This window comes from Trachurus trachurus, assembly GCF_905171665.1.
Source record: "Trachurus trachurus genome assembly, chromosome: 3".
NCBI lineage: Eukaryota > Metazoa > Chordata > Actinopteri > Carangiformes > Carangidae > Trachurus > Trachurus trachurus.
Window position 1 is genome coordinate 26,299,473 of NC_139893.1, and position 286,911 is coordinate 26,586,383.

General features: G+C 41.6%; 15 protein-coding genes across 18 annotated transcripts in view; 8 read left to right on the forward strand and 7 right to left on the reverse strand.

Annotated features, from left to right (window-relative positions):
- Positions 1-21,398: 21,398 nt before the first annotated feature.
- On the reverse strand, positions 21,399-30,531 carry ccne1 (cyclin E1). Its single transcript, XM_083992367.1, has 12 exons — positions 30,284-30,531; positions 29,691-29,745; positions 29,380-29,467; positions 29,042-29,107; positions 28,726-28,889; positions 27,422-27,557; positions 25,656-25,802; positions 25,441-25,536; positions 25,099-25,233; positions 23,647-23,758; positions 23,396-23,553; positions 21,399-22,547 (listed from the first exon to the last, which is right to left on the reverse strand). Exons 2-12 carry the CDS (start codon positions 29,702-29,704, stop codon positions 22,362-22,364), a joined length of 1,302 nt encoding a protein of 433 aa, XP_083848493.1. The 5' UTR covers positions 29,705-29,745; positions 30,284-30,531; the 3' UTR covers positions 21,399-22,361.
- Positions 30,532-30,619: 88 nt separating this feature from the next.
- LOC311001325 (uncharacterized protein F13E9.13, mitochondrial) lies at positions 30,620-36,424 on the forward strand. The gene is made up of 7 exons (XM_083992382.1): positions 30,620-30,808; positions 30,935-31,121; positions 31,777-31,859; positions 31,955-32,135; positions 32,251-32,401; positions 33,370-33,497; positions 35,976-36,424. Exons 2-7 carry the CDS (start codon positions 31,049-31,051, stop codon positions 36,164-36,166), a joined length of 807 nt encoding a protein of 268 aa, XP_083848508.1. The 5' UTR covers positions 30,620-30,808; positions 30,935-31,048; the 3' UTR covers positions 36,167-36,424.
- Positions 36,425-37,668: 1,244 nt separating this feature from the next.
- On the reverse strand, positions 37,669-41,341 carry LOC311006692 (tumor protein p53-inducible nuclear protein 2). Its single transcript, XM_083999588.1, has 4 exons — positions 41,192-41,341; positions 39,959-40,103; positions 39,697-39,850; positions 37,669-38,464 (listed from the first exon to the last, which is right to left on the reverse strand). The coding sequence occupies exons 2-4, from the start codon at positions 40,080-40,082 to the stop codon at positions 38,236-38,238; spliced, it is 507 nt and encodes a 168-aa protein (XP_083855714.1). The 5' UTR covers positions 40,083-40,103; positions 41,192-41,341; the 3' UTR covers positions 37,669-38,235.
- A 1,078-nt stretch (positions 41,342-42,419) lies between these two features.
- LOC311002093 (protein C19orf12 homolog) lies at positions 42,420-45,675 on the forward strand. 2 transcript variants are annotated; one of them, XM_083993318.1, is made up of 3 exons: positions 42,420-42,503; positions 44,229-44,446; positions 44,828-45,675. In XM_083993318.1, exons 2-3 carry the CDS (start codon positions 44,290-44,292, stop codon positions 45,091-45,093), a joined length of 423 nt encoding a protein of 140 aa, XP_083849444.1. In that variant the 5' UTR covers positions 42,420-42,503; positions 44,229-44,289; the 3' UTR covers positions 45,094-45,675. The 2 variants fall into 2 exon arrangements, with proteins under 2 accessions (XP_083849444.1, XP_083849445.1); XM_083993319.1 differs by having other exon boundaries at positions 42,439-42,503; positions 44,275-44,446.
- A 769-nt stretch (positions 45,676-46,444) lies between these two features.
- On the reverse strand, positions 46,445-65,859 carry LOC311008207 (AP-2 complex subunit alpha-2). 2 transcript variants are annotated; one of them, XM_084001671.1, is made up of 23 exons: positions 65,585-65,859; positions 63,147-63,215; positions 61,876-62,018; positions 61,601-61,794; positions 59,056-59,185; positions 58,573-58,674; positions 58,356-58,464; positions 56,443-56,593; positions 56,179-56,347; positions 55,361-55,498; positions 55,095-55,277; positions 54,825-54,922; positions 54,228-54,459; positions 53,120-53,284; positions 52,745-52,834; positions 51,917-52,050; positions 50,645-50,727; positions 50,398-50,488; positions 50,122-50,244; positions 49,917-50,033; positions 49,600-49,669; positions 48,919-49,053; positions 46,445-48,832 (listed from the first exon to the last, which is right to left on the reverse strand). In XM_084001671.1, exons 1-23 carry the CDS (start codon positions 65,649-65,651, stop codon positions 48,755-48,757), a joined length of 2,871 nt encoding a protein of 956 aa, XP_083857797.1. In that variant the 5' UTR covers positions 65,652-65,859; the 3' UTR covers positions 46,445-48,754. The 2 variants fall into 2 exon arrangements, with proteins under 2 accessions (XP_083857797.1, XP_083857798.1); XM_084001672.1 differs by lacking the exon at positions 52,745-52,834.
- Positions 65,860-73,593: 7,734 nt separating this feature from the next.
- Positions 73,594-106,052, forward strand: LOC311003409 (CD81 antigen-like). Its single transcript, XM_083995165.1, has 8 exons — positions 73,594-73,831; positions 84,116-84,230; positions 100,437-100,534; positions 100,946-101,020; positions 101,182-101,301; positions 102,383-102,481; positions 103,548-103,631; positions 104,216-106,052. Exons 1-8 carry the CDS (start codon positions 73,766-73,768, stop codon positions 104,276-104,278), a joined length of 720 nt encoding a protein of 239 aa, XP_083851291.1. The 5' UTR covers positions 73,594-73,765; the 3' UTR covers positions 104,279-106,052.
- An 11,728-nt stretch (positions 106,053-117,780) lies between these two features.
- Positions 117,781-145,001, forward strand: LOC311002845 (plakophilin-3-like). The gene is made up of 13 exons (XM_083994395.1): positions 117,781-118,107; positions 128,179-128,261; positions 129,503-130,125; positions 130,613-130,736; positions 130,841-131,045; positions 131,143-131,302; positions 131,421-131,529; positions 132,752-132,916; positions 133,982-134,161; positions 134,375-134,528; positions 135,161-135,356; positions 135,590-135,677; positions 144,653-145,001. The coding sequence occupies exons 1-13, from the start codon at positions 117,903-117,905 to the stop codon at positions 144,692-144,694; spliced, it is 2,334 nt and encodes a 777-aa protein (XP_083850521.1). The 5' UTR covers positions 117,781-117,902; the 3' UTR covers positions 144,695-145,001.
- A 7,885-nt stretch (positions 145,002-152,886) lies between these two features.
- shcbp1 (SHC SH2-domain binding protein 1) lies at positions 152,887-160,308 on the forward strand (the record flags this gene model as incomplete). The annotated part of the gene is made up of 13 exons (XM_084001580.1): positions 152,887-153,052; positions 155,078-155,287; positions 155,378-155,493; positions 156,426-156,634; positions 156,720-156,815; positions 156,902-157,132; positions 157,242-157,419; positions 157,570-157,690; positions 158,303-158,434; positions 159,012-159,130; positions 159,479-159,565; positions 159,800-159,929; positions 160,004-160,308. The coding sequence occupies 13 exons, from the start codon at positions 152,887-152,889 to the stop codon at positions 160,306-160,308; spliced, it is 2,100 nt and encodes a 699-aa protein (XP_083857706.1).
- Positions 160,309-161,559: 1,251 nt separating this feature from the next.
- On the reverse strand, positions 161,560-165,653 carry cUnh16orf87 (chromosome Un C16orf87 homolog). The gene is made up of 4 exons (XM_083996102.1): positions 165,358-165,653; positions 163,651-163,747; positions 163,334-163,513; positions 161,560-162,996 (listed from the first exon to the last, which is right to left on the reverse strand). The coding sequence occupies exons 1-4, from the start codon at positions 165,421-165,423 to the stop codon at positions 162,878-162,880; spliced, it is 462 nt and encodes a 153-aa protein (XP_083852228.1). The 5' UTR covers positions 165,424-165,653; the 3' UTR covers positions 161,560-162,877.
- Positions 165,654-167,352: 1,699 nt separating this feature from the next.
- On the reverse strand, positions 167,353-181,618 carry vps35 (VPS35 retromer complex component). The gene is made up of 17 exons (XM_083999577.1): positions 181,523-181,618; positions 180,239-180,337; positions 179,383-179,479; positions 177,860-177,983; positions 176,936-177,118; positions 175,928-176,147; positions 175,348-175,431; positions 173,498-173,607; positions 173,065-173,161; positions 172,471-172,619; positions 171,894-172,101; positions 170,981-171,136; positions 170,571-170,693; positions 170,301-170,480; positions 169,482-169,721; positions 169,233-169,376; positions 167,353-168,900 (listed from the first exon to the last, which is right to left on the reverse strand). Exons 1-17 carry the CDS (start codon positions 181,523-181,525, stop codon positions 168,721-168,723), a joined length of 2,397 nt encoding a protein of 798 aa, XP_083855703.1. The 5' UTR covers positions 181,526-181,618; the 3' UTR covers positions 167,353-168,720.
- A 1,950-nt stretch (positions 181,619-183,568) lies between these two features.
- mtfmt (mitochondrial methionyl-tRNA formyltransferase) lies at positions 183,569-187,673 on the forward strand. The gene is made up of 9 exons (XM_083998391.1): positions 183,569-183,902; positions 184,173-184,370; positions 184,964-185,086; positions 185,165-185,267; positions 185,353-185,428; positions 185,515-185,606; positions 185,796-185,874; positions 186,469-186,542; positions 187,329-187,673. Exons 1-9 carry the CDS (start codon positions 183,688-183,690, stop codon positions 187,497-187,499), a joined length of 1,131 nt encoding a protein of 376 aa, XP_083854517.1. The 5' UTR covers positions 183,569-183,687; the 3' UTR covers positions 187,500-187,673.
- A 1,774-nt stretch (positions 187,674-189,447) lies between these two features.
- celf1 (cugbp, Elav-like family member 1) lies at positions 189,448-219,418 on the forward strand. Of its 2 annotated transcripts, none has more exons than XM_084001437.1 (14): positions 189,448-189,641; positions 194,045-194,170; positions 203,567-203,754; positions 204,532-204,614; positions 206,694-206,742; positions 206,861-206,995; positions 207,146-207,225; positions 207,308-207,469; positions 207,570-207,639; positions 207,813-207,935; positions 209,230-209,343; positions 209,639-209,827; positions 211,009-211,152; positions 212,666-219,418. In XM_084001437.1, the coding sequence occupies exons 2-14, from the start codon at positions 194,067-194,069 to the stop codon at positions 212,791-212,793; spliced, it is 1,569 nt and encodes a 522-aa protein (XP_083857563.1). In that variant the 5' UTR covers positions 189,448-189,641; positions 194,045-194,066; the 3' UTR covers positions 212,794-219,418. The 2 variants fall into 2 exon arrangements, with proteins under 2 accessions (XP_083857563.1, XP_083857564.1); XM_084001438.1 differs by having other exon boundaries at positions 206,864-206,995.
- Positions 219,419-219,908: 490 nt separating this feature from the next.
- tollip (toll interacting protein) lies at positions 219,909-226,420 on the forward strand. The gene is made up of 6 exons (XM_083994776.1): positions 219,909-220,071; positions 221,597-221,746; positions 222,153-222,335; positions 222,442-222,594; positions 223,947-224,031; positions 224,119-226,420. Exons 1-6 carry the CDS (start codon positions 220,039-220,041, stop codon positions 224,340-224,342), a joined length of 828 nt encoding a protein of 275 aa, XP_083850902.1. The 5' UTR covers positions 219,909-220,038; the 3' UTR covers positions 224,343-226,420.
- Positions 226,421-226,930: 510 nt separating this feature from the next.
- Positions 226,931-265,869, reverse strand: LOC311008146 (mucin-2-like; the record flags this gene model as incomplete). The annotated part of the gene is made up of 46 exons (XM_084001581.1): positions 226,931-227,129; positions 227,216-227,336; positions 227,454-227,493; positions 227,594-227,722; positions 228,054-228,152; positions 228,389-228,411; positions 228,542-229,645; positions 230,469-230,477; positions 230,586-230,681; positions 231,075-231,237; positions 231,323-231,357; positions 231,466-231,569; positions 231,861-231,930; positions 232,014-232,183; positions 232,385-232,598; positions 232,891-233,074; positions 233,333-233,457; positions 233,796-233,961; positions 234,520-234,593; positions 247,594-247,698; positions 250,913-250,956; positions 252,006-252,153; positions 252,460-252,588; positions 252,749-252,905; positions 253,192-253,431; positions 253,915-254,091; positions 254,584-254,688; positions 254,924-255,062; positions 255,447-255,598; positions 255,722-255,831; positions 256,678-256,914; positions 257,089-257,215; positions 257,305-257,399; positions 257,512-257,676; positions 257,789-257,926; positions 258,244-258,313; positions 258,488-258,598; positions 258,773-258,911; positions 259,692-259,809; positions 259,919-260,044; positions 260,137-260,347; positions 260,730-260,836; positions 261,489-261,573; positions 262,387-262,501; positions 265,000-265,258; positions 265,794-265,869. The coding sequence occupies 46 exons, from the start codon at positions 265,867-265,869 to the stop codon at positions 226,931-226,933; spliced, it is 6,810 nt and encodes a 2,269-aa protein (XP_083857707.1).
- An 8,633-nt stretch (positions 265,870-274,502) lies between these two features.
- Positions 274,503-286,911, reverse strand: part of LOC311008147 (mucin-5B-like) — a gene marked incomplete at both ends in the record, with an annotated part of 40,842 nt that continues 28,433 nt past the window's right edge. Inside the window, 20 exons of the mRNA XM_084001582.1 lie at positions 274,503-274,728; positions 274,892-275,015; positions 275,642-275,681; positions 275,988-276,116; positions 276,326-276,424; positions 277,036-277,155; positions 277,582-277,625; positions 277,725-277,820; positions 277,939-278,107; positions 278,211-278,245; positions 278,534-278,664; positions 278,775-278,844; positions 278,941-279,119; positions 279,435-279,630; positions 279,869-280,052; positions 280,216-280,463; positions 280,657-280,817; positions 282,611-282,725; positions 284,591-285,457; positions 286,568-286,911. The exon at positions 286,568-286,911 is cut by the window's right edge and continues 589 nt beyond it. Of these exons, the coding sequence (XP_083857708.1) occupies positions 274,503-274,728; positions 274,892-275,015; positions 275,642-275,681; positions 275,988-276,116; positions 276,326-276,424; positions 277,036-277,155; positions 277,582-277,625; positions 277,725-277,820; positions 277,939-278,107; positions 278,211-278,245; positions 278,534-278,664; positions 278,775-278,844; positions 278,941-279,119; positions 279,435-279,630; positions 279,869-280,052; positions 280,216-280,463; positions 280,657-280,817; positions 282,611-282,725; positions 284,591-285,457; positions 286,568-286,911 (3,577 nt within the window). The remainder of the gene's footprint in view (positions 274,729-274,891; positions 275,016-275,641; positions 275,682-275,987; positions 276,117-276,325; positions 276,425-277,035; positions 277,156-277,581; positions 277,626-277,724; positions 277,821-277,938; positions 278,108-278,210; positions 278,246-278,533; positions 278,665-278,774; positions 278,845-278,940; positions 279,120-279,434; positions 279,631-279,868; positions 280,053-280,215; positions 280,464-280,656; positions 280,818-282,610; positions 282,726-284,590; positions 285,458-286,567) is intronic.

Below are 286,911 nucleotides of genomic sequence, written 5' to 3' on the forward strand. Positions count from 1 at the left end.
CAGTGGTTGGACAAAATAATATGAACACCTCACATCTGTAAGAACAATGTGTCAAACTGAGTCTCTCTGAACTTAAACTCCTTCTCCGTAAATACTGAGCATTATATGCTTGGTAAAAATATGATTTATTGCAGGACAGACTCATACACTCTCAGTACATTGTGTATGTTGTACCCTATTATGACTAAATACCTACGGAGCAATCTGACGCTGGGCACAATTACATTTTATCTAGAGCCACAGTGAAAAACCTGTCACTATGTTCAAAAAGTGATAGTTTCAATTTGATTGAACTTTTGTATTCAAAATGTGAAATTCAAGACTTTTAAAAGAGCTCCACCAGGTGATTTCATCAGGTCTTGGGCCTTTTCAAGTTCCAATAATTTTGCTTTTACCAGAGAACAACAGCTTAACATGCACCAGTCCACTTTTTACAAAAGTTTTATGTAACTTCACCAATGTAGAAAGTTTTGTGGAGACTTTCGTCTGACGGGCATCAACTCTCTCTAAGGAGGAGATTTTACATACTGTCTGTCCACCACCAAATATCTGTTCCCTGGCCAACATGAACTGCTGCCATTCACCAATCAAAGACTGACTTGCTTTTTCTGCCTTATGCTTCTTAAAATTTTGCTCAAGTCCATCCAGGACAGCCTGTTATATGGAGGTTTTATCTTTTTTATCAGGCCTCTGTTAGAGAGATGCCAACAAGGCCAAAAGGTCAGAGTAGCAAAGTGGCCTCTGGCCTGCACCAAGGCTATGCCCACGGTAATGCATTTTAGTTTTCAAATATATTACTTTCACAATGTTTATGTCTGATGTCCACATGTCCAAGCCCTTGAAATGACACTTTTTGTTCGTTTTTGGGTTGTTGTTTTTTTACGTGGATCCCCATTGGCTGATGCCTAGACAACCAGCTAGTCTTCCTGGGGTCCATAACCTTAAGAATTGTTACATGATACAAAGAAGAATGAAGAATAATACAACAGGAAAAATGTACTCAAGTCTGGAGAAGTCTAGATTTTCAGCTGCCTTGACTGCCTTTTATATGTTGATTCTGAGAAATCTCCGTTCTTACCTCTCTCCTTTGTTGTTCTTTGTTTGGACTATTTCCTGCGAGGTAATGCAGAAAGAGATTACGTATGGCTAAAACCCTTGTCTGATCAGTGGAGTTGAGCTATCAAACCCTGCATCAGTGTGAAGAGGCCTGCAGGAAACAGAGCCTGCAGAGAAACCAGACATCACAGCCAGCCATGTCCTCCTGCAATCGCCTCTCCCATCCCAGTTACAGGCCCACCTGAACCACAACACCACAATGCCGCTGGACCTCCTGTAGTGTGCCCACTCACCCACCTTCACCTTTCATTAGATCACCAACTTCCTCACAGACGGGGAAACAACAGGTGAGGCTACAGTCTGTACTGCCCCATCCCACCCACAGTCCAAATGCTTTTCTGCACCGAAGACCCAACTGTTACACTCCTCATATTTTAAAACAACAGTGCAACAACATCCCAGAGATGGCAGTGGACTCCAGACAGACACCTCCCTACAACACTGCACTCCATCAACTAAACTGGAGAGCACTGCACTGCCTGGAGAATCCTTCAGGGTTTATCTTCCAGGACCTGACATAGGTGTCTACTGTCAACTCAGTCCTCAAAAAGGCCCATGTTCTTCCTGTGCCACCTCAGGACATTACACCTGTCCCATGAGTTCCAGATGCTGAAACACAATAATCAGACATTTCTGTAACATAATACTGTAGCTACATATTTTATCAATCTGTCTCTTGTCAGGTGGTAGCACTGGCACTTGCAATAGAAAAAGATTACATTTTATAACAGTTTTCCATCACTCATTTGTGTCAATTCTGTTTCTATTTACATTTTATACAGGGTTCCAACTTTTTGTAAATGGTGTTGATTTTGCCCCCATCTGAAAGTTGCAACAGAAATCAAGACTCAACAGATCAGGCAACGTTTTTCCAATCCTCTGCTTGTTCAGTTTTGGTCCCTGTCTGAATTGTAGTCTCGGTTTCCTGTTCTTTGCTGACAGGTGTGGCACCCGCTGTGCTCTACTGCTGCTGTAACCTATCTGCTTTAAGGTTCAATGTGTTGTTTGTTCAGAGATGCTCTTCTGTATGCCTCTGTTTTGACCAGTGGTTATTTGAGTAACTGTTGCCTTTCTATTGGCTTGAACCAGTCCGTCTGTTCTCTTCTGACCTCTGACACCATCAATGACAGTAGCTGACAGTTGCTATGTTGTGCTGATCGTCTATAACAGGGGTGTCAAACTCATTTTAGTTCAGGGGCCGCATACAGCACAATTTGATCTCAAGTGGGCCAGACCAGTGAAATAACATAATGAGAACTCGAAATATTCCCTTTGTTTTAGTGCAAATGAACCCTCCGTTTTACAAAACGTGTTATGAACAACCTGAAATTTATTGAGAAAAATACATAAATTTCAACAATATTATGTATCTTCTGACTTCTATGTAATTTTCAAACTTGGCAAATTCATCCGGCGGGCCGGATTGGACCATCTGGCGGGCCAGTTTTGGCCCACGGACCATATGTTTGACATCCCTGGTCTATAACTTGTCACTAATGTCTTTTCTTGCGATAGACCTGTTGCTGTCCCCTCAGTTGCTTATCCCCTCCTCTTGTCAAGATGGTCGTCAGACAAGAACACTCGTAGATTTATTACATTGCCCTTGTTAGCCCATCTCCAGGACCTACAGTACCTCCAGCAGAGTTGTATTTTCTGAATTTTGGCATCACTGCCCGCAACTAACTCTGTAGATCACATTGGGAAATGTGAACAATTATAATAGCTTGAAGAGGAACTATGCAAGATTTGCACCTTAATTAAACAGCTTTGGAGTAATTGCGATGGTTAAATGACTTGTTACAGGGGGAATGGAGGCTCTCTGCCTTCCACAAACACACCTGGTAATCCGTAATCTCTTGTTAAAGCAGAAGTAAGCGGAATATTTGTGTTAATATAAGTCTTAAATAGTTATATCTTCCGACAGCAATCACTTATATAGAGTGTTTGGTCTGAAACACGGGTCTATCAGTCACTCTGCTCTGTAAGCCGAGGAGAAAACTTTTCTTGTATCCTACAACCTTTATCCAATGAGGAGAGAGAACGGCATAAAGCGGCGGTCCTCTCTGTGTGTGCAGCCAAGGGATGCGCGTGAATGTGGTGACGTAGGGACGAGGACGGGGACTGCTAACTCCATCGGCTGACAGGATGTTAGCCAAAACGACCGGATCGCTTACTTCTGCTTTAAGATTACCCACCTCGGTAACCCATGGATTGCCTTCTCGCCAGCTTCGTGGTGAGTGGTGAGTTTTTACAACAGTGAAAATAAGTAGGCTACTTTAAAACTGTAAGGGGAGCTCCGTAGAGAAAAAGAGTCACCAAAACAGCGAAAAAAGCGACCAGACTTGCGTAGTTCCCCTTTCAGTATTTTAATGGATATTTACTCAAATAATAATGGCCTTTTCTGTGCTGATTTTTCAGACATACCTACAGAAGCTCTCATAGGCCAGACAGACATAGTGATGTTGATTTTCTCAATCAATAGATGGATGGAAAGGATGGTAACTGATTCATACTTTCATAATACTAAATGGATGTAAGACATAATTGTATGGTTTGATCTGTCAAGACAAAAGATAGGACCAAAAAAAATGTCAGATCAGGTGAGAAGTGAAACATGAAGTGAGGGGGCTGCTCACAGAGAAAAGACAAGAAGGAGAAACAGAGGAGTGATGATCTGTGATACTGATATTTCCTCTGTCTCTGCTGAACCCTTGTTGTTGGAGGGGGGGGGGGGGGGGGGGGCACCTGTAATAGCTGGCTCTACATTGTGGCCGTTCCGCACTCATTACACCATTTACAATTACTGCTACCTATCACCTATCAGCCCCCCACCCCAACTCCCCAAGAGGCTGGTCTCAACCATTAGCACCACGACTCAAATGAAGTGGATAATTGTGTCACTCTGTGGCATATCATGAGACAAGAGAGTCTGACAAGGGAGGGGGTGGGAGAAGAGAGAGTGACCAAATGAGACAGAGGGAAAAAGAGAGAAATGTCAAGACACAGACATGTACAGCATCTAAAAAAAAAAGAGGATGTGTGTGTTTTTTTAAAGTATTTTTTGGGGCTTTTAATGCCTTTAATTGATAGCACAGTGGAGAGAGAGACAGGAAATGGGGAGGCAGAAAGGGGGAATGACATGCAGGAAAGGGCTGCCTGATGCGGGATTCGAACTGGGGCCGCCTGCAGTGAGGACTATAGCCTCAACATGGGGCGGCAGCTCTTCCAAGTGAGCTAAACACCGCCCCATCGCAATCCATTCTTTACACAGTTATAGTGTGATGCAGGTCAGACTGCAGATAGAGTGGCAGCATGTTCAAGTGCAGATGCAGAATGGCTTTGTGCTACTCCTGTACATGCCATAACTTTTCCTTGAATATTCATCTTAGCCTGAATCACGCTCTCTAAAACAAAACCCTTTGCGTCAGTGTGAAACATTATTTACTTAAAGAGGGTGTGAAGATGCCAAACTACACAAAAGCAGCGTTACCTTGGGCTCTGTACACAACTCACTGGTTTTGAACTTCTCTTTCTTAAACAGACATTTTCTGTGTCACTCAGTAAAAAACCTTGAATCACTTTTAAAGAGACTCTCAGACAGCCTATGTCCCTTTATCCAATTTGTGCTCCTTTCTGTGATATTGTCATTCAGTATTGTGGCTTCCCTAATCAAACTACCAGCTTAACTGGAGACTGCATGTAAAATGGACACCAGACAGTGATGCCAAAAGTAAGGACTGATTTATCTTGAACAAAAACAGCAACAAAAACTAGGCTACAAGGGGACTAAATAAATACCCACAAACAGTCAGTGTGCAACAGTGGACCAGAGTTATAACAAGGTGTATCAAGGAATTTGCTCTTGGACTTGGTCAACACGCAATTAAATGTGCCCAAAGTTGTAAAGCATTCCCGTGGAAGCCTGGTAGGCCTACTCATATTAAATTGGTTTCAACCAAGCAGAGGCCTCCAGTGCTGAAAAATGAAACCAAGAGTCCTCTTATTTATCAAAAAATCATAAATTAAAATACGAGGCATTTACCTTACTCATTAAACTAATTAGTATGGCAGGCTAATAAGCTAAACATATGCTAACCTGCATTGTATTAGAGCCACGTACTGGATTGAATAATAAACAGCATGTTGAAGCCTGTGACTCACCCCACCAAACAACAGCCAAGTTGCTCAGTGCCTTATCTTAGCAAATAACAATCCACACGCTGGGAGGCAAGCAAAGCTAACTAGCATGCTAACCACTGCTAAAAGAAAGCAGACAATATTGGATACAGTTTACAGGGCAAGACTGGAAACCCCTACAGCCAACATACCACTCCACAGTCCACACTCCTCTGCCTTCCCTGCCCACCCAAGCCAGGTGTCCTCCCTGTCAGCTCCACAAACTACACAACACTCTGTGCTCCTGAACACAGCACGAGACCAGGTCCGGTCGAGGACAGATATAAAGGAAAATTTATACTAACGCTACATCTACATTATTAGTCTGGACATAGATCATTTTTGTTTTAAAATGTGTGTGGCCTTCGGAAGAATTGCTAAGCTGTGAACTTGATAGCACCAGGCTACTTGGTTATGTAGCAACGGAAGTCACAGACACAACAAGTTCGGCATGGCATTATCTCCAATCCTTTTTTGAAGGATGGTCCGAAAGGAGATTTTTTTTTTCACTGAAGCGTGCATCTTTCCTGAGCGTACATAGAATACGACCAACTCTTATCATGGCTCAACTCAAACTGAGATCAACACCAGTGGGAAACAGGCTTGACTTGTTTGACTCCTCTGGGTTTTTCACCAAAAACCTAGCTTCCTTTACATTACACACAATCATTTCATCCATTTTTAATGATTAGAGCTATTTTAAGCATCTGTCACTCAAACCGGATGCTGCTTTTGTAGCGAACAATCAATTGCTACTATAGTATAACTACAATTCTACTACCAGTATCATGATTGTTGTGTGTGTGTGTGTGTGCCAACATCAAGGCCAAGGTCAGTTAATTTGGAGCAGCTAAGTCATAGACCCATCAGACATCAGTAGGGGAGGAAATAAAGCCAGCCACTCTGATGATGGGAAATGTTATCTGCTAGAGAATGGATACAGATGCAGTTAATATGCACGTTATCTGCCTGCTTTGTGCCTAGTGTGTGTGTGTGTGTGTGTGTGTGTGGGAGGCGGGGGGGTTAAGGGAGGGTGGCTGAGGCGAGATGGACCATATCAGTGTCAATTTACAGCAATTCCCACTGTCAAAAGTGAGAGGGGGAAAAAAGTGAGAGTACTTCCCATTTTCTTCCCAGATCTTTTACTTTAATTCAATTGGACCTTTCAATACCTTACTTTGGACACACAGGAAGCATTTACCCTATTGCATTATATGGATTGGGGGAGAGATAAAGACACTGATTCTTTAAAGCTCTTCGGCACAAAAGGAGATAAAAGCAGATAAAAAGAAGAGTGTGTTTTTCATTGTGTTCCCTTCTGTAATGGAGGATAGAATTAAGTCGCTTTACATTGCTGCCTGTCTGCGTTGAGGAGACAAAACACAAGCGAACACTAAACACTAAACTCCTCAAGCTCAAGAGAAAGACTTAACAAACTTACACCTTGAAGTGGATCAACGTTTTTTAACCGTTGAGCTAATGGATGAAAAAATTAAATGGCACCAGACTTTTTTTTTTTTTTTTTATCATTTTCATTTTCATTTCATGGTCCAGCACGCAGATGAGTGTGAATCTCCCCCCCCAAAAAAAATGCACAGGACAATATAACAACAACGCTCGGCTGCCACATGTGAATAACAGGTCAGATGTGATCGAACAGCTCCATCTCCAGCAATGGCAAGCCTGCGTATCTCTTCTTTTCCAGGAATCTCAATCAATAAGCAGTCTCTAATGTCTCTGCCGGAGTGAGACGCCTGAATCCATATTTAAATATCAGAGATTCATAAAGATTGCTAATGTCTTTAACCCCAGTCCTCCAGGATCATCACCCCTGCGCGCTCCCTACACAGGCTTTTCCATGCTGCAAAACACTGAGAGGTTGCCAGATAAAACATCATAAAATGACACGTTTCCTCACTGAGTAGCACCACCATGATGGCTCCAGGCGCTACCTTTGTCTCCATCACAGTGATGACTAAAATCAAGCATTGTAACGCGACACCCTTGATTTCATGCAATGTGGCAGATTATGGATATGAATTGAACGCTCAGCTCTTTTTTTGTGTGTTCCAATTTCCAAATTAGGATTTTCTGCCTTCATAATGACACAAAGTATTCTCTTAGTCAAATCAATGGCAGCTATTTATATGAGCGGTAATCCCTCAACCAGCACTGAACTGCCAGAAAAGAGGGATGGCTTTTAAAGTAATGCCACAAAACAAAAGGAGACACTAAATGAATGCAAATTGGCTTCTCTGTCATTCTGAATGTCCATCTCTGAGAACACAGCTCAGCCGACGAGGAGGAGAAAACGAAACAGCTGTTTAAGACAGCTCATTTGGTAAATAACCCATAACACTGTGTTCACTACCAGTTAAGCTTAGAATGAAATGTTTAAATAACTACCCCTCCTGTCCACTAGCAGAGGCAGCAGCTCATTCCTCTCCGTCGTGCATTTTAACAGAACAGGGCATGAATGCCTGACAAGTAGGCTATCATCCAAGAGATCATTAAGCACAAGGGTTGAAGTGCCATCTTCAGTACCATGGCAACAGGGTTGTGAGATGAGATAAAAACAATGCAAGGCAGGAGGCAGGAGGCGGGGCGGGTGCTCAATGATCACCACTGATCGATGGATCTCTCTCTCTCTCTCTCTCTCCCTCTCTCTCTCTCTCCCTGTAGAGGCCAGGCACAGGAAGGGGAGGACAGTGGAGAGAGAGAGAGAAAGAGAGAGAAAGAGAGAGAAAGAGAAGGGGAGATGGGTGGAGGGGAGGAGGGGGGGAGGGGGGCAGAAAAGCCAAGCAGCTTTAGGGCTTCATAGGTGCTCTAACAGTGGGAACTGCCTCTCTTCAAAGCGCAGATCGTTTTCTTCACAAGGGTCTAATTGAACGTGTCAAACTGTGCATTTGCATGAGAATGATTATTTTTTACTGTGTAGCAGGGCTGAGCCAGGGGCCTCACATCTGTACCAAAGCACAGCAGCTCAGCGCTCACACATGGCGGCGCGGAGCATACAGTGAGGATGACGATGAGTGAATGAAGTCCCAGATTCGTTATCGAACCAACATGGCTGATTATTTTACGGCTGTTTTGTTTTTTTTTTCTTTAAAAAAAAAAGGTTCACAACCTCACAGCTCGTATGTGCGTATCAGACAAACCTTTGTGCCGCAATCCAAACAGATCAGCCAGCCACACTGTTCTGGAGGTTTGTGAAGCATAAGCACTTTTTTGTGAGTGTGTGTATGGATATAGTATCTATTTACCTCTTTCCACATAAAAGCTGTTTGAAGTATGATGGAGGTGAGCTGTAGAGGAGTGAGTGCATTATCTTTTGCAACTGTCAGCACTGTATGTGGTTTTGTGCCGGAGCTCCACACGGGGCCCCCACTAAATGCCATCAGGTTACAACTGTGGTTGTTTGCTCTTTTTAATTATAGCAGGAATGTTTTTTGAAGCGTGTGATAAGCATTCCACGACTCCCCACCCCACCACCACCACCACCCCTCTCTCCCTTTTACTCTGGGGTTGCGTGCACACCACAAAACATATGCACAAACATGCAAATGTACACAAACCCGGTTTGGGAAGTTTTTTGCTCTGAACATGTGCTAATCAATCTGTTGAGAGCAATCTGTCAGGAAATCTTTAGCTTTAAACAACCCTGCGAGAATAAGGATGAGGCCCTTTCCACGGGGCAGGGCACAGCGAGGACTGAGCAGTAGCTGTCTTCATGCATCCAGGAGTGTCAATAAGGATTATGAGAGTGAGCTTTTATCTCTTCAAACACAGAGACCAGTCACTCATTTAAATGGATGAACAATTCAGGTCTGCTCAATAAATAAAAAAGAATATACTTCCATAAATACATTCAAATCCCAACTCCATTCAAATTCCACCACCATATGCTTAATTTAAGATCTAATCTCCCGTTTTCTATTTCCACCAATTCACAGAAGGCAAATCTTTGTACACGTAGTTGTTTAAGACCTCAAAGGATAAACACAGACTACCTATTGTTGATGGCAATGCACCTTTATCCTCAACTTAAGACCCACAGTTCCTTTGAGAGTGCTCCTGGCAGATGCTGTATGCAAAGCAGGTGCACTGAGGGAAACATGCCCAACAAAAGAGACATTATTGCATTTCACAACCTCCAAAAAGACGAGCGGAATATTAAAGGTGACACAACTGTATTTACACATCATTTCAATATACCTAAAATAACCCCATTTCTATCTTGCTCTATCAAATAAAAGGAGGCAATAAAATCTGCCAAGAGAAGAACAAATAAAAGCAAATTTTGACATTTTGCTTTTTGACGCCTTCCATTTATAGGTCAGAGGAAACACCAGCCGACCTCTCATTGTTTTTTAAATGCCATTTTGTAAGTCTGGGAAGCAGGAATTAATTAATGCGAGGGTAGCTGCCACTGTCAAGAGGCAGCACATTAAAATCAATGATTAATAAATTCAAAACACACAACAAACTCAGCTGGGAGATGAAAATAGTATTGTGCGCTCCATAGGAAGCAGCCCCAGTGCGGGTCCTCCCACTGAACGAAGCGTCCACTCAGATGGCTAATGGAAAGTAGCCGGTGCCAGCTGTGTGCCTGTGAATAAAATCACTTTAATTAAAGGAATTACAATGGAAAAGGAACCGGGGATGTGTGGAGTAGTATCGACAGGAAGCGGCCTCTCATGTGTGACACACACATAAAGTCACACACACACACGCGCACACACACACTATGAAATCCCATAAAGACTTAAAAGAACAGAGTGCCTTTGTGCTTGCATTATTAACTGGGTCTAATCCACACATGCTCTATTGTACAATACAGCTCTAAGATTTACTCCAAATATGTCCCCCTGAGTCGACATTATAAGGGAAGATACAGATACTTCAGCAATGTCTGCGAGTCTGACACCCACCGAAGAACAAAAAAACAACTGTCTTGGACAAATGGCAAATCTCTGAATACAATTTCATGAGGTATTTGTTTGCTTGACGACAGACAAGGAAGTTTTATGTAACATTTTATCAAGCAATACATGGAAAAAGCACTTTGCAGAGGATTCTCAGAAGTTCAGGGTCTGCCACAGACCGACTGTCCCATCTAGATCCAATTCCCAAGTGACATGTAGGTGAATATTATGGGAAAAGCAAAACACTCTCTGTAGTTCAAACCTAGAAACAATGTCATAAAGGGATTTGCATCTATCCTCATAGTGGGTTACTGCGGTAACAAAATGTGACTGATATGAGTGTTTTCTACACTTTACTATTGTGTTGCTCTACTTAGGTAGTAATGCAATGAAACACAATAATTAAATTTGTGTACTTTCATACACGCTTGCTATTTTAAGTATAGCAACATGCAGTGCACTGCACATTCAGTCAAACAGGTCAAAAAGGTTGAGTGTAATACAACGACAAACTTTTCATCCTCAGTGGTCACCATCTTGGTTTTTGTAACAGAAGATGAGGCACTGCCATCGTATTGGACGTGTTCATTTTAAGTTAAGTGAGCAAAGCAGCCGATAGGGGGTGACAATGGCGGTCCTCTCATTTCTTTTTCATGAGAGGCCCTAATACTCTTCTGTAACCTACTGACCGTCCCAAGGTTCATAACAAAACATGGTGAAGCAGTTTTTTTGTTATCATGCGGCACAAACCATAATTACCTCATATATGATGTAATACAAGCCCCACCTCCTTTTTTTTACGTTGTCTATGCCACCTTGCAATGATGAGCAGTTTATCTTAAGAGTGGATTTTAAATCTTATAAACCTGGTACCTCTTGTCTGCACTTTGCTGTCTTTGATGAATGAGTTGAAACAGTGAATTTAACTGTAAACCGTTTAGAAAGTAATTTTACCTTTTATATGTTTCCTTTATTATGTTTCATTGCACTCATGTATGAAATGTGCAGCATTAATAAAGCTGCTTTGCATTGCCTACCCTGTTCACACACTATAGTGAGCGTATTATGTACACTGTGTGCTGTATATGAGAGTACTGGAGAAACCCAGCCTGACACAACCCTGTCTCCAAAATATCACTTCATATATTATGAGATTGTTTTTTCAGTGACATTGTGTTTGCAAATGGAATTAGGCAACATTTTTATGAATGAATTAAGCTCTATGTTCATGCATTTTAAAGCACGTGAACACTTACAGGTTGGTTTTGGTTAAATGTAAATACAAATTCTAACTGTCTCATATAACTGCCGATACTATAATGAAAAAACACATAGCCATTGAATGTTTTGCTTATGTTTACTTTTTGCATTTTTGCAAACTGCAAAACACACAAATGGCATTTCCTCTTTATGTTATTAGAAAAAGCACTTTCTATTATAAATGAGATATATACAAATGTAATTTCTAGGAGACAGAGTTGGTACTCAAGTGCAATCATTTATCATAACTTACATGACAGTATCCTTAATCAGCCTGGAGTTTATGATCAGATTAGATTTATGCCTCCTGTCAGATAAATTCACATTAATGAAAAATATAGTGGGACATATGAGCAGCTGCTGGTAGAGAGAAGTTGCCTGAATTAGGCTGAGAACTAACCAGCAAGTTAGAGACCAGTCAGTGGTTGAGGTCACTGATGTCAGGTACAATGAAATGTTAACATGTTCACAGTGACTCTGCTGACATATTGATGTTATCTTAGCAGGTCTAATGTTTAAAGGTATATAGCAGTGTCAGCATGAACATCTTTTTACTTACCAGAGCTGTCTCTAGTGGAAAGCAGCACTAAGGTTAGCTCTTGTCTCTATAATGTATTTTATTTTGTTTTTAACTTTATTTTTTTTAAAGCTTGGTACATGGTGGCCCATATACGTATATGGCATCATGGTACACTTTTCATGGAGGCAGATTTCAGTATATTAATCCTCTAGAATTTTTTTTAATTTTTTTAAAGAAAGAAAGCCAGCAGAAAAAAGAAAAACAAAACAACAAGAGAAAAACATGTACTATATATTTTGTTATATTACAGGATAATTTGTTCACTGAGGAGATTGATTATCTAGTTAGACCTGTCTCTCATTCTAATGTTGGGCACAGAACTGGTCCTAGAGAGACTCCCTGTCCTCCTGGTCACCATCTATTCTACTGACACATGCTCGTTAGATGCTGTTTCCCTAACTTCAGATCTGGAGCTTTTGTTTCTTTCTATTGTCTTAAAATAACAAATTGTAATCAAGCCCACAGTAACAACAGGAAATTCACACTTTGGTATTTTTGGGATTTGGGATCGTTCGCCTAGTAAACATAATTATAGGCTCAAAGGAAGTTCCAAGCCAACTGATAGACGGATCCAAAGTAGTTTGACCAAACTACACTCTCACATGTTAGAAAGTTTTTGTTTCACTTTTACATTTCCTACACAGATTATTACCACCTAACTTTAAATTAATATCCAGATATTGGAGGCAGATATATTTTATACCGAATGAACAGTTCTTTTTAGTCACAGTTCTTTCCTGCATATTGTCAAATGCTGACTGACTGACTGAGTGACTGACTGAGTTTTTCCTCTGTGGATTTTAGAAACTCAAGAAACCAAGCAGATAGGACATATTTGACATAATGTTGGCCTACGTGCATATAATACTCCCATTTGATTATAATTGTGTTTCATTTGAGAATAAAGTTTGAACATTTTAGGAGTTTTGTTTTGTATTAGACGATATGAGCTGTCCCAGTTTGAATGCAATGAGACCTTCATGGTTTTCAAAAAGGATTTTTAAGAAATGTATACTTAGACATCCTTTTCTTATTTTTATGTTTCAACATACAAAAGTAAAGCTGGGACATAATGAAATCCTGCTATTGAGTGCTACTGGCTGAACTGAAACAGTTTTGTCCCTGTCGACATCATATGTGATACGTTGGAAAATGAAAAACAAAACAAAACAAAAAATAAAATCCTCATGCTTTATCTATGACTTGAATCAGATGTTCAACATTAATGTTTTTTTCAGTTGTGTTTTCTTTAAAATATTATGTTCATGCTATGGTGTTTATATTGATTTTATTTTCATCGTTGGAGCCTGTGATGTCATTTGCTGGCTGCGTGTGTTTGTATGAGGTAAAACCTGTTGCTACTGGATTTACATAACAGAATTACAAAATGATTGACTTGCTGTTTATTAATGTGTCGTAATAAGTCCAAGGTGGAAAGGTCATGGAAATGGAAATACATTGTTGTTGTTAATAAAATAATAATAACAATGCTAATAAGAATAACCTTTATTATTATTATTATTAATCGACATGATTGTCAAATAAAGTTTTATATTTCAGATTATATCACACTTACAGAAAGCAGGTGTGAGGCATTACTGTTTTTCCTTCACGATATATAAACAAGAAGGAAGCACATGTTGGATGTTTCAAGACCAAAACATACCCATGTTCCATATAATCAGTTTCATAATGTTTGAAATACAAACATACTTTATGTAGTGGAACAATAATAATTGTTAAAGGTTGTAACACTTGTGATAAACAAATCTGACTTTTGTTGTGAAATGACGACAATTTAATACAGTTATACATCAGTTCTCTTTGTGTCTATTTTTTCAACTTTGTCAGAAAGGTGTGAACAAACAGAGACCACAAGGCTCCTTTGAAGAAAGTTGTGTCTTGCCTAGTTGTCCTGCATTTAATAAGAACAGCCAGCAGAGGGAGGTAGACGCACATGAAAACATAAGGGAAAATAGAGTCCACACATGAAGAGTCCTCAAAGCATGGGATTTTCATACAGCATGTGCTGCTGCCATTTGTTCTCACCATGAACCACAGATAAACTCATCCCTCTGAGTTTCTGAAAACAGCAGTGTCGGGCCTTGTTACAGTCGATGTCTCACTTCACTGTTGTGAATCATCCAAAGTCAATAAAATATTTAAGAGTAAGAGAAGAGAAACTAAGTCAGCTGGTGACATCAAAGTGTCTGCTAATATACACTGGAGCAACTTGTTTACATGGGATGGTGGCAAGGCCCTGAGGGAGGTCTGGCCTGTTTCTGACTCTGCTCAGCTCGAGCAAACAACAGCCATGGCAGTGTCAACATACAGAGAAGAACCACGGGAGATAAACAACTCAGATCTATGTTGGTAGTTAACAAGAACCTCTGAAGGCTGGTGGCAACTCACACGACCCACTGCTGGACTACAGGGCTGCTTCTTGTGTCAGACCTCAAAAAGGTGTTTTTGCAAAGGCTCTTCAGAAAATCTGGGCTGAACAGTTGAATTAGTCAAAAAATCTGTTTCATTAAGCCGTCACACGTTTTCACATCTGTTTATGAACAAGGTTAGGTATGATTGCCTAGCTACTTGTGTTTTATGTCTGAAGACATAAAAAAGCTTAAAGTAATGAGAGATTCATTAGTTATTTGTAGAGGAGTGTATGGCACGGTAATTGATGTGTATTTAGTGTACGCTCTCTCTTTTTTAGACATTTTATGAGTTAATGTTGGAAAACCTGGAAAAGTCTCAGGTCAGTAGTTGTGGATACAATTTTGAAGCTCCTCTGCCATGATTAATATTTAGTTAAACACAGTCTTCATGCATAAAATCAAGGGGTGAAATGGGCCGGTAAACTGATTGGTGGATCTCAGCTGAGCCCTGCACAACAGACAGGTACGGTGGACAGCCGATTCTATTTTAAATGACAGTCTGCACCTTTGCACAAACAGTTTTTACTACTCCCCTCTGGACATAGGTTTTTAGTTCCACAGTTTTAAAAATAGTTTTGTTCCAGCTGACCTCATTTATTCCATTGTCTTAATTGTCTTGACCGTTTTAACTGGCAGTAATTGTTTTAAATGTTTTATTTTACTGTCTTATGTTGTAGGCTATGTATGACATTTTCACTGCAGAACAGGTTTACCTACAGGTACAATAAAGTAACTTGAACCTTTATGGCTCCTATTTCAAAACTGAAATGGATTGGTGGGTTTCCCTTTTTCTGTTTCATTTCTTTTTTTTTGCATTATTGCCAATGGTATAAGAGTCTTGTGTAAACTACTAAAGGCAAAACACATTATGTTATTCTTTCACAGACTGAACCCCAAGAGGTCAAGAGGATCCCTCCATAAAAGACTGTGAAACACTGCCTACCTCTCATTAGCTAAATATGAGGGTTTTAAAAGTTCTGTAAAAAAAACTTTGACCCATGTTTCCAAGAGGGTGGAAAGTTAAATTTATAGTATTGTGTGACAGTTGAAAACAAAAATCCTCTGGGTGGTGAAGCAAAACTCATAACAGACATGCACATGTCCTCAAAACGTTATGTTTCACTGGAAATAATGCAGCTGAAAACAAACTGTCAGTCAGAGTTCAGGCAGATGATAAGAGTGACAGGTGACGGTGGCACTGTGGCAGCTGCGATGTGAACAGTATATTGGATACACTATCCACGTTTTCCTAACGCTATAAACTGATATGTGAATTGTATTTTTTATGATCTCCCTCCCACACAGAAGTACAGTCATTTTCTTCCCCGAGCAACGCTTAAAGAAATTCAGAAACAGACAAAGGTCCCTGCAGACAAACTGATACAAGCAGCTGAAACAAGGTGTGACTCTGATACACCACATGTTCAAGAGACTGCGTGAGCAGAAGGGAGCTGTTATACAGTTTTCTGTCTTCTTAGAGAAAGCTGCCTGTGCCTAAGTGAAGAAGACGGGTCCTTGATCAGTCTGTCCATTCGTGCCCTGTGGCCCTTTGAAGGAGGAACTCAAGATGGGATCTAAAACGTGTTTTGGTTTTGAAAGAGCTTCCCCACATCTAACTGCTCCTGGTGAAAAGTTAGCATGGTACCTTCAGAGCTGTCACTGAGACCTTGAGTGGTCTTTCTATCGTACATACTTTGTTTCCTGTGATCAGAAAGATGTTGAACCCATGAAAGTTCCTCAGTTCCTGAAACTACCTTAAGCTGTGCTTCAACAATAGATGTTGTGACTACATACAACACACTTCCCTGCAGAGGCTGCTTCATCTGCACCTGCAACAACAGACTGTATCCACACAGCGGCCATGTTCCTCTGATGTCACACCGATGGCAGGAAGCCTCTTTGAACCACTTCGATGTCTTTACCACCACTGTCTTTCCTGTTGTGTGCGCTTCTCTTTGAACAGCACAAACAGTATTATACTATAACCTATGGGTTCAACTGTAATTGTTTTTTTTGTTTTTTTTTTACAGTTAACTGTCATCAGCATATACTGCTGTCCATGCTCTCTGTCTCTCACTCTCTCTCTACTTCCCCACCCTCTCTTTCTTAACCAGTCTACACCCACCAGAGCTCGGTTCTGTTGGAAGTGTCTTCCAATTAATATAACGTCTCCACTTCGCTTTGTAAAAGAGCCTTGAAATATGTATTCTATTAATTGGTACAATACAAATAAAACTGAATTACATTGAATCAAGTTGACATTTTTCCACCCTGGTCCATCCTCTCTTTTCGTGATGCCTGACTCCTCAGTCGTCTTCATGGATGAGACCCTGCTGCTATATGAGCAAAGTGCTGCCTTGAGGATTTGCTTGGCAGGGGTAACCGTCACGTTCCCTCACCCCTCAGCCCTGTGATTGTTGCACAGATGCAGCCAATCTTTAGCGGCTCGCTGCCGTGAGCCAACTGAATGATTATGTATTTAGCAGAAACATTTGTGATCACACAGCCCTGCAAGTGATTGAACACACATCTGTAGGTTGGCTCAGCTGCTTGGCAGATCAGAGAAGATCTGTTCACTCTAGTTTAAGTGTTGTTACCTTTCTGGATATTACAATCTATGAAACACTTGTCACTGTCATCGTTTACAGCTCATACAGACGATGCCCTTGAATGCTAGCTGACAAATATTTGCAGTTTTTATATAATCTCTTTGAATGTCAGACACTATGTTCGCTCCAGTTGATGTCATAGTTGACAAATTGTAGCATTACAAAATGGATCGATTCATAAAATGAAACAAAAATGGAGTCCACAATTCACATATTTTTTTCATTTTTCATATTAACTTTTCATTGTTTTTACTTTGCAAGAGAAAGATAGATATGTTTACTTTTATTAATTATTATTATAATTATTGTTATTATAATCTGTAGTATAATGCTATGCATAATTTAGTCTTAAAATGAGATGTCTTCATTTAATCTCTAATAAACAAACAATTTTGACTTGTAACTGTTTGACTGAACTTGACTCTCCTTTTGTTTGCAGGTTTATTTAAACCAGTGACAGGGTACAATAGATGTATGTAGCAACCAAAAACGTAATAACAGCCAATAACGTAATAATTTTAGATAGTACATCTTGGATGAATAAATATGACGACTATGTCATCCACTTACCTATTTTTGATTAGCAAACTGCACAAAACTGCCTTTTATTTCCAAGAACTGCAGTCATATTTATGTATTATTACATTATCGTCACCAGTTATTACATTGTCAAAGGTTTTTTTTAATACTAGGCCAATAACGTAATAACCAGCCAATAATGTAATAACTTATTACATTATTGGCAAAATGTTATTACGTTATTGGCTCAAAAGTTTTATTACATTATTGGCATGTTATTACATTATTGGCTTTATTACATTTAAAATGGCCAAAATTATTACGTTATTGGCTGTTATTACGTTATTGGCCGTTATTACGTTTTTGGTTGCTACATATGTATTATATAAATATATGTCCCAGATATATCACAGTGCTAATTTTCATCTGTTGTCCTTGGACATAGTATATATGCACACACACATATATATCCTTTTATATTTATATGGTGCACGTTATCGTTTTTTTGTTGTGATTAGAAAAAATGTTTCAGCTTCTTTTGTCAAGCGTTCATTATAATACATTTCTTTCCTCGTGATGATCTTGTTTGTGTTATTTCACCGTGAGCTGAAACAAAAATTGTTTAAATGATGGGAAAGCTAAACCATGCAGTGTCTATTGTGGTCATAACCAGAAAAATTGTATATTTTACTTTTTTTTATATTAAAGAAACTCTTTAGTGATTTTAATAATATTGTAATGATTATTGTGATTAGAGCTGGTTTCAAATTGAAGTGGTTGAACTGTTGTTCAGATTTGTGACCAGCAGGTGGCACATTACAAATGTGACATTTGTAATGTGCCACCTGCTGGTCACAGGTGTGAACAATCTGATCCTGATCAGATCCTCTTAAATTCACCTGAGTTTAGCATCATGGTGGTTTACTCAGACAGGAAGTGAACCACCACCATACATATTTAAATATGAAGATAATATTTACAGTGTACATATACATTCTGCCATATAAATTCTTCTGCTTTTTTATTCTTCTGCAAATGATGGATGAACTGACAGACAAATGAATTTCCCTTTGGGGATTAATAAAGTAATTCGTATTCATATTCCAACTACTTATACCTTTTCTCCTTCATCAGGAGGTTAAGCGTTTTTAATTGAGCTAAACAGCATCAATTACTGCTTGCAGGATTAAAGTGTAATATGTTTATCAGTAAGATCAGTGATTAAGTGAGTGCATGAATAAGTGGAAGTGTAAAGTCTGTCATTTCTGAGCTGATAACTTTCAGCTCTCTAAAATAAGGTGTGTTCAGGTGTGACTGTATATCTGATTAGAAATGCATCGATACGATTCAAAACGTATGTGCTGATACTGACTAGATGCTCAGTCCAATCTGGATCAGTGATGTGGATTGACACCATCAGTCCAATGTCTGATAACTACATTTCAGACTGATATTGGATCGGATCAGTGTCTTCTTCTTCTGATACAAATCTAACAGCCGACAGCTTCCTAAAGGAATAAACAAGGAGAGGGGAAAACAACAGGAGCCACTAGCCACATATTCAATAAATGTTGCACCAACAAGTGGATGATGACCAGATGTTTTAGCTGAGAGGTCGCCACCTTCTCTAAGACATTGACTAAGCCGTGGAGGACGCTGAGGTCTGCAGCAGCTGTTCAACTGGAGTGGATCACTGTCTTGAATATTAAAATACTATGGCATTTAAATTTAAAGCAGCCTTTGGACAGTGGGGGAAATCAAACTGTCTTATTGACTGATTAATTATCTCGGTAAGTACATATAATTGCTGAATTTCATATAATCAAACAAGTATCAACCCCACAGACATCTGAAGCTCTTGAGCTTTTTTCTTGAGTTTTATATTGATTATTTATTTCATCGTGTCCTGTTCACTCACTGCACTCAAACAGAATATAATAGTCACCTGTGGAGAATCTGGTGATGAGCATCTGAAAGCATCTGAATGATTGAATGATGTAAACTGATCACTTCACAAAGTCATTTAAAAGGATGTTGCTTTTACTCCAAGATGAAAATAGCTATAGGCCTGTTACAGGAACTGAGAAGTAAGAAAATCTGATAAACCATTGAACATCCTTTGCAAATTTAAGGATTGTGTTTTTCATCGGGGCCGTACATGATGTGATATTCTATTATTTTTCAAGGTGACAGAAAGATCTTTCACTCTAGTATTTCAACAAATATATTTTAAAGCTAATTTGAGATGGGTCACGTTTACTGAGCTTAGTATTGACAATGATGAGTGCAGCTTCAAGTTTTATGATTAATGTTGGAGAACACCTCTCTGAAACAGCTTCAGTACAATCATGACCTTCATGAAGGAAGTTGCTCCATTAGATTCATGAAGTGCCATCAGTTTATACCAGTTTCTGTCAGATTATATCTGAATTACTATGTTAAACAACTCAACACACAGTAGCACCTTGTGGCCTATTGAGGAAATTGGAGTCTGATAAATGATAAATAAGATTAATACAGATCTGTAGGAGCATCTATGGACTTCCTACACTTTACAAATGACATGTTCTGCCAGTCAGTGTATTGTTGTTTAATTCTTAATTCTGATTGGTTGATTTATAGATGTAGATGTAAATGCCATTTTGGAACAACAACAAAAGATTTTTACCATATTTTGTCTCACAACGTTCAGCTTACATCTTGGACAACTTCACTTGGACTTGAATTGATTTATTGAAAGTTTGACAGCTCTGTCATTAAAATTCACACTGGTTGTACCGTAATTCCTTTTTTTTCTTCCATATCTGATCTAGTCACTGTCCTGTGTGTTACATGCATCATCATGTTTATTTCTTGTGCCTTCAAACTGAGTATGGCACTGACATCTAGTGGAATAATGCCTGTGTGCATCTACAACCATGTTTCCAAAGTTGATGCATTATTTCTATTGATGTTTTTAACAGTGTTTCAAGCATAAATGGGAAAATATTGTACTTTCAAATTGCAGTGACTGTTCTCCTCAGCTCTGTACACTGTTGTGTTGAAGTGTTGCCAGGATGAGAGGTAATGTTGTTGACATCAAATCAAACTGGGGTATAATTTTCAAAAAAACAAAACAATGAAATTTCTCAGTTTCAACATGCGATATTTCAAGATTTCATGAAACATTTTAGCCAACAGTTAGATCATCTGACCATTGAACAGGGGTCATCCATGAGAGCTGAGACTTAAATCTTAATGCATCACTTGGCTTTACAAGTGTCCTATAAACTTCAATCATTACATTGATGGTTTTATCTGGCTTAACAAACTTTGTAGAGATTAAGAATTACCTGAATTAAATGATGTGTGGTCATCAGAGGAGGATGAAGGAACTATTTGTGTTGGCATATCCTAACGAATGATGAACTAGGCACAACATTCAATATCAGCAAGACAGTTTGGTTATTAGGAAGCCACTCTGTTATATCTCTCCCCCTAATTAAAGAACTAATTTCATTCTCATATTGCATTATGTACATATTGTTATATTTTTCACATTTAATTAAAAAAAAAACTAATATGCATGTTCAAACTACTTGATTTTCCTTCAGCTTTCATTTTATTTCTTCTTAAATGTTTGTGTTGTACCTAAACTAATTCCTTGAGCTGCCTATTTGGCCATTAATCTGATTTCTGATTCAAAAACTGAAGAGCCACAAGACAACAGGATCATTCAATTGAAAAGTCTTCAGAAACTTTCTTTGTTGGAAAAAATGTAGCAGCATTTTATTTTAAAAAGTCAAAATAGAAATCTTACATTTTGGTGGTGGGCAAAGGAACTGCAGTTTGGGATTTAAAAAAAACAACCAAGTTAAATACAATCAATAGATTAGCTTCTGAAGCCTGCCTTTGTCACTTGTCCATTTATGTAGCCAAGCTACTGGTCCCCAAGTAAAACATGGCCATGTTTTATCCAATAAAATGTACAGAGTACAACAACAAACAAGAGCGACACCCAATTTCATACTACTAGAGAAAAAAAAAAGAAAATACACACACACACGCACACACTCACTCTCTTCCCCCTCCATCATGCAAAGCCCACTTTATAGCAGCACATAGAACCAGGTCTGGTCCTAGGAATAGTTTTTGGGCAAATGGGGCCACCAAGAGAATTAAAAAAAAAAATTAAAAAAAAGGCCCCCTCCTCCCGAAAAAACAAACACTATTTTTCACACGCACGCGCACACACACACACACACATACAGACTCCATAAAATTCAATTTGGCCTCTGCATAGCAAATAAGGATGGTAACCATTAAATGTAGATGTGACTGGTAATTAATGCAAGCATGAGGGTGCAATACTATTTAAAAGAAAATCAACAAAAATAAAAAATAAAAAATTCTCCTCGGGCCATCCCATCCCTACTGGACCCTTAGCTTTGTGTGGAGGGTTTAATACATAAAGATTCCTGTGGGGATCAAAACCGTTCATTCACAGATGGTCAGTACTTTCCCAATTTATCCAAAGTCAGTGTATATGCACCCCCACCCGCAGAGACATTTAAAAGCATCTCAACCCAAGGTAAAAATCTGTTTGACTTTGAAATGAGAAAATGCAATTTCCCCACCAGAAATCCATCACACACGTGTACTGGTACTGCAGAGGTGTCACTGTTCAGAGGCAACACGTCGAAGTTGCAACACAAAAACCTACTGAGGATTTGGCGTGGTCTCACTCTCAGTGGCTTCACTGCTACTTCGTAGGGGCCCGTTGTGGAGACGCTGCATGCATCCTTGGCATTATTTTCACCACTGTTGCGTCCACTCGGACCATGTCCTCAGTCTTCTCACTGCTCAGAGGTGGAGTCAGGACTCCTGAAGGAACAGAGCAGCGACCATGGCACTCCAACTCCTCGTCCTGGTAGGAGTAGGCCTTCTCCTGCAGACAGACAATACACAGATTAGACACTTGGAAGCAGTATATTCAAGGTGTTACATCTGAACTGAAGGTAATCAGGTTCATTATGCAGAATAAAATCATACTGTAAAAATGTGAAATTACCAATCTATATGTACTGATGACTGTTACAGGTTGAATTTTTACTATAATGAATGACTTTTAAATGTTTTTTTTTTTTTTTGCAGAAAATATTGAGTTGTGCATTACAAGTTTCTCCATGTGACCTTTGAGATTATCCAGGACAAATTAGACCTGCAAGGTTTTAAATTCTTAAAAAAAAAAAAAAAAAAAAAGTGTGCATTCTCACAGCTTTGGGTCTGAATCTACCATTAATGATTTTATGTTGTTTCATCTCTTTCTGACAGAACCTCAAACCTCATCCTCAAAACTTAGTTCTTTTTTTTCTCAGTTTATTCTCAACTTTATCTTGTAAAGCACTTCAACATGTTATTGTCATAGCAACTTCTAAAGTTTGTCCAATCAATTTAATCTGCAACAAGTGGGCTCTGATCAATTTCTAAACACATCTCACAGATGCCTGAGGCACAGAGGAAGTGAACACAAAAAACATCAAATAAGAGTTTGATAGAGAGATTTCAGTTTTTTATTTTTCTCTCTTTATTGTTGTGGGTTTTGTCTGTAGAGTTACGGCACAATGGCAAATTTGTCAATTTAAAATTCAAATGCACCAAATGTGCTGAAAAAAAAAAAAAAACATTCACTTGAGATCATTATTTTTGATGAATCAAGACTTTCCAGTTTTCCTCAGAATTTTAAAACTGAGAGAAGAAAAAGTGTTGTACTGTCATTTCAATACTCTAACTTACCAGCCATGTGAGATAAGGGACATGGGGCTGGATGTTGTGCATGTCATCTGTGGGGATTCCTGGGAAGGTTTTCATGGGCAACCCGCCGACCTCCCGCAGAGCCATGGCAAAAGGCACCATCCACCTCACACACTCTTCGATTTCAACCCGCTTCAGAGCTGCATGGACAGAAGTTTGAACAGTTTGCTTTAACACACCAACCTTGCACACCATTATAAACTAAAAGTGAAATACGTCCGTTTCCTTTTTACCTGAAACGTTTTCCACCAGTTCCAGAGATGAGAAGTGAAACAGGGCTGAAGCAGCAAGGATGCCATTGGAAAACTCAAGGCAACGTACATCCAACATACAGAGGTCCAACAACTAGATAGTGGGGGGGGGGGGAAACACTGTAATTAGCATTAACAATAAATTCAACTGCTGCTAATAATCCATAAAGACTGATTCCTGGAGATTCCAATCCATGTTGGCATGAGTGGATTTCATCATTTCTGCAAATCTGTCAGTGTTGCCAATCTGTCCTTCTACATCCCAACAGGTTTTCTAGATTTTAGAGCTGGTGACTGAGGAGGCTGCCTAATTCATGGCAAGGGAACACAGTTGTTTCTGAAATACTCAAAGCAGCTCATCTAACACCAACAATCATGTCACAGACAAAGAAAAACACTGAACCCCTTTTTTTGTCCAATGGTCAAAGTACCTGCTGACAATTAGCTCTTTCTGCCAACGCAGCAGTGTTTAATCTGCAATCACACCCGGGTCAAATGATTCTGTTGTACTGTAGATGTGGGTTTTTAAAATCAGCTCTGGCTCCAGTTGGCCTTGGTGTGAACACAACAGCTGGGTGAACCGGCCCAGGTGTTTATTATAAACACAGGACACACGGAGGATTGGATATTCTCCTTTTCAGGAGGCCCACACCAGGATGAGATGTGACATTTTAACTCAATTAACAGTTTTGCACAGCAGCTAGCAGCTCAAACAGAAAGGTAAACTCAACAGGCTTCCATTAGCTTGTTTGGCCATGTTTAAAATCCTATAGGTACCTGGGTTAGGGGCATGAGATCACATCTGATCCCCCTCACTTGGGATGGGAACATTAAAGGCCACATCTAGGCAAATTCAACCTAGGGCTATAGTTTCCTAGTATTTTAGATCTAAAAGAATGAATCTGAAGATTTTCTTTTTAATTGCTCCTGTTATGCAGTAGTTCTGTCTGTCGCTGCATCGCCACAGCAGCGTATAAATGGAGTCGACGGATCTTAGCTGAAGCTCTACCGTTTGTTTTATCAACAAAGGATAGCAACTCGGAGGCACAACGTTTTCGTTAATATTCCTTTGTTGATAAAACAAACAAGAGTGCTTCATTCTACCTGTAAACATACTGAGCGTGACATTTTGCGTTTACAAACATGTCGGCTTTCTTGAAGTAAATAAACCCCTCAGTGTATGTTTGAATATTTGAATGTTGCCTGTGAAAGAAAAAAGAAGAGGTTTTGTGGATTACTCCCTATATATGCTGCTGCGACATTAAAAAGAAAATCTTCAGATTCATTCTATAGCCAGTCATCTGGAATTGTCCTTTAACTGAGGCTCCTAACCTGTACCTGTCTGTTTTTTACACACCGCACTGCTGCCACATGATTGGCTGTTCACTTCATTAGCCAAGAGACACACAGACACAGACATACACATACACATACCTCTGCTATCTGTGAGAAGGTAGTCTGGGGGTAGCTGGGGATGAGCAGGTCCTCCATCTCTTTCAGGTAGGCAACCTGCATGTAAACATTCAGCCACGAGATGGGAGTCTGTGGACTGAGACTCCACTTCAGCTCCTGTGTTAAAGTAGTAACAACGTTACCAACAGCAACACAACTATTTACAGCTTCAATGTCAATACACCCATGGTTTTCCAGGGTTGTGACAACAGAATAACAGCCTTTATGACACATGAACACTTCGAAAAAATGACATTATAAACAAAACAAAAGACAAAATGTGGATGACTAATCATCCATGATGTTTCAATGTACGTCCTTTACCTTCATAATAATGATTTCCATACTGAGGATCTCATCCTCCGTGCAGGCCTCATCTGTCACATAGGCAAACTGGTGGACCTTGGGAGGATACATTTCCTTGGAGAAGCACAAATATGACAACGTTAACACAACCAAATAACATGATAACAAAGAAACAGGCCAGGGGAAATCTTGAGTGTCCAACTTCACATCCCATGTAGTGCAATCCTTCTTACCTCTACTTTAGCAGCAATGAAGAGACAGGTGATGCCTATGAGCTGCAGCGTTGATTTGAAGACGTTCCTCTGTGTGGCCATGAAGCGGTCAAAGTAATCCTGAGCGAGGTGATATGTCTCCCTGTGCAGCTTGTACACTTCACTCACCTGAAATGTACAAACAAACTCAACGTCACCTCATATGATACAATACAACAATACAATAATGGTGTTTGATAATAGCACAGAAGACTATCAAGCTTTGTAGCTGTTAACTGGAACAACAAAGGTATGGTTATCTATACAGAGCACTGTTCACATTGTATATGGGTTAAATGGATGTTAATCATTTCTGCTGTCTTGTCATCAGATGTTAGACGCTGCCAACTGTTACATCTTGTAAGCACTGGGTGGCACTGGCAAAGGACTAAAATACTATATAACTGACAATTACTTAATAATACAAAAAATGTTCACATCAAATGCATAAAAACTAATTACACGCCAAATGCAAATGAGATTAAAAGGAAAGTGTATTTCAGGAAGTGCCATAAAACAGTGAACCGACTCTGGAACGAGCTGCCAGAGGAGATCAGACCCAAAAAGCAAAGCTCCCCTTCTCCTTTGGTTTGTTACTTTGATCTTGGCATGAAGTACTCACTGGTCTCAGACTACATCAATATTTACGAAAAGATAAAGGCTCACAAACATAAAAAGGATAGTTCTTTTTAAGACCCAATTCTGGCCTTAAAATAATGAAAAGAATTTTGAAAATCAATCTTTAAATAAACATGCAGCCAGTGTAGATTGATTTTTGGCTGAGGCATGAGGCAGGTGTAGACAGAGCCGCCTTGACCTCGACTATGTTCTCCATGATAAAAAAACATGACTGAAGAACTTTGTTTACCTGGGGAGTTAAACACAAATCCTGATCAAAAAGTTTTGACTTTACCTGAAAATTGCTTCAAGGCTTCCAAGGCCGAAAAGATAAATTTACCAAAAACAAAATAAAGTTCCCTCATATTGGTCTCAAGTCTAATATATTCAAGCTACACTATTACAGAGAGACAAAAGGAACTTATCTCAGTGTTTAAATTTAAACCGAGCTGCACTGTAACAGATCTCAGATCTCACAGCTCTTATCACCATTATTCAAAGCAATTTATCCTTTGATATGAAGAGGAACCAAAAATCAAAGGGCTAAAGCTGATAGGGTCTGTGCTCGATGCGATTACACCAAATCAGGTTGGTAGATCTCCCTCAGAGACAGGAGAACTCATAGCGGCTCATTATTCACCTTCAGCACAAAGTATCTTTTCTGGCACAAAAGATATCACTGAATTTTATTTAAACCGTTTATGCCACAGGATGTTTACTGACAATTAGCTGCAAGAAACACATCTGCAGTAAATCTTTCTCACAAACTCGATTATCAAAGCAGAAACACAATAACCCCCGATCTGGGTCTGTAGTCACCAAACTTAATGTCCTGCAAAGTGTATGCCTTTTTTGGGGGTGGCAGTACTGTGAGTGGGGGCCAGTGAACGTCACATGAATCACAGCAGTCTGTCTTTAACGTATGTGTTTAGTGATTGTGCCAGACAATGCTGTGGTCATAAAAATGAGGATTTAAGCAGCTTGGAAGTGACTTTAAGTGGTGCTGGTTCAAAGGTCTAAAAACCACTAGGGCCAATTTAATCAAAAGAGCAAGTCAGCTCAAAATGTTATCAAATCCGTTTACATGTGATAACAAGTTGTTAAACTGGTCACTAAGACGTGCTACACACCTCCATGAGCCAGTCCAGGAGAATTGCCCTCATCTTGGGCTGAAGATGGGGATGCTTCTCCATCACATGGACATCCCTGGTGTAGGTCTTGTCCTTCGCCAACATGTTGCTCCACACCACATCCTTACTGGCCCAGCTGGTAATCAAAGCACAGATTGGCACAATGGTCAAGGATTCAACTTTTGACTGAATTGTGTGATTGCATGATCTGCATTTGATGTGGGTTTAAGAGCCTTGTTAGGGTGGCAGTAGTTTAAGGTTACCAACTCCCTGGCCTTGGTCTGGAGCTAAAACACCATCCTTCCTTAGCATATTCCACCATTTTAGTTTAGATGATGGAGGAGTGTTGTCTAACAAAATCTCTCATTGTTGATGAACTTGATTGTTCAGGTGCTGCTTCTGATTTGTCACTGGTTTACTAAGAATAAGTAAGCCCTTTGAAAATGTCTCTATTCTAGCATAAACTCATCCTATAATGTGGTCAGATCAGAGTTTTAGTGAACCAACTAGCTTAATTCATACCATGAAAACATTGGTCTTGTCCATACTGAACACATGATTCAAACAGCCAGAAAGTAGGCTTGAAAAACTCATGTCAGAAAGTTTATATCTTTAATCAGTCCATAGTCAAGACAAACTGTCTATAAATGGGCACAATGAGACTGATCCGCAGCAGGGCTCATTGGAGCTGGTCAACGTGGAGTGTTGAGGAAGTCACACTGCAAACGTTTGTTCTGCTGACAACTCCCGAGCCATCACAAGCTATAATAATCACACAGGTTGTATTCAATCATGCAATGTAGTCCATAATCCATCTGAACTTGGTTTCTTTGTGGAGACCAAGGCATGGCCTCTCACACGGGTGGCAACCTTTGACAGGCAAGTTTGTTTTTCCTATTTAATTGAATTTAACTTTTAACTGTAAAAGTAAAACATAGTCAAACAAATGCATTATAGGATGCGGCACAGCTTTTGTAACACTACCTACTCTGTCACCATTTCATTTGCATCCTTTTATTCCTCAGTTATTATTATAATAGTTTCATTAGTCTCAAATAATCTTAGTTGTTGTCCACAAAAATGGCCGCCAGCCATAGCATAGAGTCACACTCTTGGTTTCCTCTCCTTAAAAGTTGGTCAAAGAGGATTTGGGAAGGAGATTTAGGAGAAATGTTTTAATTAGAAACTTTGAATGTGGGTTAGGAGTACTCTTATCTCGTGGCAAGATAAAATTCTTTACGAGTGCGGTCCCTGGTCACATTTTACCCTGTTGGTTTCACACTCACCACTGTAATGGTACTTACCACAGAGCAGGGAGAGGGGCACAGTGCACAGGGGTTACAAATATGTTGTTAAAGTTGTAGAGGGGGAAGCCTGCAGTGATCAGGGCAACAGGTTGGTCCTCTTCCTGATCAGGTGTGGGAATCCACCTGTGTGGACTCTTGTATCCACCACCAGGACTCCAGACCTGCTTCACAGGGAAGAGAAAGAGAGAAAAAGAAAAGAGGGGGGGGCATAGGAGGTGACATGGAAATCATGAGTGTAAAATCACAGAACATTAACATGTTGTAGCGGAGCTAAGCTTGACCATGAACATTAAGACCAGATAACTAAGCCTACCTCAGAGTCACGCTGCTTCTTCCGCGTCATCTCTGCTACCTCATCATCGTCCACATCCTGTAAATACTGAAGGTAAATAAAATGTTGATTAAAAATTAAGAGGTGATAACAATACCTAATAAATTACTCATAGGCAATAGAGGAGCTGGGCCAATCTGGCATACTCCAGTGAAGTAGTGGACAGCTAGCTTTCCAACAAGCAATGAATATACAGTGTGCTTTTCAGTTTAAGTTATTCAATCAGGCCTGGCAGACACAGCTGAACTGGGGGGGGGGGGGGGGGGGGGGGCTCATTATGTCAGTTAAAGGCCGGTCTGAAAGCCTCTTGGACCACTCACAATAGCAACATCTGCCTTCCTCTTTCTCGGTCGTGCTGTGTTTTCTTTGGGCGCCTCGGGAGCAACAGACTTCGGTTCTGTGTCTTCCCTGTAACATGACCAAAAAGCAGACAAACAAATAAACAGGTGGTCGTGCGTGGCAGGACAAACATGCTAACATATATGTAGTAATGTCTCCTAGCAACAAGCTAACTAGCCCAACGGCTAAAGCTCCATCAACTCTTGTTCTTCTGCTGTGGTGTCGTCGCTCACTTTGAGTGACACACTTGACACAACCGTGATTTAAACAGACACACACACACCAAACTCACCGTTGTCCTCTCATTATACTCGGAGGAGGTCCGTGTCAAGTTTCCCCGAGTAAACCTGCGAAAGGAGACAAGTTGTTTTCAAGTTAAGAAGTTTTATTTAGGAAGGTTTTAAGTAAACAAGCACCGAGCTGCTGCTCCCCAACCCCCACTCTCCGCTCCCTCCTGCCGACAAAGCCCGAGTCAGCCTGGCGCGGGGAAACGAAAACGGTACGCGGTGTTAAAAGCCGCCAAAAAGTATTCTGTATTACACGTACATCCACGAAACCGGCTGACAAACAACAACAGACGCTGATTTTTCCTCTGAGTGTTGTTATTTTGTGTATTTCTTCAGGGAACCCAGTAAATTGCCGCTTGCTAACTTTGAACAGCTGCCTCGCCATAATGGCCGAACGACCCCCGGCACAGCTGGGACGCCTGTTTCATTAATTCAGCCATTCAACACTTAACACAGACGATACTTTAAAAACGTGGCCCATCCATACAAACTTTCCCCCTTCAATGTCCTGTTTGGTTCACATTCAGGTTAAGCAAGCGCAAGCTGAGAGTATAGCTCTACATAAAGAAGTCGATAAAGTTTGTATCCATCCACTCACCTCAAGCCTCTTCCCTTGAAGTTCACTCTTATCCACGTCTAGGAAAGATATAGCAAATAAATACGGATGTTGTGTTACTCTGACTGCCTGTTGTTAGAAGACGGAGGTGCTCTTTGTGTGTCCGTGTACCCACCACCAGGCCGGGCTAGTTCCTCTGAGCTGGCGCCTTCGCAGGGAGGAGTAGATTTAACTTGGCGCTAAACCTCCAACCTGACCGCCTCTTTATAGTCCAACCTCGCCTCCATTAACCACAGTGTCACACCTGCGGAGGATCGACAGCGCCTGTTTTGTTTATAATCTACCAATATCGAGTTTAGAAAAAGAAAAAGAAAAGAAAGACAGAAGTAAAAACGAGTTTATAAACGTAGCCGACAGCCGGGAGGCGTGCAGTGACAGCTGAAGGGGCGGAGCCTCGGAGCAGGAAGTGCACTGGGAACCGCGTGGCTAGTCTGTCAGATGTAAACAAAACAGAGCTTCTCTCACATTGAGCCTCCGAAGAGCACAACACGACGCAAGAATCACGAGGTAATCGACGCTTTCCACTGTTTAAACCCCACAAATGATTGTCAGTCGCTGTCACCGTCTGTTATCCAGGCAAAACAGTGAAGTATGCTAAGCTGCTTATGCCTCTCCCTTTCCCCCCGTTTTTAGAGGCGTCATACCCCTCCCCCTGAAACAACTGACCCTTGGCCCGTCACGTGATCCCCGTGTTAAAAAAGACTACAACAAGATTTGTCCGTCGTTATTTCATGCACAGAAGGAAATATGAAGTTTCTGGATCTCTTCGGCCGCGTAAAGTCCGTGGTTATAGGAATGATTCACGTTAAAGCCTTGCCAGGTAACGCGAGATTACACTAACCAGTGTCCTCCATGTTTGACGGTAGGCTAAAGTTTTCAGTGGAGGAAGTGTACTCCATTACTGCATTACAACTGTGCTGCAGTTAAAATGTCACTGTATTGTTAGCAACATATCTTCAAAGTGCAGAATACTGACTTCAGTGTAAATGTAGGTATACTATCATACTGTATTAGATTCACACACACACACATACACACACACAAACACAAGTCCAGTGTCCACTACACCTTAAACTGCTCTGTGAATCATTGTCATGTCTTTATATTCTCAGTTCAGATTTTAACTACAGGCAATTCCTAGATATGTATCTAGCCTACTTGTTCATCGTGTACATTTTTTATGTAGTTCACAATTGAACAAGTAATAATAGTTTATGCCTGTTTTTAAATGCATTTTAATTACAACATGAGCTGGATGCAGCACCATTTAATTCTGCTATGCACTCTTCTTGTGTATGGTTTGAATCACAATAAAGTAATTCTTGAGTATATTTGCCCATGCATCAGCATTTAAGTAGTATTTCTCTGCTGCAGCACAAGTAGGCTACTTTAATACTAATAGTTGTACTTACATTAAACGGCTGTACTTTGTGATGTTTTATGCTGGATATTACCAAGTTCCTCATCTGTGTCAGGCACACCCCTGGGTTGTATGAAAATGCCCCAAATAATTGAAGAAGCATGCAAGGAGGCATCAGTCTACCGTGATGCAGGGATTGTAAGTTACTGCGCATTGTGTGAGCTCTTACTGTATTTTCATCCAGGTCTTACCAGAAAGCCAGTAAACTGTGGCCACTTTGTTCTCTCTTTCAGGATGGTCTGATCATTGAGAACATGCATGACATCCCTTACTCGTTCTCCCTGGGCCCTGAGGTGTGTGCATGTATGACTGCAGTGTGCGCAGCTGTCAGAGGCATCTGTCCGACCCTGCCACTCGGAGTGCAGATACTGTCCTCTGCTAACCAGCAGGCTCTGGCCGTGGCTTTGGCTTCAGGTTCATTCATTGTTATGCTGTGCATGAGGCCATAATAACCACCTGTTATCATCAGACCTACCTGTATTTGATACACTGGCTAACACAGCATTGTAATGTGACTGTGTGGGGACAGGTCTGGATTTTATCAGGGCTGAGGGTTTTGTCTTTTCTCACGTGGCTGATGAGGGCCTGCTGAACGCCTGCGCTGGAGACTTGCTGAGGTATCGCAGACAGATTGGAGCTGAGAATGTGCAGATCTTCACTGACATCAAAAAGAAGCACAGGTGAGATCACCACCATCTCCACCGTTAAAGCATACATTACACTTTATACAAATCAATGTAGTTATATTTTTGCTCATGAACCTTGACATAATTACCAATGGCAGAAATAACAACTGATCCAGTCTTTTAAATGAAGATCCATACAATGGTTTGACATGACAACACAAAACATATCAGTTTTACATAACATACAAACATATCAGAGAGATTTAAGTGTTTTAGTTTGTTGGTAGCCTCAAAATTAATGTGTTTGACGTTGGCTGCAAATTGGGTCTGACAAAATCAGCTTTTATGTGTTTTTGAATTTACTCTTTTTCTTGAACTCTCAGGGATGTAAATGATGATAAAGCAAAGTAGTAAATCCCCCTCATTATTATACAGTCTGTTGTTTGTGAGGTACAGCTGCACTTTATCCTGCAGCTGTTTGGTTTTCTTATTGTTTTCATCATGGCCAGCCATTATTCTCCATCTGCTTTATACATTATGTATAAGAATTCATATGTTAATAGCTAATGAGAATATGAAGGATTTCACACATATGGAACTAAATTAGTGAAGTGTAATTTATTATATATTTCTCATTAAAATGTAAGAACAATGCAGATTTACTGTAGATCAAAAACCTTTTCCCTGACTCACATACTGATAAGCAATAGATATGTTTCTGACTTGTTCTTGGCTCACATGGTAGAGGGCTCCAATCCCACTTGTGGACCTTTACTGCATTTCATCCCTTCTTCTGTCTCTCCACTAATGTCCTTCTTGTGCTATGTTTTAATACCTCATGTCTTATGTAGGTCACTCTCAGGCCCCAATTTTAAGTTGATACAGCTGCTGATTGTGTGTCCTGTTCTATTTTAAATGCGACTGGTAGACTATAAACTGAATCTTCTGGGATAACTAACAGTTTTCTGAATCTGAATGAATTTTACTATATTTTTTGATTTCGTTAATCCCTGTTTTTCCAGCTCCCATGCCCTGACATCAGACGTGAGCATTGAAGAGACGGCACATGCTGCCGAGTTCTTCCTCTCAGACGGACTCATCGTCACAGGAACAGCCACCGGTGCAGAGGCCGACCCGAGGGAGCTCAGAGGTAACTGCCCACAGACACATCTCACACAACCGCCGGCCTCATATTGCCGTTTGGAACATTTAAATTATAATCTGGCGCAGTCATGACCAGAGATCAGGCTACAGCTGATAGCTTTCAACACTGATTTTGTATTGTTCTTTTTGATTGATCATAATCAGTTTATAGAATAAAACCAGGAACTCCTCAGATGGTGAAATTTCCCATCACTGCTGTGTCTGTCCAGCAGAGGGCGTCCTCACCTGACGGGATTAACTGCTCCTCAGTGAGAGCTCAGTTTTCAATGTCCTCCGTCGGTCAGGACAGTGAACATTCAGACCAGGGATACGTAGTCGTCCAATATGGCAGCGGTTTGAATGCTGGCTGCAGTGCGGCTCAGCTCAGGAATGTCTGATATGCTCTCTCACTGTGTCTCCCTCACACACACACACACACACACACATTCACACACCATATACAGTAAAGTGCATGCAAGCTCCACTTTGTGGGAGCAGGGTGAAGCCCGAGCATCTGACCAAGCAACTGCTGACTACTGATCCACCTTATGAACACTGAGCAGTCTGTGCATTACATTGACTGTGTGAACTGTGTCGAATTGAGGAAATGGCCTCCTTTATATGGGATGGTTCTCATTACTCTGGCTGTGTGGCTGCATGTACGGCAAACCCTGTACAAAGTATTACATTTATACAAACACTTTTCATTTTTTTAGGGACTTTTCTTGTTCCCCTATATTTAAATTAACTTAAACTGTGCTTAAGACTGGTATTGCACATGCAAGCACACTGTCACGGCAAATGCCTGAGTCACACTGACAGATGATGTGAGGCTGTATGATGTGTTGTGTGAAATGTGTCGCCCATAGCAACAAACCCACAGAAAATTATCACCCCATTCAGCTGTTTCCTCCACCCTACAGAGCCTTTCTGCCTATTTCAGATCATTGTTTTGATTGTTGTTACAGTAACTATTTTTGGGTCATGTTGTCACATATGTGCAAATACTGATCATAGTGTCTATGTAAAAATAAAGTTTCTTACTGTTATAATGAGAATAACATATGATACAGTGTATGAAGTAGTTAAAATTAGCCTCACCTCAAATAGTTCCAACATTAACTTGGGCCAATATGTTGTATATATTGGATATAGTATAACAATAGGTAAACATTGGCTTTTAACTACCTGGTACTAGTATTTTATTGTTATTCCATGACATTTCATCAATTGGCTGAAGGAGCTTTAAACATATCTGCTGAGGGTCAGTAGGTCTGAATTCTGGACCAGGTCCCTCACGCAGCAACATCAGAGCTGTTATTTTAAGAAGTTTCCAACGTGTCACACAAGACTGTAAACAGTCAGAGTCAAACAGGCACACGGCCTCAGCTTCATACACACAAGTGTGCCAACACATATTAGGCCAACACATATTAGGCACAAACACACACACACACATTTGCAGACCCCATCTCATCTGTCCCTGTCTCTCTTCCATGCACGTGCACACACACTATCTCTCTCTCTCTCTCTCTCTCTCTGTTGTCAACACAAACATGCAGCCACTGGTCGTAGCTCACATGCCAAGGTGGAGGTGTTCAAAGATCACCCCCCCCCCCCCCCCCCAACTGTTACAGCAGACACAGTGTGACACATTAACAGTCATGAACAAGTTCATGTTTGAAATCGGCTGAAATCTGCACTGATATGACCACATCTCAGATACATTTAAACACATGTTATCATTAATATAATATGTGTTGTGATTTGTTGGATTATACATCCATGTACATTGCCGAGAGGGGGGTTGTGAAATCAGATACTTCATTGACCCCCAGAACACAGAATAGAGAATATGGAGTGGTTAAAGATAAATATGTACAGGGTTAGAGTTAGGGTTAGACAAATATACAGGATAATAATATAAGAAAAACGTATACACATGAAAAAATAAAGACCTATATGTATATGTATATGTATATATTATGTATTCTTTTATTTTTTAAATCTCATGTTTATCTTTCTATTGAAAGAGACAAATCATGAAGTTTAGGAATGACTCATAAAGACTTGCTTAAAAGACTTAAAGCAGAAGTAAGCAGAATATTTGTGTTAATATAAGTCTTAAATAGTTATATCTTCCGACGGATATATATATAGAGTGTTTGGTCTGAAACACGGGTCTGTCAGTCACTCTGCTCTGCTGTAAGCCGAGGAGAAAACTTTCCTTGTATCCTATAACCTTTATCCAATGAGGAGAGAGAACGGCATAAAGGGGCGGTCCTCTCTGTGTGTGCAGCCAAGGGATGCACGTGAATGTGGTGACGTAGGGACGAGGGCGGGGACTGCTAACTCCATCGGCTGACAGAAAGTTAGCCAAAACGACCGGATCGCTTACTTCTGCTTTAATGTTCCTGAAATTATCAACAACAAGTCATAAGCATGTTTCTAAAACCTGTGACGCTGTCTCTTTGTTTTTTTGCAGATGTTTCTCAGTCTGTGAGAATCCCAGTGCTGATTGGTTCAGGAGTGACCTACAACAACGTTGAACACTACCTCAGCGCAAGTGGAATGATCATTGGCTCTCATTTCAAGCAGGGCGGCCACTGGGCCAATGCAGTCGACCTGGAGCGAGTGAAAAGGTTCATGGGAAAGATACACGACCTTCGAAAATAAAAGGACTAGGGCCAGTGTCTTAAACATGTTGATCGTTCATCTTTAAGATATGTGCAAGTCTCTCCGCAGAGAACGTCTCAGGTGTTCAAAAGTCTTCAGTATTATATGTGGCCTTTTGTAGACAGTAACATTATAAGTGTTGATTTTAGTCACTTATCTGCATCTAGGTTCAATTTACAACTGTTAATTCTTAAACACAGCTGTGATATACTGGCAAAGAATGTCATATTAATGTCAATAAATGACCATTTGACAGTACTTATATAACTAAACTTTTCTAGTCTTATCAACCCTTGCACCACAACCCACATTCTCACACACACACCATTGATGAACACGTGTCCTAACAGACATGTGGACTGGAAAAGCCAGGACTTAACCCACTGACCACAGATCTCAAGATCTCAGATCTTTGGAACTCATTACATACAGTATGTATTTAACATACTCTACACTGTATGTCTACAATAAAAGCACATGTACATTAACATACATATTTGTATATGGTAGATATACCGGTATAAATGTTAATATGAAAATGTTCTGATTGCAAATAGTTTTCATATATACTGTATATATATATTATTCTATATTAAAGCAGATATCAGCTTCACGGCCGTTTCGGCTAATGCTGCGTTCAAGGCAGTCTTTTGAAACCGTAAGTTACAGCTTCAAGTCACAACTACGACTTGGTAGCGTTCCAGGTAACCCGTAGCTCGTGTTTTTACCATCCTGTTGTCTGTGAAAGTTCCCTATAACGGCCACTCGTAACTTCCGACCCGTGAACTCGTACCAGATCGAACTGGTATGACTTCACAGGAAGGAAAAACACAAAGTACGAGTTTCTTTGAACGCACCATGAGTTAGCAGCCCCCGCCCTTGTCAGGCATCAATTGGTCCTCGTGCTACGTCACCACATTCACGCGCATCCCTTGGCTGCACACACAGCCCTTCATGCCGTTCTCTCTCCTCATTGGATAACACTTGTATCCCACAAGGAAAATTTTCTCCTCGGGTTACAGCAGAGCAGAGTGACGGAGAGACTCGTGTTTAGGCTGAAATACTTCATGTAAGTGATTGCTGACGGAAAATAGGACTATTTAGGACTTATATTAACAAAAACATTCCACTGATATCTGCTTTAACATATATATATATTATTATTATTCTGTATGTATATTTCATTCTATATGTACGATATGTATAAAAAAAATCAATGTATGCAGATGTATTAATACATAATACAATTTGGGTATGGGAAGAGTCACTATTTGTACTATTAATCATATAGTGATTATTAAACACACGCACCCACCGCCTTAAGAAAACAAAATTTATTTTAAGCTTTTTTTGTACATTTTATAAATACACACAAATAGAAAAACATAATATTTGACTGTATTTACACTCACATGTCCAAAATAAACATTTTGTGTAACATGAAAAAAGTGAGTACCTGCTGAAAAGTACAAAATCTTACACTCAATAAAAAATTTGAACAGTGGTTTGGCAATTTTTACTTGGCAACAGGACATTCATTAAGAGAATTAACAGAGAATGTTTTTTACATGGCAGGAAAACTGTACAGGTGAACGTAAGCTTTCAATAAACTTGTCACACAAACGTGAAAAGCTAACCAATCAAAATGTGCCGCAATCATAATGAAGCGCAAAGCATTCAAATGGGTTTCAGTTTCTCGTTCTTGGAACAGTGTCACACACTCTAACAGTAACAGCTCCTTTAGCATAACGTCACACGGCTAATCCAGCTAAACAACTCACACAACTCAAATTCTGTACAAACGCTTTTGTTTGAAAGTAACTGCGTCTGTTACTTTTCAACACAAGGGACCAACTCGTCAATGATATCAGGATTCTTTGTTCTTGGTGCTTTCAGATATGAGGGATGCAGTGCAAGTTGCCTAAGATTTCAAATTAAAAATGACAAACTTGAGTTGCAGTGAAATCAGAGCATTTCAGAGTCAAGGCACCGTGTCGCACTATACTGGGATGTGGCGGAGGCAACTTCGGATGCACACCCTCAACAGACGAGTGTCACCCCTGTGCTCCTCAGTAGTTGTAGAGGCGCTGGCAGGGCTGCTTGAAGAAGCCGTAGCGCTTCTCTGCCGGGGAGAATCGCAGCTTAGCCAGGTTCTGCCTGTGCAGGGAGCCGCGGGTCAGCCTCTTGCGCTCGGCCTGGGTCCTGGCCCTCTGGACGGCCAGCAGCTGGACGTTGCAGGGCAGGGGGATCCCCCACGCAGCCAGACGCCATGATATGTGCGGCCCCACTGCCAGCGGCCTGGATAGACACAGTCAGACATGTTGACAACATGTTAGGTGGGACATAATATATGAAAGATAAAGCAAACTGGACACCGGCTCTAATGATCTGGCTGCTTTGAGCTTTGAAATATCTTGCACCATTTTGGATTGTCCTCATTTCTCAGACGGCATCATGACTCACACAGCCTGAGCTTTGTGTGTCTATGTTGTGTTTCCAGGAGTAGAATGATTTCCTCCCAGCTGGACTTGGAGTTCCATCTAAAGTTTTATTTTAGCTTTTATCTAAACTTGCTTTTTGATGGAAACCTTTTGATTCATGAAGATTGGCGATGTAGTGATTCTGAAACAGATGAAACCTATTGCCATTGCTCTATGTGTAGTCTGTTGAACTAAACTCTTTTTTCATTTTGCATTATTCAAAATGTGTTTAAATCTTGAAATTATCGTATTTCAACTTAGGGAACATGTTTTACTTTCAAAATATAGCACATTACAGCTTTTGCCTGTATGGGATCGTTTTGGTTTTTTAAATGGATAGCAATCCTGAGATTGCAAACCTCTTGGGCTTGTCACAAAAGACAAGCCGGCAGTGCAAAAAAATAAGCTTTAGTATCTAGATAAGAAAAAGAAAAATGAACCACATTCACACAACAAATTAATAAGCCATTTGAATTACTCTCTGCAGTGGGTGAGTACATTTACTCAGATATAGAGTTCAGATATTTCTATTTTATGGCAGTTCACACTTACTGTACGGTAAGCTAAGTGTTTTGCCATATAATTGTAGAGCATATTTTCAGGTCCCATTTGACTTGGTAAAGTTTTAGAGCCTGATTCGGGTTTCAAATCCCACCAAAGTCAAGACAGCTTCCTTCCACCTCAAGGCCAATAGAGCAGATCTCTCTTGTGGCGGCTGCACTACACTGGCTCCCTGTATTTTTGGGACTGATTTTTAAGTCCCTTAAATTGTGCACGTGGCAGCCTCTTACATTAATGATTGTCTGTTGTTTTATGTCCCTCTACAAGTGCTTAGATTGACTACAAAAACTTTTAAATGTTCCAAATGTTCTTCCTTAAACTGACAGCCAGAAAACTCACCTGGAGATGTTAAAGGTTTTCCCTGTTTTTAATGATTTTTTACTTTGAGCTTATCCTGTGTATGAATACAGTTTATTATAGTGGTGTCAGTTGGGTTCAAGGTCCAAGACAAAGGTGTGAGTGAACAGGAGTATATTAATGGAAAGTAACCTGGAAGTATCCTCTTCATCTTCGTCACTGCTCAGCTCCTCCTCCTCCTCCTCTCCACTAATCCTGCTTCTCATCTGGTAAACAGACATGCTGGGGTGCTCGATCAGCAGGTTCTCCAGGGGATCCACCTGCGGAGCTGACAGTGGCCCATTGTCTGTGTGAGGAACGTCACAGTTAACAACACAGGTCAGTTATCAGCCACCTCCCACCAATATGAGCTGTTCCCTCCCCTCCCTAAACTCAGGAACGACTGAAACCTCACCTGGGAGATTGACAATGACCCATCCTCCCTCCTCAAACTCCATCAGCTCCTCGTAGGTGTCCTCCACCGCCTCAAAGTCCTCTGCGGCGCCGCCGAGCAGCTGAGAAAGAAGCTTTCCGATCATCTTAATGCTTCACCTGCAGATCTGTAGAACAACAAAACACAAGTGGGTGGATTTAAATGTGAGAGCAAGCACTGCACTGACCCTCCTCTCTGCTTGTGTCTGTAGTGCAGACGACTCCCCCTTGAGGTCGTCTCCTGGAAGCACTCCTCGAGAAGAAGAACCTGTGTACAGTTGGCTCCTTGCGCCTGCTCTGTATCAACAGCTGCTTCCATGACACCGGCTCAGAAACCTGAGCGACCGGAGTTGTTTCACTGCTGTAACGCTGGGGGTCTAGAGGTCAACGAGGGGATTGTATTACACTGATAGAAGCATTATTATATAATCTGTGATTCTCATTAAGATTTATGCCATGAAAACAGGACGTGAGCTGACTTTTATTTTGTGACTGACCTTTTGACCCTGCAACAGTACATTTTGTCAACAATGTTTGTTGGTGCAGGTTTCCATGACGTGTCGATGATTGAGCAATGTTTTTATTTGTCTCTTTATGTTACTTATTGCTATTGAACACAATATTTTGCTAACATCCTATATACAATGCTTAATAAACCTTTTGTTCAGTTTTTTAAAGTATCATCAGGTATAAATCATGGTACATTATGACACTAACACACCATCACATACTGCCTGTAACAGCGGGGTACATTTATGACCCCCCCACCCCCAACCCCACCCCTCCTGCCCAGGGTCTGGATGCCTTCCTGTCTGCTGCCTGTCTGGGCTTTAATATCACCAAACCCCTCCCTGTGAACAAAGAGGAACTGTAGGACACTGTCCCCTCACCCAGATGGATTAATGCTACACAAACCCCAGTCGATGACAACCTCAGTGCTGCAGGCCAATCACCAGCCACTTGCCCGCACAGACACACAAAAACAGCTGACCGTGTGCTCAGAGATCAGACTTTCATTTCAGGAAACCACGGCGATCAGAGTGGAGAAGTCACCCTTTGCTTTAAACATGATGATATTCCGTTCAAACAAACACAGGTGAACAAAGGCAGAGACAGTCCTACACAAAGACACTAGACAGCAAAGATGAAGACAAAGAAGAAAGACATCTGGAGCTCGTAAAAGCCCGGGTGAATAATAACGATAATTCTGACTCACCTGTCTAAATAAAAGTTTGTTTTTCCTCGGGTGGGGTCGTGGGGTAGAAACAGTCGGGCTGTGCTGCTGCTGCTGCTGCTGCTGTTCCTCTCAGATTGTTTTGATCTCAAAGTTGTTTGTCTGAAAGAGTCCTCCCCGTGTCCAGAGACGTCATCGGCAAGCCCCGCCCAAAAGAGGCGTGGCCAGCAGCCTCCACCGACCAATCAACCCCGCGTATGCGTTTCTATGGCGAAGACGGAAATATCATGTTATATCATGGTTGCCACTTGATGCGAGATGTGAACACGGTCGAGTCTCAAAAACAACTGAGATTTTTTTTTGAGTTTTTGTTGTTTTTGTTGTTTTTGTTTTTTACTGATATAAGCATTCATGTTACATATTCCCCTTTCGTTTGATCCTTCTTGTATTTTTTATCATCATCATAGTACATAGTATTAGCCTATAACTGGTAACCAACGACCGATATGTATCAGGACTTATCAACTTCACTGAAAAATAAATAAACAAACATGATAACTCACATTATTTCTTAATTCCTTCCTAAAATAATCTTCATACATAATGTAAACAACATACCGTACATCTCAATGATCTATTATGCATAGTCATCAGCTGCTTGGACGACCGTAGCCACTAGATGTCGCTGCCGGACCAGAGCAGATCAAATCAAAGAGTGAAATAAGAAAACAAGATAATTACCCCCTCCTTCTCTTTCTTGACGTTTTTGTCGATTTTTCCTTGAACTGTTCACAAATCAAAAAATGAAATACGTTTGATTGCATTATATATTCCATTATAAAGGACGTGGGGTGTGAGGTGTACTATTCAAATACACAATATTTATCAAAAGAAGAAGGGAGTAGTGACACTTTCAAGTTATAGAGCAAATATGATTGCAACTATTTCGGTCTCCTGGTGGAGTTGGTGTTGAAACTTCGACCACAGGTTTTCAGTCCTGCAGAAAGGTCAGTTGTACCACTGCTATCTGTAAGTACTGCTGCACTTCATTGACTGCGAGGTAAATGTATTTGTAGACACTGTGGTCCTTTTAGTCTCTTGTTTCTCTTTTATTTTGTGTGCACATGTTGTTCCCATTAGTAGCCTACATCCTGAAATAAAGGAAAAGGACTGGAGAAAGAAATGTTGGACTGCTAACTTTTCATTGGCTGGTCAAAATCCAAGATGGCTGACTGTTGCCATCTTGCGTCACTTACGTACTCTCTGATAACATTTCATCAGGAAGTAGGACTATACCAAAGCAGAGCCGAATGCATGTGTAGGACGAGATCTGCCACTTTGCCCAGGACTGCAGGTAAGAAACAGACGTTTTACATCGACTTTGTAATAATGAGATATTTTTTTATTAAAGTCTGGAGACCGCCGACCTCTTTGTTCTGTCTCAGCATGAACAGAGTTGAAGAAAATGACCCGCCAGAAGTCGTCTGTTATTCGACTGTTGTTTGAAACAGATTCAAAACCTAAGATAGTGTTGAGTTTCCACTGTTGATAAGTTTATTCTGTCTGAAATAAGACCACAGGCTCCTAATGGCTTGATATGGATACTTAGTTGTTGTTGTTTTTTACCGAGGCAGCAGGTTGAAAGTCCTCCCTAAGATCACAGTGTTGCTCCTTTATATCTTATATCTTGATCTTCAGTGACACAAACAACTCATCAGTCAATCGACTCTCAGTTTACACATCTATGTGGTTTAGAGACTGCCAGATTCAGCTGTCACACCAAACTCTATTCAGAAACCGGGTCATTAAAAAGAAATGATATCAACAGTGAGCACTGGCAAGCATAGTGACTATAATTTTAACTTTAGATGACATGACCTAATTTCAGATGAACTCAAGAATAGTTAGAAACATGTAAAAGTTTGGTGGATAAACTGGGGGGGAAAACGACATCATAGTCAATTCTCATACACAAATTTAGCTCATTCTTTCTGTAATGAATTTCAAAGTAAAAGTGAAAGCAAGTAAAAGTTCCTCTGACCCTTGCAAACCGGGCAGATGCAGCTTTAGTTTCGTCTTCATTGATAAAGAGATGCCTCACCCTGGAGAACAGAAAGCTTAGCGTTGCAGTTTATCAGGCTAGACCTAATGCAGTCTTACACAACAGTCTATTAATCAATCCTAGACTCTTTTGTGAAGTTTATAATCAGTTTGTGTTGAGAAACTTTGTTGATTCAACTTTTTGGAAGCTGTGATGTGATGTTTATGTTACTTTGACATATCAGAACCTAAACTACATCCAAAATGAATCATATAGTTGAATCAGCATCTCAGTAAACTAACTTCAATGTAAAGTGTTGTGGAAATTTCCTTTAACTTGTGAGAGAGAAAATCATAAGTCCAGCAAAATGAGGTTTCACTTTTATTTTTATCTTGCAAGAGGTGGACTGTCAGACACACAAAAGTCTGTGTGAGAGTGCACACTGAGATTTGGTTACATCAGGTTACATAGGCACAAGAGCCAGAAGGAGCCATGTGATCCTCTTTGGAGGAGGCATCAAACATTGTCCAATAACATTATTGCATTCTTGCAGAATAAGTTTGCATAGTACAAGTTTGCACTCAGCGCTCATGACATGTCATTGGACTATTATAAGTCCAACTCATATCAAGGCAGGAAGCTAGTGGTTGTCTGGTTTGTTGTGGTTTTTTCACACCTCAGCACGTTGACATCTCAACATCTCACCATGGTTTTGGATATGGAGACAACTGCTTGCTTAAGCGTAATCATCACAAAATAACCGAAACCAAGTCGGTCGGACACCACAGCAGACAAGTGCAACTTGCGCTTTCTCCGAAGTTCACCTAAAGTTCATGAGCATACATCTTCAAAGTTCAATCAAGGATCATAAATATTTAAAAAAATCCATTACAAAACTTAATGATATAATGTAGGAAGGAGCACTGAAACAGTCTAATGCCACTGTATGTATTAATACTCTATTATGTAATGTTATGTTATTTTGGTTTTCGTAATCTTAAATGAGGCATAATGCTGGATCTCTATTGTTTTTCTTAGGGAAGAGGCCACAGTAGATTCACTGTCTGCTCTCCTGTCTTGTCAGCACCACAAAGCCAGGATGGCTCTTATGGGTGATGTTATGCGTCTGTGCTGTGAATTATCAGCCCACGAACAGATCAAGGTTGCAGTGAAACACGCCACCAGAGGAGCAGCGTGTGCGGGAGGCGGGGCCTTTGTGGGCGCCCTGCTTGGTGGACCTGCAGGGATCGCAGTTGGTAAGAGCCCAACAGGTTTCTGACTGATCCTAGATATGTGAGGTGGATCCTGTAGGGTCCCTTACCCCAGAGGAAAATACAAAAGCACAGCCTCATCATATTTTAAAGGGATAGTTCAACATTTTGGCAAATTTGCCCATTGTTCGCCAAGCTGCTCAGTGAACACAATGGAAGTGTGGAAGGGTACATAATCCCCTGTCCCTCATCAAACTCATCAGATACGTAATCCAACAACTCTTAAACACTCTTGTGGACATCTTGTGACCTGCACATTCACATGGCTATAGGGATTATGGCAATAGGCAAATTTGCCAAAATGTTGAACTATCCCTTTAAAGTGAATGTGTTGTGGATGATGAATGTATATTGTGTCTTCACCAGGTGGGGCAGCAGGAGGTCTCCTGGGCAGCTGGATGGCCAAAGGTCAGTTCAAGCCTCTGCCTCAGATTCTGATGGAGCTGCCAGCCAACCAGCAGAAGAAGCTCTACGAAGACATCATGGCCGTCCTGGGCAACCTGAACTGGACGGACGCGGCCCAGCTCATTGCCCTCGTGATGGGGAACGCAACTCTCCAGCAGCAGGTCACCGCTGCGCTGCTGAACTACGTCTCGAAGGAACTGAAAGCAGATGTCCGTTATGAAGACTGAGGCATGGACAAGTGGACTTTTCTGGATTTAGATTTGACAAACAAAAACACGATCCTTTTGGTGCTGGACTGTGTCACACCTGTCTCCATCTCTGCCTTTTTAACCTCTGTTAAATCATGATCTTTACTCTGGATTACCGCAGTGGCCTCATTCATGCGCTCTGTATCAGGGTGTTTGTAAATACACACTACTGGATAAAAGTTTTAATTTCTTTAGGTGTTTTAGTTTCTTCTGCACCACAGCAAGACAATGAGCCGGACACACAGCTGCTGTCCTGAGTGATCCCAGTATCATGGAGTCAGTCTGGGATCACGTGTAGAGAGACTGTGATGCCTGGAGCAACCAATCAGCTGACTGCCTTAAAAGAAAAGTTGACATGTGAACCATGGAGAACTAGTGCCAAATTATTTGATTTGAATCAGGGGTTTTGTTTGTATGTGTTGTGTGCGTAGGTAATTGATCAAGTAAAACTAGTCTTGGCCTTATCTTTTTTAAGGAATACGTGCTTTTCTTTTTAGTACCTAAAACCTTTGCACAGCATTTTACCTCTGTGTATGAATTTCAAATAAAACAAACATTTGCAGATTTTGTGATGATTTGGACTGATGATTATTTGCTTAAGACTGTAAAGGAGCATAAGTACACACACACACACACACACACACAGGAGAAAGGACAGAACCAATTCTGTACAATACGGAAAATGATACACAGATCAGCCATAACAGTGGTTGTAATGCTGTGGAGAGCCCGTTCCAGCTGTGGCAGCTGTTAAGTTTTAACTCAGCAACATTTGCAGACCCTATAGACCTATGGTCAACATTTCTGAAATATATTTAGGGACATATGGACAATAAGGAGGACTTCGAAGTCAACTCTGTATCTGAGTGGAAATCACACGAAGACCAGAGAACTGGATGAAACCAAGCGGCAACACTTTAATGAGTAGGATCAATTATGATTGACATGCATGTCTAGCTTGTGTGTTTATTAGATTTTAGATATGGATCTTTGTGTATATTATATATGGGGAGTTATATGACATACATACACAAAAACATGCTTATTTTTATGGGATAGTCATGTAATGTATGTCAACCTATCTATTTCTAATCTTTTAGTTTTAAATGAACACTTAATTCATATGCAAAAGTCACATTTGTAGGCAACTGTGTTTTAAGTACATAATGGGCCTATACTGGAAAGCAGACATGGGCAGTCCACAAAAACCTGCAGCCACACCGGCCCTTTGTGGAATAGGTTGCATGCCTGCTGTAAAGTCTAACGTCAGTGTAAACAACAGAGACAGGTAATCTGTTTTAAATTGTTTTTTTATTTGTAAAAACAACATTTGAATGTGGATAGTGAAACAACAATACATTTAAATAGCAACAACATGTCAAGCCTCTTCTGCTGTCTAATGCAGTGTGACACAGTGTCTGCCACTGAAAATCTGATGCTTGATAGAAGGCACGAAAAAATACCAGCACTGTGACAAGGCCTGAAGTCAGTACACGCACCGAGTGCAATGGATACAGTACCAAGGACAGAAACTAAATACAGATCTAATGTTGTATATTAGGCCCAGTCAGCTACGGCACACCTTATGTCTAGTGCTGCAGAGAACATCAATGAGTTAGGCGAAGATGTGAAAACAAAAAACAGAGCTACATTAGCATTAACTGATGTTTTAAAAATGTATACAAACAAGCTGTAAACAAAAAGTTGAGATAAACAGTAATTTAAAAACACATTCAGCAAATACATAAGGATTTATTTGGAGTCATATTTCTGCCAAACGTAACGCTAAACGCTACCATGCTCCATCATGTGACCTCCACTGCCACATCTCTACACGGCTGTAGTGAGAGCAGCGACCCTGAGCTGTAACAGAAACATTGCAGGTGTAAAACCAAAATAAAGAAACGAAAGTTGCTTTAAAAAACACACAGGTGGAAGAGGGACTCTGTGTGAGCGTCTTTCATATGACACATCGTCCATGTTTCCATGGTACTGTATCCAAGACCGGACCGAAATATCTTCAGTGCTTTTGTCGAGTGGTTGTTTACGGCTGTGCTTTTTTATAGTTATTTTTAGTATTTGCAAAAATGAAATATATCACCCCCTGAAACACACTGTTTAAATCTTGCCCCCCATCCCCCCATTAGTGCTCATCTCCTGGGCCACTTATGTTACAACTTTACATCCTAAAAGACAAAAATGTATACTTGCGATATAGGCCCAAAGCTGTTGTTATAACGTTGCAACAATTTTGGTAAAATGACATGGAGTCACAGTAAAGCTCTGCAGGTCCAGATTAACACATCCCTGTTTCTTTCAAAAACAGCTAGACGGTTTGGTTCATAACCTTGCTCACTTGTTTTCTGAGAGTCGGGTGAAGAAGACCAATATCGCTCTCATAAAAGCTACCAAATGATGAAGGTTAGGTGAGTTTAGCATAAAGGACTGGGAACAGGAGGAAGCAGCGAATCAAATACAGCTACCTGCACCTCTAAAGCTCATTAGACAACATCTTATACCTGGCTTGTTTATCACGTACAAAAACACGAGTGTAAAAATACTAAAAATAGTAAGCTGTCTTTTCATGAGGGGTTGTGACTATTTCCTGGGCGTACTGACATCTTGGTGCTGTTTGGACAGATCCAATCATCGAACAAGCCAGAGTATTATAATAGATAAATATTTTGTAGGACGTAAATATAGAAGTAGAACCAGTTTGGCAGTGCTCTGTGAATGTGTGTTATTTAGGCAAAAATAGTGTCAGTGCTTTACATGTGAGGATTATTATTCTTGTCTGTTCCAAGGCTCTTTGTGTTCCTGACTGAGAAACAAACATTCAAAGGCACAAATGTGACGACGACTTCCTCATCACCATCAGTAAACAATTCATGTGCTAGCTAGTGTTTTATGGCTTTTATTTGCCATTTATTTGTGTTTGCTTTTTGTTATGTGTAAATTTAATGCAAAATGTAGCTTAATGATAGCATCTAATAAAAATACCACAATGAAAAAGGGGTGATTTTCCTCTTGAGATGACAAAAAAAAGTAAAATTGGTGCAAAAATATTAAAATTTCCCTCTCTAAATATGACCTAGGTTTGTGAATCTATTTGTGTATTATTTTTTTTCTACAAAAGTGCAAGTGGGCGAGAAGTTGAGGAAAACTTCCCAGTCCTGTGCAACATTTTTTTTTGAAACGCTACGAGAATAGATTTCTGATAGAAACACAATCAGAGATTAAAAGTAAGCTCAGGATCCAGCTGAGAGCTGCAGCTGGATCGGCTTTAGTCGTCATAGACTCCTTCAAAACATCGAGTGATAAAGGCAGTACCCAGCAAAAGCAGCAAAAACACACACAACAACTTCTAAACTTTTCAAAACTTATGAGCTGGAGAACGAGGAGCGTTCAGAGAGTCCGCCACTGTTCACAACAGTGTGAGTAAACACACACACGATCCAGGTTTAAACCAGTGACGTATTAGTAAAGCTATGTGTGAAAGATACGCTTCACCTCATTTACATGTAGAGTGAGTGAAATAAAAAATAATGTACACAGTACAATACGTCCATTCCAATCTAAGGAGAGTAACGGTGTAAAAAAAAAAAAGAAGAAGAAGAAGAAGAAAAACACGCTGGTGAGTCTAAAACTGTTCAGAGAGAAGGTCACACAGTCTCTGAGACACAGAGTCCCTGCTGGTCCGGAGGGTGAGGCGGTACATCTGAGAGGGAAACATACACACAGTCACACAGGCTGTATGAAGATGGAAGTGTTGGTGTGTGTGCATGTGTGTGCGTGTTTCTTTACCTGTGCTTGTATATTCGGCTCCAGTCTCAGGAGACAGCCCACCTGAGAGCTCTTACTGTGAATGACTCCAGCTCCTACAAAGTTTTCAGGGTTTGGATCCACCCGATCAAGCAGAGCGACACCAAAACCTAAGATCTACACGACAGTGCAAAGAACAGAAAGATATAAACAAATCATGTTCACAGAGACAAGACCAGTGGATACAAATACAGTTGATCCACTATGACTAGATTCACCAGCCTGAGATCGGAGGACCACTCACTCTACTGACATCCTCTGCCACAGTTTCATTATGAACCCCAAATATTTCAAATATCTCTTCTCTCTCACACACACACACACACACACACACACACACACACACACACACACACACATAGATCTGTCTGTTGATTGCCTATAAACAACACACACCTGATCATTTGCATACAAAGTGGAAGAAAGATCAAATCCCAAGCGATCAATAGAGACACTCGAAACTGATGGGATCAATCAGGGCCGATATACAGAGACAAACACCAGCCACACTCACACCTAGGGGCAATTTATAGACACCCATCAAGCTAAATATTCAGCTAGATAGATAAATAAATGCATCACTAACAGGGTATACGGCTTCCTAGATGTAAATGTGGTGAGGTGCAGGTTTTGGTGGTTCCTCTTAAAGAACAGATTTCTTACCTTGGCCTTGGTGACGTCTATGTCCATCGGGTGTTGGGCTTTGAAGATCTTCTGAACTTCCTGCTGAGGACTAAAGACACAGAGATAAGTATTTACCTTTGTCACCTATTTGAACCTGTGAGGTGAGCTTTTTGTTGTGCACATTCATTGTATTATCAGTGATCTTCTATTTCCACCTTTAGCCCCCAACCCCCATGGACAAAATATACTGTGACATTCAGATCGACATTGATACGATCAAACAGCTAAAGGAAGGACAAACTCGGATCGCTTTAGTTCCCGCTGACAATGTACTGATGGTGTGAAGTGAGCCTTACGCTCCAAGCTGCTTCCAGCGCTGGAAGAAGTCTTGTGACATCATCTCCGTGGGCTGGAAAAACTTGTTAAGCATGACAGGCAGCTTCACTGCGATGTTCTGCAGAGTTCCTCCATATCTGTTCACACACACAAACTAAAAAAATGAATCGAATGTTTCACTAAATAGCCCTGAAAGTAGAGATGAGTCTGGATGCAGACACCAACCTGAACTGGATGTTGAGCACCGGCGCATCGGTGAAATCTGACAAACATTCGATGTTGAGGATTTGCTGCACCTGAGCTCCGCCTTCTATTAAGTCATCCACTGTCTTTGCGTGGACGTTCAGCTGTAGAGATAATGGTCAAGGATTCTACAAATACCTAATACAACTCAACTGTGAGGCAGCAGCTGTGCTTGTTTATTTAGCTGTGTTAAATAAACTCTGGTGCCCCCTGTTGGCTGAAACGGGACAGGGAGTTCCGTCACATGTCACAAGGATATGAGTGTTGAGTGAGTCAGGACTTGTCACTGATGAGGTGAAGCTGAGGAACTGGGTGGAAGTCTTGTTGCCATAGAAAACATATATGCGACCTGGAGGAGGACAGCGGGAAAAACTGTCTTTGAGTTCATCCTGTATCATAATTCTTATACAATCGACAACATACATTATTCTCTCATGCCAGGCTGTCAGAAGCATCCTTTCAAATTTTTATTTCGATTTCCACGCAGTGTGATGAAGCTGCTCACCCAGGTTCTGTCTGTACTCAGCCTTCAGTCCAATCTGCAGAAGCTGGTTCTCAAAGATGACACCGTTGTTCTTACAAACAAACCTGGAACATACAAACAAGAAATTACAAATGTATGAAAATTAATTTTCACAATTTCATTCAGAATAAATTTCCATTTGTTTTGTTTGCAACTGTTGCCCCTTTCTTTAAATTACAGCTAATGAGTTTGGTTGACATTCAGACACTCAAAAATGGCACAAGGGTGTTCAGAATATTGAGGCTATGTTACAAACCAGTGTGGAGCTGTATTGTGTTTATCAGGCACTGAGTTTAGATCAGATCTTTCGTTTTATAGTCTGTGCTCCTAAACCTTTCCATGCCAAGGCCCTTTGAACAGCATCAACCTCTGGCTTAATGCAAACCTCCTACAGTGAAACAGCACTGCTTCCATCTAGTCTGGGCATACAGCACTGGAGCTAATGGGAACATTGGCCTATCTCTACTATGCCTCTATCTCTACAGATAGTTTTGATTGAGCCTAAGGCTGTCTTTACACCACGAGCCTTGATGCCCAATCCCGATTTGTTGCCTATATCAGATTTTTTTGACTGTCTATTTACATATCTGATATCTGCATTTACACCTCCCTTGCTTGTGTGAAACAACCCACTTAAGAGGAAATAAGCTCGTGAACTTTTTTAAAGATGTGAGACTTATTAGGTCACATTATAATTCCATAATAATTATAAACGAAGGTGAGTCTGGTGCTCAAAGTTTATATCCAACATCCAGTCTGTCCTTACAAAATAAAGTTTGTGAAGTGCCTGCGTGGAGCGGACCTGTTGTGAGATGAGCAGCTGACACTGACAGTGACAGTTGTGCTACCATCCACTCCTTCGTTGCTCACGTAGTGAGGATGGGACAAACCTCTTGGACAGATACTGATAAGTGATTTCTAATTGGCTTGTTTCGGTTTTTGGCGGTAGGCAAACGTGAAATCTGGTGTTTCTCTCACACACGCTCTCATTCACACTCCCTCGCTTGCCATCTACACCATGAAAATGAAACACTGTAATAATTTCTGTGACAGTGACCACAGCTGGCCACAGCTGGCCATGGTCGTCATGGTGTCAATCACGGGTTACAGAGGTTCAGCGAACGTGTGGGCATGAGAATTAATATCATTATTGATGACCCAGATGATGTAAATAAATAATTAAGCACAGACAGGGCTTTACTGAGAGAGTAACTTTTTCGTTTCTCACAGTTCAAGCTCACACTTTGTTCCAACCTGAGAAAGTTTTCCTCGCACACGTCAGCGGACGTGAGCGCAGCGTTTTCTGAGAAGACGTCGACCAGCAGACTGGGTCCTGTCGAGGGGGCCGTGTTCAGATTCAGCAGGTCTGTGAAGGACTGATTGGAGGCCTGGGAGAGAAACATCACTTTAACACAGCTTCAAGTGCCACTACTACAACACTCAACATGACCACGTAAATCCACAGGCCACATTTCCAGACTAAATACAAATCTATTTCTCTGCTTTGTAAACAGTGAAGTCAAACTGAAACTTTTTGTGTGGTAAATATGATACAAAACACTTATAGCTATTGTATGTCTGAGCAGTTCACCGTGAAACGTGAGCCATCATTGTAAGGACACGCACTGTCAACTTCTGTGAGAACTTTACAGCCTCTTAATATCATTACATGATGACTGAAAAAATTCCATGTTTTGTTTTGAACTTATTTAACTTGTGTCCTATATCCCTCTCTTACCTATTAACTCACCATATGCATGAGTCAAGACCAAAAATAATAATAATGATATTATTATATATGAAATAACACTAAAAATGTTTGGTTTTATGACAGGATGTTACACTAAAGATCATGTCAATTCAATTATAGAAAATGTAATTTCAGTTTGGCTTTAATCCAGCCTACTGTGATAAAGGATATACAGTATATATAGAATAACATGACTGATGAATATCTGCCCACAAAACTAACATCACAGACATTCCCAAAAGGTGAAACCACATAATTACAATACTGGACGAGAGCAGCTGTTACTCCAGTGCTAATAAACAAAGATGTTTTGTTTCTAGCTATCAATATACCATGGTCCCAGCAGAGAGTATGACGGGGCTAGAGGAGGCAGGGCGGGGCCTGTTGATAGGGAGAAGGTCGGCCAACAGTGTAAGAGAAGGCTGACGGAGACACAGAGCAGAAAGAGGACAACAACAGGGAGACGGTACAAAAGAGAAGGAAAGAGAAAGAACAAGCAAAGGTGAAGATCAAAGAAATGCACCAGAAGGAAAGAAAATAAAGGCAAAGACCATGGAGCTCTAATATGCCATAATACACAGATTGCAACTGTTAAATTATTAGTGTCATGCAGGCCTTGCGTCAGGGGTTAGGGGTGGATCTTTTATGTTCAAATTTCTTTTTCCGGGTGGTGTGTGACAGACTTGTACCTGTTCCTGCGGAGTTACCTTGTTGGTGGTCTCTGTTTTCTCACTGTGCTCTGTGTTGCCATTGACGTTCCTGCGGGTGTCGTTGATGTCGGGCAGGTTGCCTGGACCTTTCTTCCTCTTCAGCTTGGCCAGGATCGATGACTCTCTCTCTGGGAACGGAGGCATTTCCTCCAAGACTGTGGCCTGCGGAGGAACAGAGGGAGTGGGAATGAAACACCTCAGTCCTGGGCAACACAGGGACCGTCTGGACTACTCAGTACGTTTACATGCACAGCTAAACCGAGCTATGCTCATAGATCGATTTAAGAGTCTCACCTGAGTTCTGTCCTAGTTTATATACAACAGGGAAAATCGAATAACTGATGGTGTCCGCCTCCTCAACTAATACATACCAGACCCCTATCCAGTTGATTTTTCTGCCACCACCGAGTAAAAAAATTTAAAATAAATAACTTGAAGTTCAGGCTTCCTTTTTTCTTTTTTATAAAATGCATCTTCTTGCTGGTTACACTGTGTGAAATGCACTCAATTGGCACTGACACCGCTTTTTTTTTAAATTTCCTTTGCCAAGCTTGGCTGCCTTCTATGCTACACTTCCGTGCCGTCTCTATTGTTGTGAAGCATGCACACATGCAGTGTCCGGTTTCAGTCCGATTAAGGTGTATATATGCAGGAGAAAATCGATTTCCAATCGCATTATCTGGGTGTCTTAGTGGGATTTGGAGAAGTCTGGTATTAGTCGGACTAACGCGTTTACATGCACTTCAGTGTCCAGTTATATTCTAATTAAGGCAATAATTATTTTTTTCCAACTTTCATGTAAATGTACTGAGTGTACAATTAGCAATGGTGAGTTTGATCTTAGCCACAGGACACCACAGGGGTCACAGCTGTAAAATACAGTGACTTGTGAGCTTATGGTCTTGTAAGCCTAAAAACAACTGATAGAGTGACGGAGCTTTAAACAGTCCACCTAACTGAATCGAGTCTGTAACACTACCACTACAATTCCCACTGGGATCTTTGTCAGCAGTACTTTAAAATCCTGTGTGTGTGTGTGTGTGTGAGGCTGACGGACTAATAGATGTTATTGGTATTCTGTCCACTCCCTGCATAATTGACCAACCAGTATGTCAGTGCTGGCGATGCAGCTGAGCCTCAGGTACTCCACAGCTCTCTGCTGAAGCTCCACGTCAGCATTGCGGAGCTGGCTGTCCGACCGCAGCACGTCTTGGATTGTGGCCTTCACTTCTGGAAACAAGTTAATGAACTTGATGTAGGCCGACAGCAGCAGCGCCCGAGTCGGCACGGAGCAGAGGTGGAACTTGGAGTGGAGGAGGTTGAACTGCACAAGGGGGCTGAGAGGAGAGGAGGCAAGGGAAAGATCCTGACATTAGCTCAGCTCTAGTCTTATAATAAAACTTAAATCATAACACAAAACTAAATACATAAGAAACAGCGAGTAGACATGAAAACAGTGTTACTTAAAAAAATACTTATACTAATACTAATGAAAGCTTTAACGGGGAGGATTGAGAGTAACAGTCAATGGAGAAGACATTTTCAAATGTTATTTCCAGAGCTGAAAGAACAGCAAATAAAACTCTATTCAGACACTTCCTGAAAGGTGAGAAAATATTTGCTTTTATAAACTGGGTAACAAACAGGAAAGGCCGGGGCTGAAGCATCAGCTGAACTGAATGATAGGATTGTCTGCTTCTACCTGGAGCGTGAGTCACCAGCAATTAGGTTACCAAACTCTCCCAGGATGTAACCCCCCACCTTCACCAGGTTCTCGTGGCAGGCTGGAGCCTGTAGCGCCTATAACAGTTCACAAAGAAGGAGGTTAGGAACAATATGGAAGAAACCACAAACTGATATCTACTGTAAGTGAGACTCTGATTGGAATAGGTGGCAACCAATCAGCCGACATGTGCATGTGACTGCAGCCATCAAATACAATCCCTCACTGGCTTCCCACTGTGCCGCTCACCTCAAAGACGGTCTTTGCAGCGTAGCCTTGGACGTCATCTCGGTTTATGACGATCTGAATGACGCGATACCACACCTCCTCGCTGACGTAGTCACCAGCGATGCGGATGAGGTTGAGGATGGTGTCCACGTACCAGGTGTAGTCCACGGCATATTTTTCTGCCAGGATCGCCACCTTGAGCACCTGAGGGAGAGAGGCAGGTGGGTGAGGGTGAGAGCAGCGTACAGAGGAGCGAAACAGTGTAGAGGCTAGGACTGATGACCCACTATCTCCTCTCTGATGGAGTAGTCGGCCGTCTCCAGGTAGCTCAGCATCTCTGCCACAATCTGCTTGGCGTTGCTGCGGTCACACATGGCGTAGAGCAGATCCACGGCCCGCTGACGTACACTCACATCTCGCTCTGTCTGTATAGCAAACGTGGACAGAAGACATGAAATGACAGACATTGGCATAGTGAATAAGACTGACCGAACTACAACATGGAAACCAGGCTAACCAGGCTGCGTGGTGTGATATATGACTGTCCACGTTTGGAGTATCTAAGACACTTGTTAGAGGTTTTAGGTCGAAGTTATCAAGGATCATGGTTTTTAGAATGATTCTGAGCTGAACATTCAGGTTTGAAAAACTGAGTAAATGCAGCGGCAGAGAGGTATTGTGTGAGTCTCTGCTCACTAGACACACTGGAGGTGGTTTGGGGAATCAGACTTCCTAAAGTGAGTTATTAGGGAGTTAATAATAATCTGAAGCAAAACCACCAAAGTAATTCCAGTTTTGTAAACTGTATCCCGTTGCTTTTCAAGTAGTGAAGAGTCAAACAAACTCTCATCTCTCACCTAAATATACTATTTCTTAAGCTGCTCATTGGATCTACCGGTTTTTCCCACACATGTAACTTTGAATTACTGCATTACTATTAATGACCATTGAAAAGGGAATAATATCACCAGTGGCACATTTCAAGCTCACTTGATCAGGTGGGAGAAACCAGCAGCTTCTAGAAGAAGTTGTGGAGTTGGACACATGATTTTCACCTATCCACCTGCAAGAGCTCATCAAAGGCCACAGTGGATGAAGGACTCACCTTAAGAGCATTGATCACAGTTTCTATGTGCGTTTTCACTGCCTCGTGAGAGAACTCGGAGCTGGCCAGTGTGCACATGCTCTCTAAAGCCAGATAACGGAGGTTGGTTTCCCTGTGTTGCAGAAACTGGCCCAGCTGGTTGCAGGCTCGTACCAACAGGGTGGGCTCACTGAGGGACAACAGACAGAGTCCAGCTGTAACCTACACAAACCCACAAGTGTCAAACAACACAGGACTGTGAACTAACGACGGAGTGTGGCCAACCTGTCATGGTGGATGATGAGGGAGATGGCTTCGAACAACACGGCGTTCTTGGCATTGGAGTGCTGGACCTTTTTGGACTTGGGCGGCTCCTGGGCTTTGTTGAGGATGGTCTCTAGACACTCGGTGAGTCGACTCCGCAGCGCCGCATCCTCTGCAAAGACACAGATTTCGCTTTTAGCACCACACAGATCCTCACTTTAAATCTTATGAACATCATTGCTTCCACAAACTCGGTGTAAGAGCTTTATTATACATTTTCTATAGAGATGAACGAAACAAATCACTTTGTGTAGGGAGGTGGGAGGTCTGTGCTGATAGCTTTCAGCTGGATGTCTCGATAAACAAATGAGCAATAATATGAACAAAAAGGAAGAAAAATGCAAACCTTCACCTCTGCAGCTTTCTTGTTCACATGATGTCACATGACTTTTTTATTCACTTAGTACATGAGCATAAACATAAAACTATCTGTGATCTGGAGGATATTTTGCTTCTCCAAACATAAACATCTTTGTAAACCTATACGATAAAGGCTGCCATGGGCAAAGGAGGGTCATTGGTTGATACAACACCTGTCAGGGAGCAGGTTTGAAAGGGACAGGAAAACAAACGTTGACTGACTATATCAATGTATAAAGGGAGCAGCCACAAGAACATGCACACTTTGCACAGGGGTTGTCTGGGTATTTGCAACCTGAAGAAGCTTTATTCTAGTTAAAATGTCAATCTAGGAGCCGCAACAGCTGGCTGCTCTCTGTCAAGCTGAGTACTGCACTGGTATTGGCAAGCTGTGGTTTCACAAAGGCCATATTAACGCGGGTATTTACCTGTGTCTTCAGTGATCGATCACAGCGATCAGCTCTGAGTGCGTCTGTTGTTCATACCTGCATTAAAATGAGTCTCCATTGACTATTTGTGATCAGATCTCCAATCCAATCATCAGACGGGTCTGTTGTGCTTGCGTGTGTGAGTAAGGGAGAGAGTGTGTGAGAGGGTCTGTGAGTATGCCTGAGTAGGTTCTCAGTCATCCAGGTCATGGTAGCTGTTAAGTGCTACAGTTGAAGACAACTGAACTTCTTTTTAGTTCTTGCAAACGGTTTCCCTCTCAATCAAAAGGCATCCTCAGTTCTAAAAAGCTAAGTACTCTCAGGTATTTAACCTTTCGCTCTGAGTTGTTACCTACCCCTCATGTGGGTTGTTAGGTTAACCTGGTGTGGTTAACCTTAGGATGTGGTTAACCACATCGTGTTTGTTTGCTCTCGGACTCTCATTGTGCGCTAAAAGAATAGAAGAGTAAAAGAAGAGTATCAAAACAGATTGCTGGCTAGCAAAAGGAAGAAAATAAAAAAAGAACGAGACAGAAGGTGAATCGATCACAGAAAAATACAAACAAAAAAGAAAACCTGAGTCTGCTACATGTTTCCCCACTTTTCAATTCAGTCCTGAGTGTTTCACTGTTGTCATTAAACTATTAACTACATAATTAAGCTTCCTTTTTGTTGTGGAGCACCATCATTTTTGAGATTTTCCAGTGGGCCATGAGTTGGAAAAGGTTGGGAGCCACAGTGCAACACCCACAGTAAATTTGATGAAAATGTGGCCATTAGTTACCTGGTGGAGAAAGCTGATAATTTGACCTGGCAGTAGAGGAAAAGGCAAAAAAAACAACAAGAAACAAGACAAAATGGAATATTCAAATCAGGGATGATCATTTGGGGACCATCAATTATATCATAAAATATGTATTTTCTTTTTTTTTTTTTTAATCTGGCTGGTAGCTGTTGGAATATTTTGCTGTGGACCAAAACATTGTAAAAATCCAAATGTCCACTGAATAATGTTTTTAAAAAAACTAGATGTAGACAGAAGAACAGTACATGTGCAAAGACACCTAAGACTGTGATGTACCCCACCTGGTGGAGGGTAGCACTGAAGGAGGCGCAGCAGTTTCACAGACAGCCATGGCGCAGCAACAAAGTAGTAGGTATAGTCCTGTAAGTCGATAGAGGCTGAAGTCACGATCTGGGGAAGAAAATAACAAGATAACACATTAGAAGAAGCCTGGGTCAGATTTAATCTTTGACCTGAGTGAGATTAAGACACTAGGTAAGGTGACATAAAGACACTCACCCTGCTGAGCCGAGCCACGGCCAGTGAGATGGAGGTTTTGAAGTCATCGGGACTCTTCTGGGCCAGCGTGGTAATAAGGCTGGTGGCTGCTGTGACCACTCCCTGAAAACAGACATTAAGACAAACATTAATACGAAACATACAGACCAACTGACGCAGTATCTCATAGTCATTAGGGCAAGTGGGCAAGCAAGCCAGTAATGAAGTAGTAGTAGAAACTTTAGCATTGCTTTGTGGGAATGTTCCTCAACTCATTCAAAAACTTGAGGTGAGTGTGCATACTTTGTGATTTGCATAGTCTTCAAACGCATAGCCTCACATATTTCTTGACATATTCTGTTTTCCCAATATATTATAGTATAAGACAGATTTCATATGTTTATCTTCATATTCCATTCTTATCTTACAACCCACTTCATATTCTCTATTCTCTGCTGGGGGAGCAACTGTAACCTAATTTCCCAATAATAGGTACAGTCTTACCAGGTGCTGATCATTAAGCAGATGGACCACCCGTGCTGTCCATTCACCCATGGGCACCAGGTCAGGAGACGTCCTGTTGAGTCGTAGCAGACATAACGCTGCACTCTGCTTCACACTGTCCATGGTGTCCCTAATGGAAGCACAGCACAAGAGGTTACCATGCATGATGATCCAATACAGACAGACACAAAATAGAATTCAAATGGTCCCAGATAAAAATGAACTGGTCGTGTCAGTGACGTAGAACTGTAACAAGTAGAATAAATCCTTCTGTAATAGTAGAGGCTTGGGTGATATCCCAAAGCTAGCAACTCAGTTCAGTCCAGCCCAAATATCCCGATGTGGAACATTATTACATGAAGAGGATGAATATAACTACATTGTTTTATTTTATGTTAATCATTCATATATTGATGTCATTTTTCATTCAGGTATAAGTGAGGCTGCTTACTTGTCACATGCCAAGACACATTGAAAACACAAATAAGGTTTGACAAAACGAATTTCCTTTGCAACACAATATAAAAATCTGTTTCTCTTTTTGTCACATGCTCATCAGATGCTACTAGTGTCCAAGATTTACAGTAGGAAATAACAATAGAAACAGAATAGTGATCACAAATACAGTGATCAAGCACTTGATCAAAAAGCTCCAAGAATCATTACATAAATCAGGGGTCGGCATTCTTTGGCACGTGTGCCACGGTTGGCACGTCACGGCATAATCATTGGCACGCTGGCACCTCCACCGCTAAATTTCTCACCGCCACCAGCTCACGAGTCAGTGTTTTGTTTTCTGGGTGCATTTATTTTGAAAGGACAGCTGGAGAGAGACAGGGAAAAGAGAGCGAGTGAGAGGGGGGATTGACACGCAGCAAAGGGGCCGCTGGGTGGAATCGAACCCAGGGTCGCTGCAGCGCGCGTGCTACGCCGAGCCACGAGATTAAATCGAGCATGTCAGTGACGGTGCTTAATTAATGCCGCAGCTGCTTCAGAGTTGGGGCAGACTCACAGTAACAGTCACCTGTTACCGTTACCATAACGACAAGCTAACGTGTCTGTTTTAGTTTCTTATCTCCGCTCCTTCAGCGTCACGTTCTCATACACGATGTTGTGTTATCAATAGGGGTGTAACGATACATATAAATCACGGTTCGGTACGTACCTCGGTTTTGAGGTCTCGGTTCGGTTCATTTTCGGTAAGAGAACAAAATGCAAAACATAAATTTGCTTGTTGTTTATTAGGAATTTTTCTAAACCAAATTTACATGTTTTAGTCAAATGTAATTATTTTACTCACCTACTAATGTTATGTTGTAGTAGGTACATTGTCCCTGATACAAATAAACGTATTAAACTAAACCAAGCCATTATACAAAATATGAAAAAAATATAATAGGCTACTGTGCTGCCTAATAAGTTCAATAAATTATTCTCAAAATATCCTTCTGATATAATAGATTTTGCACTGTAGTCTATGTTTCGGCATTTTCCTCCCACTGCAATATGTTTCCAGGGTATATACAGGAATCTTGAAGTTAATTTTAATACCTTTTTAAGACTTTTTCAAGACCTTCTCAATATTGTTTAACACCTCACGACCACTTCAAACTGTAACCATTTACATCAGTGACACTTTTAACGTATTAACAGTTTTAGTTTGTTTTAAAGACTATAGACCACTATGATACAACATAATTCAAAATAGGCTGGGATAATAAATCAAAGGCAAAGTTTATCAAAAAACAAAACAAAAAAGCATTGCTCCACTCAAAAAACAAAAACAACAATCTTCTTTTCTTTTTTATGTACCGGTTCATCTTTGGTTTTTAATAAAATAAATAAATTCACACACTTTTACAATGTTTTTTAGGACTCAAACTCTTGGACAGCTACTTCAGAAAAAATACCTTCAAAATATAAGACTTTATAAAGTCGTGAAAAGACTTTTTAATACTTTTTAAGGGTCTTAATTTTCCCAAAATTGATTTATCACCTTTTAATACTTTTCAAGACCCCGCGGATACCCTGGTTTCACATGGACTAAGTTTCTGAAAAGCAGTGTTTTGAAATGGGATCCAGGTCCCTGTTGTGAATAACGGAAAATATCTTCAAAATATGATTGAATGTGGCCTATATAGATAGATTTAAAATCCCAGGTACAGAATGTTGTTTTTGTAGTTTCTGTCATATTCTACCATTGTGTTATTGTAGTGGCACACTCACTGGCCAGAAAATTTCAAACTGGCACTCCATGTCACAAAGGTTGCCGACCCCTGACATAAATATACTGTATGTGCGCTTACTGGGTAAACTTATGTGCCCTGTGACGTCCTCACCACCCTGACTCAGTGTATTTTTACTGCCTCTGCTCACACACATCAATTAATATCAGTCAAAGCTAGTGATTACTTTACATTCTTGTAATGAATATGTAAATTCCAATTAAATGGAGATTAGCATGATCGATGAAGGAAAAGAGAAAATTTTGAAGCGATCAATGTGGTTGAGTTAAAATCTCTAATGTTTATATACATAAACATACCCTGCCACCAAAATGCTGGGAATGTCAGAAGCAAAAGCCTCAGCCATTTCCCTGCTGCCCACGTTAGCGATGCAGTGCAGAGCCAGGTTCATGAAGGTCGGGTTACGACTGGCGAGGTCATTCTTGATGGCGTTGTTGATCAGACGGATCAGGTCGCTGTTGGAGTTCACCAGCACTGAGATGAACAAGTAACCCTGTGAGGAGACAAGGGAATGTTTTTAATGCCAATAAACCAAATAACAAGAGAAACTGGATCGACACAAAGAGCAACTTACAATCTGTTTCTCTGTGTACTTGTTGGAGCTGAGCAGGTTGACGGCCTCCATGTGTCCAAAATCAATGTCATGGCCCAGGAGGAAGATGAAGAGCAGCTTGCAGACGTACTTTTTTTTACTGTAGCCATCTAGAGCCTTGTCTCCTGTCCACACACATGCAAATATACACAACCACACCCAAACACACAAAGAGAGATTTTAGATCACCTGATTAATAAAAAGCATCTTGCTGACCCCATGTTTTAGAATGAAACAATCTATGGCTGAACTGAACCTAGTACTGGTTAGGGGATTCACTATTGTCACTATATATATATATAGTCTTTATAAGTTTTCCTTCAGTACATTCCGGCTAGAATTACAGGGAAAATATCATTTATGGGCTACACCTGTATTGTGACAAGGTGGATGGTGGGAATCCGTAATGTTACTCAAATATGCCTTGGTGCCTTGAAGAACAGACTCTAGGAGATATTACAAATTAAACATGTATTTTTTATGTTGATAAAAATTATAATTTCACTGCAGTCACATGGATATTTCTTTATACCGACTGAGGCTTCCTTTCTATTTTGAATTTGGCTAAAATAAAATAAAAAGTCAGCTCTGAATTGTATTATTTTCATGGGGAAAAAAAGCAGTGATGCAAACACTCTTTCAACACTTTCTTTTTTGCTGAAAAACAATGACCTGAAATTGATCTGTTGCAGTGACTGGCCGCATTTGTGCTAATTCTTGTGCTAAATTCTGGATGAACATTTTTCTAAGTTTCCTAGTTTTCAACTACGACTGTAGTTTCTGATGTGTTGTTCTCTCTAATCACATTGTGCTGGATTTGACCAGGCTGTGACTGGCTATCTTTATCACTTTAATTTATAATAAAAAAAGACAGGCACATAGGACAAACAATAATCATCAGGGCAGGAGAGCGGTGTAGAGAGAAGACGGGGCAGAGCGCTGGGCACTGTGGGCAGAGGAGGAGGCCTCATTCTGGAGCAAACTAATTATAGGCAGCGTGGAACAGGTGGCAGGAGAAACAACACCAACAGGAGACTCAGACAGATACATTCACAGTGAGGTGTGTGAATGACTAACATTGCACATGAAGCAACAGCCATTAAAAAGAAGGAGCAAAGTTAAGACACAGTCAAGCTGTGAGCTGGCAAAACGGTAGCAGCAGAAACCAACCAAGAATCTCAAATTGTGGATCCTCATGCCAAATGTTTCTATAAATGTCTAACCTCTGTCAGACAGAGGAATTGTTCACCTACCTTTAAACTTGGATCGGATGTTGGCCAGTTCTTTGTTTATCCTCTTAATCTCTGCTTCTTTACTTTTACCTGGAAATAAATAAAAGACATTTTGCACGTCATGTAGTGATGTGGTCAACACACAACTTGTCTTTGTTTTCACTGCTTTGAGCTGAAAGAAGCTAAGTACAACTTCTTGTGTCCGTCAGAGAATAAAGCTGTCCCTGTGTGAAACCTCTACATAGGACGGTGGTGCTGCAAGCAACACGCATCTGATATGTTTTGGTCCACATTGACATGATGGCATCATATTCCTGCAGATCTGCACATAAATGCTTCAAATTGCCCATTAATCACGACCCAAACAGGAAGTGGAAGCCACTGGAAAACCCTGAACTCAATGTGACATGTTCATGGAACCAGCTTGAGATGACATGAGCTTATTGGCATCCTGTGATATCCTGTTGAAAGTAACTATGAGCAGATGGGTAGATGGATGGGTAGGCTGCTGCTTTTTAAACAATGCTCGATTAGTATTCAAGGGTCTAAACTAAAGTATGCTGAAATATACCCCACAACATAGCACCAGCAACACCAGAAGGCTGGTCACAGTACAAGATAGATCCGTGAATGTGTTATTCCAGCAGGAATCCAGATTCACCAGACCAGACAAAATTTCTCCAGTTTTCAGGTCAAGTGTTGGTGAACTTGTGTCTGCTGCAGCCCCACGCACATCAGGCACGTTTAGATTTTTCACCATGTTAACTTTAGAGACTGTTGTGTGCGACAGTGCCACAATATAAGCAGTGCTTTAATGCACTGAGCTGCTGCTGCCATGTGATTGGCTGATTGTATATTTGCATCAACAAACAGGAGCACAGCTGTGCCTTATACAATGACCACTGAGGTCTCATAAAGTGGAGTAAAAAAAAAAGTCATAACTTTTTTTCTCATTTGCATCAAAGGACATTGCGTTCACCAAAAAACTGTGAGAGTTTTTTGAGGTCAGAATGAAAAAGTGACCTCATAATAAGAAGAAAGCTTGAAAACCTGAAGATTTTCAGAGCCATCTTACATGCAAAATATTCCAAAGTCAAATTGCTACATAAGAAAGGAGTGACAGCAAACTGAAGATCTTCTCTTGTGACTACATACTGTAGCTATTTCACTGGAATTAAATAGCTGTGGAAACAGTAACACAGGGCTGTGGGAGAAAAAAACACGTAATCCTTTCATTGTGATATACATATATGACAAGGCCTTTAAAATAAAGTAATTATATTTAGTTTTTTACCCAAACTAATTACTAAGTTATTATGGATATATGTCAAATTGGTAGAACAGACCTTGAGAGCAACTTTGTGATTATTTTGTGGGAGCATAAAGTATGTAAATCTAAAAAATATGATTATAGGGTTGAAAAAATGATTGTTGGCTAAACATAATAAAATGGGCAGACAGTAATTACTGTGCTCAAAAATACTTTAAATGGCACAATTGTATTTCGTGCGTTGGCGAGTTTGTCAGACTTTTGTTAACCTTTTTACAATCATCAGCATGTTAACCTTTTTACAATCGTCAACAGGTGATTATTTCAGCCACATTTCAGCACTGAAGGTCGGTGGTGCGCCTGTGCAACTGTCTTTCATTACGGACGTGGTGCCAACACAGACCACAAAAAAAGAGAAATGGAAATTACAACTTGTTTTTGCAACAGCCGCCATGCATGCACAAATACCATACAGAAGGCACCATGAATATGTTATATTTATGCATGATGGGGCCATAATGGAGTCTTTAATTATGCATAATTCTGCTCAGACAGACAGAAAGCTTAGTGGGGGAAATAAATGTCCAGCTAGCGGCTTACAGCTCTACAGTAGGTCGGCGGTTTTAAGACCAATACTGGGCCACAAAGTAAAAAAGTAAAATACACCAGAGCTGTCCATAGTTGTGGCTGCGCGACTCCTGCAGTATGGACGTCACCTTAAATATCCCCGACCCCGACAGTCTGCTGCTGCCACCGTCAGCTGTGACGGTGTACGACAACAATGTGTGCGTGCTTTTAGTAAGAACTCGCTTTATTTCTGACAGGACATTGTTTGAAAAGTGTCAAAGTGAGGCCACGGACTGAACAAAACAGCCAGTCTGGTGGTGTTATCCCGGGTTATCTCCGGCGCGGTCCACGCCCTTCGACCTGACGTTAGCTGGTGCTAACTGACGCTAGTCCGGGCTAACCAGCTGAGCCGCTGACCCGAGACACTGTTGTTGACACGTTTTAAAAGTTACCAAGTCTGTGGGCAACCTAAAAGAGAGGACAGCGGTCATGTTTGTTCCCGTGTTCACGAAACCTCCTGTCACAGCCGGTGAAAGCGGTCGACGCCGCGCCGGCTAATTTTAAAAACTAGCAGCAGCCAGGACGCAGAGCTGCTGTGTGCGAGTGAGATAAACAAACTTACAGTTCCTGATGTCAGAGATGAACACGGCCAGGCCACGCATCCCATCCCCTTTAGTCACCGCGGGCATTTTGTTCGCTCCCTGTTTACGCCTCTTCCGTATTTAAAACAACAACAACTGACTAACTATGTACACTAACTTCGTCCCCGAGTTGTGTTTGCTCCACAGCTGTGAGAGGCGCCGTTTGGTACAGGGATCCCCGATATGTTGTGACGAAGGCAGCAGGAACGAGGCACGCTGCGGCTGCGTCCAACGGCTCCGGGGTTACACCTACAACCTCCAAGGGCCGCGTACCATTCATGTGGAGTCACCAACTGAACCACAGATAGGACTGAACTGAACTCAGGCTGCTGCTGCTGCTGCTGCGCTTCCTCCAAGTACATCTGCCCAAAGGAAAATAGCTGTGATGCAGATATTAATTCAGTAGCCACATTTAGGCTATGTTGCCGTTGGATTCTCCAGAGCACGAAAAGTGATCTACAATCAATAACCACTTAAAGGGCTGACCTACACCTTCTCACCAATAGGTAAAACTAATTGTAAATCATTCATATCAGTGTAACAAAATAGGATACCAGATTATGATTCAGTTAAAGTCATCTGGCTTTTCGTAATCCAACAAAAAATGAAATGAGCCAAATACATTTCTGTGTTTGCTATTGTATTCATTTTTTTTATATATATATAAGCAGGGTTCTAAATTAACTTTTTTGATCACCAGCCAATTTGGCTGGTAACTTTCTAAAGTTACCAGCCAATCAGAATTTCCACTAGCCAAATTTTTTCCGGTGAAAATAAGAGAGATTCTTTACGTTCGTACTGTGTTTCCCATGAAAATAGCATGTTTTTGGCCGAGCTATCATACTGACAACTGAAATAATTACTTTCAGGTATTGCGCCTCCTCTATTACAGTTTTTCTCCATTGGTTTGGCTCATTTTTCAAAACAGAAATAACATTCTCAAAACAACATGGACAAACCTCCAAACCACTTGGCAAATGTTCACAAAAGAATTGTATTTCTCATTAATTTCATCATTGTAGCCTAAATGTCTTCGTACATCTTTGAAAATGATTAAGTACAGGTAATGTGTGATGTCAAACCTTATAAGCTACTCTTACCCTAAAATCCTGTTTTTATTATTTTATTTGATTATTTATTTTTTTTATTTTTTCAGTTTTATACAATTGTATTGTTAGTTAGTCAAAAAAAAAAAAAAAAAACTAGTCCAGTAACTATTGTCAGTGAAGGACTGGGCTAAGACTGAGAGGTGGACATGAGGAATATTTCAGTGTTTCTCTTCTATAAAACACATTCTACATCTGGGGGCAGAGCTCTGTGGGAAACAGTAAGTTAGGGGAGAACCAGCTGGACAGGGAACCAGGATTTGACACAACACCGACACCGACACCACAGCACTGAGAGCCATGTAGCATGTTACTGCAGGAGAAGCAGGTCCGTGCAGCTGATCGATTCACATGACATGCAGTTTGCTTGCTGCCTCCCAGAAAGTTGAGCTTTTTCATCTGTGCACCGCGGACTGCCGCCGCTACGGCTTCACTTTGGTTGTGAACGGACATGTGGCGCGTCTACACGTTGCATCTGAACGGCCCCATGCACGCACACACGCTTCAACCAGCCCGGTTTGGGAGAGGCTCGCGAGTCGCGAGCGACGTGTTGGAGTCCCCTGTCGCTGCAGCGTGAAACACCGGCCTGCGCGCAGCCAATGGGCGTCTAATACGTCATCCCGTAGCATGCAGTGTTCATGGGAAATGTAGTAAGTGCTGCCAGGGGAAATGACTGAGAACAGTAGAGCGGCTCTGACCGTGATGATTGCCTCATACACCACCGGCCAAACTGGCTGGTAAGTATTTATTAACACCCGCCAAAATGATTTTTTACCCGCATTTGGCGGGTTGGCGGGTGTTAATTTAGAACCCTGTATATAAGCTGTTACTATTTTGTAGCCTACCTACAGCCTTAAATAGTCCATTAATGTGCACTGTCCCATTCAAATAAACAAATAAAGTAAAGTAAAGTAAATGTCTAGTAATTGATATATATATATAACACACACACACAATCTTAAACGACTGTATTCTATACTTTCACTTTATCAAATATAAATTGAGTTAAAATCTGAGCGGGCACATCTTGATTGACGGTGGGGTCGCCAAGAATTTGTGATGTCAAAACAGGGTCACAAGCCAAAAAAGGTTGGGAACCACTGACCTACAGTATAACGATAGGTAGCCCACTCATTTTCTGCACAAATAGGCTAAGTCAAACCTACTTGGCAGAAAGAGCTATTCTGGTTCTGATTTTGATTCTGAATCGTGTACAGTAGGCTATGTTACAAAGATGATTAGATGGGTGGATTCTTTTCCAAACAGCTACAAAAAATATGTGGTAATATTGCCCTTGGCCCTTGAGTACATTTATAACTTCTTATGGCTTAATACAGCATTGATAATAATAATAATAATAATAATTATTAGTATTATTATTATTACAATCATAATAAACAATGATATACAAATAAATAATACCTTTAACCCTAATAATTAAAAGGGATGCAATGTCTAGCAGGTGCAAAGTTTGGGCTGCCAAATGCTTCCTTTCTCCATCCAAGTAATCAAATAGGGTACCCAACCCTGTCAGTAAATTTAGCACTCATCAGCAGTTGTTGAGCCCCACCCCTTATGTTTCATATCCATATATATATATATATATATATATATATATATATATATATATATATATATATATATATATATATATATATATATATATATATATATATATATATATATATATATATATATATATACATACACACACACACACACACACACACACACACACATTTGAGATGTCAGTCTATTTGTTGTAGCAATTACAGCTCTTGGGTAAGTCTACAAGTTTTGAACACCTGAATTTGAGTTTATCCAATTCTGTTTCTAGATGAGATGGTCAATAAATGCTGATTTCTGTAACTTTGTGTTGTCACAGCTATCCCACAACATGGCCAACCTGGACAAACAAACAGACCGTGTGTTGCTTTGCACCGTTTAAGGTAGGCTAACAGAAAAAGCATTTGGATCTTGCTTGAAGGCCTAGAATAGTCTGTTTCATTAATTTATTTCTGTGGTTTTATCAGCTCTGCTCTGTTAGTGACCAAATCCATGCTCATCTCTCTAAAAGCATCTGAATACTATAATGCTCAAAGCTGGTGACATTAGTCCTGAATTCCGCTTCCCTTCCCCTTCATTATTCAAAACTTCCACCTGCTGTTGCTACACAGACACAACATGACTGCTGCCGCCTGCCTGCCCGCCCGCCCGCCTGCCTTCTGTAGAAACTGGTATAAAGAGTAATTTCTCCTCTCTAATTTAATCTTCTCTAAGTGCTTGGATATCCTGGTTTCTGCTTTCTGTCTGAATTAGTGCCTGTTTGTTGCTTTGCTTTCTTGAACTCATACTCTGCTTTATGTTGTTGTTATGTGCATTCCTGTATTTCACAGTTGTTGTTTCATTGCTAGCTATTTCTTTTTTTAAACACATTGTTTCATCAACATAAATACACGTTACATTCATTTCAGTGATTCAAGCATAATTATTTATTCACATTTTAAAGAGCATTTCAATTTTTAAATTCCATTATGGAATTAATTTAATTTAATGAGCACTTTATGCTGTTTTCATAAATCAAATCTTAAATGTTATGCATTTATTGGTAGATTTTAAATATCAAGAGTTCTGCAATGTGACATTTATTTTATCCAGCATTTCAAGATTTATTGCAATAACTGCCCAGTGACACTTTGAGGATAATCTTGTTTGCTGGACCAGACAGTTCAGTAAATGTATATCAGGTGAACAGTAATTATTGCATTTAAGTACATGACTTGAATACCAGATAAATATATATACATTATATATATATATATATATATATATATATATATATATATATATATATATACTGTATTGCTCTTTGACTCCATTACTTTTCTAGGATTATGACTCTTATTTTGAAAATGTCAGTCAACGCCTCCACTGTCAGCCACAGTGCAACTCTTCAGTGTCCTAAAGACACTTCAGTAGATGAGTAAGAAGATTCTTGAAGCTCGTTTGAACTTTCTTTAAATTAAACAAACATGAATGAAATGTTGGTGCACCAGCAGTCATGTTTTTTGGGACACAACAGTCACATTTCTGGTAGATTTTATAACAAAAAAGTCAATTTTACTTACATTAGTTTAATTTGCTACATTTATCATCAAGCGACAAATCAACCATTTGGTTGAGCATGTTTTTAAAAAATATATTAGACATTTAATTTAGGTTTTTAGATGATATCAAGTGACATAATTCTGTTTAGTAAGGACTCTAAAACATATGTCAGAAAACTATCTGTACCATTCAAATTTTTACTGAAAGCAGTCAACATGTCGCAGATGATTTTTGTGTTTCGGGTTTCCTGGTTGTAGGGTGTGAAGCTTTAAGAACAAAGTGCCCTCTAGTGGATTTCTTTAGCACAGTGTACCTCAACCGAGTGGTAGAGATGGTTTAACCAGGTTGAACCAAGTTAGGCACTCCTCTCATTGAGATATAGTATATATGCCCAACATGAGCTCAACCAAATGGTTGAGCAGGCAGTTAAAGGGTTAAAAGCCTGCTACAAATTTTTACCAGTGCCTTTACTGTGAAACATTCTGAGGCGTACCATATGCAACAACAGCTGGAAAAGGATTAGAAGACAACAAAGCTAATTGGATCAGAATGAATGAATCATGTACTTACAATGAGTAATCCAGAACGACAAAGTGAAATGCCTTGACTGAAATATAGAATAAATAACAAAACTCAATAATAATATTAATTAATATGAATACATTGCACATTCTATTGTATGTTATATTACACATTATTACATAGCGTTATTTGGTAGAGCTGGTTACACACATGGGTAAATTCTATTCAAAAGTGTTGGCCTAATGCCTCCCAGAGGACAAGATGATAAACAGAAAATTATACAATCTAACTTAAAGGTACTTTATTTGTCACATATACAGCTAGTACAGTGAAATTCTTTCTCTGCATTTAACCCATCCCTGAGGAGCAGTGGGCAGCCACGGTGCGGCACCCGGGGACCAACTCCAGATTATGAGCCAGTGCCTAGTAGAGAGAAGTGAGATGTCTGTTTTATTTGGTCAATGAATGAAATGATATATCATTATATATATCAATATCAATGGTACAGAGGAAGTAAAAAAAAAAATATATATATATATATATATATATAATGTGAGTCACTTATTTTTCCATGATCTAAACAAAAGTTGAGGCCCTCTTCACTCACTGTGTCCATGGCAACATTTTTCCTGTTTCTCAGAAAAATCTAGCTTTGGTTCTGTTATCAGAGAAGTTGCTGTCACTGTGTGTTTCCTTCAGTGTGGGAGGAAAGTTTAAACAGCTCTAACTTGCTTATTTGCATCCATGGTCTACACACAGACAATATTCTCAGGATCTTTGGGTGAACGGCTGTAAAGCTTCGGGGGTGGGGCTCACCAGCCACCTGTTGAAAACTCTCTAAACGTCAGAGAAACCTACTTACTTTTTTTTTTTTAAGAAAGCTTAAAACTGAAAAACGGATCCCTTTATTTAATCTGGTTATTTTTGGGTCATTTGGCATGTGTGCCTGTGTGTGTCTGAATGTGGAAGCCTCTTGGATAACATGTCAATTAGATAGTTGCTTTTGGGTCAGGGTTATGTATGTTTAATTAATGTTATGTTGTATTTTATTTCTAACATTGAATGTATCTTGATATCATTGGTCTTTATTTATCTCATTTAGCATGAATGCTTTCAACATGTTTTCATGCTTGCATTGTGCCTCTCTCATGTTTGTAAGGCACTTTGAGCTGAGCTTGAGCGTACAAATAAACTTTAGGTGGCAGAAATGTACACTATAGGTTTTACTGGCACCAGTAGGGGTGGGACGATATGGGTAACTCACGATTCGATACTGTGGCGATATTTGGCCCACGATAATGATAATATCACGATACACGATATCTGCGATATTCGATATATTGCAAGAAATTTCATCAACGATATATCACGATATATGTGAATGAAAAAAAAAACATAAAAAGGAAAAAGTCTCATGCATTTATTCCAAAACTTTGTACAATGTACAAATGAATAAACACTGTACAGCTGGAGACATTAAAGTGCATGAACATTAATAACATGTCTTATGTAAACTAAGACAGTGCTTTATGATACTGAAAAGTCAGTAGCAACTTGTTTTATGTAATTTTCCATTGATGGTATTTAAAAATCATTTTCTGTAACATTATAAGACAGCGCCGCCCCCATTTTATACAAGTGCAAGTTACAACAACATATTTCAATTGGATTTAGGTCTGAAACATGATTTATTATTTGAAAAAAAAATTGAAAAAAAAAAATAAAATTGAATTTTTTTTTTTTTGAAAAAAAAAAAATCGATATTTAAATATTGAATATCGATATCGTATCGCGGTATAACGTATCGCGATATATTGCCATATCGATATTTTTGCCCACCCCTAGGCACCAGTATATCTGACCACTCCTGGTTTTGTCCTGCCATGTATTTGGGAACTTTATTTGTTTGTGTTAGTCATTTTACAAAAGACCCCCTTTATAATAATAAGCAGCAAAAAGATGAAGCATCATGAATGCAGTATATGAGACATAACCCCCACCCTCATTTTTAGGAAGGTCCTATACACTACAATACATTACACTACTGTTAACGTTGTCGTTGATATAGGTGAGTTTAATTTGATGATATGGAGATGTGACATCATATTGTCATTAAGATGACAGCACCAGTATCTTGGATATTTTGGCTTTCATTTTTAACAGTGGGAGCTGTCACTTTTGCACTGTTTATGGCTCATTCTGCTGAGTCATGTTTTGATAAAGCTTGGACTGCAGAAAACAACAGTGTTCCAACAACCTTGTTGCTTGGACCCCCATACACCAATACAACTATACAGTTTAACACACTTGGTGCATTCAGGCACACCTGGCTGTGGGATAGGATAGGATAGGTTTTTATCTGTCACCCAGCTGCACTCGTGTAAGACCTTGGAGGGAGGGGGTGTCAGACAGTATACAGGTTGAGCTGTTCTAAGTGGCACCAGTTACCACACATCCTGTGGTATACCAGGCTCTGGACTTGATTGTATCTAGGCTACTTCACCACATATTCCATCGTATTACCACAGATTCTGCTGTAGCTTACTTAAAATATATTCTTCTATAGAACATAGTAGGCTATATTGATATTTGAGCCTGTGTTATGACTGAGTTTAAACTAGTAGGCCTATGTCTGATGTCAAACATAATACAAGAATCAGTTAAAACAGTCATTGAGTGAAACACTAGGGCAAAACTTTTAACTGTATGCAATTAACCAAATTATGAATTAGTAACTTTTAGTAACTGTTACTTGTGACTAAACACATACAAATGGATAACTAACACATAGCCTAATTTGACATGAAACTATGCGTTTCAAAACGTAGGGCTACATTAAAATATAGGCTAGTTTAAATAATAGAAGGTGCAGTAGCAAATCACAAAGGTCATATCACTTTATGGTGTATAGCACATGATCTCAGCTCCAGCAGTGTGTGGTTCATTTTAGTCTGTTACTGTGGCACATTCATTCAGAGCAGCAAATGGTGCATTATACATAATTTTTTATTATAGCTACATGGTGTAGGCTATCTCTGATATACTACATACCCACGCGACCTGTGGTACCTGAACACAGCATTGAGTTTATCACGGCATCATAGCGCAAGAAAACGACAACAACATTTTTTCAGTATACTGGGGGGGGAAAGTGTTTCTTTTTTCGGTGGTGGTGGGGAAGGGGCGGGCTCTGGGCTGTGATTGGGCTGTCCGTCAAATGTGGCGACACTGAGTGGACAATGGCGGGGTGCTGTTGCTGTGAGCGCGAGGGAGGGAGGAGTTGGGTGTTGCCTCGGTCTCCGAGCTCCAAGTCCACGATTCCCAGTGCTCAGTCCCGTTACACGCCGAGGAGGAAGACTAGTCGTCGCCACCGTCTCTCTAAACTCTCTGCCCAGTATATTACCTTACTTTCCCCCCTGACTAACCATGGGAGTCGAAGGCTGCACCAAATGTATCAAGTACATGCTTTTCTTCCTCAACTTCATCTTCTGGGTAAGCTGCCTTGATTTATTTATTTTTAATATCTCACTCATTGTGTTTGTTCAGGTCGCTGCGCAGCATAGATATGTGGCTGCGCAGCACCTCCTTCTCTTTCTCCTTCACCCCCTCCTCATCCTCCTCTCCTTCGGCAGCAGTTTCATCTATGGCCGGCTGCTCCTCTGTGAATGACGCTGGACGGAGAGAACACGAACGTTCTGTCTCGGAGATTCCATTCCGTTACCGTTACGACCCGCTCTCTCTCAACGGCCGCCGTGCCGCCTCTTCGCCGCTAGGGCGACCGACCGACCGACCGACCGGGGCGAACAGACGCGCTCACAAAGGCGTGCGTTAACCACAGGAGTCAATGTTGTGAATTGTGTGAATAAAAATGACATAAAGTATTTACCAGAGTCAACTTTAGGTGTTCAGGTGTTGTCGCGTGACTCCACAACAACAACTACAGTTAGTTTGAGTTTGCTGCTGTGGCACAAACACGCGGTTCAACAGTTCTGGATCCGGGGTTTTAGGCCAGTTAAGTGGACACATGTGAGTGTGTTGGGCTGCTGCTGGTTGAAGGTTTGGAAGATGGCTTTGTTTGGACTAAATCCTCCACCCAGTGTGTGTGCGCGCATGCAAGGAGGTGGGGGGCTCTTGGTGGTTTTCATTTGGTGAGTCAGGGCTCGCTGCTGAGTGATGGATCATGGAAACATCTGTGGGTGTTTGGTTTTTACTCTTCTTATGTAAGAGCTGCTGTTTAGTTTCTTAAACAACTCCTTCACTGATCTCCAGTTAGTTTGGTGGTTTCTTTTTTCCATTCTTAGGTTCCTTAAGAAAGGCCTGAGGAAATCAGGTTGGCAGATTGGCTGTGATTCTCTGAAGTCTACAGTTATAGCCTATAGGAGGGCTTCTCCTGGTTTTACCTGCAATTTTATATCTTTTTAAATGATTCAGTGGTGAATTTGTTTTGCTTTTGCTTTTTCCAAACACACTTTGGGTTAGGATTAGGGTCTGGAAGGTTATCTATAAATAAAGATTAGCCTATTATCGCCATAATAAAAATAAGCAGTCATCGCCTGAAAGGGAAAATATGAACTGTTAAATTTGATCATATTTAGTAATGAGCAACCTGATTAGCTGATTGGGACTGCTCCAAAACGAGTTTAATTTGGGATTCAGACTGTATGCTGTTCTTAAGATAAATTACAAACCAGACACTCTGGCTGGCGGACCAGATCGATGCATTTAAAGGCTCCCAGATGACAAAGCACTCTACAGTGGTGAAGGTAATCGTCTAATGTCATGACATCATAACAACTATTTTATTATGGATGCTGCCACAGGTGGGCGTGGCTTTTCGAAGACATATGGTTTTCAAGTAAAAAAATTAATAACCCAGGAATGAATGTGTGCTTGCATTAATTGATTGGCCTTTGCAGCACTCCATCAAATGATAGTATTGAATTGCCCCACAGCAGGAGTTGAGCTTAGCTTCACTGTTTTGTTTTTTTTGCCAGAGGACACTGTTGTAAGGAGTTCAGCTCATCAGCCATCCCACCAGACTGACTACACTGAAATAACAGAGAGGGCTGCACCACATGGTGAGCGCTAAGTCTGGGTGTCCACCAGAATAGCTGGTTGGTGTGGCAGCTTCCAGATAAGGAACTACTGTTCTGTCCCCTGGGGGTGTAGTTAGAGAAGTTTAGCAAGATGCTCTGACTGTCTGACCATCTGTGAAAAAATGTATAGCTTTCTTTACCAATGTGTTCCTGTAGGTGTCTAGTAACAGCTCTCAATTTATTTATTTCCAAATCCATTGGGAAAATTTCTGGAGAGCCAATCAAAGTTAAGGTGCCCAGAGGGGAAAAAAAGAAAATTGCTTGTGAAATGTCTAACTAGGGGTTTTAAGGGGTGCTGAATCCATTTCAGCTGTAAAAAGCAAGGGGTCAAGTGTACGCTTGTGGCAACTGGCATTGCTCATGCCAGAACGACCAGCCAGATGAGAAGAGTGAGGAAAATGGGGACTTGCATGAGTAGGGTGTATCTATATGATGCATTCAGTGTACAATGACTGTTGTCCTCTTGCCCCCTCCCCATATTGGGGTATAATTAAAAAAAGATCATAAAAAAAAAACACTTGTTAAGCCTAAGACACACCAATAAGGCAATATTTTTTCCCAGATCCCATTATGACTCACAACAGTTCGATTGTGAGTCATAATGGAATCAGACATCTCACAAGCCTAAATTAGAAATTGTATTTCTTTCTTTCTCATATCACCATAGAAACCACCACACTCATGTACTGGGTATCAGTGCACAGTTAGTATCATCACTCTTCTTAAGTATTTTGTATATTTTTAATTCCTCATTTCATTTCCTTTTTCCTTTTTTTTTTTTTTAGAATGGGATCTATTTAGAATAGGCTAGAATCAGTTCAACACCCCTGACCACTGACATTTACTATAGTACTCTTTGCCATAACTCAAATATACCACCAATATTTTATGGCCATGGAAACATTTTTATGGATCCCAATCCCAATGGATTTGGACATAAATAAGAGCTGATACTGGAAACCTACAGGAACACATTTGTAAAGAAAGCTAATACATTTTTTCACAGCTGGTCAGAGCATCTTGCTAAACTTCTCTAGCCTAACTAGTGGTCCAGATGGAGATTGGTGGCAGGGCCAGTAAAAACCTGTATGGATTTTTTGACAGCATTGGGATTCATCCAAATTTGTCCAAAGGCCACTCCCAGTTTGCCACCTCCACATTACACTAAACTGAGGCTAACTGGAGTGTCAGTATTAGCTGGTATTTTAAATGATCAAATAACCTGCACATCCATCAACACTGTGTCCGTTCTGGGTAAGGTCATTTCAAAACACCTCAGTGCTGAAGCTCTACAGGCTGACATGTTAGAGGCAGGTCCTTAGGTGGATTTTGCTTGCGTGCTTTCACTGGAAATTTGTGTTGCTTTTTCCTGGTATTGTCCATTTATACACGCCTAACATTTGCTGTGTCATTGTAAGTCAGACAGCTGTAGACACAGTGAAGTAAAGTATGGATTTATTTCTGTTAGTTTTATTATTGATGACAATTAGCCTAATGTGATTTGTTTTTCAGTGAAATACTTCAACAACAAAAAAAACCTCTACCGTAAAACTTAAACTAACAGGTTTAAGTCAGTGTCACAGAACCAAAAAGAATATCAAAAACAAAGAAAGAAGAAAAAAAAGAAACACTGTATATTGTGGTTAATGTTACATTGTTAAAGCAGAAGTGAGTGGTCCGGTCGTTTTTGCTAATGCTGCGTTCCAGGCAGGCTTTTGAAATCGTAAATTACAGCTTCAAGTCACAACTTACGACTTTGTAGCGTTTCAGGCAACCCACTCGTGTTTTTCCGACCTGTTTTACCGGTGAAAGTCACTATAACGGCCACTCGTAACTTCCGACCGGTGAACTCATACCAGATCGAACTGGTACGACTTCACGGTCGGAAAAATACGAGTTTCCTTGAACGCACCATAACAGTCCTCGTCGCTACGTCACCACATTCACGGCGTTCCTTGGCTGCACACACAGCCCTGCATGCCGTTCTCTCTCCTCATTGGATAAAAACTGTAGGATACGATAAATGTTTTCTCTTCGGCTCAGAGCAGAGCAGAGTGACTGAGAGACCCATGTTTCAGTCCAAACACTCTATGTAAGTGATTGCTGTCGGAAGATATAACTATTTAAGACTTATATTAACACAAATATATCACTCACTTCTGCTTTAAATATAAAGTTTTGTATTTTTAAAACAGGGCTTTAGTATGTCCAACATGCTTAATCTATTTATATGAACATTTCCATATCACACATTTCTTAATGATTAAACAGGTTGCATTTAGAAACAACACTGAGTATTGTAGGCCATTTTTACACACACACTTTAAGGCTTTTGTTCTTTTAATTGTAGTATTTCCGTCAGGCATGCGAAAGCAAAGTGGGTTAGCCACAGTTCTCGTCCCCAGAGTCCAACAGGAAACGCTCTTTCTCCTGACGACCGTCCAACCCTAATAGCCATTATCAGTGATAAATGGCAGCTAAAGTGCTGTTGTGGAAAAGTGAGGCTCTTTCTTCCCCATCGCTGCACTTTTCTTCGGTCTCACTGCTCAGGCACCAGAGATTAAATAATAAAGCTACGGCACAAACGCTATCTGGAAGACATAGTAAAAGAGAAACCTACTAGGAATCTTTAGACTTTAGCCCGTCCACTCTTGCGTTTGGCCTCACGGTGTGCTGGCCCCTCTGGCTCCTGGAAGAAAAAGGACGACCAGAGCTGCATAATGTGCTGGATTATGTCAGCACTTTCCGATAGCAACCCCATTACATGTCATTTGGCTGAAGAAAAGAACCATTACAACAAAAAGTCTGTGCTTTAGAAGTTTGTAGCTGGGTGGAAAAGTTTTGGTGCTCCTTCTGTTACCAGGATCCGGCCGACAAGCCCAGTGTTCTGGGTCATATGTGGTTCTGTTCTGTTCAAGCTCCCGACGGACCAACAAAATCCACAGTTTGGAATGTCACTATGGTCAAATCCTACTTTTCCAGACAGGGTAAATTTCTCTGCTGGCTCCTGCTCCTGCTGAGCTGGTGATGTTCATCATGTGTGGTGTTGTCAGATTGTCAGTGTTTTTTGCAAAGCTGCTTGGTTTCCACTCCCCCAGGATGAGGGAGTACATCGACCATGGGCACCAGAAATATCTGTGTTCCTCACCCCCGATCATTTCCTCCGTGCTGTTTGACTTGTCAGCTTAACTGATGCAACCCAACAGCTATGTGCACCAGGTCACAGTCTCCGAAAGTCTGTACCAACCGCAGCTCTGTTTGGATTTCATAATTGATTCAGGAAGTCGTTCAACAGACATCTGTTTTGTGGACGTGACTAGGTGAAGGAAGATTGTTTGGTTGGACTTTGTTGAATCTACAGAAAACAAACCTGGAGAATTATTATGATGTTGTGAGGTTTTTTTTTTTTTAGCTAAGGCAGATACTTCTGGACAAACTAAAGACGTTCAGAGCATCCGTCAGTTTTTGGAAATTGCAGCGCCGCTTTCCTTTTCTCCAGTTACGGCCACAACAGCGTAAGACCAATGTTTTCCAGGAAAAAGCGCATGTATCTTCTGGCTCCGCAATTTGGAAAATTACTGGCAGATGCAGTAGATTAATTATATGAAATTCCCTCATTGGTCTTAACTTCTCTTGTGACTGCTACCTGGATTTATCTTGACCTTTGTGCCACAGAGACCTATTGTCTGATCTGCGTTCTGAATGGCTCTTACACCCTCATGTTGCACATCTGTTTTTAAATTGTCTGATTTATAATTGACACAGTAGCCTCACTTAAATCATCTAGAGAAGCAAATGCAGGCTGCACTGGGAAACTTGAATAGATAAGCACGCTCTCCTTTGTCTGTAGATTATTGGACCAGGTCCTGACCGTCCTTGGTGGCTATCCTCTCCGAGGCCTCCATACATCTGTTGTCCTGTGGGTCATTCAGTTCAGTCGGGGGCTTGTCCACTCCTGTATGACGCTGTCAGACATTGGAAATGTTTGAACCCACATGTTTTTGGTTTCTATACTCTATAACAGGGTATTCCTTCATCGGGAAAGACCGAAGCTTTCGCTTTTGATCTAAATGACTGAATCACTTGGAAAGACCAGAGAGTTTATAATGAAAGTGGGTCAATCTCTGATTGTGTAAGTACTTATTTGTGATTCAAGGAAGTTCTTTTGAAGGACAATTAATGGATTAAGGATTGTTTGTAATTGTTGGTGTGTTTGTTCTGTGTTTTCAGTAGTTCTGACAAATCTCACACAGGCATAGGCTACATATCCTCTCATTTTCACACACCTCATCCGTCATTTATAAGTTATTAACGTGATATTTTTAACCAGGACCTTCAGTATTTGGATTAAACCACAGCTGTTTCTTCAGTGTGTCAGTACTTAACATTCATCTTAGTCCGAATATTGGATTTAACTTGGTATCGGAAGATAGATACGCAGCGTTGAAGGACATGGATCAGGGCCGTGAGCCAAAAACAACTCAATCAGGACATCCCTAGGAAGTACTGTATTTTTGTTTGGGAGGCATGTTCACTGGGCAGTGAATGAATAAAACACTGACAAGAAGCGCTGGTGTCTGTAATGTGATTTGTGTTAGAGTATCACTCCAGCTTCCACTCTTCTCTTTTTGTAACGCATTAGCCTGTTCAGTTTTATTGGCTGCTCCAAAGAGCTTTTTGAAAGGATCTGTCAGAGCAGATGAGTCCAGTCCATCCTTGGAGATACTCCGAGTGTGATGTGTGGTCACCGAGCGGTTGGCCGTGGCTGTTGGCGCTTTAAAAGGGAGACCTCCTGTTTCCATAAATCACGCGGGACACTGAGAGGGTTAAGAGCCTGAGATGTGTTGGGGGGAGGGGAGCGTCTGGTGGTAGAGGAGTTTTATAGGAACACCCACCCCATCCACCCACCCACCCCCCACTCCTTCTCTCCCAGCATGCCCAGCATTCTACAACCCCCTGTCCTCTGCGCTGGAGGCAGAAATAGCCTCTGGAGAGAGAAGCTGGCAGTGAAACTTGGGCCGTGCTGCTGATCTCTCACGTGGTGATTATTTAAAGCAACTTTTGGGGTTTTCACTCTCATTTCTGTGTGGCACCTCTTCCGACTTGGGAGTGACTCAAGTGTGATGACTCAGCCTTGAGGCAGGAGTGGTGGGATAGAGCCCACACTGTCGGCCACAAGTAGGCACGCTCTCCTCCGTGACACTAGACTGCAATCACCATGATGGTATCGACCCATGTGTTTTCCCTGGGTGTGAAATGTGTCAACAGAAACAAGTGCAGTGGGTGAATGAACAGCAGATGGTCGGATGATATCTTTGACATCGGGTCTGTCTTTCTGTCTGTAGTATTGGGTTTAAGCCCTACTACTCAAAGACAAGCTATGATATAACACATATAAAGTTTATTCACCACTCATCAAAGTCAGATGACTTTACAACTAGGATGGTAAAGTGGAAAGTGTTCTATTTATCTTTTTTCTTTGTGTGTGTGTGTGTGTGTGTGTGTGTGTGTGTGTGTGTGTGTGTGTGTGTGTGTGTGTGTGTGTGTGTGTGTGTGTGTGTGTGTGTGTGTGTGTGTGTGTGTGTGTGTGTGTGTGTGTGTGTGTGTGTGTGTGTGTGTGTGTGTGTGTGTACAATGCTACTATGGACTTGTGCATTTTTCCTGGCCTGTCTCATCTCTGTGGCTAACTAATTCAGCTAGAGGTAAAAGATGGAGCCTTTGTTCCTCTACTCATGAGAGCTACTTTGCAACAGTGCTGCCAGTGCTTATACAACTGCTGTGAGGCTTGTTTCAGTTTTGCAAAGTGACAAATAAGGTGAAATGCTTTCATGATCTTCTACTCTTGAAAATAAGCACCTTCCGCAGCACGAACACACAGATCCACCTAGCACCATTTCATAATTTCTTCAGAGGGGGAAATTGCATGGTTTCTCTGCATCATACAGGATGTGGGGGTGGAGCATCTGTGCCACCACAAATGAATTAGGCTAATGTGTGGGGAAACAAGCGCAACATATACGTATTTGTGGCATTTTGTTGTTGCATCTTTATTTCGATGCAACAGTGGTGTGAGATAGTGGCTATCTGATCTGCAGGATCTTGGTTTACATCTATCTTCCTCTTACCATGTTATCACAATGTAATTATATGTCATTACGCACCAAAATACCAAAGCAAATTACCATGAAGTTTGTTTTTTTACGTATGACTCTGTCTACGTGAGCTCATCACACTGCCAGTAGGCTACTCCTGTATACAACAGGGCTGTCACTTTTTTAGAAAAATTAGGTTCGAAAGAATATCGGATGACCCGTAATTCCTTCGGATAAATTTGAATATCCCGCCCCCTTTTCACCCCACGTTCGAACGAATATTCGAATGTTGAATAAAAAGTGACAGCCCTAGTATACAATACTCATGTATCAAAAATGCAGTCGCACTGATAGCGATTTCAGTTGGAATAATAATTTTTGCATTTTAATTTTCACAGAAAAAAGATTAAAAGATGACAGATGGTGTGATTTTTGTCGAGTTTGGGTTTGCTACCAAACCAACTCATTACATTAGTTGGCATTGTTGCGCATAATTACCCCACACAACCTCATCCAAGCTATCTCTTAATTGCTGGATTGGAGCAAAAGTCACCCCAGAGACACCTTGATAACGTCTCAAAGGCCGTCTGGTGGATTTGTGATTAACTACTTTATTACCGTCTCATAGAAACCAGCGCCCGGTGGATTTGAGTTTGCAGCTGTTAAAGACACTGACTAAGGTGTGGCTCACAGCTACAATGGAAACAGGACTGGTTTCTCAGACCAGTTACAAAATCATGCGTTTCACCCTACGTTGTCTCTCTGTTCATCATCCACACAGATGCTGTGAAGCCTGAGTACAGTCTGAGTTTATCAGCTTCAAGCATTTCAGTGACTCATCTTAGTGGTAATTCACGTGGTGGGGAGTTTTCCTAAAGTCAGTAAGTTACTCTGTGGTATGTGGTATGTGTGTGTGTGTGTGTGTGCGCTCCACACTCTTCCCAGTTATGGTGTTTATCTGGTTGCTAGGCAGCGGCTGGCCTTCGCTCTGGAATGGACCTCACTTAGCGAGCGAGGAGAGGGATGGGATGGCCCGGCCTGTTTAGGCTAAAATCTTTTCCGTCTAATTTAGACACGGACGTCGTGTATTTTGAACACGCTGAAGCATGAGATTTATAAAAAATCCAAACCCATGTGGAGTAGAAGGGCGCGTCTATTGTGACTGTCGGTGGTTTATTTCACTGCTGCTTGTTCCGGTGTGTCTGCCCTGGTATACGCTAACTGGTTATATTTAGCATTTCTTTGTCCCAGGCCAAACAAGGAAGGCTCACGTCTCCCTACAGAACAATACGTTTCTGTAACAACAGTAGAAAATGCGCAGCGTTTCCCACAGATGAACTACGAATGAAACCGAAGTTGTGGTCTCTTTTTATACAATGACCTGTGTGTTCTTCACTGTATCCCACAGCGGCAGGTTAAAAGGTACAGTCTGTAGGATTGCCTTGAAAGCTCGTTTGAATATTAATATATTTGAATACACCGAGATAGCGACTGGACACGGTCAGGTGGGGAGAAATTGCAGATACACACAGCGAAGAAAAGGAAATACAGTCCGAGTGAAGCACTGGAGTGAAAACAAACTTGTTGAGCTCAGCTTTATTTAGTTCTTTGATTTGTTGTGTTCATTCATTTATTTATTCATTGGATGTTTTTGTCTTTCCCTCCCTCCCTCCCTCCCTTTGCCTTTCCTCTTTCAACTCCCTCTCTATTTCTTTGAGCTGTGTCCTTTATATGGAAAATGCTTATGGATGATAATATTATAATATAGTGCCATATTGTGTGCAGAGCAGTAACTAAATGTCATGTATGCCTGTACCTCTGTATGTCGTTCAGTGGGTTGGTACAGAAGAGCCACGTCACTTCATCAATCAATTTGAGAGCATGTTTGCCTGTAAGTGGTGGGACTTCCCTGCCCCCCGCTCTGTATTGCCAATTGCTGTTTCCTTGACTGGTTGGAAAGTTTTAACATTGCCCAAGCCTACTTCTATTCCCCAGTGATCAGCTGAGCAACAACCTCACCCTGTAAATGTGTGACATTTTCCGCTGCTGCTGCTGTTCCCCCTAAATGAAAAAAACCAATGTAGACGTTTTGATTTTGTAAAATCGTGTTGCTTTTACTTTCTTTTTCTTTTTTTTAAAGAAAAGCCCCTAAAAGCACTTTCCTTCAGAGAGTCAGGTGAGGGGACAGACATCATTACACATTAACCAGCACCCAAACAGATGGGATTTAACATGTTAATCAGTGACTTCACAGGTGTTGAATGACAGCCCGTTGTTTACAACAGAAAACACAGAGTGGTGCTGATATCTTTCGACAGAAAAGACGATGAGTGTGTTTCCCACAGTTTTGAACAGCAATGGATGTTCTTGCCATTTCAGTCAAGGCAAGGCTCTCTGCACAGTTTCCATAGTGACGCTGTTGTGGTGATGCACATGAGAAGACAGTGAGACTCGGGGTGTGGCTCTGCCTCAGGACCTAGTGAATGTGAAAAGGCAAAAATCTTTGAAACAGTTCAAAATGCGAACAGTGATGTGCTGAATGTAATGACACATAGTGACAGAATGACACGTTGTGTTGTGTGTTGCAGCTCGCCGGAGGAGTCATCCTGGGCGTGGCCCTGTGGATGAGACACGATCCACAGACGAGCAACCTGCTGGAGCTGAAATTAGATGGAGCCCAGGCCCCCAACACCTACTACATAAGTACGTATCTCTGTATCTGCACCGTCTCCGTCTGTCTCTGAGTCTGTCTTTACACTGTGCCTGTTTTATGTCTGACGCAGTTCAGCACAACACTTGGAAAATACCGGGCTCTCTGGTGTTTGTGTTTGTTGGCTTCGCCTGGCCCCGGGAGCTGGTATTTAGAAGATTTATTCACATAACTGCTGAATTATTTACTCTCTCTTTTTAGATTTTAAAGACTTATTCAACAAGAATGATGTATTGTTGAAGTGCGCAGAAGGCCATATATTAACCATAAAACCATATATATTTTGTGCTTTAACACGTTATTATTGAAAGTACAATATTTAGGGACATGCTACACAGCGTTAAATACACTCCATGCCTGTAAGCGCGAGTCCATTATACGATCTGACTTGAGCTTACATTTCAAAATACAAGGTAACAGTGAATGACAAATCATGCTATGATTTCATCTTCTTCTCATGAAGAAATACAGTACTGATGAATCATTTCCTTTAATGTCCGGAGACACAGACATTTGTCCAACGTTCTGCAACAAGTAATAGTGAAGGAATCGAGGTAATGATAGTTCTGCATCATCAACTATAAATGACCAGAACAAATGGATCTATTTCAGTCTATGAGGCCCTATTGATCGACTTGGAGGTGATGTTTATGATGAATGAATGAAAGATAAAGGTTCACATTTATAGACCTGATGAATAGTTAAAGCATTATAGTCTTTTGAAAGATGGTGATTTGTACAAAATGCGTCTCATATTTTATTAAATCAGATGAGAAATATTGATTATTGTTCTAAAACCTAAACATTTTATTCATGTGTTGAATAACAATTTTTTTATTTAATTAATTTCAATTCATGAAAATATCTGTCCAGTAAAAATCAAGTTATTACAGGGTGTACAGACACTGTGTCCCAAGGTACTTGTCACAGTCATGTGAGTTTGTTGGTGAGGTGTTATCTGGGCGGCCGATGTGCAGCATAGACACTATTTACTTTTCAAAATAGTTTCTGTCTGTCAATACAGGTTTGTTTTTTTGTTTGTTTGTTTTTTTATTTTTTATTATGATTTTTTCATAAACATACAACGAACACATAACAAACAGTGGCCACAGAAAAAACACATCTTACTAAAATCCCTGACAAAAGATACACATAGCCCACAACCTACTTTAAAAAATAAATGCATACAAAATAGGTGTACTGTGGGAGGTGTCATAGCACTTATTTATAGATATTCACATAGAAGCGCAATTGACAGTGTTGCAGCAACTAACCATCTTGAAAAGAAAAAAAGGATATATACTTTTATAACCTAAAGTATTTGACATTTTCAACAAAATTTCATAAAACAAAAAGCATTAGTAAATAAACGACAACCGATCACAAGTTAGTAGAGATCTTACCTTATGAACCAAATTTTTTCCAAGTATCAGTACTGCAGTCAATCATTCCCTTTAAGACAATGTTTGTGAGTATTAGTATAATAGTATGATATTTAAAGAGGGGTGTCCAAGTCTTAAAGAAACTGTTGTTTTACATTTGAATCTGTATGTTACATATTCCACTGGTATTAAAGCAGAAGTAAGTGATATATTTGTGTTAATATAAGTCTTAAATAGTTATATCTTCCGACAGCAATCACTTACATAGAGTGTTTGGTCTGAATCACGGGTCTGTCAGTCCCTCTGCTCTGCTCTGAGTCGAGGAGAAAACATTTATCGTATCCTACAGTTTTTATCCAATGAGGAGAGAGAACGGCATGCAGGGCTGTGTGTGCAGCCAAGGGACGCCGTGAATGTGGTGACGTAGGGACGAGGACTGTTATGGTGCGTTCAAGGAAACTTGTTTTTTTCCGACCTGTGAAGTCGTACCAGTTCGATCTGGTACATAGACTGTACAAAAAGACGTACTGGTACGATTTCACGGGTCGGAAGTTACGAGTGGCCGTTATAGTGACTTTCACCGGTAAAACAGGTCGGAAAAACACGAGTGGGTTGCCTGGAACGCTACAAAGTCGTAAGTTGTGACTTGAAGCTGTAATTTATGATTTCAAAAGCCTGCCTGGAACGCAGCATTAGCGAAAACGACCGGATCACTCACTTCTGCTTTAACTCAAATATCAGTTTATGCCGTACTACATTTTTGGAGGTGCATTATCACAGTTTCTCTGTAGCTACATTTCCTCCTCCATTGATCACATGATCCCGGAGTTTTCAGAGCTCTGAAAACAAAGGCCTTGAGAAACAATGGCCCTAATTGCCACAGTGGCTCCCTAGTTGGCTTGTCAGTCTAGACGATATGATATGTTAACTGACCTTACCATCTTTGCTGCAGCTGTTTTCCAGTTAAGTTCTGTATTTTAAGTATGCAATCTCTGCTGTTCCTCATTCAGAGGATTATTTTGAAACTTATCAGCTGCAGAGAGTCAATCTGCTCCCCGTTTAATGGTTGTGGCTATAGATGGAGTACATGATCTGCAGGAAGTGACGTCGAACCTCACCAAAAATCGTCAAGAACTCCCGACTGGTTAAGTTTAGTAAAACTGACATGTACAGGTGTAAAATAGGGGGAAAAAAACTAAAAGTAAGTGAAGCCATTGGTTAAGTTTAGGCATAGATTAGTAAAGTTTGCATGTTGTCTATGACGTCACTTCCTGCAGATCATGTTCTCCATCTAGCAACAACCCTGTTTAATGGAGGTGATTGTTCAGGGGGGGTATTCCAGAAAACAGATTATGTGAAAACTCAAAGTAAATAACCCTGAGATGAGGGAAACTCTGGGTTTTCCGTTCCTGACAGAGATGTAATTTAAACTCTGCGTCAGTTACTATAGTAACATATGTCGGAGAGGAGAATTCGTCCCTTATTCGACAAGGACTTAATTGAACAGTACTGCTTCTCAACACAGTCCATCATTTATCTGAACAATATTATATTATATTATGTACCATATCAAATATCACACACCGCTGACATGCTTGTTTTTATCACTTTAAAGTAACATTGCGGAGTTTTTCGGCCTTAATTGCAATGGTAGAAAAATGGTTAATAGGATGAATGGTGCTGCCGCTGCAGCCTGAGCCGGGTCGCGTCGGCTGAAACTGCACTATGTAACTTCCCTGCACGGGTACGAATCACCGCCCTCCCCCCTCCCCCCTCCCCTCTGTGTCGAGGGAGAGACATGGTGGGTAAAAGCGAAACTTACGGTTCTCCTCCGGTCGTCGTCACCGTCGCCGCCGCCCCCAACCCCCTCCCACCTCTCCCTCTCCCTTCACCCGCCACACAGTCTCCTTGCAAACATGTGGGAAATACTGTCGTTTATTAATGGGAATAAACGCTGGATGCGCTGGCTGATAAGTTTCGTTTTTCGCCCCAGACGATAGCGCTTCTCAACCAGATGGTCGAAGCACTGAGCTGAAACTCCGCAATGTTGCTTTAATAACCCACCTCTAGCAGTCAAACAGAGAGAAATAATTCACATATCATTTGGCTTTCTTTATTTCACAAGTGCAGTTCAGAGTTGACATACTAAGAGTCGATTGAACTAACTCTTCAGCTGTTTTGGAACTGAAAACTCAGAGTTTCATTTCTCAGAGTAAGTCAACTCAGGGCTCTGGGAGAAACTCAGAGTTTGTTCAGTCTCCTCTCTGGAGTACCCCTCAGGTGTTTGTGTGTGTTTTTTAAAATGTGTTTGTCTGGATAAATGGTCTGATTGGTCAACTGGTCTCAGCTCCACTGGACATCATTTCCCACTTACAGTATACACGATGTACTGCACAGAGCTGACCCTCAGTAACCTGGATGTGAGGGTATTAGACTGGTGTGAAATACATTAGATTAAGCGGGGGCTGCCCGGCCCCACCCAGATCACCGTCAGCTTGTGACCAGGTCTAACAGACGACACGCGGCTCATCATATGACTCTATAAAAAGCTGGCACTCCCACACGTTTGTCATGTCTCCAACTGTGGAAACCAGCATCAGCATCCAACAGTAGTCCGATCGGCTCCTCCCGTCTGCACGAACAGTGAGTGGTGAGGGAGAAGACGGAGGAGAGAGGCGGCAGGCAAGATGTCGCCTCTCTCTTCAGATTTGAGAAAATATTTGAGAGAAAGTGTAAAAAGTGAGTGCGTTTTTTTGTAGTTGTTGTCCTGTGAGGAAGCAGAGCAGAGAGGAACTACTGGGGGACTTTCTCCCAACAGCCTCAATGATTGCATCTAACCCATTACATAAAGCCTCCCTCTCATTCCAAGGGGGGTGGGGGTGTTTGGTTCAGGAAAAAATTCCTCACCAGCCCCCCCTCTCTCCTCCTCCTTCTTCTTTTCCCAGTCCTCTCAGGGCCCCACCCCTCTCCCTCCCTCCTCTCCCTTACTCTGCTCGGTTTCTTTCCACTGTCGCTCCCCATTACTTCCCCATCTGGTTGTGGTTAGTGTTCGGGTCGCGCTGTCTCACTTCTCCCTCGCTCTCGCTCTCTGTCCGTCCGTCCGTCCCTCCCTTCCTCCCTCCCTCCATCTCTGTCTGCCCCCTTTTTTTCCCCTCCCCTCCTGTTTTCGTCTCCTGCTGCCAGGAACTTTTCAATATGAGGTCCTACATCTGTTGCTCTCCTTTCTCTCACCCCAGCCTCTTCACACACACAGTTACCCAGTGGTGGTGACCAGCCTCCAGTGTTTCTACTCTTTAAAACACACACACAAAACACAGACGTTGAGACAGTCTGAAAATCACTGCAGTCTGCTCTGCCCCAGTCTCACAACAACAGGAGTGAGCTAAAGTGCAGCTGCACTATCACTTCAAAGTGGTGTAATGTAGGTGTTTTTTTCCTTTTGGTAAAACTTAGAAAATGTTACTCTTGTTTCAATTCCTGTTTAGTCATGTTCCACTTACTTCAGTTTTCTTAGTAACCAGGGAGTAGAGGGGTGAGTTTCCCCTCAATGTTACATAATCGTTACAGATTTTGTGGAAGAGCTAGCAACTGTCACAAGATCGTTCATTGGTCGTTAGAAATCCTTCCGTTTTCATTCAGTTAAGCCCGTCAGCACCAATCAATCAATCAATCAAACAGACTTTATTTGTACAGGATTTTTCATAAAAGTAAGGCAACACAAAGTGCTTTTGAGAATCAAAGCAATAAAAATACTCAGACTCCTCCCTCTTTGTCACACACACACACACACACACACACACACACACACACACACACACACACACACACACACACACAGAGAAACAACAATAGCAAAAAACATATAAAACTATGTGATTGATATGAATATATATGAAGATTTGTAATAAAACCTGAGAAGTGAATAAGTATAAGTAAATAATAAAATGCTAAAAGAGGCAAGTGGTTTGAAAGTGAGTAAAACCCCACATAGAAGCAGGGAGCAGCAGCTCAGTGAAAATAACACAGGCAGTGATGTTAAGCAGAGAAATACTAGTTTTATCTCAGTTTATGTAACATTCATGGTTTCATGTGTTCCTCCAAACGTCTGAGCTTGGAAAGCGTTGTCTGTTGCAGTGAAACCAAGACCAACACAGAGGAGAGATGTTGTGACATCTTATGGGAGTTGGTTGCCAAGTCAGAACCAGGTCCCAGTTAATTTTGTACTGATCCATGACTCTGAAAAAAAAATGTCTGTTGATGTCAGACGTTTGAAGAAACTGTGGCTCGTGTCAGTGAAAATCCTCTGGTGCTATAGGTTTCTGAGAGATCCATCTGCGATTGTCATCTGTGTAAGGTAAGTCTCCTTCTCTAACGTTGTACTTCAAGTCAGGCGAATGATGAGACAATGCTAAATAATCATTGTAAGCTAGAGAATCGATCATGTATACATAATGCATACATAATGGATGACACTAGCTAGCATTAGCATGCTGTTTTGTACACTATTTGATAAGGTCGTTTCAGTTTACTATAACTATAAAACCATGAAGCCTAATTACATTGTCGGGTGACCTGTTTGCACAGCTGCTCATATGTGGCAGATCCATCTGTGCCTCAACCTCTGACCCTTTCATCATTCATTATGTCATGTGAATTTGCTCCTATATCGAGCAATGGCTGCAAGTGGCAGTAAAAAAGCATGACGTAATGTTTATAGTATGTAGCTGAAAATACAAGTGTTACAGTCTGAGCTGGTTTGTTGCTTAAAATACTTTGCTTCCGCCGCACTGCATCTAAATATTGAGCTGGTAAATAAAACCCAGACAGTGCGAGAAGTAATTTTGTTATAGAAGCATAAGCAGCAGTCACCACACCAACACACCTGTTCACTGGAGTGGAGTAAATTTAGTGAGTAAGTAAAACATAACAGTCTGCACTTATCATAGAGAAGCTTTCTGTTTCAGTGCCTGCATATTATAAATTAGAAGAATCAACTATATTTTCACTGAATTTAATCTCAACACTTTTTTTCTTTCAAACAGCATCTGCTCCATCCTCTTAACGGAGTCTCTGATAAAGGGACTACTCGAGGTCACTAAAGGCTCCACTGCAGGTCTTATCTTACCTCTCCATCTACACACCCTCTACCCTCCTCCCCTCCTGGCAACTTTATCTTGCACTCAGGGCATTGATGTGAAGCCAGCACAGATGTGCTGCCTAGTTCTCAGGTGGAGATTTTTTACAAATCCACACAAAGTCAGATCAATTCCACTATTTATGTTTAATTAAACCAAATCAGTTCACATGACCACTTATATTTGGCTGTTACTGTATCTCACAGTCTTTGTAGGAGGGTTATGATTAAATCTGGTCCATCAATAACGTCTCCTTAGTTTTTTTGTTTTTTGTTCCTAATGTAAATGCTTTTTTTCACCACTGAGGACTCTGACACAGCCAAGAAAAAAGTGAGCTGTTATTTTTTTTTTATGGATAGACAATGTTTCTCATGATTGTGTATATTTTGATGTGGAGCTATTCAGTTACACACTATATTGTATAGTTATTTACGTATGATGTTTCTTGTTGTGACATTACCTCAGTAAATGTTTGTTATAGTGTATATGTCTGCTCTGAATTGCATAAAATGTTGTTTTATATATAATGAAGCACTCTGTGATTGTGATTCATGTTATCCCCCAAGTAAGGTGGTCCTCCTCCCTCTGATCTTTCAGTGTTCTCATTAAATTACCATCGTAAAGATGTTGAATGATCCACTTTGTCCAACATGACATCAGAAATTCTGATGTCATGTTACATGGCTTGACTGCTGTATAAATAATGTACCTCCAAAATAAAACGGGTAACAGGAAGCAGCAGCAGAGAGGAAGCCTTCGCTGTATAATAAACAATAGTCGGATGACTTCAGTAAATCAGCTATAACGTCTCTGTTCAAAAATTACTTTGGAGACACATTGTTTCATTCAGTCATCATTAGGAAATTCCGGCTGTGTGTGCACATGTTTTTTGCCACCAATGAACAAACACAGTTGGCTGAATTTCAAGAACATAGGTGGAGGTAGTTACTGCAGAGTATGGTAATCTCATTAGAACGAACAAATGGGCTCTACTATGTTTCAACTGGTCCCTTTTTTTATTTTTGTTTAACAATGAACTGCAGTAAGTTTGTTGATCCTTTATAAATTGCAACACCGACATATTTCTTGACTTTGAACCATGCCTGGTTGTAGACGTGGTTCTCGGGATGTCAGTGTTGATGATTGGTCAATGTCACTTCATATTTCCCAAAAATACACTTGGTGCCACCAGCAGGTCAAAACTGGACGTTTGTGGTCCCAGAAGATAAGTAGATATTAAAAAATGAATAAATTGTAGTAGCATTGTTGAGCTAAAGACTTACGGTGTAGTGTCATCAACAAGTCAAACCGGCATGCAGGAGGCCATGAAGACTAGGGTGCACCACAAACTAACACGATGAAGGCAAAAGTCTGCAGTAATAAGGACGGGCATGATATGATTAATTATATATATATATAACAGTGTGCCTTTTACACAATCTGCAGTTTTTTTATTAGTCCATATCACGTGCTCTTGTTCTTATCGATGCAACCATCTACCTACATTTCATTTTAGTCACATCGCACACTACCCACAAGTCTGCTTTACCTTGTTTCATATGTGTAACATAATTATTGTGTGCTGGACTGTAGATGCTCCTGCTGTGCTAATGTCCAACCTCAGAGTGGTGTTGGGAGCACTAACAATGAACTGCAGTGACACCACAAGGACAAATAAAGATTGAGACATAATAGAAATGCAATGTTAAGCAGTTTGGAAACCATTTCTTAGTACTGGCATTTATTACGTAATGGGTCATCACGTGGTTTTCAGTAGTCTCGAAATATGAGAAGACATTGACACATCTTGCGGCAAAGCTGTAAGGCTGAGAGTCTTGTAATCCATCAGGTGAATGGATCGGTGGGAAAATTAAATCAAGACAGACAGGAGAAGCGATTTAACTAAATGAAATTATCGAGAGCATAATTTTGAAAGAGCACAGCAAGGGCAGATGGGTGGTGCTGTAGCAAGAGAGCAAGAGACTGAGATTGCCAAACGACAACTACAGCGCCACAATACAGGGGATGGAGGGAGCACTTGGTCAGTCGCCAAGATATCAATTTAGAAATTGGTTGGGGGATGGGGTCTACGAGGTACAGGACCAGTTAGTGGTCCAGAATCTAATTATGTCTGAGTCTACATTATGTCTGAGACTGAACACAGAGAGCTGCAGTCTCAACCCGATAAGCAGAGACAGACTGTGGGACATCTTTGTTTGCACTTTAGGTTTTCAGCATTTGTCCTGCTGCAACAAGAAGTCTGTTAAAAATGTATTTGGGTGGATGCAACAATTCTTTGTTTATGTTGCCCAAAGGTGATCAATATCAATACCGATTAGCTGTTGTTAAATAAAAGATCTCTTCTGTTCTCTGTCGTTCCTCTAATTGTCTTAACTGTTTTTAACTGAATTACAATTTTAATTGCTCTATTTTATGATTTTTAACTGTAAAGTGTCTTTGAGCATTTGTAAAAGCGCTTAAAAATAAAATGTATTATTGTCACATTTACCGAGTCAGCTTGTGACAAGAAGCCATGTGAAGATGTAACTCAGGATGAACCAGTTTCAGTCGATCCATCCCAGACAGTCAGCTGGCATGTAGAATCTAACCATGTGTTACACTAAATAAAAGATGAGGTCTGTTATTGTGCCCGTTCACTTTGTTTTGGTTGATCCAGAGTTACACTGACATGTTGCAGTTGTTGCTCTGGCAAACATAAGTTAACCTGGATACACTTCGAAGTGTTGTAGAGTATGCTTTGTAAAATAGAGACCATTACCACTGTCAGGAATAAATACAATAGAAAGTAGATTTTTGATAAAGGGCATACAATAAAATAAAAATCAATACTATAAATGTAATTTGAACACAAAAGCGGCAAGAGAGAACTGTATAGGCCCCTTCTGAGCCTATGTCACGATTAGGTCACGTGTTCAGCTGGAGGCAAAACAAACTGATTTTGGAGGCAACTACTAACGTTAGTCGCTTCAGGACTTTGCCATCTCTGCTACCATGGTGTCATCTTGTTGTGCTGTCGGGTGCCAGAACCGAAAGAGTAATGGCTTAAATCTCACACTTGAGGTGAAACACAAAGGCGGGGCTGATATTTTGAAAATTTCTAGGGGGCGGCATTTAGCCATTTGGCAAAATATCAAAGTTTTCGCCAGTCCTGACATGTTTACCGAGTTTCACAACTTTTTGAGCATGGGAAAGCCTCCAAAAATGCGATCGCCAACGCATGTCGTCGCTCGGGCCCTTAATACCACTGTTTTGCTATAGGTAAAGCCTTCTGCAAGAGCCTTTCATCTCTTGTGATGTGATTTACAATCATCTCTGGAATTGTCCACACAATAAAATCACAATATTTTACATTGCAGACATAAATAAGTAGTTGAACCTGGTAGTAGTAGGGGTGCGTTTTCTTTAGGTCATAGTTTTGGTCAAGGCAGAAATCATCAGTGACATCCAGTAGGCCTTCCCTGTACTTATATGGAGACTTGATTTCCACCACCCCCTCCCCACAGCAGTCACATACTACTTTAGCATCAGGAGATGCGCCAAGGTAGGGTTCATCAGGCCGTACTGCAAAACCAGAGAGGCTAACCTTTGCATTCTTGTGAATTGTGTTGACCTCTTTGGCGTAGCACTCCCTAGCCATTTCCTCCTGCTCTCTTCCCCACACAACAGCTGGAACCTGTATGTTGGTGTCATCGTAGTGTATGATTTAATTCAGGGTGGTTTCGGATAAATGGTCACCATTACCTGTACACACACTATAAAATGTTGTGCTGGTAATCCTGCCTTCCCTGTGAGAGTGCCAGTCTTGGGACTTTGCTTGCTGTTTTGTTTTCGCTTCTCGTCTCTCACACTGGTCAGGGTGGATGTTGCGCTTCATGTTGAGGTAAGCCTCTTCACATTTCTCAGCTATGCCAACTGGGTTCTGCTGTCCGAGTGTGGGGTCGTACGTGGCAGAGAGTGGCTCTGGCAACTCCTCTGGAAGATCCTCTACTAGCTCACACTCTGATGCAGTGTCAGTCTCACTGTCCTCCATGCTGGTTAGAATGGCAGCGTCAGGGGAGTTCTTGGATGTCTTCATCTGTGAGTTCTAGAGGAAGAGGAAGGGAAACAATGCATTTCTTGGATTATATTAATATAGCACCATAAACATGCTATCATTGGTTGTATTATGTGTACTGTAGACTAATGGATTTATGTGTTCAATACAGGTCTTTTGAATCTTTAAACCTGCTTCACACTAACACAGACCCTGATACAGACTACTGCTCTGCAAACCTGTGTCAGGCTACTTTTCTTTTTTGTCTGTTTTTCCTAGGCTGTATGTCAGAAGTGAAAAGTTTGACTTGACTCAACTGTGTTGTGTGTATGTTTCTCTCTCTCTCTTTCTCTCAATAATTCCTCCCTTCCACTCTCTCATTCTATTTCCCTTCCATTTCACTCTCTCCATTTTCCCTCCCTTTCACTCTCTCTCTTTCCATCCCTCCCTCCCTATCTCTCCTACCCTTTCACTCCCTTTCCTGCTCTCCCTCTGTGTCTCTACCTTTCTCCCATCCTTCTAGGTTTAATTGATCTTATTATGATAGGGCAGATAAGCTCATATATGGAAGGTATTGTGCATTTTATGACTAAAGCATGAACCTTTCAGCATTTCATCTACATACCCCATGGTTTGATTTCAGACGTGGAACCACTTTGGTGGCTGACCTTTGGTGACCTTTAGGGGTCTTTGACCTCAGAATTGTATTTTTCCACATTATTCTACTATGGAAACATATGAAAATCTGGGAAGTAAATCATTACCAAGAAACTTCTTCACCATTGTGTTTTTGAAGGTGTGTAATATCATGTAATAAAATGTTGAAATTCAACTCCCGTGGGAGCCCCCCTAAAAAACTACTCAAAGTTGGGGTACCCCTAACCAGATTTTTCGAAAATTCTGAAATGTTACATTTGGCCTTAAAGGGATAGTTCACCCAAAATTTAAATTTCACTCAATATCTCTACTCACCCTCATGTCGACTAAGACTAAAGGGCTGGGAGAAGTTTCAGAGTCCTCCGTGCCTTCTCTGAGTTACAGTGGGGCTCGGCGCAGCCCTGCATGTCCATATGACGGTTGCGAACGGATCTCACTTTTCTTCGTCCAAAAAGACACACCAAAAAACATCCAAATACCTCCACACAGCTCGTCTGTAATGTCCCTCTTCTATTGAAGCCCCAACATGAGAAATTGTTAAATAAGTCTATATTTTAAGCTTGTTTGTAGCTGAAGCTCCCAGTGTCTCAGTTTAGTGCTCTGCCTGTGTCTGTGCAAACCTCGCGCGATTTGCACTGACTGACTGCACTTCCGTGAACTGGGTGGCAGTGCAAATCCTTACCAAGAAATTTCTTGGTAATGATTTACTATCCAGGTTTTCATATGTTTTCAATGGAGAATAATGTGGAAAAATACAATTCTGAGGTCAAAGACCCCTAAAGGTCACCAAAAGTGGTTCCACGTCTGAAATCAATCCTTGGGGTATGTAGATGAAATGCTGAAAGTTTCATGCTTTAGTCATAAAATGCACAATTAGTTTGCTTATCTGCCCCACTACCTTTCACTCTCTCCCCTCTCTCCCCCCCCCCCCCCCCTTCTGTCTCTCTCTCATTCAATTTCCCCTTGCTCTCCCTCCATTTCCCCTCTCTTTCACTCACTCTCTTTCTTTCTCCCCCCCTTCCCCCATTCCCCCTCTCTTTCACTCTCTCTCATTATCTCTCATCTGTCTCCTCTCTTTTCACTCCCTCCCTATCTCTCCTACCCTTTCACTCCCTTTCCTGCTCTCCCTCTGTGCCTCTACCTTTCTCCCACCTTTCATCCTTCCCTGTCACTTCCCTTCCTTTCCCCATCTCCCTCCCTCCCTCCCTCACACTCTGACAATGATCATGACTGGTGCCTCCTGCACTGCTACTGACTTTGGCTGGGGCTGCTGTCAACTTTCCTGTCGAAGTCCTCGAGAAATTGATACCGCATGGTGTGACCTCTCTCTTTGTCCCTTTCCAGAGGCATTCTCCTGATGTGACTGCTGGCTGTGCTGTTCTCCCCCATCCTAACACAACTTCACCTTAAATAGTATGTCTGCTGAATGACTGCAACAGGATCCTAGGCTGCAATATCAGATAGAAAATTAAATTGAGTGATAGCTAACATGTTTATGTTAAATGTTAATTATCTTACTATCTTACTAACCCTAACCCTGGCCTGTGCGAGGCTACTCACCCAGCCATGCAAGTGCAGTTTGCAGTGAAGACGTAGTTGTTTGTTCGACTCACGATAACCCACGCCTGGTACATCAAGATGGTCCCATGGGACCATCTTGACTGACTGACTCAATTTTTTTTAAATAACACTCCCGATCCTGTACAGTGAGTGTCTGTACATACTGCGATCAATTCTCACCTTCTTTAGCCATTTCCCACTGGCCAAAATACCGTGTGGGAACGGCGCACCGAGCCGTGTCAAACGACTCAGCAAGCGACGCGGGTTAAAATTGCCTTCAATCGGCTCGGCTCCATGGATGTTTTATATTATAGGTCAGTGATCATCAACTGGCGGCCCGCGGGCCGAATCCGGCCCGCCGAACCTTCCAATCCGGCCCGCGACTGAGTTCTAATAGTTAAAAAGTAGCTATTATATTTCTCGGTCTCTGTTTGTGTGTGCCTGTAAGTCAATGCGCTGGGACACGGAGACACGCAGACACGCTCAAAGTGTGCGCCTGTAAGTCAATGTGCTGGGATAAGGAAACGCCGCGGTAACCAAAGCCCCGTGCATGAAAGTTTAGGGAGCTGGCTGGACTGCAGGGTTTCCCAGCCTGCAGAGGCGAGCTGCCGCCGCCTTGGTTAAACCGGGTGTGCACGGGCGGGCCATGTAGCGTCTTTTGCGCACCCAAACCCATTCAGTGTAGATGCGTGTCATGCACGTTCACAACCCAAAAACGATGCGGTAGCAGCGCGTGTTTGATGCCACTCGGTTGTTATTTTTTTGTGCACGTCCGTGGCGCACAGCTGCACGGACCTGCTTCTCCCTCCGGTGTTCAATTCAATTCAAAAAACTTTATTTATCCCCGAGGGGCAATTGTCCCGGTTCCCCCTCGGCCTGTGTCTCTCCTACTGTTTCCCACTGAGCTCTGCCTGTGTGTGGAAAAACGTCGCCTCCGAGATGTAGAATGTGTATTATAGAAGAGAAACACTACTGACTACTCAGGGCTACTGACTTGTATCATCAGAACCGATTGTCAGCCTCCTTTCATATTTAGGCTGAAAATCACAGGGCAAGTCAGCAGTGTAAAGCTCCAGCATGTGGGAGTATCTGAAAGTCCAGCTGTCAAGATTTTTCATTTTATATCATACCAAACACCACAGATATGTATCAATAAATATTATGAGTTTACAGGTAAAATAGAATATAAACAAATACATTATTAGGCAAAAGGGTGAATTTAATTTCAATCTCGGCCTATTTGAATGTCCGGCCCCCAAGGTGTCTGTTGAGAAAGATTCTGGCCCTTCAACAAATATAGTTGATGACCCCTGTTATAGGTCTTATAATAGATCCATGCTCGGCTCCGATCGGCTTGCAGTGGGAACGCCAGACCCGGGTCAACCCGCTAATTTACGTGATGACGTTGAGCGTTACATGACGCCACGTCATCGCGCCAGTCGCGTCTCATATCACGTACCAAAACAGCTCTGCTCGTTTAACTGATGTGTTGTGCCGTGGACGTCCGTCATACGGCCGCGGCAGACTCGCTGTCCTCCGCGGTCCTGGTGCTCCGCAGGTCAGCCAGACGCCTCGTCTGCCTCGGCCGACGGACCTCACACTGCGGGCGGCTGTGGCATGACACGGTGTTTCTCGCACCGCGGATGAAAGCAGGGCAACTGGTTTATGGTCTGTCTGATCCCCCAGCGGGGGCTCAGACCTGGCTCATTTTGGTCAATGGGAAAGGGGCCAAATGCCCGATTGTTAGCGGTTCGACCCGCGTTTAAAAAAACGGTGTCGACCCGCTAATTTTAGTGGGAAAGCGGCTTGAGTGAGTGAGTGAGTATATGGTCATAGATGCAGTTAGATCATTGGCTGGCTGGCTGAATACTGGAGTTTACTCATGGTTGCTGCTCTTTAAAAAAGAATTGAGTAATCTTTGTTGCCTAGAGCACTGGAATAAGAGAGTAACGACACTTCCCTTGACTCCCGTGGTAAGAGTTATGCTCCCCGATTGGCAGGATATGGGTATTACAAAAGCGCCCAGAAAACCCATTCACTCCAATGTATGTGTGTTGCCCACTTGCTTGTAAATTGATGAAAAAGGCTGTGTTTTTGTTTTTAGGTGTCTTGGTCATATCAAATTACACTTGTTTATTATAAATTATAGATTGAAACATTAATGTAGAATGATCTAGAAATGTCCTTAAATTATTGAAAATACCGCACTTGCTCATTCACCAACAATGCAGGTCAGTTCTTGGGCACTTTTGCAATACCCATATTCCGCCATCAGGATGTGCTTCCATTGAACCAATGCGTGTCATTACTCTCTTATTCCAGTGCTCTGTTGTTGTCTAGTCTAGAGATTTAGAAATTGATACACTTGGTTGGAGCAGAGTGTGGAGCAGCAGAGATGAGTCAGCAACTTGAGGTCTGAGGCTGTGGTCCCCAGTTGTTTACGGTGTTTTCAACTGTGATTACCGAACGCAATCCAGTCACATACTAGGTTCTGACCTAGTCTTGTTCTCCTGTCGCTGAGATCTTCCATCAGCTGCAGGATAACTCTTAGATATATTTGTTATCATCATGAGTTTCTTTGCAAATTTAGTTTTTTTTTCTTAAGCATTACTAACCATCAGCACCAGCTAATGCTAATGTCGCATTGAACATATTATGTTCAACAGTGACACAACCACACAATCTGATGTAATTACATAAATGATCTTGCTCAAACCCTTTGCTTGTGGGTTTTTTCTCATGTTTACTGCAAAGAATGGAAACTAAACTGCTGTAAAGCCAATTTAACGACATAGGAGCACAGTCGTTTATATTTATAGGAGTGAAACTGGCAGAAACAGAACATTGGTCTTTAGAGAAAGAACAAACAGTTTCTACTGAACAGATTCAGAGAATGAATATTTCATGAATCCTTTATTTGTGCTGTGAATTTATATTTAAAACTGCAGAACATCTAAAGTAATCATGTTTCTCCTCTCCACTCCCTTCTTCTCATCTCGCTTAAAAGAAAAAGCAGACAAATGACTCATCCTGAAAGAGACAGTTCTTAAATATTATTAATATTAATATAAATCCACAGACAGTTTAACCCAGTAAACATATGGTAATCTCTGCAGATGTGCAAGAAAGGAAACAAGTGCAGAACCTGTTGTATTATTGAAGTAGAGCGGAAGCTTTGGATAAGAAAATGAATAGCAACTTCCTGTCAACATGACTCATTGCTTTCTACTGTCATTGCACCCCCTGCTGTCCATCAGATGGTACTGTATGCATGCAGTCTAAAAGCAGTGTTGTGTTTCTACCTTGTGTCTGTGCAGCAGCCCTCTTGTTTCTGCCTGTTCGTGTGCTGTGTGTATGTTGCTGTGGATCCTAATCAGTCAATCTCTCCTATCTGTCTGTCTATCTGTCCAGGTGTCCACATCCTGATTGCTGTTGGTGCCGTGATGATGGTGGTCGGTTTCCTCGGTTGCTATGGTGCCATCCAGGAGTCTCAGTGTCTGCTGGGAACCGTGAGTCACAGTCACATTTAAAGGTCCCTGTGGAGTTTCTGACCCCTGTGCAGCTGCGTGTCGATGAGCAGTTCCTGGTTTTGTTCACCTCACACGTGCACATCGGGACCATGCCAGCCAGTTTTACATTATTACATCAATCAACACAAGACAGTATTTTGCCCTTATTTGCTGCAGTGCACAGAATAAGACAACTGAGAGCCAGTAATGAACAGTGCTGGCTTCATTAGGAGTGAAATGCTCTCAACATTTCATGCGTAACACATAACTATGGTTTGTTTACAAGAAAACTCCACAGGGCCCCTTTAACTTCCAAAAAACTTATTGTGTTTCATTATGTAATCAAATAAAACCTCAGTTAGCTAAATCCTTAAATGGACCTTTATGTGATGTCTCTGTCCTCTCCTGCAGTTCTTCACCTGCCTGGTCATCCTGTTCGCCTGCGAGGTGGCAGCTGGAATCTGGGGCTTCATGCACAGAGAAACTGTAAGAAAGTGATAACAGTAGTTTAGTTGTTTTTATATATTTACTTGTACTTTTATTTCTTATTTCTGTGAAATAAAAACTTCCAAGTCTGAATCTGAAAAACTGTTGACTAAAACTGAATCGTACCGTGACTAACAACCTCCTCCTCGTTTCTGCTCCAGGTGTCAAAGGAGCTGATCAACTTCTACGACTCTGCATACGACAAGGCCATGACGCAGAGCCTCGCTGACCCGGACAGCAAAAAGGCTGCCACAGCTGCGCTCAAGGTCTTCCATGAGACGGTATGAGCACACATGACACATGATAAATTCAATGTATATCATCTTTCAGTTATCAAAGGCCCTGAGGTCTGTTTCATCTGTGAACTGGGACACTTCAGGAGACTAGTGGGTGTGCTCGTGACCCACAGACATACAGTACACCACCCAGATGTAATACATGCTCATCACCACCAGGCGGCGCTGTGCTGAAGACGGACACTGACCATTCTAGATCAGGGGTGTCAAACTCATTTTAGTTCAGGGGCCACAAACGGCGCAATTTTATCTCAACTGGGCCGGACCAGTAAAATAATAGCATGATAACCTATTAAAAAAAAAAGAATGTTTCCTTTTGTATTAGTAGTTTATTAAGATGTTTACAGTTAATGAACTATCCTTTCACAAAACATATTATGAACAACCTGACATTTCTTGATAAAAGAATGTGCAATTTCAACAAAATGATGCCTCTTCTGTCTTCTATGTAATTTTCACACTTGGCAGATTCACCCTGAGGGCCGGATTGGACCCTCTGCCGGGCTGGTTTTGGCCTGTGGGCCGCACGTTTGACATCCCTGGTCTAGATTTTGTTTATAGCAGAAGTTAAACAGATTAGGTGCAGGAGTTTAACAGGGCAATGTTATTTTTCCTGATGATAATTCTTACCTTTCTATGATAATTCTTACCTTTATATTGTTCTTATTCACCTGCCCAGGGACTACGGATGGAAAGTAGCTAGTAAGCTAAATTCGGTACAAGGCATCTCTTCTCATTTTGAGACTAATGTTATTTTGTACATTGTCCCTGATACAAATAAACTTATTAAACTAAACTAAACATGATGTATTAGTGTTTTAGCATATGACCCAATGTAAATCCATCCAACAGTATTACAATTCAGACTGTAATACTAATGACTGTGACATAGACCTGTACAGTAGCACTGATAACATTATCTGGGAGAGTACTGAGTTTGTGTTGAGGGACTTTGATGATCCCCTGCCTAACCTTTTGAAATAGGTTTTCAGTATATGAAAAATACCACATCACACCGACAGCTTCCCAGGTATCAGATGTTTACTGTGTTGATTTTGTGTTTCAGCTGCAATGCTGTGGTAAAGGCCAGGGCACCAGCTTCCTAACACACATCACAGATGCACTCGGCGTGACTGACCTCTGCCCCAGCGGCACGCAAGCAGTTGTAAGTGTGATCATCCATCTTTACTGGGTTGTTACCAGCTTGGCAAGAGAGAAAGTAACACATTACATTTCAGATCAAATCTTAAAAGCACAGTTGTGTTCCTCGCCTTCTCCACGGGGAGCATGTTGAGCTGTGTGATATTCAGATGCAAATAGGCAGGTTTGGAATTGACACCATGCCCTCAAACATGTGGCACCTTAACATTTACGCCATGAACGGACCGTCCACAGGGCCGCCATCTTGTTTTATTTAGATCAGTAAGTTTTTACCAACAACAGTCATCTCAGGGAAATTCACATTCCTGCTGCCGGGGCCACGAGATTTATCATAACTGATGCCCGTGCACAAACGAACAGGATACATTGTGTTAAACAGTGTGTACGAGGTCGTTGTGTTCCCAAGCTGCTTCCTTTGACCTCCGGTCTCCATGCTAGGATAAGATCTGGCTCCAGCTCCATGCTTAATTCATAGGAATGAGAGTGGTTTCAATCCTCTCATCTAATTCAGCGAGAAAGAGAGAAAACAAAGTGTAGAGTTTGTAATGTTGTCAGTTACAACTTTTCTAATGATGAAAGTTTGGCTATGAGAAACCCCTGGTGGTCAGGGGCCAGGAAAGGTTGAGAAACAATGATGAAGATAAGTCAAGTATGTATGTAGAGCAGAGTCTTAAAAGGACCCCCAAACTGATGGAGAGATGGAGCAGGGACCCCCTATATATATACTGTATATATATTTTTTTTTTGGAAGTATATATGTATATATTATTGTGTACAATTGTGTTTCATATTTAACTGGGCCTAGTGCCATGTATAAACGTACCTTGTTATTGTGCATTCATCAATACTAAGCTATTCAAATAATACACTTGTTTTTACTTTAAACGTGTGCAAGGCACAGTGAGGAGATACCAGTGCCAATATCAACAATGTCTGTCAACTGCGTGATAATTATGCATACAAGCTATGCAAATTGACATTTTTATTTTAAACATTAATGTGAAAATGAAAAAATACAACAACAAAAATTGATATCAATTGAAAATGTTGGTGTTTTCTTTTCGTTGCAGAGTTGCCACTACAGGCTCAAAGATTTGTTCTCAGAAAGGATTTATGTGATCGGTATTGCCGCTCTGGTGGTTGCTGTTATTATGGTAAGAACATGAAGCTGCACATCAGTAACGTGCTCAAATGAATCTTGAAAACAAAGAGAGCACAATATGAAGTATTCGAAAAAAATGTTTGACCCCCTTCCCACAAAAATATTTATAAAAGGCTCATTTATTAGCCTTATAAGCTAATAGTTTTTTTAGCAAACTTCAAGTGTGTGTGTGTTTGTGTTTATTGATGTCAGACTGAGTCCGAATAAACTGCTTTTTACAGGGAACTATGTGGTTTCACTGTTTCCTGGCTGTATACAGTCAGTCAGTGAGTCACTGAGTTGTTTCTCAGTAAATAGCTGTAGCCCGTAACTCCCTATAAAACCACACATTGTCATTTTTCAACCATTGCTGTTTGTGTGTTACATAAAATGTATTCATTTTGCACGGCGAGGATCAAGGACCCTGATGGTTGTAGTGTAGGGGTTAAAAGGTCAGAGAGCTGATCTACTAATAATCCATCCTTTAGTGGATTCCAGTCTAAAACAAACACCATTAAAACAGGCCTCCAGTCTTTATCTTTATTTTTTTTGATTGACCTGTCTAATCCACTCCCTTGTGTTTGTGTCCGTCCTCAGATCTTCGAGATGATCTTCAGCATGGTGTTGTGCTGCGGGATCCGCAACAGCCCCGTGTACTGAGGCACCGGGCTAACAAAGCCAAAACGAAGGAAGGACGACCTCTCAGTCGCCGCCTAGCTCCCTTTTCCTTTTCTTTTTCTAAGTAGGAACCGTCACATATTATTGCTTGCTGGATTTCGTCGAAGACACCGTTAAACCATCCTCCACCGAGCGTTTTAATTACACTGTTGATTTTTTTTTTTTTTTTTTTTTTTTTTTGTTAGTCACAGATGCTGTTATGCATATTTGTACTATCCTAACCTGATATGTAGATATTATATCACACTGTCACATTGAGTTACTTCCACCAGTCCTGGTGCTCTAATCCTTTAGGGATTCATTAGTTGTTTACTGCCTCCTTGCCTATGAACATGCTCTTATATTCTTGGTTTTAATTATGTTTTTTTTTCACTGTTTTATGTATAAACTGTATATAAATATATATATTAACAGTGCTTTATGACTGCATGAGCATGGATACTACAGTAATTTCTCCTGTATTCTTCCTGCAACTATGCTTATATATGTCTTGCCCTAGACCGAACCAGATGATGGCATATAAGACCGGCACTAGTGTTGGTCTTGCCATGCTGCATAGAGGTGAACATACACAAACCCACTTCTCCACCCGTCCTACAGGTCATTGTCACGGTTCACACTGAGAGGACTGACACCACTCTTGTGTCTTCAGACTAAATACGAAGCCACAGCCAGCAGGCGATGAGCCTAGCCTACCTAAGTTTAGGGGAAATGTCTGCTGGAAGTACTTCTCTCCACGTGCAGCGACATCTGGCAGAAGTGTAACTCAAAATTATTGCCAAACAAAGTCATATTCATCTACCCACTCACAAACGGCTGGTGTTGTTCAGGGCTATTGTATTAGATTAGATATTACAAGTGTTCATGCTTTTGTATCTGCTCCCTTCAAGTTTATTGTGTAATAGTCTCAGGCTACTAACAGCAGTGATGATATTTTAGTTGCAGAGGGCAGTGCAGTCTCATTACAACTAAAATCAGTCTGAAAGGTCCCATATTGTACACCTCTCCTGTGTTTTATTTCGAAATACTGATCCATGAGAAGTTTTACATCTGATCAGGGTGATTGACTTTGATATAACCTGTTTTTTAATACAAAAATAAAATAAAACACAAGGAAATCTCATTTCCTACAATGTGGGACTTTTAACCACCTTCAACCAAGATTTTTTTTTTTTTTTCATTAATTCCACCACTAACTCTTGAACATATTTTGGTCCTGAGGTATGTTCCTGCTCGATGCATCTGCCACTGACATTAACTGCAGCACTGCAGCACATCACAAACCCACAAATTTGCATAAAATCTTGTCATCCCATCTTATGTAACCTCCCATATTATCACAGTGTTTGTCAACCAACTAAAAACCTTGTATTGATAACATCTCATACTTAAACTGAGAAACCGTAAAAGTGTCTTGTAATAGTTGCAGCCCTGACATATTGTACTAATGAAAATAATGAAGGCTGTAAAAGATACAATTTATGCCTTTTTTCTCTTTGTATTGTAATATCTTTGTCTGGTACGCGGGAGTCTGAACGGGGAGGGAGAAAGATTCGGTGGCAGTGGCGATTGATCAGTATAGAAAAAACTATGACATCATTCAGTTCAGTAATAGCTGTGTTTCTCTGTTCATGTTGTTGCCTTTTGAATTTGCTGACACTGACATTCAGACGCCACTGCCCCTTCAATCTCAGCCCCTCTACTCTCTGGACTGTTTGCCCAAATATAAAGGGATTAAATGTATTTTACAAATAAACGTCCGGTGGTCTCATCTTTTTCTCTCTAAACCTACAGAATGGCAGAAAATCACTGGTCACAGTTAGAGAAAAATAATTGTTACGGTTTTAAGTTTATTAATAAGATCCATGTTACCAACTAAAATAGCTTAGAAACTGTAATTGAAAATTACAAAACAAAATTAAATTAGGTGAGAAGTCATTGTGAAGAATAAACCCTTAATGACATGCCATCCGTGTTATATAGGAGATCTCCTATAAAAGAAAATAAACTTACATTGAGCTTCCGATCTGAATCTGATAATGAAGCAAATAGATGTGCAAATTGAGGAACAGAATTGACATATTAAATTGTTGTGATTGGTGCTGATTTATAGAAGAAATACTATTTCAAACTGAAGATAGACTAAAGTAAGAAGTTTCAGCTCATTGTCTAGTTCTAGGGGAAGTTTGAGAACCATGTCAGTGTAGCGTTCCAAGTGTATGGGGCTTCTAAAGTCACTCTTTTCTGCTGACAAAAACTCACGAACATAATACTCTTTGGAGCTGAGCAACACACTCCGTTTATTTTCCTTTCACACGCGCGAACTCTGAGACAATAACACTGTCGCCTCTCTCTGACGTCACACCCGCGCCCCACTCTCACATGCGTCCCCCCTTACAGTAGAGAATGTCCCCATCTCTCAATACACATGTAAATGAAACACACAGGGGGGGAAAAAATGACGTGCATATAAAACACAACACATGTATACAGCCAAACAGGCCATGAGGCAAACATTCAATAAACACAGCTGTAACGTGTACCCAGTCTCATTAACCCACACAATAGAAACACAACATACACGCAACCCCCCCTTAAAACACAGGGAGTCAATAAACCTGAGCATGTAAACATTCACTCCATTACATAGTCCCTAAAGCGAGCAGGGGGTCGTGACGACCTACCAACTCGAGAGAACCTCGGTGGGGCAACTGCCTGGTCAGGGCAACCACCAGCACCTACGCCAGTGCCACGACCACAGTCCATGACTTCATCAAAGAGGGATGCGCCTGCAGGGCTACCAGGCGTGGCAGCTTCCTCCTGCAGAACAGTGGGCGGGGAAGGGGAGAGGAGATTTCTAGACGGGCCTTCCAAGGGAAAAGCAACAGGCAGATTGTAGCGCCGCAGCCTGTCATAGTGGACGGTCTGCAGCGGGGGCTCCTCCCCGAATGGGCTACTAATCTGATAGGTGACTCCAACCTCATCATCCCTGTCCATTCGCCGTTGCACCAAGTAAGGTCCCTTCCAGTGGGGAGCCAGTTTACGGCGACTCTCTGTGGGGTCATTCAACCACACAAGGTCCCCAACCTCGTATGGTTCGTGCCTCAACCTGGCATCATAGAAAGTCTTTTGCCTTCTGCTTGCCACAATGTTGTTTTCCTTTGTCTGATCAAAAGCGGTGTCTAAGCGCCTGAGGAGAGAACTAGCAAAGTCCTCCGGGGACCCATCTACCGGCCTGCCTTGCATCAGCGGGCCCAGCACCACATCCACCGGCGTCCGGGCCTCCCTGCCGTGTGTGAGGAAGTAAGGCGTGAACCCGGTGCTGGAGTGTACACTGGTGTTGTATGCAAAGGCAACCTGCAACAAGAAAGAGTCCCACTCTCCCTCACATGACAAGAGTGTCTTAGCTAACTGGTCAATAAGTGTTCTATTAAACCTTTCTACCATCCCGTCAGACTTTGGATTGTATGGAGTGGTATGAGTTTTCTTTACACCCAGCAGCCTGCACAAATGTTTCACCATCTCTGATTCAAACTGCCTCCCCATATCTGTGTGCAGCGTTTCCATCACGCCATGTTCCAAAATGTAGTTCTGAAAGAGACACTCAGCCACCGTGGTGGCTTTTTGATCAGCGATGGCATACAGGTTAACGAACTTAGTGAAATAGTCCTCAACAACCAAAACATACCGGTTGCCCTTGGAAGTGACCGGCAACTCCAGTATGTCGGCTGCGACACGTTGGAAAGGTCTCTCTGCCTGTGAAGTCCTCATAGGGGCATGATGTCGAGGAACAGGGGACTTCCTCCTTTGACAGGCGTAACACTGATCACACCAAGCTTTAACATCACCATACATAGTGGGCCAATAACAAACACCCCGGGCACGTGCCAAGACCCGTTCATATGCAAGGTGAGCCGTCAAAGGTGTGCCATGCAGGTGTCTGAGGACCTCGGGGACCAAGACAGCAGGGACCACCACTTGTGTTGTTTGCCCCCCCTCAGACAGCCACACAACCCTGCACAACAGTCCATCAATGAAGCTCAGTCGGGGAAACTCGTGCCACAGTCTCTTTAAACCTCGACCAGCATCCTTCAGCCTCCACCTAGGGGGTCTCTGACCTTCCTCCAGCCAGGCCAACACTTGTCTGATGTCAGCGTCACTCTGTTGGAGCTCCTTGACATTGGAGCCGTCGTGTGACAGAGTGTAGATTAAAGCTCGGTCCACACAAGCCTGGGGGTCAGAAGGCAAATGGGGGTTGGAGCTGGAGCTGGGGGTTGCTGAAGGGGCCGTGGTGGAACTGGGAGTCTCTATGGCGCACACGGTCCTGGGGTCATTGTCTGTAACTGTTTGGGTACCTTTGTGCACGAGAGTGTGGACAGGATCAGGGGAATCATGGTCCGTTAGCTCTGCGCTGAGGTCCGGTCTGCGTGAAAGCGCATCCGCGTTAGTGTGTTGACTTCCACTTTTGTGCACAATTACCCAGTCGTAAGGGTCCAGTTCCAGGGCCCAGCGGCTGCGACGCCCCGTTCTGTCATTATCAATGGGAAGCCGTCGAAGGCCCAACAACGGCCGGTGATCTGTAACAATAGTGAACGGGCGAAGACCCAAATAGTGTCTGAAATGACGAATAGCCCACACTATCGCCCACAGCTCCCTGTCGTACGTAGACCATCGTCGTTCGGCTGCTGTGAGGGAGTGACTAGCATACGCCACCACCTTCTCCAGACCGTCAACATCTTGTGCCAACACTGCCCCCACAGCGACCTGGGAAGCGTCGGTGTGTAGAATGAAACGGTGAGTGAAGTCTGGGTGACTCATTATAGGTTCAGCACAGAGAGCGTCCCGCAGGAACTCAAACGCCTCCTGGCAATCTGCAGTCCATTGAAACAGGACATCCTTCCCTGTAAGGTGACTGAGGGGGGCGGCTCGCTGGGCAAAACTCCTCACAAACCTCCTGTAGTAGGAACAGAGCCCCAGGAAGGCACGCACCTCCGTGGCGGACCTCGGCACGGGCCATGACTTCACCTTCTCTGTGTTCTTGGGGTCAGGGCGAAGCCCCTCAGCAGAGATGACGTGCCCAAGGAAGACCACATGATCCCGGGCCAGGTGGCACTTCCTGGCGTTCAGCCGTAGCCCAGCTGCTCCGATCCGGGTGAAGACCTCCGCCAGAGCAGAGAGATGATCCTCAAACGACCTGCTGTATATCAATATGTCGTCAAGATACACCATGCAGATGTGCCATGGCAGCCCCTTTAACACCAGCTCCATGACCCGCTGGAATGTCGCTGGTGCATTTGTGAGGCCCATGGGCATGGATCTGAACTGGTAGAGGCCCTGGCCGGTGGTGAAGGCGGTCTTTTCACGGTCCTCCTGCGCCACTTCCACCTGCCAGTAGCCGTCGGAGAAGTCCAGGGTGCTGAACCAGGTGGCTCCTGCTAGGGCGTCAAGCGTATCATCGACACGCGGCAGAGGGTGGGAATCTTTTATTGTCACAGCATTGAGGCCCCTGTAGTCAACACAAAATCTCCATGTATTATTCTTTTTCCTGACAAGAACCACAGGAGAGGACCAAGGGCTGCAGCTCTCCTCGATGATGCCATCCTCCAAAAGGCGCTGGACCTGCCTGTTGATTTCCCTCCGCTTGTCAGGGGAAGTGCGGTAGGCCCGTTGCTTTATTGGGGGGTTGTTACCTGTTTGAATGTGGTGCTTGATCAGGTTGGGGCTGCCTGTTCCACCCCGTGCAGGGCTGAACACTCCCTGATGTTTCCCCAGCAAGGTCTGCAGCTGCTGCCTCTGATCGTCGGACAGCGGACAATCAGCTACATCAGGTAGGGGGGAATCCACCTGTTGAGAACCAAAAACCTCTGCAGGGGTGAGTATGTCACAGTCATTAACATGGTGAAATACCCCCAGGTGAGACCCAGGGCGCAGTTTCAGTTCCTGGTCGGTCGGGTTGAGTAGCCGTGCCACAGTGCATCCATTTTTCACAGGCGCTACTGTGCGTGCGACCACTAGTCCCATGTTGTCACGCACCTCAGGCTCTAAATAGCCCAGGTAAGAGTCAATAGTTGGTCCAGCAACGCGAGGGGGGCCCACCTGAACAGGGACAATCATTTCACTGAAAGGTGGAACAGTAGCATCAGTAGACATGGAGATGTTACAACATTTTGGAATAAAGTCTGTAGCTTGCAAGAGAGGAATGTCAATGTCTCCAATGCTGAGAAGCCCACGACCCACATCCATTATTGCATGAGTCTGCCGCATGAAATCAAAACCCAGTAAAATAGCTTGTGTAGCCCCCCGCACAACATGCACAGTTTGTTCAAAAGACCTGCCCCCCAGCTTCATTGGAAGGGCCACAGTACCTAAAGTGTCCAATAACTGTCCATTTACTGCACGTGCATACATGTACTGTGTATTCAACACACGTTTACGTAGAGCTGGGATGGACATTCTGAACTCCTCAGAAATCAAAGAAACATTAGAGCCAGAGTCAATTAACACAGTCACATCAACTCCCTCTACCAGTCCTTTAACATAGGCCGTAGACTCGGACTCACCCACCGAACAGGAGTCCACCGTGGGGTCCGGAATCGCTGCTGCAGAGTTGTCATTGTGACCCTGTGGTGGCGACACTGGCATCCGGGTCTCGATGCCAGCTACTGGAAGTTTCCCCGCTCCTCTCCGTGCGGGGATGGAGATGGTGACCGTCGCGAGGGAGATAGAAACCTCACTCCCCGTCGCGGCTGACGTTCCTCTGCAAAGCGCGGCTCCCTCTGGCCCTCGCTGTCCAGCCGGCGCGGCGAGAAGCCAGTAGTGGTGTCTCGGGTCCCCCGCTCCCGTGGAGACCATTCTCTGTCACCGTATCCTCCCTGAAGCCTGCGCTGCGGAGACCGGCCTCTCGTGCTGTCGTCCATCCGGAAGTCCCTGGAGGTGGACCTGCATCCAAACCCGCCACAAGCACAGTGACAGGCACGCCGCTGCTCTCTGCGCTCCCCCGGGCTCTGCTGACGAGCCCCAGGAAAAGGGGAGCCACGACCGCCACACTCAGTCCCACAGGCACGCGCTCTCAAATCCCTCACCTCTGTTTGTAAATTGTCCATCCTCGAGGTGAGTCGTTCCATGGCATGAACGAGCTTCTCTGTGGCGTTAGCATTACAGTCCAACACACCTGGTGACGCCGGATTGAGAGCGGCCACAACCGCCTGATGTGGGTTGGAGTAGGGCAATCCAGGTGTGCTTGCCCTCAGAGCCTGCCTGGCCCGTTCACAACGGCCTGCAATAATTAAAGCCTCCTCCACATCTGTTGCCCCCTGTTCATGACACTTAGCTTGGAGGGCAGGGTCAAGTCCAGCAAGAAAACGTCTAAAAGTCTCACCATTCCTGGCGGCTCTGTCATAGTCAGGAAAAGCCTCAGCCACGAGCCTGGAGACGTCGGCTGCATAGACCTCCAAACTCTCGTTCGGCTGACGGGGCCGCGCAGAGATGCACGTCTGGAAGTACAGGAGGAACTGTTTTTGTCCAAAGGCGTCCTTTAATCTCTCCTTCACTCGCTCATAATCACACTGAACATCCGGCGGTAGAGTGTCCCACAACAGGAAAGCCGCGCCGTCCAGCCTCGTAGGGAGGAGATTCACCAAAGTGGCGGTGTAACCCCCGCTCCTGGTCCCTCTCGTCTGGGCGCGGACCGCGGCTTCAAACTGCTTCACCCACGTAGCAAACGGCTTCTCGCCGTCGCCACGAAACGGCGGCGGAAGCTCCACTCTCACGCCACTCACGCCACCAGTCCATGTTGCACTCCCGAAATAATCTTCATCCATGTCACAGTCCATAACGTCGCGCTTCACTCCTCCGAACATGCCGCTCCAAAGCATCCACACGAGTACCGCTAGCCGCCGCTAACAGGGCCGACTGAAAAAAGTTCAGTAATTGCCGAAAGAGAAACTGCTCCAAAAGCCAGGACTCACTTCCAATTACCGCTGCCACCAATGTAGCGTTCCAAGTGTATGGGGCTTCTAAAGTCACTCTTTTCTGCTGACAAAAACTCACGAACATAATACTCTTTGGAGCTGAGCAACACACTCCGTTTATTTTCCTTTCACACGCGCGAACTCTGAGACAATAACACTGTCGCCTCTCTCTGACGTCACACCCGCGCCCCACTCTCACATCAGTAAAACTGTATTTATTGCCTGGGATATAAAGCTCAGCCACCAGGGGGTGCAACAGCCAAGCAGACAACAGCACTTGTCTTGGGAAGGTGATGTTCCACCATGAGCCTTCAAGTTAACCTCTGTGATAGGTCATTGTCGTCATAGTCACATGAGTGTGTGACTTCATCTAGTTTTTACATGTTACTATGGAATCTAGTGCTTATTTGGTTTGAGATCTGGTGAATACCATATATATTCATTGACCTGCTGACCTCTCATGACCTATGTGACCTACTGTCCAGCAAATGGATTTGTGTTTGTTTTTTGCCACCAGTGTGAAAAAGTATATGTTATTTCCTCTGGCAGAGCTATTGAATTGAGGCAGGTATAATTATACTTACTCACAGAGGGCACAGAGGGAAGACTCACACTATTTACTGAGAAAAATGAAACCTCTCTGTGTCAGGGTTCCTAGGAACTCCTTGGGAAGGTTATTCTGGCAGAGCACTCGGGATCTTTGAATCTGTTACATAAGTGGAGCTGGGAGTAGATTATAATGGACTTATTGTAACAGCCTGATTTCTGTTTTCTATTGTACTGTTGTGCAGAATGGAAAACATCAAATCACAGGTATGACAGACAAATAGATAGGATAGAACAATGCTAAATAAACAATGAGGAGCAAACATTCATTAAACTAGCAGAAGCTGGGTGTGGATATCTAACAATAACCCTGTATGTTTTTTGTCAACTTTAGAGCAAATCACATAAATAATGAGAGTTAGCACACTGCAGCTTTGTCCCTCAATAAACTCATCCTATGTCACCACCTCTGGCAGCTGTAGCATGCTGCATTAAAGCTGCACTAATCAATACTTGTATTTCCATAACGGAAGCTGCATCCATGCCAGTCTGTTTTCATTTTACATTTTAAAATGATCTGTGTCCAAACTAACACACCTGAAACACACACATACCTTTACAATCGCATGTACTGAGCATGTGTGAGCCATTAGAAACAGGAAGTAGATTATATCTGCAGCTGATTAGTTGTGTTGCCACATAGACATATTTGGCACAATTTACACTGAGATAATTTAGATCAGCCCACCATGTAGAGGCTTGATGTTGAAATGTCGTGAGGCGCTCTGGATCTCCACCTTGCAGACTTTGTGTGATTGGGAGGAACAGCTTCCCTGATCTGACACCTCGTAATGCGATAAATAACATTGTCCACCGCTCCATTGATTGCTTTCTCACCAGCTTCGTTAAAGACAAATGCACATGGCCAGGAAAATGCAGATACATTGATGGATTTATTTCATTGTCTATTTATGTAGCCTACTAATAGGGTTATGTCATCTCGGTGTGTGGCCCACTAAATCTAGATGCTCCCCCGGTCCACACCCGAATACCACCTGACACACTGGAACCAACGCCAATAAACCTGATGCAAGTGAAGACGTGTGGGAGTTTTCTCTGTTGAGATTTCATTGACCTAAAATTGATTTGAGTTCCTATGTAAAATGTGTCAAAAAACTGCATAATTTATTCCATTATTTTGATTTACATAATGATCAGGAAGTCAGAATTCAAGAGGTCTTATTTCAGAATACCTGATGAGGTCATCAGTCAGTGCAGTAGGCCTATGTGTGTATATTTTTTGACTGATGTGGACGCCAATATGGAGGGACTGGGAAATATAAAGTTGCTAAACAGGAGACGTGTCTGTTAAATAGTGCAACGGTTGCAAAAAAAATCCTCTGAACATGGAATAGCAAAAGTTAAACTACAGAACCACAACCATGGAGCAACCGTGGGCGACCATGTCATTGTTTGTAAGTGTCTCAGTTTTCACTTTCCAGAAGAATAGTGGAGTTTTCAAACTAAAATGAGGTCAGCAGCGTTTCCCAGAACGTTCTGTCATGTGGACGAGAGGAGGAAATTTCACATCAGAGATGAGTTTTCAAATGAAAACACAGCAGTGGGGACATATCATGTGTAATGTAAGAGGCGTTGTGTGTTCAGTGGAGGTAGGCTGGAGGTTATGTCAGAGGTGTGTGCACTTTTCTCAGGAAAGCTGAGTTATTTTTGGTCTGACTTTTATATATTTGGCCAGTAATAGAAATAAAGTAAATAACAGATCGAGTTTTTCTTTTTAATTACTATTTTTGTCTTGGCAGCCCACCACTCCCCCAGCAGGGGCCTTGAATCATCACCTGACTCAGCAGTTCTCTTCAGCTCCATGCAGAAGCCTCTCGTCTCATTGACTTCTAGCCCCCAGCTACTCCTTTGTCCACTCTCACGACTCTTGGTTTGCCTTGGTTGCCTTTCAACAGACCTGTGCAATCTAGGTTTCTCTGTGCGCTGCTCCTTTTTCTCTCTGCACATAGTTTCTGAGTGTGTGTGATTAATAGCTGACAGTGCTCGACCTGGATGCTCTGGATTCCTCTCGCTCTCTGCCCTAATGAAAACCACCAGCAGAGAACAGAGGATGACTTGATCTGAAAGGGAAAATAGTTTTAAAATGTTGGATTTCCTCCTGAGATGTCGGGTCAAATGTCCTTATAAAACTCTTAATATTAGGTATTTCCGTTCATTTAATGTGACAAGCTGAGGCTGGCAGGAGATTTGAGAGAGGGGGAGAGGCAAACACATGATGAACGAGATGATAGAGTCAGTTTGCTTTGTATTTTAGTCTTTTATTGTCAGACATAGAAGTTTAAATGGAGGTTAATGGAGGACACAACTTTGTAGGAGAACCCTCCATCAGCACAAAAACAGCAGCAGGAAAGGGGGGATGTAAAGAAAACATAGCAAACTCTCTTTACAAAACCTGTTGATTGGCTTCTTTTCCCCACATTCACCAGCCAATAGTAAAACTTTACGTCCAGGTAGGAAACAATACAGGACATTATTTTTTACAAAAAGCAAAACAAGAAGTACAGATCTTGTTGCACCTCCCTCCCTATGTGTGTGTGTTACTAAAATTACCAGTTAGATGCAATCATCATTACGTCCCCCAACACAAGAGTCAGTGGTTTCTCTGTAGGTCTGTGTCTCAGTACTGGCACAGGGTTGTTTGTGAGAGAGGCTGCAGCCCCCCCACCCATCTCCCTTCTTCCCTGAGCCTCTCTGTTCCTGACATATCACTGCTCCTCAGACTCAGACTTAGTTTCCCACACCTCCCCAAAGAATTTCTCATGGTAGCTTTGGGTGATGAGTTTATTTCCACATTCCTGGGCCCTTAAACAACCGGTCCATTAACAGGAGGACTGTGCTGATTTTGTAATACTCCCATTACTCTCATTTATTGTCATCTGAAATGTTGGGAAGAGAACGTACACACACATACCACAATGACACAATAAATTCTGTATATTACAAATTACTGTATATTGCATTTCTGTGTGGAAGACAAAAACATAATGTACTGTATATGTACGTATTTACTACAAGTGGTGTGATTAATGTGTTATTTGTTGAATAAAATAGGAAATCAGTTAAAGTTAGAGCCAAAAAGAGGATATATGACATCACTCAGAGGGTTTACTATTTATATTGAGATAAGAGAGTGTCTCTTATTAGTTTGCATTGCGCCATGTGTCTCACCTAAGTGACCTTGGGGAGGGGCTTTGCCGTGACGTCACATCACCATTTTTCAGAGACGTCACTTCAGCTGAGCTCAGCTTGTTAACTGTTTGACCCCAACTCCACCCGATCCTCCCAGTCCCTCCTGCTGGCCCCAGTCAAAACTGAGTTTGAGAATGAATATTTTCAAGATGTTACATAACATACCATGATGTCATGGTTCAAAATGTTACTTACAAGTACATTTTGCATAACGAGCATAACCAAGATGATTCAAACAGAATAATAGCCATAACAGCAATATTAATGATGATGATAAAGGCATTGTCAGCCACAGGGTGTTTGTTGGTGAAGCCCCAGAGGGCATGCAACATCCAGTATCCAGTCATTCTTCCTGTGATTTTATACACAGTTTGCATGAGTTTCTGTTTGTCTTATAAACCGTTGTTTAGACTTTCAACAACCTGTCAGTGTTTCTCTCTGCAGATTTCACTTGGCTTAGTCTTGTGTGTCTGTGCTGGTTGGTGAGGATAGTCAGGGGCTCGGAGGGTTCACATCAAGCCTCCTGATTAAGTTTAGCAACAACTGCCCTTTGATTAAGTAAAAGGAAGACACGAATGGGTAATTAAATGTAAAACACCCCCTGCATGATCCTTCTAAAACATGTCTTGGCTAAATATGAGAAAGTTTAATGAAGTTAAGCTGTCACTAAAATCTATGGTGGCTGCGTAGTGCAAAAACTTAAATCACAGAACACAACAACAAATAAAAAACACAGGAAAGGCTGGGTACCCTCTGTCAACCAGGATTCATTTGTCACAGATCAAATCAGGGGTGGGGAACGTCCGGCCTCCGGGCCGTATACGGCCCGCGAGACCATTTCAATCGGCCCGCAATGCAATACAATTTTTATATTTTAGCCTATAGCTTATGCATATATGAATAAATTAAAATAAAATTTAAAAAAAGCAGGAAAAAATATATCGCCAGCCATTCGTTTTCTGAGAGAAACAGACGGCCTATGTCCTATGTCCGAGTCAACGTCAGGGTTAGTGAATACAGCATGTGATGTACGTGTCATTGCATTGGGCCGGAGTGATTGACACAAGTGATGGATCATGGCGACTGTCAAGAAAAGGGAGGTGGACGCAGAATGTCGCCTATTCCAGGAAAAATGGACAAATTACTTTTTCTTTGTTGAAGTGAAAGGCAAGCCAGTCAGAGATAAAGCCTATAGCTAAATAGGCTAAGTGTTGTAGCCTATTGCCCAGGTTTTGCCAAATTTTAATTTGTCCAGTCAGCAACAAAAGTTGACAGCCAGTGACAGGTAGCCTAATTTTGCTTTACAAGTTTATGTTGTAGTAGTTTTTGTTTCTCTTTGTGTTTTCTGCACTGTTGTCTTGTGTTTTGCACTTCATGGCCACCATAGATTAGGAAAAACTTAATGTTTCAATAAAATCTGATATTTTGGTGGTGGTGGTGACAGTGTTGAGGGGAGGGGGGGGGGGGGGGGGGGTGTGTAATCTAGGAGCTTTTTACTGCAGAAGTTTGACAGATAGCTATGACAAACAAACTATGATAAATTCAGGGAGTCTTGGCTGCAGATGAACTCCCTCTAGGAGACGTGTCATGACAGCAGGTGAATTCACGTTGACCCCCCGCCCCTCGCCCCCTCCCGGCCCTGCATGTCCCGCCCCTGGACCATCGAGCTGCTGCCATTTCACAGCCGACACCGTTAAAACCAAACATCCCCATCTGTCTTCAGACGTGCCGCGCCCGCTGTCGGACTTAAAGCGTTTTCCTCTTGGCTTCTTCTCTCTCTCTCTCTCGGGGTGAAACAGTTTTTGTCTCCCGTTGTCAGCATGAGTGTGGCGGTGGCGGAGGGCTGCTTTCTGTCCGCCCTGCAGCCCAACTCCTCCTGTACCGCTTACATGGTTCCCTCAGACGGTCCCTGTCCGGACGCCGTGGCCAAAGCCCGGAGAGTCCAGGAGCAGGTCCGGATGCGGCTGGCCGAGAAGAAGTCATCCTCCATGACCAGGCTGGACGACTCTCTGGTCGGTTCAACAGGTGAGTCACATCCCGTTCAAACAATACCCCACCAGCTGCTTTCTGCATTAGCAGCTGATGGTTATTGTTTATTTATACATGAAAAAACTATCCAGTTTGTAGTCAGAGAGCTGTTTCTGTTTTCACTTTATTGTCTGTAGTGAAATTTTAAATTGATACTGATAGACACTAAATAGTAGGAAACAGTTAAACAGTATGACAAATCCACCCATGTTGTTTTAATTCCTGAAACTTAAGTGAGTAGGCTACTTAAAGTCAGTGGTGTGGTTCTTTAATGTGGATACCTACCAACCAAACTCACTCACCTAATTACAAAACAATGTAGGCTAACACAAGTTTTTCCTAATTTCACTCTCACTGTTTTGCAAAGGAAAGCTGACCTGACCCCCTGTCTGAATGACTTGAGACAATAAGCTTCTCCACTGGGGTGAAAGCTTGAAGCTGCTGTGATTATTATTTTTGGTCACGGTTTGGTTGCAGATAATGTCTCATAAAGCATGTGGTCTAAGTGTTAGTCAGCATTTGTGTGTGTTGCTCTGTCAGACTAATATCCTGGACAGTATTGGATTCTTTAGCCGTTAAATGCCTCCCGTCTGTTCACCAGCTTGTCAACCCAAACCGTCTGCGGTCTTGTGCTGCACTGGACAGGCGGTGTACAGTGGGTTTATCAGGGCTTTCGTGCTGAAAGGTGATTGCTGCTGCAGGAAATGAGGTTCAGGAGAGTAACTACAGCTCTCCGTGGCGTCAAAACAATGAGATGATGAATGCTGAAAGGTTTTGTGGAGTATCCTCTGGTGGGCTTATCTCTGTGAAGGTTTTATTTAATATTGAATATCTTTGGTCTTTTTCAGACCACAAAAAAGATACAGAAACAGGCAACAAGAATGACACAATGACACTGTCACAGCTCCCTTCCTTCTCATCTGCAGCAGAGTATCACAAAAATCTAAACACATCTATACATAGGCTAAACCAACACAAACAAGCACAAACAAATCAGCAATAACACCAAAAGAGAATGGGGGGGGGTTAGGGAGTTACAGAGTGACATTTGTTTGTCAGTTCATCTGTAAAAACATCTAATCTAATGCACAAAAAACTCCCTTTCTAAAAGCCTGTATACATGTGAGAGACTGAAACCAGTGAATGGATGTAGTTCATCACCAGATTTAAGTTCCTTTCAAACAATGAATTATTTAGTGAAAGTAGAGACTGAATATCTCACATGATCAGAATCTAATGTCCCTATACAGCATTTGCTGCTTAAGGTAACTTGGCCATACTAATGTTATTGCTTTTGAATATTATAATAGTGTCATGGCAGCAGGTACGTAGTTGTGTTTTATTCTGTGTTATAGTTGTCAGGTAAGTGGTGTAATGTTATACATTACACAAACAAGCCAATAGGTTTGTGACACAGGACAGCAGAGTTCAGTTCCTGTGTAGATGCAGATGTTGATAGCTCAGCAAAGTTAAAACAGGCTGTGTTGAGAATCAAGCATTACTCTCCCAGTTATTATAGGCTACATAGTGGACTCTTAATATCCCACAATGCATCATGAAAAGTGGTGCACAATCGACAGTAATCAACCAAGCAATATAGGCCTATAGGCCATATACCGTCATGCATTGTGCTTAGAAATCTATGGATAGTGAGTGCATGAGTGACTGAAGGAAGGACTCATTGTAAGCCAAACTATGATCTTTTCTAAATCCTAACCAAGCAGTTTAATGTGCGTAAACCTATAGAAAACCACGACTTTAACTACAGAAACCATGGTGACCAAAGCAAGAATATGTTGCTCCCAGTACAGCCCATTGTAACTGTGACAACCGTGGTCCCCTGGTTGCCATAGACAGTAGGTTGAGTTATTTCAGTATAAGAGGGTTGGAAAAAACAAAAACAAAGGAGGACTTGTTGTGTTTACTGAAACATTGTTTTCATGTTTGGTTTCTTCTCTGTGATGTAACCACTGTTAACACCAAAGATGTAATGAAACATGACTCAACGTCTTTTCTTAGTTGTCTGTCTGTAAGTTTGACATTCATTCACCGAGCGGCTCGGTAAACATTAAACTGTCAAACACCTTAATTTGACTTTTGTCCCAGTTAAAGATGGGAGAGCAGGGGATCATCCTTGAGGCGTACAGGGCATTTTTCCTTCTTCTGTAAACAGTAATCTGAGTGATGACCACATCACTCATTGTTCCAGTCTTCGCTCTACTTTCCCGATGTAACTGAACACCACAGACGGGCTCTGGGTTTTTGATCCAGAGGGAGAAGTCATGCCAGCAGAGGGGACCTGGCTGAAAAAAAAAAACACATCTGAAACCCCTTAAGTAAATCCTGTTACTCGTGTCAGTCACTTAAAGCTAAATTGAGGAGAAATTATTTTTGTTATGTGCGGTCATGGATCAGTGAGATCACAAGGAGGGGGAAACCAGAAATGAAATTACTTTAAGTTTTGCTTTACTTTGGAAAACAAAACCAGTAAATGCCTCTTACCGTAAGAGAAAAATGTTGACATACGGTCAATAAAGGAGAAAGTAAGCAAAACTATGCTAGTAATGGTCCACACAGGGTTTAAATAAACAGAGCTGATGATGTCACCAGGGGTCAAAGCCTTGAAAATCTTTAACAGAAAACATGTCTCAACTGGAGGTAAAACAAGGAATGACTGAAGTGGGCATTCAGAACATGTATTGTTTCTGTTACTACTGGATGGAGTAAAGCTGATAAGAAGTTGCACTGTGCCAATATCGTTGGGTGTTTTTTGCTGGAGAAATATGATTTATTGTGAAAAAGAATGTGGTACAATAATCTTGATTGTATTAGTTTCATAACTGTTGGAAGCCAAAACCATAATTGAAAATAGAGTTTGATAACTTGCCTTGCCCTAGTTCCAAGCCATAAATCAGTTCAGCTCTAGACTGAACCAAAGAAAACTGCTGTTTACCTGACTCAGCATCCAGGTAGCTAAGTCAGTGTCAGGAACTAATCTGATTTGAGTGAATGCGCACACTGCAGCAACGCCATTATTCATGCAGTCGGATTAGTCCTCTCAGCGTAAAACAATAACAGATGTGACAGATGTGGGAAATCTGTTGCACGGGAAGATTGCAGGAAGCTCATGTGGAATTTGGGAAATTCCACTTCACCATTAGGCTACTTTTTGTAGAAACTCTGGACTCAGTGATCAGCTGAATGGAGAGCTGTGTGCGGCAATGTGGGCTAACTTTAGCTCTGATAATGGCTGAAACACATGGCAGGAACGCAACAACAGAGCTGTAACATCCCCGTGTTAAAGCTGAGCATGCACCTCGGGCGTGTGCTTGTTATTGGGGTCCGGTTTGTCCCGAGGCTCCTCTGAGGAACTGATATCACAGGACTTGCGGCCAAACCGTGAAGTCATTTCTCATGAATGTCGGTCAGGCTTTATAAAGACCTTAATTCTAACCATGACAGTTTTTGGAGGGTAATGGGAAATTTGTAAATGAAAACAAAGAAATAATTAAAGTGTCATGCATCAAACACAAGATCAGATATGCCTGTGTATTGTTCTAGTATTTGTTAAACTATTTGGGCGCTGTGACCACCTGGAAATGTGTTATTTCCTGGTCATTTCCTTTTTTTTTTTCTCCCTTTGCTGTATGGAAAATATAAATCATAGGTTCCAGTGCCGGTGTTTTTTTGTTTTTTGTTAAATATTCACATGTTGCACAAGAACTGCCTTTACATTTTGACCCACATATACAGTAGAAGTGTCAGATGAAAGAGCATCTGTCTCGACGCCGGTGATCGTCTTGATACAGATTTATGTCAGTGGCCAGTCATCCTGCAGCGCTCAGATGATGCACATCTGTCTGGCTGCGGACCGGATAACAGCCTGGATCGTCTGTCCAGGAGGAAAATACAATAGAGGAAGGAGCAGCGCCTTCCCCCTTACTACTACTCCCCCTGCCTCTGTCTGATAAGACCACAGGGCCTCACTTTGACCTATGAGGAAGTCAGGATGTTGTATGAAAGCTGCATGTGTGAGATCTTCTCTCATGAATCTCCCATTTTGAACTAGCTAATTGAGTAGTAGAGATTTTCTGCTACCATCGTGTACCTCCCTGTACCTTTACTTGCATATACTGTATATACCACTAACTGCACCATTTACAGTGTATGGACGTGATGTGATCGCTTTGTCTTTGTTCAACGGTCTGACTCAGGTTAAACATGAACAGAGAAACTTTCTTTCATTATTATCTGGTTTGACTCTCAGTAAAAATAGAAAATAAGTAAATAAAAAAGGAAGAAAAAAACAATTCCAACACTAATGTTGTGACACTATATTTGGTTAGCCACTGGTTATTGACAACTACAGACTACACTGACTTTCAACGACTTCCTGGAAAAGTGCCAGGATGTTGGAAAAGACCAGTGCACAAACACAATGTACATGGGGGAACCCTATTGGACAGTTAGGTTGGCTTCCACTTCCACAAACTTTAGGTGTGTCTAGTTCACGTTTCCTCAATATACGACTGATGTGTTAAGTACCCTATTTGATGACATCATTAGGCTACTCATACAAAAGACATGTTTTATCATTTTTCATCTTCATTTAATTTCTGAAGTTGCTGTTTGTTTGTTTGTTTGTTTGTTTGTTTTTAAGTATATTTTTGGGCTTTTGCCTTTAATCGATAGTGTAGTAGTAGAGAGAGACAGGAAATGGGGAGGCAGAGGGAGGGGTAATGACATGCAGCAAAGGGCCGCCCGAGTCGGGATCCGATACGGGACCGGCTGCAACGAGGACCATAGCCTCTGCACATGGGGCGCCTGAACTGAGCTAAACGACGCCCCCACAAGTCGCTGTTTTACCTGATGTGAACTATGTGGAAGTTGTTCTGTGGGATTTGGATGAAGTTCACACGCTGTGTGATCGGCAGTCGTGTGATCTGGGGTCAGTTCCACACTGACCTCTCAGACTGGTCTGTGATGTTGGTCCAGTCTTAGTTTGTCATTACTGACTTTACAAAGTAAAACATCTTATAACTGTCGAATCCCTCCAAAACAAAAGCATAATCTGCTGAGGGTAAATGGAGCCAGGCGGTTGGCTGCAGTTCCTTGGCCAAAGAAAATTATTTATTTACCTAGAATTAATTGCACCACAGCCCAGCTTCACATCGTCAGGAGCATGAACTGCTTTGTCAAGGTTTATTATGTCTAAACCAGAGTCAGATTGTGTCCTGTCTATGAAAGTGGCCAGTGGCTGCTGTCCAGCTACCATCGGAGTAGAAACAAAGGAAACAGATTGTAGAGTGAAATAATTCAAGCTGTAAAAGTGTGTGTGAATGAACAGGGATGTGTTGTTGTTGAAGGACAAGTGGGAGTGGGCAGATGTCTGGTGCAACACGCCCTGAGCTCATTGACCACCTTGTGTGGGGAACATTCCTTCCCAATCTCCTCTTCACAACGTGTTATCAGAGACTATTTTAGCCTGGACAGTACGTCAGCCACTGGGGTCAGGCCTGCTGGGTCTGATCTTCATTTGGCTTTATGATTTAGTTATTTAGTTATAACAAGATCTAAATACACGATTTCAGCATTTAGAAAAGAGTTATTTTTCATCAGTTCAGTGCTGGACTCTGTTGTCTGTAGCGTTTTGATTGTCCTGAGACCTAAAACAAACAACACTGACTGGATACATTCATTATGATAAACAGCTCAGAGGAGTTTGTTATTTCACCTTCATCCATTTTTCTCTCCAAAACTGTTGTGGGTAAAACGGTTCAGTTTGCACTTAGAGAAGAGTCAAAGGGCACATGGACACAGAGGGAGGAATGAATCCACAATAAGACGAGCAAGGACAAAAGCAAACCTCAAGTCCAGTAGAACAGCAGGAGTCAGTTATTCAACAATCCTGTCCCTGTGTTTTGTTGGAGACGTGCACACGCTGCGAGCCTGAGCTTCCTTCAACCTCTCAGCTCTGAAGGAGGGATGCCAACTGATAGCCTACACTCATTAAGTGCGCATTAACTATTAATCAACCAGATGAAAATCTACTACAACAGACAAATGTCTGTGTGACCCATTATATTATACCAATACACTGCAACAAATGTTTTAAACACATTTAATCACTTTCTGTCAGAGTTTTAACACATTCATATCTGTGTGCTATTTATAAAGTGGTTGATTATTTTAGCATAGCATGAAGGCTGGGGAAGAAGCCGGGCTCCAGCAGGGAGTTGAAGGAGTCTGGTTCGTAACAGCCTGTTAGTTTTTGTTTGGATTTATCAAACATAATCAGTGAGATTTAGTGGTGCTGGTGGGTGGATTTGTTGTTTGAAATACCCTGACCCATCACTGTCTGTGGTTCATATAATCTGCTGTTATAAAGAAACCCTCTGCTATGATTTGGGGTTTTACAAATGAAAAACCCCCAAATCATATGACTATCTGTTTTCTTTTTCTTTTTTTTTCATTCCACACTTTTGCATCGTGGGCTGTAATTAGCATGCAGACGGTTGGATGTTACACTCTGGAGTTTGGGTGTGAAGGGAGCACGGGTGTTTGAGATCTAGCTGTTGGAGAGTTAGTTGTTTTTGTGAATATAACGGGACAAAGACTGGAGATTTTGGTAGGAGATGGGTTCCTGACAATGATGGAAAGCAGTGAGAGGCTTGGCTGCATACCACAGCCCTCATAGTGAAAGAGAGAGGAGCTGCAGTCGTAAATCACTGAAAAGCTTTTCGTTGTAGAAGCCGGAGAAAAAAACTGTGTCTGGATGGGCTTAATCACAGTCATAAAACTTTGACAGAGACATTTAGATAATACCACTCCCTTATTCTGAAATCGTTGTGGCATATGATTTTTTTTTTTTTTACCACCACCCCCACCAAAAAATTCTACGCACGTCTCCCAAAAGCTTGATTCATGGTTTAGGGTTATTTCAGGGACCAGATAGATAGGCAACAGGGTGATAATAACTAGGCCTATAAAAGAGGTCAACAAAACATAACTATACTCAGGATCACAACTAAAGGATGTGTTAGCTGAACGAAATGACCTGACACAGCGAGATGTGAGGCAACATATGCAGTGGACACCAATGGAAGCCAGCTATAACTAAATACACAACACACACCTAATTCCAACAATGCAAATGTTTTGTTCATTGCAAAATATCAGTATAACAATGGAAACCATCACTAAATCTCCTAAAACTGAAACTTTTATACTAGTAAGGCCACTGTAAAAGCAATCAACATTTGTAGCTACCTGAACAGGACCCAGCTAGCCTCAGTCACATGTTTTGGTTATGCCCGAAACTGACTCTATTTTGGACAGGTATATAACCAAACCCATTGACTGCATTATTTGGGGTCGTCGCTCAGGAGACACTATTAACAAGCCTTGACAAAAATGAGCAAACAGACAAATCATAAACTCAGAAATGATCTCTATCAAATTTTCATTTAGTTTGTGTGACATATTTCTAAATGGAGAGGGGACACAGTATTGTTGAAGCCCCACCCCCAAGACTGTTTATCATGTTGCACTTGACTGTTCATGTGAAAAGTGACATAAATGTGTCAAGGATGAAAAAAAGAGAGAGAAGGTCAGAACCTGTGTCTTTACTCACCTCAGTGCAAATATTCATGAATTGTAGACTTGACCAATGGACCACATGTTTGTTTAACTTTTTTTTTTTCCCAGTGTAACCAGTTGGTGTCTGCATTGTTAGATGAGCCGGTCAAGACCAAGAAACCTTTGAAGGCAGTCGCCATTCATTCTGACAAAAAAAGAGCAACTATGCCATTTAGCCATACACAAATTAAATAACACATTATGTTAGCATGTTTCATGTTTCAGACCACACAGGCAGGAGATCCCACATTATAGTATAGTGAGGACCCCACAGAAGTTCATCACAGTTGTTCCTCATATTCACTCTGGAGATGAACATGGCGGGCTATAAATATATACATATAATTGTAATTATAACACATACATAAATTATATATCACTGCTACTTGAGCCTGTTACGTGATCTGTTCTCATTATGTGGGTTCACCTGACACAACATGGCGCCACATTTTCAAGACTCTGAGCAAAGTCCTTCTAGGCATATACAATAATGTCTCTGCTCTGAGATTCTGGCCTCATAAGAACAAAACTGCGACTTCATCAAAACCAAATATAATAGGTTTTCTACAGTGCATCTTTCTGCTTTATTATAGCAAACTCTTATTTTATAATTACACAATCAATCAGCAGCCGGCTGGACTTGATTGACAGGCTGGAGTTGGCCTGCGAACCGCCGGTTGGACATTATTACCACCCTCTCCCCTGTAGTGGAGCACTCTCTTTAATATAATGTTGTTTGATGTGAGAGCCCAGTTTCATTTGACATTTACTGTGCCTGCTCTCTTCACTGTGGTGGTCGTGTATTAGCATACCTACCATGACCTCTGACCTGGTGATTTCTCTGTTCAGGCATGCAGCCCCTCCCAACACAATCTCCCTCCCTCCCTCCCTCCCTCCCTCCCTCCCTCCTTCCTTCCGTGCTGCTGGACTGGATGGGCCCCCCTCACCCTCCCTCTGATGAAGTCACAGCTGCTCCTTTATATAATGTTTTACAGTGCATTGTCCTCTTTGGTCTGTGTAATCTACACAGCTCCTTCAGCCACAGTTCACGTCTGTGCACATTATCTCGGTCTGTGCAGTGAAGTGAATCCATCCGCACCACAGTGGCTCTGCCCCATCACTCTACATGACATTAGACTGCAGCCCCAGAGCCCCAGAGCCCCGGCTCTGAAGTGACGCCCCCTGCTGAAGCCTGGTGGCCTGACGAGGCGTGATCGGATTCCACAGTGGACACACCCATTCAGTCGCAGGGTGCCACCGGTCGATGCTGCTTTGTTCTGTGACACACTGCGGAGTCACGGCTTCCCAGACTTAACAGCAGCTACTGGAACTGTTTCGTTTTCATTCACATGAAGCCCAAGCAGGGAGAAGCCAGAGCCGGGCTTATCTGGTCATCACACCGAGTCTCCGCCTCTCCAACACTGTCCAGTCATTCCACTGCACTGTGTGTGCTGGCTGCCTGTCTAATGGCCGTTAATTATCTTTAAACCTCCTCAGTCTGTAGGCTACTGCTGGCTACTTCACTCCTCCAGTGGTGTTCATAATAAATACTTGGGGTGCCCCCGTGGTTCAGTCTGTACAACCACTTTTGCAGGTATAGTAATAATGATGATAATCGATAGTAATACTAACTAGAAAAAGCCAGCATTTCCAGCAGGAAATGCCAGTGAATGCTGAAAGCAGCTGAATGCCATTCTGAAGCAATGCTGAATTAGCTGAAGAAATTGATGAAGCAAAGCTAATATAGCTGAAGCAATTAGGATAGATCTTAAGCAGAACCTGCGAGAGGGAGGTTGATTTATATGAAATGGTTGGAAATTACTTGAATTGTTGAAGATTAGTGTAAAAATGTAAAAGTCTACTCAAATATATTGGAAACTGACAGCATGATATGATGATAGCAGCTGGTTTAATGGAGTGAAAGGGTTGAGAAGAGCCTCAGTAGTTTAGGATAAGTGTAGAACAATCAATAAGCTGAGTAATAGCTGAATAGTTCAAAGTCTAGTCAACATTTTAAGGGTTGAATGAAATCTGTAGTATGAAGGACTACTAGATACTGAAAAAGGGAAGGAGAAGTAAGAAGCCGGTATAATAATAAAGATTTGATTAATAATAAAATAATGATCATAATAATGATAAGTAGACATACTAATATATAATTGAGTCCAAACCTATGGTCCAAACCTGCTGTTACACTTTGGACTTAAGTCTTAGCAATGATCGAGAAACCAAAACAAAGGTGAATTATCTTTCCACTCGTCATGAGTTATTAAGTTTGACAGTTTATATAACTTCCTTTTTTTTCATTTCAGTTGATGATGATGACGATGATAACATGAAGTGACATCCTGAATGAAAATACTAAATCTTTTTTGACAAACTGGCACGACGATCAAAGTACTGATATTTTAGGTTTCTGTTTTTGTCTAGATTACAGCCTCCCTGCAGGAAAGACCTTCACACATGGCTTCAGCTCCAGGTCCATGATACACACACCCAGTCGTGTCCTGGCTGTGAGTACCACCCACCACATTCACACCATGCAAACATATGAATATTAATTGCAACCCATGAAAGTGATAACCAGTTAAATTACTCTTGCACTGTACAATGTTGTCTTGTTTCCCATCCATAATTAAAAGGTTTTAATCGTAGTTTAAGTTTAACAATAGTTTAATCAGTGATATATGAGGTGAATTCTAATTCCTATCTTAACCCTCAGTCTCAAAAATGTGCACCCAGAATGCAGTATTTTCTTTTTTTTTTATGGATTATTTACCTAATTGTTGCATAACATTTATTTTTTATTTAACGATCTTTTGTCAATAGCCGACCGGTGTGTACAATCCATGTTGCTATCGTGTAGTTACAAAATGGTAATTTTTCTTGGTGGTAATGTAGTTGTTAAGTTGTTTTTATCAAAATACAGCCTACGTAAACTGTTTGCCCCGATAATGTTATAAAATGACTGACCGGGCTAATGTCATCTCCCGTAGCCGCAAAGTTATCTAAAGATAGTTACAGCTGGTGTTTACCTTTCAATAAGCTGTGGTATGCGGTGACTCTCAACTGAATATGGCTGTGGTATTTATACAGATTATTTGTATGAATATCAACTTATCTGCATTTAAGGGGTCTCCCATTTCTAAGTCACAGAATAGCCCTTAACACTTGGTTTTGAGGGCTACTAAGAGTAAGGGTTAAGATTGAGGGTTAAGATAGGAATGGGAATTCACCCAAAACAGCTTTTTTTCTTTAAAACTCTGGGGCAGTGGGGAATTCCTTGACCTGAGGCAAGTGCACACACAGACGCACAATCTTAAAAGCAATGAGCCAGTGTTGCGAATGAATAATGTTTCCTCTCTGCTCTAATTGTATCTGAGTCAGTGAGAGGGAAAATGGAAGCTCCAGGAGGCCGATCAGACTCAGAACAATGTAAAGACAGAAGAAAAATATAAACAGGACATTTGCCTGTTGTTTTTAGCAGCCCAGTCTAACAATGCAAAGGCTGCAGCGTACTTCCTTCAGGTTACAGTAGCCCAGATTTAATAAAGGGCAGAGGGAAAGAGCTGCTGAATGTGGAAACTCTTGCTCTATCTTTAACTGTTGGGAAAAAGACACGAGTGGTGTTTACTGCCTTTACTATAAAAGCTTCTGTATGACAGCTTTTTGCAACAGTGAGGAAATTTAACTTTTCAGGAATCACGAATTGAGAAAAAATAGTATTTATCTATCTCATATTCCCACCCCCCAGGTTGCCACGGCACCCCTCCACTCCTCCGGTTTCTCCTCACGCTCTGCGGTGGAAAATGGCTCAAAGGTGAACCACAAAGCAGCCAGCATGGTACAGAGCAACTTCCAGACCTACCAGTCCCAGAGCAGAAGCAGGCGCTCCAAGTCTCTGTGCCAGGCTGACCAGGAGGGGTTTCCACTCACCGTGCTGGATGCCCCGGAGAACGTGTCCTACTCGGTCACCGTGCCCCCCGCGGGCTCCATGCGGCGCAGCCTCAGTGGGATCCTGGCCCAGGAGAGAGGCCACTGGCAGGAGGAGCTGCCGTCTCAGTACACCTACAAAGGGCCGTCCCACCGCACCATCAGCCGCATCACCAACCGACAGCAGCACTACCAGCAGCAGCAGGGCTCCTCCGGCTTCGAGAGGGACGGCTGGCAGGGGACGGGCCGGGTGGTGCCCATGGCGGGGGACGGCTGGGGGACGCAGTGGCAGCAACATGTGTCCAGGTCCAACCATGCGATGGGGTCCGGGCAGTACCAAGCCTCCCTGCACCGGGCCGCCTCGCTCCGCAGTCTGAGGAGTGTTGGGAAAGGAGTGGACATCTTAGATGGAGATTCCATACACAGCAACGACCCACTGGGAGGGTGAGGAGTTATATTCATTAAGTCACCTTAAAACATCCATTTACCAAAAAAATGTAGCTACGACTGTAGATCAGCCTCAGATCAGCTTAATGTGACGTATGAATCATGAACTTATATATGTTGCTATTTTGCTATTTTATTATGTATAGTTTGTTCTTTATATTCTTATTCTTTATATTCCTATACTATATGTTGTTATCGTCACTGTATGGTCACTGTGTCTGTCTGTCTGTCTATCTATCTATCTATCTATCTATCTATCTATCTATCTATCTATCTATCTATCTATCTATCTATCTATCTATCTAGTTGGTGAAAAGGTAAAGGGGAGTGACAGAAGAGTGTTTCTTTACTTTTTTGTTTGCTTTTGTTGATTTTATAGACTAAATAATTCATTGATAAATAAATGAATTATTGAATGAATAAATTAAGAACAATCAACAAATGAATCAAGGATGACAGTGGTTATTTGTGTGTGTGTGTGTAGGTTGCATGGTCTGGACATGACCACAGCGGTCAGATATCTGTCTGAATCAGACACAGCTTTGCAAGTGCTGGGAGCTGCATACATACAACATCAGTGTTACCATAGCAGCGACGCCAAAAATCAGGTAATGAACGTGTTATGTTTGTTATGACCATAAGTCACAAAATGTATGTGAACAGACTCAGTAGAGTCCTGAAGTGTGAGTGAAGCCCAGTGTTGGTCTTCCAGGTGCGTGCACTGCATGGTATTCCAGCTCTGGTTCAGCTTTTCACCAGTGAGAACCGAGAGGTGCAGCGGTACGCCACGGGCGCCACGCGGAACCTCATCTACGAGAACAGCGACAACAAGGTGGCGCTCATAAACGCCAGCGGAGTGACGCGTCTGGTCAGCATCCTGAGTGAGCAGGACGAGGAGCTTCAGAAGACCATCACAGGTAGCAATGGTCTCCTCTCCTTTGAACGCTGTGTGTGAGCTCATGGGCTTAGTCCAGATGTGAGTTATTCTGACCATGAACCCTGTTGCGGCTGCAGGCGTCCTGTGGAATCTGTCCTCCAGAGACAACCTGAAGGAGAAGCTTTCCAAAGACGCTTTACCAGAGCTGACGGAAAAAGTCCTGGTTCCTCTGTGCAACAGTGTCCCACTGAACCCGTCTGAGAAAGAAATCTTCTACAACACCACCGGCTGCCTCAGGTGACCCTGGTCCTCATGTAACATCTAAAAGTTTGCCAGTTGGAACTGAATTGGATGGTTCAGTGGTTGTCACTGTTGACTCACAACTGTGTTTGCATATGTGCGTGTTTGTGGACAGGAACTTGAGCTCAGTGAACGAGAGAACGAGACAGAGGATGAGAGAAATGCGAGGCCTGGTGGACGCTCTGGTGTCCTATATTCAACAAGAGGACAGAGGTGACGACAAGGTACAAGCAGCATTTTAACATCTGTCTCTCTATGTGAACTGAAATTCCCTGGTTCTACATTATGAGTGAGCTTTAGTTGCTTAAATATTATCACTATGTTTGTTAAGTACATAATCAGTCGAATCATGATGAGGTAACTGTAGGTGGGTTACCTCAGGTTTTGCTCTCTGGCACGTTGCTGCAGTGGTTAGCATGGTGACCTCACAGCAAGAAGGTGCTGGGTTTTAAAGGATATTTACCGTTTTTTACTAACTTTATTTCTAGCATAAAATACGATCATTTACTCACCCAAATAACTTTGGTGTCATTACAAGTAGTTCCGACGAAATTAGATCCAGCCCAGAGCCGCGTATATCCATATAATGCGAGAACACGGGGCAATGCAATGCAGCCTCTAAATAACACATTATCCGCCACGAAATTCGTTCATTTCACCAGTATTTTGTTATGATAAACTAGTGCTATTACCCTCCGAGCCCGTGGTGGCATGTTATCAACATCCGGTGTCTGTAGGTTGACCTACTAACCTCTAACCTGATGATGTCATCTCCGACCGCGGTGTGGCGCGGCTTGTTGCTACCGCTAATGCTATGGTCCGTTTCTGCATGTTTCCGACTTGTCAGAACAAAATGAGCAGCTGGACGAAATTCAGCTTCCACAGGCTTCCTCTCCTCAACCTGGACTCACTAAAGCTCTGGCTGGTTGAGCTAAAAATGGAGCCGAATGCCGAAGCAGAATGATTATTATCAGAATGAGCCGGGCAGCGGTCGGAGATGACATCATCCAGGTCAGAGGTTGGTAGGTCAACCTACAGACCACGGATGTTGATAACAGGTAACCCCGGACTCAGAGGGGAGTAGCACTAGCGTATCATAACAAAATATTAGTGAATGAACGAGTTTCGCGGCTGATAATGAGTTGTTTAGAGGCTGCATTGCGTGCCCCGTGTTCTCGCATTATACGCATATACGCGGCTCTCGGCTGGATCTAATTTCGTTGGAACGACGTAATGACACCAAAGTTGTCTGGGTGAGTAAATGATCATATTTTATGCTACAAATAAAGTCCAGATTGTAAAAAACGGTAATTATCCTTTAACCCTGGGCCTAGGCGGGGTATGTGGGTTCTCCAGCTTCCCCCCACAGTCCACTGACATACACATTAGGTTAACTGGTGTCTCTAAAGTTTCTCTCTCTCTCACTCTCTGTCTCTCAACGTTCAGGGTTTGGAGAATTCGTTGTGCGTGATGAGGAATCTGTCCTACCAGCTCTACACGGAGCTGCCTCCCTCAGTGCGACTCCGTCTGGAGGGACAGACCAGAGCCTCAGCCCCCAGGGACGCCGTCAACATCGACTGCTTCACTATGTACAGCAAGAAAAACACTCAGGTAAAATTCATCGCACTGCCGTCACACACTTCTCCAAGAAAACATCCATCACAAAAGAGCAAAGAAAAAATGACAAGATTAAACTTTGGAGTTCACGGCCTCTGGACTCCTGACGGAAACTGGCCTTAATGGCTGATAGTGTGTGTTTCCTAGTGGTTTCCACGCCTCCAGCTGGGTGTGTCCATCCTGGGGTGTGTGTGTCAGTGTGTGTGTGTTATAAATCCTGCAGAGCGCACACAGATGATACAACTTACATGACAAAACTTATAGAATACAAATACAAAGGTTTGAACTGTTTATTATCACACAACGATTTGTTTTACGGATCCCCTTAAATTCATAAACAGTACTTCACTAACAACAGATACATTTATACACACCCATTTCATCATTAATACCCACAATACTCAAGAACAAACAACACATATTTTATTTTCATTTCTTAATAAATGAAAAATTAATAAATAAAACTTTCCATAGGTCAGTCCACTAAAGTTACAAATAAAAAGATAAATAAAAAATAAAAAGTGGGATCAAATAGCTCCTGTATCCATTTCTTAATGTCCTGATAGTTCCCTTTGTAAACAAGTACAACCTTGTTTTAAAAAAAATTGTATTCTTGTAATCTATTTTCTGATAGGGTATGGTATTGAATTCAACCATTACCATGTCACTGAAAACAACCCTTGGGTAAAATGACAATATCTGTCAGCAAATAATAAGTATTTACTGTAAAATATTTGTGACTTTCTAATAAAGTATAGTTTATATTGTATATTTATTGATACCCTCTAATACCAAAACATACACTTTTTTACCCTAAAAACACACATTCCTTGTCATACCGTAATGTCCCGTATGTACATTTTTTTGTGTTCACCTTTTGTTTTTTTGTGTCTGAGTTATTCTTTATCTCTTTGAAACTAACCCTAACCCCTAACCATTTCATTGTTTTTCCCTGTGCCATGCTTGTTTCTTACCGTATATCTGTCTATATGAGCACCATGAGTCAAACTCCTTGTCTGTGATTCTGGTTTTGTTTCTGCTCCGCCTTCTCCATGGCAGCGTAACCAGAACCTGTCCATGCTGCCCGAGGTGTCCCGACAGCCTAAAGGCTCAGAGTGGCTCTGGCACCCGAAGGTTGTGACGCTTTACAAGGTTGTTCTAGAAAACGGGGACATCAGCTCGACCAGTCGTGAGGCCGCTATAGGAGCGTTGCAGAATATCACCACAGGAGAGGCCTGGGTAGGCGCCAACTGTTCATATGATGATATGATTCATATTTCACTGCACATGCTGCAGTTTCAATTTGAATTTATATTACTGTACTTAACTGTGCTGTAATGTTTAATTACATTGACCCCAGAAAGAGTAGTTACTATCTTGGTGGATCCATGTACATGAGTACATGTTAGAAATTGATTAGCAGAAGAGGCTCATGTGATGTCTCCCTGTCAGTGGTCATCGGTGATGAGCCGGGTGGTGATCGAGCAGGAGAGGATGCTGCCCCTCCTGCTCAACCTGTTAGACACCGACAGCGACATAGAGCTGAGGTCTTTGACTGGACTGCTGAGAAACCTGGCCCGACACTGCACCAACAAAGAGCACACAGGTAAGACGCAGCGAACACAGGTCATCTTCCTGAATGCAGTCGTTTTTACTTAGAATTTATGACGAAGAAGTTTTAAATGGATAGAATTTACATTTTTGTCCATCAGTCTCCACTCAATGATCAACCGTCACATAGTTAAAGCATCTTTTTTGTTTTTTATTCAGTCATGTGTAAAAAAAAAAAAAAAAAAAAAAAATTGTTATTATTTTATTTTAATTTTTTATCAGAGCAATTTCCATGCTTTCTAAATATGCAAATAAAACAAAACATACAACAACAACAAAACAAATTCAAGAGATACATTATGTAAAAGAACTGCATATGCATACAAACACACACACACAAAACATATTTACACTCATGCTCACACAAAACAAATGAAATTCATAGATAAAAAAAAATTCTCAAAGAAAGAAAATGGCCACACACCACAAGTGTATCAATAAAAAATATGGCATTTAAAAGCAGCAACAGTGATGCCACAAAAAAGTTGAAGGTTCACTCTGACTTTAATGAGGCTACACAACAGCTACTACCTGTACCAGAACAAAAAGGACGAACCGGTGTTGGTCATGAGTTGGACCTCACTAAGGATCCTGTAACACGACTGCCTGTGCTTTCTACCCCTGCAGCTAAAAACATGGTGAACGTTCTGGTTGCCAAGCTGCCCAGTGACGGCCTCCAGAGAACGCCATCCAGCGAGGTGGTGGTCAACATCTGTGGAGCCCTCAACCACCTGGTCTCCTGCAGCTCCATGGCGGCACGTGACGTTGCGTACTTCAACGGCCTGCCGAAGTTGGTCGGCATAAAGTCATTCCACGATAACAAGTACGAGTGATGCTGCGAACTTCAGTGAAAACAGAGCTGTGACCCTGCATGTCCCTTTTGTGACTGTACACATTTTGGAGCTGCTTTCCCTTCTGGCAGCAGGTCACACAAAAATACAACCTTTTGCTAATTTGTTTGTGATTTTAAAGTGTTTATCGCTGAGTTTCCCCCTCTGTTTATGCTCTGGTATTTCCTCCTCGTTTCTCACTGTCTGTCACTGCGTCTCGTTTCAGCTCGGGGAGCCTGAAAGCCTCCAGAGCTGCCTCCACTGTGCTCTGCAACATGTTCCAATACAACAAGCTGCACAAAGACTACAAGATGGTGAGACCCACAGCTGCTGCTGTCATCGCTCAAATATCAAATATCACATGCTGCAAACCTGGCACATACAGGGTTAACTGGTCCTCTAAATAACTCAGGTTTGAGGCTGTTTGATGCTTTAAATGTGATGAGTCGAAGTTTAATGTAGGAGCTCAGATTGATACGAGGGTAAAGTCCACTGCAGTAGTCCAGATGTGAGAACATAAAAACATGCATGATTCAGCAGAAGATGAAAAAAACATGACTGGACAACACCTTTTTCTTTTGTAAATTTGCAACTACCTTACATTTTATTGATGATTAATGACCCGATTTTAAAAGTTGTTTATTTATTATCAATTGTTTAGTTGATACAATTTCAAGTAATTGTGAAAATTGTCTGAATCTGAATTTCCTGGAGCCCAGTGTGCTGCCTTCAAAATAAAAGTCCAAATAAAAGAGATGATTCTCTTTTTTGAGGATGAAGCTGAAAACACAAACACTGACAGGATTATTGGTCTTATGAAGCTATACATGAAAAATGGCAAAGACTCAGCACACATTTAGCAGCAGCCAGTAAAATCAGAGACCAGTTAAACCATAAAACCAGCCATACCTGAATAATTGGGTTTATTGAGTTCTTCTTTTATTTTAGTTTTCTTTTTGTTTCTGCTTAATCTTCCACTGTGTTCACCTGCAAGATCACTGCTAACTTTTTCTGTGTGTCTGCTATCAGTCGTACAAGTCATACAAGTGCCTTAAAAAAAGAATAAATCTGTAAGAGAGTACAAGAAATTAAATGTAGGAATATAAACAGAAACGAGAAAGATTATGATACACTGAAATAACCACCTTCAGGCTTTTTCATGGGGGTAAAATGTGTCTCAACACACAATAAGTAAAGCACTGACATATTCACTCAACATGAGGGCTCCTGTTCGGTACAGAGCGTAGATAAAGCTCACATCATCTTTTTTTCCCACTGGAATTTAAATTTTTAAATTATTAACGATCAAAGCTGTGACTTGTATCACAATATCTTCCATAATTACATAATTTTATTTTTTGCTTATCACTCAGCCCTACCTCAATTACCTTGCTGTCACCTTTGTTTAGTGGAAGCAGGTGTTTGACGTCTTGTTGACAGTCAAAGTACATCGCATCACATTTTGGTGCATTTTATTTAAAATGCAAGTGCAGTCAGCGCTGCACTTGCTCTCTGTGTGTCTGCTTCCTTCAGAGCCATTAACGACCAGAGCCACATTCTTCAGCTTCTGTAGAGGAGTCCTCTGACAGCAAGAGGAAGCTCTTTGGCCTCACTCCTGTTAGTCCAGGCAAAATAGCGTTTTACGACAGACTAATTGTCACAGAAGGTTTTTCACCATAAATCATTTCTATGAGGTGTCTAGAACAACATACTAAAAGTCCTAAGAAATCCTAGTTGGGGAAATATGTTTAATTCGCATCATTAATTACTCTATAAAGTCTATGGTGCCGACTACAATACACCCCAATTAGGGTTTTTTTCCCCCTTTACTCCTATCACAATGAAACTTTACATGATGAAAGTATCCATGAAATGTAACATTTTTTGTATTACAAGTTTCTTTGAAAATGAATTTGAATATGCAAATGAGCCTCACACTAATCAAATATGCCCAAAATACACCCGAATAGGCTTCTTTTTTTCCTTTACTCCTACCACAATGAAACTTTACACAATGAAAATAGACATTAGAAGTAACATTTTTTGTATTACAAGTTTCTTGGAAAATGAATTTGAATATGCAAATGAGCAACACACTAATGGAATATGCCCAAAATACACCTGAATAGGCTTATTTTCTTCCTTTACTCCTACCACAATCACACTTCACACAATAAAAGTATACATGAAAAGTAACATTTCTGTATTTCAAGTTTCTTGGAAAATTAATTTTAAATATGTAAATGAGCTCAACACTAATTGACTTATGGTCAAGAAGCCATAAAGCCACAAGTAGCAACAGGGGCCAAATAACTAACACATTCATGTCCATTCAATAAGTTAACCTATGCACTGAGTGCTGTCACTTGCCACACTTGACTTATGCATACACACATGTCACTTGCCACACTTAAAAGACCTACTGTATATTGACCTTAAGAATTAATTGCACAGTCTTGTCTCCGGCTGCTTTCTAAATTCTTTTTTTTTTATTAGCAAACAAGCCTTACCTAACGACTTTCCTCCCAGTTTGCAGAGAACATCAGATGAAAGTCAGAATTCATCAAAGTCGTTTCAACGACTGTGTGTGATGTTATATTAAATATGCTGTTATGTTCAACAACATATGAGCGGGACTAAGAACTAAGTTATTTGGCCCCTGTTTTTGCTGCTTGCGGCTTTATGGCTTCTTGACCATAAGTCAATTAGTGTTGAGCTCATTTACATATTAAAAAAATTATAATTTTCCAAGAAACTTGAAATACAGAAATGTTACTTTTCATGTATACTTTTATTGTGTGAGTAAGTTTTATAAGTGTGATTGTGGTAGGAGTAAAGGAAGAAAATGAGCCTATTCGGGTGTATTTTGGGCATATTCCATTAGTGCATTGCTCATTTGCATATTCAAATTCATTTTCAAAGAAACTTGTAATACAAAAAATGTTACTTTTAATGTCTACTTTCATTGTGTAAAGTTTCATTGTGGTAGGAGTAAAGGAAAAAAAGAAGCCTATTCGGGTGTATTTTGGGCATATTTGATTAGTGTAAGGCTCATTTGCATATTCAAATTCATTTTCAAAGAAACTTGTAATACAAAAAATGTTACATTTCATGGATACTTTCATCATGTAAAGTTTCATTGTGATAGGAGTAAAGGAAAAAATAGCCTCATTGGGGTGTATTGTTGTCGGCACCATAGACTTTATAGAGTAAATAATGATGCAAATTAATCATATTTCCCCAACTAGGATTTCTTAGGACTTTTAGTATGTTGTTCTAGACACCTCATAGAAATTATGTATGGTGAAAAACCTTCTGTGACAATTAGTTCTATTTTGGGGTCCAAAATGAGCTAAATTGCCTGGACTATGTGTGGTGGAAGCAGCCAAGCCTTCATTACTTGCTCTCAGTGCTGTGTACTGACCTGTGGTCACCCCGCCCAATGATTCTGGGTAAACTGAAGTCGAGGCTCAGAAATCGAATCACAAAAGGCTTCAGTGAAATTGTTGTTGCGAGACAGGATTCCAGGACATTAACTTTCCCCATTATATCCGCACAAGGGGTCCGTGGCCAGTGGTGGTTCTGACTCAGTGTTTGGGCATGTTTTTTTCCCAGTGGTCCCTGGCACTTTTCCAGTGACCCCCACCGTATAGTCCAGAGATGTTCACAAGTCTTTTTTTGCAAGTCCAAGTCAAGTCTCAAGTCTTTGGTCACGAGTCCGAGTCTCAAGTCTTTGTGGGGTGAGACTTCATCAAGTCTCAAGTCTTTGGTCACGAGTCCAAGTCAAGTCTCAAGTCTCTAAAAAAATAAAAGTCTCCTGTCTCTTCTGGTTGTAATGACCCTTCTATCATCTGCTGCTATCCGGTCTACTAAGGCTACTGCACAGCTATATCTAAGAGATTCAAAGCATGTAGGCCTAGGTTATTATCACTCCTTTATCTATACAGTATTGATTAGTTGTTTATTATATGATCACTTTAAACAGGATATTGCAATGCAATATGAAGAAAACACACAATGAAGGCTTTTCTTTAAAGGAAACTGTATACTGTAAGAATCAAGGCTGCTCTGCACCTCTGCACTGGCCTTTTCTCTCTTTTTTTGCTTTGTTGAATTCAGAAAACCCAGATGAACAACATGGAAAATGATTTAGGCTGTTAATTATAGGTCATAAGATCTGTATGGTACCTATAGCTCACATCTTTATGTGCAGCAAAACCTTTCTGGAACCGCATGTTTCTGAGAGAAGAACTGGTTGTTATTTTTTTAATTAGCTCCGTCAACTCATGGGGGCGTGTCGACACGTAGGCTATTCCATATGGGCCTTCAGTCATATTTCGCAGCGAAAACATAAATAAACAGGAGGATTTAGCCTACAGTAGCCTGATAGGCCTATGTGCCAGTTATGCAGCAGCTAGTCGCTGTGAAGGAAGGTCTGACAGCAAACGTATACGTTCCCTCACATGTAGGCTACGGACGGTGCCGCTATTAAAAAAAAAAAAATAAAAAAAAATAAGCACCTGTCACTCACCCGCAGCTGACTGCGCCGTCAGAGGAGCTCTGCTGCTCCTCTCTGTTTAGACACTGGTGTTGGGCTGCACTCTGTAGGTCATGAAGATCTAACCTCCATCTGAGTTACCGGCCATGTGGCGCTGCTCCGCTAGTGGTGTGTTAACGGCAAAAAAAAAAAAAAAATCGTCGGTCGTCCTGTCAGGAGGGAGGCACGAGCCAAAAAAAATAGCCTAATGATTGTTCACGAGTCTCAAAACACGAGTCCGAGTCGAGTCTGAAGTCTTTTGGGCACGAGTCCAAGTCAAGTCTGAAGTCTCTGTGGGTGCGACTTAAGTGCGACTCGAGTTCGAGTCGCAAACTCGAGTCCCCATCTCTGCCGTATTACCTACTGTTGACACGGTCACAGGAAGAACTGGAAAATGGCAACAACTAAAGCACCTACACTTTGAAATCCAGGCCCAACTCCTGGAGTAGAGCCACCATATTTGTTTGGACACTGTGTGATTCCTCATAGTTACCTGCGAGTGTACCTCACACATAGCCTACTACACTTGAGGTTGTAGTTTACATCCACAGTGCATGCAAAAGTTTGGGCATCCCTGGTAAGAATTTCTATTAATGTGAACAGTTAAGCAAGTGGAAGATGAAATGATCTCCAAAAGGCATAAAGTTACAGATGACATATTCCCTTTACATTTTAAACAATATATTTTTTTCTTTCTTTTTACTTTTTCAGAATGACAGAAAAGGAAAAGGGCCCAGCAAAAGTTTGGGCACCCTGCATAGTTAATACCTAGTAGCCCCCCCTTTGGAAACCATCTCAGTGTGTTAATACCGTAGTATATCTTGTCTGATACTTTGGTCAAAGTTATCTGAGAGTTCAAGTCTCCTGGATTTCCCATTCTTTTGCAAGGTGCTACTTCTCCTTTTATCACTCTAAAATTGTAGAAAAAACAAAAATAATACACTGATATTGCTTAAAATATTGCAAAAGAGTGTTTCATGTTTAACTTGGTGCCTTTTGGAGATCATTTCAGCTTCCACTTCCCAAACTGTTTACATTAACAGAAATTTTGACCAGGGGTGCCCAAACCTTTGGATGGAATGGAAACAATAAAAGCAGAAACACCCTTTACATTCAAACTTTGTAGCTCAGACCGTGGGGCGTGGTGGTCCAGCGGTAAGCACTGATGATTCAACCTACCTATTTAACTAAATATCTGGTCAATAACCTTTTTGTTTGTTGTTAGTTAGTGGACTACGCATCACTGTATTTATTTTTTCTAGAAATCAAGGAATCTCATAAACACTTAAGCACTGTGTCTCTGTATCAGATTAAGTTATTTTGTTTACCTAACATGTGTAGTCAGCTGATGGCTCCACACTGATAACAACATTTCATCCTGAAAACATGTTTTTACAAAAACACAACATTGTCAAACAGATGGTGCCTTAGCAACGTGTTTTTTGGGGAGTCGACCGAGTGAGGAAGCTGGAGTGTGAGCGTGAGTCTGTGTGAGAGTGAGCAGACAAAGGATTAGATGAAGAAGCAGGAGACCAAGTTTCCATCTCCACCTCTAACCTCCTGGCTTTTTATAGTTGCTTGAGATCTGAGGGCTGAAGTGTGGTGATCGCAGCACGGTAGCACAGAGAGAGAGAAAAGAAACAAAGACGGAGCTGGAGAGATCTGAACTCATCTCCCCAGATGTCAGCTTTACTCGGCAGTCACGCTTGAAAACAGCCAGATGTTACGACTGTCCATCTCTTCTTTTCTACCGAATAGCACCAAGCAGATCCCGGCCCTGGAGGTGAACAGATCTCTTGTTGTTTGCTCATCAGTTGGGTTTTTTGGACCCAGATACACAAAGGAAGATGGAAGCAGACAAGAGCAGAGAGGAAAATCTCAGAGAACATGAACAGAGACCAGACAGGAATAACAACAGTAACTGTGACGAGCAGGAAATAAAAACACGGTGTGGAGGCAACCTGACTGCAGTCACACTGAGCTCTTTAAACTAACTTTATAACTCTGGGAACAACAAGGCGCTGAAACAAACCAAACAGCACTAAGATGTTGACATGTTTATAAATGTCTTTGCTGCTGTGTTGAATAATGAAAACTGCAGAACTCACTGGACCAGAACCAAAAACACCACAGCTCCAAACATGTGATACTGTATATACCTGCTTTGAATTTCCATATATGAAATACTTTACATAGACAGAAAATTGACACGTATGCTGTGGTCACTCCAGTGGCCTGGTACAGCATGTGCCATGCAGCCTTGGTCCTGGGTTCGAGTCTAACCTGTAGCCCTTTGCTGGGGACCAACCCTCTTCTCTTTCTCTTTCTCACTGCCCCTTTCCAAACTAAATGAAGGCAAAAACAAACAAAGAAAAGAAACATGTTTAAAAATTATATATGAAACCAAATACAAAATATTTTGTAATATTCGACCCAGACAAATATGTATGTAGGCTATATGCACATAATGCTAATATTGTAGACACAAACGCTGTTAATATCTGAGCTGAGCTGATACTATAAATACTAGAGTCCAGGGGTCAGAGACCACTTTCCCAAAATGAGGGGGAAAAAAATGTAAATTCAATGAAAAATGAATATGAAAAACATATTGTAACATGTTGCTTTAATAAACTTACATTATGAATCAAATATATATTAACATGTGGTTGTAACATGTTATACAGTCGAAGAGCTCATCTATATTTATATGCATTACAATAAGATATGTTGTATGTATTTCAATATACAGTTTAGTATGGGTATTTTATATATGCTATAACCTTATATCTTCATACTTGTGATTGTAATACTTATGGCAACACTACTCTTGATATAGGGACATATATTACATTTCTGTATAGGTCCAATAATGATATATTTTACACTGAAGATTGGAGACTGAAGTTATAATGGAGGGCAGGATGTGATGCGTGGGTGTTGTCTGACATTGTTCTCTAAGGTTTTATCTCCAGCAGATGTTTTTCTATGTACACATCTGCTTTTTAACCCATTTGACCTCCACTCCTCTCCTCCCATTGGCCCTCCTCCTCCCTCCCTCTGCCGTGAAGGCCTGGACCTTGTTAGCTTCTATCCGTGCCTTATCTAGGGATACTTGGCTGTGCTAATGCAAATATTTTCTCTGGAGCTGATAGCGAGTGGATCGTACAGCTATGTCACGCATTAGGAAATCAGTGGAAGTTCACATTTTACATTTCTATTATTTACATTCAGTCACATTCATCATAACTCTCACCATCAGCAGGGAAAACATGCAATCTGCTCACACAGCTCAGGACCTTCCTGCAGCTTCAATAAAAAAAAATATGAAATATTAATCAGAGCAGTTTTTAAAATTGATGATTTCATGTTGCTCCCCCATCAACTGTGTGTTTGAACAAAGCAATTGAGAGTTTATTATATCAGCTGTCCAGTTCCTGGGGGAGTAAAACCAGTGGCATTGATGGAATTGGGAATTCATTTGATGAAACAGCTTAAAGAAGTTGAAGATGACATAGATTGAGAGGCTGGTCAAAGGATCACAGCAGCCTGGACAGGAGCAAGTGAAACAACTCCTTTTATACAAAGATGATTTAGCATCATGATTTGTGATTCTCATTAATACTCCTCTGATGCTGGTTTATGATTATAAACCTGCATAATAACTTGTTTTTAGGAACTAAACAAACAAAAAGATCTTAAAACATATATGGTCATCCCTGCTTCACCCACTGAATGTTCTACTTGTGTCAGATGTTGCTGGAGTCTGCTCTGGGTTGTGTTGAGCTTTGGTCTCTCAGAAGGGACGGGTACGTCTCTTTTGTCCCCTCTGAATGAGGGAGGCAGTTTGGTTTAGTGGACTTGGCAATCGCTGGCATGTTCCTCCTGTTCGCAGACAAAACAAAACTTTCCTCACTCTCTGGCTGTGGCCACACATCACCATGCAAACAAACCGGTCCAAACCAGAGAAGAAAACACCATGGGGTCTGTTCATGGTTCTCATGGTTCTCAATCTTTCCACGTTTTAATTACTCATTCATGTGCTTTTCTTTAGACCTTGTGAACCAAAGCTTCTTTTTTTTTTTTAAAGAAAGACTGATCTGACCTTTACTGGGCGATCTGGAGAAACAGACCATAATAATGACTGGGTGGGGCAGATATCGGCTGTTCCCCACAGCATTTCGTCTTTCAACAAGTCTTTCAAGTCATTGTTGTAGTTTTGTAAACTGTAACTTCACAGCTTTAGTTCCAGCAGCAGCAGGCTGCTCTTTCACGTTGAAATAGGTCTAACAAATGCTCACCACGCAACACAATGAAGCCCTCAGCAGATAAAGAGGCAGATGTTTCCCCCAGGAGCTGGTGCAGACAAGTCAGTCAGTGTTATACTAGTGTCCAGGACTCCAAATAAAAAGTAGTTTAGCTCCATATCTGCTGGCTGTGTGAATAGTAATGAGGCTGCATCCATCCATGGTGCTGTCGACCCACTTGCAATACCCTTGGGTCCCACCAGTGGGCCCAGTGGATTTGAACCACTCCCTTATACTTCGTTAAAATGACTGAAATAGTGAGTGTGAGTAACCTAGCTGTTGATGACTTATGATTCAGGTAGGCGAGGGTGAAAAGTGCATTAAAATAGATTGAGCTGAGAGAGGTAACAAACTCAGCACAGGCTTAGTGCAAATGTCCCACTCAATGACTCGTGTTCACTGTTTTTATGATATTCTGCTCATGTCATTTCTTTGTGTTTTGCAGAAAGGATTTGTCAGACGAGACTTCGCTGATGCCACCATTTAAATATGTGACACAGTTGATCCTGAGCTTCTGACCTGGATCTAGACCGGAGCTGCTGTGAGGAGAGAAGGAGGAACGACAGATGATCTGACTGTGATGGACTTCAAGACAGAGAGAGAGAGAAATGGACTGGAGCGCCTGAAGTGATGAAATCTCTTAGTTGGTTGTCAACTAGGCATAGTTTACGGCAGATTGACTTTCACCCACATACCATGCACACACACACACACACACACACACACACACACACACACACACACACACACACACACACACACACACACACACACACACACCATACCAAACACAACATCCAATCCTGGAGTGTGAGTGAAAAAAAATAAGGGAATGAAAAAAATAGGTAAAGGGAAGAAGAAGTTAGAGCAGAAAGAGTGTGAACTAAAACATAGTTTCGGGGTGATTCTATGTTTTAAAAACATATTGATCGATCTATAGGGAAGTATGTAAATAATGAAACTAAAGATCTTTTTTGTCCAGTGGACATAACTCACAGCTTTGTGGTGATCACCAGAAGTCCAGATGTGCATAATAAACACCCCTAACCAGCACCAAAAAAATCATGTATATAGGGTGAATTCAGGTAATGTGGGACAGTTTTTGGTAGATGCTCCAGTAGACTCATATAAAAACTATTAACTTGCTCCAATGATGTTTCATTGAATCATTTTAGGTCTTATTAACATTTTATGTTTGAATTAAATGGGAATATAATTTTCTTTTAGAAGCTACACAGCTTCAAACACAACATGACACCCTTTTTCGTTCGGACACCATGTTCAGGTAATGTGGGACAGTTTGTTTGGTAAAGTGGGACAGTCATTCTTAGATTAAAAAAGCAGGCCTTTTTGCAGTGAATAAAATTCATTTTAATGAACAATTAACAAGTAAGTTGGGGGTACCTTTCAAAGATAAATGTATTAGTAATTAAGAATTGATAATTCTGATAATAGAAAAACAGAAGAGAACAGAAAAACAGTGACGTCTTGCTAAACATATGAACACCTCTCTAGAACTAACCACTTTTATCAACCCTGACCAACCCTGACTAACTTCAGAAACCTACAGCTCTGTGAAGCAGTCCTTGCAAATGAATGCAACATCATCAAAGAGTCCATATTCTTCGGCACAGGACTCGTGGTACCATAGCTGGCACATTGAACATTGGATCCAGCCCTCATCTGTTTTGGGGTCTTCTCGATCCCCATAGGTCTTCTGGCAGCCAGTGCACTTTGTATTTGTGTCGTAACAAAGTAGGGACTGCTTAATAGCTAACACTAGCTAGCTAGCTTGTGTTAGCTAGCTAGTTAAATGATGGAGTAGACCTTGTAGTTCTACAAAGGTTAAAACTTGGTAGAGTTAGGGGTTAGATGGTTAGGATTAGGGGTTAGGTGGGTTAGGGTTATAGGGTTATAGGGTTAGGGCCAGTTTTTTTTTTTTTTTTTTACCATAAATAAAGCATAACATGCTGTCCCACTTTACCTGAACGATGCCGTCCCACATTATCTAACATGTTCAGCTAATGTGGGACAGTGACATAAATCATGTTTTTATGAAAACAAAAGATTATTTTAAACTTTTTTCTCCTGCTTTTCAACCAGTGTTTAAACTACTTCATTATGAAACAGTAGTATAGATTCTTACCTAATTTAAATTCCATTAAAAGCCTTAACACTGAGAAATAGAAACCAACATGCCACTGAACTTACCAAGTATTTTGACTGTGTTGACCTCCTGTGAAGATAGGCCACGCCCACTCTGATGATGTCAAACCAACTCAAACCATTGTTTAGTGGCAAGAGGTGTTGTAGCAACAATTCAAGATCAGTTTTGACCATTGTATATTAATTTTGACCATATTAAATCATCGCAATGTATAAACGTCCCACATTACCTGATGTCCCACATTACCTGAACTCACCCTATGGATAATGATTCACATAGCCATAATTAGTGCCTTGACTAACTCTTGGTTCTTGTTTTTGGAGCTGTTTGATGATGTACACAAAACAGTTTTCACCGTCTGAATGTTGGGCCCAGACTGAAACTGTGATCAGGTCGAAACTTTGATTCTAGTTTGGTTTATGACCGAACATGAAAACAATGCAACAACTAATGACGTTTCTATCAGATGAGAGGTTGATGGACAACTTTTTATCAATGAATTTTCAAAGTGAACCAGCACCACCAACGTATCAGCTGTGATTTACAGAACATCAGAGATTAGTCCGCACAATGCTGTCCTGTAGCTGTAACTGGACTGAACGTGAATGTTAACGTAACGTGTTCATTAACACCCAAGTGCCTTGGAGCGCGGCTACAACCTCTTTTTACCTTGGGGAGGACAAGATGCACCAATATACAGTAGTAGATTATAGGATGCTGTCGATTAGCAGATCTCATTCAGATTCAGTTTAGTAACCTGATTTGGAGTTTCTATCAGATCTCATTGAAGGTGGCCCGAAGACATCGCAGTGAGTGGGCTGTTCTTATCTTTATTCAGTAACACATTGAACCAACACACAAAAGAGAGTGTTAAAAGACTTTAAATAAATCAACGTAAAATCGTCTCACTTACATTGTTGGAGTTCAAATTCCTCATCAAATCGATCCTCTGATGTGACCCTAGTTTCACGTTCAGTATGTCTGAAATCAATAGTTTTATTTTATTTGATACATTGGGGTAAGATAATTATCATCATCCCATTCAACAAACTCAGGTAATGCAGGACCATGATCAGACTCAGATACAGACACAGTGTCATCAGAGAACTTAACAAGGAACCTGCTCTTCAGAGAGTGAGTGCCCTCAGCCGTCTGTGTACATGATAGCTATAAGCTTAACATGCTAACTCTGTAAATATATCTGCTAAATATTAGCATGACTCGTTATTGTGAGCAGGTTAACATGCTGACGGTAGCTCGCTGTACTCACTGTAAGGCCTCACAGAGAACAGAACTTGGCTGATTTAGTGATGATAACATACAGGGTTTATTTTTCAGATGTTACCATCAAACACACTGTGTGGTCCAACCATTTCCACTGAAATGTGTATAATAATATGACTTTATTAAGTCAAATATTCATAAGGGGGGACAACACGCGTAAGGAGAATGTTTTTAGCTTTTACACTTATTTGTTCATCTGCCTGCTTTTCACATGTCCCCAGATCGTAGACAGTCATTGTACAGGGGTCTATGCATTTGCATTTTTTGTTCATTAAAAGAAGAATAAATGAGAAGTCGGCACAAGACGCCATCATGGCAGTGTAAGAAAGGGCCTCAGCTACAGTAAAATGTCTCACCAAATAATTGTTTGAACTCTGGGGCCTCTGAGGGTCTGGTACATTCATGAATTGATCACAAATGAATCTGGAGTTAACAAAAAGTACACTGTCTGGATATGTTTAAAGACAGAAAAACATCTACTCTGTCCCAAATAGTCAAACTAAAAAAATAAATACATTTAAAAAAAAAAAGAAAAAGGCTGAAGCCTTGCACAACATCTGAACTGTGCAGAGCGGTGGGTGAACAAACTCAGTTTGAGTGGAAGAGGAACTGTCCGTGGACGGATGTGTGGGAGTGAGTGACCTTCAGGGAGGCCATGAAGTTATCTGACAGAGGAGACGGCAACACATTCACAGCAGCTTCACAGGCTTTAACCAAGAGGGAGGGAGGCAGGAAGGGAGGAAAGGAGGGGCTCAGCCAGATCTGGATCTGCAGTGGGAAACACTGGAGAGAGGGGCTTTAACATAACAATAGTGTCCCAAAAAGGCTCAAATATATGAATTATGCTTCTGATGATCAGTGCTACTGCTCCTCTCAGTTTTATGCATGTTAAGATGCATAGATGAGGACAGACAGGACGGGCAGTGCAGTTATTTTTTATGTGTTTTACTTTTCCTAGTCCTATGCTGTTTAAGTGTTTGGGGAATTTTCTGCTCAGACCTGTTGATGTGCATCTCAGCCTGCACATAGGAGTCTGATTTCAACAAGGCCTCCGGTGATTAAGGGCCGGCTCTGTTGTCGAGTGTTTAATGCATCCTATAATCCCCATCTCAAGGTTACTTTGGTCTCACAGTTGAAATATAATATTTGTTGTTTTCTCAGTTTGCCTGAAACGCCTTAGATAAAGGTGAATACCTATTAAATATGTTTTATTGGACAGTTTAACAACAGTGTTGTACCTCAGATCATAGAGATGTCCTGAGCTGATCTGTCACAAAAAACTGGATCAGCTGACTTAAAAAAAATAATAGGATTGCTTGAGCTACAACAACAACAAAAAAATGATATGAAAATTGCAAAAGTTCAGCCTTATAACTGCTATGTCAAGCCCCTAAGCCAAGCAAAAACAATTATATCAAGTATAATTTATTTCCCCAAGTTGTTGCAATTCCAGCAATAGTTTCCACATCAAAATAATTCAAACACCACTAGGCTACTTGGTTCAATAACCTTGATAAATCCCACTGTATCAGAAACAAAACCCATAACTTAGTAAAATGTGGTCTCACCAGTCATCAGCACACCTGGGCAGGTAAGGTCTGTGCCCCAGACCCAGGGACGGAGGACAGGGACATGTGATCACAGTGAATTTGGTCAAATGAAATTAGTCTGAATCATCTCACCTGTTATGTTGTGTGTTTCTCATGTCGTACCTGTAACTGGGGAGTGTGTGTAGTTGGGAGTGTGGCTCTAATGTAATGTACGCTCACCAGTGACAGAGGTGAATCATGTGTCTGGACGACCGTCAGTGTGTGTGTTGCTGAGTGTCCTCTTTACTATGTGTGAACAGTGAAGGTCTATGACCTCAAGGATCAGTGCTGAGGCTGATCCAGGCATATTTTAATAAATCTGTATCAGCTAAAAGACAACAGGCCTATTGTATTCTACTGTGTTTTATCTATTTATGTCTGCTACTGTTGCAGAATGTGTGAATGGTTACTTTCTCAGCATGAAAAAAAAAGAAATTAAGTGGCCTTTAAAAACCAGAACTATGGCGAAAATGTTTGACATTTCAAAATGCAGGGGCTGCAGTGTGAGAAGTTATGTCTCTGTCAGTAAGTCTGATGTTAACAGTTCCTGAAACAAAGGGATTAATGAAATAAATCTGTGATAATCAGATGAATCAGATAATTATCCTCTTCACAGGCACAGCACAGGTAGCTGCAGCGATACATTAGCAAGAACAACTGTCCCATGAAACTAACAAAAATCAAATGACTAAAATTTCAATGAGACTAATGACTGTTTTCATCAAAAGAATAAAACCAAATCTAATCAGTGTGGTGTAGCTGTTTATTGTGTTTTTGGAACTGAAGCATTTTTTTCACTAAAAGTTTTTGCTCTCACTCTTGTGCTATGACCTCTGTCATATTATGTTGAGTTTCCATGAAGGTGTGAACATCATGATAATATTAACTGGCTAATTAACCTAACTAATGAGAGCAGACTGTAACATCTTTTCTCTCAATTATAGACTGGATCATACTGTTATTTTGTTCATTTGTGTTACTTTGTCCTTTACCTTTAAAGCAAAATGTTGGCTTCTTGCCTCCACTTCAATTATCTGAAGAATAAACGTGATTAAAGACAAGGACCCAAGAAAATCTACGTTTAAAGTTTTATTTTATTCCAATGTCTATGACTTTTTAGAGGATTTCCACACAGGGTGGATAGACAGGTGCTTCTCAGGATGGATCTTTCCTGCTCTCTAGTGGCAGAGGGGACGTTTCACATTACTGGGCGTATTCCTGCAAGTTTTCACTGCAGGTGGCGCTGGTGTGGGACTGAGGTTAGGGCTGTTGCTTTCCCTTGACCACAAGGAAATGTATGTATGTATGTATGTATGTATGTATGTATGTATAGATAGATAGATAGATAGATAGATAGATAGATAGATAGATAGATAGATAGATAGATAGATAGATAGATCATTTATTATAATTAACACTGAAACCCTTTTTAATACAAATTTAAAGTTTTATTTAATTTCCACTCAAGCACCTCTCCGTCTCCGTACCAGATAGCTGATGGATGGATAGTATCAGCTAATGAAAAAAAATCCACCAGCCTGTAGGCTGTCAGTCATACAAAATAGTATCTTGTGATGATATTTGTAGTTACAACAACAAAAATACAGAGATGCAAGAACCCCTGTTTAGCAGCCGCATAAAGTTGCACAGTGTGTTTCTGTGCCATGACAGGGTTGGGGTTCATCAGTTATTTTAGACCAGAGCGATAGATATAACAGAGTGGCGACACTCCCATAGGACTCCGTTGTAAAAAATGGCGGGCCGACTTCCGGGTCATGGAGCCCTCAATAGTTCCAAACATTCCTCCCGCGGCGCTGGACCACGTCTGTTTCTATGGCTGCACAGCAAGAAACTACTGAGCTACGTTGATGAAATACCGACCAATTTTAAGTTATAAAGTGGTAATAATCGTTCCCAAGTACAGTAACCATGTTGACTTAACAAAATAAAAATTATTAGACTGATCGGTTCATTGAAAAACATTTATTTATTTACGTAACTGTGGTGATTTCAGTCCGTAGCCCAGAAGCAGCCCTGCTCACTTTTCATTCAAACAAACTAATGCCACTGCCACAGTTGTTAATTTTCATCAATAAGACCAACATTAATCTCTTTAAAATAATTTAACCAGCCAGCAGTCAACCTCTAAAAGCATGCGGATACGTTACTTGGCTCGTTTCCTCCTCCGGGAGGAGGACGGTCGGCCCGCCGGCAGATCAGCTCAGTAGAGCGGCTGCTGCTGCTGCGGACAGCCGCTGCCCCTGGTTCCCGGTCGGGGCTCACGCAGACTCTGCACTTCTCCCAGAACAAACATCGGTGCAAGTCCCTAACAAACGTTATGAACTGACCACAGACTCTGGATTAAACGGTGACTTTCTTGCATGAAAAAAATATTAAAACTGTGACTTGTTGACAGCGCTAAAGCCAGGTTTTGGCAGCTTTACTGCTATGGCTTGGTTGCCGCGAAATGGCGATATCGATGCTAATTTCTGTTAACCCGTCTATGAGGTTTTGCATTATACGTTAGCATTAAGCTAACGGGCTTTATGTTTAGTTGTGATACTGGCTGTGTGTGTTTTGAACGTTGTTTCAAACTGTGTGGGTTTGATTGAACATCTTTGATGCTTAAATGTATATATTCCCACTTAATATATTGCTTTACTCCTCTTCTTGTGCCATTTTTACTGTAGGGCAGGCTAATCTTCACTTTAGAGTGACAAATAAATCCTTGAAGCAAGAAGATTTTGCCTTTTGTTTGAAAACTGACATTGATGTACATACAGTAATTCAGTATCAGTTGTAAATATACCTTTGTAGGGTTTATTTTTTAATATTTACCGTCCAAAAGCAAGCTCAGTGCTGTCTGTCCCATAGCAGAACATGACAGCGGCAGCCTCGTTTGGAACTATTGAGAGTGAGGAGTCACGTGCCGATTTGAGCAGCCAGTCGGCCATGATGGAAGGAGACGCTATCGGTTGCCAGGGGCAACACATTAGAACAGCACAGAGACGGACTAAATTCTAGCTCTTTTTTGCGCCAACAGATGAACAAATTACAAGAAAGAATAAGGAGAAAGTAAATCACTGGAGCAGTTTTTAACACAGCAGTGATTTCCGGCATTGTAAAACAGTAAATTACGGAGTAGACGATTTTGTTTTGCCCATAGACTAGTATGGCTTTTGCCACCGGAATCCTTCCATCATGGCGGAGAAGGGGGGCGGGGCTCTGACATGGATGTATTGGGATTCTGAGCTGTGACGACAACTCCTCACTCTCAATTGGGAGCTACATGAACCACGTGACCGCGCTGGCGGCGACATCAAAGGTTGTCGCCACTCTGTTATATCTATCGCTCTGTTTTAGACTACCGGTAGATACTAAACCGTCTTTACTTTCACCATAAAACGCTGTTGATTTGAGCGCAGCCTCGTCGTTCTGTTCCCTCATTGGCTGAGAGGAGTTCAGGGGGCGGGACATCCTGTGCTAGTCTGCTCTGATTGGCTGTTGTGGAGCAGACCGGGAAGATTTTGAAAGAAAGTGGGACAGGGTGTGTGTGAGCTGTACGTTTGTGTTTGTCGGGACGGCCTAAGACTGTGTTCAACGTCGAAATAACTTTTAAAGTATCGATAAAACCCGTCCATGGAGCAGGAGTCACGGGAAACCACGTCCACGGGAGGGACGGAGACTGTAAACGTGTCGGCGGTCGACCTGTCGTCGTTCGTTAACGTTGAACTCGACGTGGAAAACAACAACAATGGCGATGGAGATGCTGCAGAGAGACATCCTGGTCCTACCATATCACAAGGTCTGCTGTTATTATTGCACCTTAATAAAACATGAATGTAAGAATATCTCCCTTTTATCTTTAATGACAGCTTAAACTCCAGCTGTATGGCTCGTCATGAGCCATGGTCTCCCGTCATGACCTGAGGCCTGTTCGGCTTAATCCAGGATCACTTTTGATTATCCGACTAGAATAAACCTAACATTTGTTATCACAGTCATAGATATGTCTATGGTCACAGTAACCTGCACTACGAAGCTTTATCACCTGGCTCAGATAACCATGGGTTCACCGCTGCAGCACGACTCAGTAGGTCCATGTGGAAAACGTAAATATATCACAATCTGTTAATCCCTCATGAGAAATAGTTTAGTTTCAGTCCTCTATTCCAAATATACGGATATAATTAATACATGGTAAGTTAGTGTAGGCAAGAGAGTGCAAACATGATTACAAAAGTGTTTAGATCATTAACATAAAATGAATATAATTTCAACAAAAAGCAAAGTGCAAGGTGGAGATACTGAGGAAAGTAACACTGGTCAGCCCTGATGAAGAACAAACATGTTGATAACACATGGTTGAGACAATTAAAGCAGAGGTTATTGTCAGACTGGTTCTGCTGCAGAGACAAAAATAAGTAGTTTGTGTCTGATGTGTCAGTCTGTCTGAAATATAACATTTTTTAAATCAAACCTCATGGTCAGAGAGTCTCCTCATTATGAGCTGTGATCATAGACTGTATTTAAAAGAGGCTGTGATCAAGAAAAGTAAAATCATCTTCAGGAGGAATCTTTAATCATAATTAAAATGAAGCCATAATAGTTCTGATATATTTATTCAATGTGATAAACTTTCATGTATCTCTGTTTTTAAACAAATAGTGTACACGTAGGAGGTCTCGAACAACAAAACAGGGGTTCTTGTGAAGCTTTGAACTTGAAGTGTTGGGTCGTCTTCCTGTTGCTCTATAAATCCTCATCTATAGAGATTTAAACCAGAGGGTGGAGCACGAACACAACACAAAGGTTGGAGTGATATACCTCTTAATTAATTTATTTCCCCTCTGGCGGCAGCACATGTTACACCAGCCATCAGAAACTGCTTCAGGTTAAACTGGATTTACCTGATTAGCTCTAAAAGAAGCACCACAGACGCACCTGAAAACAATCCTTAGCATAGATAGCATTTTCTTAAAAAAAAAAAAAAAAGTTTCAGAGGAAAAAAATCTTGTGTTGCACCTCTATAGTCTTAATGTAGGCTACATCCTGGGCTCAGATGGAAACAACTGAAGAATCGTCTTCTTGAGTAAGACTCAAGATAATCAATTGTATTCAAAATATGATAACTATGCTGAATAATCAGAAGAAGAACGTGAAAAGATATATGTTAGGATGTGTAATTTGCAATCTTTACTGACCCTCCGCACTAGTAGCAGATCAATAAAATGTATAGATTATTAGCATTTTTTCACATTTGGCATCGCAAATTAAAATGCTCCCAAGGGTGATTAAATAAAAACATGCAGGCTTCAGAGAAAGGCTTCCTGTGACTGTGGCGAAGTTGTTGTGTAGATTGTGTGTTCAATCAGACTGGGACCGAGAAGAACAGGAACAATGCTGAAAAACTTTGTTTCCTGCTTTACAACTTTTAGCTCATTAACTTGGGCTACTGAGTGTAATTAATTATAAGAAGATGATGGCATGCTGCTACTCTGCACAACACTGAAGTTGATTGTTAATGTATTGGAATTATGGCCTTTTCCACAAAGAAGTGAAGGTGGTCAATGTCCCATATCTACTTAAAAGTGACCTAGAAAGGCTGCATAAAAATAGTCAAGATTTTCAGTGTGGTCCCTGAAGGTTGGACAGATTCTTCTAATCTTCTCTATGAGGAGACCAGGATCAGTCTGTTGGATGTTTCAGATAATCAGCGGGTTGATGGTCATTTTATTTTTATATAACAGTGTCAGGACGGGTTTCATTGAAGTTGCCCTGTTGAAATTCACATAAGAAATAATATAGATTATCTGGCCTTTTTCAACAGCCCTGTTTAGGAATGATGATGAGGAAGATGGAAGTGATGATGACAGCGACGACGACAGCGGCACAGATCACTTCAACACTGAGAAGTCGGGGACTCAGCTGCAGAGAAGTGAGCGTCGTAGTGGAGTGCCCTCGAGTCTCCCAGACACCTTTCAGACCAACCACCTGCTGTTCTACGAGAGGTTCAAGGCCTTTCAGGACTACATGCTGGGTAACACCACACACTACCACAGAGTCTGACTGCAGGGCGTATCATCAGTAGTCAGAGTCACTGAGTGTGTGTACTTGTACTTGTGTGTAGGCGACTGTAAGCCCTCGGAGGTGAAGGCCTTCACAGCAGACTACCTGGAGAAGGTGGTGGAGCCGTGTGATTGGCTGGCCGTGTGGTCGACTGAAGTGTTTGACGTTCTGATTGAGGTGAGACCAGTTTATTCACATCCCTGTTGATATTACATGCCCACTTTTATTTTCTATACACTTTGCCTTTAATCCTGAGTCAGAACAGGATTTATTAGGAACTTTTGACGAGTTCCTGTGTCTGAACAATGTGGGACTCTACTCACTAACTTTGAAGATTATTGGGGTGTTGCATTTTCACACATCACTATTTACCATATGTCTATACTTGTGTGCAATTTTTCTGTCTGATTTGTGTGAAATAAACTGAATTGAACAGTGTATTATAAAACTTAATGACTATGAAATAACTCACAGAAGAGCTGACTGTAGAACTTAAAAACAATTGAACCAACAACCGATGTTTTTCACATGAGTGCAAATACTTAACATTTAAGAAAACTTACGTTATCGCTAAAACTTCAGATATTATTAAACCTTCCACTGCTAGGTGCTGTTCAAGACTAAAAATGCAGCAAGTACAATATAAATGGGGTGTGGTCCATCAAATTTTCTGACTAGAACCTCTGCTTCAAAGTAAGAGTCCTTTATAGAAATTTTCATGATTTCCCCTCAAGAATTAGAAGTTTTCTCACAAAAAAATTGTACATACCCAGAAAATATACTGAAGTACACTACTCATTACTATCCAGCCCTGATCAGGTCATGCACTCAGGTTTTTGATAAAAAAAATTGATTGATTGATTTTTGATGAATGACACTAGAAGGTTGAAAAAGAGTTGCTCAGTAAGTCCACAAACTGTTAAAAAGTCAAAAATGTTGAAATTCCTGAATGAGTTATTGCCCTCATCTCTTTCAAAAAGAGGAAGAGGCTGGTTCATAAAAGCAGTTTGACTGTCACACTGCACCTGTTTAGAAATGGATTAAAAATATAAGTGAGGGCTGTTGTAAATCACTGGCAACATGTCTTGAGGAGTTGACGATGATTTCAGGTGCGCGACTTGGAGCTGAAGGATCTGAAGGCATGCGTCAGGCTCGTGCTGCCGCTGCAGTGTGACACGAGAGGCTGTGAACTCACCGAAGACGCCATGACGTCTCTGCTGGAGGCCACTCAGCACAAAGTCCTGCTGCAGGAACTGCACGTGGTCTACGAAGAGTCTGGGGACTTCGATCAGACCGCCCTCGCTCTGGAGCACCTCAGGTTCACACTGCTGCTCGTCCACAGATTTATTTAATTTGTCGTTTACTGGCCAGCTGCGATATACCCTCCCCTCCTCTGTCCGCAGGTTCTTCTATAAGCACATCTGGAGGCAGTGGGATGAGGAGGATGAAGATGACGACTTCGACTACTTTGTCCGTTGTGTGGAGCCGCGTCTCAGACTGTGAGTGCCTCCTCTGTCTTTGTGACAGTCTTGTACGAAGTGCCGGTTCCTTCCAATGAATCCAGCTTGTAAATGTCTCCTCTCAGCTACTACGACATCTTGGAGGACAGAGTGCCAGTGGGCCTGGTGGCAGAGTACCAGTCCTTACTGGAGAACTGCTCCCAGTGCTTCCAGCAGTTCTCCGTGCTGCGCAGCGGCCTCAGCCCCGACTCGGACTCTGAGCTGGACAACGTGTCCATGGTGGAGGGTCTGAAGCTGTGCGACCACTTGGAGACCTTCAAACGCAAACTGCACATCATCGAGAACCCCCTGCTGAGGTAGAGACGCGTTTCCTTCAAACTCACCACCACCACTGTCTTGTCTTTGTCTTGTCTCATTCAACTGTTTCCACAAGCTGGGACACTCACCCCATCCCCCTCTGCCCAGGTATGTGCTGGCCTACAAAGGCAACGCCAGGCAGCAGTGTGTGCAGAGTCGTGGGCCCAGAGAATCAGGCGTGAAGGTCGTCCACGTGGTCACAGGCCCCTGCAGCCCCACGCAGCTCCAGTCCCTCCTCAGCGCCAAACTGCTGCCCCTGTGCTCCAGCGGGGAAACCGAGATCATGGTCAGTACCACAAACTCACCACAGGACCTTTGGTGTGGCCTCTTAAACAGATGAGTTTAGGTCTGAAACTAACAAACCACTTTGTTCTAAGATGACGGTACAAAACAGTGAACAACAGTCAGTGAGCTCAGTCTGTTACTGTGTGTTTAGTTCCACAGAGAGCCTGTGTCGGCGGTGGACTCGTGTCATCAGGGGGACGTGGTCATTGTTCTTCCAGGTGTCTACACTGTGAACAGCAGCATCTTCATACCAGACTCCATCACTGTAGAGGGTAAATATACACACCCACAATAAACAATCAATGACCAAGTCTCTCTCACTCTAGACATAAGACAACAACAACAGGAACTGAGGAAACACTGAAGACTGTAGATCAAAGATAAAGACAGAGCGACAACGATAAATAAAATACTCGTATAGAGAAGCTGAAAGAAAGACTAAAACCAGAAATAAAAGGTAGAATACTGTATTAAACATGGAGTAAAAATACAAACATAATACTAAAGATAAAATATTAAAATGCGAAAAGAAGGGGAACGTTTAGAAGTGAGTAAGAGAAAAAATAAGAGTAAACGAGTAAAACAGCTTTAGAACAGGGGTCTTCAAAGTTTTTCAGGCCAAGGACCCCCAGACTGATGGAGAAATGGAGCAGGGACCCCCTACTCTACTGTATAATGTATAAAGCAGTGATTTATAATAAACTGGGCCCAGTGCCAGGTATAAACGCACCTGTGCATTCAAATAATACACAGGTTCATATTAACAACAATAAAAAGTGTACAGGAACAGTGAGTAGGGGGCAGTGCCACTGCCATATATAAACAGATACCAATGCCAATATCATCAGTGGCGAGTATTGATTGTTTGTGTGTGTGCGTCCCAGGCTTTGGTTTTCCTGACGATGTGGTGATTGAGAAGAAAAGCAAGGGAGACTCATTTGTGGAGTCCACGGGAGCTGATGTCAGACTCTCCAACATCAAGTTCATCCAACATGACGCCATCGAGGGCATCCTCTGTGAGTACAGATGAACGATGTCCCAGATCCTGAACGAGTGCAGTGCTCTTCTTGCTCACTTACTTCTCCTATTTTTCCTCCCTGTGACTAACTACCACACATTAAATGTGTAATGTGTAATTTCCTAGTTGACAACTCGGCTGTTTCTTCAGAAAGAAAGATGGCTATTGACACACACAAAGATGTGGCTGGGATCTGGGACGTCTGCAGCATAAACAAGCTCTGTGTGACGAGCAGGAAGTTGACTCATAGTGGATTTTTAAAGGCCGATATTACGATAGTTTTGAAAAAGCAGATAGCTGTCAATACTGTCAGTCAGCACACAATCACAAGAAGCCCTTTTGTCCCCCACCGTCTCTTGTGGAGAAGACCATGACAACGCAGGAAGTTGAGCTGTAGAAAGCTGTTTAACAACTTCATATCTTCACCTGTGCACTGTGATCATAACAGTTCTGATTCCTACAGTTTTTATTATCTTCATGCCCGTGTGCAGCCGAGTCCACACACATCTGTGTAATCAGTGTTAGACGAACAGTGACAGTCTGAATGTGCCGACTCTGCTGTTGCTACCTGCCAGGTGTCCGTCAGGGGACTCTCAACATGGAGAACTGTGTGCTGCAGTGTGAGACCACCGGAGTCATCGTCCGGACGTCTGCCCGGCTCAACATGAACATGTGCGACCTGTACGGATCCAAGGTGAGTGCTGTTCACTGTTCTGGTTCGGTCTCTGACCTGGTGGCAGCAGGCGCTGAAGCTGGTGGCGACCAAACACAGAGCTAAAAGAGAGGAAACACTGGATTGGACGCCTTGGAAGCCTTAGGAAGATTCAAAATGAGTAAACTGAGTTGAAGTGTCTGAGTAGCATTGTGTTTAAACCTTCCTGGACCTTCCTTTATGAAAGGAACTGGTTGGTGCACTGACCTTCGCTCCAGCGCTCCAGTATTAAAGAGCTGTCGGAGGTCTTTGGTGCTTTTTTTATGTTTTGAACATTGACAGTGATTCAGACTGTGCAGGCCAGTCATGTTGCTGTGTTGTTGTGTGCAGGGGGCTGGTGTGGAGATTTACCCCGGCACTGTCTGCAGTCTGGTCAGTAATGGCATCCATCACTGTAAGGACGGGATCCTCATCAAGGTGAGAAGAGGCAATGGCACAAATAGGACCACTCAAAGTAGAAAACAGGATGATGAGAACTCTTCATTCAAGCCAGACGACATTAAAACGTTCACATAATGAATCGTAAACTCTTTCTGTCAGTAACTGTTTGACGATGGGACTTTAAGCCTCCTGTTCTCTTCAACTCTACCAACATTGTTTGTCCTTGAGGACAATTTGACCTCATTTGACCTACCTGCTGTGTGTGTGCAGGACTTTGCTGATGAGCTGGACGTGATGCCGTCCATCACCATGGAGAACAATGTGATCCACAACAACGAGTGCTATGGAGTGATCCTGGTGAAGCCCAACACCGAACAAAGGGCTCCTGCGGACGACGACGGTAAGGGCCGCTCGGCGTCACAGAAACATCCTGCTGTACAGATTCAGCCTCTCACTGACCTTTTTTGTCCCCAGAAGACGCTGTGAAAGACCCCAGTGGACAGACGGCTGAAGACAGACAAGTTTCAGACCCTCAGAGTCCAACCTCCAGCAGCTCAGCGATCGCTCAGCCAGAGTCCGCGGAAAACGCGGGCTCAGATGGCGATGCGGCGTCCACCTCGGGCAGGAAGTGGCAGTTCAGTCGCCAGCTGAGCAGAAACAAGGAGACGTCCTGCAGCCGAGCCGTCGAGGATCTGATGGACCACCAGATCTTTGTCTCCATTCAGGGAAACCAGTTCAAACGCAACGGCATGGGCGACTTTGGCACATTCTTTTACTGAGCCCCCCACCCACAAAGCACTCGCATGTCTTAACGTCAGCACAGCGCGACGTTTGATTGATGACGGCTTCACATTTTAACGTTTTCTTGTTTGTTGTGAATACATTTTTGCTTCTTCACGTCATGCTGAGACGATGGTGAGACCTCGGGAGGCACAGTGAAGCACACTAACAGCGACTGGATCCGCCTTTTAACTTTTATCTTATTTATTCCTCCGGTCTCCTGGCGCTAAAATGTTTTTAATTTTCTATACATAACTCGTTTGAAATTCACTTGTCACTTTGTAGTTTTGTCAGCTCAGTTTCGGATCTAATAAAAGACGTTACCCTGAAGGTGGGCCAGCACTGATGTTCAGCTGAATGCAGGCGATGTTCACGCGGTGCTTCTGGTTTGTTCTGTACACTTGGATCATGTGTTTTATGGTTGAGGGGAGATTTTTGTCGGACTTAAGGTTTCTAGTTTAAACTGACAATATAATGAATTTGCTGCACATTAAACGCGTCTGTTGAAACCTCAGCGAGTGTTGTGTCTTGTGAGTGATACGGAGCGGTTTGTTATGATGGCGTTTGAACGGCTCGACACTTAAATGAATCAGGGTATTTTTAACTTCACTTCTTCTGTCTTAAAGGTCCAGATGTTCAAAAAGACATCTGATCGTATCATTTTACTTATTTAAATCCACAAGACCTCAGCCAATCACGTTGATGGATCACCAGACGACATGTAACACTTCACACCATCGTTCTACTTGGCGCCGGTGGACCAGCTGCTCTCATCATGGCTGCTGCTCAGACACTCCAGGGTCATTACTATTCAGCCACAGCCTCGTAATCAGATGACTTCAGGCGTGTGGCAACCAATGAAATCTTGTCATTTTGGACCAGATTGGATAAGGAGGTTTAGCTGAGTAGGAGCAGGGTTACGGGACGGGTTGGGATTTTTTTTTCAGTCAAGTAACATTACGGTGCTTTTGCATATGTTTTATTTTGTTAAAAGAATGCACTTTTTTTTAAAGTCTCCCATGTGATTTTCCTTTGTGTAGGTAGGCAACATGTACAACACTTTGACTTGAAAGACTTAATGTTGCAGAAACTGTTTAAACAAAACACTTTGGACACTCAGGTGGCCTGAGCCGCTGCAGATTCCTCTCCAGATAAAATACACATCAAAAATTTAGAAATTAAAACCTCAATTTTTTTTTATCCCAAGAAAACTTTATTGACCACAGTTTCTCCATAGTGTATATTCACCATATAACCTAAATGTAAAGAAGTTAAAATTGGGGCTTACATGTTACATAAACAAAACACAAGATAAAAAAAAAGACCTGCGATACATTTAGGGACCAAATGTCTTTTCCTGTTGAAAATGTGGGACATGCAGTTGCGTCTTGTGGTGTGGTGTACCACCTGGTCTAAACAGTTATTCACAGCCATTGAAAACTACATTTTAAAAACCCCATGGAGGTGACTGGACGGCTTATAAACTGATGCAGTGTGTTGCTGGTTCTGGGCTGGTAACACTGCATCATCCTCATAGTATCCAAAATATTTCATCTTTGTCCATTTTAATTTTTTGAGTCACATGAGGCTGCTTCTTTATTGGGATATTAAGACCCAAATGCTGTAACCCCAGAGTTGGACAGATGTGTTGACCACCCACCACCCTTTGTGAGTGAAAACTAAACCTGACAACCCTCCAGTCTTTACAGGCCGCTGTAACCACGCTCAGGTTTATTTCAAACTTTTTTGTGCAACAGAATTTTCTGAAACTACGTCAGATTTACAAGAATTACTGGAAATCCCTTTCAATACAAACAATCGATAGCTCTGATTGATATGAGGCTAAACTCGCTCAGAAAAACAGCAGGTTGGCAGTTTTAACCACACACACAAATCTTCTTGCAGTAAAACCTCCTTGGCACAAATATGTTTGTTTTCTGTTTCATGGTAAAATGTTTACTCGTTAGTCTTTGAATTATGAAGACTTTTTGAGGCCAGAAAATTTAAATAGATTAATTAATTAATCCCAGATACTGAAACGTATTAAAAACCTAATTTAAAAAACTTCTGGTGACAAATTATGCTTTTTAAAAAAGGATATTTGAGCCCAGTTGGTCTGTCTTACTTTGGGTGGATATACTTTATATATATATATATATATATCTATTGTGATATTATCAGATCATACAGAGGTGTATGGCACTCTGCTGGGGTCCATCAAACACAACATGAATCATCACATTCTTAAAAATATTTATCTGAGTTCCTGCATCGCTCTGGTGGAGCTGGACGTCACCAAGAGTCGAGCTTTCCATCTTTAAAGAGATCTGACCTGATCCGATCCAACAGACTAAAGCTAGTTAAAGCACGATGTGAACTGTACGTAGCCGTAACGTGGTTTTAATCCCTTTGAGAAAGTTCACCGTCTCCTTCGTCGATCAGGTGAAGCATGTCCAGGTCAAAGTTTAGCTCCAGCCAGTTGTGCTCTCTTTGGTCGTCCTCTTTGAGAGTTTTTCCATGTGATGATAAGTCCTCGTGGCTGGGTTTGTCACTCCCTCGGGCTTTAGTCTATAATATTAGTTTCTGACCCAGGATCTTGCGGTTGATCTCGGCCAAGGCCACAGAAAACACAAAGGCCTTCTCATCAGAAAGACTGGCATAAATATCCACCTCCTTCTCCTGTTTCTCTGTGAACACACATGACATGACAGTTCGGTCACAACAATAAAAGGCTTCATAACCAGATAATCACACTGGCGATGCTGCTCATTGTGCATAAGGTAAGGTAAGATAAGATAAGATGTAAGTTTACTGATGCTCTACAGAGAAAAATGGAGCAGCAGAAGATAAATAGCAGCACAGGAGAAAAATCTAAAGAAATAAAGTAAGAAACATAATCTAGGATAAAAAACATCAATTAGAAACACTTACATAACATAAATGTGAGTGGGTTTTTCTGTACATGTGGGAATATATAGATGTGCATCTTCAAACACTCAATATCCAAGTGATCACTCCTTTTACCTTTCTCCTCCTCCTGTCTCTTCAGCCCCACCGACTTTGGTCTGCCCCGCCCCCTTCGGATGGGGTCTGATTGGCTGTTGGTCCGGGACCGTCTCCTGTTCTCCATGTCACTGGTTAGAGGGGAGTCAATCCTCTCTCTACGAATGCGCTCCGTCCTCCTCCGTTTGAAGTCCAATTTGTCTGAGGAAGAAAACAAAAGACAATAGAAACGCATCAGGATTAATGCATCCGGTTGGTTGGTTGGTTGGTTGGTTGGTTTGCCAAATCAAATCAAAATCAAGTCAAATCTTGTCAGCTTTGTGGTAGTTGACTCTTACCTGCTATGGCTGGCGAGCGCTCGTTCAACTTGGCATTCAGGAGTTTTCTGCTAATAAACACATAACCACACGGGCAAGACTTGCATGCGACTGGAATCTAGAGAGAAACAAACAGGAAACATGTTTAGTCTCTTGCCACAAAATCAAAAGTCTCTCCGAACCTCGGACTAGTTCAGGACACAGCAGCTCATCATGTCATCCTGATCCATGCTTCTCTTCAATGGCTCCCTGTCCATTGTGGAATTGATTTAAAGATTTTATCATTTTTAAAGCATGCAGGGCCTCCGAGCCTGCAGCCTTGTATCCTCCGGCTGGGCTCAGTTCCACAAATCAAGGTTTAAATCTAAAGGTGACCAAACTTTTTACTTCAGGCCCCTCGGCTGGGGAGTGAGCAGACTAGGCAGAATAAATCACATCTTCACCTACAGTATATTCTTTTAGACTTGTTTTTGTGATGTTTATGTGTTTTATCATCTATTTTCCTGTTTCCATACTGTGTTCATGGGCTTTTGTGTTTCAGTGTGTTTGAGTTTGTGTCTATTTGCTGATCCCTCTCAATACTCATTTATACTAATACATATCTTTTGATCTGCTTTACTATATTCTTGTTATTATCATTATTAACACATGGGGAGGGATGAGTGGAAATGTTAGCTTTGATTCATGGCTGTTGCAGCAGCACCGCATAAATGATTTTACAAGGGTTTTTGAAAAATATAATTATTTGTATTTTTTTGTATTATTGTATCAAACATTACTTATTTTTTTCAATATGATATCAATCAGTGCAATCCTTTGTTATCAGTTTGTTGGCTCTTCATTCATAAGCAATTGTTATTTTTCAGCAGCAGCTTTACTAGCTATTCTTCCCATATTCAAGGCTACATAAAAAAATTTTTTTTTACAGGTACTAAGATGTATTGATTTATAGTGCAGCGCAGATGGAAAATAATAGTTGTGATGAAACCTGACTGCTCCTTCACTTTTGCACAACTGAACAAACTTCACTGGGCGTCATTATTCCAGTTAAGGTAGGTGTGTGAACCCTACTGATGTAAACAGGCTCAGACAGCTGCACTGCTGCATGTACAGGCTCATGTACTGTACTGTCACTGCCGCAAATACAAAACCAGATTGAAGCACAACTACATCTGGAGTCCAATAAACGACTTCAATCACAACCAGATCTTTGATTGATGTGTGTAGTCAAACTAACCCTTTAAACATGAAGTTGTGGTAAATTGCAATCAGTGGCTTTGTGAAGTGCTTTCTGCCATTTTATCTAGGATATATCAGCAGAGCAATGGCCGTGATGAGCTATAATTAACCTTGGATTAATCCACAACTTCCATCCACAACTTTTGATATGAAATATGGCGAAGTTCATACGCTCTAACAAAAACTGCAATAACAAAATTATGTAGTGAAATATTGCTTGAGTATTTGTTGATATTGGGGTTGATGTGTGATTATATCTATTTATCCTGGACGGTGGAGGCTCTCCCAGCTACACAGAGAGCAGCAGCAGCAGCAGCAGCAGCAGCGACACCGTCCTTCATGCTCCATGTGCGGCTGCAGCTGAGGCGAGGAGCTGCCATGACGGCCTGACCATCACCAAACACCACGGAAACTAAACACAACAGACACACAACACGGACACACACCACCGGTACCAACGTTCACATTAGCACGACGTCTTCTCCTCACCTGTTGGTCGCACTCGGGACAAGATTTAGTAGCCATTTTGACTTTCTTTGTTTTATTTGCCGACATAGTCTGTTCTCCTTCAGCAGCGACGCACCGATACTTGTACGTGAGCTACAACTTCTCTCTGTAAAAACATGGACCGCGACGACTCCGCTCCGACCCACACCGACCAGCGAGGCGCCCTCCAGAAACACGGCAACACGGCCCGGTGTAGCTCGGTGACAATAAGCCGTTAATAAGCACATACATACATACTACACTTACACTATTAATGCTAAAGCTGCGAGCATGCGCACTGCACGTCCGACTGGTGGCGCGGGGCGTTCACGGTCCGTACGGGAAAGAGGGAGATTGAAAAATCTTGGTTTGCTGAGTTCTTCTTTTTTATACAGTCTATGGTTCTTCACGGTGCTCAGTCGTCACATGAAAAGAAAAGAGATAAGTAAAACGTTAGGAGCCACATTGTATTTGTTCTTGGTGTTATTCCTGTATGTATTTCTCAGAATTTGAAATATTTCATTCATCTCCAGAGGGAAATTGAGTTTTGTCGCATTGCTCCATTCAAAATATGCAAAAAAACAAACAAACAAACAAACAAACAAACAAACAAACCCCAAAACAAAACATAAATAATAAGTACACAACTGCAGTTATGTTTTTGCTTTTACTTTGTTAGGTAACGAGTAACCAGCAAACACACAGTGTCCGTCTGCGGGTGGTGTTTAAGTTTTCCCACTGTTCCTGAAGCAGTCTTTAAAGGTTGTGAAAAGAATGTAACCCTCAGGCAGCATATCGATCATTGGCACATTGTCATTATTGGGAAACTTCCTATCCTATCTGCGTGTACAACAATATTTTTGAGTACTTCATCGAAATAAGTTGCGGTGCCAAAAAGGCAAGCAAACCAACACATTTAAACTAAAGCATATACACAAATGTAATATACAGGTATGTGCAAATATAGTCTATGGGGGACATTTGATTTCCATTATAAAATATGGATGCTTATGTATGTTTGCAAATATTGTAGACATACATCAGATAAATACATTTCTTAGTCAAAGTAAATCCTAAAAGGTTTCAGCTCTCTCATTTTTTGGATATGTGTAGAGGTCTCAGTTTGTGGTTGTAAATTCGGGTGGACAAAACATTAGAAACACTTTACGAACTACTATAATCTAGTTTAACACCACTGCAACTACTCATCTCAAACGTGTTGAAACTAGAGATCACTTGAGTGCAGATTCCTGCCTGGCAACAGATAGTCAAGCATATTCCAGACCAGTGCATCCACATCTGCCAGATGCAACCAGCTCCAACTTATTACTGTATGGAAAACTCAAATTATAGATACTTTCAAAATACATTTTACTATGGGTATCATATGTACTAAACTTTTATCTTAATATGTACATGGGTGATTATGAGCGATCAAATCTGTAATCCAATCAATAAAACCAAACTGGGGGTGTGGGTTTAAAATGACCAGTTGAATGATGGGAGATATTTGAATCTCTCACCTTTACTCAATTCATGAAGCACTGAATAGCCGTCAAGGGGACTGCAGCTCTTCAAAATAAATATCTCTGCACGAATAGGGACAGATAGGTAATTTACATGCATAAAAGGAGCATAACTCTCTCTTCACTGCAGGACGGACAGATATAGAAGATCCTTTGTACCTACAGACATCAGGCTTTCAATTCTTCTGCAAATGAGCAGACAGAGAAATGAATTTCCCTTTGGGGATTAATAAAGTAATTCGTATTTGTAACTCGAGTAATCAATCATTGCAATGAGGAAGAACTGATTCTTCTCCCAGAATGCACTTGAGCAACAGTGACACGTAGGTGAACAACTCACTACATCCACAGGCCAGAGATTAAGTCATGCCGCTGTAATTAGAAAATTAAAAAACACACACACGAGATAATAACATAAGACCACAATATATGACAGTCACTCACTGAATTAATAATGATAAGATTTTTATTATATTCATATGCTGTGTGTAAAATTAACAAAAATGCAAATATTCAATGTTAATTTCAATTTTATTTCAGTAAATGACAATGATAGTTGCTATTTAATCTGCTTTTTTCTTTTCTTTTCTTTATCTGATTTACAAGTGGGTTCACACACAGATTCAAGGGGTGGGGGGTCGTTGAACACCGCCTCCAACAAATCAACAATGGCTAGAAAACAAAGAGAGAGATCAGCAGACAGTGTCAGACGCTGCAGCGGATTATCCCAAAACCTAACAACAGACAAACTTGTACAGTATTACATAGTATGGCAACTTGTCAGGGTTACAATCCAGGGGAGGCGCTGCAGCCCCCCCACCCACCCCCCAACCCACAACAGCTCCATCTGAAAGTGCAGCGTCAAGAGCAACAGGATTTATCAGACACTGTAGTTAGTTGGTGGGATCTACTGTATATAGAGTAAACTGACGTTGACGCCGGGCCGTATGGTACAAGCACACTAACGCATGCAAACACATGCTGCAGTTCTGAACGTGTCGATCCACTGGTGAGAAGTCCAGAGATAAACTAACACATACATGGAGTCTACAGAGATGGAAAGACAACTTTGATGTTATTAAAAAAAAAAGAAGCGGGAGAGGATCTTTTTGAAAAATATAACAATTTACCCACGTATAAATTATTAGATTTGTGATTTTCTTCACAGCCCAGCCGGGACGGCAATGCGAACTGAGGAACATGCGACGCACGCACAATCGTTTCATGGATTATTGTTGTGGTCAGGTTTCGAGTGTGGGTTGGTCCCAACCTGTTTGAATCGTGACGGTTGTTGATTATTCAAGTTTGGAAACTAGCTCGTAAGGTTCACAGCTGCGATGCCACTACTATATTCACTCAGCTTATATATCCACTTCTCAGCATGGAAGGATGCAAACGAGTGGGGGGTGGATGACTCGGTGTGTGTACACCTATCACAGCTAGTAAGTCTACTATGGACAATAAAGTGATGCAGGTTAAAGTTAAATTGGTCAAGTATGAACTCATGAAGGAATGATTCCTAAGACTTGCCACGAGTGCAAATTGAAGCTAAGTACACTGTTGCTGGCACACATGTCTTAAAATGTAACATCTCCAACCTGCTGCAGACAATAGTTCTGCTATCGAGGGACAGTGAGGAGGAAACGATGCAAAGAGCAAAAAAATAAAAAATCAATAATAATGATTAGAAAAATGAAGGACTGAGTTCTTTTAGCATTTCTTGATGTTTATTTTTATTCCTCACCTCTGTGTGTCCTTGTGAGTGTGTGTGTAGTTTTATATTGGTAACATAGTGAGACATCTATGGGTGGGCTTGACATCCCTCCGACCTGCAGTAGCTTTAAAGGACCAGGCCCTCATAGGCAGGGCCCTCGGACTCGGGGGACTCTCGCTGCAGGCGAAGATGCTCCAGTGTGTTGTGGAAGTGTTTGTTGATCTGCTCCGTCTCCTCGCTCGCCTCCAGGTTGGGAAGGTCTTCTCTGATCTTCTGGATCAGCTGGTTTAATACCTGCACAGTCACCTGGATGGGTGAAAGATAAGATAGAGTTTACACTGTGGTCTGCTCTGGGCCGCAATCACGTTAAATATAAGCAGCTCTGAATATTGAAAGTAAAAAACTGTAAACTGTACCATTTTAAATATCAAAAACTCACTCAACAGAATCTAAACACTTATGTTGAATTCTAGGATTTTTAATAATCAGTTTAATAGCTCAACTGTCCGTGTTTGGCCAATTTATGCCGTCCTGTTTGCTTTATTTCTATGGTCAGTAAAAGGAACTAATGTGTCATCCCAGTGTTATAAATAAAGTTAGTTTAAATGTGTAGAAATATCATGCGTGTGGCGTCCTACCGCATCGTTTTCCCTCTCGTAGAAGCAGACGTATCTGTTGAGGATTTCAATGAAAAGCTGGACTTGCAGTGATGGGTCCATGCACTGGTTGGCGATCTTCAGGGCTTTCTTTAGACACTCCATCACCCGCTTACCGTCGCGGATCTAAACATGCATCACACACCACACATTGAAGTGAAACGTTCACGTGTCCAAACATCATTACTATTATCACATGTATATGCATTGTGCATGTATTTGACAACACACCTCTTCGCCGTTCTTTTCGGTGCTGCGGCCGGACCAGAAGAGGTGCGCACAGATGCTGACGGCTCGGCACTGATCGGGCTTCTTCAGCAGCTTGGAGGCGGCCAGCGCACACTGGGTCCTCAGCGGCTCGTGGTTTTCTTCACTGAAACAACGCATCCGCTCAAAGGTGCCGATGATCAGGGTGATGGCTGCCAGCTGAGCTTTGGAGTCACTTATCTCATCCTCGTACAGAGAAAAGGCCTGGGGAAGAGAAGAGAAGAGGAACAGGGAAGCGATTTAAATTAAATAAATCACCATGGTCGTTTCTGTTTTCAATCAGTTTTTGGCCTCAGTTTGTTTTCTGTACGTGCTACATTTCCAGAAGTTCCACCACAAATCACTCACCTCTGCTGAACAGTAGGTTGTAGAAAATGTAATAATGTATGTTATCATAAACAACCTTTTATTGAAACTGATTCTGGAGATAATGCAATTCACATTTCATAATAAATTATTTTGAAGATACGATGGGTATGTGTGAACGTGTCTTTCACATTATTAAGTCGGCTCATCTGTTATGTTTCTTTGAACTATGTGCAGTAGAATATTGTATTTCTTATTCTGTAAATAATGTGTCTTTGAAGGAATGCTAGCACCTGTAGCTTTCACCCTAATCCATAAACATTTAACTAGATATTAATATAAATATAAAATAGATATTAAGGGCAGGAGGCCAATGGGATCATTATATTAACTTCACATCTGCCCTGTGGTTTCAATACTTGTGCAGATGCAGTGCGAATGCTCATGAAATTCAAGGAAGTGACATTTTTATTCTACCTGTGACATGAACTCGTACGCTACAGTCTCATGGTTCTCAAAGCCGATCTCTCCTGCAGCTAGCGCCCCCTGCAGGAAGAGACGAAGAGGCAGCTCTGCGAGCTCGGCCTTGATAAGTGCACTGATGGTCTGGTGGGCAAACGAAAAGATCTTCTGACACTTCTTTTCCCACTTGTCGTCCTGACAGGAGAAAAAATTTGAGGCGATTAAAAAAAGTTAATGAATAAAGATGCAGCTTGTGAGGAGTGCTGGGAGCCGATGTTTGCTCACCGACGAGGAGTTTTCCTTGTATCTGAAGGCCAGCTGGTAGGCAGCGAACACCAGAGGAGGAAGTGTGTAGCGGATCCTTTGGTTTCCACCGGCACCAAAGTGTTTTCGAGCCGTGTTCAGAATCTGACCACAAATTGGAAATGTGGATTAATGACAGAGGCAGTGACGGTTTAAGATCTGTCAACATTTTTGAAAATCAGGCTGTAAAATTTCTTTTTTTTTTAATACGTAACACAGGACAGTGATATGAATGCATTTTCATACATCACATCCATCGGTGTTATTCAAGTCTACATTGAAATACCTTTAGAATAACTTCATCAGTAACATTAAGTACAGTAGTAGCAGCAGCAGTATAGAATGTGCTTTATCTGTATCTAAAGGATAAATGAGTTGAGAGAAGGACCCACGAGATACTGCTGATCAGGATCTTCAGAGTGGAGCAGGTGGATGAAACGACCCACAAGGCTCTGCTCCTCAGCAAAGTCCTCGGGGTCAGGATCATCGACTGGCTGGTCTGGCTGGTCCTGGATCAGCGTGGATACCAAATTCAAGATTGAATCCACCTAGAGAAACCAGAGGGAGAGAGAAGAGTCACTTTTTTTTTTTAACTTTTCCTTTTTTTCTAACCCTTTTGGCTGAACCAGTCTGAGGTCAAGTAAGACAAGTAGGAGTTGGTAACACAAGAATTAACCTTAAGGTCTTGTCTAGTGCAGTTTTCATAGAGATTCAAGTTATTTTCTTTGAGACACTAGATTTTCATTAACTGTAAACTTTCACTTTTTGAGTTTAATTACAAAAAATAGACTTGTCCATGTTATTCTAATATGAGCTGCACCTGTAGATGAATAAACAAAAGTACTGCTTTTAACTTAACTCTGATCTTTTCGTTTTACCTGCTTAACATTAATGATCCTATAATGGTTCAGCATTAGATAATAGAAACAAATAATTGACTTGCTGCCTTGGAGCGTTGCTCCCTCTGCACACAGTTGATTAGGAACACCCAGCTAAAACTAACACAGTTTAACATAACAGTCCTGCAGCCATCCTGTTGTAATGTTAAGTTGTTTTACAGGGATGTTGATTCACGACGCCGATTCATTTGTTTGAACTGTGTTGCAAAATAAAGAGAGCTGCTTTTATTTTTTAGCTTTCACTCACTGATATGAATGGAGAAGACAAAACTGTAGAAACACCTGCTTGTATGACACAAAGCAATGAAACGGCACCACAGACTGCGGCCTCTATCATTACAGGATTTGTAACTGTATTCTTTTTAGCGAGCGTTCCCAGTACATGACGCCCCTGTGCCGAACCAACCTGCTCCTGTGCCACAATGGTGGTGTTGTAGTCCAGCGTGTTGCTCAGCACGTAGCAGCTCATGCTTTTGCGTGACTCATAGTCAAAGTACTCGAAGAGTGGAGGGAAGTGCTTGAGCTGCAGCACCGTCAGGATGTTGTTGTAGGTATCCACGGGGATCTTCAACAGCCGGGTGAGTTCCTTCGACACCGCGCTGCTGGTCGCTATGCTACGATAGGGAGGAGAGAGAGGTCAAGGTCAAAGGTGTATATGTCAGAGTTGTGACTCTACATGATGGTTCAGATTACTGAATCTAGCCCTGACATCAACACTCTCGCCATTTCGGTTTGAGCTTCCTCTCTGATGTGTGAATTTGATCTTGTTTGTATTGTTGTAACAGACATGTCAGCCTTATTATGTTGGTTCAATGCAAATATAAAAACTATAACAGCACACCCGAAGGAAAATTAAAACATTCAATGACAGTCAAGTCTTGACTTATTTCTCACTCCGATTCTCCTGAATCACACTAGAAGATCTCATCATAACAATAATGTTATTCCTTCAACCCCAGTCAGTCAGGAGTACCAGGACTTACTGTTCCAAGTTGAGCTTGTTGAATATCTCCACGGTGCTCTCCAGGACCTTGTCTACATAGTCGACGCGGTCAGGGTAGCACTTCATAGCCAGATTGATGAGAGAGACCTGGAGAGAGACCACGTCCTCGGATGGCATGTCCTGGCGAGACTGAGGGGGGTGGAGACAGACAGTAAGAACATCAGCATGGCCAGGCCAGCCTTAGTTTGACACTTTGACTGGGACCGAGGAGGAACGGCCGACGGGTCTGTAAGAAGTGGCGCTAAAAACTGTTCAGCGATCAATTGTTCTGTCAATATAAGAACAGGGCCAGAGAAAGATAACTTCAGAAAAAAACTACAAACGGGCTCGAAGCCTTCGATGCTGCTGCTGACAACCAACTTTTTTGCTCATGTAGTTTACTTGGTGTGGATCTCTGATCAGACTCCCTGTTCTTAAAGGATCCATCGAGCCAGCATCCTAGAGATCCCTTTTCTAAACCGAGTGTCAGATGTCAAACAGCAGAAGACCTGCACAAAACTAAACTGCACAGACAAACCATCATGAATCATGACTTTTGTATGCCCACAGAGCAGGTAAACCTAATGTAACCCACCTGAATGACGGTGGCCACCTGCTGAGAGAAGATGTCAAACAGTTTGATCTCAGCTGGAATACCAGGGCCGTCTTCTCGATGCGCAAACAGAGCGAGTCTGAAAAATCAAGTAGAAATTGGAAAATAAGAATTTTGTTTAGGCTAAATCACAAAAAAAAAAAGTTCACATAATTCTACTTTCTACCCATCAGCCATGCTTTCACAGATTTTAAGAACCTAAAACACACACTTCTGTAAATATTGAACTGCTGAACCTGTTTTTTGAAGTTTGCCTGGATGGGCAGAAATAAAGACTTTTGGAAACAATGATGCAGACACGGTTTTAAAACTAAGACTCTGCAAACTTTGACAACATTGGTAGACAAACCAAAGCGGTATTTACAGGGTCTCTATTTCTATTAACGTTGTTGATTTACACTGAATCAAACTATACCTGTCAATGAGGGCAATGATGATGTTCTTGACATTGACGTGTTGATGAAGCTCAGCACAGGAACGCAGGAAAGGGTTCAGCGTCTGAAGGTGGAACTCGTCTGGGAAAACCTTACAACACAGGAAGAGCGTAGAACGGTGCTTAGACTTTGTATGATCTATTTATTCATGTCATAAACATGAAGACTGAAGATTCAAACAAGAACTGACCATGGTGAATGGTGGTGGCCCATATATGATATTTTGTTTTCTAGATTTGGATGATTCTTAACCATCATGCAACATCTGATAGTCCTAATTTCATTCTGTAGTAGGGACGGAAAAGTTTATTAAAAACGCCCTGAACCATTCAGTTCGACTGTCTCGGTTCAGAGCGTGTGTGTCGTTCGGTTCATTTGCATGCGCTACGTTTTCTTTCTTTTTCATTCAGTACGGAGGCGAGGCAGTGTAGCAGTCGGTCAGATGTGGACCCTGCCCCGCTCTCTCTCTCTCACAGACACATTGACAACGGACCTGTCTGCGAACAGCCCGTCCCCTCCGTGCACTCTGAAGCCCGTGTTAAACAGAGATCCTGCTATAACACTATTCAGGACGACCCCTCATCATGCCGGCTTTACTTGTTTACATGCCGGCTCTTCCTTTAACACAGTCGTCGATCCGGCTCTGTGGCTTCCTCCTCCTCCTCCGCTGCTGAGAGCTGAACAACAACGCCCCCCATCCATCCCATGTTCAAAAAGTTTTAAAAAGAACGGCGAGGCGGAGTTATTGCGCAACATTCTCACCTTTAACAGGCTGTTAGTATAAACGTAGCTTGAATCAAAACATGATAACGCACCGGAGGAAGATGTTCAAACAAAGAGCGCAAACTTTGCAACAAGAACGCTGAAAGTGAAACACTGAAAGTGTTGAAGGAGTTGGAGTGTGCGCATTCTTTTAGTTTTTACATGACTACACACATTTTTTTTATGTTTACGCTGAATTATAGTGTGTGTGTGTGTATATGTATTTTATGTTGATATATGGTATTTCTGTGGTGTTAAAAACAACAAGGTATACCAAACCGAACTGACCACCGTGACGACAAAACTGTTAATAAACCAAACCAAGGACTTTGTGAACTGTTCCCACCCCTATTCTGGAGCATGACATTTGTCACCATCTTTAAGGGCAAAGGGTGGTCACATCAACTATTCATTTAAAATTAATAAATGCTCAAAGAGTCATCAGTCACAGAAAAACATCACTGACACAACTGGTCAATGCTGTTATTAGCAATAAATGGCTTCACCTTCATTAACTGGGCATGTTTAGTATCAGAATCATGTAAACACAGGACGTGATGTTGAGACTGTCCATTATGCCAACAACAGTATACAGATGCAGCACGGAGGGCAGTGACTGTGCTTCCTAACACACGTATCACCAGTATGCCAGCAACTCCTGCTTTATGGAAGCCTCATGACAACACAAAACCTAAAATATCAAAACATTCAATAAACACTGGACGTGTCATATTTACACCGAACATATACTCAAACACAACAGTCAATCAATCTCAAACATTTTAGGTCCTGTTCAGTTTGCATTAGCATCAACTTGATACAGCAGTGTATGCACATTTTATACTCTAAATATATTATATTGCAATACCTTCAGCGTAGGCTCAACGGTTGTGTTACCTCGCTTAATACTGACATGTATCTAAGTGAAAATCTTTGAGGTGCCACTTTAACAAAGAGACTTTTTTTGATCTTCAGTCACGTCCATGTGTCGACCAGTTACAATAATCAGTTAAATCAGGTCAGTGGCTGCACTAACACAGATTGAATCAATTCATTCCCATGTATCTACCTGAATGATGCACTCCATGAGATACTCCTGAGCCAGCGAGTCTCTGCAGTTCACAACCTGCTCCAGCACTCCAGAAAGAACGATCTGTGGAGGGAAACAAACAGAGGGAAAACTGTTTTATCAGACAGATTTCTAATTACCCACACAGACTGTGCGTTATGTGCTCAGATGCATGTCAAAATATGGGACCATAAAGAAGGAAAAGCAACAGCCTAGAAAGCAACATAGCATATTTTAGCTTCTTTAAACTAATTTCCAATGTTTTCCAAAGGAAGTGGAACTCTTCCATCGCATGTCCACATGTCACACAACTCTTCCCACTAGTGAAAACTACACTATTCCCATTCATTTTCATCCAGATGATCACCTACAAAAATCTTCGTCACCTTCACCGGCAAGTAAAGGAGCATTTTTAAAAGCAGACTTAATGGAGTACACTGATTTCTGAATAAATTACATTACATAATACTTATTTTGATGATATGATGTCTCAGCAACTCCTTGTTTGATTTAGATCTCACTTTGTTCCCATTTCAATTGTTTTCACCATCCAAACTGGCTGATGACCTGTTATACAGACCTGTTTGTACTTGTCGACATTGACGCCTTCCAGCTGGCTGAGGCGCACCAGGTTGGTGCCGACCAAGATCCTGAGCTCTTGTCGTTCCTTCTCCCTCTTCTCTCTGTCTCGGCTGTGACCCTGATGCTGCATTCGAACCCATAATTTGTTCATTTCCGCAAAGTTCAGCAGGACGAAGTCGATGGAGTCATTGATGTCGCCGGTCATCTCCTCTGTTCCCCTGTGGAGGAAAGACCTCGAGTTTAGAACATGGACGTGTTAAAGACCTGAAGTATGCCGCCCTGGAGACAGAGCGTAGGAGTCGTGCTCTAGGGCAGCGGTTCCCAAAGTGAGGTTCAGGGTCACGTGATGATTTCCAGAAATCAAATAAAATTCAAAAATGAAAAGATGAAAAGTAGCAGTTAAAATCTAAAAAAAAAAAAAACCCATGCAAATAAACTTTCCTTCTCACATCTACACTTACAGATCGCATCTAAATGTCAAGGATCTCCTTAGGTGAGATTAACGTTGCTGAAACATCGTAATTCCCAAAATGTACATTTTCACAGCAACAATGTAGACATGTCTACTACTTACAGTTGTTACTTGTTCATGGATATTACTTTAACTGGGATATGCTTCTGCTAACATTGAAATGAAAGTAATGTGTCAAAATTAAGTTTGCACATGATAGCAACATATGTTCACCCATAAGTTACATGGATATTACTTTGACTGAGGTATTCTGCTTTTATCTTATAGTAAATTGCTATATTCATAATTATATCTTTGTAATAAGGCTGTTCAGTTCTTTTGTGTTGACGTCATGCCCGTGTTTGGAAATGCTTATTAGTGTGTGTGCCCTGTGCGCACATTTAAAAAAAAAAAAAAAAAGTTTAAGTCACTTCCAGTTTTGGGAGTCTTGGGCTGAAAGGTTTTGTAACGCCCGCTCTAGGAAATCATTCCCTAAACCCTCAGGAGATTAACAAATGAAGTCTCAGTTTACATATATATTTATATATTGCTTACTCCTGCTGCTCTCCATCATCCGGCAGTATGTTGCGGGTGCACTGCAACAGGTAGTTTCTGAGGAAGAGGCCCCGGAGTGGGTGCTGGACCCCACGGCACATCTCCACCAGGTCCTTGAGAATGTCCTTACGAGACTGAGGGAAGGAGCGGACGTAGACCACGCCCACTGTGATTAACAGGTAGCTGGGGAGAGAAGGGCAGAGCGAAGAGTTTCAATCTGATGAGCTATTCCTAAAAAATAGCAGTAGGTTGAGCAGGTGCCCCATGTGTAGAGGCTACAGTCCTCACTGCAGGCAGCCCCAGTTCGAATCCCACATCGGGCGGCCCTTTCCTGTGTGTCGTTCCCCCTCTCACTGCCTTCCCATTCCCTGTCGCTCTCAACTGCACTATCTAATACAAGGCACAAAAAGCCCAAAAATATACTTAAAAAAAAAAAATCGCCAGCCAACATTTGTCTGTAGCCTAACTTCCATCTATCTATCTATCCATCCATCCAATGTTTTAATCGCTAACATCACAGGAAATTTTCATCAATTTCTTGAATCTTGATGCAAATTAAAATACACAGCCAATAATATATTGTCCCTAAAATATTGTATTTATTATAATTATGTTTTTGAACAAGTGCTTTACCAGCTCGATTGTGTGATTTTAGTTTGTTTTCAAAGTCAAAGCATACAGCATCAAGGTAGACAGCCACATCACTGATAAGTCAGCAGAAACCACTGGTGCCTGCTAATAATCACCAGTCCCCACTAAAGTAAATGAAAGTCTTAACTGAACCCTGATAACGAATGACGAACACACAGTCGGCAGTGTGTGTTCAAATAAAATGTGTTGATCAGTGACAGAAAAACTTTTCTTCGTTTCATTTCAAATAAGAGTCTGAATATGTGATGGAAGCAGCGTTAATGTGATACTCACAGTCTGGGGATGATGTTCCCTGCGTACTGGACCAGCTCATACAGATCTGCCACCTTTCGTCCTTTAGCGAACTCATCAGTCAGATAAACCTCCAGGTAGTGGAGTTCATCAGAGATGGCCATGTCTGAGAAAGACTGTTAGGGACCACAGTGCAAACCCACTACAACGTATCCACAGGCAACAATGACTGCCCATAGTGTATCAACTTCAGTCTCTCAGTCCATCTTGCTTTCAGGGACAGTATGCCTCAGGACAATCGTGTAATTACAAAAATGTACAGCTGCTAACTGGCTTCACTGATACAAAAGTGTCAGGACAGAAATTTGACGAGGACCAAATAACAAGAGGCAACAGCATATCTGGTCCACTCACAACACGAGGCCCCAGCACGAGCAATATTAATAATCTCTGCTCTACTCTGGGGATCTGGTGTAACAACGTTTGGTCCAACACCGCCTCGCTCAGCTGAGGCAGCTGGCTAAAGTTAGATCATTCTGTTCATTTGCGGATTTCACAAAGGCCACACAGGCTTTTACTTCTTCAAGAGGGGATGATTGCAGTGCACTTTATTCTGCTAACAGCTCGGCAGATGAAACATCTATAGATTGCAGTGGATTCAAAGTGCAAATCTGCAGCTCTCTGGCAGGTTTAACTCTGTATCTCCTTTTAAATCTCTCTACAGACTCACTTGTATCCCAAAGCCTTTTATCAACTGTTGTTTTTATAGTTTGTTTTAGTTTGGATTTTATTATTTTTGGTTTTTGTCTGAGAGAGCCAATCAGTAATTCTTTTCTCATTTTCTGTGTCTGTTCACTGGTGGTGGATTCACAGTGTTTTTAATCAAAACCATTTGATCAAGATACAGTCTTCTTCGTCCATTTATGGCTAATTTTCAGTTTGGAAATGAGGCTTGTGCACATGTGCCAAATTTCTTAAAGAGTGAGATTAATAAGGTGGAAGCAACTGACAAAGATTACGTCATCTTTTGTGAATGACCCATTATGAGGCTAGGATGGGAAAGAGGTGGACGCTGGACGGTGAGGACATGCAGAGGCTTTTTGTTTTTAACAGAAACTAGTTTTGGGAACCTGGACTGTCCTGCCTAATGGGAGGGAGCAGATCCTCGGCCCATGCAGCGGCCAGTCGCTAACAAATCAAACATTTGATGCGGAAGTTGGATAAAGCTTCCACCCTCCTTTCATGGAGCCATGTTGTTTCAGAGCAGGCACCAGTCGGGTCCTCCACAGAGCTGCTGGGAGACTCACATGGTGCTCACATGGGCAACAGCAGAGCAATGTGGAGGAGTGACAAACTGAGTGACTTCCTGAAATGTAACTGACATAAGCTGCTTTTTATTTGATGCAGGGCCAGATTGTTCATCAAACTTGGTGTTTAATATGTCTCGAGAAAGTCCTGCATAGCCGTTAAGACAAAAGATCACATTCAATACAAAACTTAACAGAAATGTCAGTTGCAAGAGAGTGTAATTCCCACACAGCCTAATATACAGCTGTAAAGGATACAGAGCTCATAGTAGCTCTTTGGAGAAAGCATGGAGGTCCTCAGCTCACCCAGCATGTTAGAGGCATGCTTCAGAGCATCCATCAGCTTGTTCTTGTCCTGCAGACCACACGACACAGCCACACTATGACCACTCTTAACCTTTACAACCAAAGCATTTTAGTATTTACAGAAATTAAAGAAAAAAAAAACGTTATACCTATTATGTCACATATCTAACAAGTTACAAACTGGCTTAAATGCACATCCTCATCTCTGAGCCTTCATTTAAATATTAATGACAAATGTGTCACACTATTCCATTATAAATCACACAGATCATATTGTCAAGATGTAAGAGCGTGAGAATCACATTGTCATTTTCACATATTTTTCCATGTCAGTAAAAATATTTGGAGCATAACGAGGTTGTGCGGGCTGTTTCCTTTTTCTTCTGAAGCTTCCCCCTTAGCCCAGCACACCAAGCAAGGGATGTATGTATACTCTTACAATTTTTCACATATTTTTCCATGAAAATTGCATGTAAAATGACAATCAACACGACAATTATGACTCATCGTGACATCTTCCAGAATAATTTTTCTTTTATTTCTTGGAGATTGTCCATCTCTTGTCCAGAACCAGCTAAAAATTATCTAACCAAACATCCACAGCTGGCTGACCTGCTCTGATTTTCCTATTGGGTTAAATGACTTCCATATACATTTGCTGGGTTAAGATAATAATATACCTCCTTAACACATGACGAGAAATTCACCTCTCTATGGAAAACCAACTCATGATATTGAAATTGTGTGCTGAAAAAAATCCAGCAGTTTGCCCTCAGCAAATTAACACAACAAACAGATGTCCTCCTACCAGGCATCTCTTCATCTGGAAAGACTGGACCTTGACGGCCTGCACAGCTTCATCAAGAAGCTTCTCCTGTTCATCCTGGGGAGACTGCTGTGTGGTCGGCTGCAGTCAGAGAAAAGGAACAAAGTTTAATGAATCTTTGCTTGATGCAAGGAAGAAGTCATCAGACAGCTTCTCAATGTGATGAAATAAAGCTGCTTTCTTCTGCCTATCTTGTAAATATCATTACTGTGCATTGTGTATTTTCTTGATTTATACTTCTGTTTTTAGATGTACCGTATATTATCGCTTTAGACTTTTGTCAGTTTCCTTTTCTTGCACAGTTCACTTTGCTATAATGCTGAGGATTCCCCGCTGTGGGGACACTGAGGGCTCTTATTACCAAATGATCTTATCTTATAAATTGCTGTATCGGCAGTTGACTTTGCTCTGTCTACTTAACTGGCCTGACTTACAAACAACAAAATGGTAGGGTTTTATCTTGCACTTTTCATGGAGAATTAGAAATTGCTTCAGATTATGCCTTGTGCAAACTTAATACGGGGAAGACTTGTGGTACATGACAATGCTAATGCATGTGTCCCTTGTTCCACCTTCACCTGCAGGAGCTGACAGTGACATATGCTGTGTAAAACATAAACAGAGCCCAGGCAGCCCAGAATAAGTCCCCTGAACCGGGCAGCCCAACTCCTGGTGTCCGCGGTTAGCACAGACACGTCGGGGCTACACCGACTCGTTTACGTACATGTACGAAAACATGACCAAACGTGTGTCATCTGGCCTTTTAAGATGTTGTGTTAACCACACACAATTTCACTTTGTTAAGCTGAAACGAGCCCAGGTCGTTGACATTTCGCGACAGTAAAAAAAAAAATGACACAGCAAAGCGGAAGAGTGTGCTAAACAACAGCTAGCGTTAGCAGCTGTCACCTGTGTTGTCCCGGATATCTCAGAGTCTGTCGGCTACTTGAAGCTTAATGTAGTCCAGCACAGATATTATTATTACATTTGTTGGGTATAGTGGATAAACCCCGTAGAAATAAGGTTGATAAAATGGAGGTGTAGCTGAGACACGTAGCTAGCTCTGCTAACCGCTGTCAGACGTTAGGCCACAGCAGACACACATACATACACACACACATAGACAGACACACACAACCTAGTCCTGGGTCGGTTTAACACACCGCAGGTTTCTATCGTTGCACCGAGCAAAGCCGAGCACGCACGGGTACCTGAAGGACACACGCTGATAAACAGAGAAAACCATGTAGTTATAGAAAGGCTCACCATGATGATCAGATGTGTATCAGATCCGTCGGAGCGGCTGGACTGTCATGTGACTCACATTAACGGTGCGTTCACGGTCCGCTCGGATACCCCCACTCCGCGGGACAGGCGTGGCCAGCGAGTGACCCGTGATCAGCTGCGGGATGTCGGCCACTTGGACACCGTCAACATCCTGGTAGACGTGAAGTGTTTTCACCTTTATTCAACTAATAAGGACGTACAGTGGAGATGAGAGAGCGGAGGACAGCGGCTCCAAATGTCACAACACAAGCACCAGAACACACGGTCCCAAAAAAGAACAATATAAAAGAGATAAAAAGATACTAGGAGGTTTTTATTTGAGATTTAAAAGTGGATGTAGCAGTGTTGCATTCATGGTGCTGCTGTAGCCTATGTTTTATTGCTCTGTTGACTGTTCTACGCAAGAACGAGACTTATGTTAACCTTGGTTTTGAAGAGACCTGAACGCATCTTCCCTTCTTCTTTTTTTTTATCGTGAAACTTTATTCAACAAGCTTATGTCAGGTGGACATCATCTGACAGATGAAGAACACATTAAAGAAGTGATAGTATTTGGTTAATGATAAATAGGCTACACATGTGAGTTTACAATTTAGACATAGTGGTGGATTTTTATCATTTGTAACAGTAGGCCAGGCCTATTTAACAGTACAGTATTTAACAGTACTGAGAGGTTCAATTGATGCTGGACATCTGCTCAATCACTGAATGAACCTTATATTCACCCTCTCATTGTCGGACACCAAACTGCTCTACCGCACAATCAGCTGGTGCAGATCACATTGTTTCTAATAAGGTTAGGCCTATGTTGGAAGATGTTCTTCATCTACTCTTCATGTGCAGCAGTGGCAGTGCACTTCCAGCCCAGCAACTCTTTGAGGCAGGAGCTTGTACATGCCTGTAACAATGGGGGAACAAAACACTGAATAATTGCATTGATGTCATTTCCCACCCCAGACATCTTAACACCAGATGCTGATGACATAATAGGTGGCTCACATCTGACCTCAAGGTTTTAAGACAACCATCATGAAGCTAAATGCCTGGGGTCTCTGTCTCATGTCTATCCCCGAGTCTGTGTTAATGTCCTTGACAGATGGAGTGACATTAAAAAAAAAAAAAGTGGATCAGATTGGAATGGACTGTTGTAAAAAATAATAATTATAATTCACACATAGGACGTACAGAAAGGAGCAGGATGAAGAAAATGTATTTCACCAGCCCCTTACTCAATTCAATTTGACATTAGAAATAGATGGTCTGCCAAATTACTTGTGTTTATCAAACAACAACAAAAAAGAAAACTAATTCAAAGAAATTAACTAAAAGAAAAACATTAGCAACTACCTGCACATTTCATATGAACTTATAGGCTATTTCTTTTCTTTATATCTTTTCTCCAGTTTGTTCTAATATCACTTTATCACCACACAGAGCACACAGTGCTAGTGAACTGTTTATTTACTGCAATGTACCTAACTGTGAAGCACTTTTAAGAAATCTGATTTATAGTTTTATGTGCTGCCTGGATGATTCAGGGAACAGCATTATTGAGCCTTTAACCAGCCCTAAGAAGAGCTGCTTCAGGTATTCATCCAGGCTTAGAAAACACTGGCGGGATAGCCTACATGAAAATATGGAGAATTGACATTTGGTTCTCTCTCTATATCAAAATAAAACTAGTCAAAGTAACCAATTCGACCACAAAGTGACTGTTTCTGCTTGGTTTCCTAACTTCTTGATTTGCAACAGAGATCAAACTTCATTTAATTAAGTAGTAATATTTATGAAAACCCACCAACTAAAAAGACTCTACGACTATTGAAATGTACTTACAGAAGCATCAGGGGCAGGGCGATGTTCATTCATCTAATCAACGTACCTTAAAAATCAGCAATAATGAACACAATTTATCTTGTCTATGTTTTTCTTTCCTGTCCGTCCACTGTCCGGTAGGTGGCAGTAATGCGCCTGAACGCTGGTTGCCGACTGCCAATAATCATTCACGAAGAAGAAGGCGGGGGCGGAAGTGCAGTGGAAACATGGCGGCGCCCTGTATGGACACACTCAAGGCGAGTTCGCTTCAGTCACAGAAACAAACCCTCTGTCAATAGTAAAATAAACATTTAACACCTCATGTCAGTATGTGGACGAACAGCAGGACAGCGGGAGCTGCTCTTCAGGTCCTCCACCGCCTCCAGCAGTGCCGTAGACCCGCGCTGCTGCTGCGGAGGGGCGCCGAGGGGCTGCAGCGGAGGGTCTGCAGGTTCATATCATCGACGGGACCCCCGTGGAGGCTGCTGTTCTTCGGCACCGACCACTTTGCCGTAGAGTCCCTGAAGCTCCTCACATCCAGCAGGTGAGCACCAACACGCCTCACACTACACTCGGAGGCTTATGTTGTGTCATATTTGACACACATGGACCTGAGGGTGACCAGTGTCCCAGACAGTTTCCCCAGGAGGACAGCAGCTCCTAGTTGTCTGACACTTCCCATACCTTGTCACGTGGGAACATTAGTTCACTGACTGAATTTCACTCACAGAAAGCTTTAAAACTGATTTATGTGACGTCTTGTTGGAAGAAGGGCTGTGAGAGCAACTTCCTACCCTCCGTGTTGTGTCTGCAGGAGCTCCGGGGAAGGCGTCGTGGAGTCTGTTGAAGTGGTCACTTTCTCTGGCGAAGTCCCAGTGAAGAAGTTCGCTGAACAGAACCGCCTCACAGTCCACAGCTGGCCCCCTGACATCGCAGATGGACAGTTTGATGTTGGGGTCGTGGTGTCTTTTGGCTGTTTACTGCGCGAGGGACTCATCAACAAGTTTCCACAGTGAGCAGTTTTTGTTTTGCGGTTTTGTTGTTGCTCTGCTCTGCTTTTGTGTTGTTGTGTTGTCTCTTAAATATCGTCATCAGTGCTGAACTTAAACCCAGTGGCTATGCAAATCACAAGACTGCAATCTAACCAGATTACAGTTTCATGATTGGACACCATCAAAATCAACATAAATGCACACAATGAATGGCTCAAATACAAGACTGGCTATAATAATTTAATTTCATGGCTACACAAGAAAGATAGACCAGATAAGTGACAGTCTATTACATCTACCAATACCAGTAGTTTTGAGTTCAACATCTAACCTCTATTCCTTTATTCACCAACCGCTGTCTCTAGAGTCGGACAACAAAACTCTCTATCATAATCTCTTGTCATGTAAACACAACAACAGCTGAAGTGTCCAACACCTGCTCCCATCAAGAAATACTTGTTCTGTGGCAGAGAAAAGATACAAATGGCCCCTCCAAGAGTATTTATTGTATTAGCAGGTTATTATATTGTACATTTGTACATGAATTACTAAGTTCATATTCAAGAAGATGTTGTAATGTCAGTCACAGTGTGAACATGCTGTGTCATTGCAGCGGGATTTTGAATGTTCACCCCAGCCTGCTGCCTCGGTGGCGAGGTCCAGCGCCCATCTTTCACACCATTCTCCACGGTGACACAGTGACAGGAGTCACCATCATCCAGATCCGTCCTCACAGGTAAATGGAGTGAGTAATCTCTCCTTTTTTTCTTACTACAAACACAGACAGATGAAACACTATGTCTTTACATCCCAGGTTTGACGTGGGCCCCATTGTCAACCAGGAGCTTCACCAGGTATCTGAGAGGTGTACTGCTGATGAGCTCGGAGCTGTCCTGGCAATTAAGGGAGCACATCTGGTGGGTTGTAGGAACATGGGTATTAGAAAATGATAAAAGCTCATGATGATAATGTAGTTGCTGTTTTTTATATTCCTGAAAACAGCTCGTCGACACGTTGAAGACACTTTCTGAGATTCTGCCACATAAAAGAGAGCAAGGAGAGGCGGGTGCAACATTTGGTCCGTAGGTCTAAACACATTTACACTCAAAATGAATCAAGAGAAATCCTTCAAACTTATTCTTGATCTTAATTTCCCCCCAACAGCCCCAAAAATTAGAACCTCCATGAGCTGGGTGGTGTGGGAGGAGCAGACCTGTGACCAAATTGATCATCTGTATCGCGCCATTGGATTAATGGTAATGACGACTGGTCTAGGGTCATATTCCCTGTCCTACTACTTACCTAGCTGTTCTTTGCATTCCTGTGTATTGATGAATATTATAATCACCTATTTCAACACTAATCTTTGTGGACGTGGATCATAGGTTATTTTATGAACCAGATTAGCAATGGGGGATGGCTAAATCTCTTATCTCTGCCATCAGATGCCTTTGAGGACCACATGGATGGGCAAAACAATCAAACTTCTGGATTTTGTAGGAAAATGTCACATTTCACTCTCAGGTAAGTTTGTTAAAATTTGATTTAGATTGATTGCCAGTCCATGGTGTAGCCCACCTCTCAACCAGCGTCTGCTGACCCTCAGCACAGGATAAGCACTTTAATATATATACTGTATTTACAGTACATGCACATGTTTTACTATTATTATTATTATTATTATTATTATTATTATTATTATTATTAGGTGTGCGTACAAAGAGTATAAAATAAATAATTCTGAGCAACATGATCAAATCCATGTGTTGGTGAAGTCAGTGCTGTAACTGCATTTGAGCATGCACCTACTTGAGTCACAAAAACATCAAATCAAAGAGTGCATTTTGGTCTGGATGACCTCAGAGAAGCCATGCAAATGTTGAATCAACTTTTTCTAGTTGTATTTTTCTTTCATGTCATCGTATTTCACCATCTCTCGGTTTGCTTTCTTTCTGTTGTTAGAAAATGTACTCATTTATTGTCCCAGTGTTATAAATAAAGTTAGTTATGTGTCTGTGTTGAGATTTGACATGCATGGGCATTTTTTTGTTGGCCTGTGCTACTCCAGTAATGTGTCATGACCCTGAACTGTCATATATACTCACATGTTGTTTGCAGATCAAACGAGGAAACCTGTCCCTGGCACAGTGACCTATCAGAAGGAGACTAATACCCTGGCAGTCTGCTGTAAGGTCTGTCCAGCACTGTTAAACTGACTAGATTTATTTTTCTCATATTACTCCACCCCCACTGCCTCATCAAAACATCTTTATAAATTGTATTCATTCAACTGAGCTTGTGTTTTTACATGATGTGTGAAATGTCCTCAGCAGCAGAATGCAGATCATATCACTTGAGGCCCAGTATTGCCACACAATATTGTTTGTCAGTTTTGATCTCAGTTTTAGAATTGTTAGACCCCTAAAACCTTCTTGCAAACAAACTCTCATGCCATGCCATCAACCCTTTAATACCAGAGGCCACACAAGCCATGACCCCTGGTGTGAATGAGTGAGCTCATTAGTAATGCGAACTGGGCCTCAGACCTAAGTCTTGTGGTGGAGAATCAATCAAAATGTCTAATAACAATATACTCCTAAACACTTATACCTCACCTTCAAGTCTATAACTCACTGATAACCTGGCCAATGTGTCTAGAATCTCTTGAATTCACGGTTCACTTCCTGCTTCCTTGGCACTTGGCCATGTCCAGTGAGTGGCTGATAAAGGGTCAGAAATAGTGCCAACATGGAGATAGTGACACCCAGTGTTCACAATAGGCACTGCAATAGAAGCCTTTTTGATGAGAGGTGAAACACTCCTTAAAACCTGGATGACTGAGAGTCTTCACAGACAATAGGAGCTGCATCGTAATAACCCCAGAATAATATCATTTCCTTTTTCAAATAAAGCCTGTTTCACATAAAGGTACCATGTACTGATATTGTTGTGGCTTTAACATGTGCTCTCTGTTCCAGGATGGCTGGGTTGGATTCAGGACGGTGCTCCTGAAAAAAAGGCTGTCAGCAATTGACTTCTATAATGGCTACCTGCACCGGGCGGTGCAGAAGAAGACAACTGCAGGACTATTTGTCAGTAGAAAAGGAGAAAGTATAGCACATCCAATCAGAGAAAATTCAGTGTTGTGATCTCACAACAATAATTTTATTTCATGATGTGAAAAATGTGACATGACACTGTCTAATGGAAATGACTGTAGAAAGGTTGTTGCTATTGTCTGTTTTAAGACATCTGCATCTACAGTACATTTACTCCATTAATGTATTTATATTGTATACTTGTAGCAAATAAATGTGCTGTTTGCTGGTGTACCACAAACAGTCATGAAAACTGCTCTTTTTATCTAAAAGTACTTCTTATTAAGTGTGATTTAATTAACCTGTCTTCTTGAATGTAAATAATTCTGAAAGGTGCCTGTTGAAAGAGTAAACGTCAACTCATGGGAACATAGACAATAAGCTGAGGAAGGACTCAAGTGCACATCCTCTATGGGCCCACAGACATGGAAGTGGGGGGGCTTGGTGTATGCTTTTTGCCAAGTGAGCAATTTTCATGGGAATGAATAGGGTGCCATCTTTAACTGTTGTATTCATCCATTAGCTGCAAACTCTGCCTACCCATGCAGTGTTGTCAGGGGGCTGGAGCCAGTGCAGCTGACACAGGGTGAGGGTGGGGTACACCCTGGACAGGTTGCCAGTCTTTCACAGGGCCGACGTATAGAGATAAACACCCTCACACTTAACGTGCACTTTAGAGTCACCAATTTACCTAATGTGTCTGACTTTGGATAAATAAGGCAGAGTACAAAATATAAATAGATACAATATGTAATGGTATTTGAAATATAGACGAGAAGAAAAGCATTAATTATTGCACACAGGAAATTAATCAAATGTCCCTTGTTGTGTTTGGACTGCTGAGTTTATTGTTTGTGTAAGAGTCTGACAGCAGCCGGAGGAAAGACCTGTGGTATCTCTCATGGGGTTGGAGGTGATGGCTAAGCCGTCATCCCCCCTGTCACTCTCACCACCTCCACTGGGTCATGGAGACATCCCAGAACAGTGCCGGCCTTCTTATCTTGATCAGTCTGTCCAGTCTCTTCCTGTCAGCAGTAGAGCTGCTGCCCCAGAAGGCCATACCATAAAAGATGGCTGATGCCACCACGGAGTTGTTGGATCGCCCTCAGGAGCGCTTCCTGCACTTCAAAGGACCTGGGTCTCTGCTGCAGATACAGCCTGCTCTGTTCCTTTTGTATAGTGCATTTGCATTAGGTCATATCATATCCCCTTAATAAATAAAAAATTGCATTTTATATTTACTTGGGTTATGAGCCCCAGTAGGCTATTTAGACGGTGCACTTTAATGCAGTTTATTGTGCCCCAGCAGAGCCTATGGCTTGCAATGCTCCTGGTCTAATCCTTAATTATTTCATCTTTAAATCTTATTTCCCATTCCCAGTTTTATTATCTCAAATTCAATAGATATCAGCTATTCTTTATATTTTCAGTCTTTAACATGTATTTTATTGATATTTTTGATGACTTTAAAATGCCCCAAATGTAATTGTGCTATTGTTATTTATTTAAAAAACATCCTAATTAAAAGATATCTGCAGATCAGCAGAAGCCTATTATTTTCCTTACCTCATGTTTTAAAGTTTTTCTATCATTGAAGTTGCTTTGAGGATATGATTTTTTTCTTGTATTCCTTATGTGCAGCTCTTTTGTTTGTTTGTTTGTTTGTTTGTTAAATGCGTCCATGCTTAATAAGGATTAACCCTGAAGCCTCTTTGAGAGCTTGTAGAAAATTAGGAAAAGATTGTCCATGCTAGGGTTCCTTTTTATGGACCGTACCACATCACTCTCTAAACCAGGGAACTGTCACTTAGATTTTCTCTACCGCGTTAAAGAGCACGAAATACCAACTACTATGCATCAAGACAAGACTTTTTACTTCAAAATTACAATCCCACACACAGCCATTTAAACCCATATCGAGGCAAATATCCTAAATAACACTGCCTCCTGCCGCCCCCCTCCTCGGTCCCACCCCCCTCGCAGCTGTCGGGTGGTAACGGTTCAGCAGAAGAGGCTGCTGCCATTTTACACGGGGACAGCTAGCTAAATCACCAAAGTGATTGACCACAACTTATTGGCCTGTAGTAGTAAACTAGTTTTTCCAAGAAACACAGCGTCTCACTGTATCCAAACAAGCAACACGGCTTTTTGTTTTTAAGCACGAGTCATATAAACAGTGGCGTAAAAACACGGGTAAGTTGGTCAATCCCAAGTTGTCAACGGCTGTTGTAGCGAGCTAACGTTACCACAACAGACCCACGGTGTTTCAGTGTCAGCTAATGCTCCTGGTTGTGATGTGTAGACGCTGCTTGTACGGTCTGAACGGCGGTTTGATAATGTGACAGTAAGTTAATGTGTTGACAGAATTACGTCATGACAGAGTTGGTCTGGTTCTGCACAAGTGGGCTGCTGGCTGCTGTGTGTGTGCGCGTGTGTGTGTTTCAGGTGCTGTTTATTAGCCGACAACAACCTCTGCGGGGTTTTAGCCGAAGCTTTTTAAAAAGATTTATGGTTAACATACATAAATGTACATAAAAGAGGAGGAGGGTCTGACCGTGATGTCACCTAACGCGGAAGTCGCTCCCGTCACTCCTCCCTCTGTCCTGTCATCGCGGGCTCACATGCAGAAACCTTGCTAAAATATTAAGAAGCTGTTGTGCAACTGATCACAACAACTGGTCCAAATGCATACCAGCTGTCTACACACAAGCATTGTGATGATTGTGCAGGATGACCAGGATCTGTTTATCTAGTGTACGACAAGCACACACTTAATATTTCAACAAACCTGACAACCAGAGTGCTATATTATTACAGTGAGGCAGAATACCACTATGACATATGAGGGCCATACTGTAAGCATTCAACAGTCAAGCATCAAGCTGTTCACACTTTAAATGTGTCTTTGTTTGATAAAGGCAGCAGGCTATAGCATGCCTAACAGCTGTGCATTATTGGCTTTGTTCAATTTTAAAAAATCAGAGACAACAGAATGTGGTCTTCTTAACTTCGCTGTCACACTGACACCTCGCCTGTGACTTGGCTGCACGATCAGCTGGTTATTGTGCTGAGTGCCGGCCGGGCCAGCACGTTGTCCCACCTCTGTCCAGCCTCACATGTACTGTTTCAAGACAGCTGAATACATGTGGATTATTTAATCATCCAAATAATGTGCTCGTTGATGGATGGAAAATCTTTGTTTTGCTCATTCAGTTTTAAGATTGTAATCCCAAACTGTGAGGCAAAAAAACTTGTGCAGGTGTGTGTGTTTGGGCAGCTACAGAGTTAAGTTTAATACGCTTTTTAAGATACACATATTTTTTTACCAAGAAAAGCTTACTCAACACTGTTTTTAAGATTTATGCATTCTAGACAGGCAGTGCCACCCCAGCAGGGGACTGCTTCTAGTAGTTAGTTAGTTTGAGGTTATGTTTGGGGTTATTCACGGAAGTAGTTGTTATTAATTATTTTAATGTCAAGAGCATTTTATACAACTGAATGATAATACTGTATAATGGCATAATAATGCAAGCACAATCCTTGTACCAAATCAGGAACACACCCGACAGCCACTAGGCCTATTCCTTCTACTCTTGATTTGATGACTCTTCCTACCTCATAACCACCTGGACTGGAAAGAAATGTTGTAAATTTGATTATATATATATATATATATATATATTTGATTATTATCAAATTGTAAACAAAATCATCTGATTCTGATTAATATGTGATGTTAGAAAAAAAAAAAGTCTACGAGTCAGCCTTGTGATTTCTGGTACCTGAGCTGCTAGACTGAATGCAGTTCACAACAGACAAGAGTCACACAATGTTTGCTTTCCTTGATGGAAAATGAAATGTAGGTCAGCCTGAAAAGAATTGGTGAAGATGGCAGAGTGCACATTCAACTCAACTGCACAGAGAGTGAGTTGCAAAAACTCACCTACACTTAGCCGGCACTGGGTTTGCCCTCTTAGGGACATCATGTCAAAAAATATACAGTAAAGGTTTGAACCTGTCTGTTTTGTTTTTAAAAGAATGATTGAAGTGAAGTCTTAATTTCTTAATTATGTAAGGACAAAATTGAGAAGGTCTTGGTGATCAGTGGTTATTGGACAACCTTTGCTATTGCAGTTAGCTTTGAAATCAGATATGTATTCACGTCTTGGTTGTGAGAGCCCTTTTAATGTAATGTCAGTTAGTGTAAACCGCTGACATTTGCGTTTGTGTAATAAATTCATGGAGTAATATCTGATATGAACACACTCCAGCTTTGATGTTATAATGTTGAACATGAAAATAAACTGATGGCATGACTTGGTTCAGGGATATCATCGTGGTCTGACCCTGCTGCTCCCAAACAGAGCGACAGTGTGGAGGGTCAGTGCAGTGGGTTGGTTATGGCTGGGCTTCCCTCAGTGTGGATAGAGTGTGCTCTGCTAGGCCAACGGAGAAAAGCCATTACTGCAAACTGGAACCCTAGTGAATTGTTACACTGAGAGCACAGCGCATGCTCTGGGTTATTTCATGAAATAACAATTTTAATTTTAACTAATTTGGAAAAACTGAAGCAGTTGCTCAATCTGAATTTCTTATTAGAGAGTTTGAATGATTTATGTTTGTGTTCTGTTTGATTGCTTTAAGACATTTAAAAGGAGTTGACAACCCAATAACGCTGGTACCAGACATTGGTATTAACTCCATAAAACTACATAACTAAAGAAATTGTAACACTACTATCCATAAAAATGTCAGGTCTGTATAATAGGTGAAAATGAAAATTAGAAAGTTGTTGATATGGTGAAAACTGTATGGGGGGATTTACCTAACAGTGACAGAAAAATAAACTAACAGTGAATTAAGAGAAAAGTACAAGAGCCCTGAATAAAAAAAAAGTCTTGAGTGAAGTGGCAGTGACCAGGGAGCAGACCATTGATTTCACACAAAGTTGCAACCTCTGTTAACAGAAGTTCCTGTGATTAAATTCAGACAGTGGATATGGATGTTACACTGACGGAAGAACATGTACAAATTACAGGTAGGGTTTGTGATACCTGAGGTAGATGTTGTTAGATCTTTGCTGGAGTGAAACAATTAACTAAGCCATTGATAAGTGGATTTGTGATGGGGTTTATCCAGGATCACTTAAGGTAGCCTAAAGGGAGTAAGACTAATAGGATGTTTTTGTGTTGGTGGACTAGTCTGTCGTCAAGCTCTGCTGGCATAGTGTGAGTGACCACATGACTCAGCGAGGTAGAATAAGTTGCTCACTGGATGATGAATTTGAGGTGCAGTGGTTTGCAGGAAACGCAGTGAAAGCATTCTTCGGTAACCCTTTAATTTACAGACTGCTAATTATGTGATAATGTCAAGAAATAGCCAAGAAATTACAATTAATTGAGTCATAATGTCTAGAAATAGCCTAGAAATAACGGTCAATTTCAATTAAAGTAATGTTGAGAAATATAGCCAAGAAATAACGATTGATTGCGTAGAAATAGGCCAGAAATAACGGTCAATTGCAAGGACTTGGTGGAGAAAAATTCTGGCCTTTCCCAAAAAAATTTAAGCATTAAAAGCATGTGTAATAAGCCGGTGCATATTCTCATTTGCCCAGGTCATAGTATTTCAAAGGAGGTTAAATCGAAAGCAACTGGACTTAGTTATTTGTCTAGGAAATAACAAATAACTAAGTCCAGTTGCTTTCGATTTAACCTCCTTTGAAAAAGCATGTGTAATCTTTTGCCTTTATAAAAAAAACGTGACATTACTATGAAATTGACCGTTATTTTTTTTAGGCTATTTCTTGACATTACTTTGCAATTAATTGTTATTTCTTGGCTATTTCTTGATATTAGCACGTAATTAGTGGCCTGCAAATTAAAGGGTTACCCATGCTTCCTTGCATTATTGAAAACCTGTCCTGTAACGTAGATTATGTGCATATGTTGTTGTGCAGACCTGTTGAAGAATATGATCGCTAACTTGTTGGATTTGCTATAAAATTCGTTCACAATACTGCTGGTTAGCTCTTAAAGGGAGACAATTGTGCTATTGCGGCAATAACCGTTTGCGTAGCAAGCAGTCATGTTAACAGCTCTGTTGAGTTTTAAAATACATTTTACATAGTCTGTAAAAAAGGGCCGATCAGACACAATGCCACTGCAGTGAAGTGAAGCTCTACTACAGACTCTCTTTGGAGCTGTAGAATAAGTGAGAGCTGAACACAGATAGACTTAAAACAGAGCTTTCTCTGTAGTCAGACGCACAATAGCTGCTCAGCACAAGAGAGTTGAGGAGGAGACCATCATGGCTCCACAGCCACACTGGGGGACAGTAGTACACATGCACAACATCATTACTTTGCTTGGCATGGTGCAGCTAAAGAGACTGAGTCCACCTGGGTGACTGGGTCACTTGGATGCCACCCCATTGACACCCTGCGTGTGCTGCGCTCCACTGTTGGTTACAAGTTAATGTCTCTGTCAAATGTGTAAATATTTGTGTAGCATATTTTTGTTGTTGTTGTTTTGTTGTGCTCTCAGTTGTAATTGTGTGTGTTTGTGTGTGTTTGTGTGTGTTTCTGTGTATGATAGCGGTAGTAGTGCAAGGCCCTGGATGGATAGCCTGGACCCCGAAACCCTGTATGTGTCTCCAGAGCAGGCTGGACAGCCCACACTCCCCCTCCCTAACCTGGAAGTCTCCGGTGTGGCACTAGTGGGGTAAGAAGTCCATCAGTGCATGTGTACATACAACGCTGCAGACAGTACAGTACAGTAGGTCAGGGGGTTGAGGATGAAGCCCTCTTTTACAATCATAAAAAGCTAAAATGATCAAGGGGCACCAACACGTTAATTTTTATAAAGCGTTGTAGTGAGTTTCCAGGTTGACAGTGCATGAAAGTCAGACATTTCTCTGTTTTTGGTGCAACGTGTCTCATGCGGTTTAATTCAAGGGATTTTTAACACCGTCGAACAACAATTTACTATTTACAGCAGGCCGATGATTTTTCACGCTTGTTGTGCCGCTGTGGTCAGCCTGTTTTAGATCGCACATTTGGCTTACTGACATTTTCTACCTTCTGTCACACACACCTTTACTCAAGACGCACATCTGCGTCTAGAGATATGTGCACACACTCTTATGTCAAGAGCCGTTCTTGTTGTTTACTGAGGTATGTATGTTGGGTACTATTTATTATTTAGTTATTTTTGTTAGCGTGCAGTCAACAATTATTGGGGTTCACAGTGTATTTTGCAGTTCTTTTCTATCGATTGCCTCCATTTAGTCCAAAAAACTAAACAACAATCAAAATATCCGAACTGGTTCAGTTCTGCTAAACACCAGATGAGGGAATACCTTGTGAAGACTGGTGTTTATCCTCCAGTAGAGTTGTGCCAAGGGTGCCACAGGTGGCTCTCTGCTGGTTTTCTGTTGGTTATCTGAATGTATGTTGCACAATTGATAGGTGTCAATCTGTGCATCAAAAAAAGAATAAGATGTATTAAATGAATGAAAACCAAAATAAATATGCAGGTTATTGGAAAGGAGGTTCGCACGTGCGCATGTCCAGTGTTATATTACATACATTCCCTGAGTTAATCTAATTTCATAGATATGTTGACGTGTATGTTCGCGTGAGTTTGTGTGTGCACTGTGTGGTGGACAAAGACCAAAGCCAGTGTCATTTGACATTGTTTTTACACACACAAGTCACACACCAACCAGTGCAGCCTGCAGGACAACAGGGCAAACACAACCCCCCTCAGGCCGGAACCTAATTGTTAGCCCCCGTTGTGCCTAGTCCAGGGATTAGCTACTGGCTGGGGAGTACTATTCACTCCCTCTTTCATTCCCTCTGCCCACTGGGCCTTATCACCATCAATCTGACACCCTGTTTATCTGATGCTGCAGCCAGATCTGCTGGCCTTGGAGAAATGTTCACAAAGGCCGTGGATCATCAGCACTTTGATTGTGGGACCCCAAATGGCCATTACTCTCTCTGGCCCCAGTGATCCCCGCAGCACTCTGTCTCTATGATCCCAATGCAGCGGTTAGTCCCAGTCGCAGAACCTGGAAAGCCGACCTGAAGGCCTGTCACTTTGTGTCTGTCATTTGTACTCTTCTTCCATCTCAGACAAAGGTGTTTCCTCAGGCGCATTTTGTTTGTCGTATTTGTTGCTCCAGTGGAGGGGTTCTCCACGTGGATTGATTTTGTCACGGCACAACTGTTTCTCTCTGACTTTTTCTGTTGGCTGTCTTTGCAATACCAGTCGCCAGGGACTTACCATTTATGCTCTGGAGTTTACAACCACCACCACCACTGTCTGATCTCGCTATAAATTCATCTTTGTTGCGAAGAAAACAAACAAGTTTTTCCACCATGGCTTCTTTTAAGTTGGATTTCCTGCCTGAGATGATGGTGGACCACTGCTCTTTGAATTCCAGTCCTGTGTAAGTAACTCACTATGGCCAGCTTTGTGAGTATTTCACGTTCTGTAAAGTTTCTAGATATCATCCAGAAAGGTTGCGTCTGTGTTAAGGATGGTCTTTGTGGTTTAGTTTGTAATCAGCAATAATCATGTGCGGCCGTGTTGGAATTTGTCAGGGTGATAACAGGCCTGTGAATGAGATGTCCACCTTTATTTGATCACTTGCTGTCTCGTTGTGGTGTTGTCATGGTCAAATATTCTTGATGAATAGCTGAGCTATTGAATGTTGATTTGATTTGAGTTATTTTCTTCTGTTGTAAAACCTTTCAAGTTTTTAAACCAAATCAGCTTTGATTCCAATATCAGATTGAACTTTTGGCTGGGATGTTGAATCTGTTTTTCTGTATGATCAGCACTGTTTACCCTTTCCAGTAATGTGTTCCTTCTGTGCCAATTGACGTGTTAGAAAGAAATCCCTCGAAAATATAGTCAGATCCAGTGTATGCAGGTTTTTTTTTTTTATCTGCAAAGCTCTTCACTCTGGTTGGTTGGGATGGTTCCTTCCTGTACCTTGTTTTTTCTCTGATTCTGGTTCCAGTTCAAATTCATTTGGAAACCCATCTCTGATCCATGTTATTTGTGCATGAAACAACAGTGATCTTTTGTTTTTCTGAGCTTTGTGTTTAATGGGCTGCTCTGACGAATGATACTTAAAATGCAACCACAATTGCCACATTATTAATATTTTTTCACCCAAAATAAATCCTTTTGAGCTGATTTGCTTTGTCATTCCTGGCGTACTGTCGCAGTGTGTAAGTGTAGAGCTTATTTTGATATCAAGGTGCTATTTGATCAATTAAACATGTCTGCTGGTACAGCTGAATGTCAGGTCATGATATAAAGATATCCAGGATGAGCGAGGATTCATTGTTTAACAAAAACACCAGCTTTTCTGTACTATGAAACCAGTGGCAACAGCACACACAGATACTACAAACACATTAATAATGTCACTAAGAAATTGTGATGCTCTGTCACCAGTTTGAACTCATTTAGCAGTATGGTTAACTTAATGATATGTGAAAAATATATGAAAACTGACAAAGTTGTGTGTAATTTTTTCTTACATATTCAGATTCACAGACCCACACAATTAGATAAATGAGTCATCCACTAGAATTGTTCATTAACATAAAATTGAGGCTAAAATATTGAGTCACAAGTCAGCTAAACAATGGTGCTCCATAACCGTGTCAGAGGTGTTATTTTTTCAGGCTGGGAAGACGCATCCAGACATTATGTCACTATGACATCAGATCGAACCTCAGTCCCTGCTCACCTGTCTTTGCTGGGCAAGTGGCTGTTGACAAAGATTCACCTGATGCTCAGAAATAATCCAGATAAGCTGCGGGAAATTTACCGTATGTGTAACGATCATAATATACTGACCTATACAAAGAGGTATAGACAGCAATATTTGAATAAGATATTAATCAGACACAACAAAATTATCTTGGTTCAGGCTGGTTTTGAGAAGATGAATATTGCATCCAATCCAGCATCGAGAAGCCACCCATCTGACCTATGGCACTGGGTACAAATAAATCATTCACAAAGGTTGCCAGTGGGGGGCAATACAAAAATGATGGACTCATGTCCTCTGCATCTATTTACTCCACAAAGGTCAAAAATGGCTGCCAAATTATATAAAATGTCATAACAAACACTGAGTATCTCATCTTGTGTGAGATATTGGGTAATGTATAGGAATACACAGGTGGGAAAGATTCCTCCATCCTCTTTATTGGGTGTCACATTGCTGAATAAAGCAAGAAGTGGGGGTGGATCCAAACATCCGTATATTAGATAAAGTATTTAAATTGACCAACACTACTTACGGGGGCTTATCTCTCCTGTGTTGTTGTCTTACATGTGTTTTTAAAACTCATTCATAGATGATAATACTTTTGTGAAAATATATGATCAGAGTATAATTTGTTGATGATGTTGGACTACAGTTGTTTAGAAAGATGTTTGAATGTGAATTTGAGTAGCCAAACTTAACACAGGAAATTACTTATCATCCATTTAATTTTGCCATGGTTGAAACACTCAAACTATATTGTAAATAGGAACATAGAGGGAAAGAGCGTGGAAGAGAGAGGCAGTGCTCATGGGAGTTTCCAAAACTCAGCAGCATAATTTAGGGATATTTATGGCTCATCTCAGCTATCCCTGAGGATGGAGGACAGTTTTAATCTTGCATCTTTTTAAGCTTGATCTTAAATGTAGAGAGGATGTTGCCCTCCCAGACAGAGTCTGATAGCTGAAGGCTCTGCCTCTTCCAAACTAAGGAGCATTTTGCCCAAGTACCTAACGCACCGCTTGAGGAACTAAAAGGTCCCTGTGGGCCATTGTTGTCTGTGTTTCCACTGCAGCCTAAAGTCTCAGTAAGGCTATGCAATCAGGGCCATCACGTATGGAAATGAAATGGAGGTATTTTTTGTAGTCCTATTGAAGTTTTATAACTTGTCCCAGACCTGTTTGGCTTGTTGATATTTTGGCGTAAACCTTTTTGTTGCGGGTTGCCAGTTCCAGTTGCTGCTGGATGTCATCTTCTGCCAAATGCACTTTGTCCTCTGTCCATCAGTCCTTGTCCATCTGTCATACATTGTACACTTTCGTTTGGGAGTCCATGTCGAACCACACTGAAAATGGAGTCTCAAACAAAACAAATCAGTCAGTTGCAGCAGCGGCTTTTAAAAACAGGGTGAAATAAAATTCACTGAGTACTTAACCAATCAGAGATTTAATCTCTGCAGGCCTGAACTGTCAACCCTCCAACCAGGGACTTCTTTGGGGGTACATCATCTACCCCAGAATTAAATTTAGACCATTTCCTGCAGTCGAAATGCAGATAGTTCCTGATAGGATCCTAGTTTTTTGGAAAAGTTCCTGCTGTGGAATGAGGCTGTAGACCTGCATGTAAAGAGCAGAGTGCTCTCGTGTGGTAGCAGGGTACTATGAGCTCTTGAAGATATGATGATGTAGTCTGATCATTGCAGGGTTTGTGATTTAGGAAGCTATACACAGAAGAGATGAGCTACAACATTTTGAATCAACCACAGGATTGTTGTCGGGACATACTGATATTACAGTACAGGTGAAAGGAGAATATCCCAGAGATGTGTTCAGTGCAGACTGCAAAGAAGCTGCAAGATGTATTAGTTGACAAAGGAGTGGTAATGTAGCACTGTGTAATAAATCCAAATATTTTTTACATTAAAAAAAAGGAAACTCTGAGAATTCAATTTCCAAAGTAACATCTGGACAAGCCTGTTGTTTTGGAAACAAGTACTTTGAATGGACAAAGTTAAACTGAGCCCTGTGGAGTTGCCAGTTAATCTAACTTGAACATGTTTCTGGACTGTGGGAAGAATCCACATGCATGCAGATAAGAACATTATCATGATGATGTTTGACAGACCTGACCCACCAATGTCTGTTTTCAGGCAGCTGGATCCTTAAACATGGAATAAGAGTGGTGATTGTGTTACATTTATTTATTTAACTCATTTGATTGATAGACACATTGCGGGTCATGTCATTACAGGTCATGTCATCCTCCGGCCACACGACAGTGCCAAACAAAAACAAAAGAGGGAGTAGAACTGACCACTCCAGAAAAAATGTGCTTTTCTGTCTTTCTTTTCTCTGCTCTGCCCTCTGTGTCAGTGTTTGTTTGTATGAGGGCTCTATACACACACACACACAGGATGTGCAGCAGGTCAGAGCAGAGGCTATTGTGTAGAAAATGAAATGGACTTGGTGGTGGTTAGCTTGGCTAGGTGTCGATAAAGACAACATCTGTCAACCACATGCTCAACAAAAGCTGCCAGGGAGACGATACTTGAATCAGACATCTGTTAAACAAACACAGTGATAACTACTGAGATGTCTTCAACGAGTGTCGACTCGCCGCCCTCCCCCCGCCTTAATCCACAGTAGGTATATTTTAGAAATATATATAATCAAGAGACCTACCAGCCCCTATTCTCTGCTGGTAGCTGCCTCGTGGTGTCTCTAGAGAGGACAGCGGAGCAGACAAAAGTTGGGAAGTACTTTATAAAAAAGCTAAAAGCCTTTGTGTCCAATGCAGTTGAGGGGCTTTTGGTAAGCATTAATCAGTCTAAGCCAAATGTACGTTAAGTTTGTAATTGTGTTTTCTTTTACTTAACTACTTGGCCATTATCAGAAGCAAGTTTAAACAGTTAAACGGGATGTAAAAATATAGCATCCATTGTTATTGCTGTTCATTATCAACTCCACATTGTTGCATCGCATTGCTTTAGAATAAAGGTGCAGTATCCAGAGCAAGTAGCAGATGATTTCCTGACCTTGATATTGCTATGTGATGTTTTGTGCTAAGGCACCAGGTGGGTGGTTTCTCCATCTGAATCTAGGCAGAGACCGTTGTTGGTGTTTAGGTGTAAAATGAGTTGCACCAAGAATAAACTCGTCAGAACCACATATTTCTCTCGCATGACATCCCTCCACTGCAGCTTGTGGTGATTTTGCAAGCAGGAGCAAATATTTTTGGATAGATTGAGTGTCAATAAACATTTTCCAACCAGAATATGCAGATAAGGCAGTACAAGCATTATAGTTTATTGTCAGTTAAGTTTGGACTATTCCGGAAATGACATTAATCTACTCTAATGCAGCTGTTGATTAACAGGAGCTCATTGATCCTGTGTTTCATGCTTAGTTTTCAAATTGCATCATGATACATAACATGTTAAACTATGATGTCACAGCTACAGTAGTGCTAAGACTGAAGGAGAAGTGGATTGATTGGGGTGTGGTTATTTATTGTTTTGTCATATTTCCTTCGGACCAGGGAACTGCAGGCAACTTGTCCAGCAGTTTAGGCCAGTGATGACAACATGCGCTACCTATCTATGGAGCTGTGGAGCTTTGCCAATATTTAACCTAGAAACATCATTCAAACCTCAAATGATGAACATCTCCTCTGACTTCTGTCACCTACATAGAGTCTTATTTTGTTTTTGGGGTTCATCCTGTGTAAAAACTCTAGAGACTGTTGTGCGTGAAAATCCAGGAGGTGATCATATTCAGGAAACCTCAAACCAGTCACAGTCGGTCACTGAGACTTGTTATTCCTCATTCTGAAGCTCCTCATCTCTATCTGCTGAATCTTATACATTGAACTGCCACCACATAATTTGCTCCTTGAATAACTGCATGAATAAGCAGGTGAACAGGTGTTCCTGACAGTCTGTTATGTACAGTCCAGTGATTTGCCACTTGGGCTTGAATGTGGGAGTGTAGGGATCACACCTCAGCGGAACAGCTGTTGTGTACTATTATTTGCAGTTAATTATAATGTGTCTTTTTGTGTACATGTGTGCTGTGATTCCATATAATTGGTTTCCATAGTTTCTGATCTTCCCTGCTTCCCCTTTTTATTTAGTTTCTGTGTTCGTATGTGCAGAATAACTATGTATTTATAGGACCACTAAAATTGCTAAGACGCTGAACTTAAAGCATGTATACAGTTAACCGGCTAGCTGATAGAGAGAGTTGTATAGGTTTAAGTCAGAGATGGAAATGGTGGCTGTACAGCTGCAGTGATGAATCTCAGATCTTGTACGGCTTTATAAAAATTTCCTTCAAATTTTTCTCCATGGATGCTATGTGTTTTCAGTATGCCAGGTCTTCTAAATTTAAACTTGTTGCCTTTTCTGTTAAATAATGATTGGCACTGCAGTAAGGACTGGGTGATTTTTGTAGTTCTCCCTTATGGTTGTGAGGTTACTTTGCTACAAGAAAAATTGAAGCTGCCTGTGAATTTATCCCATGTATTTTACTGTAATACTTGTGCTGGGAGAGCTCTGCAAATAGTTCCTCTCTTTCTTTGGCTCTCTGTATCTGTCTGCTGTTGCTGTTTACGGACAAGTCCAAAGGATTGTACGGGGAAGCAGGACGGGTGGAGTGTGCATACTGAGCATAACTGGCATCTTAGTCAGAAGATGACTGGGCCAAAAGATTGTGAACATGAGAAGGTCCGGCAAACTCATGTTCTGGTGCACTAAACAAGGCCAGCAACATGTCCACTTACTGTAATACCGTTTTAGCATGTTTACCATCTAGGAAATCTCCTGCATGAAGAGATGGAAGTTCTCACTGACCACTAAGTGACTGGCTTGTCCACGGTGTTGTCAAAAGACGAGGTGACAAGCATTTTTGACATAAATCAAATTCTTAGGGGTCATCACAGCTAGAGTTCATGAATAAGGGAGTCCTCATACTGAGACACTTAAGGCAGGAGATTGGTACGGGGGCGCAGTACCTGGCTGTTGCAAATGTGGATGAGAAAGCAGAGGAGGGAGAAGGACACTGGGAGTTAATTGCACATGTTGAGGAGAGAGGCTACCTGCTTTGGTCTGAGAGTAGAAAGGCATCAGGTAAAGAATCTGAGGGTGTGCTGCTGTCTCGTAATGTGTTTAGCAGTACTTCTTCATCCTTCTGTGACCCTGGCTCACGGGAAGAAACATAGAGGTGTCAGAAAACATCTATGAGCTTGCAAAGGTGTGTGGGATTACCTGACTTCATGGTCGGAGGAATTTCCAACTCTGAACCACACGTGCTGCAGTTACATGTGTCGAGGAGAAAGTTGTAGTGGAGGGAAACATGCACAGCTTGAAGGCCATGCTGGAGTTTAACAGGAATCTGGCTCCATTCAGATCAGTGAACCTGACATCCCTCTCACTCACAGCAGTGATCATCAGCTTCAGATTACGTTGTCAGTTAAACGTAAATCTTCAGCTGTTTGGGAACACTTTAAACTGAGTGATGAAAATAAAACAGCAGGGTGCCAAATGTGCGATATTAGGTTTTCACTACCACTGAAGCTCCAGAGGCCAAAAATGGACATCTGTAATGTCATTAAATGTTACCGTTTGTGGTTTGTGACAGCTGGAATAGCTTGTAGCTGTGTGCTACACACACAGCATTTACGAGGGCTAACATTAGTTTGATTAGGCTAATATAGCAACAACTTGTAACGCGAGTAGTTCTCACAGCATTAGCAGGTTGTTAAAGTCTGTTTTAAAAAAACCACTGACTTTTACAGAGAGTGTTTTCACGCTACTGATCACAGTGACTGTATGGTGCAGCCTCAGTAGTTTTCTTTTTCTTTGCTGGTATTACATTTGCTATTGAGAAACACTGATTTGTATTGTGATATCCCCACATCAGTGAACTCACAGGCAGTGCCTCAGAGACAAGGATGATGGTGGACATTGATGGACAGTTACATCTGACATTTGGATTTGAAGAAGCACATGGAGTTTCTCCAGTGAGGCATTAAAGATGTGTGTGAATGGACACAGCTGAGCAGCACAGTGCTTCAGGGTGGATGGAGAGACAGAGTCAGAGTCAGCTGCTAAAAAGGCCTTATAAGACCTGGTTGACCTGTTGACACCTGCTTTAAAATGTATCTTTATTGATCACTTGTGATTAGATCTCACTTTCTGCTTTATTTGCAATTAAAGCAGGTGTGTCTTGAGCAAACTAGTGAATGAGTTAAAGTGCTGCACAGCTCTCATAATGAAATGAAGTAAAACATTTTCAGTTCAATGCACTGATGTTTGTCTTTTGCAGTGGGAAGAAGATGAACGGGTCTCTGGACCATCCCGACCAACCCGACGTTGATGCCATTAAGATGTTTGTGGGACAGATCCCACGGTCCTGGTCTGAAGAACAGCTTCGTGAGCTATTTGAGCCTTATGGAGCAGTCTATGAGATTAATGTGCTGCGAGACCGCAGCCAGAATCCACCACAGAGCAAAGGTCAGCCTGGAGTAACACACCACACATCACACACACACAAATAAGAGACATAATGCACGATAGCATTAATGTAACCCCTAAATCTTGCAGTATAGTGCACATGTTGAACCACATAGAAACCAGATGAACTTTGGCAATGTCGGTGTTGCTCAGACTCACCACATCAAACAGCCTCTAGTGCTCTTTTTGTTGTCCTCTGTCAATCTGAGGCACAAGGTTTTGGTTTGTGTTTTTGTGTGTTCAGCATGTCTTTGTTACATGTTTACATGTATCATGATTGATAAATTCCAGCACCATTTTCCTGTCAAATCAGTCAATAGAGCCAGATCAGTCTCTAAATGAGGAAGTGCACACAGAAGGTTTCACAAATGTATTTTGGGATTTATATGTAAATGGCTCTCCACAAAACATTTTGCACAAAAACCTTTGTTGTTCTATATAAACACGTATACATTTTTGATGAAAACTGCATAGTATTTTTTTTTTTACATTTATGTAGAACAACATTGTGTACTGTGTAGGGGTGTGTCTGACTAAGGATTTTCATAGTTGAATCTCGTTGGAGTTATTCACATATTAATGCCAGAATATATTTGTGAATCTTTCCGTGTGCGTTTATTCATGACTTTTTTAATGGCTTCATAGTAGTTTAGTGATACTGGTACTACTCCTATGGCTTTTAGCATATCCTCTATATAGTAGATTTATTGTTTTACAAATTAAATTTAGTAACTCAGTGAGGTGTATGACACAGATGTCTCTTTCCCTTCCTGGCAGGCTGCTGTTTTATAACATATTATACTCGCAAGTCAGCCTTGGAAGCACAGAACGCTCTGCACAACATGAAGATTTTGCCTGGGGTAGGTGTCCTCCATCTGCACTTCCAATCTTGAGAATCTTGTCAAAATAAGCTCCGAATTGCACGAGGTACACCAACAGGCACAACCATAAAAGGCTCCAGATTCAGCATGTTACATATGATGCAAAGTGGCCAGACAGTGGCGCTGTGGCACTTGTTAACTAAAGTTTGCTCCAAGTGACATACATCATCTGCCCATGCCATTGTTTAGAGAGCAGGGCAGCTAATGGCAGATGTATAACGTGCAGTAACTTAATAATAATAAGATTACAAATTTGCTGAACACAAATTAACATCTAGTGAACACATGGCAAAATTAACACAGGAAGTAGCTCCACATTAACGAGGATACATGTCTCTGTCGTGTCTGTATATATTTTTTGTGTAATCAGCCTCCTGAGCATTTTAATCAGCCAATGCCAAAAAAAAAGATGAAAGTGAATAATTGACATCAATCCACCTGATGAATGGTTCTTTGGATACATCACAGTGCCTTACTGTTCTCCCAATGTTGTCTGCAATAAGTAGTGCAATGTGACCTTACCAGGAGATAAGATTTTTATATAGATACAGATGGGGCTGTCTTTGTGTGGTGTTCAGTTTGTCTGTATTTGTGTAGAGTTTTGAGAGCTTGCAGAAAGCTCAATCAATAATATCTCATTTGTGATTTAACTGTATGAGAGTGGCAGCTACAGTAGCACATTGTTAAATCAGCCACAACAGAGCAGTAAACACAAGTAGTTTCACAGAGTAGTCCTGAGTACTTTGTTCTTCTTTATTTACCAATAATTACAAATTACTTAATTATAATAATGGCATACGTTTTCATGAGAAGTCTAGATTTATTGCTGGTAGTGTTGTGGTTAATGAATCAGCTTTGTTTTTTAACCAAAACCAAATGCCAAATTCCATGTATGCTTGCAGTGTGCATTTCCATGTTGTCGTGCACTCTGATGAAGATCTCATCATGCTAAATATGTTTAGAATTTCTTCTTCCTTGTAATAAATTATTCTCTTTCAGTCCTTCAGTTAGGATGCTGCCATCTGTTTGGTCTCATGTGCACCCAACACTCTAAAGATAGTCACTGGTCAATCCACTAAAGAATCAGCAGCCTTTGTTTCTGTGTTTATTTTCCTCAGTAGTTGTCAGCAGCTCTAACCCTCCATCAGTAAAATGGGCCAGAGTTTGGAAAAAGGAAAGGAAACATAGAGTACAGTGTTGAACGCAAATGTTTTTGTATGGAAAGATCAACAGAAGACCAGAAGAGAAGTCTGTTTTGACAGATTTCACTTTGTTTTCGTGAGTAAAGGTGAGGGAAAGTTCACCTGCCATAATTTTGTTGCTTATTATTTGAGCTATTGATCCAAATCGATTTCATAAACCTTAATATGACATGATATAACATGATAATATACAAAACTGCTATATACGATCGACAATCAAAGATCTGGGTATCTCTGCTGCTGCCAATTTTTTTTTTCAGTTTTGCTTATCAATACATACCAGCCAAAAAGATAAAACTAATGGCAATGGATTTCAGTTACTCTGGATAATTCAAAAACGTGTTTGTGTAATCTTCTGTATTGATTGTTCCAGGTAGTACCATTAAAGCATTAATCCCTTTACAATTAAATATCAGTATTTGCACATTTCGGTTTGATATTTTGTTATATGACACATGTCCTTGAAGTTGAGTGAATCTGGCATGGGGTCGGATGTTTCTGTGAAGTTTGGTGAGTTTTCACCCATGGGAAGTAGGATTTCCTTGGAAGAAGAAGAAGAAGAATTCCTAGGAATACAATAGTGTCCTGGCAGCTGCGCTGCCCGGACCCTAATGATAACACTGAAACAGTCAAAATATTTAAACTGTCAATGGATAAAAACCACCTTTTAAACAGTAGCACAACCTGCCAATCTTCTACCATAATTCATAACTCTCCCTGCTCCTTCTGGAACAAGTAACTTGGATATGATATTTCTGCCAACGTTACTTACTGTAAATACATCGCACTGCACAGAGATGCATGTATGTCAGCACTCTGAGTACTAGTGTGCTGTTTGTTTGTGTTCATTCTTCAGATGCACCACCCGATCCAGATGAAGCCGGCTGACAGTGAGAAAAACAATGGTAAGTAGTTTTTAGAACAACTTTGTGCTAAACCCTTTGCTACTGCTAATGATCATGATAACCCTAATGAAGCATTTTCTTTGTTTCAACTTTCTGTTCTCTGTTGTGTTGAATACAGCAGTGGAGGACAGGAAGCTGTTTATTGGGATGATCTCCAAGAAATGTAATGAGAACGACATCCGACTGATGTTCTCCCCGTACGGACAGATAGAGGAGTGCCGGATACTTCGAGGCCCTGATGGACTCAGCCGTGGTGAGACAATCAACAGTGTGACCATCTGCAGTAATGAACCTATAGATAATTATGCCCAGCTTTATTTTCGACTGGCCTGAAACACCTCGACTGCTCCCAAATCTTTATCCACAGTATATATGTTTCACTCACAGTGTTTCCATCTTTCAGGTTGTGCATTTGTGACATTTACAGCCAGACAAATGGCCCAGTCGGCCATCAAGTCCATGCACCAGTCTCAGACCATGGAGGTGAGCTTCATCATTCAAACAATCATAGTTAATCAGTGCAAGAGGTGTTACAGTGCTAATCATCTATTGTGTCTGTGTTCAGGGTTGTTCATCGCCCATAGTAGTGAAGTTTGCAGACACTCAGAAGGATAAGGAGCAGAAGCGCATGGCCCAACAGCTGCAGCAGCAGATGCAGCAACTGAGCGCAGCCTCCATGTGGGGAAATCTGACCGGGCTCAACAGCCTGGGGCCACAGTACCTAGCAGTGAGTGTGTGTTTTTAAAGGGCCACAAAACCACAAAAAAGCAACTGTATTGTCACTTTTGCTTTAACATGTTGTCTCTCATATCTCCTGATGGCTTCAGCTGTACTTGCAGCTGCTACAGCAGTCAGCCTCCACAGGGAACGCACTCAACAACCTGCACCCTGTTTCAGGTACACACTCAAACACACTGAGATTAGAGATGCGATTTAAGATCATACATTTGAATACTCACTGTAGTTACAGTGGCAGCAAAGCCACCTCTACCGTATGTACAGTTTTTATACCGTAGTGGCAAGTAAAAGGTGCTGGGAGGAGTCTTGAACTTGAACTGTTTGTCTGCCAGGTCTTAATGCCATACAGAATCTGGCTGCTTTGGCAGCAGCAGCAACTGCCACACAGGCCACGCCCACAGGCTCCAGCGCCATGACGACATCTAGTAGCCCCCTAAGTGCACTAACGAGCTCAGGTAACAAAAACTGATAACAACTGAATCACAGTCGAGGTTCACAATTGTTTTGTTGTCCACATGCCTCTACGTAAACACACACAGTGGCAAGAAAAAGTCAGTGAACCGTTGGAAATACCTTTTCAAAAAGACATAAGCCTGTTTATTAATCCCACACATGGGAAATGTGGTTGTTACAGTAGCATTTGTAAAGGTAAAGAAAAAATGTAGAAGAATGTGCAAATATAGAGATATAAAAATTATGTAAGAAAAACATATACTGTAGTTATGTACCAAAATGTTTCAGGAATATATACAGTTATTTACAAGAAAAGAATAAAATTATATATGCATTGTTGGTAGTTGTAAGGCATAAGAAAGGCAAAGGCATAAGAAAGTATTGCACAGATAGGGGGTGTATGGGGGCGCTCGGATCTTAAAGCAGAAGTGAGTGATATATTTGTGTTAATATAAGTCTTAAATAGTTATATCTTCCGACAGCAATCACTTACATAGAGTGTTTGGACTGAAACACGGGTCTCTCAGTCCCTCTGCTCTGCTCTGAGCCGAAGAGAAAACATTTATCGTATCCTACAGTTTTTATCCAATGAGGAGAGAGAACGGCATGCAGGGCTGTGTGTGCAGCCAAGGAACGCCGTGAATGTGGTGACGTAGCGACGAGGACTGTTATGGTGCGTTCAAGGAAACTCGTATTTTTCCGACCGTGAAGTGGTACCAGTTCGATCTGGTACGAGTTCACCGGTCGGAAGTTACGAGTGGCCGTTATAGTGACTTTCACCGGTAAAACAGGTCGGAAAAACACGAGTGGGTTGCCTGGAACGCTACAAAGTCGTAAGTTGTGACTTGAAGCTGTAATTTACGATTTCAAAAGCCTGCCTGGAACGCAGCATTAGCGAAAACGACCGGATCACTCACTTCTGCTTTAACTCAGCAGAAATGTATGAGCTCAAATCGAAGGACTCACTTGCTTTTCCAGCAGAACTGTGAGTGTTCAGTAAAGACACAAAGGTTTCTATGTGTTTGTCCACATTTGACTTAGATCAAAATCAGAAACATTGTAACAGTTGTTGAAGTCCCGGTACCTCACACACACCTTTTCTTGCCACATCTGTACTCTATATAAGCATATTGTATGTGAGAAGTGTAAAACACAAATGTGTCATAACACATTTATTCTCTTCAGGCTATTTCAGATGCAAAAATGTTGCTCTGATCCACTGTAACTGCACAGCTTTGTCTTCATATTTTCCAGCTGTGTTTATTGTAACGCTAACACACATTACCCCCCGGGCAGGCTCCTCTCCCACCTCTAGCAGCAATTCCTCAGTGAACCCCATATCCTCTCTGGGGGCCCTGCAGTCTTTAGCTGCCGGCGCTGGAGCCAGCCTCAACATGGGCTCCCTGGCAGGTACTAACCCCAAGCTCTTATGGTTTCATGCTGCTGATTGTGGTGCGATAACTACCGGTATTTATTAATTACTACACATTGAGAGCACCTGATGTACTTTATCTAAATTCCAGCTATTGTGTAATCTATTGTGCAGAGTTCATTTCCTATATCATTCATTAACTCTCTGGGTTCTGTCGTTTAATTTATGTAGGGCAAAAGTTTTGTAAATAAATCAACAGACTGCTTTCCACTAACTTGAATGGTGAGGCAAGATCTTTTCACTCTTGTCATTTCTCTTTCCTTGTTGATGCAGGCATGGCAGCACTGAATGGCAGCCTCGGCTCTGGGGGCCTGGCTAATGGCTCAGGAAACACCATGGAGGCCCTGAGCCAGGCCTACTCAGGCATCCAACAGTACGCCGCAGCTGCCGCCATCCCCAGTCTGTACAACCAGAGTCTGCTGCCCCAGCAGAGCGTGTCAGCAGCAGGCAGCCAAAAAGAAGGTGGGCCCTGTGGGAGTGGAGATATGACATGGGGTGGGTGGCAGGGGGAGCAGGCGTGCATTTATCATACATATATATATACCATTCTCAGAAACTTTCATTTTACAGTACAAAAAAAAACAACCCACAATTGTGGAACTCCAGTAGCACAAACTACCGTATGATCATGTTTCAAAGTTTGTTGAGTCTAGTTTCATCCAAACTGACCAAAGATCAAAAACTGAATGAAAAAGAGCTACAGGTTTAAAAACCATTTGAGTTCATTTGTATGTTTTCTTAAAAACTGAATCAGTTGGCTGCCCCTCCTTTACAGGAGCAGACTGTCTGACCCCTGCTTCTTCTGAATGATATGTTTGATATTGGTTTAAAGTAGTGTTGCAGACAGGTTGGATGGTGTGGTGTGTGTGTGTGTGTGTGTGTGTGTGTGTGTGTGTGTGTGTGTGTGTGTGTGTGTGTGTGTGTGTGTGTGTGTGTGTGTGTGTGTGTGTGTGTGTGTGTGTGTGTGTGTGTGTGTGTGTGTGTGTGTGTGTGTGTGCGCTCAGTGTTGTTCTTACCTTCTGCTAAGGATTCTGTCTTGTTTTAAATATGCTGCGTCAGCCAGCAACAGTCACAGCACCGGTAAGACGTCCCTGCACTTTCTCTCTGACACGGCCTCAGATCACGATGTCAACAGCTCCACTTTTAAAACAGGTTCAAGTCCCTAACAGAAGGCTTGTCCTTGTTTGTATGTTCATGATAGTCTCAGACAACTCCCACTCCACTGATTTTATGTATTTCATAGACAGTGTCTTATATGACGTCACAGAGGCCCCAGGGGTTGGGAAATATATGAATGTGATTGATTGGTAAACTTCCTGACCTCAGCCCACCTTGTGTAAATGTACATGGTTATATACAGATACATGATATTTTCTCTAAATATTGCTGCAGACATACGTTCCTCTCCTGAAATGCATTAGTAATAATGTTCTTGGTTTACAAGCCTACCTGCAGTTTTTTAGTTTCTTGACTTGATTCACCACAACATTTTTTTCCTCTCACATGGCCTCTGGTTACATCATCTGTTTGAAACATAATTTGATCATCAGATTAATTCATTCAGGCATAAATATCCCTAAAAGAGTTAAAATATTCCTGTTTAATGTTTGAATTGACAATAAAACTGACTTTTTGGTTGACAGGTCCAGAAGGCGCCAACTTGTTCATTTACCACCTGCCCCAGGAGTTTGGCGACCAAGATTTGCTCCAGATGTTTATGCCCTTTGGAAACGTCATCTCTGCTAAAGTCTTCATTGACAAACAGACAAACCTCAGCAAGTGCTTTGGTGAGTTCACACTAACTACTGTTTGCGAGGGGCCTCTTATGATCAAGAAATGATTTGAATCAACAGCTTTAGGATCCTGGCAACAACCAGTAGAAGCAGCATAAGCAGATGGCTGTTTTCCCGACCTTTTAAACTGGTCTGTGTGGTATTTTGGTGCTGAGTGCAGCTTGCATGGTGCACAGTTGGACAGAGAGGTGCAGACAGGATCAATGTTCATTTAACTTCATTCATTCACTGTATGAAGAAGAGGCCCCGGTTCGAGTCCCGCGTCGGGCAGCCCTTTCCTGCATGTCATTCCCCCTCTCTCTGCCTCCCCCTTTCCTGTCAATCTCTACTGTATGCTATCAAATAAAGCCAAAAAGCCAAAAAATATACTTAAAAAAAAAAAAAAAAAGATCAGAATGGGCTTTAATCTCAGTTAAATTGGGCTCTTTCAAACCACTACTTTTGCCTGCACCTCTTCACTGTCACCAGACAAATACAAGAGCTGTTTTTTTTCCTGTTGTTATTCTACTCCCAACTTGCTTTGCTGCTCCTGAGTCTGTTTGTCTGGCAAACACGCAGTAAAATAGCTCATGAAAGGGCAAAGTTGTTTACACAAAGACCTGAGAACATTGAAAGTATTGAAAGTATTATTGGCAATGGTATTAACATCAGTAAGCACACACTTGAAATGGTCAGACAAGTTGCGTACAAAGATTTGTTCACATTTTATTTATGGAAACTTTTTGAAGCAAAACAAGTCTGAGTGAGAAACTGCATGAAAGGAGTTTAAAGACTGTAAAGAAGTTTCTGTAATATTTGTAGTTTTTCAGAATGATCCTCGAACAGCAATCAGATGTTGTTTCTCCTGATTGGACGTTAAGAAACCCTTTCCAAATGTGTTTTCAATAAAAGCGTTGGTGGTAAAATCCTTGTATATTTCAAAATTGCATATCACAGGAGTTGGAATCGTTTAAATGGTATCGGCTTCACGTTGCAGCTTGAGCCTGAAAGTTTATATTGTGTTTTTGTGTCAAATAAGGACAATAAGGAATCTGTAAATCATATGAGTAACATCTGTATTGTTTAAAATGAGCCACTTGTTGTTGTTGATACATATTTAACATTAGCGTTAGCAGCTATTTACTTACCGTTTTGCCCCCACCTGCCTGGTCCTTTTCTAAGTCACTTTAGCCTCCAGTCTGGCCTGAGGCTGTAGTGTTGATCTAAGGGAGCATGATAAACTCTTGTCTTGTAAACACAATAATGGCTGAAGTTGATCACACCTGCCAAAAAAATCATGTTCATGTTAGAAAATATCTCTTTAGGGCCTAGTTTGTGGACAGGAGGAATGAGTACAGCAACACGAAGACACGTTTCATGTGCACATAGACAGCTGGTGACTAAGCTCTCTGATCTGACCACTTTCTTAGTGAAAGCTGTAGCGGATAAAGATTTTGTTCCATTTGCAATAATCCTCCTGCTTGAAGCTGTGTTAAAAATACTGTGAATGTTTATATTTTCCCCACAGGCTTTGTGAGCTATGACAACCCCGTGTCATCGCAGGCAGCCATCCAGTCAATGAATGGTTTCCAGATCGGCATGAAGAGGTTGAAGGTGCAGCTGAAGCGCTCAAAGAATGACAGCAAGCCCTACTGAAGGTGCTGAGGCACTGCAGACTTAGCTAGGCAGGGTGGTGTTATGGTAAGTGGAGTATGAATAACCAAGACTGGTCCACAGAAACTTGTCTGTGCATTACAGGGTGATGTCTGCTGCGCTGCCTCTCCTGGTCACTGTAACATGTCCAGGCAAAGAGACACATGAAGCTACATGCAAGAGTTTTTCGCCTAGACTGGATTCTTCCTGTGTTCTGTTGTGGTTTATGCACTTTGTTTTCATTTTAACAAATAAGACAAACAGGTGTATTCTAATTTAAGTTGAAATGTTATCAGTTTGCTGTGGTACATAATAAACATGAGTTAATTGTTAGGTATATGTTGCACTTTGACAGTCAAGTGCCAAATCCATCTGTTTTTCACTTCCTGTCCCCCTCCACCACCCAGACTCAGCTAAAGCTCCTGGAGGCAGCTGGAAAACAGCTGCTTTTGATTAGAAAACTGAAAATCCTCACTTTTCTTTTTACATTCTCGCAAAGAAAAATGTGTGGTTTCCTTGACTTGTGTTACTTTCAGTCATCTGTATTATCTCTTTAAAAGGAAACTGTGTATGTGATATACACCGAAAATTAGTTGTTGAAGTAACGTACAGAAGCTCAGATTGTTTTAAGGAGGGGCTCCACCAAAACATGCAGATATACTGACATACTGAAATTGTACTCACACTGAGTGTGTGTTTCTTCTAACATGGTAGTGTTGGCACAGGGCACAGTGTTGATCAGTAAATGCCTGCTCCTGTTTCAACTCAAGTCACTGAAGTCAGTTTTAACCTCCTGTAACCTTGCTCCGACCTCTATTACCTGGTCTCAGGACCCCCCACCCTCTACACACACACACTCACATATCTCTTTGAGTTACACTTGAACACAATGACACATTACTGCTTGTCTGTATCTGACTGGTCGTGTGGGCGCTGCACGGCCTAAACTAATTAAGTGGCCTCAGGTGGATAGATTCACATCTGAACATGGATTGTGTTGTATATAAACTGATTTTCTGTCGGTTGGACAGTTTACACATTGCATTTATTGTATTTTTTTTTATCTGGAGGTTAGTTAAACACATCTAATTATACAGTTGCATGTAAGTATATACTTATCTAAATTACAAAATAGCATGTTTTGGTGGTGCTCCTCCTGTGCTGCTGCACTCTGAGTGACAGGGTAAAGGTTAAAGGTCAGCCTGATGTGGCCGTGAAGCCTAAATGGCAGTTGTAACGAGCAACACTGTGAAGTTTGGCATAAAGAAAAAAGCCCAAACATCATAGATTTGATTTTAGAGTCTGTCTCATGGAGATTTGAATGCCTCATGGAAACACATTTTATGGTTTTAGTTAGTTTCGACTTTGAATCCAGGTGATTTGTACAAAATTCATCACAACCCTCAAGCTACTGTCCTGCTAGTTAGCGGCTAGCTAATCTACAGAGGGCTACACCACTATGTCTCTCACTGAATATCTTCTGTGATTGGAGAATTCATATAAATGTCAAATTTGCTCAAGACAAACACGTTAGTTACTTAGACTACCACAAAATTGTGTGTATGTGTGTGTGTGTGTGCGTGCGTGCGTGCGTGTGTGTGTTTTTTTTAATAGAACTAGGAAGCAAGACAATTGTTGAGATGTATATTTAAAACTTATGCCTTTTCTATTTTTATATAGGTTTTATACTTCCCCTGTGTGTTGGGGAACTATTTATTGCCTAAATTATTTATCTGAATTGAAATTATTTTGAAAGACAAATGTGAAGTCCAACAACTCCATTTGATCTCCCGCTGTGTGTCCTCTCTTTGCCTGTTCAGCGTTGTTTCTTTTTTTTTTTTGGTGATGTGTACTATGTGTCAGTGTGGCATGAACTGTGTGTGTAGGATCCATCAGTGCTGCTACAGACTTCATAGAACCCCCTCTCTGTCATACATGCCTCCATCTTGAATAAATCATTTTCCAAAAACACAGGGAGCATAGTTTATTCTATAAGTCCATTTTAACCTGTGTGTCTCTCTGTATGAAGAAATAGCCATCCTCTATGTGCCGTCGGCAGCTTTGCATCAGGTGAAGTCCTGTGTGTTTTTACAGTAGATTGATCCCAGATGCCAAGTCCAAAGACGGCGGTGTCTGTAGTGTTGGACGGTCAGACAGATTCCCTCCCCCTCCCTCTCATTGTGTCCTGTGTAACATCGTCCCTCCTGCCATTGCTGGAAGTTTCTTGGTGTGTTGTTCATTGTTCAAAAATAATTTTCACTATTGCACAAAAACACGGCAGTCGTGTGTCTAGGACTTTTGTCATCATAGCTGATCCAGTCAGTGAAGCATTCTGTTTCTTTACACACACACACACACACACACACACACACACACACACACACACACACACACACACACACACACACACACACACACACACACACACACACACACACACACACAAATTAACAGTCAGTATATTGACCATTAAAGTGGTGTTATGTTATAAGATGAAACATTACATTACACTACATTATTACATTTTTCTGGACACCACTGCTATTAACACATCAGCCCGGTGGTGTATTTTTCAGTTCAGTTCACCTTGGCTTCATGTCTCTGTGTGGTCAGAGGGTCTCATCTATGGAGGATCCTCCCTCCTCAGGTGGGACACAGCCCCTGAACTGAGAAAGTTCTGCCTTAAGTTTAAGTTTTAGGTTAAAACATTTTTAGTGAAGTAAAACAATTTTAAAGACTAAAAACATGTTGGTCCGTCTCTGAATACTGTGTGACTTCCCCACTCAGTCCAGAGCCCGCTGGATGTAAAATATTCCACAGCTTTTGTTACTCAAACAGTGTTTTTGTTCAGGACTATTTTTAGTGGCTGATGAATCCACAGTTGTTGTTCCAGTGTGTGTCTCAGGCAGTAGTGCATCATCTGTGTGTGAATTTCAATCGTAATGAAACACAGGGTGTCTGTCTCACCTAGTGCAACAGTGTCTCACTGATCAGTTCACCATTACAGTAATGTATATCGAGAACATAACCAGACTTCTGCTGTGAATTATGGGTAACATGTAAACCATCAGAAATAAAGCAGGAGACGTGAATTTTCAGATGGAGTATGATAAGAGCAGCTTTGTGTAAATGACAGGAGAAAATAACACTTTTTAACCGTCTTTTCATCTACTGAAGTTAGCATGCTAACCAGCTAGCATTGGCCCTGTTTACTTGTCAGCCTGGAATAAACATTGTTGAGATCTGCATCAAATTTCATTCCTTTACTTACATTTCTCAGGGTGGCTAGTAAAGTTGAAGTTAGCACGCTAACCAGCTAGCTGCTAGCCCATCTCATCACTTTTCAAAATGTTGAGAGAAACAAGAGAAACCTTATAAATGGCCCCTTTAAATCTTTGTAGCGGTTTAGTTTTGGAGTAAAAGCAGTGCAGCATTCAGAGATCAAACGGTGATAAAACTGTGTTACTAGGCAACAATAATGTAACTGACTTATCATCATCATCAGTTGATGTTCACAGGGAAGGGATGACGTAAAGTAGGTCTGCCATAGGTTTTTCAATTATAAATTGAATGGTAGACAGATAGGCCATAACCAGGAATAAAAAATGAAGCAGTTTATTTACACAATAATGAATTAAAATGGATTACATGGAAAACCTCTGGGACTTGATATGCCATGTAGAAAATCTAATTTGTTGTGGGAAACCTTTTTTCATTATTTCCTCTCAGTTTTTTAACTGCATCATAATAACTGGTTATAACAGTTTTTTTTAAGTTTTGGTCCTCCAGAGCTATAAGTATGTGAGTAGCTGTTTTTGTCCTGCATGTTGTTGCTGACTCTGTGCTGCCATTTTATTTAGGCTGTCTGGCGTGTGTGTTTTGCCTTTGTTGTCATCCACCTCAGTTTGTGGTAACACTCGTCCTCACTGTCAACTGTTGAGTGTTTAGACCGTGAATCAACCCTACACAAAGATAATCATTTCTTGATTTCTTTTCTCTTCTCCTGTCTGTGTTCCATTGCTGTTTAACCTAGGTTTGTCTCCCTGTTGTGTTTTTCTTTTTGTTTTTTCTAGATCTCTTCCTGTTTGCCCTAGCATGTTGATGTGGCGTCACAGTTCATCGTCCAGTCCTTGTGTTTCCTGCGCTTCTCTGACGCTTCCAATTTCACCTTTGACCTTGTGTTTGACATTGATGAGGTTTTGTTTTGTTGTTTTCTGTATGTCCTCTGTGTTGTCAGCAAGGGGCACTAGAAAGACTGCCACTGAATGTGTGAAAGTCGCTTTAGACTTATTACGAGCAAATAAGAGAATCTATTTTTCTAGAACTGACTCGCATAACCACTAGAAAATTCTTTTCTTCTTAAAAATCAGCTTGAGTCTGAGCTTTAACTTTGTTTTTATCTCCTGTGTTGTGTTGCAGTCCTCCCAGTGCCCCCATCCTCTGGTTTTGTTGTGTTTTTTTCCTGTGTGTGTGTGTGTGTGTGTGTGTTTTAAAGCAGCTAATCTATCCCCAGGCAATGTTGTGCGTGAGTTCATCGTTGGGAGTTCATATTTTGAGTGATGTTATGAGGAGAAAGCATTTAATGTCAGTTAGCCTGTCAACTCACCGCCACAAGCACATGATGCTTTTCTGCTCTCTCTCGTGGACGAATTAGACATAAAATCCACAGTGGAGAGCCTTTTGTCACAGTGTATTTAGTATCCATGTTTTCTTTTCTTTGAATATATCCGCAATGAAATTCTTGGTAAACTGTGATCTAGTTTGTGTTAACTTAAAAACAAATAAACTGGTGCCAAATGTTTTGCACAATCAGTATTTTTCCTTTTTCTTTGACTCAGTTTCTTCAGTGAGATCAGGGGCCAGTTTCACTGAGATATTTCACACTGCTCTAACCTCTGTCATGTTGGACCAGTCCTAATGATGCTGAGTGACTAATTTTAAGTCAAGAACATGAGACACCTTACCTCCAGTCTATGTTACCATGGTAACATTGGTCCAGAGCTCGCTTGGCTTGAGGTGTCTAATGTTTTTGAGTCAGTCTTTATTTTTGTGAAACAGTGTGATGGATGCTGTTATAGATACATCCCATCATGTATTTCTGCTTTGACAAGAACTGTTATTTAACAGCCAAACTTAAAATAAAACAAAAAAAATCAATTCAAATGAGAACATTTGTTTGTTTTGTTTATTTATTAAATAATCCGCTGTCGATTGTCAGTGCCAAAAACAAAAATCATGACAAAATAATACAGTTTTGTACACACAGAATAAACATGATGCTGTACTCCTGTAGAAGAACTGTTGAGCAACATATCATCTCCAGTCCTCACATGTTTAATAGTTTTTATAAAATCAACTGTGCAGTGTTGACACCAAATACAAAAAGCTTGGCAACATTATGTTACACTGATGCTTTTATAGAACTTTCAGCATCTTGACAGGCATGTTGGTCACCAGAAAATGGCTTCCTCCTTTAGGCAGTTTTGTGATCCAATACACAGCTGTTCTTTTTAATGTCCTTGCTTCACTGCTTGTTAAGTCTCCACAGAAAATCTGTTTGGGAATTTAGTTTTCAAAGTATTAAGCATTGCATAATATTTTCCAAAGGACCATAGCAGTGTTTGAAGTGATTAACACAAATAGGCTACTGTTGGACTCACATCAGTACCTTACTTTGAGGAACATGAACACCTTTCCCACAAACCATTTTTAAATAAAAGTTCAGTCTAAAATTGACAGATGAGTTGGTATTAAAATAGATTTATAAACAAGGTCATGACAATGCACAGATTTGATAAGACTGAGCATTTGACAGTTTTAACAGTGACATGGAAACATTTCTATTGTAATACCCAGCCCCAAATATGGGCCAGTTTACTGCAAATCATGTATCTCACTGCTTTGGATGTTGTAAAGTCTAAAGTGCACCATCAGTCTGTTTCCATGTCTCAATACATTCACTTCATCGGTCTGAAACATGGCAAAACTACAGAGGCCTGGAAGGAACAACTAGGTAAATAGATGAAAAATGAAAGCCATGACATGAATTAAATTTAAAAAAAAAAGATGCATTGCTCCTTTATGTGAACTGTAAGGACTTACTGATTGTTGCAGCAAATATACGTATGTAAACCCTTATATTTGCCAGGCTTTATTTTAAATGAAACAGTATCAGTGTAAATCAAGAAAAGTCAAATCAAGGGGGTGTTCTTTTAGATTATATGGAAAAACTTGGAGAAACTAAATGTGTATGATTTCTACACAATGTGGTCTTTGAAGTCACTTCAGTCACTGAAGATAAATAGTTGATACAAGGTGAGGTGTTCAGCTTTTCACAATCACATGAGTCTGAAGTCAGCGAGGCGCAATGAATGAAGCGTGTGTTCTGTGCAGTGCACCCACATCTGCTTTGTTTCAGTTTGTCCGTAAAACAGGGTTGGATTATAACTGCACTGAGACTAAAACCATTCAAGGTAAAAACGTTGTAGCTAACACACCTGATTAAGCCTTGTCAAGTATTTATGCGAAGTTGCCTTTTGCTCCATTGCACTGAATTAAATGCAGTTTTTTTGTTTGTTTTTTATTAAAAAATAAAATAAAAATTGAGTGTGGGGATTTTAATGTGAGACATTGCTGAAATTACTTTGTTAGTGTGTGTTATTTTATTTTAGTTTGGATGTTCTGTTAGCTTGTTTTCTTTTACTTTTGGATCTTCGCTGTCTGTGAACAACAAATGAAGCTGCAGTGAATCAGCTGTCTGTGAGGTTGCTGTGTGTGATCCTGTTAACTTGGTTGGTTTGGTTTCTGACTGTCCAAATAAAATGTTTGAGAAACCTTCATGTGTCCTGTTATTGTAGCTATTCATCCACGACCACCTGTCCATCCATCCACTTTCAGAAATGTTTTTAAGGCTTATCAAGAATGCACACAAATAGATTCATGATTGTATGTGTATATATACAAACAATATACAAACAAACCAACAAACAAAACTCAACACAATTTCATACTATTAAAAAAAAAAAAAAAAAAAAAAAGGCTTCCAAGGAACTTCCGTTCGCCTTTGCACTGAAAATAAAGGTTTGGTAAAAAAAAAAAAAAAAAAAAAATACACACGCACACAGTCGACACTTCCGGGGTCAACATTAATCCGAGCAGCACTTGTGTGTTGTTATTTTATTTGCCGACGTTACATCAGTGATTAAAGAAGAGTCGAGAAACCAGCCCCGCAGACGTTGAAGAGACAACATGGCGACCACCATCAGCACTCAGCGGGGACAGGTAGGCGGCGGTCTGACTCACTCACTCACTCACTCACTCACTTAGTTTGTTGACAGACAGCTCGGGCGGACCTAGCCTGACTGTAGTTTTACCAACACCTCTCACAGTTTACTCACTTCAGTCATTAAACAGCCTCACGGCGGCCTAACACCCGTTATTTCTGTTAACGAGGATGTCGTCGGTAACGACGTTTATAAATACCGAGCTAACGTTAGTAACGTTACAGTCCGAGGACGTAACGGCTGTAAACGGATTAAGCTGCTGTGGCCGTTGATTGACATTAACTCTACGGTTTGATTCACAGCTTTGGCTTTTAATTCAAAACAAACCACCACATCACATCCTCTATTAGAAACTACTGCCCTTAGTTTAGATGGAGGAGGCACGAGTACCGTATTTAACTTAGGGTTTGAACCCCATTGACAAAAATAATTAGCCTACCTGCTGTCATTGTGTGATTATTGATTAACATGACCCCCCTGTTCAAATCCTCAGATTAATATAACAATATGATTTAGAAATATAACTATTTATGAAATGGAAACTGGGCAGCTTGTCCCTCAGTATTAACTTAGACACTCAACCAATATAGACCAGGGTCATCACATTCAAACTCTAAGGCCTTGTTAGTAACTCAAACTAAAACGGGGTTTTGTCTGACCACATCAGCTGACTTTACTCAGGTCACTCAGTGAGTTAGCAGCCTGCTGTATGTGGTGGAGCAGCTGTCATGTGACTACAGGTTGCAGTTATGTGTAGGGGCAGATGGTTAACTCCTCTCTGCTCAAAAATGTCAGATGCATCATCGTCACACTGCTTTCCACCACACTCCTGGTGGATGAGCTTTAACCTCTGTCTGTGTGCAGTTTGGGCCTGGTGTTCACAGACAACATAATGTCTGTATCTGCTGTTAATTCACTCTCTTTACTATATTGTTCATGTCATGTGACATGTCCTTGGGGCGTAGAAGTAGAGATCTTTATGTGATGACTGCCTGGTGGCGTTTGACTTAAATGTTGACCCCTTGTAGGCAACACGTGTATGGACATACGTAACATAACATGTGTTGGTCTTATCATTAGGATGAGTTGTTTTAGACTCATGTGAAAACAATGAAATAACAAAACAATGGTAATAAAATATTTTATTTATAGTACCTTTCATCCTGCGATTTACTACTACTACTAGCACGTTCTGATATCACCAAGTAATCAACAGCCCAGGACTAACGCTAACCCTAACCCTGTTGTAAATGTAGAATATTTTTGATTTTGCTTTTATTTTCTGCAGTTCTCTTTTTCTAAAGTCAGACAGTTTTTATAAACACATCAAAACACTTGTTGTCGTCTTGTAGCCTGGAAACTGTGTAGGACATTTTTCCTTTATTGGAGGAAATTTTGAAGTGACTGACTTTGCAGGTTTTCACTTGTGAACACGGTTTACAGTTGCAGAGGCTTTTGAACAGGTGATTTATTGTGTGAGGCAAAATCCAATAAAACAATACATTCAAATTGTGTGTGTTCAGGTGTACATTGGGGAGCTGCCCCAGGACTTCCTGCGGATCACGCCCACCCAGCAGCAGCAGCAGGTCCAGCTGGACGCTCAGGCAGCCAGGCAGCTGCAGTACGGAGGCTCAATAGGAACGGTGGGCCGACTCAGCATCACAGTGGTTCAGGTAAACACTGTTCAGTTTTCTAAATACTTGTATCAATATTGATGATATGTACTAATAACATGTATTCTTAAGCCGTAAATGTGCATTATGATTGACAGTACCATGTTGCCAGGATTCATACATTTTTAGGAAAAATATTCAGATGCTTTGCTATGACACTTTGGAAGTCCATGTGTGATGAACTCAGCTGATTGGATGATTTGTAAAAACACCTGTCTCTATGAGGACACAACATGACAAGATGTTGACATGCTCCAGCCTTCTCAGACAACCATAAGCTCACTGACTGAGTTATTAAAAGCTATCCACTATCCACTGAAAACACAAGAGTTGAACTGAGACAGTGACAGCGGCCAACATAAATGCATCTCCTCACTGAGGTCACTGTGGTTGTTTCGCTGGACAGGCCAAGCTGGCTAAAAACTACGGCATGACACGGATGGATCCATACTGTAGGATCCGACTGGGCTACGCTGTCTACGAGACGCCAACGGCTCACAACGGAGCCAAGAATCCGCGGTGGAACAAGGTGATCCAGTGCACCGTGCCTCCGGGGGTGGACTCCTTCTACTTGGAGATCTTTGATGAGGTGAGGAGGAGGAGGATGTTTCTTCCTTTTTATCAGTGAGCATGTGTGTGATGAGCATGCAGTATCCTGTTTGTTTCAACCGTGTCCTCGTTGACGTATCATCCAGAGAGCGTTCTCCATGGATGACAGGATAGCGTGGACTCATGTCACCATCCCTGAAGGCCTGAGGGAGGGCAGCGTGGTGGACGAGTGGTTCAGCCTCAGCGGCAGACAGGGCGACGACAAGGAGGGCATGATCAACCTGGTCATGTCGTTTGCTGTGAGTACTACACACACCTTCTGGTTGAGGTCTTACCTGTTCCCTGCACTTTTCACAACACTCACTGAGGAATGAAAACTATTCAGTGTGCCATTTTAAAGAACGAACAATTTTGTACAATCAAAGATGTCAAGAAGCAGCTACACACTAAACCTGGGTGTGAGGAGAAGCGAACCGGAGGTCATGGGTCAAACAGGACTGTTTATCTTCTGCTCCCTTCCTGTTTGCTCCAGTTCTGGTCGTCTCTTGCCGTCTGACCTCAGTTAACACAAGTGAAAAGGCTCCAACGTCATAGTAGGAGGCGGTGCCTGTGGTTCAGGAAACAGCTGGTTGTCCATCCACTTCTTCTTTTTCGTGGCTGCTCTGCTGCCTCAGTGTGTTAAGTAATGGCAGGCAAATAGTAAAGCACATTTCTTCTGTCACTGGCAGAAAATACAAGAAAAAATGGCAAAAAAAAAGTCGAAAATGACTGGTAGTTGATTTTTAAACTAAAATACAGCATCTGAAATAGTGTATCGCTAACAGCTTGCCATCATACAGGAGTAAGAACAGCAGCAAAACAAGAACAAAGATCATTGTTGAGGAATAGTATACATCTGTTATCTCAAAATGTATGAGTCAGTTGGTAAATGTTTATACACTTAATACTGTGTCATAGCCATTTCTTCCATCTCCTGACAAAAGCATCTTTCCTCACTGTGGTCATCATTATCATCATTGTCTCAGTGAGTGTCATCATCGTTTGTATTTCCAAGGTGCATTCTTTTGCTAAAACTGGACCATGTTAGTTTGTTTAGACCTCATTCAGATCTGTGAGACGAGATACTTCTACTTCTACTTCTACTACTACTACTACTACCACTACTATAATCTGAATTAGTTCCACTCTGAGTAAATTTGAGTCGTTGCACACGAGTAGGAAACTACAAAATACGAGAGAGACACACAATCGATCCGTAAGAAATACTGCTTACTTGCTTATTGCACGTGGTGAGCCTGTCGGTTCCTGGTATCTGTCTGACCGCAGCAGGAAGGAGAGACCTGAGAGACCAGAGCTGTAGGACAGACCTCTTCCTCACACTGTGGTGCTGCAGCAGCCGGTCGCTGAAGCAGCTGCTCAGTGGAACAAGAGTTTAGACTCTATTCAGGATAAATTATGTCCCTGAAGTGAAGAGCCACTGTCAACTGTTCTGTGGAGCAACCCACAATCGCAGTGCAGCGCTCGGGTGCTCCACATTTGTACTTTTAGAAGCACAAGCCGGAAATGAAGATCCAACACCATCCCATTTCCCCACATTAACTCTGTCGCCAAGAAATGCATCTCACATAGACTCTCTGTGTGTTTTTGCCAGTCATTACCAGCAGGGATGATGACTCAGCCTGTTGTCCTGATGCCCTCAGTGTATCAGCAAGGAGTTGGATATGTGCCCATCGCAGGTCAGTTACACACACACACACACACAGAGGAAACTTCTCCTCTGCTACATGAAGGCTGACTCTCTCCTGTGTGTCCCGTTCTCTTAGGAGTGCCTACAGTCTACAACCAGGGCATGGTTCCTATGGCGATGCCAGCAGCCATGCCAGCTGTTGGGGTCCAGGGGCCCGTGTGCAGCGAGGAGGACCTGAAGGCCCTGCAGGACATGTTCCCCAACCTGGACAAGGAGGTGGTTCGCACTGTGCTGGACGCACAGCAGGGCAACAAGGACGCTGCCATCAACTCCCTGCTGCAGATGGCCGAGGAGCTCTAACCACAGAGCACCAGCTCACAGTGAACATCCCAACACACCCACACACATACACACACATATGCATGCAGCCCTCCCACACGCACACTCCCACAGTCGGAGCTCCCAGCAGCCCCAGGAGCAGAGATCAGCATCTTCTCCCATTATTGACTTTGGCCCAACAGAACATGAAGCCCGGCCCGTCTCTGCGAACACAGCCGTCTGTCCGTAGAGCAGCAGCTGTTGTCCACCTCTGGCTCTGGTTGTCACTGCTTCAAGATTTACAGTATTTTAAGTCGTGACTGTTAAGTAGAGGCTCAAACAAAATATTCATTTGGCAGTAGTGCGACTTTATGGGTAAGATCATTGTTTTTAATCTTTTGATTGATTGTCACAATCTCTCATTGTATCCATGGTAACCCAGGGTTTGATTTGCACAGTTTTGAGCAGCAGAGTCACGTTCACCTGTTTATGTTGATGTCGCTGTTGTACGGAGAACCTGTCTGTAGTAACCTGCAGTGATCTGCTTCATTTCATTATGTAGCTGTAAAATGTCAAGTGCACTCTAAGTCTGATAAATTATTATGGAAAGTATTTAATTACGAAGAAATCGAACAAATGACAAGCAGAGTTTTTGAGGTTGAAAAGAAAAATAATCACTGAACTCTCGTCAGTCAAAGCGAGAACATGGTTCCCTTGTAAAGTTTTGATGTACGGTAACTCATTTGTAAAGTAAAGTGAGGATGTGAAGAGTTGATGTTATAAAGTAAAATCCTGTGGAGTCACATTTTTAAATTGCGCGTCAAGATGCAGAGTGACGGGAGCGGTGAGATCCAGATGTTCTGAAGCTCAACAGGAAGTTGTGTGTGGCTTTTGAGACCAAAATGCAGGTGAAAGAAACACCTGAGCTCTTTTCTATGAAGAGGGATTTAAGGTTATAGGAGTAACTTCAGGCTTAACTCTGGGTTTTCAGTCTGATCACAGTTCACTTATTACTTGGTAAGAATTCACCATGGTAACAGATGCTGAACTCCTCACCTGCTCTGGAGCAGGTTAACTTCAGAGGATCAGATCAAAACTACTGATTAATCAGATCACTGGAAACACTGAGTCACCATTCCTACAGGATCCTGACAGGGAAGACTTTACAATAAAGTGATCAATAAAAAAGAGCAGTAGATATTTGTATTGATCAGTGGAGTTGTTTTGCTGCATGTGTCCACTCTGTCTGAAAACAGAGCAACATGGAGAGTAAAGAAAATATATCAGAACTATTAAAATGTCAATTTAACTGAACGCAGATTCGTTAATCTGACAGTGATGGTGATTTTACTCTTCTACATCACAACAGTTCAGAATAACAGGAGACTGTGACAAGAACTGGAAATAAAGACTCCATTTTTGATTAGATCAGTGATCCACACCCTGATAATAACTTAGAAATGTGATTTATGAATGCGAAACATTTCAGTCAGACACAGCTTCTCTTTCTCTCGGACGTCAACTTATGTTTCTTTAAATCACATGCAGACAACAGCTGGATACTGAATAATAATTTATACACATATTTACAATATAGCCCCCATTTGATTTCCGTAGAAATTATATTTTTTTAAGTGGTTTTGATCATATCACTGTGGGACACGGCAGTAACTGAAATGACCTGCAGGGGTCACTGTTTCTTCTCATCTCTTAATGGTTCTGACAATGTTGCTAATGATTAACAGCTCTGCCTCTTTCACACAATGGGCTCATATAGCCGGAGAGGAAAACCCAGGGTTACCTGCACCAGGTTAGCGCCGGCTTCATAGTATTGGTTTCATAGCGACCATTGTTAGGCTCTGTTTAGTCACATAACTAAAAGTTATCCTGGATATGTTACAAAATACAATATACAAAATAACTCCTCATTAACAGTCAGGTCTAAGTGTCCCCTTCCACCTTTAGACCAGTGCCATAATGTTAAACCATGCACATGAAAATGAAGAAAATGGATCTGTTGAGATTCCATGTTGTCTAGTTGTCTGTGTTGCACAAGCTTTAAATGTTGCTGTGTTTCAGCCACAGTGTTTGTGTGTTGCAGTTAAAGTTTTCTATTGACTCTTGAAGGTTTCAAAGTTTTTTTTTTGTCAATGTGCTTCCTGCCTGAGGTTCATTTAAGATTCATTACATTCTGTTATTCTGTTATTTTCAAATCAATTCGCTTTGGTCTTACATTTGAATTTCTATATTTTAAATTGTGAATTTGTTAAATTTGAGTCATAACGTGCAGTATTTGCAGCTCAGCCTCTCAAAAGCTGAAGTCAGCTCAACCTTAATCTATATATCCATACAGATTTTAACTTCCATGCTCATCATCCACCAGGGATCAATAAGAAACTCAAATCAAGTGTTCATGTTGCAGAAATATAATTTTAATATCATCCAAGAAATCCTAAGATGGAGAAGTTTTACATAACAGTGCCAGGATGTGACAGTGAAGAAGAAGAAGAAGAAGAAGAGCACAAGTTGGGATATAAATAAAACCTCACACAAAGAAGAAGAAGATTTTAAGGTGAAATTCCAGTGTCCATGGGACTTAAATCCGCCCAGGTTAAATCAGTTGCGACCGATCAGCGTCTCCTGCGGCGCTGAGATTTGGATGTTCCCGGCACACACTCTGATTTGCTGCAGCTGCAGCCGTCCGCCACCATGTAGGTGTGCTGCACCTTGGAGCCATTATCACAGATCAGCTCCACCTGCTTCTGACTGGTCGAGGTCTCCCTGCAACACTCACACTCTTGCATCATCTTGTTGGCAACAGACGAATATCTACACAAACACAAACACACACAGATGAGCATAAAGGGTTCTGTCTGGTCTGCTGGTTTACAGATGAAGTAAATAACTTGACTCACATGGACGAGCTTCCACAGTGACCAGCGCAGGAGGTCATGTTGACGGGCTGTGCACTCTTACAGTTGTCAACCTCGATGACCTCCGTCTTATACTGGACATCACACACACTCCGTATCTTGCCTGGAACACACACACAGAATAGGTGAGATTTTAGAGATGAACAGAAACACGTGATGCACAGTCCACTCTGAAAACATGATTAGATGGTACTGTATTATTAGACTCCATCACACTTACAGGATTTACAGCATCCATTGGCGTCAGTTGTCTCTGTGCCCTGGTGGAGGAAGGAGATATGTTAGAGAGTATTGATTTAGTGGCTGGGGCACTGACAGAGGGGAAGGAGGTCACCGGCTGTAGGGGTCTGATCAACTCACAGGTTCACAGTCCAAGGGGTTAAATGGAGGACAGCTGGTCTTGGTCTCTTTGGTAACAAACTGTCCATCGATTTTCTCACAGGTGTACTTCACGCACTTGTCATCGGTAGGTATGTATGTGTCACTGACCTGTAGCAGCAGGAGAGGCAGCAGAATGAGACAGAGTCATCTTTGTTAAAGGGGAAATCATGTTGAGTTAAAGCTGTGCCCTCAGCAAACAACACAGACTATGATGAAGTGGATAACACAAAGATGTAAAATAAATATAAATAAATACATGAAATATGAAAATAAATGTGAAGCACATGAGAAAATAGAATATGTAAAAAATAAATAAACGCAAGATTATGAGTTATACTGTTCGTTAGAGTAAATAAATCATGGAAGTGATGTGTGGTCAGTTATGGTGAGAGGCTACAGTGAGTCATGTGTTCAACACTCCCACACACAGTTTACTGACCTCAATAACTTGCGTGGTGTTGTCCGGTGTAGTGACAATACAGCTCTTCTGAACGCAGGTGCCGCAGCACTTGTCAGGTGCAACCTGATATTCATAACCCTGAAGACAGAGAGAGAGAGGGAGAGTGTGTTTGAGTGTGTGTTCAAACCACATTTAGTCACTGTAAAACTCAGATTATCGTCCACATTTGAAATATTTATCCCTGTCTTTAGTGGTTTTAGTCAGTGAAAAAACTTCCGACATCTTGCTACAACATAACTTTCCTGATACAGAACTGCATAGTATATGAACATACTTCACTGTGCTAAACAGTGGATGGGTCAGAATGAACTTACTTTGTTGCAGTTTGTGTCGCAGACTACAGGTTTGCAAGTAATGATGTTAAGTTTGGTGACAGGATCCATTTTGGGGCCACAGTAACATTCCTGGCAGGGTCCCGGTTGGAAGGGCTGTCCTGTTGGTGCTGCTGTTGTTCCAGATGGTGCCACCGTTGTACCTGCAGGTGCCCCTGTTCCTGATGGTGCTGCTGTTGTACCCGATGGTGCACCTGTTCCTGACGGTGCTGCTGTTGTACCCGATGGTGCACCTGTTCCTGATGGTGCTGCTGTTGTTCCAGATGGTGCCACCGTTGTACCTGATGGTGCACCTGTCCCTGATGGTGCACCTGTTCCTGATGGTGCTGCTGTTGTTCCAGATGGTGCCACCGTTGTACCTGATGGTGCACCTGTCCCTGATGGTGCACCTGTCCCTGACGGTGCACCTGTTCCTGATGGTGCACCTGTTCCTGACGGTGCTGCTGTTGTACCTGATGGTGCACCTGTTCCTGATGGTGCACCTGTCCCTGACGGTGCACCTGTTCCTGATGGTGCTGCTGTTGTACCTGATGGTGCACCTGTTCCTGACGGTGCACCTGTTCCTGATGGTGCACCTGTTCCTGACGGTGCACCTGTTCCTGACGGTGCTGCTGTTGTACCTGATGGTGCACCTGTTCCTGATGGTGCACCTGTCCCTGACGGTGCACCTGTTCCTGACGGTGCTGCTGTTGTACCTGATGGTGCACCTGTCCCTGATGGTGCACCTGTTCCTGACGGTGCACCTGTCCCTGATGGTGCTGCTGTTGTACCTGATGGTGCCCCAGTTCCTGATGGTGCTGCTGTTGTACCTGATGGTGCACCTGTTCCTGATGGTGCACCTGTCCCTGACGGTGCTGCTGTTGTACCTGACGGTGCACCTGTCCCTGACGGTGCACCTGTTCCTGACGGTGCACCTGTCCCTGACGGTGCACCTGTTCCTGACGGTGCTGCTGTTGTACCTGACGGTGCACCTGTTCCTGACGGTGCTGCTGTTGTACCTGATGGTGCACCTGTTCCTGACGGTGCACCTGTTCCTGACGGTGCTGCTGTTGTACCTGATGGTGCACCTGTTCCTGATGGTGCACCTGTTCCTGATGGTGCTGCTGTTGTACCCGATGGTGCACCTGTTCCTGACGGTGATCCTAATAGTGTTGTTGATCGTGTTCCTAATGGCGAGCTTGATGGTGCTGGCAGTGGAGGTTCTGTCGGTGTTGGTGATGTGGGTATCTTGGCACCGGGCTGTAGAATCACACATGGGTCAAACATCAGTTCAGTCTCGAATAAGTATAAATAAACCAACAAGTGTGAGGTTCCATTGACTCTATCACACAACAGTGTGTATTTTGTGGTAAAAATAAATGTTTACATGTTGGTCTTTACAATAAGTTCTTTGCTGTTCTTTGTAGCATGGTGACTTAAAAAACTTGCATAATGGACCTCGTAAGTTAAATACAGTTTCCTCAGAAACCTTTTGTAGTAGTAGTTGTTTACTCCACGCCAGAGGTTAAAAAGACAAAACCAACAAAAACAAAACCAACATAGCAGAGTCAATGTGAACCTGAGCAAACAGGAAAAATAGCACCTTGAAGCTGCACCGGAGGCTCTTTGTCCTACGCTTCTTCTTTTACTACCACTCCTGTTTAATGACTATATGTAACCATTGCAACCACGTGTCAGTGAAGAGAGGATCCTCTATGTCACTTGTATCATTCTGGTCCTGTCTCTTTCTGTTTGTCATGTTTGATGACTGATAAGGTTCAGTTTCTGCCTCAACAAAGAAACATACAGTATGTCTTTGGATTTAGTTACTGTGTCTCTCTGCACAAAGACCCAGGCTGCTCTTGAGTTCCTGCCTATCACCTGTACCCTCATCTAACCCCACAGCAGAGATGGAGGTAATTTCCCCTCCACTCTGCAGAACCTTTATTCTATTGAAGTAAATGACGCGTAGATCAACTTGTTCTACCTGGAGCCTCCTCCCTGTTGCATCTACTGACAGATATGTTTATGAGTTTGAACTGTTTGCTTACCTTGTACTCATTCATTTCATAGACACACACACCTTTAGGAACTGTTGGGACAAATAAAGAGACACTATTAGATTTAGAAAATATGGTATTTCTCTGTTACATTTGCATATACTCTACAGAATGTAATTCTAAACAGCAGAGTCACGTACCGCACTCATAGGACTGGCAGCAAATGCCGTTAGTGGCTTTGAGTCCAAAGCCCAACGGGCAGGTGATGGGAGCAGGACACTGGTTTACGTTGCATTCTGTCAGGACAGAGGTCACAGGTTAAAAAATGAACATGACTAGAGTCACCAGCCCATTATACATGTCAATCAATAAGGACTTCTGCGCAGTGTAACAGGTGTTTAAAGCCCATAATACCACAAGAAAAGATTTTTTCACCTCAGAAATTACATTTATCTGTGTGCATTGTTCTATTAGTTAAGTTTCTCTCTTTTTTTTTTTGCTCGTCCTCTGGAACAGCTCCTGAAAAAGATCAGCTTCAAACTCTCTGCTGTTATAAACATGTAACCGTTCTACTATATATATATCTACTACTGTATATACTATACTACTATATATATATATATATATATATATATATATATATATATACTGTATATTGGAGAATCAACAGCTTAGACACTGTGACTTACCACATGACTGTGTTGCGCAGCAGCCACTTGTCTTGTTAACCAGCTGCTGGCCGGGCTCACTGCAGCTTGGGGTCTGTTCTGTGGGGCACTCGATGGGCTCACAGTGGACGCTAAAAGAGTCACACGTGCAGATGTTGCAACCACTTTCCCATGAGTCACCAGGCTGGTGAGGAGACAGGAACTAGGTCAGACACACAGCTCGAGGTTTGCTAGTGGCCATGGTCGTGTGTTTTATTCAGAGCTCTCACCTGTTTGGGTTTTCCATCAGGTCCAACACACACCTCTGAAATCCGCAAAACAGTGTTTGTAGATTTGTAACTGTGACACTTAATATTCAGTCAAGAAAAGTAGTTTTTTTTGTTTGTTTTTTTAATGTAGGATGTCTTCTTACCACAGGTGGGAACACACATGTCATCAACTGTGTTGAATAAGGTGGTGCCTTTAGGACAGAAGCAGCCCTCCTTAGTGCTGTCAGCCTGGAACTTCTTGTTGTATCTGATGTTGGAAATAAAACCACTTGTTATTACAGCGGTGAGCAGGCTTGAAATTGATTTACAGACTTTCACACATCAATTTCAACTAATAATAATATATATAGTGTATGTAAATGCTGTTATATATCTTTAAGAGTGCAGCCAAGTCTCTATCTCTGACAGGTTTGCTTTGAATTACACGTCTACCACATCAAAATCTGTCCATCTTTCATTACTGACCACCGTGTGAGAACATGAATCAGTAAAATTATGCATAATATACATATTGTTATTAAGACATAGTCTACTTCACCTGTCGTTGCATGTCGGCTCCACAGTGGGGCCACAAGCCATGTACACTTTGTTGCTTGGACACTTGTGCTCTATCAGACAGAGATACGTTTATGCACACATTCTTGAAGTCCATACAACTACTGTGATATCTTACACTGTTCATTTGTCTTACCACACAGTCCATCAGTAGCATTCCTCCAGTCCACACAGATTCCTGCATTAGCGCATTCAGTGGCGTAGGCCTCCAGGCTGGAGCAGCTGTTATTGCTCTTACAATTGTCCACTACACAAGATGTCACAAATGGCGCTGAAGAAATGACTTTGCTGCACTCCTCAAAAACACTAGAGGGGACATACACAATGCAAAAAAGAAATCAAACAACCATTCACTAAGTGACCTGAAAAATATCTTGACTGCTTCAACACACTTCCATCAGTCCCACAGTTGGCACTGGTCTGGCCCACACCGAACACACCTGATCTAAACAAAATCACTGGCTGCCAATATTTGTCAAGTCTTAGTCACTGTGAAGATGACCTCACCTGCTGGTTAGGAGACCACAGATGGCAGGTTTGCAAACAGGTGTTGATGTTGGTAGTTGTGAAGTGGTCCTGGATGGTGCAGCCGTAGTTGGCTGTGTTGTGGGGGTGACACAGGATGTGCCTGGGACATGCCACTGGCCAGCAGAGTCTGGGCAGCTTTCCACCTGGCCGTTGGGAGAGCGGCAGTCGTTGTTCTGTGAGTTGTCACAGGTTCCTGGAAAAGGAGAGGCAGCAGGTTGAAGGAAGAGCTAGCCACACCAGTGGATTTGTTTATGGACAAGTGCATATTTTACATAGTATGTGTGGTGTATTAATGTAATGATTATTTTAATTTCTGTGCTCCTGTGCATTCTGGTAGTGATAGTGGTGCAGTTCTTTCAGTTGCCCTTTGAGTATTAGTAGCACAGACTGTGCTTTTAATTTCTTTCATTCCACGATTTGGCAAACACAAGGTCCCTGATTATAGTCAGGGTGCAGATCAAGAGTTAAATGTTCAGGTAACTCACCACATTGTCCTTCAGTGTTCCCCTCAAAGAGGGATTTGGGGATATCAATGCTGAATGAGGCGCCCCTGTAGATCACCTTTGCGCTAATTTCTGTTATCTCCAATGTGGTCACCATATTCGTGCCAGTGAGGCGCAGGACAGAATTGCTATAGGCTGGATAGATACGTTTCTGATTCACATACACCTGCGGGATGAGGAGACAAAACATATTCAGAAAAGACTGTGAACAAATTTTAATTATTAAGTTAGTGCTTGAAAAAATACTTAATCAAGTGAGAGACTGACTCTAAATTAACAGATAATTTACGTTGTTTCTTACCGCATTAGTTGCTGTGCCTGATGTGTTCAACTGAGTCAGAACGACCTTGTAGGATCTATATATAACAATGAGAGACTGGGGGCAAAATGAGCTGTCTGAAGGATTGCAGTCATGGTTATTTACCATAATAGTCAAGTTATATTTAGTAATTATCTCTTTGACCAGGTAGTAGGTGCAATTCTGGTCGAAACTGTATGAATTTCCATCAAATGTCTTGTAATGAGATCCACCCCAGACACTGCACACACCTGCAGGAGAGATTAAGGTCATAAACTATGATAGGGACAAAACATCAAGATCACTATTAATTTGCACTTAGTACCTACTACACAATCACATCTAGTGACGTGTTTCTTTAGTAGTTAAAGCTAATTTGGAGAGATTTAGCAGTTAGTCAGATTCTGGCTGTGAATTCACTGAAAACTGCAGCATACATTTTCAAACCCTTTTCTTTGTAAATGTTTTTAAATGTCTTTTATAGGGCCTATGTTTTACAGTCAATAGTCTTAGCACATGGACACCATATTCTCTGTTGAATATTAAAACAAAAAGTCATCTGTATTGAAAGTTCGTTTTTTCAACTCACATTCACATTCGTAATGGAAGCAGCACCCATCATCCACTTGGATAGGCTTGCGTCCGTTGGCACAGATGGGTTGTTGCACTGTGGGACAGGGAGTGTGCATTTCTGTGACCTTGCCATTAGTGCATTCAGCTGTAGTGCAGTTGTCAACCTTCCAGGTTTCACCATTCTGGATGGGGACGAGCAAACAGCACATCACATAGGAAAGCATGGGTATGTGAACAGTAAACAGTTTTATGGGATGCATCATGCAGAGCGTTACTTTTGTGAAACTGGTTTTGCGCCACACCCAATACTGTATGTCAGGAATGTGTCAAATGTACTTTCAGGCTCCTCCCTAGACTATTTACTGTCCAATAATGGAAAACCTGGTATAGCACTAAAATAAACCTGCACAGCAGGAAAAAAACTGTTTCAGAAAAGTGCCACAGGTATTTCTGTTGCAGTACATCAAAGATGTTACTGGTTAAATACATTGGTCTTGTGGAAATACTATGATGAATGAATGACCCACCTTTCTTGGTGGATTCAGGTTATTGCAGTCCAGTGTTGTCGTAGATTTGATTGTTGATGGAATGGTTGTTGGTGTTGTAGGGGGAGGAATAGTGGTGGTGGGAGTAACAGAGCTTGAGGTTGTGCCCTTTGTAGTACTGCTAAACACTGCAGTGGTAGAACTAGCAGTTGTACTAGGTATCGGTGTTGTGGGACATGGACGGCTCTCTGTCACAATCTCACAAGATGCATTGCAATATGCAACATAACAATACCCAGCGCCATCAGTGACATTGTACACCAAGTCCCCTGTGAAAAACAACACGCACAAAATTAACAGAGTTTAAAGAATACTGATTCACAAAATAAATATATCCAATGTGAACGAGTATGATGGCACCATGGTCCAACTTATTACATCGCATTATGAAATGTGTCAAAGAACACATGGTTGATGGCTTACTGGTACACATGGACTAGTTCTCAATAACAGAGTGATTAAGGAACTATGTATTAATAAAGTAGAAAAGTTATCATAGTTCAGGGCAGAGAGGTTATCAATAATAACATAAATAAGTGAAAAGGTTGATAAAGTTATGGTGGGGAAAATAATGGGACATTCACTTTGAGAAGGAGTTAAAACGATCACAGTTCATCCACGCCACCTCCCCACAATAAATCAAAAGGGCAAGTAAAAATGAAAGTGGAGATTACCTACCAGGATTATGAGAAGTTCCATTCACAACACAGGCACATACTGTTGGAGATGTTGTTTCGACAGTTGTAACTGTAGTTCCCTTAGTTGTAGGAGGAGGTGCCTTAGTGGTGGCCGTACTAATTGATGGTGTTGATGTTATCACTGTGGTTTCGGCACTTGTTGTTGAGACAACAGGCACTGAGGTTGTAGTTTCAACAACAGCTGTTGTAGAGGTGGTCACTGGGCCAGTTGTGGTTTTAGGTGGTTTTGTTGTTTCAGCACTGACTGTTGTTTCCTCTGATGTTGTTTCAACAGTTGTAACTCCCTTAGTTGTAGGAAGAGGTGCCTTAGTGGTGGCCGTACTAATTGATGGTGTTGATGTTATCACTGTGGTTTCGGCACTTGTTGTTGAGACAACAGGCACTGAGGTTGTAGTTTCAACAACAGCTGTTGTAGAGGTGGTCACTGGGCCAGTTGTGGTTTTAGGTGGTTTTGTTGTTTCAGCACTGACTGTTGTTTCCTCTGATGTTGTTTCAACAGTTGTAACTCCCTTAGTTGTAGGAAGAGGTGCCTTAGTGGTGGCTGTACTAATTGATGGTGTTGATGTTATCACTGTGGTTTCGGCACTTGTTGTTGAGACAACAGGCACTGAGGTTGTAGTTTCAACAACAGCTGTTGTAGAGGTGGTCACTGGGCCAGTTGTGGTTTTAGGTGGTTTTGTTGTTTCAGCACTGACTGTTGTTTCCTCTGATGTTGTTTCGACAGTTGTAACTCCCTTAGTTGTAGGAAGAGGTGCCTTAGTGGTGGCCGTACTAATTGATGGTGTTGATGTTATCACTGTGGTTTCGGCACTTGTTGTTGAGACAACAGGCACTGCGGTTGTAGTTTCAACAACAGCTGTTGTAGAGGTGGTCACTGGGCCAGTTGTGGTTTTAGGTGGTTTTGTTGTTTCAGCACTGACTGTTGTTTCCTCTGATGTTGTTTCGACAGTTGTAACTCCCTTAGTTGTAGGAAGAGGTGCCTTAGTGGTGGCCGTACTAATTGATGGTGTTGATGTTATCACTGTGGTTTCGGCACTTGTTGTTGAGACAACAGGCACTGAGGTTGTAGTTTCAACAACAGCTGTTGTAGAGGTGGTCACTGGGCCAGTTGTGGTTTTAGGTGGTTTTGTTGTTTCAGCACTGACTGTTGTTTCCTCTGATGTTGTTTCGACAGTTGTAACTCCCTTAGTTGTAGGAAGAGGTGCCTTAGTGGTGGCTGTACTAATTGATGGTGTTGATGTTATCACTGTGGTTTCGGCACTTGTTGTTGAGACAACAGGCACTGAGGTTGTAGTTTCAACAACAGCTGTTGTAGAGGTGGTCACTGGGCCAGTTGTGGTTTTAGGTGGTTTTGTTGTTTCAGCACTGACTGTTGTTTCCTCTGATGTTGTTTCGACAGTTGTAACTCCCTTAGTTGTAGGAAGAGGTGCCTTAGTGGTGGCCGTACTAATTGATGGTGTTGATGTTATCACTGTGGTTTCGGCACTTGTTGTTGAGACAACAGGCACTGAGGTTGTAGTTTCAACAACAGCTGTTGTAGAGGTGGTCACTGGGCCAGTTGTGGTTTTAGGTGGTTTTGTTGTTTCAGCACTGACTGTTGTTTCCTCTGATGTTGTTTCGACAGTTGTAACTCCCTTAGTTGTAGGAAGAGGTGCCTTAGTGGTGGCCGTACTAATTGATGGTGTTGATGTTATCACTGTGGTTTCGGCACTTGTTGTTGAGACAACAGGCACTGAGGTTGTAGTTTCAACAACAGCTGTTGTAGAGGTGGTCACTGGGCCAGTTGTGGTTTTAGGTGGTTTTGTTGTTTCAGCACTGACTGTTGTTTCCTCTGATGTTGTTTCGACAGTTGTAACTCCCTTAGTTGTAGGAAGAGGTGCCTTAGTGGTGGCCGTACTAATTGATGGTGTTGATGTTATCACTGTGGTTTCGGCACTTGTTGTTGAGACAACAGGCACTGAGGTTGTAGTTTCAACAACAGCTGTTGTAGAGGTGGTCACTGGGCCAGTTGTGGTTTTAGGTGGTTTTGTTGTTTCAGCACTGACTGTTGTTTCCTCTGATGTTGTTTCGACAGTTGTAACTCCCTTAGTTGTAGGAAGAGGTGCCTTAGTGGTGGCCGTACTAATTGATGGTGTTGATGTTATCACTGTGGTTTCGGCACTTGTTGTTGAGACAACAGGCACTGAGGTTGTAGTTTCAACAACAGCTGTTGTAGAGGTGGTCACTGGGCCAGTTGTGGTTTTAGGTGGTTTTGTTGTTTCAGCACTGACTGTTGTTTCCTCTGATGTTGTTTCGACAGTTGTAACTCCCTTAGTTGTAGGAAGAGGTGCCTTAGTGGTGGCCGTACTAATTGATGGTGTTGATGTTATCACTGTGGTTTCGGCACTTGTTGTTGAGACAACAGGCACTGAGGTTGTAGTTTCAACAACAGCTGTTGTAGAGGTGGTCACTGGGCCAGTTGTGGTTTTAGGTGGTTTTGTTGTTTCAACACTGACTGTTGTTTCCTCTGATGTTGTTTCGACAGTTGTAACTCCCTTAGTTGTAGGAAGAGGTGCCTTAGTGGTGGCCGTACTAATTGATGGTGTTGATGTTATCACTGTGGTTTCGGCACTTGTTGTTGAGACAACAGGCACTGAGGTTGTAGTTTCAACAACAGCTGTTGTAGAGGTGGTCACTGGGCCAGTTGTGGTTTTAGGTGGTTTTGTTGTTTCAGCACTGACTGTTGTTTCCTCTGATGTTGTTTCGACAGTTGTAACTCCCTTAGTTGTAGGAAGAGGTGCCTTAGTGGTGGCCGTACTAATTGATGGTGTTGATGTTATCACTGTGGTTTCGGCACTTGTTGTTGAGACAACAGGCACTGAGGTTGTAGTTTCAACAACAGCTGTTGTAGAGGTGGTCACTGGGCCAGTTGTGGTTTTAGGTGGTTTTGTTGTTTCAGCACTGACTGTTGTTTCCTCTGATGTTGTTTCGACAGTTGTAACTCCCTTAGTTGTAGGAAGAGGTGCCTTAGTGGTGGCCGTACTAATTGATGGTGTTGATGTTATCACTGTGGTTTCGGCACTTGTTGTTGAGACAACAGGCACTGAGGTTGTAGTTTCAACAACAGCTGTTGTAGAGGTGGTCACTGGGCCAGTTGTGGTTTTAGGTGGTTTTGTTGTTTCAACACTGACTGTTGTTTCCTCTGATGTTGTTTCGACAGTTGTAACTCCCTTAGTTGTAGGAAGAGGTGCCTTAGTGGTGGCCGTACTAATTGATGGTGTTGATGTTATCACTGTGGTTTCGGCACTTGTTGTTGAGACAACAGGCACTGAGGTTGTAGTTTCAACAACAGCTGTTGTAGAGGTGGTCACTGGGCCAGTTGTGGTTTTAGGTGGTTTTGTTGTTTCAGCACTGACTGTTGTTTCCTCTGATGTTGTTTCGACAGTTGTAACTCCCTTAGTTGTAGGAAGAGGTGCCTTAGTGGTGGCCGTACTAATTGATGGTGTTGATGTTATCACTGTGGTTTCGGCACTTGTTGTTGAGACAACAGGCACTGAGGTTGTAGTTTCAACAACAGCTGTTGTAGAGGTGGTCACTGGGCCAGTTGTGGTTTTAGGTGGTTTTGTTGTTTCAGCACTGACTGTTGTTTCCTCTGATGTTGTTTCGACAGTTGTAACTCCCTTAGTTGTAGGAAGAGGTGCCTTAGTGGTGGCCGTACTAATTGATGGTGTTGATGTTATCACTGTGGTTTCGGCACTTGTTGTTGAGACAACAGGCACTGAGGTTGTAGTTTCAACAACAGCTGTTGTAGAGGTGGTCACTGGGCCAGTTGTGGTTTTAGGTGGTTTTGTTGTTTCAGCACTGACTGTTGTTTCCTCTGATGTTGTTTCGACAGTTGTAACTCCCTTAGTTGTAGGAAGAGGTGCCTTAGTGGTGGCCGTACTAATTGATGGTGTTGATGTTATCACTGTGGTTTCGGCACTTGTTGTTGAGACAACAGGCACTGAGGTTGTAGTTTCAACAACAGCTGTTGTAGAGGTGGTCACTGGGCCAGTTGTGGTTTTAGGTGGTTTTGTTGTTTCAGCACTGACTGTTGTTTCCTCTGATGTTGTTTCGACAGTTGTAACTCCCTTAGTTGTAGGAAGAGGTGCCTTAGTGGTGGCCGTACTAATTGATGGTGTTGATGTTATCACTGTGGTTTCGGCACTTGTTGTTGAGACAACAGGCACTGAGGTTGTAGTTTCAACAACAGCTGTTGTAGAGGTGGTCACTGGGCCAGTTGTGGTTTTAGGTGGTTTTGTTGTTTCAGCACTGACTGTTGTTTCCTCTGATGTTGTTTCGACAGTTGTAACTCCCTTAGTTGTAGGAAGAGGTGCCTTAGTGGTGGTCGTACTAATTGATGGTGTTGATGTTATCACTGTGGTTTCGGCACTTGTTGTTGAGACAACAGGCACTGAGGTTGTAGTTTCAACAACAGCTGTTGTAGAGGTGGTCACTGGGCCAGTTGTGGTTTTAGGTGGTTTTGTTGTTTCAGCACTGACTGTTGTTTCCTCTGATGTTGTTTCGACAGTTGTAACTCCCTTAGTTGTAGGAAGAGGTGCCTTAGTGGTGGCCGTACTAATTGATGGTGTTGATGTTATCACTGTGGTTTCGGCACTTGTTGTTGAGACAACAGGCACTGAGGTTGTAGTTTCAACAACAGCTGTTGTAGAGGTGGTCACTGGGCCAGTTGTGGTTTTAGGTGGTTTTGTTGTTTCAGCACTGACTGTTGTTTCCTCTGATGTTGTTTCAACAGTTGTAACTCCCTTAGTTGTAGGAAGAGGTGCCTTAGTGGTGGCTGTACTAATTGATGGTGTTGATGTTATCACTGTGGTTTCGGCACTTGTTGTTGAGACAACAGGCACTGAGGTTGTAGTTTCAACAACAGCTGTTGTAGAGGTGGTCACTGGGCCAGTTGTGGTTTTAGGTGGTTTTGTTGTTTCAGCACTGACTGTTGTTTCCTCTGATGTTGTTTCGACAGTTGTAACTCCCTTAGTTGTAGGAAGAGGTGCCTTAGTGGTGGCCGTACTAATTGATGGTGTTGATGTTATCACTGTGGTTTCGGCACTTGTTGTTGAGACAACAGGCACTGAGGTTGTAGTTTCAACAACAGCTGTTGTAGAGGTGGTCACTGGGCCAGTTGTGGTTTTAGGTGGTTTTGTTGTTTCAGCACTGACTGTTGTTTCCTCTGATGTTGTTTCAACAGTTGTAACTCCCTTAGTTGTAGGAAGAGGTGCCTTAGTGGTGGCTGTACTAATTGATGGTGTTGATGTTATCACTGTGGTTTCGGCACTTGTTGTTGAGACAACAGGCACTGAGGTTGTAGTTTCAACAACAGCTGTTGTAGAGGTGGTCACTGGGCCAGTTGTGGTTTTAGGTGGTTTTGTTGTTTCAGCACTGACTGTTGTTTCCTCTGATGTTGTTTCGACAGTTGTAACTCCCTTAGTTGTAGGAAGAGGTGCCTTAGTGGTGGCCGTACTAATTGATGGTGTTGATGTTATCACTGTGGTTTCGGCACTTGTTGTTGAGACAACAGGCACTGAGGTTGTAGTTTCAACAACAGCTGTTGTAGAGGTGGTCACTGGGCCAGTTGTGGTTTTAGGTGGTTTTGTTGTTTCAGCACTGACTGTTGTTTCCTCTGATGTTGTTTCGACAGTTGTAACTCCCTTAGTTGTAGGAAGAGGTGCCTTAGTGGTGGCTGTACTAATTGATGGTGTTGATGTTATCACTGTGGTTTCGGCACTTGTTGTTGAGACAACAGGCACTGAGGTTGTAGTTTCAACAACAGCTGTTGTAGAGGTGGTCACTGGGCCAGTTGTGGTTTTAGGTGGTTTTGTTGTTTCAGCACTGACTGTTGTTTCCTCTGATGTTGTTTCGACAGTTGTAACTCCCTTAGTTGTAGGAAGAGGTGCCTTAGTGGTGGCCGTACTAATTGATGGTGTTGATGTTATCACTGTGGTTTCGGCACTTGTTGTTGAGACAACAGGCACTGAGGTTGTAGTTTCAACAACAGCTGTTGTAGAGGTGGTCACTGGGCCAGTTGTGGTTTTAGGTGGTTTTGTTGTTTCAGCACTGACTGTTGTTTCCTCTGATGTTGTTTCGACAGTTGTAACTCCCTTAGTTGTAGGAAGAGGTGCCTTAGTGGTGGCCGTACTAATTGATGGTGTTGATGTTATCACTGTGGTTTCGGCACTTGTTGTTGAGACAACAGGCACTGAGGTTGTAGTTTCAACAACAGCTGTTGTAGAGGTGGTCACTGGGCCAGTTGTGGTTTTAGGTGGTTTTGTTGTTTCAGCACTGACTGTTGTTTCCTCTGATGTTGTTTCGACAGTTGTAACTCCCTTAGTTGTAGGAAGAGGTGCCTTAGTGGTGGCCGTACTAATTGATGGTGTTGATGTTATCACTGTGGTTTCGGCACTTGTTGTTGAGACAACAGGCACTGAGGTTGTAGTTTCAAAAACAGCTGTTGTAGAGGTGGTCACTGGGCCAGTTGTGGTTTTAGGTGGTTTTGTTGTTTCAGCACTGACTGTTGTTTCCTCTGATGTTGTTTCGACAGTTGTAACTCCCTTAGTTGTAGGAAGAGGTGCCTTAGTGGTGGCCGTACTAATTGATGGTGTTGATGTTATCACTGTGGTTTCGGCACTTGTTGTTGAGACAACAGGCACTGAGGTTGTAGTTTCAACAACAGCTGTTGTAGAGGTGGTCACTGGGCCAGTTGTGGTTTTAGGTGGTTTTGTTGTTTCAGCACTGACTGTTGTTTCCTCTGATGTTGTTTCAACAGTTGTAACTCCCTTAGTTGTAGGAAGAGGTGCCTTAGTGGTGGCTGTACTAATTGATGGTGTTGATGTTATCACTGTGGTTTCGGCACTTGTTGTTGAGACAACAGGCACTGAGGTTGTAGTTTCAACAACAGCTGTTGTAGAGGTGGTCACTGGGCCAGTTGTGGTTTTAGGTGGTTTTGTTGTTTCAGCACTGACTGTTGTTTCCTCTGATGTTGTTTCGACAGTTGTAACTCCCTTAGTTGTAGGAAGAGGTGCCTTAGTGGTGGCCGTACTAATTGATGGTGTTGATGTTATCACTGTGGTTTCGGCACTTGTTGTTGAGACAACAGGCACTGAGGTTGTAGTTTCAACAACAGCTGTTGTAGAGGTGGTCACTGGGCCAGTTGTGGTTTTAGGTGGTTTTGTTGTTTCAGCACTGACTGTTGTTTCCTCTGATGTTGTTTCAACAGTTGTAACTCCCTTAGTTGTAGGAAGAGGTGCCTTAGTGGTGGCTGTACTAATTGATGGTGTTGATGTTATCACTGTGGTTTCGGCACTTGTTGTTGAGACAACAGGCACTGAGGTTGTAGTTTCAACAACAGCTGTTGTAGAGGTGGTCACTGGGCCAGTTGTGGTTTTAGGTGGTTTTGTTGTTTCAGCACTGACTGTTGTTTCCTCTGATGTTGTTTCGACAGTTGTAACTCCCTTAGTTGTAGGAAGAGGTGCCTTAGTGGTGGCCGTACTAATTGATGGTGTTGATGTTATCACTGTGGTTTCGGCACTTGTTGTTGAGACAACAGGCACTGCGGTTGTAGTTTCAACAACAGCTGTTGTAGAGGTGGTCACTGGGCCAGTTGTGGTTTTAGGTGGTTTTGTTGTTTCAGCACTGACTGTTGTTTCCTCTGATGTTGTTTCGACAGTTGTAACTCCCTTAGTTGTAGGAAGAGGTGCCTTAGTGGTGGCCGTACTAATTGATGGTGTTGATGTTATCACTGTGGTTTCGGCACTTGTTGTTGAGACAACAGGCACTGAGGTTGTAGTTTCAACAACAGCTGTTGTAGAGGTGGTCACTGGGCCAGTTGTGGTTTTAGGTGGTTTTGTTGTTTCAGCACTGACTGTTGTTTCCTCTGATGTTGTTTCGACAGTTGTAACTCCCTTAGTTGTAGGAAGAGGTGCCTTAGTGGTGGCCGTACTAATTGATGGTGTTGATGTTATCACTGTGGTTTCGGCACTTGTTGTTGAGACAACAGGCACTGAGGTTGTAGTTTCAACAACAGCTGTTGTAGAGGTGGTCACTGGGCCAGTTGTGGTTTTAGGTGGTTTTGTTGTTTCAGCACTGACTGTTGTTTCCTCTGATGTTGTTTCAACAGTTGTAACTCCCTTAGTTGTAGGAAGAGGTGCCTTAGTGGTGGCTGTACTAATTGATGGTGTTGATGTTATCACTGTGGTTTCGGCACTTGTTGTTGAGACAACAGGCACTGAGGTTGTAGTTTCAACAACAGCTGTTGTAGAGGTGGTCACTGGGCCAGTTGTGGTTTTAGGTGGTTTTGTTGTTTCAGCACTGACTGTTGTTTCCTCTGATGTTGTTTCGACAGTTGTAACTCCCTTAGTTGTAGGAAGAGGTGCCTTAGTGGTGGCCGTACTAATTGATGGTGTTGATGTTATCACTGTGGTTTCGGCACTTGTTGTTGAGACAACAGGCACTGAGGTTGTAGTTTCAACAACAGCTGTTGTAGAGGTGGTCACTGGGCCAGTTGTGGTTTTAGGTGGTTTTGTTGTTTCAGCACTGACTGTTGTTTCCTCTGATGTTGTTTCGACAGTTGTAACTCCCTTAGTTGTAGGAAGAGGTGCCTTAGTGGTGGCCATACTAATTGATGGTGTTGATGTTATCACTGTGGTTTCGGCACTTGTTGTTGAGACAACAGGCACTGAGGTTGTAGTTTCAACAACAGCTGTTGTAGAGGTGGTCACTGGGCCAGTTGTGGTTTTAGGTGGTTTTGTTGTTTCAGCACTGACTGTTGTTTCCTCTGATGTTGTTTCGACAGTTGTAACTCCCTTAGTTGTAGGAAGAGGTGCCTTAGTGGTGGCCGTACTAATTGATGGTGTTGATGTTATCACTGTGGTTTCGGCACTTGTTGTTGAGACAACAGGCACTGAGGTTGTAGTTTCAACAACAGCTGTTGTAGAGGTGGTCACTGGGCCAGTTGTGGTTTTAGGTGGTTTTGTTGTTTCAGCACTGACTGTTGTTTCCTCTGATGTTGTTTCGACAGTTGTAACTCCCTTAGTTGTAGGAAGAGGTGCCTTAGTGGTGGCTGTACTAATTGATGGTGTTGATGTTATCACTGTGGTTTCGGCACTTGTTGTTGAGACAACAGGCACTGAGGTTGTAGTTTCAACAACAGCTGTTGTAGAGGTGGTCACTGGGCCAGTTGTGGTTTTAGGTGGTTTTGTTGTTTCAGCACTGACTGTTGTTTCCTCTGATGTTGTTTCGACAGTTGTAACTCCCTTAGTTGTAGGAAGAGGTGCCTTAGTGGTGGCCGTACTAATTGATGGTGTTGATGTTATCACTGTGGTTTCGGCACTTGTTGTTGAGACAACAGGCACTGAGGTTGTAGTTTCAACAACAGCTGTTGTAGAGGTGGTCACTGGGCCAGTTGTGGTTTTAGGTGGTTTTGTTGTTTCAGCACTGACTGTTGTTTCCTCTGATGTTGTTTCAACAGTTGTAACTCCCTTAGTTGTAGGAAGAGGTGCCTTAGTGGTGGCTGTACTAATTGATGGTGTTGATGTTATCACTGTGGTTTCGGCACTTGTTGTTGAGACAACAGGCACTGAGGTTGTAGTTTCAACAACAGCTGTTGTAGAGGTGGTCACTGGGCCAGTTGTGGTTTTAGGTGGTTTTGTTGTTTCAGCACTGACTGTTGTTTCCTCTGATGTTGTTTCGACAGTTGTAACTCCCTTAGTTGTAGGAAGAGGTGCCTTAGTGGTGGCCGTACTAATTGATGGTGTTGATGTTATCACTGTGGTTTCGGCACTTGTTGTTGAGACAACAGGCACTGAGGTTGTAGTTTCAACAACAGCTGTTGTAGAGGTGGTCACTGGGCCAGTTGTGGTTTTAGGTGGTTTTGTTGTTTCAGCACTGACTGTTGTTTCCTCTGATGTTGTTTCGACAGTTGTAACTCCCTTAGTTGTAGGAAGAGGTGCGTTAGTGGTGGCCGTACTAATTGATGGTGTTGATGTTATCACTGTGGTTTCGGCACTTGTTGTTGAGACAACAGGCACTGAGGTTGTAGTTTCAACAACAGCTGTTGTAGAGGTGGTCACTGGGCCAGTTGTGGTTTTAGGTGGTTTTGTTGTTTCAGCACTGACTGTTGTTTCCTCTGATGTTGTTTCAACAGTTGTAACTCCCTTAGTTGTAGGAAGAGGTGCCTTAGTGGTGGCTGTACTAATTGATGGTGTTGATGTTATCACTGTGGTTTCGGCACTTGTTGTTGAGACAACAGGCACTGAGGTTGTAGTTTCAACAACAGCTGTTGTAGAGGTGGTCACTGGGCCAGTTGTGGTTTTAGGTGGTTTTGTTGTTTCAGCACTGACTGTTGTTTCCTCTGATGTTGTTTCGACAGTTGTAACTCCCTTAGTTGTAGGAAGAGTTGGCTGAGTAGTTGTTGATCCAGTTGGGTAGGTAGGTGGAAGCGTCTGTGTTATTGGGCCAATAGAAGTTGTACCTTCAACTGTTGTCACTGTGGTTACACTTGATGTAAGAGAAGTTGTTATGTTTTGAGGTTTTGTGATTAAAGTTGAAGTCTGTACTGTAGCTGTAATCACTGTTTCCTCTGATGTTGTCTGGACAGGTGTAGCTGTGGTCCCCTTAGTTGTAGGAAGAGGTGCCTTAGTGGTGGTACTAACTGAAGGTTTTGATGTCACCTCAGTAGTTTGCCTGCCTGTTGTTGTGATACCAAACACTGAAGTTGTAGATATAACAGCTGTTGTAGAGGTGGTCACTGGGCCAGTTGTGGTTTTAGGTGGTTTTGTTGTTTCAGCACTGACTGTTGTTTCCTCTGATGTTGTTTCGACAGTTGTAACTCCCTTAGTTGTCGGAAGAGGTGCCTTAGTGGTGGCCGTACTAATTGATGGTGTTGATGTTATCACTGTGGTTTCGGCACTTGTTGTTGAGACAACAGGCACTGCGGTTGTAGTTTCAACAACAGCTGTTGTAGAGGTGGTCACTGGGCCAGTTGTGGTTTTAGGTGGTTTTGTTGTTTCAGCACTGACTGTTGTTTCCTCTGATGTTGTTTCGACAGTTGTAACTCCCTTAGTTGTAGGAAGAGGTGCCTTAGTGGTGGCCGTACTAATTGATGGTGTTGATGTTATCACTGTGGTTTCGGCACTTGTTGTTGAGACAACAGGCACTGAGGTTGTAGTTTCAACAACAGCTGTTGTAGAGGTGGTCACTGGGCCAGTTGTGGTTTTAGGTGGTTTTGTTGTTTCAGCACTGACTGTTGTTTCCTCTGATGTTGTTTCGACAGTTGTAACTCCCTTAGTTGTAGGAAGAGGTGCCTTAGTGGTGGCCGTACTAATTGATGGTGTTGATGTTATCACTGTGGTTTCGGCACTTGTTGTTGAGACAACAGGCACTGAGGTTGTAGTTTCAACAACAGCTGTTGTAGAGGTGGTCACTGGGCCAGTTGTGGTTTTAGGTGGTTTTGTTGTTTCAGCACTGACTGTTGTTTCCTCTGATGTTGTTTCAACAGTTGTAACTCCCTTAGTTGTAGGAAGAGGTGCCTTAGTGGTGGCTGTACTAATTGATGGTGTTGATGTTATCACTGTGGTTTCGGCACTTGTTGTTGAGACAACAGGCACTGAGGTTGTAGTTTCAACAACAGCTGTTGTAGAGGTGGTCACTGGGCCAGTTGTGGTTTTAGGTGGTTTTGTTGTTTCAGCACTGACTGTTGTTTCCTCTGATGTTGTTTCGACAGTTGTAACTCCCTTAGTTGTAGGAAGAGGTGCCTTAGTGGTGGCCGTACTAATTGATGGTGTTGATGTTATCACTGTGGTTTCGGCACTTGTTGTTGAGACAACAGGCACTGCGGTTGTAGTTTCAACAACAGCTGTTGTAGAGGTGGTCACTGGGCCAGTTGTGGTTTTAGGTGGTTTTGTTGTTTCAGCACTGACTGTTGTTTCCTCTGATGTTGTTTCGACAGTTGTAACTCCCTTAGTTGTAGGAAGAGGTGCCTTAGTGGTGGCCGTACTAATTGATGGTGTTGATGTTATCACTGTGGTTTCGGCACTTGTTGTTGAGACAACAGGCACTGAGGTTGTAGTTTCAACAACAGCTGTTGTAGAGGTGGTCACTGGGCCAGTTGTGGTTTTAGGTGGTTTTGTTGTTTCAGCACTGACTGTTGTTTCCTCTGATGTTGTTTCGACAGTTGTAACTCCCTTAGTTGTAGGAAGAGGTGCCTTAGTGGTGGCCGTACTAATTGATGGTGTTGATGTTATCACTGTGGTTTCGGCACTTGTTGTTGAGACAACAGGCACTGAGGTTGTAGTTTCAACAACAGCTGTTGAAGAGATGGTCACTGGGCCAGTTGTGGTTTTAGGTGGTTTTGTTGTTTCAACACTGACTGTTGTTTCCTCTGATGTTGTCTCGACAGGTGTAACTGTTGTACCCTTGGTTGTGGTCAAAGGTGTTTCTGGTGTCACAGTGCTAACAGGAACTGTGGTAAATGTAAAGGGGGTTGTTGTGGGTCCAGTGGTGGTTGTAGTTATGCAGGGGTATATGTCCCTTGTTATGTTACCATTGGCACCACATTCAGCTGTAATGCAGTTTCCAAGCCCATCTGTGGTATTGTATATGGTTTCCCCATAACTGTAGGTCTTTCCATTGAAGAAGCACTTACAAGCTGCAGAAGAAGAGCATAACATATAATATGTGTTTGTGTGTATATACATACATATATATACAGTATATATATAAGGTGTGATTTGCTGTAGAGTTCTCAACGGGTTTAGCCGGCCCGACAAACCCGATGGGACCCGCGGGTTCGGGTCGAAATTATAGACCCTTTCAGAGAGTATAAACAAAGACAGGTGTTACCAAGGATACTAATTAAGGCTCCATTCCATTTAGTGTACCAGAGCGTTTTCTAATGAGCCACACCTGTCTTTGTTTATACTCTCTGAAAGTGTCTATAAGCGAAGGGTCGGACCTCGGGCTTACTTTTTTCTACTCAGTTAAAAAAAAAAAAAAAAACGGTAAAGAAAGTCTGGCTGCTGCGTGCAGCATGCATCATGGAGAGGGGCGGGGCCAGATCTCACGCCGCTGCGTGCACACCTTTAGCCTGGAGAAGAAGATGGAGTTGGTGAAAAGTAAATGTGTCGCAGGTGAATTCACCGTCGCTACTAAAGGAGTGGGGAAATCAGAGTTCTGGAAAGTGTTTGGAGTGGTGCTGGATTCTGATGGAAATTCTACAGATTATGTGAAATGCTCAAAATGCAAAGTGCTGATGAAATATGACAGCAAAAAAACAGGGTCGTCCAGCCTGAGCCGCCATACATTAAACTGTGAGCATTCGACCACCACCACGACGCAAGGGCAGCAGCAGCAATCGATGACCAAGTTCCAGGCCAAAAATGTCCCCCTCAAAACAAAACAGGCAATAAGAGAGAAATGTGTTTACATGTGCGCCAAGGACATTAGGCCATTTTATTTTGTTCAAGGAGACGGCTTCTTAGAACTTGCACAGGAACTCATAAATGTTGGTGCAACACACGGCAGAGTTGCTGCAAGCTCTGTCCTCCAATCTCCCAACAAAGTAGCAACACACTGTCGGGATTTGGCAGAGGAAAAAAGAGAAGAGTTTGTGAAGCAGGTGAAAGAGATCCTGAACAAAGGAGGAAAAGTGGGAATGTCTACAGATATGTGGACAGACGACTTTAGAAAGATTCACTATCTGTCAATAACGTGCCACTATGTTACAGAAGATTTTGAATTAATCGGAAAGAATCTCACCACGGCAAAGTTTCCCGTGGATGAGAAAAAAACAGGCGATAGAGAGAGCTTGTCAAGCTCTTGGTCACCAAGTTCAGGTTCGACCCACTATCTTTAAAAGACATTGTTTGGGATACAGACCAGGGAGCAAATGTAGTTAATGCTCTCAGTTCATATATGAGACATGACTGCATGGACCACGTCCTCAACACTGTCCTTCGCCATGGACTTGATAATGATGCAATGACGCACTGATGCAAGTGGCCCCTGACTTAGCTGAAACAGTGACAGCAGCAAAGGCGCTTGTCAAGTAGAAATGTTTTATAATATTATTAGTATCCTATTAATCCATCATTATTTCCCCATTAGTAAAGTATTACTATAATCTGAGTCTTTAGTTTGTGTTTGATTATTACTACTCATTTGTGTAACAGCGGCACGCTCTCTTATTGTCTCTACAGATATGTAAAGCTGTCGGAAATGACAAGTGGAACATATGAAAATTAATTTTTAGTAGTGTTAGTCCTTCTTCATATTATGTGTTGTGTTGGGGTCGGGATGGGGTGGAGGTGAGGGGGTAGACTCAGTGGAAGTCCGCTCATAATTCTGACATCACATTATTCCAAAAGTTACCCATTGTTCCGAAATCTCAATGTTTCGACATCCCGTTGTTCACATATGTGACTATACTAGGCATCATAAAGAAGAGAGAATGAAACACCAAAACCTGTTATTAACCAGTCCTTCCAGAAAAAGGCAGAGTTTTTTTCTGATTGTTGCGAGCAAAAATCCTTGATTATGCAGCATGTTTTCTTAAAAAATTCCATGGAATATGCGGGATATTATATATTGCAAAAACTGCGGTTTGATGAATAAGAGAAAAAAAAAGTGATTCCCCCAACAATCTGTTCTCACTAGGCCTTAATGTAAAGAGTCATTTCTAATGACCTTCTATGATAAGCAAGCATACTGCATCACAGAAAGTGCTGGGAATAATTCAAGTCTGGGTTCTGCTACAAGACATTTCAGCAGCAAAGTCGCTAATGCAGCCACAACTGAGCATTTTAGATTTGAAAATGTAGTTTCAAAGCCAGTCTGAAAAAATTGGATTCAGTTTTTCAGCAAACAGTTGGGATTAATACATCATAATCCCTAGCAACCAATGCCGTTGAATTTGTTTTGCATCTCATTTGTTGTTCACTGTGATGTGATCTACTTACACAGCTAGATGTCCAGAAACAGTATCATTAGTTGCTGTGGCCAAGAGGTATTATCGCCACCTTGAATGTGGTAGAGCAGGGTTTGAATCCCGGTGCAAACCTTGTGTTTTCACATCGTTTCCCCTGCCCCCGCTAACGCGTACCTGTTACTGTTACTTAGCAACACGGTGGCAGTGGGCGAGCACAAGTCATGATGCATTTGCATACTCATGAATATTCATAGAATCTGGATTTTTCAATGAGGGAGAAATAGTAGACGTGTTTTTGGCCTCTTCGGGAGTTCTTTTAAACAACTTTTTTGTGGGAAAACAATTTTAATCAAAAAATAGTCATAGCAGAGCATTTTTACAAATTTTAAAATGCCTCTTTAGGGGGACTTTAAGTTCTCATCTTGTTTTATTTCAGGCTTTAAAGGGACAACGAGGAGTCTGTATTTGGTTATAAAAAAAGTCTCCTATTATTGTGGATGAATCTATGTTACCCACACTTGTTAATGGGTCCATTTTCGATTAATATATCATTTTGTCTCTATCGTTTTGTTATGGTGGAAGTGCTCGGCAAACCGCCCAGCGTTTCCCACTTTCGGTTTCGCGGACGCTGCCTGGCGGGTCATGAGAATAACGCTGCCGAATCGCCGTTAATAGTCGGAAGTACACCGGTATCTGATCGTCTTCGAACCTCTCACTTTCATACTTGATGAATGAAAATATTCTTGGCAAGACGTCCGTCTTGCACCGGTCCAAGAATTTCACAGTGCGTGCGGAGGCTCATGGTAAATGTAGTGTGAAAACACTTAGCTTTCCAAAATGCCTTGTTGTCCCTTTAATAAACACATGGCTCAAACTTTAAAAAACTGTGTGTGTGTGTGTGTGTAGAGTGTAAAGTTAAATAAAATATTGTACTCACAGTTGACATCGTAGCTGCATGATATTCCAGAAACTGTACAAGAGCTTTTAAACAGAACAAAATTTAGATTAGTGCAGGTTCTTTTACATTTTGTTTAGAAAATGCAATTCTTCACATTAAGAAAAACAATAATAATTTTACTGAATCTTCATTGTCATCTGCTGAATATTGCCCAAATATAGCATTTGAAGATGATCAGTAAACAATGAGGTTGATAGCTAAGTCATGTATATGGGATTAGTATCATATTACAAGCACAACAAATGTGCTTAGAGCCAGATATTGCAACAGTCAATTTAGCAAAATACACTTTCGTAAAAGGAGGTGACAATCATGGTGATATTACACTAACTGCATGGTGTCTCCAAAGCAGTTCCTGGTCGAATTTGGGTGATGTGTCTAAAATGGTTCATCAGACATTTGTCACAGGCAAGGTAAACATCATAAAGCCTAATTTTAACCAAGAGCTGGAACTGGATATTTACTTGCTAATGGACGATCATTTGCCAAACAAGTCAGTGGTTCAGTTATGACAGCTATTGTAACAGATGCTGTGTAAATGCCACTTGCCAGATTGCTAGAACTAACTAATAAGTACTGATCTGTCATCCTTCATCCCTGAGCAGTTTGGCAAACACTGTGCAAAACCCATTGTGGTTGTTGGAGGCTTTTCAACTTTTAGGACATCTTTCCTCAGTTTTTGCAGGCCTTGATTCAACAAGTGTATTACACAGATGATAATGTAACTATGTAATCATAGTCATTCCATAAGTGCTGATATAGAGAATCACAATACTGGTAATTATATTTCCACACAACACCCTATTCTTTTAACTGTTGTTTAAAATGAATTAACAAAACATTTCCAGGAATAACACTTGAATCATGAGTGCATCTAAAGATGAAGAGAGGGAATGAACCCTGGATACTTAAGGACACCAAGGAAACATACTGACAGCAGGCTAGTGTGCAGGTCAGGAAAATGTTTGTGTTGCTTGCTTATCATTGTTAACAAACTTATATTGACTTATAACATATTGATTTCCTACAGGGTGGTAAATTCTACGATGAAGGTGCAGTGTATGAGACATACCAAGTGTAACAGTTCTCTGATGACACCTTATCACCAATGCTGTAATGGGTGCCTTTGGAATCATAGCAGCCGCACTGCTTCCAGGAAACACACTTCATGGTGTCTTCATCAAAGTAGGGCTGGGCTGGTGGACATGTTGGATAGCAGCCTGCAAATTCATAACAATATTTTGAGTATGGCAAATGATAAAATGCTTAATATAACAATTTACAATTTGCCTCTGCCTCACAAACATCCACATCGACGTGGGAGTAAGCTGCTATAAAAGACAGACAAAATAAATATGACCAGGGGGAGCTGAGGATCAAACCACCACCATCTTTTGATCAGTGGGCTACCTGCTCTACCTCCTGAGCCATGAGTCCTTATTAAAGGTTCCCAGTTTAAGGATAAAAACAAATCCAAACAAGATGTGTTAGATCAATGTGTAAACTAATTTCTCTATCTGATTCACCTTCCAGGGACGTGATGAGGTTGGAACAGTTTCCAGATGGATTTCTACAGGTCTTCATGCAGGCGGCTCCACATGGCTTATAGTGCCACTCACAACCATCAGGAGCGTTATAGTAGTCACAGAAAATAGCTAGACAAAATAGACAAAATACATATTCATTAGCAGCTGTTACTAAAGTCAGGGTGTCACGTGTGGCTAAATATAGAATTCCTGGTTTTGTTTTAGCACACGTCAATGAAGAAAAATCCTTTAGCTCATATATTCCTGGTGTGATGGTTGCCAAACTTACGGCACAGCTTTGGAGTTCTCCATCTAACACAGGCCCCAGCCTCATTACAAGCCTTGGCATAGGCAGCCACAGCAGTGCAGAAACACTCACAGTCACCGCCAGTGTCACAAGCACAAGAGTCTCTCACACAGGAATCATAGAAAGGACCAGGGTCAACCTTGAAAACATAACGTCTTTTAATAAAGGTCAAGGGTAATGAAAACACTGTTGTCCTATGTTAGTATCAGTGGTTTGAAGCCATTGGTACCAGTGTGTGGTAAAAAGGTCAGGGGTCAACAGAATCATAAGGAATTATCAGTGAGGGACTGTGAATAACAACTCCAAATATTTGACAGTCTGACAAGCAGGCAGAGAGACAAGGCTGGATAGAAACAAGTTCCCATGCCAGTTAAGGTGAATGTATTGTGTGTATGTGTGGGTATGCTTGTTACCACCATATTTACCTGTGAGTGACAGCTCTGGAAAGTGACGCTAGTGATGATGCTACACTGTTTCTGTGACCAGGCCGCGCGGTAGCGGTTGGAGGCACAGGGATCACTGATTAGTTGGGCATTGGGGCAGCTGGACGAAACCCTCCAGCTGTTTCCAAACTCTAGCACATCTGCCACCGTCTCTTGGGAGCGTGTGGCGAAGTCATTCTTACTGTTGCCATCATAGTTTCCACACAGACCACAGACTTGACCCTGAGAGGGAGGAACCCAGTGAGAATTTACTGCCTTGTCTGGTACAGCGTTAAGGTTTCTTTTTCCCTACAGGTTTAGGCTTTTTTGTTTGATGGTTAAACACAGTGCCAACACTGGTGTCTTCAATATTCACCAGCCCCAACTCCCAAGGCACCTGTCCTTGTGTTTACACTAAACTCTGTGCCATCTTTAAAAGTGGCATGCTTACCAAAAGAACTGCAGACTTCAAAATGGAAATACAAATGAATGAATGAACATGAATGAAACATAAAACAGATGTGAATCCAAATTTACATGGGAAATGTAACATCAGAAGGTAAATATAAGTCTAATTGATAAGTTTTCTCCATGACAGAAAACCATTGAAACCATCGGTTCACTCTTCTTTTAGCTCTTTGATGAGAATAGCTAATACTGTAAATGGGTTAGCTCTTATATAATGATAATGCTGAATTGAAAAGATATGCAGATTCAACTGTTTACCTGGAACTGGGGGCTGAGTTTAATGAAAAGACTAGTCTTCTGGTCCCACATGAGCACTAGCCCCGGTTTAATCGTTAGCACCAGGTAAATTCCCATCTTATGAACCTGATCAGGAAAAACTTGGCTGCTACCCTTCACCACCTGGAAGATTTCGTCTTTAAGCTGGAATTCATTATCCTGTGGGTATGAACATGAATGAACATTCAGTTAGTACTATACAGTATTGAACAAGGTATCACTTAAATATTTCCTTTTCCTATCTCTAGCCTTCACGTGAAAACGTACTTGCCATTGTGTGAATAGGAGCTCTCACTCTTTGTTTCTTCAAAAGGGAGCAGGTTCTAAATTAACTATGTGTCACCAAGAAGGCTGTGTTTCATTGGCAGTGTCATTGAATGTTCAATCAGACTGCCTGTATTCTGTATTTACCATATTAATTTAGCATCATAGCATAGCATAGCATGGAATTCTATCATTATAATAGAATAAACCTGCTGACTTAATAAAAAAAAATCAATCAATGAATATAATCAATTCATGATTGCTGTGAGCATGAGTGATAATTTAATCCATAATCCTAATGTGTTATCAATAACAGTTTGATATTCCAATCTGGTGTTTGAGGAAGAACACAGCACACACATGTGTGAGTGTGTTTGGGCTGCTTACCCCCAGGAAGATCTTGATGGTCTTGGAACAGGTGGTTCCTGTGGTTCCACAAGGAACGTTCTCCGTGATAATTCTGAAGCTTCCACTGCCCTGACCACAGTGGTCCTGAGGAGAGCACAGGCATGTGATGCAATGTACCACAGACATTATTGTTAAGTAACAATCCTTTGTTTCCTGACACTAACCACATTAGAACATTCAGTAATTATGCACAATTAATCACATTTAGATATTTGGTAAATATAAAGTCTTTTTTGTTCTATGTCACAGAAAGTAGTTGATGAAAGACAATTTCCATTCACTTCTGCCACGACATGATAAGAAGGATTAAAATCCTTACCTGGAGGAGTGTGTATTCACACTGTCCATTGAAGTCAAACCTCTTGTCATCAAACGTGATGTAGTGGCCCTCACCATAGATACCACAAACAGCATCACACACATTGTTGGAGCATGTAAACTTCCTTCCACTGCAATAGCTGGGGAAACAAACACCACACACAAACTTTCAGTCATGTAAACCTGCCAAGGACATTGCAGTATTTATATCTATGTAGGAGCTATTTTTAAGGATCAAAGAGCAAAAATATTTGTGATAATTACTGTCAAATTTTAAAATAGAATTTACCAACGTAGAATTACATGAAAGATCATGAGAAACAAAATTTCAGATATAATGGATCTGGACACACATTATTTTCTAAACGTGCTGGTGTTCAATTTGTGTACTTCTGTATACATAGCATATAATATGTTTCCTTTTCTGTTCAGTTGAAAATATAAATGTTGCCTCCGTAAGAGGAATATTTTGTCTCTATACAGGAATATACTATACTTCTATGAATGAAAAGCATTGTACAAACCAGGTGTTACATTCCACAGTCAGTGTCTGTCCAGGCTGATAGACCTGTCCATTGTGAAGACATGGACAGCTGGTCTCGTTGATGCAGCCTCCTACTCCGTCGGACACCAGGCCAGCAGGGCACATGCAGCCTGACGTGCAACCTGTGCTGACCTGTATTCAACCAGAGTGGAGGGCGAGAAGATGGGGTGAGCCAAACAGGGCCAGCGCATGTACAGTACAATTACGTAGTTGTCTGACCTCTGTGAGCGTGTACACATGCTAAGTTGTTCTTACACAAGCCATGTCCAGGGTGCTGCAGCTCTTATGACACTCAGTCCCAGTGGCCCCGGGTTGAGCAGTGGAGCAGTCGAAGTACACCATGGGGGCAATACACGATGTTGAGGCTGAACAATAATAAAGACAAATTATCATGAGCTTTGTTGTCATTATACTATATAATTACATGAATTAAAGTGTGTGGAAACCTACACAGTGGCCTAGATCGTCCTGCGCAGCTCAGAGTTCCTTGTCTGCAGACACTGCATCAAGTATGAAGGGAAAAACACACAGTTAATATAACATCACCATTCTTCGCCCAGTCCTGGTGAATCCTTCGTGGCCCACCTATCCCAAGATTCATTGTGCGCCAGTAATGAAACTAATACAGCAGCAAAGACACTGGCAGAGAATAAAAACATCAAGGTGAATCACAGGAGCTACATTTTGCTGCTCCATAGGAGAGACAGTCTCATATGAATTTGCAGTATCTAACTTGAGACTTTTCCAATTTAAGTTAAGTCTCAATTCATACCATAAAATGAATGCTCTGACCTAAAATAGAAAACAAAATTCACATTTATAATCGCAGTCACTATAAGATGAGTGTTTGTAGCAATGACAAACTGTCCTATGGGTTAGGGTTACCCTAACCCTATTTACTCATTAAAGTAAGACTTGCATGTTTATGTTTGAAGAAGTTTGTAACTCTATTGAAAGATAAGTGGTGGTAAAGAGGTTCAGATTTAGAATAGCTTAAGAAGACAAATAAATAATAAATCGGACTGACGAGAGCTGTGACACTGTTTGCTGTTTGCAAACTTTTAAAGTAAAGGCATTGACTGCTTGTCCACCTAACGGTCACTCATGGGATGATGGAACTGAATCTCCTTTTTGACATGTCATTCGTGACCCCTTTTACCCAAAAATTGGTGTCAATGCACTCCGTATTTACCATGTGGTGCCATCCTTACTGACAGCCTGTCCGGCAGGAATAATGTTGTCTTTATCGTAGCAGGGACAGCTTGAACTGGGCACACACTGGCCCTCCTCATTCATGTAGATCCCATCAGCACAGCCACAGCCGTCCACTGTGGTGAAGTTGGTCTTGCAGGAGTAGTCTGCCTGGCTCAAGGACCGGCAGGTACGGCCACAGGAGGTCATGTTGTACCCATACACTGTTTCTGCTGGACATGATGCGCTGAATTTGCCTAAGGAGGAGGAGGAGGAGGAGGAGAAGGGGACTGTTATTGTTTACTGCTGCAATAAACCATTCATTTCATAAAACATAATTAAATAGACTGCTGTTGATTTGTTGATGCTGCATGTGATGGAGCGTTCCAAAAACACTCCATTACCACACTAAAACAGGAGGGTTTTCTCACCACAGATGGTTTCCCTCCAGCCGGTGAGGTGGATTCCTGCCGCTGCACAGGCGTAGACGTATGAGGAGACTGCAGCACACATGCAATCCTCACTCTTCTCACAGTTACAGCTGTCATACATGCAGTTCTATGAAGAGGCACAGTGGTTACAGACCCATCATAAGTGTACAGTAGTTAAGATAATTTGTGATTGCAGCTTTGTGCATGCGGACGTACATCTTTGTATGTGATGGGGCTGACAGCAGCGTGGCAAGGAGCAAACACTCCACTGGGATCTGTTAGTTTGGTGCACCAGAACTGGGCGTAACTCTCTGAGAAAGAAACACACCAAAACAGTGTGGTTACAAAATGTTATCCATGATATGACAAACATTACATGACAAGATACTGTGACATTATGTCATGAGGAGAGACTGGCTGTACCTTTGCTGATGCCCTGACTACAAGGGTGACCAAAGCGTGCTATGATGTCAGGGCAGCTGGCTCTGGTTTTCCATGTGTTAGCGAACGCTGTGGCAGTGCCCTCCACCAGCCCACTGATCACTTTGAAGTCATCACTCATTTTGTTGTTGAAGTTCCCACACAAACCTGTCAGAGGAAACAATACGACTTTTCCAGTGCTTTTTTCTGACATTATTGAATGGGTTGGAAAACAATATCAATGGAAGGGGGACACTGAAGTAATCATATGACAGCATACCAGAGGTGGTTCCTTTGAGTGAGGCGTCAGCTGTAATGAAGACCTGCATCACAGGGGACAGCTGCACCATTACTTGTATGCCCACCTTAGTGCTTATAAGGATGTAGAAGGATGATGGTTTGAAAGCACTCAGATCCGCTGCAGTGAGCAGAAAAGAGCAAAAAAAAAAAAATTAACATAAAATTTCTAGGTCCGCGGTTGTTGTTTCGGTCTGAATGTGAGGTATAACAGTGCTGTACCACTGTGCTGCTATATTATGTCAATACAAATCAAAAACTCCTCAAGTGTGTTAATATCCAGCACTTGAGTAAATGGTTTAGAGCCTAAACTAAGATAAGATAACATTGTACAGTTTTGTATTTGATTTGTTGTTGCACATGGATGGTGAATTGAATGACTAATGACTGTTTTTCTAGCACACGGTTTGTTCTGTTACATGATTTGACGTAACTCACATGTAAACAGTGGAAGCTGAGAAAGAATCTGATTCACGTAGACTTGTCCTGAAGCCTGGACTTTCACAACCTGTCAGAAAGACACATTTTAGATCACGATGAACATGAATCCAGTTTTTCCAAATAATTTCCAAATAATTAATGAGTGTGATTAAAACTTTGACCCGGCTTGGTGAAGGTGAGGTAAGCCATTAATCAGGAAACACTAATAATGCGCTCCAAACAGCAGGAGTCTGAAACTTACCAGAGAATTGCTGTGTAAAGCCAGAGTTACAGCCCTGAGGCACGTCCTGCTGTCCGCCAGACCACACTTGACCAGGTCCGCCAGCACAGTGTATTGAAAGCCACTAGTTTCCTGCAACACACATTGGGACAAACATTTGGACAGACTCAAACATCTCATGTTGCATATTCATATTCTACATGTCTCATGATGTAAAGCAGATTAGTTTATCAATGCATGCTTCTGGTATGAAATGTAATGGTAAAACCCTGGTGTGACCATTGAGAGGCAGATGACAACCTTTACCTTTGCCAGAACATAGGAGCAATCCCCATGAAATGTGTAGAACTTTCCATCAAAGGTGTTGATGTGAGCTCCGCCCTCCACAGAGCAGGTTCCTGGACAGTTCTCCTCTGTACACTTCCACTGACCGCTCTCACACAGACTGTCAGTACACAAACACACACACACAGATTTTTCCTTTACATACATGCTCTCATTGCTTTGAATATGCGTAACAAAACACATCAAGGAGTAAGATGTATTTAATTACATTTTTAGAAAGTTTCAAATTTTAGTTATAACAACAAAAGGGGGAATTCTACAATATGACACCTGCATCCACCAGTCTCTAGGAAGGACCTATTTCCCTCCCTGTTACACCTTAAACAGAAAAGCTGGGAGTCAGCAGCTATCGATGAGTAATTAAAGTTTTCCTTCCTTTGCTTTCACTTCTGGGACAAACTGAACCAGAGACAGGAATCCTGCAGTACTAATAGACAGCATGTACGGCGCCAGCCCCTGAACAGCTGTTTCAGTCAGGTCCAGACCCAGCCCAGAGTATAAATGGCTTCATTTGAATTGAATGTGTTTAACTGTTGCTTACTGAGTGGTTTACGAGAAACAAAACAAACAGAAAGGAAGAAACAAACATAGAAAAATTCTCTGAGGGCCTATAGATGTAGTCTGACCCCAATGTTGTAAAACCATTTAGTTGTTTCCTCTGTTATGTGAGCAGACTATTATCAATTACTTCTAATAATTTTACTCAGAAATCAGAACTCAAATAAACTGTAACTAATTTCGTCATCAAATATATGATCATATTAAATATTGTGTAGAGAACATGTTGAAGTAAAAAGCAATTTCAGAGGAACCTTATTCATGAAAACCTTGATTTACAGCAGTTTTGTTTGATACATTTGAATAAAGGTCCTCATCTTACCAGGATCTACAGCTGTATGAGTACGACTCTCCACACTTGTAGACTTTGTTGTTGTGCATACATGGACACTCTTTCAGTGCAATACAGCCAGTGTTACTGATGTCATCAAAGACCGTCCCTGAGGAGAAATAATATGAAGTAACATGTTTTATGACCGTGCATGGGACATAGATTAGATTGAGTATGCGGTTGCGTATGTCATATATAGCGTAATGATGTGTGAGTACCGGCGGGGCAGCTGCAGCCATCACGGCAATGGGTGTCACAAGTTTCACTGGCCTGAGGAGTGGAGCAGCTGTCAGGACATGAATTACTACACTCCAAGAACTCCATGTTGTATGGACACTCCTGGTCTGTGAAGACAAACAGCTCTGTTACCTGTCTGTAATTCAGAGGTAGGACAACTCCATTATGTTTTGTCATATTTACATATTAGCACTCTTACAGCAAAAGGTCTCGTTCCTCCACTGCGGGGGCTTGCCGCCTGCATGGACACACTCTCTGGAGAACTCGGAAATGGTTTTGCAGAGAAATGAGTGGCTGTTGTCTACAGCGATACACTTATCAGCCACACAGGCTTTGGTGAAGGACTCCACATCCAGAAGGTTTTGGCAGCTGCTGAATGGAGCGCTGTTGAAAATCTGGTCACAGAATTTCTACAGAAAACAAGAACAAAACAAAATCATAACATTTACTGGTCACTCTGTCTCTAACTTTAGAAATGTGCTAGTTGAATTAATGGTCAATATGTTTGATGAGTGGAAGGTGAGTTGTGTAAAAAGTGTAAATTTTGCTTTCATACTTGAAAATAATCATTAAGAGGTCACAGTCTTACAACACCTTGGTGAAATGAAGATTTTCATGTTAGAAATATTCCAACTTTTTCAGAGTGTTCAGCTTTGACTATTGCAACACAACCTTTAATGCGGATCTACCAGCAGAAATAAGTTTGCATGAAGGAAAAAATACAAAAATTGACCACTTGACAAACCAAATAGTTAATATTCTATTATTTTGTTGATTGTGATGAAGAGTCACCTCATCACCACAGCTCAGGGTGGGCAACGTGTCAGGCTCCTCACAGCTCTCTGTTGGCCCGTTCACCTCGTACGTTTCAGCGTAGTCTGCCACAGACAGCAGAGCTCCTGCAGCAGAGCAGAGTCGACACACAACAGTGCTCATTGTTATCATGTGTTAACTAACACTTAACACTGGCTTCTGTTTTGTACCCTAAGGTCAAACTTTCAGGCAGCTGCATACAAGGGTTAGTTTAATATTGGTGAGTGTAATACAGGTTGAACTTCCACTATGACTGTGTTGTTTGATATAGCACAAAAAAACAGTTACTGACAAATACAAGATTTGAGAGATGAATGAAAATGAATGTGTAAAAAAAAATGAATTGCACATTCCTGGATGGATACATGTACAGATAAAGAAGAGCAATTTATAACATATTTAACTTCACCAACCTAAATAGGTTAAAATAGAAATCACGACCTTCCACAGAGAGAAGAGAAGGCCCATAAATAAAATGTCTGCAACAGATCTTCAGAACAGGAACTAATAGTAGCAACTTTAAATCGCTAAATTATAGCAAATGTAATTACATTCTCTGAAAGCGGATGTAAATCATTAATTAATTATATACAAATACCATGGCCAATTTTTTTGTTATGTAAACTCACTTCATCACAATATGCTTACTGAGTGAAATTTGTTCTTTTCAGAGTTAAATGGAAACATGAAAAAGGAACTAAAGTGCGTTATCCCCCATAATACTGAAAAAAGTGTTACCGTCTTTCATCAAGTCATTGGCTGTGCCGTCAAAGTTTCCGCACAGTCCACAGGTCTGGCCCTGGTATTTGTCATCCATTTCAATCTGTAGACACAAATAAAAGATAGTTATTAATAGGTGTTATTATGTTAAGTAATGTTATGTAACCCTAACCCTTATAAGATTTGAGCTCATTATTAAGATTGACACTTTTAAGATCAAAGATGTCCTAAAATTTTCTGAGATTACATGTTCTGTTGAATATCGGCTATATATCCATAGATCCATAGATATCTTTAGGGATTTGTTAGGGATTTTTACCATGGTGCTTCAGTAGCCAAGAATGATTTATTGACAGAAAGCAAAGGTATTATTTAATTAGTCATGGTAAAAAGGAACATTTGTATTTGTATTGCTTCAGGCACTGAGGAATTGACACCTACACATGAGAGTAGCTCCGATTCTTTATTTGAAGAGTGGTAGGAATCTGTGGCAAACATATTTGCCTTTTATTCAGACTCATCCATAGCCTGTTGAAAGCACATACTGATGCCTCCAGTGGTACAATGGTTTGCCAACAACTGTGATTGGTCAACCAAATGACACCAATATCTCACTGAGTTGCAGCAGCCTTGTTAGAAAGATATGTTCAATATATTCATGATAAGATAACATCAGCCTTTCAATTAAAACCAGTAAAACAGCTTGAGAGTGAGCGTGTCCCTTTGTACACATTCGCATGCACAACAAGCATGTTCAGGGACAGGCTCCTGGAGCTGTAGAGCAGGAGATCCTGTTGAGTTGTTTACAGCTGGGTCACAATGTGTAACTTTGTCGGTGTGTTTACAGTATGAAAATCAACACTGACACAGAAGTGAGGACAAGATGTGTGTGCATGTGTGAGGGTGTGGTTCATACATCCAGTGAGTCATCCATGTTCCATATGACTGTGAGTCCAAGCTTAGCTTCGACAGTGATACTTGAACTGGTCCCCTTCACAGTCACCCCGAAGGCCACTAACGGCAAAGTCACCCTGCAGCAATAAAAAAAGTTGAGATATGTAAAGAGTTGATATGTAAAGTGAGGGGCAGCTGACACACAGAAGAGGAAATGATAACTCTGTGACTGTGAATGCCATTTGCTTTCACAGCATGTTGTTGATTTAACAGAACTTTATTCTAGCTCAAAGTGCTAATGATAGTGGTCAATGTGAAAAAAAACAACAACCCAAAGAAACACTATAAAAAAAAGAGTGACAAATGGACTTCAAAATTGATCTCTGATCTAGACCTATTACAGTTAGTATTAGGGGAGACCGGGGGCAATTGTAACAGTTTTTGGTTTTGATGTCATAACTCAAAAACCACTTGAGCTATTTGGATATTTTTTTTATGTAGGAATCCTCTATCTATGTTCTACTTGTTAACAGTAATTAAATGTTTTTACAAAAAATGTTTGAGTCACAATATTGATTCAAACACCAAGAAGTCAAATGTTACAATCGCCCCCACGTGCGGGGGTGATTGTAACACATACGGGGGCAATTGTAACAACATACTTTATACCTTTATATCAATACCAAGGACCAAAGTAAACTCCCAAGAATGTAGACATAGTTAATACCATTTAATATCAATTGAACATATATAAAAAACACTTGTCTACTGGTAAGAACAGTTATTAGTGAACCGTTAAGATCAAGAAGTCCATCTCAAGACCCCGGAGGCCATGATTAGTTTTCAAAATGTCTTCTTTTGTCAACTTATAGTCCAGAATACAGAGATAATCAATTTTTATTATCATATAAAAGTATGAAAACCAGAAAATATTCATATTTAGGAAGCTGAAACCAGTGAATTTATGACATTTTTGCTTAAAAGTAGCTTGAACTGATTATTTGAAATCATTGCAGATCAATTTTTTGTCGATCAATTCATTGAATAATAGTTGCCGCTCTGAAATAAATAAATAGGCTACATAAATAAATAGTTACAACCAGTTTTTGAATTAGTTTCAATACTAAGCTATTATTTAAAGCTACCCTGCTTGCCTGCTCGCTAGCTTTTTGACAGAGTTATCAGAATAGTCATCAAAACTATATTTTAACTTTAATATACAACAAAGGTAAATATATAAATTAATATAGCACTTTTCTACATTATAAAGGGGGGGAAATCATCTAATTTGAGGGTGTTACTGAACTGGACATAATTTTGATGGTGTCGGGGGCAATTGTAACAGGGCGTTACAATTGCCCCCGATTCACCACCCATGATAAAAAGCTGCCTGCTGGCAACAAACAACAAAGTTAACATATGACAAATATAGCAAATGATAGCCAACAAAATTGTCAACAAAACTGGATGTGTTTCAATTATTAGACATTAAAGGTTAAGAAGGAATGAGAAAAATACCGATGATGAAAATTTTTACTTTCACACCTCAAAAATGAGTCATGTCAGATAAAATCAGAAATGCATGAGATATAAGTTTTTCCTTTGGTAGGCAGAGAGGGAACATCAAAAAACAAGTGCATAATGAATTTCATGGTTGTATCTCATTTCTGATTGGTGCAATTTAAAATGTTACAATTGCCCCCTGTTACAATTGCCCCCGGTCTCCCCTAGATAGAAAATGACATTTTATATTCCTAATGAAACACCAAGCCAAGTAGCAAAGGAAGTAGTTAACTTAGCTACGATGTAAGATACTAGCTAACATTGGCATTAAATTAAAACATAATGCAGAGACTCTGGGAGGTAAGAAAGTAGCGTGTATTGCACAGGTTAGCTACTACAATTACGGTCTACCAGAGCGATAGATATAACATCGCTCTGCGGTCTACTAGCTCCGTTTACCTGTAATACCCATAGATATGGTAATACCATGTCTACGGCTAACATCGCACGGGAGCATGGACGTTATGGAACATTCCAACTAATGTTTGGTTCAGAAATGGTACAGTCCACTTTTTTTCCCATTCTTTTTTATTTTTTATTTTTACATTTTTTTTTGTACTTTATCTATCTTGTATATTTGTTTATAGGGTTAGTGTTTATATCTTTTTTATATACTAGCCTATATCTTTATAGATTATTCACTTCATATTAGGCTTTGCTTGGAGCAACTTTGCCATAACCTTATTTCCCCTCGGGTATTAATGAAATATTCAATTTCTAATATAACATTTTTTTATTAAGCTCATTAAAGTCAAAACTCGTCTTTATGACACCCAATGGTGTTGATGTTGGTGCTATATGGATTTTTCAATTTTTATTCAAAACCGTCTATCACCAGAGTTATTTGAATAATCACCCAGATAGCTTCTAATAAAAGTCTGTAAGTTTTTCATAGTAGTATAGTTAAATGAACAGAGGCAATATGTGCTTAAAAAAGATGCAAGGACCCAAAAGGCAGTGGAAATGGATTAAAGAATCTCAAGGTCAACTTAAACAAAACTTAGCCTTATAGCCTACTTGTTTTGTTTTTGTCAAACTAATAATTGTGACTTAAATAACAAACTGAACTTACGTCTTGCCATTGACAACCACCACCTTGCCAGAGAGCTCCACCACAGAGCCTTCCAGCTTCATGACGATGCTGCTGATGGTGGGGATGTTGTCGACTTTCTTACGCCTCATCTGGATGTTAAAATTTTCAAAGCTTCCCTTACACTGCGAGACCAAGACATGGTTGCAGGTGGAGGCCAGCTGGAAGAAATTTCCATCAAAGGTCTTCCAGTGATAGTTTCCCCAAGTTGTGCACACACGGCCGATGTGAGATGTGTTGGCTGCAACATGATAAACATGTTAGAACATAATTTTGAACTGAAATTGAAAGTTGAATATTTTGTAGGCATTTGCCTCGGTTACCTGAACTCAGCGTCAGTGTGTTTGGAGATGGAGTGATGGTTACTGTAAAGACAAGAAATAATTATGTATTGATTATCAATTTACAAAGAAAGTAGGCTATGTGTCAGCTTTTTCTGACACGTCATTGACCCCTATGATGCTTAAAACAAATTCCCTAATGCAGATATCTCACACTGCATTCAATGTCGAAATATCTTCTGAATAAGGTTCAAACAACATTTGCCAAAATAACCACTATTTTATGTAAACTGCAAAATCCATTATGACTTGATGTTAAATATACTGTATGTTTGTATGAAACAAACCTATGAAACCTCTACGGTGTTTTATGATAAGATACAAATGCAAAAAGAAATTTACAATTGACATTATATAAATGTAATTAAGCAGCTATCAATCAATTATAGTTTGTTTGTTTTTTGAGTGTGATTAAGCAAATAGCACATCACTCACCGGTCTGAGTGAGTGAGCCGATCAGCAGCATCAGGTAGATGAGACATATTGTGGCTTGGAGTCCTATAGTCCCCATGTTGATCCTGAGGACTGACCCAGTATGAGAGGTCTCACCTGGTGGAAGAATCCCTTTATAACCTGTCGGCCAAGGTGGAGCCACACTGGTTCCTTCAGGTGAGAGAGAGAGAGAGAGCGAGAGAGAGAGAGAGAGAGAGAATGTGTGTGTGTATAAGGCAGTTCCACTCATCCCTCCTTTACTCTACATTATGTTGTCTGTGACATTTACATTGTAATAAATAATACCTGACACTGTGCACAAGGTCACTTCTAGCTGATGAGGTACAACTCACAGGATGCTATGAAAAACACATTTTCCACTTATATGTCATTTTTGTTGAAATTGAATATTACATTATATTATGTTAATCTATTTTCAGAAAATAGTTTGAGGCCTTGTTGTTTTCCATATTGTTAGTGCGTTTAACATAACTCTACAAAACTCATATTGAGCAACTACATTTGATGACTCAAAGGTTCAAAAGATTCAAAAGGTACTGTATGTATGTTTACTGTCCCCGTAAGGATTTTTGTGCCCCACAAGAGATCATCCACCATGAAAGCACACTTTATACTGTCCTTTACTGTTTATGCTGGCCTAGGGTAGGAGTTCAAACTATGTATAAAGAAGATGATCGAGGCACTTTGGAAGAGAGTACCCCTTTTTGACCACCTACATAAGTTGGTGAGCTGGACTCTTTCTCACCACTTTAACAAGACTGTTAAGTGTGTTTTTGTTAGTTATAGTCAGAGCTTCAGTAAACCTTTTCTTAGAAATTACTGACCTTACACCTAATGTAAAGATGTAGGTACTGGTGTGGGTAGAGTTCAATGCAAGCATAAAAAACATGTTGAAAGCATTCATGCTAAATGAGATGGAACATAAAGACCAATGATATCAAGATACATTAAATGTTAGAAATAAAATACAACATAACATTAATTAAACAAAAATAACCCTGACCATGACCTTGCCATAGACACAGTGAGTTAAGAGGGCCTCAACTTTTTTTTTTTTTTTTAGCCCATTTAGATCATGGAAAAATAAGTGACTCACATTATCTTTTTTTTTTTTTTTTTTAATTTCCTCTGTACCATTGATAATGAGATATCATTTCATTCATTGACCAAATGAAACAGACATCTCACTTCTCTCTACTAAGTTAGATTGTATAATTTTCTGTTTATCATCTTGTCCTCTGGGAGGCATTAGGCCAACACTTTTGAATAGAATTTACCCATGTGCGATTAAGTAACCAGCTCTACCAAATAACTCTATGTAATAATGTGTAATATAATGTACAATATAATGCGCAATGTATTCATATTAATTAATATTATCATTGATTTTTTTTTAAATATATTTCAGTCAAGGCATTTCACTTTGTCGTTCTGGATTACTAATTGTAAGTACATGATTCATTAATTCTGATCCAATTAGCTTTGTTGTCTTTTAATCCTTTTCCAGCTGTTGTTGCATATGGTACGCCTCAGAATGTTTCACAGTAAAGGCACTGGTGAAAATTTGCAGCAGGCTTTTAAACCGAAATTGTTACAGTGTTAAGACTGCTACTTAAATTAGAAGAAACTAAAGTAAAGGCCTACCATTTTTACAGATGGCAAAAAAAGTCAGATCCATACTTACCGTTTTCTCTTGTCCTTGCATACTGTACACCTGGTTCCACGGCCACAACAGAGTGAAAGATGCTACTTCCCCAATTGGAGAGGATAACAGTCAGTGAAAGGACTAATACAGGGGGCAGACTTTGGCTGACAGCGCTGACACAAGTTTCACTTACATGTAAGTTGAGGTAAATAAAGTGCAGGCTAGAAAGAAATTGTGGTGATTTACTGTGCTTTGAGTTTGTTGCTGGTGAGTTACTGCATTTTTGTTCCACCTTTAACCTGGCCATGGATGTAGGCACAGAGCTGGACCAACATCTGTATATTTGGAGAAAACCAACATTAAGGCTTTTTCCTTTGACTTTTTAATAGAATGCATAAAAATATCAATGTTTTATCAAGTGGTTAAGTTTTTAAACATGGCTGTTGGTCATGGTCCTGGGCCTTTTAAGGTAGCGCTACATGCCCCACCCCCTCCACCTCCTCATAACACAGGTGTTACTTAGCTAGCTTACCGTAACTAACACCAGATTTATACCTGTAGAAGATAAAAATCCAAAATTTTGTATTTTATCATTTGCAATGCATTGCTTTTTGATAAAATGTGTGATTCTTTGTGTGTGTGTGTGTGTGTGTGTGTGTGTGTGTGTGTGTGTGTGTGTGTGTGTGTGTGTGTGTGTGTGTGTGTGTGCGTGCGTGCAGATGACACGCATGTCAAGTTCATGAAGTGGAAATGTACGTTTTGTGCATTCTCCTCTAATGGAAAAGGGCAGAATTACAAAGAGCGTTGTGGACATTATTTGATGCAATGTTTGAATTTATGAAAACTATTTGAAAACTTTTCAAACCCAAGCTGAATTTAAAATCCATTTGAAAGACTATGTAAGAGGTCACCTTCAGTACATGATAAAAAAAACATTTGGATGGGAGTGTTGTTTAGCTCATTTGGTAGAGCAGGCGCCCCATATAGGCCTACAGAGGCTATAGTCCTCACTGCAGCCGGCCCTGTATCGAATCCCGACTCAGGTGGCCCTTCATGCTGCATGTCATTCCCCCTCTCTCTCTGCCTCCCCACTTCCTGTCTCTGACAGACAAAAGCTCTAAAGGAGTTAATTATAGATCTTTTATTACCCTGTGATTGTCATATCAATACTTACATCAATACATGTCTTTGTTTGTTTTCAACCTCTTGGAGAAACCCTCAATGTAATAATGACAGGAATGCAGGCTGGGATCTGTATTGCTCACAAGGGGCCTCTGCAGTGCCTTTCCTTTGGACATCTTTAATGTGGCTGTGATAGTAGAGGAGAAGATCTACATGACCAGAACCATGGGAGTTCATGTAAGGGGGTGTTGTGGTGTTCAAACCTCACATTGTTTAAGTAATATTGGGAATGAAGTGGACTAAGACAACCAGACCTTATCTACGTCTGAATGTTATCATCTTTATATTATTATACATCCAGCAAAAAGTACAACTAAAGCCCGACCTGACCTGACCCTGTGCACATTCTGTCCAAATTACCTTTAGATAGCCAAATAACTTACTCCCTCATCTGACTTCAACCCCGGCTCACCCCTGCCTGAGCCTGATGTCGGATTAGTCACAGGCTCGGGCAGAAAACGTAACCTTTAAGTTGGGAAAGCTTAGTCACGGCTGTGCCTGCAATTTTAACACAACCCCACTGCACTGTTGGAGTCCTGTTTTTGTCTCAGTGATTAAGCAAACCATTACCAGTTAACAAAAGTCAGAGCTGATGGCTTATTCAGTGTGTAAGACATGTCAACATGCAGCAGTCCACACCTGTCACTCAGTCACTTCTGGGAATCGAACACAATATGATGCATTGTTCAGATGTAAACATGGCGTTGTGTTGCTCTAAGGAGGAGAAGGATTGTTGGGTTTGTGTTGATGTCAGAGGCCTGCGTAAATAAGCCAAGGTGACTAAGTTAAGCTCAGTCCAGGATATGCATCCTGTGGTGCATCTTTAATAAAAACTCTCCTCTGTTTTATCACCTCCAGTGTTTGTGTTGTGTCATTAGGACTTCTGCTCTGCTGAATGTAATTAAATTAACTGTGTCAATAGGGTCAATCATCATGGTTATCATGATGTGTCAACATGTTACAAAATTATTCAGCTTCCTACTCGACTATGCTACACAAGTAAAGGACAAAATTATGTCTTCTCAGAGATGGACACATTTACATGCAAAGATGACTGGTAAAGCCAATGGTTTGAAAATGGACATTGGTGTGACTGGATGCTGTTGAGTACCACAGGAAGTCACTCCTGCCTTTGGCCATTAAACACTTGTTCAACTTGTATCTCCGAGAGTCAGACACTCAGAACCAAAAGACAAGTGGACTGATACTCATCTGACATGAGCTCCATAATGATTGATAATAATTTATTTTACTTATATAAGTAGCCTAATATGAGAGTGCAATCTTTTTATATATATATATATATATATATATATATATATATATATATATATATATATATATATATATATATATATACAGTATATATATTTTGGGAGGATTTTTTGCCTTTAATGACAGGATAGTTGAGAGAGACAGGAAATGGGAGGCAGAGAGGGGAGTGATGACACGCAGGACAGGGCAGCTCGGCGCAGGATTCGATCCGGGGTCGCCTGAAGTGAGGACTATAGCCTCAACACAAAATTCTATTTTACTATTATTGCATAAGGTGTTCTAAAAATGTATTATGTGTACATGTTTATCTTGTATTTGAATATATTTATCTTTATTTATATTTTTTATCATTATCTTTATCCAATTAATATCAGCACTCAAAAGGTCAGTTATGTATAGAGCTGTAGCTCACTGGAACAGTATCCCCTCACACTTGATCACAACCACTGGAATGTCCAGTTTTAAAATGAAACTGAGAGAAGCTGTGTTTCGTCATAATATTATGTTGCAATAATCATGTCAAGTTGAATTCAAGCAATGCTCCTCTGACTGCATTCCTACCTGGTTTTTAAAATCAGTCTTTCAGACGGTTGGTCCGGATATTTTAGCTATTATTAATTCGTCTCTCACCTCCGGTATCTTCCCATTAAATTTTAAACATGCTATCGTTCACCCCCTTTTAAAGAAGCCATCCCTTGATCCTTCTGTTTTAAGTAATTTTAGACCTATTTCAAAGCTCCCTTTCTTATCTAAGATTTTAGAAAAAACTGTTTTTAAGCAAACAAATTTCTTTTATGAACAATAATCAGCTCTTTGAAAAAATTCAATCCGGCTTCCACTCCCTACACAGTACCGAGACAGCTTTGGTCAAGGTTTCTAATGACCTACTGCTCACAAGTGATTCAGGCCAGTACTCGATTTTAATTCTCCTTGACCTCAGCTCAGCTTTCGATACGGTGGATCATGGTATCTTGATTAGCCGTCTGAAAAATTTGGTTGGAATCAGTGATGTGGCGCTTGACTGGCTTACTTCATACCTTTCTAATAGGTCCTTCTCCGTCATGCTTGGGGACTCCTCCTCCTCTAGGGCTCCTCTTGTTTGCGGGGTCCCGCAGGGGTCCATTTTAGGACCCCTCCTATTTACAATCTACATCCTACCCCTTGGGAAAATTATTGAGAAGTATGATGTCAATTTTCATTGTTATGCTGATGATACCCAGGTGTATGTACCTTTAAAACCTGGCTGTTCTGATATGTCTCGCATAACGTCTTGTCTTGCTGACATCAAAGAATGGATGTCTAGCAACTTTTTGCAGTTGAATGACACAAAGTCAGAAGTGCTCATTGTCTCCCCTGCTGGCTCCAGCACGAGCACTGTATTTCTCTCTTCTAGTCTGGGTGCTCTGTCCAACAGCGTTCACAAAGAGGCCCGTAACCTGGGTGTCTTCTTTGATTCCAAACTCTCATTTGATACTCAGGTTACCAAGGTGCTGCAGTCCTGTTTCTCACAGCTAAGACAGTTGACCAAAATTAAACCCTTCCTTTCCCATACTGATTTAGAAAAGGTCATCCACGCCTTCATTTTTTCCAGGCTAGATTATTGTAATGCTCTGTATTCTGGTATTAGTAAACGCAACATTCAGAGACTACAGTCTATCCAAAATGCAGCTGCCAGGTTTTTAACAGGTACCAAAAGAAGCGACCACATCACACCAATCCTTGCAGTTCTTCACTGGTTACCTGTGAGTTTTAGAATTGATTTTAAGATTTTACTACTTGTTTTTAAAGCCTTAAACGGTCTGGCTCCTGCCTATATTGTAGACATGTTGACCCCCTATGAGCCAGACCGGAGCCTGAGGTCCTCTGGTAGGGCCCTCTTACATGTTCCCAAAACTCGCTTGATCCGCTGCCCGGGCCCCTCGGCTCTGGAATGCCCCGCCTGGGGATCTCAGGCAGGCAGACTCAGTGTCCTCTTTTAAATCACTTCTTAAAACCCACTTTTATCGTTTGGCCTTCTTAAACTGATTCTCTTTTACTATTGTTGTGACTCTTTTAGTTTTTATTTTGTATTCCTGTATTTTAATGTTGTTTTATTGTTATGTATTTTAATCTGCACCAATCGTTTTATTGTTAAGCACCTTGTAACTTTGTTTTGAAAGGTGCTCTACAAATAAAATTATTATTATTATTATGTTAGTACACCTGCATTGAACAGTTATGCTTTAGGTTATCTCATGTACACTCTTCTATAATCATGTAACTATTTGATAATCATGTAAAAAGCTATATTATTCCTCTTGATCATGTTAACTTATTTACATTGTACTACTTAATATGCATTTCTATAATCTTGTTTATATATTCAGGACAAATGATTTTATGTAATTTTTGGTTCAAACACTGTATTGTTGGAATAAGTGTTTGATTTAATGTGGACCCCAGGAAGAATAGTCTGCATCATTATGTAGACTAATGGGGATCCAAAGAATACAATAAACAATAAACAATACAATATACTCTATTCTGAGTTCAGGGAGCAACTGCACCTCAATTGATTGACTCGATTGAATCACTCATTAAAAGTTCAAGACAATATCATACATTCCAGCTGTTAATCACCACTTCTGCGGTGTACGAGTCATTTTCTCCAGAACATTTAAAAGGGGCTCCACAGGTGCCTCAAGGCTCTCCAGTGGCAACAGCAAACATATTTACTTTTCATTAATTTTGGGTCATAACTCATACTGCTTAGATCCAGATGACAACATCCAGACTGCCAGAAACACTTCTACAAGGTCATTCTTCTTTGGTCTGATGTGAGCCAGTATCAGCAGCACTGTTTGTTTATTTGTTATATTAAGATTAAGAAGTTGTGGTGTCACTTTCATTCTCATGCTTTGTTATGTTCAATGTTCATACAAAGTAGTAGAAGTAGTAGTAGTTGATAGTAGGAATGGGAAATTAAGAAGACATTAGATATAAATAAAATGGCAGGCAATCGATAGAAAGTGTACTATGATGGGGTGATTTTGGGCACAGTCCTGTTGCTGACTAAATTCACTTTTGACAAATTATTATTTTAGATGATGTTTTCACTTGGCTATGATTGCTTAATTTTATGACAGGTTAAAATTTCAATTTAGATTTTAAATCATGTGTGTCTGGGGGCTATGAAGTAGAACATTTTTGTGGGGGTTCAAAAGTCAAACATGTGCACAACATATGCATGTCAACATACATGCTGGTTTTTGGTGGCCTGACATATAGGATAGTGTTCATATATACACTGTTATGTTTTTCCATAGTTTTTTTGAAAGCGATATTTCCAGAGATTTTTGTCTTCATCCTGACAGTGAGAGAAAGACAGGAATGTTAGGGAGAGAGCAGTGGGTAGGACACAAACTCAATATATTGTTCAAACAGTATGTACTGTACATCCTCTGGACATATATGGCGTTACTTTCATGTGTGTGAAATAACTAAAGTTAAATTTAGATCAAGTTAGATATATCTGTATAATGATAACACATGTTGTGGCTGTAAATGTGCTTGAATGTATTGTTCTTACTCAACATATCCTTAAGTAACTTCTATCTGGCTCCTTCTCAGTAAATATAGGAATTGTTGAGATGTGTACTGAATGATTAATGTAAATCTTTCGCAAGCCTCACGGTCAGTTCTGCTAATTGCTTATGTATTTAAATCCTTGTGGTGTAGAGAGGTTTGGTGACGATAATTTGCTTTCATTGACGTATCTGGTTAGATAAATGTTAAATTAAGTAAACATCCTTGTTTACCAAGACTCCTATGAATACCTTTCCTCTCCACCCTTAACCTGTGAAAGATCTGACTCGGGGATGTGTGCTGTGTGGTACCGCCTTGCCCAAAGGCACTGTTGCACACTAGGAGTGTTTGCCTGCGACTCTTTGCTTTCATCGCAGCTTTGCCGTGATCTTTCTATAAGACTTTTATCTCACACGTGGGGCAGGGAGGTAAACTGAGAGCAGGATGTGGCCACTTCTCACACAGCTGTTTGATTGATGGGCTGCAGACAAATGTTCAATGTTACCACAGCCGACTAAACACACGCAAATGCAGTTTATATTGAATTCTTGAACAGAGGTTACAAAGTGGATTAGACACACCTATACACTGTAGTCATAGGTAGTTAGTCAGGGATCACTTCTCAAGTTCAGGTGAGATGTAGAGGTTGACCTCAGGTGACCCTGGGGTGACTGAACAGGGACCATTGTTTCTTGGGAATAAGTTTTCCCAGCAGTGGATGAATGTACTGTATGTTTATTATGAATATTTGATTTTACTGCTGTTTAAATTAAATTATTTCTGGAGGACAGAGTGTCCAGATCAGTCATATTTGCATTTTTACATACCCTATAAGAAACCAAGACAGAGACAAACTCAATCTGCAGCGACAGTATGATCTTTATTAATAATATCTCTGTTGGTTTACAAGCTTGTCAAACTAAAACTATAGCATTCTAATACAGTAGACATAAATAGAGGAAAAGTTGATGCTGAATCAGTTATGATTATTCAGTTGCTCCAAGCAGTGGCCCTGTTTGTTTGCCTCATCTCCTGCGTCGGCGTGACTTAATGCCGGACGAAGTGGATGCCATGCTGCTGTGGCCTGGTGCAGAGCAGTCCGTCTTGAGGCACGCGCAGGCATCGATGTGGATGTAGGTGTAGGTGATCTCCTTGTTGTCAGGGCAGGAGAGCTGGATCTGCTTCTTGGACGTGGACACCTCCTGGCAACAGGAGCAGGAGTGCTGCAAGGATTTCATTCTGGCGGAGTAGCTGAGGGGAGAGAGGGACACAGGGATTGAGAAAAACACCTTTTAAAAATCTGTCATTTTAGTTTTGATGCATTTGGACAATGATGTTCAACAGTTTTTACACTTAAGGATGGGGGGTTTTTCATGACACTGATGATGAAGAAAATAAAATGATGGTGACTCACAAGGTAGAGGTCCCGCATGCTCCACTACAAGATGTGACGTTCACACGCTCTTTGGACTGGCAGCCCTGACTATACAGGTACATCGCTTTGGTGGACATGTTGCATGGAGGACCCTTTGGTATACCTGAGGCATCAGGGAGAAACATTGTGAGTGAATAATATCTTGATCGACCTGATTTACTCTGATCATGCACAAACACAACTACAGTTTCTGTTTTTTCTATTTCAAAACAAGTCCAAGTACAATTTAACCCAGCAGTAAGAACCTGTCCAAGCTAAGTAAACTGGCTCAATCGAATACCAATATACACCTGAAGAGGGTCTTGTACCAATGATACAATGAATGTAGCCATAAAGAATTGTAATGCATCTCATGCATGTCCCTATACCAACAGTGATGACTGTTATGACATTATACCAATAGTATGATTAATTTATGCCTTTATTTCTGATGAACTGCAACTATATAAATGGTGATATATTTTGCTTACTAAACAGCTTATATATAAAACTTCCTGTAAAAACGTACTGTATATGATATCAACATATACTGACAGAATTTGGGATTGGATGAATATACATAAAACATGTGTAGAATAGAATCACACACATAAACCTACATATTTGCATAGGCTATATGCATGTCAATAGATGTATTTCTATTAGATTTCATAAATATTTTCATTTTCATATTTTTTACTTTGCATGCACTTATATCTAAATAAGTCTTTGTATATGCGTTATACATACAGACACGGCAGCATCCGTTTGGCGTAGTGGTCTCTGTTCCCTGTAGGAGACACACATTTACATCAGTGCTGTTTCATTGTGCAGACAGAGGTCACATTAGCCAGCAGGTGGCAGTGTTCTCACATCATTCTTTACCTGCATCTCTAAACCTTCACCTGAGACATGAATTAATGTGTCAAAGCTTCCATTATTTGAGAAGCCACGTGAGTGATGATTTGTGTGTGTGTGTGTGTGTGTGTGTGTGTGTGTGTGTGTGTGTGTGTGTGTGTGTGTGTGTGTGTGTGTGTGTGTGTGTGTGTGTGTGTGTGAGTGAGTGTCTGTCTCTCCATGTGTGTGTAAACTCTACCGGTATGCATTCGTCAGGGTCAAAGTGAGGACACACGGTCTTGGCTTCGATGGTGATGAACTGGTTACCGATCTTCACACACTCATACTTAATACAGGGGTTCCCAGGGGGGGTCCAGATGTTGCCAGGCTGAAGAGTAACACAACAAGTTGCATCAGAGCCACTACCACATTTTCATCTGTAACATCTGTTTATATTGTGGCCTCACAGTACACGGCATCACAGTGAATTTAATAAAATTGGTAGCACCATTACTGTATTAAAAAATGCAGCAGATTGATAAAACATAACCACCTCCTCTCTTACTTAATACATACAGTATATTGAAACATACAAACCTTTAATGTGTGTGTGTTGTTGGCCAACAGCGTGATAACACAGCTTGTTTGGACACATTTTCCGCAGCACTGCCCTGGGACGTTCTGGTATTCATAACCCTAAAAACAGACCCAAACAAACTCAGTGTATAAACAAAACTTGATAACATTAAACCAGCAAAAACTCAAGGTGAAAATATTTGACAATATGTGATGGTGGATTTGAAAGCATAGGTGACATGAGTATTCTGGTGATGGTTGGAGCCGAATCAGGTGAGTCCATCTCTTAGTCATGCTGCTTTAGAACTGTTTGGGTGTCCCCATGGCACATAAAGGTCTCTGTCCCTCTCTCACCACACACTTATTAATTAGACTTACATATTATTTCTACTATTTATCTATGTATTGACCTATTAGTGCTGAGGATATAACAGTAAATGACAAACAGCACATACGGTGTCACTATTGCTATAGGCTATAACTGGGTATAATATTATTGTCACTGTTACAACTAACAAATCAGTTTATACTGCTGTTGATGGTCTCTCTTTCTGTCCCCCCTCCCTCTCCATCCCCTCTTACTCCTCTCAAACCCAAATGTTTTTTGTGACATACATTATGTCTACAGTAGTTACTTCCAATGACAGTGCAAAACACATGTCACTGAAAAAAAAACATGATTGAAAAACAACGCAGTCAACGGATGAGCTTGTCAATAAAAATATTCTTACCAGGGGGCAGTGTGTGTCACATGGTTTAGGGTGGCATTGTATGTGCGCAACGCTGTTGGTGTCTGCCTGTTTAGTACAGATGCAGTCCTCACATGGGTTCTTGGGCACAACGTGACCAACCTTGATGGACAGAGTGCAAAGATCAGCACAGATACAGATACAGATACTCATAATAATAATAATAATAATAATAATATGCATATAGCAAAACTATCTCTATGATTACTCTTTTGTTATGACATGTTGCAACAAACCATGCTTGTTTAAATTTAATTTTGCTTTTTTGCTTTGTTTATTCCTTGAAAATAGCACATATCGAAAAAATCATTTTTTTTTTAATTGTGGGAAGCCACTTATGTAAATTAACAACATATGTATACAATATAAGAGTGCATACATTACCATACAGAGTAGACCATACTATGACATTGTTCCAATTTGCAATGGACTTCATAATTTTCCACATATGTGTTTTTATATGCCTCATTGTCTATGTGTTAAACTACACTCTCTGTATTGTGTTGTGTTGCAGATGTGAGATCTCACCTGATATTCACTGTTGTTGAAAACACACACGTGTGGATTGCTCGCTGCAGAGAAAAAACAGCAGTCAGTGAATGAATGCTGCAACAACTGTAGCAGTGGCACAACTGACACCTGGTCATGCAGTTACACATGAGCAAACTTACTGCAGGAGTACTCAAAACAGCAGACTCCCAAGGTGATGGTTAGATTTAAGCCAGGAGGGCAGGATGGCACAGAGGGGCACAGCTTCACATCACACTCTGTTCAAAGACAATCATGGATCACATGGGGGGCATTGATATCAGCATTTAACACCTGAGAATAGTCACTGTCACCCAATTACATTGTGATAGTGTTTCATTATCGATGCTCACTTACCACACTTCTCCTTTGGACAACAGCAGGAAGTGTCTGTGACCTTGATCTGACCCTCTTGGTCACAGTTAAGGGGTGGCAGTGTTGGACAGGAAATCTTGCGGCAGGTGACCTGCAGTGTGTCCTCCTCACATACACACTCCTTACAGCCCTCTGTCCATGAGTCGTTGGCCTGAGGACACAATGTGTGTAGAATTGAGCCAGGGAAGCAATATAAGAAATTACATGTCTGTCAGAAGATTATGGCGTTATGGCATTATGGATAAATTATTTACCTTTGCCCATTTTCCATTTTCCAGCCGACAAATTTCTATAATGAGAAAAAAATGATTTGTCATTAGATCTCTGGTTAACTGGATTTTCTTATAACAAGCATTAATATCAACCTTTAAAACTGTATTCATATTCCTTAGGCCATTGACATAAGTATCAGTTATTTCAAAAACAAAAATAAGCCAAGGACACATCAACACATTGTCATCAGCTGCCAACATTAATTTTTGGTTTAAGATCAGGTGCAAACTTAATGCCCTTTAAAACTTTTATTTATGGAATTTTGACTTTAAAGACATTGCAATTTGTATTTGTATTTACTTACCACAGGTGGGCACACATTCATCTGAGCTGGATGAGAGAAGGTGAGTGCCATTGGGACAGAAACAGCCCTCCAGCATCACATTTGTCATGGCACTGAACTCATTGATGGCATAGATAAATTTCTCGTTATACCTGCAGAGATAACAACATTAAGTGTTGTATGCGAGTGAAATCAATAAATTAATGGATAATAATTGATTGTAATGAGATACAACAATGTGATGTGAAGTGAAGTGCTGTACCAGGAATCGCAGGTCGGCTCCACCTGAGGTCCACAGGCTTCATACACTTTGGAACTTGGACATTTGTATTCTATTGAGGGATAGAAAGAGAATGACCATGATGGGATTTATTGAGGCCTGTGCACTAAGCATGTGATAGTGGTAAACATTTCATAATTTAGCATACCACAGAGTCCTTTGGTGGAGCTCCTCCAGTCAATACATACTCCAGCCTCAGCACAAGCATCAGCATATGTTTGTAAGCTTGTGCAGCCAATGCGATGAATGTGCATGTGGCAGGTATCAAATTCACAGGCCACGATAAATGGATGGTAGTCAACAATGTTGTGGCAAGCTTCAAACACACTGTGGAAGATGGGATTTACTGTCAGTATGACGACTGGATACAAACTCAGTAGGCTACATCTTTACACATTATGTACACATAAGTTGATATTTGTGGAAGTGCAGCATTGCACAAATAATTTCTAATTAATGTCTGGGTTTATAATAACAAATAATTGAATCAAAGATTTAAAAAATAATAATACTAATATTACATTTACAATACATTTTACATTACAATACATTAAATACATTTTATACCAAAACTAAGCAATGTCAGAACCTGATGTTGAGTGGTGCAACCTCTCAATTCTCATATTTCCCTGTGTGTCCTACCTGCTACTGATGATTTCACAGATGGAAGTGTCGCAGGGGGCAGGTGTTGGTACAGGTTTAGGTGTTGGTGTGGGTTTAATTGGAGGGTCACAGTGACTGTTGTTAGTATGCCATTCGTGCGCCATATGAGGACATGAAGGATCAATTTTGCCATCTGGCAACCTGCAGTCATCTGTTCGGTTGTTGGTGCATGTACCTAGAGAAATCCTCATCATTAGTAAAACCTCAACACAGCTCGAGCACTTCTGTTTTCCTGCTGAAACATTAGTTATACTTAAGTTTTGTTGTGAAAATGGGTACAAAATACATATATTTGTTCTGCTGAGTGTCAGCACAAATACTCTACTAATGTGTGTATACATGTCATTTATCAGCTTATGTCAGGTAAGGTCTAGAAACAGTAGTGTTCTGTTATTCTCTGTTGCAGGACTCACCACACTGTCCCTCTGTGTTGCCGCCAAACATGCTATTTGGCAGGTAGATACTGAATGTGAGCCCTGAGAAGGTGACCTTGGCATGAATTTTAGGGATGACGAGCACTGTGGTTATACCAGTGGTGGTTAAACGGAAGTGAGTATTCTGGTATGCAGGACTCACTGGTTTGTCATTTACAGAAACCTGAAAAAAAGCATTATCATATTAATGTGACAAATAAACTTTTATGATTTTTGCCTTGGGTCTGCTGCACACACAAGTCCAAACCAGAGGAAGCATTAAAGGCAAAACAGGTGACAAGAGTTTGAATTAAAAATGTAGAATGTTAATTATGCCATTTGTTTACCTGGTTTGTGACAGTGCCATTGATTTCCTTCTGTGTAATAGAGATCTTGTAACTATTGTAGAAGACAGTGATCGAGTGAGGACATGACAAGCCTTCAATGTCACCACAGAAGTAGTTATCAGTCATCACACTGAAGTTGTATTGGGGCAAGATTTCCTTCACCAGCCAGTAGGAACAGTTGCCTTGAAATTCATAGTATGTTCCATCGAAGGTGACATAATGTGGGTCTCCCCAACCGTAGCAGACACCTTCATAAGATATAATGAACAAAGTTTCAAGTCATCTAATGCCAAATGATACACAACCACTGTTGAAATGAGGAAATGTAAAACTATGCAACTACGACAAGACAAAAGAAAAAACACTGCCACAGCTAAAATATATCTATCTTTAACTGGATAATTTTGTGAACTAGCAACAAGGTCAGCTGAAATGACTTACATTGGCATTCTTTATGGGAGCAGCATTCATCACCATCCATTACGTCAATAGGAGGGTAGTTATTAACACAAACTGGAGGCTCTTGAGTCGGACATTGTGTTTCGTTGTAAGTCACATTGCCATTTTCACATGTTGCCACAATACAGTTATCTACTTTCCAACTTTCACCATTCTGTGGGGGCAATCATTGAAGACAAAACATATGATTGTAAATAATTTATGATAAATGATAGCAGTAAACACTAGCAGTTTAAGGGTTGCAGAATTGTTTAACAATACACATAAAAAGTAAAAAAAAAAAAATGCACTTAAAAGAGATAAAAGAATACCTTTCTTGGAGGAGTTAAATCAAGACAGTCTGAACCACAGGGGTGATGTTGAGGAACCACATGACAACTGTCATTGCAATACCCTACATAACAGTAGCCATCATGGTCTGTCACATTGTAGACAACGGATCCTGAAAATAAAACACATATTGTTGTGACATCATGTATCTCATCATATTAAGATTCATATCTGCACATGGTGGAAATTTTAATCAAATTGTATTTAAATTACTGGGTATATTCTTATGTCCAATAGTACTTTGAACTTGACACTACATGAATTATATACTTAAATTGTCAGTTCATTATCTAGTTTGAAATCAAGTCAATGTGAAAGTCAACTGTAGATTTAAAACATAGCAAGATCCATCAGAACTTACCAGGAGGGAACGTTGTGCCATTATGGAAGCAGTGGCATATTAAGTGTGCTGTGGAAGAAGGTGGAGGTGTAGGAGTTCCTCCTGTAACAACTGCGTCAGTTGAGGGACTAAAAGCATGAGTTGTAGAAGAGGGCTGATTTGTACTTATTTCAGTTGTGGTTGTGGGTGTAATGATCTTTGGTGTCGTAGTAGAAATTGTGATAGGAGTTGTGGGTCCTCCTCGACACATGCAGCATTTGAACCGTATTTCATAGTCAAAACAGTCTCCTCTGAGTCCTTGTTGATCATTGTGGCATATGAGACCCACATTTTTGTTACAAGTCACAACTTGCCCCACCTCTGACAAGGTTAGATCTGGGTAAAGAACAGCTCTGCACTCGACTTCACTTGGATCAGAGCAAATGTGATGACCAGTAGAGTTAATTTTCTGGATGGACTCGTCTTCACCACCACTAGGTCCTTGTGTGGGTTTACCAAGATCCATCCAATCTGACCAATCACATGTCATATTTTGCCCACTAGGGCAAGGTGAAGTTGTAGTTGGTTGGGGCCTTGTTGTTGTTATTATTTCAGTTGTGATTGAGGATGTAGTGATTGAAATAGTGGTTGACGGTGGCTGAGGCGTACTTGTTTCTGTGGTCGGAGAAGGTGTAGTGGTTGAAGTAGTAGTTGGTGGTGACTGGGTTGTAGTTGTTTCAGTAGTGGTGGAAGGTGTGGTGGTTGAAGTAGGAGTTGGTGGTGACTGGGTTGTAGTTGTTTCAGTGGTGGTGGAAGGTGTGGTTGTAGCTGTACTGATCTTTGGCGTTGTAGTAGAAACTGTGATAGGAGTTGTGGGTCCTCGACACATGCAACATTTGAACCGTACTTCATAGTCAAAACAGTCTCCTCGAAGTCCTTGTTGATCATTGTGGCATATGAGACCCACATTTTTGTTACAAGTCACAACTTGCCCCACCTCTGACAAGGTTAGATCTGGGTAAAGAACAGCTCTGCACTCGACTTCACTTGGATCAGAACAAATGTGATGACCAGTAGAGTTAATTTTCTGGATGGACTCGTCTTCTCCACCACTAGGTCCTTGTGTGGGTTTACCAAGATCAATCCAATCTGACCAATCACATGTCATATTTTGCCCACTAGGGCAAGGTGAAGTTGTAGTTGGTTGGGGCCTTGTTGTTGTTATTATTTCAGTTGTGGTTGAGGATGTAGTGATTGAAATAGTGGTTGATGGTGGCTGAGGCGTACTTGTTTCTGCAGTTGGAGAAGGTGTAGTGGTTGAAGTAGTAGGTGGTGGTGATTGGGTCGTAGTTGTTCCAGTGGTGGTAGAAGGTGTGGTGGTTGAAGTAGGAGTTGGTGGTGACTGGGTTGTAGTTGTTTCAGTGGTGGTGGAAGGTGTGGTTGTAGCTGTGCTGATCTTTGGCGTTGTAGTAGAAACTGTGATAGGGGTTGTGGGTCCTCGACACATGCAACATTTGAACCGTACTTCATAGTCAAAACAGTCTCCTCGAAGTCCTTGTTGATCATTGTGGCATATGAGACCCACATTTTTGTTACAAGTCACAACTTGCCCCACCTCTGACAAGGTTAGATCTGGGTAAAGAACAGCTCTGCACTCGACTTCACTTGGATCAGAACAAATGTGATGACCAGTAGAGTTAATTTTCTGGATGGACTCGTCTTCTCCACCACTAGGTCCTTGTGTGGGTTTACCAAGATCAATCCAATCTGACCAATCACATGTCATATTTTGCCCACTAGGGCAAGTTGAAGTTGTAGTTGGTTGGGGCCTTGTTGTTGTTATTATTTCAGTTGTGGTTGAGGATGTAGTGATTGAAATAGTGGTTGACGGTGGCTGAGGCGTACTTGTTCCTGTGGACGGAGAAGGTGTAGTGGTTGAAGTAGTAGTTGGTGGTGACTGAGTTGTAGTTGTTTCAGTGGTGGTGGAAGGTGTGGTGGTTGAAGTAGGAGTTGGTGGTGATTGGGTTGTAGTTGTTTCAGTGGTGGTGGAGGGTGTGGTGGTTGAAGTAGGAGTTGGTGGTGACTGGGTTGTAGTTGTTTCAGTGGTGGTGGAAGGTGTGGTTGTAGCTGTACTGATCTTTGGCGTTGTAGTAGAAACTGTGATAGGAGTTGTGGGTCCTCGACACATGCAACATTTGAACCGTACTTCATAGTCAAAACAGTCTCCTCGGAGTCCTTGTTGATCATTGTGGCATATGAGACCCACATTTTTGTTACAAGTCACAACTTGCCCCACCTCTGACAAGGTTAGATCTGGGTAAAGAACAGCTCTGCACTCGACTTCACTTGGATCAGAGCAAATGTGATGACCAGTAGAGTTAATTTTCTGGATGGACTCGTCTTCTCCACCACTAGGTCCTTGTGTGGGTTTACCAAGATCAATCCAATCTGACCAATCACATGTCATATTTTGCCCACTAGGGCATGGTGAAGTTGTAGTTGGTTGGGGCCTTGTTGTTGTTATTATTTCAGATGTGGTTGAGGATGTAGTGATTGAAATAGTGGTTGATGGTGGCTGAGGCGTACTTGTTTCTGTGGTCGGAGAAGGTGTAGTGGTTGAAGTAGTAGTTGGTGGTGATTGGGTCGTAGTTGTTCCAGTGGTGGTGGAAGGTGTGGTGGTTGAAGTAGGAGTTGGTGGTGACTTGGTTGTAGTTGTTTCAGTGGTGGTGGAAGGTGTGGTGGTTGAAGTAGGAGTTGGTGGTGACTGGGTTGTAGTTGTTTCAGTGGTGGTGGAAGGTGTGGTTGTAGCTGTACTGATCTTTGGCGTTGTAGTAGAAACTGTGATAGGAGTTGTGGGTCCTCGACACATGCAACATTTGAACCGTACTTCATAGTCAAAACAGTCTCCTCGAAGTCCTTGTTGATCATTGTGGCATATGAGACCCACATTTTTGTTACAAGTCACAACTTGCCCCACCTCTGACAAGGTTAGATCTGGGTAAAGAACAGCTCTGCACTCGACTTCACTTGGATCAGAGCAAATGTGATGACCAGTAGAGTTAATTTTCTGGATGGACTCGTCTTCTCCACCACTAGGTCCTTGTGTGGGTTTACCAAGATCAATCCAATCTGACCAATCACATGTCATATTTTGCCCACTAGGGCATGGTGAAGTTGTAGTTGGTTGGGGCCTTGTTGTTGTTATTATTTCAGTTGTGGTTGAGGATGTAGTGATTGAAATAGTGGTTGACGGTGGCTGAGGCGTACTTGTTTCTGTGGTCGGAGAAGGTGTAGTGGTTGAAGTAGTAGTTGGTGGTGACTGAGTTGTACTTGTTTCAGTAGTGGTGGAAGGTGTGGTGGTTGAAGTAGGAGTTGGTGGTGATTGGGTTGTAGTTGTTTCAGTGGTGGTGGAGGGTGTGGTGGTTGAAGTAGGAGTTGGTGGTGACTGGGTTGTAGTTGTTTCAGTGGTGGTGGAAGGTGTGGTTGTAGCTGTACTGATCTTTGGCGTTGTAGTAGAAACTGTGATAGGAGTTGTGGGTCCTCGACACATGCAACATTTGAACCGTACTTCATAGTCAAAACAGTCTCCTCGAAGTCCTTGTTGATCATTGTGGCATATGAGACCCACATTTTTGTTACAAGTCACAACTTGCCCCACCTCTGACAAGGTTAGATCTGGGTAAAGAACAGCTCTGCACTCGACTTCACTTGGATCAGAGCAAATGTGATGACCAGTAGAGTTAATTTTCTGGATGGACTCGTCTTCTCCACCACTAGGTCCTTGTGTGGGTTTACCAAGATCAATCCAATCTGACCAATCACATGTCATATTTTGCCCACTAGGGCAAGGTGAAGTTGTAGTTGGTTGGGGCCTTGTTGTTATTATTTCAGTTGTGGTTGAGGATGTAGTGATTGAAATAGTAGTTGGTGGTGACTGAGTTGTACTTGTTTCAGTAGTGGTGGAAGGTGTGGTGGTTGAAGTAGGAGTTGGTGGTGATTGGGTTGTAGTTGTTTCAGTGGTGGTGGAGGGTGTGGTGGTTGAAGTAGGAGTTGGTGGTGACTGGGTTGTAGTTGTTTCAGTGGTGGTGGAAGGTGTGGTTGTAGCTGTACTGATCTTTGGCGTTGTAGTAGAAACTGTGAAAGGAGTTGTGGGTCCTCGACACATGCAACATTTGAACCGTACTTCATAGTCAAAACAGTCTCCTCGAAGTCCTTGTTGATCATTGTGGCATATGAGACCCACATTTTTGTTACAAGTCACAACTTGCCCCACCTCTGACAAGGTTAGATCTGGGTAAAGAACAGCTCTGCACTCGACTTCACTTGGATCAGAGCAAATGTGATGACCAGTAGAGTTAATTTTCTGGATGGACTCGTCTTCTCCACCACTAGGTCCTTGTGTGGGTTTACCAAGATCAATCCAATCTGACCAATCACATGTCATATTTTGCCCACTAGGGCAAGGTGAAGTTGTAGTTGGTTGGGGCCTTGTTGTTGTTATTATTTCAGTTGTGGTTGAGGATGTAGTGATTGAAATAGTGGTTGACGGTGGCTGAGGCGTACTTGTTTCTGTGGTCGGAGAAGGTGTAGTGGTTGAAGTAGTAGTTGGTGGTGATTGGGTCGTAGTTGTTCCAGTGGTGGTGGAAGGTGTGGTGGTTGAAGTAGGAGTTGGTGGTGACTTGGTTGTAGTTGTTTCAGTGGTGGTGGAAGGTGTGGTGGTTGAAGTAGGAGTTGGTGGTGACTGGGTTGTAGTTGTTTCAGTGGTGGTGGAAGGTGTGGTTGTAGCTGTACTGATCTTTGGCGTTGTAGTAGAAACTGTGATAGGAGTTGTGGGTCCTCGACACATGCAACATTTGAACCGTACTTCATAGTCAAAACAGTCTCCTCGAAGTCCTTGTTGATCATTGTGGCATATGAGACCCACATTTTTGTTACAAGTCACAACTTGCCCCACCTCTGACAAGGTTAGATCTGGGTAAAGAACAGCTCTGCACTCGACTTCACTTGGATCAGAGCAAATGTGATGACCAGTAGAGTTAATTTTCTGGATGGACTCGTCTTCTCCACCACTAGGTCCTTGTGTGGGTTTACCAAGATCAATCCAATCTGACCAATCACATGTCATATTTTGCCCACTAGGGCAAGGTGAAGTTGTAGTTGGTTCGGCCCTTGTTGTTGTTATTATTTCAGTTGTGGTTGAGGATGTAGTGATTGAAATAGTGGTTGACGGTGGCTGAGGCGTACTTGTTTCTGTGGTCGGAGAAGGTGTAGTGGTTGAAGTAGTAGTTGGTGGTGACTGAGTTGTACTTGTTTCAGTAGTGGTGGAAGGTGTGGTGGTTGAAGTAGGAGTTGGTGGTGACTGGGTTGTAGTTGTTTCAGTGGTGGTGGAGGGTGTGGTGGTTGAAGTAGGAGTTGGTGGTGACTGGGTTGTAGTTGTTTCAGTGGTGGTGGAGGGTGTGGTTGTAGCTGTACTGATCTTTGGCGTTGTAGTAGAAACTGTGATAGGAGTTGTGGGTCCTCGACACATGCAACATTTGAACCGTACTTCATAGTCAAAACAGTCTCCTCGAAGTCCTTGTTGATCATTG

What these genes read in the sequence shown, in the direction of transcription:
- ccne1 (XM_083992367.1), bottom strand. An exon ending in TCCTGGACTGGCTCATGGAG is followed by an intron (nt 25,803 to 27,421) that starts GTGTGTAGCACG and finishes TGTACATTTCAG; the next exon opens with GTGAGTGAAGTGTACAAGCT. An exon ending in CCTTCTCACAGATAGCAGAG is followed by an intron (nt 23,759 to 25,098) that starts GTATGTGTATGT and finishes CCCACTATCTAG; the next exon opens with TTGTTGGACCTCTGTATGTT.
- LOC311001325 (XM_083992382.1), top strand. Translation starts at nt 31,049, where the DNA reads ATGAAGTTTCTGGATCTCTTCGGCCGCGTAAAGTCCGTGGTTATAGGA. An exon ending in TCTACCGTGATGCAGGGATT is followed by an intron (nt 31,860 to 31,954) that starts GTAAGTTACTGC and finishes TCTCTCTTTCAG; the next exon opens with GATGGTCTGATCATTGAGAA. An exon ending in GGCCGTGGCTTTGGCTTCAG is followed by an intron (nt 32,136 to 32,250) that starts GTTCATTCATTG and finishes GTGTGGGGACAG; the next exon opens with GTCTGGATTTTATCAGGGCT.
- LOC311006692 (XM_083999588.1), bottom strand. Translation starts at nt 40,082, where the DNA reads ATGATCGGAAAGCTTCTTTCTCAGCTGCTCGGCGGCGCCGCAGAGGAC. An exon ending in GGTCATTGTCAATCTCCCAG is followed by an intron (nt 39,851 to 39,958) that starts GTGAGGTTTCAG and finishes TTCCTCACACAG; the next exon opens with ACAATGGGCCACTGTCAGCT. An exon ending in GATGAAGAGGATACTTCCAG is followed by an intron (nt 38,465 to 39,696) that starts GTTACTTTCCAT and finishes GTGTCTATCCAG; the next exon opens with GCCGCTGGCAGTGGGGCCGC.
- LOC311002093 (XM_083993318.1), top strand. Translation starts at nt 44,290, where the DNA reads ATGGCTCTTATGGGTGATGTTATGCGTCTGTGCTGTGAATTATCAGCC. An exon ending in ACCTGCAGGGATCGCAGTTG is followed by an intron (nt 44,447 to 44,827) that starts GTAAGAGCCCAA and finishes TGTCTTCACCAG; the next exon opens with GTGGGGCAGCAGGAGGTCTC.
- LOC311008207 (XM_084001671.1), bottom strand. Translation starts at nt 65,651, where the DNA reads ATGCCCGCGGTGACTAAAGGGGATGGGATGCGTGGCCTGGCCGTGTTC. An exon ending in AGTACACAGAGAAACAGATT is followed by an intron (nt 61,795 to 61,875) that starts GTAAGTTGCTCT and finishes GTCTCCTCACAG; the next exon opens with GGTTACTTGTTCATCTCAGT. An exon ending in CTGCAAAGACCGTCTTTGAG is followed by an intron (nt 54,923 to 55,094) that starts GTGAGCGGCACA and finishes GAACTGTTATAG; the next exon opens with GCGCTACAGGCTCCAGCCTG.
- LOC311003409 (XM_083995165.1), top strand. Translation starts at nt 73,766, where the DNA reads ATGGGAGTCGAAGGCTGCACCAAATGTATCAAGTACATGCTTTTCTTC. An exon ending in TCCTCAACTTCATCTTCTGG is followed by an intron (nt 73,832 to 84,115) that starts GTAAGCTGCCTT and finishes TGTGTGTTGCAG; the next exon opens with CTCGCCGGAGGAGTCATCCT. An exon ending in CCAGCGGCACGCAAGCAGTT is followed by an intron (nt 102,482 to 103,547) that starts GTAAGTGTGATC and finishes TTTTCGTTGCAG; the next exon opens with AGTTGCCACTACAGGCTCAA.
- LOC311002845 (XM_083994395.1), top strand. Translation starts at nt 117,903, where the DNA reads ATGAGTGTGGCGGTGGCGGAGGGCTGCTTTCTGTCCGCCCTGCAGCCC. An exon ending in CACCCAGTCGTGTCCTGGCT is followed by an intron (nt 128,262 to 129,502) that starts GTGAGTACCACC and finishes CCCACCCCCCAG; the next exon opens with GTTGCCACGGCACCCCTCCA. An exon ending in GCTTCAGAAGACCATCACAG is followed by an intron (nt 131,046 to 131,142) that starts GTAGCAATGGTC and finishes TTGCGGCTGCAG; the next exon opens with GCGTCCTGTGGAATCTGTCC.
- cUnh16orf87 (XM_083996102.1), bottom strand. Translation starts at nt 165,423, where the DNA reads ATGTCGGCAAATAAAACAAAGAAAGTCAAAATGGCTACTAAATCTTGT. An exon ending in GTCCCGAGTGCGACCAACAG is followed by an intron (nt 163,748 to 165,357) that starts GTGAGGAGAAGA and finishes GTTTCTCTCTAG; the next exon opens with ATTCCAGTCGCATGCAAGTC. An exon ending in GCGCTCGCCAGCCATAGCAG is followed by an intron (nt 163,514 to 163,650) that starts GTAAGAGTCAAC and finishes TTTCTTCCTCAG; the next exon opens with ACAAATTGGACTTCAAACGG.
- vps35 (XM_083999577.1), bottom strand. An exon ending in GGGAACATCATCCCCAGACT is followed by an intron (nt 177,119 to 177,859) that starts GTGAGTATCACA and finishes TTCTCTCCCCAG; the next exon opens with CTACCTGTTAATCACAGTGG. An exon ending in GATGATGGAGAGCAGCAGGA is followed by an intron (nt 176,148 to 176,935) that starts GTAAGCAATATA and finishes TTTCCTCCACAG; the next exon opens with GGGAACAGAGGAGATGACCG.
- mtfmt (XM_083998391.1), top strand. Translation starts at nt 183,688, where the DNA reads ATGTGGACGAACAGCAGGACAGCGGGAGCTGCTCTTCAGGTCCTCCAC. An exon ending in AGAGGCGGGTGCAACATTTG is followed by an intron (nt 185,429 to 185,514) that starts GTCCGTAGGTCT and finishes TCCCCCCAACAG; the next exon opens with CCCCAAAAATTAGAACCTCC. An exon ending in CCCTGGCAGTCTGCTGTAAG is followed by an intron (nt 186,543 to 187,328) that starts GTCTGTCCAGCA and finishes TCTCTGTTCCAG; the next exon opens with GATGGCTGGGTTGGATTCAG.
- celf1 (XM_084001437.1), top strand. Translation starts at nt 194,067, where the DNA reads ATGGATAGCCTGGACCCCGAAACCCTGTATGTGTCTCCAGAGCAGGCT. An exon ending in AAGTGCACTAACGAGCTCAG is followed by an intron (nt 207,936 to 209,229) that starts GTAACAAAAACT and finishes CCCCCCGGGCAG; the next exon opens with GCTCCTCTCCCACCTCTAGC. An exon ending in AAACCTCAGCAAGTGCTTTG is followed by an intron (nt 211,153 to 212,665) that starts GTGAGTTCACAC and finishes TTTTCCCCACAG; the next exon opens with GCTTTGTGAGCTATGACAAC.
- tollip (XM_083994776.1), top strand. Translation starts at nt 220,039, where the DNA reads ATGGCGACCACCATCAGCACTCAGCGGGGACAG. An exon ending in TCAGCACTCAGCGGGGACAG is followed by an intron (nt 220,072 to 221,596) that starts GTAGGCGGCGGT and finishes GTGTGTGTTCAG; the next exon opens with GTGTACATTGGGGAGCTGCC. An exon ending in ACTTGGAGATCTTTGATGAG is followed by an intron (nt 222,336 to 222,441) that starts GTGAGGAGGAGG and finishes CGTATCATCCAG; the next exon opens with AGAGCGTTCTCCATGGATGA.